We start from the raw sequence: 288358 nt of genomic DNA, 5'->3' as shown, positions 1-288358 counted from the left end.
CATGGGGAGAGTCCCCCAGACATGAGAGATGACACCTAAGACAGGGTCCTGCACTATAACCCACTATAACTGGGTTGCCAGCCTACCTTTGGTTTAGTCCCATAGGGTAAGGATTTCTTTGGAACACAGAAACCAGGAGGGGCATAAAGGGAGGTGATGCAAGCTGTGCCAGGAGAAAGGCATGTTGCCCGTGGCCTCGGGGACATGTGTGTGTGAAGATGAACACAGGGCTTGGGAGGAGAGATCAAGGAGCCCTTCCAGTCCTGGAGGTGAAACATCTCTAATCCTGAGGTGTGAGCACCCAGCCTTCCTCTCTCCTGACCCGCCCTCTCTCTCTGCCTGGAACACAGTGCTGGCCACCATTGCCTCCCTGGTCGGTTCTGGGAAATTCACTCCAGGCTTCTGGTGATTTTTTTCATGGGTACATTGACCACAAGGAGAAGCATCCCTAATTCCTTTCTCTCTGTGTCATTCTCTTTATAGGAAGATAGGTAGCTAGGTAGATAGAGATTGTATGTATGATTACTATTATTATTATTTCAAAATTTGACTGTAGTCAGAGTTGTGGTCTCAAGAGGATGACAGAATTCCTCAGAGGGAGATAGCTGCTGTTATGTTTGGGAACATACCTTAATGGATCTTTTAATTATGCAAAGAGGGGCCCCAGGGCCCCTGAGGATAAGACAAAAATGTTAAACTGCATTATGAAAAAACAAACTGCATTATGTAAAAACTCACAGGGATTTTGGAACCATCTCAGGAGGTCATCTTAGGAAAGGGGTCCCCAGTAAGAGGGGAAAAGTCAGGCATCTAAGGAAAAAGGCAGCTGCTGCAAGGAGCTCCGTGTGCGAACAGCCCTCCCAGCCCTGATACCTCGGGAGACAGCACTGATTTCCCTCCCAGCACTCTGGAGTCCTTTACCTAGATGTTAATGAAAAGCATGACCTAGAAGGCTGGAATGCTGAGGCGTGTAGAGTACAGATTTCAACTATTTTGCCCCCTGGGTTGCAGATTTTTATTATAAAGCAATAAATTGGCATTTTGGTGTCTACCTCTGCCTTCCTAGGAGTCAGCATGAGGAATGGTGAAACGAAATGAGGCTGCGGCCACCAAAGAGAGGTTCAGGGGTTGAACAGAGATCACCCAGGGCTATTTGACTTTAGTTCTGTTTCGTGGTTTTCAAGGTCACCCTCTGTTCCATTGCTTCATCAAATCGTCAGTAAAATCTGCATCACTTGCTAATGATTTGTGGAGTCTTATTTGACCATGGCGGGATGTGATTATGCTAAGTCCTGCCTCAGCGTGGGCACAGGTGATAGCAGATGCTCGATTCCACCGGTGCCCCACCAGACCTGAACATGTTCCATTCAAAGAGTTGTCCCTGAGGGACTTTCCCGGTGGTCCAGTGGTTAAGACTCTGTGCTTCCAACACACGAGTTGTGTGTTCGATTCCCTGGTCAGAGAACTAAGATCCCACATGCTGTGCTGTGCCATGCTGTACAGACAAAAAAATTTTTAATTACTTTTTTTAAAAAAACTGTCCTTAATTCTCAGGTTCTGTCCTTGTATCTTTCATGATGGGATATTTTTGTCTTGATAAAATAAAAATTTCTGCCTACTATTGCTTCCCTTTTTATTTATTTTTAATTGAAGTTTAGTTGATTGACAATATTAGTTTCAGATGTACAACACAGTAATTTAATATTTTTATAGATTACACTCCATTTAAAGTTACCTTCCTTTAAAAAAAAAAAAAAAAAACAACCTTTCTTACTGGTCCTTGGAATTCCAGAGCTGGACATAAAGCCACACTGATTGTCCTACACCTCACATGAACCTTACCAAGGTCACAAATGCAGGGACCTTTATGATGAGAGTGGCTCTCACTTTCATAAAGCTTTCTGCTGCTCCTGCATCACTGTGTGTGGTTTTACTGCTCACTGTAACATCGGGAAGGACAGCGCAATCTTTCAATCAGCGAAACTAGCCTATACAAGCCACAAACAAAAGTTTTATGGACATTCCTTGTCTTTGGGCGTACTTCTTGGGTTTTTTCTGAATAAGCATCAAACAAAGAAATGCACATGTATTTTCATCTAATGTTCATTTCACAGTATCAGAATTTTTCATCGCCTCTGCTAAGTCACCTCAGTCGTTCCCGACTCTATGCGACCCCATAGACAGCAGCCCACCAGGCTCCCCTGTCCCTGGGACTCTCCAGGCAAGAACACTGGAGTGGGTTGCCATTTCCTTCTCCAGTGCATGAAAGTGGAAAGTGAAAGTGAAGTCGCTCAGTCATATCCGACTCTTAGCGACACCATGGACTGCAGCCTACCAGGCTCCTCTGTCCATGGGATTTTCCAGGCAGGAGTACTGGAGTGGGGTGCCATTGCCTTCTCCTCAATCATGGGTAAATGCCTATTAGTCTTTACTACACATCATGAGGGGAAAAGTTTTTCTGTGGTCTCTTGTAGTGGCCCTTTCATCCTACATAAGTTCTCCATCTCCCCAGGCTCTTGGACCCATGCCTCCTCCCAGAATCTCCCTCTTCTCAGACCACGTCCAGCTGAAGCTCCTCCTCCATGCTCTGCCCTTGGTCCTCTTCCCTCTCCACACCAGTGCTTCTCACAGTGTGCTCTGGACATGCACTCAACCTGTCCTGGTGGCCTGTTAAGCACGCAGCTGCCTCCTGCGGGCCTCAGGAGGCTGAGAATCAGCCAGAGTTAGAGCTCAAAGGGACCTGAAATGACACAGAGCCAGCTGGGAGCCTCCCTCCTTCCCCCCCGGGTCAGATGGAGGCTCAGTGGGCAGCCACTTGGGGACACATCTATCCCATCTCCTATCACCTCTTTTAAGAAGGCTTCTCCCAGTCATGATGCACAGCCACGTCTGTCCCCTCCTGTCTCCCTTGCAATGAGCAAGGGCATTCCTCTGGCACTGTCCTGGGCCTTCACAGTTCTCAGATGTGTAGGCCCGTGTGCCCCAAGGCCGCTGGGAAGGAGCTCGTGGCCAGCAGCTCTATGTGCGTGCAGGCAGAGGGCAAGCACAGAGCCCGGGTTGCCCCATGTGACACTCCACTGTGCACACAGCCCGCCGGCACTTGGCGGTACTCCACTTCTCTGCCTGCCAGTCCATCACACAACAATCTCCCTTTGTTGTTGTAATATGCGTTTCTTTGATTACTAATGTGGTTCAAGCGTCTTTTGAAATACTCCTTAGCATTTTGAGTTTCCTACTCTATGAATTGGTCATTATCCTTTGCCTGCGATTCTAAGGGGTGCTCCTCAACTGCTTGGCTCTGCCCCAAGTTCTTGGGAAGGAAAGGACCCATCCAGCCTCGTAGTTACCTCCCCCGACAAAAACAGCTTCCATGGTTTGGAGCCGCAGCCTCCCTGGACTCTCTGCTCCTGAATTATCTCACCCACATGCGCTCAGATAAGTGAGTACTCCTAAACCAGGGTGAAACATGTGCAAGACCCAGAAGCTCAATGATCAAGATGCTCCATCAGGGAGCAGTCTGTCTGGGCTTCCTGGGGGGAAGAAGCCAAATTTCAGAGTTAATTTAGCCCCTGTCAGGAAAGGCTAAAAGATTATTCTGGAAGACAACCCATTGTGCAGGGAGAGGGATGGAGCAAAGTCCTGATTACCAAAAGCTCCTTGTGCCTGTGCAGACCTCTGGGCTAAGCAGTAAGGTGAGGTTTGGAAGGATATTCACCTGCCTGGAGAACAGCGACCCCACCTCCTTCATGTGTGCTGAAGGCCTTGAACCTTCACAGATGGAGCCTTCACACCAAAGAGGATCAGTGACTGTGACTTTTCACACTGAACCCAAAACCATTCCCTTATACTTTGGGAGCACACAACAATATGTGTTGAGTCATGCAGGGCCAGAGGTATATGTATTCAGTCATGTGGGTTTGGGGGTCATGGAACATTTACAGCAGTATATGTGGGTATCTGTGTGCTTGTGAGTGGGTGGGTGCATGTGTTGTGTGTGGTTTTGCTATGTACAAATGTATGAATGTGGCTGGGTACAAATGGTGCGTGCATGTATATTCACAACTCTTAAAAAAGGACAAGAAGGTGAAGGGTGCCATACTATGATAAATGAAGAAAATGGAAAGCTCATAAGAAAAGTAGAAGAAGAAATTGTTATGGACTGAAAGTTTCTGTGCACCCCCAAATTCACATGTTGAAATCCTAACCGCCAGTGTGATGCTATTAGGAGATGGGGCCTTTGGGGTGATTAGGTCATGAGAGTGGGCCCCTCATGAATGAAATTACTGCCCTTATAAAAGAGACCCCAGAAAGTGCGCTCTACTGTTCCACCATGTGAGGACACAGCAAAAAGATTTTTGTCTAGGCGTAGAGAACAGATTTGTGGACATAGCCGGGGAAGGAGAGAGAGGCACAAATCAAGAGAGCAGCACTGAAACATATACATTGCCATATGTAAAACAGATAGCTATTGGTAAGTTGCTGTATAAGACAGGGAGCTCAACGTGGGGCTTTGTGATGATCTAGAGTAGTGGGGTGGGGTGGAGATGGGAAGGAGGCTCAAGAGCCTCAGGAGGATATATGTATACTTACGACTAACTCATATTGTTGTAAGCAAAAACCAACACAACATTGTAAAGCAATTATCTTCCAATTAAAAATAATTTTTTTTAAAAAAACCGAAAAAGATGGTTGTCTGTGAATCAGGAAGAGGATTCTCAATCAACCCCAAATCTACCAGAGCCTTTGTGGACTTACCAGCTTCTAGGACAGTGAGAAAGAAACGTTGGTTAAGCCACTCAGTCTATGGTATTTGTTACAGTAGCTCAAGCTGACTAAGACAAGAACTAAAGGAAGGAAAATTGTGTTTATCCCTTCTCCTCCTCTTCTGTATACCTCCTCTGACTCTCAGCACATCGTGACTCAGAAAACTCTCCAAGTTAAAAGGAACTATCCCTAACAAATGACTCTCTTCTTCCATTTAAACACCCCTAGATGGGGCCCCGGGTATCCACTATCACTCCAAGGAGTACATTTCTTCATTAGGTGGCTCTGATCACTGGAAATACCTTCCCTACGTTACCCAAGATCAGTGCCCCTGCCAGTTCCACTCACTGACACAGCTTCTGTTGGATGGGTTTCACAAACCAAGTTTCTCTTCTCTGTGCCAGCGTTGTCATGGCCTCTCTCTCTTTTAAATATCTTTCTTGTTTAAACTGATTATTTATTTATTTATCTTGGCTGCATTGGGTCTTCGTCGTGGTCCAAGCCCTCTCTAGTTGCAGTGAGCAGGGCTGCTCTTTGTTGTGGGGTACAAGCTTCTCACTGCGGTGGCTTCCCCTGTTGCGGAGCACGGGCTCTAGGCTCGCGGGCCTCAGCAGCTGTGGTGCAGGGGCTCAGTAGTTACAGCTCTCGAGGTCTAGAGCATACGTTGGTAGTTGCGGCGCACAGGCTTCAGTTGCCCATGGCATGTAGAATCTTCCTAGACCAGGAACCAAACTGGTGTCCTCTGCATTGGCAGGCAGATTCCTATCCACTGTACCACCAGGGAAGTCTTGTCATGGTTTCTTGAAGTATGATCCTCAGGACTGGACATGATTCTCTAAACTCACAGATCAGAGTAGGCAGGACAGCTGAGAAGTATTTGCCATATCCAAAACAAGGACTAATGTCAGAAAATTCTGAGATGTCCTCTGCGCATGCTAAGTTGCTTCAGTTGTGTCCTACTCTTTGTGACCCTACGGACTGTTGGCCACCAGGCTCCTCTGTCCATGGGATTCTCCAGGCTAGAATACTGGAGTGGGTTGCCACATGCTCTCCTCTACAGTCATAGGGTCACAAAGAGATGTGACGGACATGACTTAGCACACTCCCAAATTTATTTATTTTTGTCTGGGCTGGGTTTTCATTGCTGCACAGGCTTTCTCTAGTTGCAGTGAGCAGGGGCTACTCTTTGTTTTGTGGTGTGCTAGCTTCTCCTTCCAGTGGCTTCTCTTGTGGAACACAGCTTCAGTAGCTGCAGCACATGGGCTCAGTAATTGTGGCTCCCAGGCCCTAGAGCTCAGGCTCAATAGCTATGACAGGTGGCTTTAGTTACTCTGCAGCATGTGGGACCTTCCCGGACCAGAGATCAAACCCATATCTCCTGCACTGGCAGGCAGATTTTTCACCACCGAGCCAGCAGGGAAGCCATATATTAATATAAATTTTAAATGACAGCAATACACACTTTACAAGATATATAAACAAGAAGAATGTATTCTAGGCAGTCAGGGAATGAAGAGAGAAAAGAGTAAATTTAAACGCAAACAAAATGAAAAAGGGACCTTGTGTGGGCTGATGATAGCAATATGCCAAGAATCAGAGGTCAAAAAATAGCATATTTTCATTAATGTGGCCAGGTGGCTCAGAGGTAAAGAATCTACCTGCCAATGTGGGAGATGCAGATTCAATCCCTAGGTCAGAAGATTCCCCTGGAGTAGAAAATGGCAACCCGCTCCAGTATTCTTGCCTGAATAATTCCATGGACAGCAGAGCCTGTCGGGCTACACAAGATCTTATTAGCATTTTTAAGTAGCCACACAAAGACTACTAGGTTTCTTTTCCTGAGAGTCCTACTACCCCTACCTGAATAAATGCTTTTTTAGACCTAAATACAGGACTATTCATTTCATTCTATTTCAGTTTATCCTGGCACATCTGGTCCATTTTTGTAAGTTATTGAACTCTGCACAGATCCTGATTCTGTTATCCTTGATGCTGCTACTCTTCCTACCTTGATGGCATTCAGGATTGCAGTCTATGTGACATCTTCAGTCTCTTTATTTTTTTTAATTTATTTTTTATTGAGGTGTAGTTGAATTACAGTGTTGTGTTAATTATGGCTATACAGAAGAGTGACTCAGTTACACACACACACACACACATATATATATTCTTTTTTCATTATCTTTTCCACTATGGTTTATCACTGGATATTGAATACAGCCCCCTGTACTATACAGTGGGACTTTGTTGCTTACCCGTTTTATACGTACCGGTTTGCATCTGCTAATCTCAAACTTCCAGTCCAACTTTCTCCCACTTCCCTCCTCCTTGGCAACCACCAATCTGTTCTCTATGCCTCTGGTTCCGTTTCTGTTTCGTAGAAACGTTCACTTGTGTCAGGTTTTAGATTCCACATGTAAGTGATATCATGTGGTATTTGTCTTTCTCTTTCTGGCCTACTTCGCTTAGTATGATAATCTCTAATTACATCCATGTTGCTGCAATTGGCATTGTTTCATTCTTTATAATGGCTGAGTAGTATGCGGTCTCTTTAAATACTTTACCGTTTAACTCTTGGTAGGCATCCACTGTAGGTCAGACCTTGTATACAAGGGAAGCCCTGTGCCAGGTAGGTACAAGCAATATCAAGATGTAAAGAATGGGTCCCTATCCTCAAGGAGTCACAGTCTAGAAGGGAGAGAGGCATGAGAACCCAAAGCAAGGGACATGGAAACAGAGGGAGGAAGGGCAACCAAGCCTCTCTGAGGATTAGAGAAGATTCCCCAGAAGGGGAAGAATTTAGGCTGCACCTTAACAGGAAAGGATTCAGCTGGGAGGGAGAGATGGAAACAGAACAGCGGGAGGAGTTGTCCTTCTAGAAAGGGCGTGCGCACGCATGTCTGTGTTGGCCTGCCCTGTCTCCATTCCAACTTCTCCCAGTTCAGTTCAGTCGCTCAGTCATGTCCGACTCTTTGCGACCCTATGAATCGCAGGACGCCAGCCCTCCCTGTCCATCACCAACTCCCGGAGTTCACTCAGACTCACGTCCATCGAGTCAGTGATGCCATCCAGCCATCTCATCCTCTGGCATCCCCTTCTCCTCCTGCCCCAATCCCTGCCAGCATCAGAGTCTTTTCCAATGAGTCAACTCTTCGCATGAGGTGGCCAAAGTACTGGAGTTTCAGCTTTAGCATCATTCCTTCCAAAGAAATCCCAGGGCTGATCTCCTTCAGAATGGACTGGTTGGATCTCCTTGAAGTCCAAGGGACTCTCAAGAGTCTTCTCCAACACCACAGTTCAAAGGCATCAATTCTTCGGCACTCAGCCTTTTCACAGTCCAACTCTCACATCCATACATGACCACAGGAAAAACCATAGCCTTGACTAGACGAACCTTTGTTGGCAAAGTAATGTCTCTGCCTTTGAATATGCTATCTTGGTTGGTCATAACTTTCCTTCCAAGGAGTAAGCATCTTTTAATTTCATGGCTGCAATCACCATCTGCAGTGATTTTGGAGCCCCAAAAAAATAAAGTCTGACACTGTTTCCACTGTTTCCCCATCTATTTCCCATGAAGTGATGGAACTGGATGCCATGATCTTCGTTTTCTGAATGTTGAGCTTTAAGCCAACTTTTTCACTCTCCACTTTCACCTTCATCAAGAGGCTGTTTAGTTCCTCTTCACTTTCTGCCATAAGGGTGGTGTCATCTGCATATCTGAGGTTATTGATATTTCTCCCGGCAATCTTGATTCCAGCTTGTGTTTCTTCCAGTCCAGCGTTTTTCATGATGTACTCTGCATATAAGTTAAATAAGCAGGGTGACAATATACAGCCTTGATGTACTCCTTTTCCTATTTGGAACCAGTCTGTTGTTCCATGTCCAGTTCTAACTGTTATAACAGTTCTAACTGTTGCTTCCTGACCTGCATACAAATTTCTCAAGAGGCAGATCAGGTGGTCTGGTATTCCCATCTCTTTCAGAATTTTCCACAGTTTATTGTGATCCACACAGTCAAAGGCTTTGGCATAGTCAATAAAGCAGAAATAGATGTTTTTCTGGAACTCTCTTGCTATTTCCATGATCCAGCAGATGTTGGCAATTTGATCTCTGGTTCCTCTGCCTTTTCTAAAACCAGCTTGTTCTCCATTTTTCCTCTGCAATGCTGCCTGGAAAAGCTGATTGCAAGCCCTGCACCAGGGATGGGCTCAAGACCTGGACCATTGGAGCATCAGCTTCCTCTCACAGATGTGATTGGTTAATAAGTGGGCCCCTGACCCAAAGCCAGCCAATCAGATCCAACCAGAGCTAATCCTGTACTTAACTTGAGCACCTATGTGAGAGGGACATTCTTTCTCCTGGATGTGTTCCTGTTAGGATGATCTGGAGCTGTGGCAGTTATCTTACCATAATGTGAAGAGAAGTCTACAGGTGAAATGAACTAGAAGGGAAAAAATAGAACTGAGAGTTAGAACCGATGACACTGCTTGAGCCCTCGGAGCCAGTTACACCTGAAGCTGAGCCAGATCTACCCCAGGACATTCCATTATGTGAACCAATAAATTTCCTTTTTGCTTAAGTTCACCTGAATTAGATTTTTTGTTCCATGCAATTTAAAGAGTCCTGACTGGTCTAAAGTGACAGAAGATGAAGTTAGACAAGTAGGAAGGGGCCAGATAGGAATTTAAATTCTATCCAATGGGATAAGGGCTGTAGAAACTGAAGAACCCAGAGCAAGGAATAAAATTACATGATTTGCATGATTCACATCAGAGATTAGTATGGTGGCCAGGCTGGAAGGTGAGACCAGGGGCAAAGAAGCAAGTTAGAAGCCTAATGCAGTAATCCAAGCAAACAAAGATAGCATCCCAAGCTAGAAAGAGGAAGGAATCTTGGTGTGCTGTAACAAGTAAGCATAGACTAGCTGGCTTAGTCAACATTTATTTGTTATTGTTCTGGAGTATGGAAGTTCAAGGTCAGGGTACCAGCATGACTGGGTTCTTGGTAAAGGCCATCCTCCTGGTTTACACATGGCCACCCTCTCATTGTGCCCTCACATGGTGCAGAGCAGAGAGACAGGCAAGCCCTCTTGTGTCTCTTCTTATAAGGAAGTCCCAAAGGCCCCATCACCAAATATCACCACATTGGGGATTAGAATTTTAACATATGAACTTTGAAGGGATACAAACATCAAGTCTGTAACAGAAGGAAAGGAAAAAATGGACTTAAGAGAAACTTAAGAAGTGGGATCCATTGGATTCAGGAATGGAGAAGAATTGAGAGAGACATGGGAATATGAGAAAGGGAAGAGTCTAGAATAACTCTTGGGTTTTTGGTACCGGTAATTTTATGGCCCATGGTGCCCTACCTGGAGACACAGAACACCGCAGAAGACACGGGTTTAGAGCAGAGGAGAGGGAAGAGATGGAGGTGAGAAGGAACGGGCAATGGTGCGCTGCTCAGTTTGAGACATGTTGAAATTGAGGTACCTATGGGATATCCAATGAAATGTCCAGTACTAATGGGTCCAGAGGTCTGGAGTTCAGAAGAGGGGCCCATGGCTGTGGATATAGACCTAGAGTGAGAGAAAACTTCCCAGAAGCAAGAGATGAGCTGAGAACCCAAGAATGACTTAGAGAGAGCCAGGTGAAGAGGAAGGGGGAGAGTTTCAGGCAGTAAGCACTGCCTACATAAAGACCCCAAGGCTTGAGAGAAGTTGCTTCTGCTCTGTCTGGCCTTCATTCTGAAGACAATGAAGAAAATGGAGATTCCTGCAAAACGCAGTACACCCACCTCTGCCTGCATCTGCTGTGAGTCCCCAGGAGGGCTGGCAGAGAGAGAGCATGGCCAGGGCACAAGGGACCCAGCCACGGCAACTTGACAAAAGCCAGTGGTATTCTCTCATCAACCGTGAGCAGCAAAGCAGCAGACATGAGCGAAAAGAGCTAAAGCTGTTCCAAGAATGAATTTCCTTTGAAACATCACAGATGAAAAACAAAATCCTCTTAACCTAGTGACGGCTCCTGATGGAATAAAGCGCTTTCTCTGAAACTACTCCCAAATTAGCAAAACCATAATTAGGATTACTAAATGAATGGATCAGAATTCCATAGAGAAAATATTTACTCAGGCAAAACCTCCTCGATTCAATAGTTCTTTCAATTAATTTTTTCTAAAGTTTTGGATTTCCACGGACTAATCTGCTGGTATTTAGAAGGATTTGTAAGCCATTTGCCAAGTTGTTAAAAAGTGTGAAATGTCTTTGCCAGGAAGCCCTGTGGAGACCTTTGCTGGAACATACAGAGAAGAGTAAGGGATCCGAAACACCTCCCTACAGCCAACAGAACACTGCCTCTCCAGAGCTAGTTCACCTCCTGCTGGAATGTGCCTTACAAAATGTCCCAAGCAGCCTAGGACTATGCAATGCCTTGCCCAAGTCCTCCTACAGTGGTTGGTCCCTGCAGAAGGGATAAGGCAAGAATGGGGGCCTTCCTCACTGTGGAATCAAAGGTTTTATTTGGAGGAAGCTAAGCCATGGACGGAGGAGCCTGGAGGGTTGTAGTCCATGGCGTTGCAAAGAGTTGGACACGATTGAGCACGCATGCATGCATACAATGAATGATTACCGCTGATGGGGTTCCCACAGCAGAGATGGACTATGTTGCTTTGAATGTGATACTGAATCAAGCCTGGGCCACAGGTGAGATAGGCTGGGACCTGGGACCCTTAACCAAAGTGCTTGCACTTGGACAAACATCTGGTCTTGGAGCAACAGAATTCAACCATACTATAAGGGACTAAAAACAACTGCATGCATGTGCAATCAGGAAAGTGACGCAGAAGAAGATAGAAAAAGGTCAAAACCAACAGCTATTTCTGAGATGCTGGGAGCAAAAGCAGGGTATGATCCCTGAACACAGCACCACCAAGGGAATGGGCAGACCACCCAAGCCACCCCTCAAGCCCCAACCGACCAATTTGCTCCCACCCTCACCCACTAAAGGAACTAGCCAGCCCTCCTCAGAAAATGAGCAGGGGCAGCTGTTACTTGCTTTTAGTCCATGTGCTGCAGTGTGAGTCCTAGTAGAGCCTTGTCTGAATTCCTCATCTGGGCTCTTACTAATTTCCATTGATTAAAGAGTTCAAGTACCCAAGTCAGTAACACATGGAGTGTTGAGATTTATTTGGATTACCCTAAGATTTCGACTAGCAGAGTATCTGGGAGAATCCTTCATGTGGAAGATAAGCAAGGTTCTACCCAGAGCCCGAACTCACCTATTGCCACTGTTCCTTACCAGCTCACAATCCCCAACCTTACAAGCCTCTTCATTCTCCAAACTCACTTTTTTGTCCTAGTTGTGCCCTCTACTTTAAATGCTCCTTTCTGTCAAGAAGGGGAAAGTCAGGGGTCTTCCCTTGTGGTCCAGTGCTTAAGAATCCACTTTGCAATGCAAGGGACCCAGGCTCGATCTCTGATCAGGGAACTAAGATCCCACCTGCTGCAGGGCAACTAAACCCACTCACCATAACTAGAGAAAGCCGTAACGAAGAGTCCTCAAGCCACAAAGACCCAGCACAGCCAAAAACAAAAAAGAAGAGAACGGCCAGACTGGAACACAGCGTAGAGGCACCCAGTGCTCTGTGTGGCCCTGAGCCTAGGCCTGGCGCTTCTGTGGCGGAAGCCTCCACTCCACCCTTAAAACCCTCCAGCCACCCTCTGTGTTCCTCCAAAGAAAATCCACCACACAGTGCTTTAAAGGAAGAAACTGGTTTTGCTCTGAAGTTCCAACAGGGAAGATGGAGCAGAGTGTCACATTGCAAATGCAGCAAATGCAACAGAAATTTCAATTAGACATCTCTCTCTCCCTGCAAAGTTTCTATCAACCATGCTTATTCTCCTCCCCCGACTCTTCTCCAGCCTCTCCTCCTGCCACCCACCCCATATACCTCTCTTTCTTGTCTTGCTTCCATTTTTAGAGTTTCTGTCCCATGACCCCAGTCAACAGTCTTTGAGCTTCATCTTCTTTAGAAGACAGTTGTTCAGTTGCTCAGTCACGTCCAACTCCTTGTGACCCCACGGACTGCAGCACACCAGGCTTCCCTGTCCTTCACTTTCTTCCGGAGTTTGCTCAAAGTCACGTCCACTGAATCAGTGATGCCACCCAACCATCTCATTTTCTGTCACCCCTCTCTCCTCCTGCTCTCAATCTTTCCCAGCATCAGTGTCTTTTCCAGTGAGTTGGCTGTTTGCATCAGGTATCCAAAGTATTGGAGCTTCAGCATCAGTCCTTCCAATGAATATCCATGGTTGATTTTCTTTCCGATCGATTGGTTTGATCTCCTTGCTGTCCAAGGGACTCTCAAGAGTCTTCTCCAGTACCACAGTTCAAAAGCATCGATTCTTCAGCACTCAGCCTTCTTTATGGTCCAACTCTCACATCCATACATGACTACTGGAAAAACCATAGCTTTGACTATATGGACCTTTGTTAGCAAAGTGATGTCTCTGCTTAATACACTGTCTAGCTTTGTCGTAGCTTTTCTTCCAAGGAGCAAGCATCTTTTAATTTCATGGCTGCAGTCACTGTCCACGGTGATATTGGAGCCCAAGAAAATATAATCTGCCACTGTTTTCATTGTTTCCCCATCTACTCACCATGAAGTGATAGGACTGGATGCCACGATACCAGTTTTTTTGAATGTTGAGTTTTAAGCCAGCTTTTTCACTCTCCTCTTTCACCTTCATCAAGAGCTCTTTAGTTCCTCTTCTGTTTCTGCCATTAGGGTGGTATCATCTGCATATCTGAGGTTGTTGATATTTCTCCTGGCAAGCTTGATTTCAGCTTGTGATTCATCCAGCCCAGCATTTCGCATGATGTACTCTGCATATAAATTAAATAAGCAGGGTGACAATATACAGCCTTGACATTCTCCTTTCCCAATTGCGAACTAGTCTGTTATTCTACGTACGATTCTGTTGCTTCCCTATAGGTTACAATGACCTACCTACAGGTTTCTCAGGAGGCAGAGGGGAGTTGTAAATAACAAACATATTTTTCCACATAAAACTTTTTTCCCTTGTGAATGACTGTGAGAACTCCGTGGGGAGCACAGTTTGAGGCCTGGCTGAGGATGAGTGAGCAGCTTTAGTGGTCATTCTGACCACTGGACCTTCCCAAAACCACCTGGGCCTTCCTTTCCAGACTGCTCTGAGATCCTTCTTTAGACCCTAGCAGGGGCTATCGCACCCAGAAGCGGGCTGCACAGACCTCATCAGACCATAGGAAAAAGAGACCCAGACTAAAGCAAGAAAGTGGAATAGTAGATCTTTACAGGGAAAGATGCCCGGGCTTCAGTTGCCTGAGTGCAGTTTCTGTAAACTTTAAAATCTAAAGTCACAGGACATTCTGATTGGGTGTCTGCTGCATTCCCACATGACTTGAGAAAAGGAAATAGCGACATCCTTCCTTTCTTCTTCAAGCCTTGCCCACCCATTTCCACCTGGGAAAGCCAGGGTTGCCGTGCCAGTCTGACTTAGGTAACTGAATATAGCTGTTTGCACGGGGGTGGGCCTGAAAACTACTGGCAGAAGAGTCCAGCTGAGTCGTTAGTATCTGTACTCACAAGTTGCCCTGGGGAAAAAAATAAGTATCACTCTTCACAGAGGATAGAAAAACATGCCTAATGGACTGGGGCAGCCCCAGATATATGTCTCATTTCTGAACCCTTCAGAAGGGCTCACCTTGTATTTAAGCCTGTAACTTAGAGTCACTTGGAGGTTATGATGAGGGTGGGAGCCAGTGGCTGGTAGGGAGTGCCTGAATTTCTGACTCACCAGCAGGGGGCAGCGATGAGCAAGAGTTTGTAGGCTAACTTGGGCTTTACTGGAAACTGAAAATACAGAGGAGGGAAACACTTTGAAGAATTGAACATCTTGCTGTTCAGATTGGTGGGGATACAAAGCCTTGATACATTGAACTGTCTCAGTGTGAGAGCATTTTACCTGCAGAATCCCCCAACTTGGCTGTTGTCAGATATTTGTATGGATATTTACATTGATTAAGACATACATCTGATCAATCGAACTTTCCAAAGATGGCCACAGCAATATCACCTGTCCTTCTGTGATGGAACCCTGCCACTCCCCTGTCAGGAGGTGGAATTTATATCCCTTTTTGTATCTAAGTTATTCAATATTTGTTTCAACCAATAGAATCCAGGGAAAGTGATATTGCATCAGTTCTACACATAGCTTTTAACTGGCCTAGTAGCTTCCGCCTTCTGCCTCTGGAATGCTCTCTCTTGGGTCCCTTTCAGAACTGAGCTATTGACTATATTTTCTTATTTTCCACTCTTAATGCTCGGATATTCGAGGCCTGGATCCTAGAGATAATGTCCCTGCCAGGGTTAGTTCATTCCTAGACCCTCCCTTATGAGTGTGATTTGATACAAAAGCCAACAAATCTGGGCTTCCCTGGTGGCTCAGACAGTGAAGTGTCTTCCTACAATGCGGGAAACACAGGTTCAACCACTGGGTTGGGAAGATCCCCTGTAGAAGGAAATGGCAACCCACTCCAGTACTCTTGCCTGAAAAATCCCATGGACAGAGGAGCCTGGTAGCCTACAGTCCATGGGGTCACAAAGAGTCGGCCACGACTGAGTGATTTCTCTTTCTTTCTTTCTTTCCAACAAATCTAGAGCCCACACTTCCTTTATCATATTCTTGCACACTAAGCCAATAGCCTCCCTGCCCTAAATCACTCCAGGACCACGTGCCAGACAATTTAGGACCACCCCTATAGCCAGAGTCTACCGAGATTATTTGAACCATCCAATCCTAAACTTACTCACTGTGCCTACCCTGTCTCACCCATGCCTTCCCATGAAAACCCTAATAAAGACTCTGATCCTGCTCTCTTCTCCCCGATGTTTACCTCCTGACCAACCCCAGTGCTTCCTCATGTGGCCCTGCATGGCACACATGCCTCCTGTTGCTAGAGATCTGTGCATGTAAACGTCTTCCTCTGTGACAGTCATTTCCATGTCTGCACGTCTTACCATACCTGATGAAAACAAAGTCTGGGTACGCTTTTCACGTATTCATTTATGTCTATGCTGGGTCTTCATTGCTGCCCTCCAGCTTTTCTCTAGTTGCAGCAAGGGCTACTCTCTAGTTGTGGTGTGCGGGCTTCTCATTTCAGTGGCTTCTCCTGTTGCAGAGCACAGGCTCTAGGGTGTGCAGGCTTCCACAGTTGCAGCACACGGGCTCAGTAGTTGTGGCACACGGGCTTAGTTGCTCTGCAGCACGTGGAATCTTCTAGGACCAGGGATTGAACCCAGGTCCCCTGCATTGGCAAGTGGATTCCTAACCACTGGACCACCAGCGGAGTCCCCACCTTTTAAAAAATATGTTTATTTATTTGACTGCATTGGGTCTTAGTTGCGGCACACAGGACATTTCGTTGTACTACAAAAATTCTTTAGCTGTGATGCACAGGCTCAGTAGTTCTAGCTCCAGCTTAGTTGCTCTGTGGCATGTGGAATCTTAGTTCCCCTACCAGGGGTCATATCTGAATCCCTTGCGTTGTAAGGTGGATTCTTAAGCATTGAACCACCAGGGAAGTCCCCTGGGTACACTTTAGAACAGCCACCATGCTATGAGATGTCCAGACCACACAGAGAGGCCACAGGGAGATGTGACAATCAGCAGCCCTACTTGAGTCCCTAACAACACTCTATGTCAGCTGCCAACCACATGAGTAAACCCTCCTGGACATTCCACACAGAAAACCACACAGCTCCAATGAACATCTGACTACAACTGCATGAGAGATGTCCACTGAGCCCCACTGAGCTAAGCCAAATCAGCCCATAGAATAATAAATTAGTAGTAAATCACTCTGTTCGGGGGAGGGGGGTGTCTTGATACACAGCAGTAGATGCCCAGAACGTGCCTGATGTTCTTTCACTGAAGGAGTAGCTCCCATTACATTAGGTTCCCATGAATGGTACTGTGGCTCCTTGCTACTCAAAGCTTGAGGATCTGGAAGCTTGTTACAAACACAGAATTTCAGCCCCATCTCAAGTTTTCCCTAGCCAGAGTTTGCATTTTAACAAGAACTGCTGATAAGTTGAGTGCCCATTAAAGTTTAAGAAGTACTGCTGAAAGACTTCCCTGGTGGTCCGATGGTTGAGAATCTGCCTTACCATGCAGAGAACAAGGGTTCTATCCCAGGTCAGGGAACCAAGATCCCACATACTGTGGGGCAACACCACAACCAAGACCCAGCACAGCCATAAGTAAATAAGTAAATAAAGCACTGCTGAAACAAATATTAACTATACTCTGCCCAGCTCCCCTTGGATCCTTAATTGCCCTTGGATTAATGGAGTTACTCTGTCTGTATATGCAGATAGCCAGAAGAGTCTGGGAGTTGACGTCCTGTAGGGTTGCCCATCCAATGACCAGCTAGCAGCATGAAAGCCCAGCTCTCTTGCCTTGAAAGTGAAGTCGCTCAGTTGTGTCCGACTCTTTGCGACCCCATGGATAGCCTACCTGGCTCTTCTGTCCATGGGATTTTCCAGGCAACAGTCCTGGAGTGGATTGCCATTTCCTTCTCCAGGGGATCTTCCCAACCCAGGGATCGAACCCAGGTCTCCCGCATTGTAGATAGACGCTTTACCGTCTGAGCCACCAGGGAAGTCCCTCTCTTGCCTTAAGGTAGAACAAAACCATAAGATGTTATTTTCTCCAAAGCCATCAGGATCAGTCTAAGACTGGGACTTGCCTGAGATTTCAGTCTTGCTTCACCTCTTCCCCTTCCCTGTGCTGCTTCCCCAGCTCCTTTTCCAGCTCTCTTGGGAGCTCTTCCTTAATGAATCTCTTGCATGTGACCCGTCAGCTCAGGGTCTGCAACAGGCACCTCACATGAGAACATTCCGACTAATCAGAACACGGCAGGGCCCTGTCCTAGACACACAGGTGGTAGTTACTGGCTAACACATTAGAACAGACAGGACTGGGTGGGATAAAAGCGCTGGGGAGGAAAAGAGGACGATGAGTAAACACTGGGTTGGCCAAAAGTCCCTTCAGGTTTTCCTGGACTCTCTCATGGAAACACTCAAACAAACTTTTTGGCCAACCCAATACAACTCTTTTGAAGAGCTTTGCTATCAGAGGGAACTAAACGATGATACAGGAATTGGAGAGAAATGAAAGTTGTGTTAATTGTATTTCCGTATAACCCATAACTTCAAAACATAGCAACTTAACAAAAATTTATGATCTCACACAGTTTCTGAGGAATTTCTCAAAGTGGTCCTGGCCAGTCAGGACTGCAGCCCCAACTGAAGGCTTGGTGAGGGCTGGAAGACCTGAGTCTCAACTCACTTACATGGCTGCTGGCCAGAGGCTTCAGTTCCTCTCCACCTGGGCCTCTCCATTGGTTGCTCATTACAGAGCTTCCCCAATAGTCATAAAGAGACAGTATTTGCAAATATGCAGGCAGGAATTGGGAAGGGTATACCATTAACAGTCGGTAAAAAAAGAAAAAAAACACCTTAACTCTTGCGAATGGGATTGAGGATTGAAGAGCACAGGACTGTGGGGATGATGAATATAGACTTCCATTTGTACGTCAAGGCTATATATTGTCACCCTCCTTATTTAACTCATATACAGAGTACATCATGAGAAACACTGGGCTGGAAGAAGCACAAGCTGGAATCAAGATTGCCGGGAGAAATATCAATAACCTCAGATATGCAGATAACACCACCCTTATGGCAGAAAAGAAAGTGAAAGTGAAGTCGCTCATCGTGTCCGACTCTTTGTGACCCCATGGACTGTAGCCTACCAAGTTCCTCTGTCCATGGAATTTCCCAGGGATTTTCCAGGCAAGAGTACTGGAGTCGTTTGCCATTTCCTTCTCCAGGGGATCTTCCCGACTCAGGGATCAAACCCAGGTCTCCGGCATTGTAGGCAGACGCTTTACTGTCTGAGCCACCAGGGAAGATCATGGAAGAAAGTGAAGAGGAACTAAAAAGCCTCTTGATGAAAGTGAAAGAGGAGAGTGAAAAAGTTGACTTAAAACTCAACATTCAGAAAACTAAGGTCATGGCATCTGGTCCCATCACTTCATGGGAAATAGATGGAGAAACAGTGAAAACAGTGTCAGACTTTATTTTGGGGGGCTCCAAAATCGCTGCAGATCGTGATTGCAGCCATGAAATTAAAAGACACTAACTCCTTGGAAGGAAAGTTATGACCAACCTAGATAGCATATTCAAAAGCAGAGACATTACTTTGCCAACAAAGGGCCATCTAGTCAAGGCTATGGTTTTCCCAGTGGTCATGTATGGATGTGAGAGTTGGACTGTGAAGAAAGCTGAGTGCCGAAGAATTGATGCTTTTGAACTGTGGTGTTGAAGAAGACTCTTGAGAGTCCCTTGGACTGCAAGGAGATCCAACCAGTCCATTCTAAAGGAGATCAGTCCTGGGTGTTCTTTGGAAGGAATGATGCTAAAGCTGAAACTTCAATACTTTGGCCACCTCATGCGAAGAGTTGACTCATTGGAAAAGACCCTGATGCTGGGAGGGATTGGGGGCAGGAGGAGAAGGGGACGACAGAGGATGAGATGGCTGGATGGCATCACCGACTTGATGGACAAGAGTTTGGGTAAACTCTGGGAGTTGGTGATGGACAGGGAGGCCTGGCGTGCTGCGATTCATGGGGTCACAAAGAGTTGGACACAACTGAGTGACTGAACTGAACTGAAATTCCTTCTGTAATTTTAAAACATTAAAGGAGAAAGTTTAGATGCACGGTCAGTAGTTGGTAACAAATAAAACTAAGTCCACTGCAAAAATTATCTATGAGAAGGTTAAATGACAAACAAAATTTGAGTTGGGTCATAAAAAAATATGTGGGTGATAAAAAACATGTGACTGATTTTAGAGGCTTGTATCTGTCCCATGTAGAATTTCTGGAAGCAGGTTGTGAGTTCTTGACTCCAGGCCTAACGGAAGTTCCTACCTCCACTGAGAAAACCCAGAGTATCCTGAAAATGAAAGTGAAAGTCATTCAGTCGTGTCCGACTCTTTGTGACCCCATGGACTATACAGTCCATGGAATTCTCCAGGCAGAATACTGGAGTGGGTTGCCATTCCCTTCTCCAGGGGATCTTACTGACCCCGGAATCAAACCGGGCTGTCCTGCATTACAGGTGGATTCTTTATGGTCTGATCTTCATAAACACCTCATATCCAAACATCTCCTGCTACCTATGGCATGGGTTACCATTTGCCCTGGATGTAGGGCCCTGACTACTCTAGCAGGCACGATACCTGAAACAATCCAGTCTCAAATTTTGGCCTCAGTCCCTAAGAGTAAAGACAGGTAAATAGCCTAGTCTCAGCTCCAGAAATGCTCCTGCCCTCTGGCCCTGTCAGAGCAGACAAGTAGCCACATTCCCTGAGTTCAAGGGGTAAAAAAGCCCTCTTGAGCCTGACCCTCATCCCAGCAATGTGGGGAGAGGCCTAGGAGAGGTCCTGGCTGTGTCAAAGGCAACATCACACTTTCCGCGTGGTCCTCGACTTAGAAGCCCCTCTCCAGGCTTAACATTCAAGGCCCCTCCTCATACACCGATGTGAGGTGACTCAGGGAGAAGTAGGAGATATAGAGGCTCATGGACATGATGGGACCTTGGACATTTGCCCCTATGTCAGGACAGGGACAGGACAGACGACTTGGTGGCCTGAAATGAGAGCTGCATGACCTAGGGGAAAGCTCACACAGGGACTGAAAAAGCCTGTGGGGTGGGATTCAAGCAAGACTGGCTCCTACCCAGAGTCCCTGGACTTTCTGAGCAATGTGGTCCATGGACCAGCGCCTGTCCACAGTCTGTTACTGATTCTTGATGAGTACACACAGAAACCAAGAGTAATTTTATGTCTGTTGAATCTGTAAAAATTCAGCCTTGTATTTGGTATGGATTTTTTTTTATTTCATTTTTCTAGTGATTTATTTTTATTGGATTTTTTACAAAAGAATTGCTTTGGATGGGATTGGAAAATTAAAAAGCAATCCTGTACCACAGAAAGTTTGCAAAGCCCTATTTTAGAAGTTCCCACACATCCCAAATACACCAAAAATAAATGGATTAAGGAGCACTTGGAATCTGGTGCTCAACAGGGGCCGAGCGCAGCCTGCAGGTAACACAGTTCAGGCCCCAGGAAACACCACTTTCCTATGCCCTAGACACAAAGAGCAGCCATGTCTGAATGTCACAAAGGTTTCAGGGCTGTGCTTCTGCAACATCGGAGACAGACACTGCTTCAGAATAAGAGGAAGATTTGAGTGGCAGAAGCACTTAAGTAAGAAAAAAAAAAAAAGACAAATTAATTAACTTGTCAAATCCTTTTTCTCAGATAGCATGAATGTAGTAGTTTCTTGCAGGGTGAAGCACCGTTTCCCAGGAGGGCCATACGTCCATTTTCATGCTTCATTTTGTGCTCCAGTTTGTGGTCCAGTGGGTACTCATGAAGCAGTGTGGCTTACACAGTTTCACATGGCGGCTGAGGAACATTTTGCACCAATCGCACTTTATTTTACCTTTAAAACAGTATATATCTTAAATATAGATACATGACACTAATTCTTCCTATCACTGCATGAACCTAGATATTCCTTTAAGAGACAGTAAAATTTACAGTGTAAGAGGTAAAAATTTATATTGTGAAATTAAAAGATTTTATAACATTTTCTGCAATAATACGATTTATCTTAACTTTGTTAAAATATTTGAATAGATTTGTATAACTCATGGTTCACTTGCAAATTTAAATATGGTTTTTAGGGTACTTCTGTGCTGGTCCAGTGGCTAAGACTCCACATTCTCAATGCAGGGGACCCAGGTTTGATCCCTGGTCAGGGAACTAGGTCCCACATGTTGCAACTAAGACCCAGAGCAGCCAAAGAAATAAATTTTTGAAAAATAAATAGATGTGGTTTTTAAGATTTTGATAACAATCTCACTTATTATTGAAACTTTCTCCAAATTGAAATGAATTTTAAAATTTATCTAAGAATTGCATTGATTCAAAAAAGATAGTCTAATTTGTTATCATTTTCAATAGAGCATAAATTGTGTAAAAACCTTGCACAATGGTGATTAAGTAATTTTGCAATAAAGGAAGAAAGAAAAATAAAGTTAATGAAAAATTTGTTGTTGTTGTTTATTCGCTAAGTCCTGATGGACTCTTTGAGACCCCATGAACTGTAGCCCATGAGGCTCCTCTGTCCATGGGATTTCCCAGGCAAGAATAGCAAAACGGATTGCCATTTCCTTCTCCAGATCTTCCCAACCCAGGGATCAAACCAGTGCACTGGCAGCAGATTCTTCAGTGCTGAGCCACACAATAATTTATGATTTATGTAGATCTTGATTTTATTACTTATCAAAACATCACCAGCCAGTCATATCCTTATTTGGATATTCACACAGAATATCCAAATATGTGCAAAAATAAATTCTGTAATCTTCACTGGCTTGCCAACTTTCATTTACATAAAAACCATAGTGTTATACTGTAACTAATTTTTCTATCTTTTGAAGGCATATTTTTCAAGATAGGAGGATAAAATATTTTTATATAATAGTTGATTGGCTTGGCTTATAATTTTAAATATTTACCCATGTATGACATGGCCCTCCATTTAGTATAGAGACCTGCTTAGAGTTGTCTTCCTGAGCTAAGCCACGGCGGCCCAGCAATCGAGTGGAGGTTAGTGAGCTCAGTTCACACTTTAATTCCCTTAAGAGAGGAAGCATCAGGTGAAGGGAGATGTGACTTGAATGCAAACATCTGAAGGGAAACATAGCTTTTAGATAATAATTATTTGCAATTGGTCTCATGTCTCATTTATTCTTCAGGTAGTAGAGATTTTTGCCTGACTTGGACTTTAAAAAGCCACTGTAGGCATGACTGACAGTGGATATCCATAAGAGCCACCTCTGTAATCCTCCTTTGTGGGTGTCCCTTCTTTGATCCTGCAGGGACAGGATCTGAGCCCTGCTAAGAGAGGATGCCACTGTCCTAGATGGTCACTCCTCCAAGTCCTGCTCTGGAATCCAAGCTGCTGGTTAAGGACAAGAGGAAATGGGCTTTCGATCATCCACAACTGTCCGCCCTCCCCCGCACTCAAGGTGAAGACCTCCTATGGACTGAAAGATCACAGTTTACCCTGAGGCCTCTGGACTGTGAAATGGTACAAATGATACTGTGAAAGCAGTGTCATTTATACCACTTCTCTGCTGAGAGGCATTTGCTTTGGGTGGCGGGGGGGAGGTGTATGTGTATGCCCGCACACACAGGCGCCATGCATGCACCTCTACGATCAATGCTGCAATGCCTGCACACACAGGCGCCATGCATGCACCTCTACGATCAATGCTGCAATAAACACCCTTGTACATGGGCCCTTAGGTGGAGACTTTCATTTCTCTGGAACAGATTCTCTGGAGTGGGACTGCTAGGTCAAAGGGCATATGTATTTTTAATTTCAATGGATTTTTCCTGATTGATTTCCAAGAAGGTTGTAATAATTTACATCTTCACCAGCAAGGATTAAGTGCACACTTTTCCCCCATATGCAATAGATATAGAAGCTCTTTTTAATTTTGCCAGCCCAAAGGATACAAATTGGTAATCTTATTACTACTTTTACATTCCCCAGAATTCTAATGATTTTAAGCATTTTTCCATATAGTTGAATAATTTTCTTCTCTGACTTGCATTTGCATTATTTTATTTATTTCTCCATTGGGTTGTCTTATCAATGGGTAAGAGTGCTTTACACATTACAGCTTTGACTATCACCTGCATTACAAATATTTTTTCCAAATCTAATGTTTATTCTTGACATTGCTTGCAGTATCTTTCACCATAAAAATGATTTTAAAATATCTATATGCAAAAATAGCTATCTTTTTTATCCCCTATATTTCCAACCTTAGTTGGGAAGGTCTTCTAACCCTAAGTTTATATGAGGCCTCCTTGCCAAAAATTTTATTGAAGTATAACATACATATGAAATAGTACACATATTTTTGTGGATCCATAAAATCTCACAAGTAAAACATTCATGCAATCAAGGACCCAGCTCAAGGAACAGAACATTCCCAGCACCCTAGAAGCTCTTTCATGTCTCCTTCCAGTCATCACCCTCCCTAAAGATTAACCTCTACCTTGACTTCTAAAATCATAGGTTAGAGTCAAAATTTGCTTAAATGAATCATCCATATGTATTCTTTTGTGTCTAGTTTCTTTAACTCAACACTGTGTTTATAAGATTCATTCATGTAGCCCACTCATTCTCGTTCCTGTGCAGTATTCATAATACTGAATACTGAATATGTATATGAATATACATAATATTCACATATATATAAATAAACCACACTTTATTTATCTGTCTTACTTTTGAGTTGCTTCCAGCTTGCAGCCTTTACAAACAGTGCTGCTATGAATGTTCTTGTATATAACTTTGGCGAATTTATGTTTACATTTCTGTTGGGTATTTACCCAAGAATGTAATTTCAGGATAACAGGATATGTGTACATTCAGCCTTTGTAGGTATTGGCAGTTTTCCGAAGCAGTGGTACAAATTACCCCCTCACCAGTAATGTGAGAGATGTCTTAGTTGTTCTATATCCACCCCAGAACTCGGTATCATCCGACTTTTTCATTAGGTAGGTACACGCTGGTGTTGCACTGTGATTTGTCTTGCCAAACTCCTAATATTTTCTTTTTTACATTTTAAACCCTTAATTCAGCTGGAGTTTTATTTCTGTATATGATACGATAGAAATCCACTCTGACTCTGTTTCAGACAAATAGCCAAATGTGCTAGATTAAATAATATATATTTTTGCCCTGCTATGTTTTGAGGTGTAAGTAGACATCTGCCAGGTGGAGTGAGGTTGGGGAGAGCACTCCAGGCTGACGGGCCTGCAGGAGCAGAGGCATGAAGTGGCATGATTTGGCTAAAAAAGTGTGAATAGTGGGACTTCCCCAGTGGCTAAGACTATTCCTTCATAGGGGATGCAGGTTCGATCCCTGGTCAGTAAACTAAGATTGCACTTGTTGAAGGGTGTGGCCAAAAAAAATTTTTTTTAATAAATAAAAGTGTGAGCAGCAAGAGGCACAGGAGGGGAGACAGAACCAGCTCTTGCAGTTCTTGCAAGAGACCACAGGCACAAGGTTGCTGCTGAATGGGTGCACAAAAGAAGGAAGGATCCCCTCCATTTCTGATGTTTGAGGACCTTCTTTGAGATCCTCATTTTGAAAAGTGTGATTATCAAAATGTCACTTTCAAGGGAGTGCTGACTGAAGTATTTGTTATGATCCATGACATCTATTATTTCATTTAATCCTCACGGCTTCACAATAGGGGTGCCATTAATCTCAACTTACAGATAAGGGCTCCCCTGCAGGAGGAAATGGCTACCCACTCCAGCATTCTCGCCTGGAAAATCCCATGGACAAAGGAGCCTGGCAGGCTACAGTCCATGGAGTTACAGAATCTGACATGATTTAGCAACTGAGCATGCACAGACACGCACGCACAGATGAGGGCTGGAGGCTCAGAGAAGTCAAGTGGCCTACCCCAGTCACACAGCTAGCAAGAGCCGAGACTGGAACCCAGGTCTGTCTGCTTCCTGAGTTCCTACTCTCCCTTCCATATACACTGTTGGCACTGTCCATGGACAGAGACTTGAGCTTCCAGCTGCCTTCCAGACAATGGAGCATATGATGAAGCAGAGATTTAGAGTCACTCCTTCAAGCCCCTGCAAACAGACCCTGTTGGTGGCTATTTCCCCTTCCCCAGTCACACTAACAGGTTGATTTCTTGGGAAACCGAGCTGCTGTTCCAGACAGCAATGGCCACTTTAGTTGAAAGGCAAGCAAACTCAGACTGAGGTGGCTGCTCTGGGCTCCTGGGGAAGTTTATGAGTCCACAGAGAGACGGGAGCACATCCCAGGAGAGCAGAGTGTGGTGATGGAGACAGAGAACATGAAGTTGCCTCTGTCCTCCGCCCTTTTCCCATTTCCAGTTCTAGGTAACAGAAGGCCCGGGTGTTCTTTTTTTCCCAACTGAAAGAGTTCTCTGTTTCCTGCAATAACTACCCCCCATCCCTGTAACCTGCATGACCTCTGTTCTCCACTGTCAGGGAAATGTGGACACTCACTGACAGGAACACGTTTGTGCTCAGACACACATCAGACTCAGACACGTGCAAGTGACACGCGAACTCCACGCTGACACAGCAGGGCCCAACCCCCACTTACCCAGAAACTGCCTCCAGGGATAGCAGATCCCAGAGAATCAATCTAGCTCAAGGGTTTTCAAATTATGCCAGGTGAATTATTCTGCAGAAAGAAGTCACACAAATAATGAAGCGATTTCCCACCGAAGGGAAGATGTTTAACTGCTAGAGATAACTGAAGAAAAATGTACTGAAATTATGAGGTGTCATTTTCCTCTATCAGATTGCAAAGATCTAAAAGTTTGATAATATCCAGTGTGGGTGGGGGTATAAAGATAGGTCATTTGGTAGAAAAAAAAAAAAAGATTACAATTTCTGGGATAGGTAACTTGGCAATATATGTCAAAACGTTAAATGTAGCTAACCTTAAACCCAGTGATTCGACTCATAAAATTTACCTTCAGTTCAGTTCAGTCGCTCAGTCGTGTCCGACTCTTCGAGACCCCATGAATCACAGCGTGCCAGGCCTCCCTGTCCATCACCAACTCCCGGAGTTCACTCAAACTCACGTCCATAGAGTTAGTGATGCCATCCAGCCATCTCATCCTCTGTCGTCCCCTTATCCTCCTGCCCTCAATCCCTCCAAGCATCGGGGTCTTTTCCAATGAGTCAACTCTTCGCATGAGGTGGCCAAAGTACTGGAGTTTCAGCTTTAGCATCATTCCTTCCAAAGAAATCCCAGGGCTGATCTCCTTCGGAATGGACAGCTTGGATCTCCTTGCAGTCCAAGGGACTCTCAAGAGTCTTCTCCAACACCACAGTTCAAAAGCATCAATTCTTCGGCGCTCAGCCTTCTTCACAGTCCAACTCTTGCATCCATACATGACCACTGGAAAAACCATAGCCTTGACTAGACGGACTTTTGTTGGCAAAGTAATGTCTCTGCTTTTCAATATGCTATCTAGGTTGATCATAACTTTGCTTCCAAGGAGTATGCGTCTTTTAATTTCATGGCTGCAGTCACCATCTGCAGTGATTTTGGAGCCCCAAAAAATGAAGTCTGACACTGTTTCCACTGTTTTCCCATCTATTTCCCATGAAGTGATGGGACCAGATGCCATAATCTTCGTTTTCTGAATGTTGAGCTTTAAGCCAACTTTTTCACTCTCCTCTTTCACTTTCATCAAGAGGCTTTTTAGTTCCTCTTCACTTTCTGCCATAAGGGTGATGTCATCTGCATATCTGAGGTTATTGATATTTCTCCCAGCAATCTTGATTCCAGCTTGTGCTTCTTCTAGCCCAGCATTTCTCATGATGTACTCTGCATAGAAGTTAAATAAGCAGGGTGACAATATACAGACGTGACGTACCCCTTTTCCTATTTGGAACCAGTCTGTTGTTCCATATGTAGATAAATATCACCGTACATAAATACTTATTAAGGAGGTTCATTTGTTTACAAACCAGAAAATTAGAAACACCTAACAAAATCTGTTAATAAAAAACTGGTCAAATAAGGGTATCGAACTACTATATATAAAATAAATAACTAATAAGAACCTACTGTAGAGCACAGGGACCTCCACTCAATACTGTGTAATTACCTATATGAGGAAAAAATCTTTAAAAGTGGATTTATGTATAACTGATTCACTTTGCTGTACAGCTGAAACTAACAAAACACTGTAAATCAACTATACTCCAATAAAAATTAATTTTCAAAAAGTTAAGGGTACACAAACCATGGAATACTACTTATGCTAAGTCGCTTCAGTCATGTCCAACTCTTTGTGACCCCATGGACTGTAGCCCGCCAGACTCCTCCGTCCATGGAAATCTCCAGATAAGAGCATTGAAGTGGGTTGCCATTTCCTTCTCAATATACCTCTTTATCTCCTACTATTACCTTGCCCCTCACACCTTCCCTCTCCCTCCTGGTAACCATTAGTTTGTTCTCTTTATCTGAGTTTGTTTCTTTTTTTTATATTTACTATGTTGTTTTATTTTTTAGATTCCATATAGAAGTGACAACATACAGTTTTATCTTTCTCTGACTAATTTCACTAAGCATAATACCCTCCATATTCATCCATGTTGTTATAAATGGCAAAATTTCATTTTTTAATTTTTTATTTTGTATTGGGGTATAGCCAATTAACAATATTGTGATAGTCAAGGGGACAGCAAAGGGACTCAGCCATTCATATATATGTATCCATTCTCCCCCAAACTCCCCTCCCATCCAGGCTGACACATAATACTGAGCAGAGTTCCCTGTGCTACACAGTAGGACCTTGTTGGTTATCCATTTTAAATAAAACATTGTGTACATGTCGATCCCAGACTCCCTATCTCTTCCCCCCATCCATCCCCTCTGACAACCATAAGTTCCTTCTTTCTGCTATATAAATGAGTTCATTCATATCATTTCTTTTTAAATTCTGCATATCTCTGTCTGACTTACTTCACTCAGTATGACAATCTCTAGATCCATCCATGTTCCTGCAAATGGCATTATTTCATTCTTTTTATGGCTGAGTAATATTCCATTGTGTATATATTCCATTGGATATACCACATCCTTTTTATCCATTCATCTGTTTATGGACACGGATTGTGTTCTTGTCTTGGCTATATTGTAAATAGTGCTGTGTGAACATCAGGGTACATGTATCTTTTTGGTTTATCATTTCATTTTCTTTGGCTATATCTCCAGAAGTGGACTTGCTGGATCATTACAGTTGTATTTTCAGTTTTTTGAGAAACTTCCCTAATGCTTTCCCACAATATATTTTTTAATTGAAAAAAAAGTAAAGTACGGAAGAACAAATTCTTTTTATCCCATTTGTATTTTAAAAAACATGCTTGTGCATGCATAGAAGGTACCTACAGGGTATATAGGAAACTGTTACAGTAGATAAGTCTGGAATTGAAAGGGGAGAGGGAGGGAGGGGAAGAGAAGGGAGGCTGATTTTTTTACTTAATAACCTTCTGTACTATTTGACATTTTTATAATGAACATGTACTAACTGTATAATAAATTATTTTAACTGAGACATTTAAAAATATATTAGGGTTTCCTGCAGGATTTCACCTAGAAAAGAGTTCCACAAAAATTTTGAAGAAACTTTGTGCCGCCCAACCCTACTGTACAGTCAGGAAAAATCATGAAAATCTTTTGAAATAGGAGGAAAAGTACCCTATCGAATACTGAGCTAGTGTAACCTTCCTTATGACTCTGCACTAGTCTTCACCTGTCATTGTCTTTGAGTCCGTAAGTTATAGAAAACTGAAAGTTATACAAATGATTCTTGTCCACAGCAGCAAATGAATTTTCTCAGGTGGAGATACAATTGATTTTCCCCTACTGTGGAAGAAGCCAATTTTGGATCAATTAACAAATTCATTTCATTATTCTTGAGTGCCAGTATGTGTAACTGGTCTTTGTATTGTCCTCTGAAGAAATGCTTAACACATCACTGGTTTCCTTATTAATTAATTAAAATCTCACACGTCTTCATGTTGTATATTTATGAGTTATGATTTTTCCTTCTAAACAACAATCTTTTAAGAAAGTGGAGGCAATGAGGAGGAGTTTTGCCTGAGGTTAGGTGCCTGTTGTTGCAAATATAGAACCAACCTCCAATCCTCAAGGGCTTCCCAGGTGGAGCAGTGGTAAAGAATCTGCCTGCCAAAGCAGGAGATACAAGAGATATGGATTTGATGCCTGGGTTGGGAAGATCCCCTGGAGGAGGAAATGGCAATCCACTCCAGTATTCTTGCCTGAAGAATCCCATGGACAGAGAAGCTTGGCAGGCCCCAGTCCATGGGGTTGCAAAGAGTCGGATACGACTGAGGGCACACACATCCCGGCCCTCAAATTTGTCCATTTTACCTATACCATCAAGTAACAGGGATTGAAATCCTGGCCGCACTGACATATATTTAACTCCATATAGAATATCATTCATTTAGAAAATGCTTTCTCCCAAATATCCACACAATCACATATGCACAAACACTCTGCTGACATGTAAAAACTCCCACACAGATGCAAGACCCACTCATCACACACACACACAACTGGGCCACGGGTTCTATTCTGCCAAGCGGCTGAAGGGCGTGATCCCTTCCCACAGACATTTGACTGTGCCACGCAGAGAAAAGAGCCGGTTCCCTCACTTATAATCATAGGCCAGAGACAGTGTGGTGCTTAGGTGTTGCAATAAGGGCTCGAGTTCAAGGAGGCAGCCAAAGCCCCATCCTTAGACAGCCCAGCCTGGGAAGTGGGTCGCATCGGGACAGGACCAGGCTCCATCTGGGCGCCACGCCCCCGAGATCTGGGGGAGTCAAGGAAGGCGATGGCCTCTGAGTTGAGGTTTGAAAACCCTGGAATCCAAGACTTCAACCCCAGGAGCAACTGCACGGCGGCTGCGGGACTGAGCAGGGGATGAAAAAAGCCCACGCTGCAAGCGCGGACAGGTTGAGCTGATGGCGTTTCTGTTTGTTGTGCGGAAAAAGAAATCACAGGGGATGAAGACCCATCGCGGGGCCTAGCCCATGAGCCGCGAGGCTCGGGACCCACTCCCGGAGGCTCGCGCGGTCCCCACCCGGCGAGTGTGAGGCTCTTGCGGTGGGCTTGCGGCGCCCCCTGGGGGCTCCGAGCGGCTCTCCCTCCTGGCACGGGCCAGCCGGGAGACGTCAGCTCGAGCTTGAGGGGCGCTCCTAGGCTGCCAGCCAGACTGTCCGGTCCTCGGTCGCCTCCAGGCGCCGGGAGCGCTCCTGCAGGCGCGGCTCGGTTCTGATGCATCTCTGAAGGTGACATCCACGCATCTCCATCACCGAGAGATCCCATCCTCATTCCGTAGATGAGGAAGCGGGGATTATAAGACACATCCACCGGCACCAAGAGGAGTCTCTGGGACCCTGAGGCCCATCCTCTCTCGTCTTTTTCCACCTAGGGACCCCATCCTTTGCCTTACAGAGCCTAGATGTGACCTCGGACATGGTTTGAGTCCCTTTCTACCTGCCCTCTCTTCGCGGTTTCTTGAAGCCAGAGAGATCACCTGAAGCATCCTTCTTGGGACGGGCTGGCAAGGCTGCAGTATGAACAAGAGTGTGTGTGGAGTGGGGTTATTCTTAGCTACTGCAGAAGGAACGTAGAGCAACTTTAATGGAGGCGAATCTGAGAACATCATTGGAACTGTCCTCGGAGGCAGGTGTGACTCTATCCTAAAGAGACATTTTAAAAACTGCAGATTCTGCCATGAGAATGTTCCTCCTTCATGGTTTGTAATAGCAAAAACTTGCAAATGGTCTAATTTTCTACCAGTAGATTAGATAACTAGCAGCCTATGCAGCCATGAAAAATCATACTGGATTAAAAAAATTGGTGATATCACAGTGTTCATTATATAGTTAAGGGAAAAATTATTACAAAACAAAATCAGTTCAGTTCAGTTCAGTCACTCAGTCATGTCCGACTCTTTGCGACCCCATGAATCACAGCACGCCAGGCCTCCCTGTCCATCACCATCTCCCGGAGTTCACTCAAACTCAAAATGGACTCATGTCCATTGAGTCCGTGATGCCATCCAGCCATCTCATCCTCTGTCGTCCCCTTCTCCTCCTGCCCCCAATCCCTCCCAGCATCAGGGTCTTTTCCAATGAGTCAACTCTTCGCATGAGGTGGCCGAAGTACTGGAGTTTCAGCTTTAGCATCATTCCTTCCAAAGAACACCCAGGGCTGATCTACAAAACAAAATATGTAATAATAAAATTCCACTTTTGTGAAGATGTATGTATCTGTGTGCACACATTATATTAAAAAGTCTGCAAAGGGCTTCCCTGGTGGCTCAGTGGTAAAAAATCCACCTGCCAATGCAGGAGACATGGGTTGGATCCCTGGTGTGGGAAGATCCCACATGCCTCAGAGCGACTACACCCATGGGCCACAGCTATTGAGCCTGTGCTCTAGAGCCTGGGAGCCACAACAAGAGAAGCCACTGCAGTGAGAAACCTGTCCACTGCAACGAAGAGCAGCCCCCAATCACTGCAACTGGACAAAGCCTGAGTGCAACAACCAAGACCCAGCACAGCCAAAAATAAACGCATAAAAGTATTTTTTTTTAAGTCTGTTAAGATATACAGCAAAAAACAGAACATTGATCAATGGGATTAAGGGTGATTTTTAAAGTACCCATTCTTTTCTACATTTTCTAAATGATATATACTGAATATGTATTGTTTTATAATTTCTTTTTTAAGCAGAAAAAGTCCAGTATTCACTTACTGGAGAAAGAGCAGCCAAAAAAGTTGGATAAAGGAAGTAGGAAAGAGGATTATGGGGGCCTTTCCTATGCCCACGCCAGAACAGCCACAGGAATCATGGTCCCCAAGAGCGGCTCCTTCTGAAGAACGTGATAGTGATGAAACATTTTCCAAAGTGTTGATTATAACACAGTTTGCAGCATGACTCAGTTTAGTGGATCATGCATTTGGCCACAGATCAGGAGCTCTGGAAGAAAAATTGCTACTGGACACCCACTCAAGTTGTACTGGATAAAGTAACTGACCAATGCACCAGATTCCAGAAGGTTGATGAATATGCAGTAAGTAATGTGGTTTCTTTCTTGTACCAGCTCCACGCAAATTGACTGGAGCATATAGAACAATGTTTGAGATCCAATGAAGAAGCAGAGGATTTATCTGCACCAACCTGGGCTTGTCATTCTTGGCTGTGCATGATCAGCATGTGAAGCCGTCCTGTTGATGGATTCAGCTGTGATTGGGAGCAGTGAGGACAAAGTAGGCTGTCAGAGAGGAGCAAGTCATCCGGATTCTCCCAGACAAGGAGACAACACTGAAACTACGTTGGGCTTTTTCCTTCTGAAATCTGGCAAAGTGGAATTGGCTGAAAAGTAAGCAGTGCAGTCTGTTTTTAATTTCACTTCTCAAGAAAGCCAGCTAACTTTCATCATGAGTTATGAAGCTTGTATCTTTTTTTGAAATTAACTTTTTCATAAACCTTAATTGAAGATATGCAGAATTTTTACATGTGAAAATATTTTTTCCAATGTATTACCCAGTATTTTTCCAGTGTATCACCCAGTTTTTATTTGAAAAGTTATCCTCTATTGTTCTAAACAGTACATAGTGCCAAAAGCTAAAAAAAAAAAAAAAAAAAATTATAATTTCAGCATCAGGAATGGCTTGTTTAAAGAAATCGGCTTGCAATAGATTGTAATGAACTATAATGGCCCTTTAAAGATTTAGATGACCTTTTAAAGAATGGTTTAGAAGTAAATTGCTAGAAATATTAATTCATTAACAAAAAGAAAAACGTGAACATGAGGGGGGATGAATTGCCTGCCCTTTTTGGGAGGTAGGGAAATAATATTCCACATTGGGACCTACAGGCCCTGCCACTGCTACTGAGGCCAGTGACCCCAAGAACTGACCACTTGGAATGTTCGCTACCCCTGGCCTGGCACTAGGGTCTAAGTCTGTGGTATAAAGAAGACCTACTGGGCTTCCTTGGTGGCTCAGTGGTAAAGAATCTGCCTGCCAATGCAGGAGATGCGGGTTTAATCCCTGGTAAGGGAAGATCCCCCATGCCGAGAAGTAGCTAAGCCCGTGCGCTACAACTACTGAGCCTGTGCGCTACAGCCCACACACACACAACTACTGAAGTCCACAGGCCCTAGAGCCCACGTTCCACAAGAGGAGCCACTGCAATGAGGAGCCTGCACACCGCAACGGGAGAGTAGCCACAGGTCACTCAACTAGAGAAAAGCTTGTGCAGCAACGAAGAGCTAGCACAGCCCAAAATAAGAATAAATAAAGTTATAAAAAGGAAAAAAAAAGAGCTACTGTTAAGGAGATGCAGTCACCCTCATTCTGCCCTGCTTCCTGTTTCAGAATTTTTTTAAGAAGAGAGGGTAGTGTGTCTTTAGAAATCAGAGATTCAAATCTCAGCTTCCAAAGTCCACACCACCACCACCAACTGTGTGGTTTGGGGCAAGGCACATAATCTTTCTCAGCTTCTCATCTGTGACATGGAGAGAACAATATTCATATTGTGCAGTTGCTGAAAGATCTGTTATTATTCAACAAGTATTTATTGAATGCCAGGCACTATTCTAGTCGCTGGCTAGGACAGACAAGGTCCCTGTTTTCACAGAATTCATATTCTAATTGGATGAGATCACAGTAAACAAATGAGAAAATCAGATATGAATAAGTTCTAGACATAAAGTAAAAGAGGGAGAGGTGAGAGTCCTCCAGGCTCATGATATTCCATTGGTTGCTCAGGGAAGCTCTGTGTGAGCAGACTGTATTTGAGCAGAGAGATGAATGAAAGAACCCACCTACAGTGCAGAAGATGCAAAAGACCCAGGTTCAATCCCTGGGTCGGGAAGTTCCCCTGGAGAAGGAAATGGCTACCCACTCCAATTTTCTTACCTGGAAAATCCCATAGACAGAGAAGCCTGGTGGGTTACAGTCTGTGGGGTCACAAAGAGCTGGACACGACTGAGTGACTGAGCATGCACACACACATGAATGGCAGGAAGCAACCAGGCAGGTAGAGATCCAAGGGAGAATCTGGGTGAAGGGTCCAGAGGACTTCTCTGAACCAGTTTTTTGTGGCTTCCTGTGAATCTATAACTATTTCAAAGTAAAAAAGTTCTTTTAAAAGCAATTAACCTTTTTCTTTAATATGTATTTATGTATTTGACTGGGTCTTAGTTGCAGTATTCAGGATCTTCCGTCTTCATTGCAGCATGCGGGATCTTTAACTGCGGCATGTAAACTCTCAGTTGCAGCATGTGGGATCCAGTTTCCTGCTCAGGTATGGAACCCCCTGCATTGGGAGAGTGTAGTCTTAGCCACAGGACCACCAGGGAAGTCCCAAAAGCAATTAACTATTGATACACACTACAGTCTGCATGCTAAGTCACTTCAGTCGTGTCTGACTCTGTGCAACCCTGTGGACTGCAGCCTATCAGGTTCCTCTGTCCATGGGATTCTCTAGGCAAAAATACTGGAGTGGGTGGCCGTGCCCTCCTTCAGAGGATCTTCCTGACCCAGGGATCCAACCTGCATCTCTTAGTCCCCTACATTGGCAGGCAGGTTCTTTACCACTAGCCCCACCCACTATTGATACACACTAGCACAGCTCAACTTTCAGAAAACTAAGATCATGGCATCTGGTCCCATCACTTCATGGGAAATAGATGGGGAAACAGTGGAAACAGTGTCAGACTTTTTTTTTTTTGAGCTCCAAAATCACTGCAGATGGTGATTGCAGCCATGAAATTAAAAGACGCTTACTCCTTGGAAGCAAAGTTATGACCAACCTAGATAGCATATTCAAAAGCAGAGACATTACTTTGCCAACAAAGGTCCATCTAGTCAAGGCTATGGTTTTCCCAGTGGTCATGTATGGATTTGAGAGTTGGACTGTGAAGAAAGCTGAGCGCCGAAGAATTGATGCTTTTGAACTGTGGTGTTGGAGAAGACCCTTGTCTGAGAGTCCCTTGGACTGCAAGGAGATCCAACCAGTCCATTCTAAAGGAGATCAGTCCTGGGTGTTCTTTGGAAGGAATGATGCTAAAGCTGAAACTCCAGTACTTCGGCCACCTCATGGGAAGAGTTGACTCATTGGAAAAGACTCTGATGCTGGGAGGGATTGGGGGCAGGAGGAAAAGGGAACAACAGAGGATGAGATGGCTGGATGGCATCACTGACTCGATGTACATGAGTTTGAGTGAACTCTGGGAGTTGGTGATGGACAGGGAGGCCTGGAGTGCTGCGACTGTTGGGGTCGCAAAGAGTCGGACACGACTGAGCAACTTAACTGAACTGAACTGAACTGAGCACATACTGTATGGTTTTATTTATATAAAATTCTGGAAAGTATAAACTGACTGATAGCAACAGAAAGTATGTCATCAGTTGCCTGGGTACAGAGTAAGAAGCAGGGATGTCTGGGCAGGAAGGGATGAGAGGGTGGACATGAGGAATCCTTCAGGGTGTGGATATGCTTATTATCTGAGTTGTAGTGATGGTTTGGGATGTTTATACAGGATAAACTTATTAAATTGTGCACTCTATTGTGAAGTTTCTTGCATGCTAATTTTATCTCAATAAAGGTACTAAAAATCTTAAGCACCTAGAAGTAAATCATGCTAAAAATATGCAAAGCTTCTACACATAAAAGTCTATTACATTGTGCAAAACATTTAAGTAGGTCTAAATAAATAAATGGACATACTGTAGTCTTAGGAAATACAACTCAATACTGAAAAGATGTCAGTCCTCCCCAAATGAAACTGATGAAAATCTTAACTGATTTTTTGGTTTTGTTTTGTTGTTGTTGACAAGTCAATTTGAAAATGTATTCAGAAATGAAAAGAAGGCCAAGGATAGCCAAGCTGCTCTTGCAAACTAAGGTTAAAAAATTTACATTCTCATATCAAAATAGTGAGGTGCTGGTATGAGGATAAATGAATAGACCAATGGAGCAGAATAAAGAGCCTCAAAACAGATCCACGTATATGTAGATAATTGATATTGGACAAAAGTGGGAATGCAGAGTTGTTGAGAAATGACCAATAAAAGGCACTGTGCCAATTGGGTATCTATAAAAATTCCCGTCACAACATACAAAAATCGGTTTCAAAGTGGATTAAACATATAAACATGAAACATAAAAACTTACACCTCTGAAAAGGAGAATAGGTGAATATTTATTTTCATGACCCCAAGTAAGGAACTATTTTTTAAAACAGTAACAAAAAGTACCAATGACAAAGGAGAAGGCAACAATAAAAAGGAAGAAACTATTAACTACATTAAAATTAAGAACTTTATTCACTAAAGACATTATGAAGAAAATGAAAAAACAAGCGACAGGGGTGGAGGATGAGATATTCACAACTAACAGATAAAACCTTGTCAGAACCACAGGCAGATACCACTGCACATCCGATAGAATGGCAAAATGTTAAGAATCTGTTGGTATATATTTGGAGCAACAGAAACTCATATGCTGCCAGTGGGAGGGTAAACAGATGGATCACTTGGAAAGATGTCTTATATTATCTAGTGAAGTTGAGGAGGACAAGGGTGAGCATATGACTCAGAAATTTCACTCTTAGTGTCCACCCTAAAGGAGCATCTGTATATGCATATCAGAAGTGTGTGCAGAGCAGTATTATACATAATGGGAAAACACTGGGAAAATTACAAATGTCCTACACACAGTAAAGTTGATAAATGAACTGTCATATTTTCATTCAGTGGAATATTGTACAGGTGCTGAGCAGCTAAAAATTAGAAAAGGCCACTTGTACAGTGATCCATGCAGAGATGCCAGTCCTCCTTAAAGTGAGAGAGTGGCAGTCCAGGAAGCCTGAGAAGAAAATTAAATATAGTTCTCAAGAACCAATCAGAGCAATGGCAGGGAGTGTTTGGGCACGTGTCAACATGTAGCAGACATGTGGTAGGCTCTTTTAGAATAACTCTATTGCCCGCAACCATTTGGTAAAGTAGGAATTATTTTGTAGGTAAAGAAACTGAGGAACAGAAAGGTTAAATGACTTGCCTGAGGTCACACAGATAGTGGATGGCAGAAGTGGAGTTTTTAAACCAAGCATCAGGGACTTCCCTGGTTGCCCAGTGGTTAAGACTCCTCGCTTCTAATGCAGCAGCCATGGGATCAATCCCTGGTCTGGGATCTAAGATCCCCCACATGCCATGTAATTTGGCCAAAAACAAACAACAACCGGAAAACACACACACACACACACACACACACACACACACACACACACACAGGCATCAAGCCCCACAATCTCTCCATTTAAGTAGAAACTGGTGGTTGCCTGGCAACAAGCATTCACTGCCTCTCTTTTCTTTCAGAGCCCTGATTTGATTCTTTCAAAGCCATCATGATTTTGTCATCAGGTACTCCCGCCTTTCTGCTGTCCCCTAGGGATGGCAGAGCAAAAGACAGAACAAGTCTGAGCCCCTGACGACTGGAGAGCAGAGGTGTCCTGCCAGATCAGTTTTTGCTTCCTTTCATTTATTTTTTTTCTTTATGTTAGTTTGGAAAACAACTCTCGAAGGCAGAATGCTTCAAGAATGGTTAAGGTTCTTGAATTAAGAAGGAAATGCAGTTTGAAGGCACAGTTTCCATTTCCTTCCAAACATATGCTGCAAGGGTTTCAGAACCCAAATCAGAACTATAGCATATACTGCACGATGCGTGACAGGGCTGGTGGACACGACCTGCAGAGGAACACGGAGCAGGAGGGCCTGTGCACTCGAAAAGGCTGCACAGGCAGTGTTTGTCTATTTTTAAAAGTATTTATATATGTATTTGGCTGCGTTGAGTCTTAGTTGAGGCACATGGGATCTTCACTGCGGTGTGAGGGCTCTCTAGTTGTGGCACATGGGCTCAGTAACTGCAGCACAGGGGCCTATTTGCCCCATGGCATGCGGAATCTTAGTTCCCGGACCAGGGATCAAACCTGAGTCCTCTGCATTGGAAAGCAGATTCTTAACCCCTAGACCACCAGGGAAGTCCCCAGGCAGTGTGATGGTGGTATTCCAGGAAGCCTGAGGTGCCCAGACAGCACCATGGGACCAGCCCGTGCTTCCCCTGCCTGCTGACTAGTTTGCCCTGTGAAGCTCTTGGGTCCCTGCCAGACAGAAACACTGCACCTCCCACTTTCCCCTGCTCAGCACTCTCTCCGAGCAATTCATCCTGAAGTGTAAACGTAGGACCACTGCATCGTTACAATAGTGTTACACACTAAGAAGTTCCCAACCCATGCAGCAAGGTTTGGTCACTGGCAAGGAACCAGCACACCTCTCTTCACTGCTTTGCTGCCACCATTCTTGTCACCCAGCTCCTGTGCCTCCAAGGGCGCCGCCTCGCCCCAGGCAGAAGCCCAGCCTCTGTTTTGCTGGTTTCCTCCTGATTCAGCTTAGGGAGGAGGATGTCTGATGGCCTGAGAGCTCTGGCTCCAGACACAAAGCCTGCTCTTTTCGGATCCCAGGATCCTTTATTCCTTCTTTTTTGTCTCCTGGGAGTTTTCTACAACCGTCAAAGCTGTGCTCTGATGCTGGCCTTCCGGTGTGACCTGTGTTGGGTGATGTCCCCGGCATCAGCAAAGGCCTTGACACAGTATGGACTTCAGCGAGCACCTTGGATCAAACCCTAGAGGCTTGAAACTATGCGAAAAGTGGGTTATCCCAGCTTTCATGAGGCCTGTTTGGTCCTACTTTAGTTTCTATTCCAAATGTGGGAACAAACTTGCTTCTTAAAACCCTTCAGGTAACATAGGTTGTGTGTTGACTGGTGTTTATGTCAAGGCTAAGGACTGTGCAATGGCAACCCACTCCAGTACTCTTGCCTGGAAAATCCCATGCTACAGTCCATGGGGTCGCTAAGAGTCGGATAGGACTGAGCGACTTCACTTTCACTTTTCACTTTCACGCATTGGAGAAGAAAATGGCAACCCACTCCAGTGTTCTTGCCTGGAGAATCCCAGGGACGGGGGAGCCTGATGGGCTGCCGTCTATGGGGTTGCACAGAGTTGGACACGACTGAAGCGACTTAGCAGTAGCAGCAGCAAGGACTGTGCATGTGTTAGTTGCTAGTTGCTCAGTGCTCAGACTCTGTGACCTCATGGACAGCAGTCCTCCAGGCTCCTCTGTCCATGGGATTCTCTAGGCAAGAACACTGGAGTGGGTTGTCATTCCCTTCTCCAGGGGATCTTCCCAACCCAGGGATCAAACCAGGTCTCCCACATTGTAGGCAGAGTCTTTAACCTCTGAGCCATCAAGGAAGACCTTGCCTTAAGCTAATTTGGGACTGACAGGATTCTGCTAACTCCTTATATAAATATGGGATCTGCTCTTTGGCCTTCCAGGTCAGGGTCTTGGGTGGGACACCTGTAGCCTCCGTCTGCCTCTGAATTTTCTGAAATAAAGTTGCTTTTTGCTCTCATTTCAAGGTCCTCAGAGAGATAACCAATAACAAAGGCCATGTCTGGAAGCAATTTGGGTTGGGGGAAGGGTGCCTTGAGGTTTGTACAGTCCTTTTCTATTTGTTCAGAACTGGGCAGCCCCGCCTATCCACTTAGGGCTGTTTTGTATAACTGCCCCCAGAAATCTAACTTCAAGAAAAACAATTGGCTTGTAAAGCATTCCAGAGTCATTAAACAGATCAATGATCAAAATCTGAAATGACTATTGCTCACTAATGAAATCTTTCAAGAGGAACTGTAGTGCCAAGAACACTGAATGCCTGCCCCTGAGTCCCTAGCGAGTAGAAGGAATCAAGGCCCCTGTGACTGTTATGAGACCAGAAGCCGCAACAGCCTCCACCATGACGGGCAATGCTCACTCATATTCTTCAATTCCTGCAGCTCCTGCCTCTAATTCTCAGTTAGAATTAGGCGAGCACCGTGTCCAACCTTATTACCATCCACAATGCAAACTGACACTGAACCACCAACCAATAGGAGCCACAGAGCATCTCTAGCTTGCTGCTGTTGCCCACGGAGTACTAGCACCCTGTCTGGACTTTTTGTTTTGCCTCACCTCGTGGAATGTGGGGTCTTAGTTCTCCAATCAGGGATCCAATCCAAGCTGCCTGCACTGTGAAGCTCAGAGTCTTAACCACTGAACCACCAAAGAAGTCCCGTTTGGACTTTTACAGGAGAAATCAACTTCCGTTTTGTTCAAGCTGCTGTTGTTTGTTACCAGCCTGGGTTCTTGAACTCTTTAATCAACAGAAATTATTGAGAGGCCAGACAAGAAATTCAGGCAAGGCTTTACTGGAACTCATGATGTAGCACAAGGCAGTGAAGACAATTAACAGGTGCCTTTGCTGGCTCTCTAAGGGAGGACGGGTGAGCTGGTCCCTTAAGAGGGGGAGGGTAAGGGTGGATTGGTGGGTCTGGTTGGAAGGTTGGCTCAGGTGGTTTGCCCACCCTCTTCGTGGTGCTGTTTGCAGGGATCACATGCAGTACTCTGGTTTGGCTCCCGGCACCTCAGAAGTGGCAGCTGCAAAGGGCAGGAGAATGGGAGAGGGTTGGATTGGGAACTGGTTGGATGCAAATTGGTGTATATAGGATGGATAAACAACAAGGTCCTGCTGTATATCACAGGGAACTATATTCAATATCCTGAGGTAAGCCATAATGGAAAAGAATATGAAAAAGGATGTACATATTATGTATAACTGAGTCCCTTTCTGTGTATGGGTAATTAATACAACACTGTAATTCAACTATACTTCAATTAAAAAAAAGCGGGGGGTGGCGGGGGGAGCTGTGCTTCCTTGGTGGTTCAGCTGGTAAAGAATCTGCCTGCAATACAGGAGACCCAGATTCAATCCCTGGGGAGGGAAGATTCCCTGGAGAAGGGAATGGCTACACACTCCAGTATTCTTGCCTGGGAAATGCCATGGACAGAGGAGCCCGGTAGGCTACAATTCATGGAGTCACAGAGTCAGACACCACTGAGCAACTAACACTTTCACTTTCAATAAAAAATATATTTTAAAAAATTAACTAAATTTAAAAAAAGAAATGGCAGTTGTGTTTTGGCCGTTTTGTATCTTATAGTTCATAATTTGCCTGACTCCCCTGAAAATAACTGAATATAAAAATATTCAGTTATTTTTAGTCCCTCTTAGTTTCTTCGGAGAAGGCAATGGCACCTCACTCCAGTACTCTTGCCTGGAAAATCCCATGGATGGAGGAGCCTGGTAGGCTTCAGTCCATGGGGTCGCTGAGGGTTGGACACGACTGAGCGACTTCACTTTCACTTTTCACTTTCATGCATTGGAGAAGGAAATGGCAACCCACTCCAGTGTTCTTGCCTGGAGAATCCCAGGGACGGGGGAGCCTGGAGGGCTGCCATCTATGGGGTCGAACAGAGTCGGACACGACTAAAGCGACTTAGCAGCAGCAGCAGCATAGTTTCTTTGTATTCTGTTTCTCCAGGAGGAGGAGAGGAGACATTTGTCCAGGTAAAAGGACCGCAGTAAAGGGTCCCAGATTCTACCCTCAGTTTTGCCTCTGTGAGTAAAGCTCAAATTCTAGTATGATATATTTGAAAGTTGCTAATATAGTAGATCTTAAAAGTCCTGCAAGAAAAAAAAAAGAAAATTGTTATGCAGGTGATAAATGTTCACTAAACTTATTATGGTAATCATTGCACAAAATGTATATGTAATACACCTTAAACTTGTACAATGTTATATGCCAATTATATCTCAATAAAACTAGAGGGGGGAAAAGTTCTGGCAAGCCTGCTGCTGCTGCTGCTAAGTCGCTTCAGTCGTGTCCGACTCTGCGCTACCCCATAGATGGCAGCCCACCAGGCTCCCCCATCCCTGAGATTCTCCAGGCAATAACACTGGAGTGGGTTGCCATTTCCTTCTCCAATGCATGAAAGTAAAAAGTGAAAGTGAAGTCGTTCAGTCGTGTCCGACTCTTAGCGACCCCATGGACTGCAGCCCACCAGGCTCCTCCGTCCTTGGGATTTTCCAGGCAAGAGTACTGGAGTGGGGTGCCATTAGGAAAAAGCAAAAGAATTTAGTACAAAGTGCTGGCAGCTTAGCAAGTCTTCTGGGAGCCAGAAGGGAAGGCCCCAGGTGGCTTTCTCTTTACATCACTTTTCCTCTTCCTCTAAGCTTGTTTGCTCCATGGTCTTCCCACAGTTCAGCTTCCTCAGCTCCCCCCCTAAAACTCCACCTTGGGAATTTGTTTAACTGGCCCTATCTCACCTTCAACGTTACATGACCTTGGAGATCCACAACCCAAACCAACTAGCTACAGACTCTTGACTCTTGGCTCAAATTCTCAGTGGAGAGCTCTGGCCAGTGAATTCACTGCTTTTGAATTACGTGCTGGTTCAGTCACTTATAGGGTGGTAGGAAAACCTGCTCACTGGGGGTCATGTCGGGGAGCAGTTTCTCTGGGAACTAACTGACATGTCTCCCTGGGGTGAGAGAAGGGGCAGGTAACTCTAGTGAAGACAGCTTCACACAGATCTCACTGGCTCCTTTCCTTTCTGTAATAGCCCAGATCTCTTCCTGTGTGAACATCTCCTTTGAAAGGGATGTTATGGTCAGGTGGGCTGGGTGGGGTGAGACAGGGAGGGTAGATGACCAGGATAAGGATATGCTGGGGGAAATGAAGCCAAATGCCCAAGATCAAAGCTAGAGAAATAAAGAACCACTGCCAAGTCCAAAGGTCAGGAGCAGAGTGGAAAATCGGACGCAGAGCCAAGGTCAGGAGCCAGCAGAACTGGAAAAATGGAAACCATCCAGGAACAAGACCAGGCCTGGCAAGACGACTGCTGAGAATGAGCTGGCAGTAAGCCTAGCTTCACTGACTCTCAACCGAGGCTCACACACAGAAGAGTCATAGTGAAGACAGGGTCTGCTGGGTGTAAGTCATGTTACTAAAGGAGAAGAAGAAACCAGGGTTTCTTAACGCATGTCCAAAACCCCTTGTGTTGTACACAAGATTGTGTGCATGTGTACATGTTCTGAGGTTGTTAAAGGGAACAGCGCCCCCAAAGGGTTATTTTAAGGTTCGAAGCTGATCATCCAGCGAGGACAAGGACTCCCCTCAGTCTCGGCAAACGCCCCCAAGCAGCTGCAGGTCTCGGTCACCCTCCAAAGGGACAGAATCCCCCTGCCACTCGTGTCCCCAAGGGCTCACAAGCAGCGCCGCTGCCATCGTATTCCTTCGGGGAGGGCCAAGCCCCGGGTCTGAAAGAGGGTGACCTTAGTTAACAATGGAGGATGGACAGACTGGCAGAGGGACAGATTAAAACAGGGGGAGTGTGATTTGTGCCCCTCCGAGGAACTGCGGGTTCAGCTCAAATGGGAACACCGACCGGCTCAAAGACTGACACGAGGTTTACCCGCTTCTTCAAAATCGGTCTGGTTCATCCTACTGGGAAAACAAACGGATCCTTGCCTCTCTATTTTTGGGTACGAATGGAGTTCTGAGAAAAGGTACAGCGCCTGGACAAGCATTATGGCCTTTGTCCAACCTCCCTCAGTGCCTCAAAACCGCGCGCGCCCCCAAGAGCTAAAATTCGGACCAAGGAAGAGGAGTCTCCGCCCCTCTGTTAAGTCCACCTCCCCGCGGCGCCCCGCCCATCCGAGGGACCACGACGCGCCGGCGTGACGTGGCGCGCGAGTCTACGTCGGCGCGTGCTGAGCCCGGAAGAGGCGCGGGCCGGGCAAGGAGGTTTTCGCCGCCGCTTCCACGCCTCTGTCTCCATGGCGCTGTGGCGCGGCTCCGCGTACGCTGGCTTCCTGGCGCTCGCGGTGGGCTGCGTCTTCCTGCTGGAGCCGCAGCTGCCGGGGTCGGCCCTGCGCTCGCTGTGGAGTTCGCTGCAGCTGGGGCCCGCGCCCGCGCCCCCAGGAGTCGGCTCCCCTGAGGGCCGGTTGGCAGCCGCCTGGGACGCGCTCATCGTGCGGCCGGCCCGGCGTTGGCGCCGCGTGGCCGTGGGGTGAGTGTCTGCGGGGCTTGCCTCTCTGGGCAAGCAGGCAAGTGTCTGCAGGAGGTGCGGGCTCTCTGGGCCTCTGAGGGCCGCCTTGCCGGAGGTCAGACGGCGTGGAAACAGATTCCTAGAGGTCCCCCGGAGGGCCCTTGGTGCTGGTGTCCACGCTACCTGCCTGGCGAGAAGCGTCGCACGTCTGGGACGAGCCCCGTTCGTCACTGCTGCCGGGACTCAACCAGACTGCTTTTTCCTCTCGGCTGGCCCCTGCACCCTCCTCGTCTCGGTAGGACCAGCCCCTGCTGCTGCTGCTGCTAAGTCGCTTCAGTCGTGTCCGACTCTCTGCGACCCCATAGACGGCAGCCCACCAGGCTCCCCCGTCCCTAGGATTCTCCAGGCAAGAACACTGGAGTGGGTTGCCATTTCCTTCTCCAATGCACGAAAGTGAAAAGTGAAAGTGAAGTCGCTCAGTCATGTCCAACTCTTCGCGACCCCATGGACTGCAGCCTACCAGGCTCCTCCGCCCATGGGATTTTCCAGGCAAGAGTACTGGAGTGGAGTGCCATCGCCCGTAGAACCAGCCTAATAGCCTCTTGGAAATCCCGCTCAGCCTGACTCCGTAAAGTTCAAGTCGCTTTCATTCCAATCTCTGCTCTTCTGGCGGCTACTCCTTTGCAGTCAAAAATGCTTGGTCTTTCCATTTTAGTGGCACCCTCTTGCTTCTGAACTACTTGAAGGTGTAGTCGCTGTCTTTAGCTGCTGAATTTCTTTCTTTATGCCTTGTTTCCGCTTCCTTAATGCCATAGTCTGGAGACCACCATTCTACTGAAACTTCACTCTCAAAGCTTATCTAAGCCTTGTGGGTTTTCATAATCAGCTTCCACTTTTAGCCTTCACTGTCAGCTCTCTGCAGCCTTCCACACGTTAAGCATGCCTTCTTGAAACTCTTCTTCCCCAGATTTCAATGACATTGCAATTTTAGGATTCTCTCGAATCACAGTGCCTCCTTTCTTTATATTCTCCTCTCGCGTGTAAGTAAATTATTCCCTCTACAAATTTTAGTTCTTGTCTAAGTTCGACGTGAATATCTTGCCACAGAAGCAGATCTTCTACCAAGTACGCTACTAGTTCTGTGAGTATTGGGACCACAAATTGAAAGTGAAAGTGAAGTCGCTCAGTCGTGTCCGACTCTGCGATCCCATGGACTGTAGCCTACCAGGCTCCTTCCTCCCTGGGATTCTCCAGGCAAGAGTACTGGAGTGGGGTGCCATTTCTTTCTTTAGGGGATCTTCCCAACCCAGGGATCAAACCCGGGTCTCCCGCATTCCAGGCAGATGCTTTAACCTCTGAGCCAAGCAGAGTTATCATGAAGATTAAATTATCTTTGTTATTTAGCATAGTATCTGCTTTAAAGAGCAGACAGCTAATGTTAGGTAGTATGCTGCTGCTAAGTCGCTTCAGTCGTGTCCAACTCTGTGCAACCCCATAGACAGCACCCCACTAGGCTCCTCTGTCCTTGGGATTCTCCAGGCAAGAACACTGGAGTGGGTTGCCATTTCCTTCTCCAGTGCATGAAAGTGAAACGTGAAAGTGAAGTCGCTCAGTTGTGCCCGACTCTTAGCGACCCCATGGTGCAGCCTATCAGGCTCCTCTGTCCATGGGATTTTCCAGGCCAAGAGTACTGGAGTGGGGTGCCATTGCCTTCTCCGGTTAGGTAGTATATATATGTGTGTATATATATATGTGTGTATATATATATGTTAACATTTTTATTGTTTCTTCAGGTGTATCTTCTTTTAACTCTTCTTTCAAGTTCAGGCACTTTCACCTGTATCCTTATCAGCTTAATTGTCCTCCCTGCTTTTGTGAGTCTTCAGTCAATTCATGGGCTTTCCAGGTGGTGCCGTGGTAAAGAATCTGCCTATCAATGTAGGAGATGCAAGAGACATGGGTTCGATCCCTGGGTTGGGTAGATCCCCTGGAGCTATTCTTGCTTGGCAAATCCCATGGACAGAGGAACCTGGTGGGCTACAGTCCCTGGGGTTGCAAAGAGTCAGACATTCCTGAGCACACACTTTCAATAAATATTCATTAACTACATGGTATGCGGCAGGTCCATGCTAAGTTCTAAGAATCCAGGGATGAATGAAGCAAGGTCCCAGCCTCATTTTTTGGAAACAAATATATTCATTATTGTATTAGTTCACTCAGGCTGCCATAACAGAGGACCACAGACAAGGGGCTTAAACAGCAAAAATTTATTTTCTCGAAGTTCTCCAGGCTGATAATCCAAGAAGTCCTCTCTTTCAGACTTCTCGCTGTGTACTCGTGCGGCCGTTACTCCATTCTTGAGCACTTGTGGTGTGTCTTCCTCCTCTTAAACTGACGGTAGTCCTATTGGATAATGGCTGCATATATGTGTACTCAGGCACGTCTGACTCTCTGTGACCCCAGGGGCTGTAGCTCACCAGTCTCCTCTGTCCAGGCAAGAAGACTGACGCCATTTCCTGCTCCAAGGCATCTTCCCAACCCAGGGATCGAACCCTCAGCTCCTTTGTCTCCAGCGCTCGCAGGCAGTTTTTTTTTTTTTTTTTTTAAAACCACTGCACCACCTGGGAATCCTGCATAATGGCCTCATTTAACCTCAGTTACTTCCTTAAATAGTCCCTGTCTCCACATATGGTCACATTTGTGGTCAGGGCTTCAATATGAACGGGGGGGTGGGGGGGGGGGGGTGGGAGAGAGGGACACAATGCTGTCCATAACAATTTAAAAAAGTGCTTTCTTGTGTCCCAGAGAATAACTAGTAATTCTTCCCAGGATGAGGTTTCAAGAGAATCTCCATCTAGAAGCTGACAATCCATTTACTATTGCTACATCACACATTACCCCACAACTTAGCTTAAACCAATGGTCATTTTATTCCATGATTCTGAGGTTCAGTTGGGCTCGGCTAGGCGATTCTCGTTTGGGGTTCCGTGCAGTTTCAGGCAGATGATGGCTGGGCCTGGGATCATCTCAAGGTGTTGATTGTTGTCATCAGCTGTGACCTCAGTCGTGGTTTTACCTGAACACATGCAGGCGGTTTCTCTTTGTAATTGTTCAGCTTTCTCACCGCAGGATGACTGGATTAGGGGAAGGAATTCCCCAAGAGGACCAGGCAGTAGCATTAATGCCTTTTATGACCTGACCTTAAAAGCACACAGTGTCACCTCTCCCATAGGCTCAGGTCCAAATGGTTTTGAGGAGAGGGGACAGAGAACACACCTGGGAGGGAGGGGCGTCAGCGTCTCATTGTAAAATGAACACGTGGGACGGGGCATCCTGTGGCCACCTCGGAAAATATATTCTGCTACGGTGACGTGCATGGATCAGGCCCTGGAGAAAAAAAGAATTTATCCACAAGAACGCTGGGGAATCAGCCCACCTGGGAAGAGAGAACCAAATGTGAAAAGGTATTTGGCTTGTTTGGCAAGGTTGGTCCTGTGTTTAGGGCAAGGACTTTATGATAGATGTTGAGATGAATCTGAAGGGAGCCCTGTGTGTCAGTGTGGGTGATGGGAAAACCATGAAAGTTAATAAGCAGGTACGGTCCATGGAGTCGCAAAGAGCTGGACATGACTGAGCATGAATGGGCGTGCACACACACAATGATGCTAAGTTCTTTTCACAGACTTAACTGGAGGAATGGAAAATTTGAGCAGTGGTTCTGACCTATTTGACTGCTTCACATTATTTTTGTGGGTAACAGACTAATAAAGAGGAAAGTCTTGAGACCCTGACACTAGCTATGAAGCCATAGAGCTTTTTCTTGTTTGGCATTGGTGCTAAACAGGTGAGATTTGACAAGAGGCTAGATGTGGTAGAGTAAATAGAGGCAGTTGCAAATGACAAGTTCTTAGTATTGGGGATGTTATAACTTCATGTAGACAGATACAGATATTGTCAAGCTTTCCTGGTGGCTTAGTGGTAAAGAACCTGCCTGCAATGCAGGAGATGTGGGTTCAGTCCCTGGGGAAGGAAATGGCAGCTCACTCCAGTATACTTGCCTGGGAAATCCTATGGACAGAGGAGCCTGATGGGCTACAGTCCAGGGGTTGCACAAGAGTCAGACACAGCTTAGCATATATACTGACCTGCCCATGATCTCACAGCTGTCAAATGCCAGAGGTGCAGCTTAAACCTATTTGTGGCTCTAGGTGCCACATTGTTGCCATGAAGAGAGATTAAGAAAGGAACAAGTTTGTGGCAAAAAGGTAACCAGTTTGGTTTCAGAGGGAAGAAATGTACATTCCTGTAGGATTATAGAGGAAGCTGAGCCCTCAGCTGCTGACAGCTAGAGGCTGTAGTTGAGGAGCATGGTCGCAATTTGGAGACTCCTGCACCTAGGTTGAGGCCAGAGGCTAGACAGCATCACCCAGGAAGAGAACAAAAAGGGAAGGCAAATGGCAGGGGTGGGGGAGGGGTGGGCACTGCCATGTAAGGGCCTAATGGGAAAGGACCAGAGAAATAAAGGAGTGGTTTCAAGGAGATGGTCAATGGCAAGCCCACACCACGTTTTTCTAAAACGTATGCTGCCTCCTCTGCTTCAGAGTCGGGCCCTGGTCCTCAGACTCGTTGGGCGCCTGGTGAACCCTGGTTCTAGCACTCACTCTCTCTCACCTGGCTTCACTCCGACCTTTGAAACCTGCCTTGCTCTTCTTGGACCGTGTTCAGACTCTCCTAACTGGATCACCATTCCTGTTATGTCCAGACACAAGGTTAATCCCTTCTTCTACGTCTTTGCTCCTATGGCTTTCAATATCAGATAAATCTGGGTTTGAGTGTGGGCTTCTCCAGTCATGACCTTGAAATGTTAGTTAACCCCCAGCCTTACTTTTCTCAGCTGAAAGCAGTGATGACTGCTTCCCTATCTTAGAATGTTTTGCAGATCGGTGTGGTCTGTCTGAAAATGCCTGCCTTCTTCTCTGTCCAGAGCATCATCCAGGGTGTGGCCCAAGGACTGCTGATCCTGCCCTCTTGGGTTTCTCTTCTCTGTGGTTGTGTATCTTAGAGCGATTATGATTAGCTTTCATACTAGCTCAGGCATAGTGTGAAAGCTGAAAAGAACCTTAGGAAACGTTTTACAGGTGATAAAACAGAAGGGAGGTGATAAGAACCACCGTCCTTGTCTTTAAGGAATTTACAGACTAGAAGAAAGTATTCCTCTTTCCCACCCCAACCCGAAATCTCTGATAATATGCCTGGCAGCCCTGGCTCCCAGCGCCCTCTGCTAGTACAGCCACTTGTGTAGGCATTCAGCGTCTGTTACCTCATTTTACCTTCCAGTTCTTTTATCTGTGTCTGTGTTTTCTCAAAACTCACATTGTAATCTTTGATACATTTTTGTGAAATTCTACATAAGTGTCAAATGAACATAATTTTGTCTTCTGTTTTTTTTTGCTCCACCCTGACCACCCCCCTCCCATGGACGGAGGAGCCTGGTAGGCTGCAGTCCATGGGGTCACTAAGAGTCGGACACGATTAAGCAACTTCACTTTCACGCATTGGAGAAGGAAATGGCAACCCACTCCAGTGTTCTTGCCTGGAGAATCCCAGGGACGGGGGAGCCTGGGTGGGCTGCCGTCTATGGGGTCGCATAGAGTCAGACACGACTGAAGCAACTTAGCAGCAGCAGCAAACCACCCCCTCACACACACACACACACACACACACACACACTTCTTTTCCCTATAAGTAGCGTGCTTGTTTACATTTTAGTATGCTGTTGAATTGATGTAAGTGCAGAGAAAGATTCCTGTTCTGTTTGAAGCATTATAAAATATAACTAGAAAGCAGAGGTAAAAGTACTTTGTTTGGTATCTGGCACATAGTAGGGTACAATTATTTTATTTTAATAGCTACCAAGTAAATTTTTTCCTATGATTTTCCTCTTTAGTATTCATGGGATGATTAGGTGGGGGTTGGAAAATGTTCCTATGGTAGTTATATTGTTTAAACTCAAAATTAGTTCAGTTGGGTTTCGTCTTGTGCTGCAAAATGTGCTAAATAGTGTTCTTTTTGGTTTTGTTTTTTGTAACTGAAACTTCCTCCATTCTCATCTTTAAGAAATCAAACTACTTAAGTTCTCAGCAGAACTAGATATGGAAGTGATGTGTTTATTGATGTCTATTTTGAAGTTGTTATTTCTAAATATGGGTACATCCCTTGGTATCTGAACCTTTGCTATGCAGACTCAGGACCCAGATCCATTTAGATACATTTATTTGAGGTAGGACTACTTCATGGAAATAATGTCCCACACTATCCAGACGTCTACTGTCTGAACATTGGGAGCCCCTGGAGTCCGAGAGCCAGGGATACCTGTATCCCTTTTAAGCTTCTCCCTTCAGACATCCAGTGTGGTGTCCAGTAGAAAGAAAGGACACTCATGTGAGGTGGCACTGAGACCAGTTTACAAGGTGCGTTGGTTCGTATCCTGTAAGCTGTGAAAGGAATGTCTTACGTGAGTAAGAACCTGCCACGTGCGTGTCAGTGTGTGTTATGTGCTTTGTATGAAAGGTGGACTCACTCTTAGGCTATGCTTTCCCAGTTGACCAGAGTAATTATGTATGTTTGACTTCAAAAGAGTAAGACCATTTGAGTATTTAAATGCTGTGTGGTAGGCAAAAACCTTTTCAAAAATGTGGGATTCATAGGAGAAGAGTTAATAATAGAATCTTAATGAGAATGTAGTCAGTTTTGTGTTGTGAAGAGGGCTGTGTCTCTTCCAGCCCTTGTAAACCTCCCTTGAGTGATGTAAATAATATCTACCCCACATGAGGACCTTTTAAGAATTATTTGTTCAGTTCTAAAAGTAATGTATGCTTATCAACATTAAAAATACATCTGATGAAAAATAAAATTCCTCTCCCTTACTGCAGTCTCTTTCCTCATCTTTAGAGCTGGCCACCATTAACGATTTGGTGATCAAGAGATTTTTAAAGGAGACTACAAGGGAGACATTGTAGTTGTATATTACACACCAGAATCCAATCCATTGGGCCTTCTTGATTGATGAATTTACCTTCTGATTTCATGAAAAGTGAAAATGAAGTCACTCCGTTGTGTCCGACTCTTTGTAACTCCATGGACTGTAGCCTGTCAGGCTCCTCCGTCCGTGGGATTTTCCAGGCAAGAATACTGGAGTGGGGTGCCTTTTCCTTCTCCAGGGTATCTTCCCAACCCAGACTCTTTACCATCTGAGCTACCAGGGAAGCACACAACTTCTGGCTTCATAAATACTTGGAACTAACGTGGAAGGGCAGCCACCCTTGTCGCCCAAGGCTGTTTCATTTGGTCATCCAACCCCACTGGCAGGGATGGCAGAGGCAGGAATAAAGGTGCCCGGGGACCTCACCTACCTGCCCAAAGTATTTGGAACTTCTTTTTTAAGAAATGGCTTTTGGAAAACACACACACAAAACAGTGAAAATGTAAGCCACAACTTCGGCATGTGTGCATGGGAGAGGTGGGGCCAGACAACCTTATGTGTATTTTATAAATCTGTAAGCATTAACCAGGTGACACCACACTGACTTCTTACTAGTCTTTAAAGTTCATGATGAACACCTGCCAAGTGTTGAGTTGTTACAAGGCTGCAGGTGCGCTTAAGTCTTTAAGCCATCACTCAGCTCTCAGTTTCACCCGGAAGTAGTCAGTGTATTTTACCACCATCCTCAGCTGTCTTTTGAGGGAAGGTGGCTTTCGACCAAAACTTTTACTTTGCTTACTCTGTAGCAAGCAGTGTTCTTAAACATGTATTATCTTATTTAATCTTCACAACAGCCCTATGAGTTAAATACTCATATTACATGATTTTAGAGAGGAGGAAACTGAAGACAAATTGAAGTGACTTGCCCAGGTCACACAGCCAGGGTGAATCCAGTCGGGCTTTGCCATCATTTTCTCAGAAATGGTGTATTTGTGTTACGATGCTTCGTTCTGAAATGCTGAACACCTGTCTTCTCTCTTTGTAATGAGGGTAAAAGTTTATCAAGCTATTGCCGGGATAGACATACATATCCAGATAAAGTAATCCTCCTTCCACCATATACTATTTGCTTTCCAGGTAGGGTTTCAGATCCACTACCTCTGTTTCCCTGTTTGAACACAGGCCTCTGAAACATTTCCCTGTTGTTAAATGCAAAGCTGTTGCCCCAGTGCTTCTGTTTGTCTCACACCATCTCTTCCTTCCTTCCTTCCAGCGTCAATGCCTGTGTAGACGTAGTGCTGTCAGGGGTGAAGCTCTTGCAGGCCCTTGGCTTGAGTCCTGGGAATGGGAAAGATCACAGCGAGCTGCATTCGAGGAATGATCTAGAAGAAGCCTTCGTTCACTTCATGGGGAAAGGAGCAGCTGCTGAACGCTTCTTCAGTGATAAGGAAACTTTCCATGACATTGCCCAGGTTGCATCAGAGTTCCCAGAAGCCCAGGTCTGTCTACCAGTGGTAAATTCAGATAGGGTGGGAAAAGATACTTTGTTTGTATGGTTTCTAGAAGCAACCAAGCAACTCTTCTCCAGTTCACCCATAGAGGGTGATTGTTGGCAATACAATTCTGTAGTGTTTTTCTCTTTTTGGAAAAATGTGTACCTGACCTTCCTTTAACTCCGCTGTTGCTAGTCATTTCACTTCAGCCAACGTTAATGAGGCATACTTACTAAAATTTTAGCCCTGAGTTATCCATGAAATTGCTCTTTTTTCATGTTACTCAGGTTTAAAGTAGGAAAATGTCTACTCCAGAGTTGTCTGGGTACTGCTTGGCTGATACCTTGCAGTAATATTAATATGGCTCAGTTCTTCCTAAACCAAAAAAGGCCAAACCCACAGAGAAATAGTGGCAGCGTCACCCCTCCTTTCCCATACTGTGACAGTCAAAAATGTCTCCCAGCACGTCAGATGTTTCCAGGTCAGGGAGAGAAGGGATGCAAAATCACCCTGATTGAGAACCTCTGGTCTAGTTTGGTGGCTCTCTGACCTGAATGTGCATCAGAGTCATGTGGAAGGTATTGAAACAGACTCCTGGGCCCCCCTTCCAGAGTTCTGATTAGTACTCGTGGGGTGGTCCCAAGAATTTACCCTTACAGCAAGTTTCCTGGTTATGTTGATGCTATTCTGAACACCTTGTTCTGAGACCCATTCGTCTACAGGGTGAAGACTGTCAGAGATAGAACTTAGGAGTCTCCACACCCACCGGGTGATCACAAACAAGGCTCTGGAGCCTGCATGGTCCAGACACTTCCTCAAGGCTCACACACCTCTTAAGGGCAGGATTTTGTTGTTTAAGCATCTCTTTTATGCCCACTGCATCTCATGAGCATCTCATCCCCAGTTTTTACCTAAAATCTTCTCTTACCCATCACCCCGGTCTGGATGTACTTCTCACTTGGGGAGCTCTTCAAGTTTTTTTTATTCTTTGGAAGCCACCCATTTGAACATTAGCAGTGGGCACAGGTATTTCCCAGCTGAGTTTCTCAAGGAGACAGCAAGCTGTTAAAACCTCACTTAGTCATTTTGATAGCTGAATTTGGTAGTGAGATTCTGATTTTTTTTTTTTTTTTTTTTTTGCTTTCTGTACATGCAGCATGGCTTGTGGGATCTCAGTTCCCCAGTGGAATCCTAATCACTGGACTACCAGGGAACTCCCAAGATTCTATCTTTTATGAAATAGTCTTGAAAGTTCTAACAAGATGGCAAATCTCCTGCTTAAAAGTCTTTAAGATTGTAGTATCTAAAATACCAATTTGCTTTCTGTTTAGTCTCTTTGGCCTTTTGTTTCGTAATGCAGACATTTTTTCTACAGAAATTTTATCTATCTTTTACATCATCAAAATTATTTCTTAACATTGTAAAACCTAAAATGTGTTATTTATCTTCCACTAGTGTAACACTTCATTTGGTACTTTGTCAAACTCCCTTAAACTATAAGGCAGATGGACTGATAAACAGCAGTTAATAATAACTATTAAATGAAAACTCTAAAATCCATTACATGGAATCTTAATGTTTCCCTGGAATTTCTAGTAAATTCTTCTAACCATCAGAGTTAAATGGCCTTTAAACATGTTAAAAGGCCAGATTTCAGCCTGTGTATCACAGCGTTTCAAATTTATCTATAGAAAGCCATCACTGTCCCGTCTGAGCCCAGTGATACGTCAGCACAAAACTTGGACTAAAAGTGTTGTTGAGCATCTAGAATTGAGTTGTTTAGTCTGTGCCTCTTCATGGGGCTAGGGACTAGAGAGGTAAGCTGATAGCATTCAGTCCTCCCAGACAGGGCTGTTGATGCATTTTCTCAGCTTACATAATAGAGCATCAGAGCTTTATTTCCTGTTTGTCAGGTTTCCAGAGCATGTGAATCCATCCTTAGAACAAAGGAATACTAGAATTCTCTGCTCTTCTCCTTCAGTCCTCAGCTGAGAGATGGGGTGTGTCATCTTTTAGAACCCATTACCTTTCCTGATGCATCAGTGTGTGTTTCTTCCTTTCTCAAAATCTAGCAGCAGTTACTGAGCACTTACTGTAAGAAGACAGTCCTTGCCCTGAAGGAGCTAGACATGTCCCCAAATGACACTAGCTCACGAGGACAAGGGCTGTAGTGGAGGTCTGTTCTGAGTCTAGAGGTGGCAAGAAGCAAAGGATCCGTAATCCTCTCTAGAAGGAGGATTGTGGAGATGGAGGTGACCATAGGAAAAGGGCAACAGAAAGCAGTACAGAAGAGGTGACGTTACAGCTGATATTTGAAAAGTGATCCTTGACCAGTGAATGAGAAAGGGGAGGCATCCTAGTCAAAGCAGCAGCATGTGCTTAAAGGCATAGACACAGAGAGGAAGGCTTGGAGAGCTATAGACAGGTAGAAGCGGAAAGGAAAGCAGGGGACAGATAAAGACCCATGTACTTCACTTAAGAGTTGGATTTTAAAACTGATTCAAGAAGATACATGTATCCCAGTGTTCACAGCAGCATTATTGATAGTTGCCAGGATAAGGAAGCAGCCTTAAGTGTCCATCAACAGATAAAGATGTGTGTGTGCACGTGCATGCATGTAATAGAATATTACTCAGCCCTGAAAAAGAATGAGATTTTGCCATTGTAGCAACATGAATGGACTTGGAGGGGATTGTGCTTAGTGAAATAAAGTCCGAGAAAGACAAATACTATATGTTATCACTTAGATATGGGGAGTCTAAAAAATACAACAAACTAGTGAATATAACAAAAAAGAAACAGATTCACAGATAAAGAGAACAAACTAGTGGTTATCAGTGAGGAGAGGAAAAGGGGGAAGGGGCAATACAGGGGTAGGGGATTAAGAGGTACAAACTGTCAGGTATAAAATAAGCTACGGGGATATATTGTACAATATGGGGAATATAGAAAATATAATAACTATAAATGGGATATAACTTTGAAAAGATGTGGATCACTACATTGTACCATTGTAACTTGTATATCAAATATATATCAGGAAAAAAAATTGAGAGTTTTAGATCATTGTAGTATCGAATGATTTTCAGGAGGAGACTGACATAGTCATACACTCATTTTAGAAGGATCACAGTGCAGAAGATAAAGTCTGTCCATACTTGTATTTCCTTTTGTTTCATTTATCTGTTCTGGCTGCCTGGAAGCTCAAAGCCAAGGTTGATCTCCAGTTAAGGCAATTATACTGTTTTCCAAAGGTAGCAATTTGGTTTTTTTTTCACCTTTCCTTATAACTCATTGTCTCCTCATCTGTGGAGTTAATGTTTTTATTAACCCCATCTGTGTGTACTTGTTGTAAAGTCACCTCAAATTTTTTTGGGGGGGAAATGGAGTATAATTAAATAAATCAAAACATTATTAAGCTTGAGTAGCATAGTTATGTTAAAAAACTGCCTAATAACCTTGAACTGTCTTACAGCACTATGTAGGAGGAAATGCAGCTTTAATTGGACAGAAGTTTGCAGCCAACTCAGATTTAAAGGTAAGTCAGATTCCCAGATTAAAACCTATGTCCTTCACTAGTATTTCAGTAATTTTAGAGGCAATACTGAGTACCTGCCCATTCCTTAATTCAATTTGCTTGGGATTCTTGTTAGGAATAGAGTCATCGAAGGAGAGGAGCGGTAGCTAATGATTCCTGAGTGTTTACTGCATGTCTAATGTTGTCTCCAGTGTGTGACGTAGATTACCTCATTTAATTCCTTTAATAACCTATAAGGTCATAGGTACTGTTGTTGGTACTGTTATTGTCATGCTTTCTATGTGAAGCTTGAGGCATAGAGAAGTTTACAGCTAGAACAATTGTATTAAACAAATAGAACAGTTGTAACCTCAGACCCCAGAGTCCATGTCCTCGAGTACCTTACCATGTAGTCATTAAGAGCGTGTGGGCTCTGGAGTCAGTGCCTGAGGCTGGGGACTGTGCAGTGATGAGAGAAGACTTAGTTGGCTGATTCTTGAGGCTGGATCCGGAGTGTTAAAAACAAAGGCCACTGGATGGGGGTTGTTAGGGTCGTGTCTTCAAGTCTTAAACCATTTGGTTTAAGTAGAATTAAAATTACTGCTATTTTCAAAATAGCTTCTGAGTAAGAAGTTCTTTTGCTGGAAGTGGAATAGGTCCAAGAGGGAAAGCCAACAAGGAGGTTATTGCTGTTGTCTTATAAAAGCAATCATTTTACAGAAGACCACAGCACTAGCCTCCTTGCTGACTCCGGCTCGAGTAGCCAGAAGAAGAGAAGCATGTCTGTCTAAAGCCTAGGGGAATCACTTGGTGATAGGCCATATGTAGGGACAAAGAAGGTGAGTTTAACGGAGACGGTTCTGGAGTAAATGAACTTGAGAAGTGCAGAATAGATGTGACTGCTGACGATGGAGAGAGGGAACCATCAACAGTTCTTAGGGGTGCAGAATCAAAAGTGCAGAGACGGACCCAGAAACACAGACAAATGATCAACAGTGTGAGGGGACAAAATTCATATGGACCCACAGTGTACACCAAGGGATGGATGTGCTTAGATATAGAGAGCATATTAAAGTGTGGACATTCACATTTTTATAAGGATTAAAATTTTAATAAAAGATTACAGTGGGAAATTTTTTTAAGAGTCATTATCTTTATAGATAGTAATAAACTCCCAAACAAAGAATATTAGAAATTCCAGAGCTGGTCTTTAGAAGTATTGCCAGCTAATGGATGAAAGAGAAGATCAATCATAAGCTCAATGGAAAGAACCCAGGCCCTTTGCATCAGAATCCTGGGCATTTGGGCCCTGAAAAGAACACCCTCTTGACCCTGAGAAGTAATTTAATTCTGTCCCTGGAAGTTCTAGGTTAGATGTTCCTTTGAGTATTTCCTCCTCTGAGACCAGTATTTGCTCTTGGTCACTAGGGAATCTGGGCCTGAGACCAGTCCAATTGGAAAGTATTCTGGTATGAAAAAGGGGAAGGAAAAAAAAAAAAAGAGCCTGACCTTAATAAAAGATTGAGGGGAAGAAAAGGGTATCTGTTACTCCTTCATCAGATTGTTATGATCTTCACAATAATCTGATGGGTTTAGGTATTACCATCCTTTTAAAGAAAGGAGGTCCAGAGAGGTTAAGTAATGTGCCCAGGGTCACCCAGCTGATGCTGGGTGATAAATTAATAAAGCCAGGATTCAAACACCAGGCTCTGCCTTGACCTCACCACCCTATACTGCTGTCTCAGATTCAATTTAACTTGTTGAAATGCCTCTCAACATAACCAAGTGATCATCTAAAAACAACCACAGATTAGGGAGAAGGAAATGGCAACCCACTCCAGTATTCTTGCCTAGAGAATTCCGTGGACAGAGGAGCCTGGTGGGCTGCTGTCCATCGGGTTACACAGAGTCAGACATGACTGAAGCGACTTAGCATGCATGCATGCAGTGGAGAAGGAAATGGCAACCCACTCCAGTATTCTTGCCTGGAGAATCTCAGGGACAGAGGAGCCTGGTGGTGTGCAGACTACCGGGTTGCACAGTCAGACACGACTGAAGTGACTTAGCAGCAGCAGCAGCAGCAGCATTTTCCATAGGTAATAATAATCATTAACATTTTCATAGTTCTTACTGTTTCCCAGGCACTGTCGTAAGTGCTTTACTTTATATTAACCTATTTGATCCTCAAAAAGCCCTTGAGGGAAGTCTATTATTATCCGCATTTTGTAGATAGGAAAAATGAGGCGTGAAGAAGTTAAAACTGTTCAAGGTCACATACCTAGTAAGGAGTGGAGCTGGAATTTGAACCCAAGCCGTCTAGCTCCAGAGTCCATGTTGTTTCCAAGCAAACTATGTTGTGTCTCAGAAATAGACCCTGGTGGATATAATAAAGGCAGATGTTATGGAATGGTGAAATAGAAGCCAGATAGCAGAAGAGAACAGTGTCTTAACGAAACATATTTTGGAATTTAGCCAAGAAGGAGATGTTGGATCTTGTCAGATGCTGCTTCTGCATCTGTTGGATGATTGTGTGGTTTTTGCTTTTTACTTTGGTAAATGGTAATTACCCTGATTTTTCAAATGTCAAACGAACCATGTATCCCAGAATAAACCTCACTTGCTTCTGATGTATTACCCTTTTTATATATTATTGGATTCAGTTTACTTACATTTTGTTTAAAATTTTTACATCAATTTCCCTGGGGGATATTGATCTGTATTTTTCTTTTCTCATATGTCTGTCTGATTTTAATATGGGTAATACTGACCTAATAGAATGAATTGGGGAGTATTTTGATTTTTTTTTTAAAGTGTTTGTGTAGAACTCACCAGTGAAGCCCTCCAGGCATAAAGTTTTTCTGCTGTTTGGTTGGTTTTTAGTGTTTTATTTTGCCATTTCACTTTGTTGTTTTTTGGGGAGGGGGGGTTAAAAAATTTTATTGGAGTATAGTTTATTTGCAGTGTGGTGTTAGTTTCAGGTGTACGACAAAGTATATCAGTTACACATATATTTACTATTTTTTTGAATTCTTTTCCCATGTAGAGGCCTGAAGTTTTTGATGTGGGAAGGTGTTTAATGATTTGATAAAAGGAAATTCAGATTATCTGCTTCTTGAGTGTGCTTTGGTAGTTTTGTCTTTCAGGAAATGTGTCCATTTCATCTAAATTGTTGAATTTATTGACTTGAAGTTAATCATAATGTTCTTTTACTCCTTTAAGTCTGTGGAATGTGTAGTGATGTTCTGTCTTTCCTGAAACTGGTAATTTATATCTTTTTCTTTTTCCTTTTCCTTGATAAGATTGGCTATTGGTTTATCAATTTTATTGATCTTTCCAATAAATAAAGAGCTTTCAGTTTCATTGATTTTTTTTCTTTTTTTTCTTTTCTATTTCATTGGTTTCTATTTGTTTTTAATTGAACTTTCATTTTTTAGTTTCTTAAAGTCGTGGCTAAGGTCACTGATTTGAGAACTTCCTTTGTTTTCTGATGCAGGGTGTTTAGTGCTGTAAACGTCCCCTTAAGTGCTGTTTTAGCTCTATCCCCCAGATTTTGATTCTTTGTTTTTATTTTCATTCAATCCAGATGCTTTCTGATTTCCCTTTGATTTCTTGAGATGAGGTATTTAATAGCCTATCTTGTGGAATACTTAGAAGTGGTGTTTAGTTTCTAAATATTGAGAGGGTTTCACATATCTTTGTATTATTGATTTCTATTTTAATGCCGTTGTGATCAGAGAACACGCTTTTCTGACTCCTGTTAAATTTATGGAGACTTATGACCGTGCGGATAGTGTGCCTTGGTGAGCCCTTGGGTAGAGTGTTCCATCAGTGTCAGTTAGGCCGAGTCGATTGATTTCAAGTCTCCTGTAGTCTTCTGATTTTCAGTCTACTTGATTTATCTACTATTGAGAGAGAGAGATTGGCATCTCCCACAATAATTATGGACTTGTCTGTTTCCCTTGAAGTTCTGTGACTTTTTGGTTCATGTGTTTTTCAGCCTCTTTTTAGATGCATAACTGTAGAATTGTTTCATCCCTTTATGGACTGACTTTTTTTTTTTTTATCATTACCAGGGATAAAGAAAATAATTTCATAATATTCTTTGCTCTGTAATCAATTTTGATTAAAATAGCCTTTCCAGTTTCGATTAGTGTCATCGTGATGTATCTTTTCCCGTTCATCTGCTTTTAACCTGTTTGTATCTGTATATTTAGAATGTGTTTCTTGTAAGGCAGCGTACAGTTGAGGCTGGATTTGTAGCGCACTCTGACATTCCTTATCTTTTTTTCTGGCTGCACTAGGCCTTTGTGGCTGTGCTCGGGCCTTCTCTAGTTGCTGCGGGGAGGGACTGCTCTCCTGTGGTGCCCAGGCTTCTCTTGTTGCAGAGCAAGGGCTCCAGGGGCGCGGGCTCATTAGTTGTGGTGCACAGGCTTAGTGGTCCCTCAGCATGGGGGATCTCCCACCAGGGATCAAACCCACGTCCTCTGCATTGGCAGGCAGAGTCCTAACCACTGGACCATCAGGGAAGGCCTTCCTGCCTTTTAATTGGGGCATTTAGACCATTTTCATTTAGTGTCGTTGTTGTATCAGGTTAAATTTAAGTCTCACAGCTTGCTTCTTGTTTTCTTCCTGGTTGATTTAGGATTACTGATGTACATTTTTAGGTTATCACAGTCTGCTTTGAAGTGATATTATTAAACCACCAGATAGAGTTTAAGAACTTTACAGTAGTGTGCCTTCATTTTTCCCCTCCAGTCTCTATACTGTTGTCGGCATATATGTTACTTCAAGACAGACTATTCGTCTCACACTATGCTGTTAATACTTTTCTTCAAATAGTTAATTCTCTTTAAAGACAGTTAAATAATAAAAAGATCTTACGTGCTTACACAGCGTACCATTCCTGGCATTCTTTATTTGTGTGTTTAGATTAGTATTTCCATCTGGTATTTTCCATCTGCCTGAAGGATTTCCTTTCTTGTAGTACAGGTCTGCTGGTGATGAATTCTTTCAGATTCTGTATATCTCATTGTTGTTCAGTCAGTAAGTCCTGTCTGATTCTTTATGACTCCATGGACTGCAGCACCCAGGCTTCCCTGTCCTTCACTATCTCCTGGAGTTTGCTCAGACTCACGCGCATTGAGTCGGTGATGCCACCCAATCATCTCATCCTCAGTCGTCCCCTTCTTCTCCTGCCCTCAATCTTTCCCAGCATCAGGTAGCCAAAGTATTGGAGCTTCAGCATCAGTGCTTCCAATGAATATTCAGGATTGATTTCCTTTAGAATTAACTGGTTTGATTTCCTTGGTGTCCAAGGGGACTCTCAAGAGTATTCTCCAGCACAACAGTTCAAAAGCATCAATTCTTCAGCACTCTGCTTTTTCTTTATGGTCCAACTCTCACATCTGTACATGACTACTAGAAAAACCATAGCTTTGACTGTACGGACCTTTGTCAGCAAAGTGATGTCTCTGCTTTTTAATATGCTGTCTAGGTTGGTCATAGCTTTTCTTCCAAGGAGCAAGCGTCTTTTAACTTCATGGCTGCAGTCACCATCCACATTGATTTTGGAGCCCAAGAATATAAAATCTGACACTGTTTCTACTTTTGCCCCATCTATTTGCAATGAAGTGATAGGACCGGATGTCATGGTCATAGTTTTTTGAATGTTGAGTTTTAAGCCAACTTTTTCACTCTCATCTTTCACCTTCATCAAGAGGCTCTTTAGTTCCTCTCTGCTTTCTGCCATAGGGGTGGTGTCATCTGCATATCTGAGGTTATTGATACTTCTCCCAGCCTCTTGGTTCCTGCTTGTGATTCATCCAGCCCAGCATTTCTCATGATGTACTCTGCATAGATGTTAAATAAGCACAGTGACAATATACAGCCTTCATGTCCTCCTTTCCCAATTTTGAGCCAGTCCGTTGTTCCATGTCTGGTTCTAACTGTTGCTTCTTGACCTGAATACAGGTTTCTCAGAAGGCAGATAAGGTGGTCTGGTATTCCCATCTCTTTAAGATTATTGTGATCCACACAGTCAAAGGCTTTAGAGTAGTCAATGAGCCAGATGTTTATCTGAAATTCTTTTGCTTTATCTATGATCCAGCGGACACTGACAGTTTGATCTCTGTTTCCTGTGCCTGTTCTAAATCTGGCTTGTACATTTGGAATTTCTTGGTCCATCCACTGTTGAAGCCTAGCTTGAAGGATTTTGAGCATTACTTTGCTAGCATGTGAAATGAGCACAATTGTATGGTAGTTTGAACATTCTTTGGCATTGCATTTCTTTGGGGTTGGAATGAAAACTGACCTTTTCTGGTCCTGTGGCCACTGCTGAGTTTTGCAAATCTGCTGGCATATTGAGTGCAGCACTTGAACAGCATCATTTTAGGATTTGAAATAGCTAATCTGAAATGTTGTCACCTCCACTAGCTTTGTTCGTAGTGATGCTTCCTAAGGCCCACTTGACTTCACACTCCAGGATGTCTGGCTCTCAGTGAATGACCACACCATCGTGGTTATCCAGGTTGTTAAGATCTTTTTTGTGTAGTTCTTCTGTGTATTCTTGCCACCTCTTATTAATAGCTGCTTCTTCTGTTAGGTCCTTGCCATTTCTATCCTTTATTGTACCCATCTTTGCATGAAATATTCCCTTGGTATCTCCAATTTTCTTGAAGAGATCACTAGTCTTTCTCATTCTGTTGTTTTCCTCAATTTCTTTGCATTGTTCAGTTAAGAAGGCTTTCTTAACTCTCCTTGCTCTTCTCTGGAACTCTGCATTCAGATGGGTGTGTCTTTCCGTTTCTCCTTTTCCTTTCACTTTTCTTTCCTCAGCTATTTGTAAGGCCTCCTCATACAACCCTTTTGGCTTCTTGCATTTTTTTTTCTGTGGGATGGTTTTGGTTTCCACCTCCTGTACAGTGTTATAAACCTCCGTCCATAGTTCTTCAGGCACTCTTATCTACCAGATCTAATCCCTTGACTCTATTTGTCACCTCCACTGTATAATCATACGGGATTTGATTTAGGTCATACCCGAATGGTCTAGTGGTTTTGCCTACTTTCTACAATTTAAGTCTGAATTTTGCAATAAGGAGCTGATGATCTGAGTCACAGTCAGCTCCAGGTCTTGTTTTTACTGACTGTATAGGGCTTCTCCATCTTCAACTGTAAAGAATAAAATCAGTCTGATTTTGGTATTGACCATCTATACATCTGAACATTCCTTTGGGCTCATTTGCAGAGGGATTTGTAGGGCTCACTCAGTTTTTTTCTGTTTCATAGGTATCACTGTCCTTGTTGCCCAGTGCCCAAATGTTCTGAAAACCGTTGTTTCATGTATTTTATCTGTTTTGTTGTTATTGTTTCAGGCAGGAGGGTAAATCTGGCCCTTGTTGTCTCACCTTGGAAGCCGAAATTCTAGCCAATAATTAGAGAAAATAAATAAAATTACAGGGGTGAGACTTTTCAGATTTGGCAAACAGCAGACATGTGTCAAGGAGAGGGAGATGTATTTTTGCCCAGTAGCTGGGATTTCTTAGATACATGAAAATGCCTCTGTACAAACAAGTGATTAATTAGCAAGTAAAAATACTTTTGGAAGCTTCTGGTGGGGCATATTAAACCTGAAATGATGACGATCATCTCTGAGGACTTTCCTTTGATTCCTGGTCCAAGCCTTCATGCTTCAGTGGTTTTGAGTCTGGCCTGGTCATGAGTGGGGCCAGAGCTGGCATGGCAGAAACAGCAGAAGGTGTGACATGGCTTCTAGAAGGAACTTCCAGGAAGAGGCCGAGGTTGGAGTTGAAGAAAATATTTTTTAAAAGTTGCAGCATACCTCCCCCCAAACTTAATGAACTGAAGTGCTCTTTAATTCTTCTGCTGGGAAGTCTGTCCTGTTCACAAGGCAGCTAAGTGTAGTAGGGAGCCTGCCCCCACAAGTTAGGTCACTGGTTGATTGGAGTCTTGTGACCCTGAGGTTCTTTTCTATACTGTGTACAAGTCAACCAGTTGCTTTTGTCTGGCAGCTTTGAGCAGACAGCACCCAGTATCTCTTTGCTTACACAGGATGTGAGTCAGTAAAGAAAGGAAAGTGAGGTACAGTGCATCTTAGTCTTCTCAGGCTGCCCTGATGACAAAATGCAGTAGACGAGGTGGCTTGAACTGCAGAAATTCGTTTTCTCACAGTTCTGGAGATTGGACAGCCCCAGGATCACAGTTGCAGGAGGGGCTAGTTCCTGGCGAGTATTCTCTTTCCAGCTTGCAGACTGCTGCCTGCTTCTGTGTCCTCAGAGGGCCTTTCTTTAATGGATGTAGTGGAGAAAGAGCAGTTTCTCTCCCCCTTTTCTTCTAAGGCTGCCAGTCCGATTGGTTTAGGAACCCACCCATATGACCTCATTTACCTCCTGAAAACCCTTTCCAGTATCATCACATTGACAGTTAGACTTCGACATGGAAACCAGGGGGGCGGGAGTAGGGGCGGGGAACAAACATTCAGCCCCTAACAGAGTGCCTGGGATTCAGCAGACGCACGAGTGCCCGTGTAACACACGTGGATGCTTGACAAGGGTCTTTTGCCAGCTTCTCATTTCCGGGTACTTTGTGTCCATACCCTCCAGGCCTGCACCCTGGTAGGAGCTCTTCCAGTCCATACCTCCAAACCAGAAGCTTTCAGAATTGGATTTGGAGTCCAGTGGTTTTTGTTGAAAAAAATGAAAGTGCTGGATGTACCTTACTGAACAGATTTCACGGGAAGGGGGCAGATCTCCTGATAGACTTCATATTGCTTGTCTCCAGGTTCTTCTTTGTGGTCCAGTTGGTCCAAAGCTGCATGAGCTCCTTGATGACAATGTATTTGTCCCACCAGAGTCATTGCAGGAAGTGGATGAGTTCCACCTCATTTTAGAGTATCAAGCAGGTAAGAGGAAATAAGTAAGTAATGGCGTAAGCCTGGTCAGAAGGCTGTGTGTTGTCAGGTTGGGGGTATGAATGCGCTAGAAATGTTTCTTTGTAAATTGGCAGGGCCCTGTTCTTGCCTTACCACACGTTTCCTGGTCCCTGGTCCTATGGAGCTGATACAGGCCTTTATCTCAAGGGAGAGTAATGGAGAGTATTACAACACTGAATAAAGTTCCCAGGTCCTCAAGTATGATTGATCTGAACCCAAGAGAAATCAGGCGGTAGGAGAGCAGGCACCTTAAATGAAAATGTGTGAAACACATGTATATAAAGTTTTCCTTCATTACAAAGAAAAGAGAAGGGCAGGTAACATCTCTGAGCTCTGTGCTGGGTTCTGCCCTCGGCCGTGCTGGCAAGCTGTTCCAGGCTGCTCAGGATTAATTCCAGGCCTCTGGCAAACTTCCTTTGAAGGATTTTCCTTTCCTTTGGGTGCATTAGTGGAAGTGTTTTATATTTAACAACACATACTATTTCACATTATATAATGTTGCAAGATTTAGAATTCCAAATTCACCCCATCCTACCCTACCCTGACTAGATTTTATATGTTAAACAGAACACAGATCTGATTTCTGAGAGATCCTAAATACCAGAATGTATTTTAATTGCTTGAGTCCATGTATTTGCTGTTGTGTCTTTCCTGTGCACAGAACTCTTGAGTTTTCGATTTATCACATTGTTAACTCAAGTTAAAGATTTAAGCAACTAAATAGACTAATGGTACCTTAAAGCAGTGCTTAGTTGATAAGCATTAGCCAAGTGCTTCCAAGTCTGATGCTTAAGAAGCTCTTACCTACTACAGTAATTGACTTTAAGATATAAAATATAGTGCATCTTAAAAATTACGCCTTCCTCCAAGTACAAAAAAAGAATTGTTTCTGTTTCTCTTTTGGATGCTTAGTAGAATTGAGGGGGTTAGGAAGGGCAGAGTCTGAAAATTAGAGCCAGAATGTTGGACTGGGCAGTTCCCATCTGCACAGTTTTTGAGTTTCTCTCAGTTTTCATGGGTGAGCAGAGTAATGGCTTTCAGTGCCTGAAGGTGGTGGTGAGCAGTGAACTGCTTCAGCGAAAGGCATGAGTCAGTCTGTTGACTGGAAGGGTCTAGAGCGGCTGAAGGTGTGCCTTTGGGGCGCTGCTGCCGCTGCTGCTAGTTCCACGTCCATCTCGTGTTCACTTTGTTGGTGCTCCCTTCAGAACCTGTGGTCCCTGTTCCAGTCATCGTCCCTGGTGATGACGGAGTGGAGAGAACTAGCACCAAGCCTTTGGTGTATTTGACCGCTGTGCCTTGTATGTGGTAAAGAAGACAGCACAGCTTATCTTGAGAAGAAGTTGTTTCCACCCTTGGGTTTACAGGCTTCCCACTTTGGTTTTTCTTTTCCGTGCCTTATTTCTTAGTACTAAGCAGCGGCCTTCCAGTTAGCTCAGTGTGAAGTTGCATTTTCATCAGCCTCTGGAGGAAACCTAGTCTGGTGGCAGCAGCCCTCAGGTCAGCTCTCTCAACATAAATCCATCCCCAGCGCCTCTAACCTAGATGGGTAAATTCCCAGAGGGCATTTGTCAACATTTGTCCCTTCTCTCCTACCAGACCTCCTCGGAGAAGCTTATTTTCAGGCTTTGGCCAGTGAGTCACTGCATTGGTTTTGCTGACTTACTGGCTGAAGGGCAGGATCATAAACTGAGAGAAGGGATCACTTAAGGAAATAAATTCAAAACCTAGAAAAGAAGGGCATGGACTTTTATCACAGGCTCACCCTGTCTGCGTTTCAGTCATTTTGCTTCTCGAGCCACTCCATCAGGCCTGTGGAAACTGCAGCGGTCAGCTCTCCACACCCCTCCTTGTCTTTGTCTTGCGGAAGCATGTTTGTTTCTGCCTCCCTCTCCTTTCTGCTGAGGAGATTCGTTTGTTTTGAATGCTGTGTGGCTCTTCTCTCCTAGGTTGGGTTAGATCGTGCTTCTGCACACTTTCAGTCTGAGTAGCAGTTCCAGGTCTTGTCCTGCAGAGAATACCCGTGTTGCGTGTTTTTGCCATTGTACAGAATCGTGTTGGTTTAGGACGCACACCCCTATCGTTTGTTGTGGGCACCTGAGTCATGGGTCTGTCCTCTTCTTCACTGTTCCTTTGCTGATTTCGGTCTTGCAGCTGAATGCCAGGTGTGGTGTGAGGCAGTAAAAGTGTGTTGGTAAAAGAAGACACGGGCCCCTTCCCCAACCCACACATCACTACAGGAGATGGACTCTTGAATAAATGATGGCACAGTCACGTGCCGAGTCCTCTAATACAGCAGTGGCCTGGGGGAGAAGGTGCTGGAATTGAGTCTGCTCGGAGGTGACAGTTCAGTGAGGCCCCCTGCACTGGGTCTTCAGAGATGAAGCAGAGGGGGAATGCTGCCATCAGCTCTGTGGATCACCATGGGGCATTTTCTTTGGACAAAGAATAAGATATGGGTGAGGAGTTAAGAAAGGAATGTGGTGTTTTAACAAATATAACCATTACATCAGGTTTTAGGAAATTGGTGATGTTTTCTTTCCTGCTTTCATAGATTTTTATACATATGTCCCACATATAAAATGTTTTTCAGAGGAATGGATTCAGTAAAGCTGAACTCAGAGCAAGGGGAGGATGGCTGCCACCACCCCACTCCCCCCCCCCCAAAAAAAAAAAACACAGAGGCCCAGCGGAGGCAGGAAGGAAGCGGGGCGCTGACCCAGGGGACAGATCAGCCTGCAGCGTAGAGACCCTCTGCCAGGGTTAGTCTGCCTTGGGAAAAACTTTCTGAAGGAATAGCCAGTAAATGATGAAACCAATGAAAAACTAGGCTTCATCATATGGACTTTGGTTTTGTAAATGGGACAGATGCTTCACGTGGAAGGAAAGCTGTGTAAATGCGGGTCATAAATCATGCCAGTTTCTGGCAGCACCCCAGGCTGGGGGTGACTGCTTTCCCCTGGTGCTCAGGGGGACATGGCCTTAAGGAATTGCCTAGGCAGCCCTTAGGCTGAGTTTTGAGATTTTCAGGACTTTAAGGAGAGGAATGTGGGATCCTCATGGTGTGGCGCAGAGTGAGCTTGGAAAAACCTTGTGCCCCACACGGCCCTCCCTTAGGACTCAGGCACCAGCACCCTCCCCTCGGGTGTGTGGCAGCTGTGTGTATGTGGGGTGGGGGGCATCTTAACTGGTACTTCACCACCTAACTGCACACCAGGATCTACAGGGGCTGCTGTCTGCACATTAAAAACTAGGTTCTGACTAGGCCGATGCTGAGAGGCACTCCTGTAGCTGCAGAGACTCCCAGCTACTGCTGCCCAGGACCCAGCTGGGGAGGGCCTGGCCTCCTCCTGCTTGGGTCAGATTAGTGAACACTGAGTGGGCAGGCTCTGCAGGGGGCCGTGACTGGGCTGTGGGAATCAAAGACACACAGTATTGAGTGGGGATGTGGCCCAAAGATGAGTAATGATACAGGTTTGAACACTAAATAAAACAGTAGAAAACTCAAAGCAAAGTGATAGATCATCAAACTGTGTAAAGGAAAACCACTGGATCCTCAGAGTAGCGGGAGCACACCTTGGGCTGAGCAGTCAGCAACCATTTAGGGAGGAAATAATGCGTGAACTTAGTCTTTATTCCTTATTACTGTCATTATTCCACAGAAGCTTGCTCACAGGAGGCTGGAGCAGCCGTTTACTCTTAGCTTCCAGATCAAATGCCCAGAAGTCACCATTGGGCAGCAGGGCTGGGGGGTGGGGTGTGGTCAGCCTGGCTCTTGGAATTCCAGCCTCCTTAGGTCCCAACGAAGTGACAGGTGCTAGGGCGCGCCCGTGAGGTGGAAGTTGCTTCAGGAAAAGCAGCCTGTCCTGCATGCAGGCCCACACGGTGTGCTGCACACTGGGGTTTGGGAGTCATGCTCTGGGTGGGGAGGGACCCGGGCTCCTGGGTATGCGGGCTGAGGGGACAGAACTTTCCTGGGACTCGAGGGGCATGACCCTGCCAGCCTTTGACAAAGGCACACAGCACCCATACTGTGTTTTTGTGGGGTTGGGGTTTCTGGTTTATTGCCAACCATGGTCCTGGCCATGGCACTGTGCTCCCCTTAGGCCATGGCAGCTGGGGTTCACTCATCCAGAGGCCCGCCTGCCCCGAGCCAAGGCTCCAGTGAGGTCCTGCCTTCCCCACACAGCTTGGAGACTCAAAGCTTCTTCCTTTTCTTCCCGTTGTGTTGACCGGGCTTTTCTAGGGGAGGAGTGGGACCAGTTAAAAGCTCCCCATGCCAACCGGTTCATCTTCTCCCACGACCTCTCCAACGGGGCCATGAATATGCTGGAGGTGTTTGTGTCTAGCCTGGAGGAGTTTCAGCCAGACCTTGTGGTCCTCTCTGGATTGCACATGATGGAGGGACAGAGCAAGGAGTTCCAGAGGAAGAGGCTCTTGGAGGTAAAGGTGGCACTGTTACAGAATTTCACAGATGGCAGCTCATGTTTTCCTTCGGATTTCCGCCTCTCTCGGCCTCTGCAGCCTGCACTGCCTTGCCCTAGGTCCCAGCCTCCCGGGATAGGTCGTGGAGGCCAAGAAGCCTGCCTCCCACTCCAGCAGGGCACCTCATGGTGTTCTTCCAGGCTCAGGCGGCAGCTTGAGTAGGACAGGTCAGAACATCATCTTGCCTGAGCCTCTGCTTCCTGTGCTAAACCAAACATGGCTGCAGGCTGCAGTGTTTGTGGTCTGTGTCCTTCATGTTTTCCGTATCATCTCATTCACATCAGCGTGTTGCAGATTCACACAGCACTTGAAGCCGATTGCTCAGTTTAGGTCCCCAGGAAGAGGCTGGCTGTGTGAACGTTCAGGGGGGTTTCCCAGTGCACTCCAAGTCCTTAACCCCAGCGCCTCCCTGCAGAGCCTAGTTGTCCCTGTTGGGCAAAGCCTCCCTTGTCCACAGAGACTGTGGTCGCCCACGTAGCCAGGAGCTCTCATGAGGATGCACTGCCTCTTGGACCCATCCTTCCCTCTTGCCTGACTCCTTGTTTCTGATGGCAGTGCTCTTCTCTTGTCTCTGCAGGTCGTGACCTCCATTTCTGACATCCCTACGGGTGTTCCAGTTCACCTGGAGCTGGCCAGCATGACCAACAAGGAGCTCATGAGCACCATTGTGCACCAGGTAACCCACGGGCAGTACTCGGGGCTCAGTGTGCTGTGGGTGTCATCTCACCCAGACCCGGTCCACGAGATCCAAGTCAGGAGCCAGGACTGCCCTGGAGCAGGATCTCCTGCTAAGTTAGGAAGACGGCAGAGTTACTGATGGGTTCATTTAGTTCAGTTTAGCCAACTAAACTAAAAAGGCATGTCTGACTCTTTGTGACCCCATGAACTGTATAGCACGCCAGGCCTCCCTGTCCATCACCAACCCCTGGAGTTTACTTAAACTCATGTCCATTGAGTTGGTGATGCCATCCAACCACCTCATCCTCTGTCATCCCCTTCTCCTCCTGCCTTCAATCTTTCCCAGCATTAGGGTCTTTTCCAAGGAGTCAGTTCTTCACATCAGGTGGCCAAAGTATTGGAGCTTCAGCATCAATCCTTACAGTGAAGGACTGATTTCCTTCAGGATTGACTGGTTTGATCTTGCAGTCCCAGGGACTCTCAAGAGTCTTCTCCAACACCACAGTTCAAAAGCACTCAGCTTTCTTTATGGTGCAACTCCCACATCCATACATGACTACTGGAAAAACCATACCTTTGACTAGACAGTACCTTTGTTGGCAAAGTAATGTCTCTGCTTTTTAATATGCTGTCTAGGTTGGTCATAGCTTTCCTTCCAAGGAGCAAGCATCTTTTAATTTCACGGCTGCAGTCACCATCTGCAGTGATTTTGGAGCCCAAAACAATAAAGCCTGTCACTGTTTTGTTTCCCCATCTCTTTGCCATAAAGTGATGGGACCAGATGCCATGATCTTATTTTTTTGAATGTTGAGTTTTAAGCCAGCTTTTTCACTCTCCTTTTTCACTTTCATCAAGAGGCTCTTAAGTTCCTCTTTGTTTTCTGCCATAAGGGTGGTGTTATCTGCATATCTGAGGTTATTGATATTTCTCCCAGCAGTCTTGATCCCAGCTTGTGCTTCATCTAGCCTGGCGTTTCACATGATGTACTCTACATAGAAGTTAAATAAGCAGGGTGACAATATACATCCTTGACGTACTTCTTTCCCAGTTTGGAACCAATCCATTGTTCCATATCTGGTTCTAACTGTTGCTTCTTGACCTGCATACAGATTTCTCAGGAGGCAAGTCAGGGGGTCTTGTATTCCCATCTCTTTCAGAATTTTCCATAGTTTACTGTGATCCACACAGTCAAAGGCTTTGGCGTAGTCAATAAAGCAGAAGTGGATGCTTTTCTGGAACTCTTTTGCTTTTTCTATGATCTAATGGATGTTGGCAATTTGATCTCTGGTTCCTCTGCCTTTTCTAAATCCAACTTGAACATCTGGAAGTTCATGGTTCAAGTACTGTTGAAGCCTGGCTTGGAGAATTTTGAGCATTACTTTGCTAGTGTGTGAGGTGAGTGCATTTGTGCAGTAGTTTGAACATTCTTTGGCATTCCCTTTCTCTGGAATTAGAATGAAAACTGACCTTTTCCAGTCCTGTGGCCACTGCTGAGTTTTCCAAATCTGCTGGCATATTGAGTGCAGCACTTCCACAGCATCATCTTTTAGGATTTGAAATAGGTCAGCTGGAATTCCATCACCTCCACTAGCTTTGTTTGTAGTGATGCTCCCTAAGGCCCACTTGACTTCGCACTCCAGGATGTCTGGCTCTAGGTGGGTGATCACACCATCATGTTTATCTGGGTCCTTAACATCTTTTTTGTATAGTTCTGTGTATTCTTGCCACCTCTTCTTAATATCTTCTGCTTCTGTTAGGTCCATACTGTTTCTGTCCTTTATTGTGCCCATCTTTGCATGAAATGTTCCCTTGGTATTTCTAGTTTTCTTGAAGAGATCTCTAGTCTTTCCCTTTCTATTGTTTTCCTCTATTTCTTTGCATTGATTACTTAAGAAGGCTTTCTTATCTCTCCTTGCTATTCTTTGGAATTCTGCATTCAGATGGGTATATCTTTCCTTTTCTTTGCCTTTCGCTTCTCTTCTTTTCACAGCTATTTGTAAGGCCTCCTCAGACAACCCTTTCCCTTTCTGTGTTTCTTTTTCTTGGGGGTGGTTTTGATCACAGCCTCCTATACAATGTCATGAACTTCTGTCCATAGTTCTTCAGGCACTCTATCAGATCTAATCTCTTGAATCTATTTGTCACTTCTACTGTATAATCATAAGGAATTTGATTTAGGTCATACCTGAATGGTCTGGTGGTTTTGCCTACTTTCTTCAATTTAAGTCTGAATTTTGCAATTAGGAGTTCATGATCTAAGCCATAGTCAGCTCCCACTCTTGTTTTTGCTGACTGTATAGAGCTTCTCCATCTTTGGCTGCAAAAACTATAATCAGTCTGATTTTGATGTGTTTCACGGGGTGTGTTACCAATGGGTTCGTAGTGTGTGTTTCTCCTTCTAGCATGGGGAGGTTGGAAGTGAATGCCTTTTGCAGTGGAACCCAAAGGAGAAAACCAAAAACCCAACCCCGGTGCTTTCAGTTGAACTTCAGGAAGCTCAGAGAAAGGAAATTTGGGGGACACTTCACTCCCTCGCCATCAGGCCCCCAGGTGTTCAGCCTTTGGACAGTAATAATGATCAGATAAATCCAAGAGTAGGATGCTTGAGAGCACAGATTTTGAAAACCAGGATTGGAATACCAGCTTTGCCTGCCACTCTCTAGTTCTGTGAACTTAGGCAGGTTAGTTAACCTCTTGTTTTTTAACGTCTTTCATGGGGTAATGTATGGTTTAAGTCACAAAATATTAAAAGATGCACAGTGAAATCTCCCTTCCTCCTGCCCTTGTACCCACTGTTAGTAACCTCCTTACGAGTTTTGTCTCATCCCTCCAGATTCATTGTGTGCATATATAAGCAAATGGGGAAGAGCCTTATAATTTCATCCCTCTTTATCCCAAAAGATAGCATAGTATACTGCATAGACAGTTGTGCACTTTGCTTTTTTCCACTGGATGCATTTTGGAGATGTTTTCTCTGTCATCACGTGGAGAGTCATCAGTCTCCCTGCTGCCACATGCGTAGAAGCAGCCGTGGTGCACACAGGGTCTTTAATGCCAGCCAGAGCCGAGTGTTTGGCTCACTGCCCTTTTCTGTTCCTATAGCGCTGCAGTGAGTAACCTTTTTTTTTTTTTCAAAGTTCAAATATGAACTTTTAATTTAACTTTTTTTTTTTAAATTTTATTTTTAAACTTTACAATATTGTATTAGTTTTGCCAAATATCGAAATGAATCCGCCACAGGTATACCTGTGTTCCACATCCTGAACCCTCCTCCCTCCGCCCTCCCCCCTCCCCATACCCTCCCTCTGGGTCGTCCCCTTTTACATGAATTTAATTCGACCCATGACCAGGTACATGTGGATGATACATTCTCAGAAGTTGAACTGCTAGATTGGGGCGTAAAAAGCATTTGGCAGTTTGATCCTGCACAGTTAGCATCCATGAGCACAGCACAGGTTTACTTCTACTTCTTTGCAGTGCTCTTATTTTTCCTGCTGAAACATGATTTTTAAATGTGCTTTCTTATCAGTCAAACATGTGAAAGGTGTTTAGGGCAGTTTTAGGCTCACAGCAGAAGTGAGCAGGATGTAGAGTTCCCGCATGGCTCTCGCACCCCCGCCCCCAGCCACAGCCTCCCCTGTCCGCAGATGGGATATTTGTCACAGTCAGTGAACCAACACTGGCAAGTCGTCGTCATGTAGAGCCCATAGTTTACATTAGGGTTCACGCCTGGTGCTTTTCAGTATGATTTTTATTCATGTATTTCTCTTCCTTGAGGTTATTTTTTCACTTCTTTAAAAAGCCATCTTTGTTTCATTTTCTGCATAACTATCTACCTAACCTTTCTAAGCTTCAGTCCCCTTATCTGTAAGGTGGAGGCAACCCCTCCTTCCTTCAGAGCGTTACAGCAAGAAGTGAGTGAAATAGAGCCATTAGCGTGGCATCTGATATAGACCATACGGCAAGCAGAAGTGCTGTTACATGAGCACCCCTGACTTTTATATAAATACACACAGGGCTCATCTCTCTTGCACAAACATTCACTTTATGCAAGTCCCTGCTCTGAGGAAGGAAGTGCTAAGTAAGAAAGATAGTGAGGTGGACATCGTGGTTCCCCTCAAAATAGAAGACTTGGCTCCTGTTCGGTGCCGTTTTCCACAGTGTTATTATCGCGTAACAGTCTTCCTAATCCACACCTGCTCAAAAGACTTAGCTCTGACACGAGGCACTCTCCTGGCGACCCTGGCTGTGGGGTGGGCTCTTCTCCACTGTGCGGGTATAACACCTGCTGATGTTCGGGAACTGAGAGTCAGGCCCCATCAGTGGTGAGAGGCTCTGCTGCGTGTGCCGAGGCAGAGACTGGGCACTGTGGAAAGGAATCCAGAGTGCACACTCTGCTTTGTCCTCCAGCGTGTAACAGGAGGCTGGCTCTAATACAGCATCACTGCACCTTCCCGGTTACTGTGTGATATTGCGAGTGGAGATAGCTAGAGGTGTGAGAGCCAAGACAGTGACCTTGATCTGTCACTCAGTGCCTTCAGAGGCAGGGAAGGAAGGAAGATGGCCCTGCCTTCCCTCCTTGACTTCCGTCACTGGCCATGTCCTAGGAGGTTAGGCGCTAGGTGTCCATCAGAAAGAGACCCCCATTTTGTTTCTGTTAGCAGGTCTTTCCTGCCGTGACTTCCCTGGGGCTGAATGAACAGGAGCTGTTATTTCTCAGCCAGTCGGCATCTGGACCTCACTCTTCTCTTTCTTCCTGGAATGGTGTTCCTGATGTGGGCGTGGTCAGCGACATCCTCTTTTGGATCTTGAAGGAACATGGGAAAAGTGAAAGCAGAGCCTCTGACCTCAGCAGGATCCATTTCCACACGCTGGCCTACCACATCCTGGCGACTGTGGATGGACACTGGGCCAACCAGCTGGCTGCTGTGGCTGCAGGCGCCCGCGTGGCGGCGACACAGGCCTGCGCGACGGAGACCATAGACACCCGCCGCGTATCTCTGAAGGCACCCCACGAGTTCATGACCTCCCGTTTGGAGGCCGGCTCCAGGGTTGTGTTAAACCCAAATGAGCCAGTGGTCGAATGGCACAGGGAGGGCGTGTCCTTCCACTTCACACCAGTGTTGGTGTGTAAAGATCCTGTTCGAACTGTGGGCCTCGGAGATGCCATCTCAGCCGAAGGACTCTTCTATTCAGAAGTACACCCTCACTTGTAGGAAGGTTGTTGGGGTCATTTTTCTGATGAAGGAAAACTAGCCAACCTAAAAATGACAGGAATTCAGTGCTCTGGGAAATAGGATTGAGAATGTCAAAAACCATTTCTGTTGATCAAACTGAAAGACAGCCAAAGAAACAACAGCAGATTAAACTGTACCAGATACATTCCAGCCTTTTGACAATTACACAGAAACATTTCAGGTTTTAATCGCAATTCAGCTATCTACTAACAAGACTGGATTTTTGTTCTCGTTGTTTATTTTTATGTTGTGTGTTACAGGGGTAAAAACTTGATTCTCCAACCCCTTTTCAGGTATTTTAGGCCAGACTCCTTGCCCATGAGAGCATGTCAGTTGGAGAAAGCACTCCCTTCTTGCCCACCTCAGATGTGCATGCTCACTCACCCGTTCTCCCCGTCTCTGAAAGCCCAGTGTGAGTTCTTGCATTCTCTCAGCTCAGCACCCATGACAGGATCATAATTTCCATTCAGTGTTACAATGACAATATTCAGTGAATACGCCTTTTCAGTTTTCTGCTCCCAAATTAAGACAGAGCCACAGGTAAGGACAAAATAGCCCTCCTGTGTTTCAGAGAGACAGCAGAGGCTGGGTGCCTCGTGGAGCCCTTGAGGGAACCAGTCACTCTGCAGTTAGGGGCCTGGCTGGCCTGCAGGGTGGTGCTGTGAGCTAAAGGGCTGCACTTTCCTGCCCTGGCTCCTTAACTGTAGACTGGCTGGTCAGAGGCTGCTGTGCCTGGGCCCACCTTCATTGCCCAGCTCTGGACATGATTTCTATAGCAGAAGACTGATCTGTGTTCATTCTGATCCTTAAAGGAATTTTACTTTTACAACTGGAATCTGCTTCTGGGTGTATAACAGATCATGTATATTTTACAGTGATACATCACATCTGTTAAAGAGTTCAACCTCCTAAGAGCCCCAGGATCATAAATAAATTTGTCATATTATGTATTTATTTTTATAAATCGAGACTTCAGCGTGCTTTTAAATATATTAAAAACGATTTACATTTCTGGAATCCTAAGTCTGTCTGTGATTGATTTCATTTCTCCCATGATTCTGGAGCCAGCTAAAATGTAAATCATTTTGATCTTGACTTGTGACTTACATGTTCCTCTGCTGTTGAGGTGTTTGATTATCTTGTCTTCCCTATCACATTGAGTCTGAGCTGTAGGTCTGTCCTCTGGTTTAAAGTGACATACTAGTCTCAAGCAGTCAAGCCAATATGACCCAGTAATTTGAAAATGTGTGTGAAGAGCCATCTCGATTTGTTCAGAGAACACTGGGAACACGTGTCAACTGGTGGCAGGCCTTCTTGGGTCAGGGGTAATCATTCACGCTGGGCTCACAGCAGCAGCTTCTGGAATCTCAAAGCCACCTCGCGTTCTCAATTTATGACCTTCCCTCCTGGTTTGGCTGAGAAGGAACAGCTTGATTACTCCTTTGAAGACAAGGCTAGAGAACTATGCAGACTGAAATTCAAAGCCAAGGAGCTTATTAAGGAAATCTCTGGCTGCTACCTCATCAGTCTGCCTTGAAACTCAATTAAAAATAATTCAACAATCTTATGTTTTTATTAGAAAAGCTTAAGTGAGAAGAAATTTCTCTTTTCCCAAGAAAGAGTAATTCATCATTTATGTTCTAACCCTAAGCAGCAATGTTCTCCGTGTCATCTTTTTCTTACAGGCAGCCCTTGTCCTTAGTACATTCTCAACAAGTTCTCCAGTTCTCGCTGGTGATGTCAAGGAAGATGATCAGGAGGTGTGGACAGCAGTGTTTTCCAAAAGGTGGGTTTTGAACTATTAATCATGACTAAATCAACTTGGGTTATAAAGTGTCAAAATGCATCATACATCATAGGAATAATTCTTTTAAGTATTGTTTATAAAACTATATTCCTGAGTGTGTGTGTGTAGGTATGAGTGTACGTGTATCCCTCTGTGTACGTCCCACCTTTCTACAAGCACATTAAGCTTTGGGAGGAAGATTAACTGGGCTCCGTCATCGAGCACGGACAGATGATGCAGCAGTGACTCAATGGACATAAGTCTGAGTTAACTCCGGGAGTTGGTGATGGACAGGGAGGCCTGGCATGCTGCAGTCCATGGGGTTGCAAAGACTTGGACACAACTGAGTGACTGAACTTAACTGATGGATGTTCCTTACTGTACGATCCTGTAATGCCACTCCTGAGGAGTGAAGAGGTGGAGCTGAAGAGGTGGAGCTGCTAGCCCCATGGCTTTCAGCTATATTTTACAAAGGTTTCCATGTATGATTTTATATGAAGAAGAATAGTTTGAAAATCCCCTGGACTAGAAAGGATGCCTGGTGAAAAAGGATCCTTCCTAAAAACTTCTATCACTCACTCTTGCATTCCCTTAAAACTGATTTAATGTTCAGGGAAAAGCTGCAGCACACAGAACACTGTCAGGAGACATAAAAATTCAACCAAAAATCAGTAATAGTTACTGTGCAGATTCAGTTCCATGCTCTTACTCTGTCAAGTTTGGGTGGGGCAGAAGTAATTATTCATCAGCAGAAGAAATCTGAATTCTCTGCAGGGCATGAGATGGCAAGTGTCATATGATGTTGGTACTTTTCCTGAGCCTCATCTTTCCTCATCTGTAAAATGAGACTTGTAATGGTCCTTAGGCTTATAGTGTTAATTAAAAAGGAATACCAAGCAAAATATTAGTACAATATGTGGCACGTATTTAAAAGTTGGGTAATTGTCAGTTACAACTGAATAGGCCATTTCCTGGGTCTCTAAAAATAGTTGAAAATCACTGAAGCACTACCACAGTGATCATTTAACATTTTTTGATCTTTTTTTAGGTAAAGATTTTCATTCAAACAATGAAACTGTAGAAATTTCAAGTCCACTTGGTAAGTTTTGGGAAATCTATATATGTATCTAACCCGAGTGCCTGTCCAGATACAGAGCATCTCCATCACCCACATAGTTCCGTCAGGCCACTTCCAGGATAGCATCAGCCTCAACCCTGACCCCCGAAGCACACATCATAATCTTTTTCATCATAAATTATTTTGTCTGTTGTGGAACTTCTTAGAAATGGAAACATACGATATTTATCCTTTTGTTTAAGGCTCTCGTTTTTTAATGTTTCCTGACTTTGATTTTTAAATTTTTATTGAAGAATAGTTGATTTACAATGTTGTGTTAGTTTCAGGTGTACAGCGAACTGATTGTTATAAGTGTATATAAATATGTAGGTTTTTGCTTTTTTACATTTTCTTCCATTATAGGTTATTACAAGATACTGAGTATAGTAACCTGGGCCCTATACTAGGTCCTTGTTGGTGATTTATTTTATATATAGTAGTATATATATTTTAATCCCAAACTCCCTATTTTATCTTCCCCCCTTTCCCTTTGGTAACCGTAATTTTGTTTTCTATGTCTGTGAGTCTCTGTTTTGTAAGTAAATTCATTTGCATCATTTTTTAGACTCCACAGTAAGCAACCTATTTGTCTTCCTCCGTCTGGCTTACTTCACTCAGTATATTACTCTACGGCCACTCACGTTGCTTCAAATGGCATTATTTCGCTCTATAATGGCTGAGTAACATTCCTGTGTGAGTGTGTGTGTGTACATCTTCTTTATCCATTCATCTGTGGATGGACATTTAGGTTGCTTCCATGTCCTGGCTATTGTAAATAGCACTGCAGGGAACACTGGGGTACATGTATCTTTTCGAATTATATTTTTCTCCGGATATATGCTCAGGAGTGGCATTACAGGATCGTACGGTAAGGAACATCCATCAGTTAAGTTCAGTCACTCAGTTGTGTCCAACTCTTTGCAACCCCATGGACTGCAGCATGCCAGGCCTCCCTGTCCATCACCAACTCCGGAGTTAACTCAGACTTATGTCCATTGAGTCAGTGGTGCCATCCAACCATCTCATCCTCTCTTGTCCCCTTCTCCTCCTGCCTGCAATCTTTCTCAGCATCAGGGTCTTTTCAGATGAGTCAGTAGTTCACATCAGGTAGCCAAAGTATTGGAGTTTCAGCTTCAGCATCAGTCCTTCCAATGAATATTCAGGACGGATTTCCTTTAGGATGGACTGGTTGGATCTCCTTGCAGTCCAACAGACTCTAAAGACTCCTCAAGACTCCCCCAACACCAGAGTTCAAAAGCATCAATTCTTCGGCACTCAGCTTTCTTTATAGTCCAACTCTCACATCCATACATGACTACTGGAAAAACCATAGCCTTGACTAGACGGACCTTTGTTGGCAAAGTAATGTCTCTGTTTTTAATATGCTGTCTGGGTTGGTCATAGCTTTTCTTCCAAGGAGTAAGCGTCTTTTAATTTCATGGCTGCAGTCACCATCTGCAGTGATTTTGGAGCCCAGAAAAATAAACTCAGCCACTGTTGCCCTGTCTATTTGCCATGAAGTGATGGGACCAGACGCTGTGGTCTTTGTTTCCTCAATGTTGAGTTTTAAGCCAACTTTTTCACTCTCCTCTTTCACTTTCATCAAGAGGCTATTTCATTCTTCACTTTCTGCCATAAGGGTGGTGTCATCTGCATATCTGAGATTATTGATACTTCTCTCAGCAATCTTGATTCCAGCTTGTGCTTCATCGAGCCCAGCATTTCTCATGATGTATTCTGCATATAAGTTAAATAAGCAGGGTGACCATATACAGCCTTGACGTACTCCTTTTCCTATTTGGAACCAGTCTGTTGTTCCATGTCCAGTCTAACTGTTGCTTCCTGACCTGCATACAGATTTCTCAAGAGGCAGGTCAGGTGGTCTGGTATTCCCATCTCTTGAAGAATTTTCCACAGTTTATTGTGATCCACACATTCAAAGGCTTTGGCATAGTCAATAAAGCAGAAATAGATGTTTTTCTGGAATTCTCTTGCTTTTTCCATGATCCAGTGGATGTTGGCAATTTGATCTCTGGTCCCTCTGCCTTTTTTAAAACCAGCTTGAACATCAGGAAGTTCACAGTTCACATATTGCTGAAGCCTGGCTTGGAGAATTTTGAGCATTACTTTACTAGCGTGTGAGATGAGTACAATTGTGCGGTAGTTTAAGCATTCTTTGGCATTGCCTTTCTTTGGGATTGGAATGAAAACTGACCTTTTCCAGTCCTGTGGCCACTGCTGAGTTTTCCAGATTTGCTGGCATATTGAGTGCAGCACTTTCACAGCATCATCTTTCAAGATTTGAAAGAACTCAACTGGAATTCCATCACCTCCACTAGTGATTCATAGTGATGCTTTCTAAGGCCCACTTGACTTCACATTCCAGGATGTCTGGCTCTAGGTCAGTGATCATACCATCGTGATTATCTTGGTCATGAAGATCTTTTTAGTACAGTTCTGTGTATTCTTGCCACCTCTTCTTATCTTCTGCTTCTGTTAGGTCCATAGCATTTCTGTCCTTTATCGAGCCCATTTTTGCATGAAATGTTCCCTTGGTATCTCTAATTTTGTTGAAGAGATCTCTAGTCTTTCCCATTCTGTTGTTTTCCTCTGTTTCTTTGCATTGATTGCTGAGGAAGGCTTTCTTATCTCTCCTTGCTATTCTTTGGAACTCTGCATTCAGATGCTTTTATCTTTCCTTTACTCCTTTGCTTTTCGCCTCTCTTCTTTTCACAGCTATTTGTAAGGCCTCCCCAGCCAGCCATTTTGCTTTTTTGTATTTCTTTTCCATGGGGATGGTCTTGATCCCCGTCTCCTGTACAATGTGACGAACCTCCGTCCTTAGTTCATCAGGCACTTTATCAGATCTAGTCCCTTAAATCTATTTCTCACTTCCACTGAATAATCATAAGGGATTTTATTTCGGTCATACCTGAATTGTCTAGTGGTTTTCCCCACTTTCTTCAATTTAAGTCTGAATTTGGCAATAAGGAGTTCATGATCTGAGCCACAGTTAGCTCCCGGTCTTGTTTTTGCTGACTGTATAGAGTTTCTCCATCTTTGGCTGCAAAGAATATAATCAATCTGATTTCAGTGTTGACCATCTGGTGATGTCCATGTGTAGAGTCTTCTTGTGTTGTTGGAAGAGGGTGTTTGCTATGACCAGTGTGTTCTCTTGGCAAAACTCTTATTAGCCTTTGCCCTGCTTCATTCCGTATTCCAAGGCCAAATTTGCCTGTTACTCCAGGTGTTTCTTGACTTCCTACTTTTGCATTCCAGTCCCCTATAATGAAAAGGACTTTTCTGGGTGTTAGTTCTAAAAGGTCTTGTCGGTCGTCATAGAACCGTTCAACTTTAGCTTCCTCAGTGTTACTGGTTGGGGCATCGGCTTGGATTACCATGATATTGAATGGTTTGCCTTGGAAACAAAGAGAGATCATTCTTTTGTTTTTGAGATTGCATCCAAGTACTGCATTTTGGACTCTTTTGTTGACTATGCTGGCTACTCCATTTCTTCTAAGGGATTCCTGCCCACAGTAGATATAATGGTCATCTGAGTTAAAGTCACCCTTTCCAGTCCACTTTAGTTCGCTGATTCCTAGAAGGTCGACGTTCACTCTTGCCATCTCGTTTGATCACTTCCAATTTGCCTTGATTCATGGACCTGACATTCCAGGTTCCTATGCAGTATTGCTCTTTACAGCATCGGACCTTGCTTCTATCACCAGTCACATCCACAGCTGGGTATTCTTTTTGCTTTGGGTCCATCCCTTCATTCTTTCTGGAGTTATTTCTCCACTCATCTCCAGTAGCATATTGGGCACCTACTGACCTAGGGAGTTTCTCTTTCAGTATCCTTTTTTTTTTTTTTTGCCTTTTCATACTGTTCATGGGGTTCCCAAGGCAAGAATACTGCAGTGGTTTGGCCATTCCCTTCTCCAGTGGACCACATTCTGTCAGACCTCTCCACCATGACCTGCCCATCTTGGGTTGCCCCACGGGCATGGCTTAGTTTCATTGAGTTAGACAAGGCTGTGGTCCGTGTGGTCAGATTGGCTAGTTTTCTGTGATTATGGTTTCAGTGTGTCTGCCCTCTGATGCCCTCTCGCAACACCTACCGTCTTACTTGGGTTTCTCTTACCTTGGACATGGGGCATCTCTTCACGGCTGCTCCAGCAAAGCGCAGCCGCTGCTCCTTACCCTGGACATGGGGTTGCTCCTCTTGGCCACCACCCCTGACCTTGAACGTGGAGTAGCTCCTCTCAGCCCTCCTGCACCCATGCAGCCACCTCTCCTTGGACGTGGGCTTGCTCCTCTCCACCGCCGCCCCTGACCTCGGGAGTTGGGTAGCTCCTCTCAGCCGCCGCCCCTGACCTCGGGCATGGGGTTGCTTCTCTCAGCCGCCGCCCGAATTTGGGCGAGGGGTAGCTCCTCTTGGTCACGCTTCTGTGCAGTCCGTTGCAGCCGGCGCTGTAAATGCACCCTGGCTCTGCTTCGGGAAGCGGGCAGAGGGAGGGAGGTAGGCAGGCCCTCCACTCGTCTTGGGGGCTTTTTGGCTCCCACGTGCTCTGGAGGGGGCAGACGAGGTTGCCAAGGGCATCTTGGTCAGGTGTGTTTGAGCCCCTGCGAAACGCACGTGCCATTAACCCCACCACAGAGCTGCCAGAACTTACATAGGACTGGGGCAACAGACTCTTGGTGGGCACAAACAGAACCTGGTACTCACCAGGATCCAGGAGAAAGGAGCAGTTACCCCCATGACGAGAGACTGACCCAGACTTGCCCATGAGTGTCCAGGAGTCTCTGGCGGAGGCGTGGATCAGGGGTGGCTTGCTGCAGGATTGGGGGCACTGAGTGTAGCAGTCTATGCATGGGACCTTTTGAAGGAGGTCGCCATTATCTTCATTACCTCCAGCAGTTTCAGATCAGATCAGATCAGTTGCTCAGTCGTGTCTAACTCTTTGCGACACCATGAATTGCAGCACACCAGGCCTCCCTGTCCATCACAAACTCCCGGAGTTCACTCAGACTCACGTCCATCGAGTCAGTGATGCCATCCAGCCATGTCATCCTCTGTCTTCCCCTTCTCCTGCCCCCAATCCCTCTCAGCATCAGAGTCTTTTCCACTGAGTCAACTCTTTGCATGAGGTAGCCAAAGTACTGGAGTTTCAGCTTTAGCATCATTCCTTCCAAAGAAATCCCAGGGCTGATCTCCTTCAGAATGGACTGGTTGGATCTCCTTGCAGTCCAAGGGACTCTCAAGAGTCTTCTCCAGCACCACAGTTCAAAAGCATCAATTCTTCGGTGCTCAGCCTTCTTCACAGTCCAACTCTCACATCCATACATGACCACAGGAAAAACCGTAGCCTTGACTAGACGAACCTTTGTTGGCAAAGTAATGTCTCTGCTTTTGAATATGCTATCTAGGTTGGTCATAACTTTCCTTCCAAGGAGTAAGCGTCTTTTAATTTCGTGGCTGCAGTCACCATCTGCAGTGATTTTGGAGCCCAAAAAAATAAAGTCTGTTTCCACGGTTTCCCCATCTATTTCCCATGAAGTGACAGGACCGGATGCCATGATCTTCGTTTTCTGAATGTTGAGCTTTAAGCAAACTTTTTCACTCTCCACTTTCACTTTCATCAAGAGGCTTTTGAGTTCCTCTTCACTTTCTGCCATAAGGGTGGTATCATCTGCATATCTGAGGTTATTGATATTTCTCCCGGCAATCTTGATTCCAGCTTGTGTTTCTTCCAGTCCAGCATTTCTCATGATGTACTCTGCATATAAGTTAAATAAATAGGGTGACAATATACAGCCTTGACGTACTCCTTTTCCTATTTGGAACCAGTCTGTTGTTCCATGTCCAGTTCTAACTGTTGCTTCCTGACCTGCATACAAATTTCTCAAGAGGCAGATCAGGTGGTCTGGTATTCCCATCTCTTGAAGAATTTTCCACAGTTTATTGTGATCCACACAGTCAAAGGCTTTGGCATAGTCAATAAAGCAGAAATAGATGTTTCTCTGGAACTCTCTTGCTTTTTCCATGATCCAGCGGATGTTGGAAATTTGATCTCTGGTCCCTCTGCCTTTTCTAAAACCAGCTTGAACATCAGGAAGTTCACGGTTCACATATTGCTGAAGCCTGGCTTGGAGAATTTTGAGCATTACTTTACTAGCATGTGAGATGAGTACAATTGTGTGGTAGTTTGAGCATTCTTTGGCATTGCCTTTCTTTGAGATTGGAATGAAAACTGACCTTTTCCAGTCCTGTGGCCACTGCTGAGTTTTCCAGATTTGCTGGCATATTGAGTGTAGCACTTTCACAGCAGCATCTTTCAGGATTTGGAATAGCTCAACTGAAATTCCAGCACCTCCACTAGCTTTGTTCATAGTGATAAATTCTAAGGCCCACTTGACTTCACATTCCAGGATGTCTGGCTCTAGGTCAGTGATCACACCATGGTGATTATCTGGGTTGTGAAGATCTTTTTTGTACAGTTCTTCTGTGTATTCTTGGCATCTCTTCTTAATATCTTCTGCTTCTGTTAGGTCCATACCATTTCTGTCCTTTATTGAACCCATCTTTGCATGAAATGTTCCTTTGGTATCTCTGATTTTCTTGAAGAGATCCCTAGTCTTTCCCATTCTGTTGTTTTCCTCTATTTCTTTGCATTGATCGCTGAAGAAGGCTTTCTTATCTCTTCTTGCTATTCTTTGGAACTCTGCATTCAGATGTTTGTATCTTTCCTTTTCTCCTTTGCTTTTCACAGCTATTTGTAAGGCCTCCCCAGACAGCCATTTTGCTTTTTTGCATTTCTTTTCTATGGGAATGGTCTTGATCCCTGTCTCCTGTACAATGTCACGAACCTCATTCCATAGTTCATCAGGCACTCTATCTATCAGATCTAGGCCCTTAAATCTATTTCTCACTTCCACTATATAATCATAAGGGATTTGATTTAGGTCATACCTTAATGGTCTAGTGGTTTTCCCTACTTTCTTCAATTTGAGTCTGAATTTAGCAATGAGTTCATGGTCTGAGCCACAGTCAGCTCCTGGTCTTGTTTTTGCTGACTGTAGTATAGAGCTTCTCCATCTTTGGCTGCAAAGAATATAATCATTCTGATTTCGGTGTTGACCATCTGGTGATGTCCATGTGTAGAGTCTTCTCTTGTGTTGTTGGAAGAGGGTGTTTGTTATGACCAGTGCATTTCTTGGCAAACTCTTTGCCCTGCTTCATTCCGTATTCCAAGGCCAAATTTGCCTGTTAATCCAGGTGTCTCTTGACTTCCTACTTTTGCATTCCAGTCCCCTATAATGAAAAGGACATCTTTTTTGGGTGTAAGTTCTAAAAGGTCTTGTAGGTCTTCATAGAACCGTTCAACTTCAGCTTCTTCAGCGTTACTGGTTGGGGCATAAACTTGGATTACTGTGATATTGAATGGTTTGCCTTGGAAATGGACAGAGATCATTCTTTTGTTTTTGAGATTGCATCCAAGTACTGCATTTCGGACTCTTTTGTTAACCATGATGGCCACTCCATTTCTTCTGAGGGATTCCTGCCCGCAGTAGTAGATATAATGGTCATCTGAGTTAAATTCACCCATTCCTGTCCATTTGAGTTTGCTGATTCCTAGAATGTCGACATTCACTCTTGCCATCTCCTGTTTGACCACTTCCAATTTGCCTTGATTCATGGACCTGACATTCCAAGTTCCTATGTAATATTGCTCTTTACAGCATCGGACCTTGCTTCTATCACCAGTCACATCCACAGCTGGGTATTCTTTTTGCTTTGGGTCCATCCCTTCATTCTTTCTGGAGTTATTTCTCCACTCATCTCCAGTAGCATATTGGGCACCTACTGACCTGGGGAGTTTCTCTTTCAGTATCCTGTCATTTTGCCTTTTCATACTGTTCATGGGGTTCTCAAAGCAAGAATACTGCAGTGGTTTGCCATTCCCTTCTCCAGTGGACCACATTCTGTCAGATCTCTCCACCATGACCCGCCCGTCTTGGGTTGCCCCACGGGCATGGCTTAGTTTCATTGAGTTAGACAAGGCTGTGGTCCTAGTGTGATTAGATTGACTAGTTTTCTGTGAGTATGGTTTCAGCGTGTTTGCCCTCTGATGCCCTCTTGCAACACCTACCGTCTTACTTGGGTTTCTCTTACCTTGGGCATGGGGTATCTCTTCACGGCTGCTCCAGCAAAGCACAGCCATTGCTCCTTACCTTGGACGAGGGGTATCTCCTCACCACTGCCCTTCCTGACCTTCAATGTGGGAGTTTGGCCCAGCAGTTTGGCCCCAGGTAAATAATAGGGAGGGAACACAGCCCCACCCATCAACAGAAAATTGGATTAAAAATTTACTGAGCATGGCCCCGCCCACCAGAACACCCACTTTCCCCTCAGTCAGTCTTTCCCATCAGGAAGCTTCCATAAGCCTTCTTATCCTTTTCCGTCAGAGGACAGACAGACTGAAAACCACAATCACAGAAAACCAGTCTGGTCACATGGACCACAGCCTTGTCTAACCCAATGAAACTTATGAGCCATGCCGTGTAGGGCCACCCAAGATGGACGGGTCATGGTAGAAAGTTCTGACAAAACGTGGTCCACTGGAGAAAGGGAATGGCAAACCACTTCAGTATTCTTGCTTTGAGAACCCCATGAACAGCAATGAAAAGGAACCTCCGTAGTTCTCCATAGCAGCTCCACCAATTGCATTCCCACCAGCAGTGTAGAAGGGTTCTTTTCTCCACATCCTTACCAGCATTTGTTATTTGTAGACTTTTTGACATTATACTATTCTGACTGGTGTGAGTTGATACCTCATTTTAGTTTTGATTTGCATTTCTCTTAATTAGTGATGTTGAGAATCTTTTTGTGTGCCTTTTGGCCATCTGTTCATCTTCTTTGGAGAAATGTCTATTTAGGTCTTCTGCCTGTTTTTTAGATTTTTAAAAAAATATCGAGCGTTGGTATATTCTGGAAATTAATCCCTTGTTGGCTGCATTGTCTGCAAATCCTTTCTCCCATTCTTTGTCTTTTTATGGTTTCCTTTGCAGTGCAAAAGCCATTAAGTTTAATTAGGTTGTGTTTATTTTCATTACTTTAGAGATCCAAAAAGGTCTTGCTGCAATTTATCAAAGAGTGTTCTGCTATGTTTTCCTCTAGAAATTTTATAGTATTCAGTCTTACATATAGGTCTTTAGTCCATTTTGAGTTTTATTTTTGTATAACCATGTTAGAGAATGTTTTCATTCTTTCACATGTAGCTGTCTGGTTTTCTCAGCACCATTTGAAGAGACTGCCATGTCCATTGTATATTCTTGCCTCCTTTGTTGATTACTTGGCCATAAGTGCACGGGTTTATTTCTTTGCTTTCCATCCTATTCCATTGATCTAGATTTCTGTTTTTGTGCCAGCACCATAGTTTTAATTACTGTAGCCTATGCAGCTCTTCTCATTCAGGTGATTTTGAGATGATGTTGTATGTAGTTTGTTGCTTTTTGTGGCTACAAAGTATTGTGAATACAGTGTTTCCACTTGCAACTTTTATGAATGTTATCAAGTCTGTGTGGACATTTTTCTTTCTCTTGGGTAAAAATCATTTTTACTTTTGAGTAAAAATTCTACTCCATTGGCGTAGAATTGCTGGGTTGGAGATATATCATGGGACGGGTACAGACCTTTCTCCAAAGTGGATGGACCATTTTACACCCCCAGTGATGGATGACAATTCTGTTTGCTTCTTGTTCTTGCCGACATTTGGAGTTGTGTCTGATTTTAGCCATTCTGATGTGTACCTGATGTGTCCCAAGTGGTACTTCTTTGTGGTTTTACTTTGCATTTCCCTGATGATAAGACAATGGGCATGTTTTCATGTGCTTACTGGCCATTCATATGTGGCCAGTATATATGGCCATATATCTTTGTGAGGTATCCAAATTTTTTGCCTTTTTTTTTTTTTTCAGTTGGGTTGTGTATGTTGTTGTTTGGGTTATTCTTACAGGAAAACTCGAACTTTTTCACCAACCCAATAGTTTTCATCACTGAGTTGTAGTTGTTTTTTTTAATAGTTTCTGGATATGTCCTTTGTCAGATGTATTTTGTGAATCTATTCTTCTAGAATATATTCTCAATCTGTAGATTTTTGTTTTCTTTATGGCATAATGGGAAGTTCTCAATCCTGTCTTCTAACAATTTTTGTAAGATTGGATTTATTAGAATCCACTGGTGAAATCATCTGAGCCAGCAGTTTGCTTAAAGGGTAGCTTTTGATTTATAGATTCAATTTCTTTGACAGGCCTTAAGGCTTCACATTTCATCTTGTTTCAGTTTTGGTCTGTTGCATCCAAGTTGCCAGTTTTATTGTCATAAAATTCCTTGTAACATTCCTTTCTCTTTTTCATGTCTTGTAGTCTCTTTATAATGCTATCCCATCTTCCATTCTTGATACTGGTAATTTCTCTCTTTTTTATCAGTTTAGCAGGGATTTGTCAACTTTCTGCCATATGCATTTTTTTGGTAAAACTTTTGGCTTTTTATTCTTTAATAATTCCTGAAATGGGTTTATTTTGCTTTGTTTTTAGCTTAAGGTAGAAACCTTTATCAACAATTGTTTGCTACGATAGAACCATTTACAGCTGTAAGTTTCCTTATAAGCATAGTTCCTAGCTGAACCCTGCAAATTTTGTTTTCATTATTCAGTTCAAACTAGTTTCTCTTTGATTTCTTCCTTATGAGTTATTCCAAGCATATGTTTAATTTCCAAATATGTTGTTTTCTGTAATAGTTATGTTCCTTTTAATTTCTAATGTAATTACACTGTGTATTGAGAACATATTCTGTAAATTTCAACCTGTTGACTTTTGAGACTTGTTTTCTGGCCCAGCATTTGGTCTGTCTTGCTAAACGTACTGTGTGTACTTGCAAAGAATGCGTTTTCTATACTTCTTGCTTATAGTGTTTAATTAGGTCAAGCTAGCCAATATGTTATTTTACACTTGTCTATCAAATGCTAAAAGAAAAATCGCTAACATGCAAGTATATGGATTTCATTCTGTCAATTTTTACTTAATGTCTTGTGAAGTAACGTTAGGTACATACATGTTTATGATTGTTTTTCTACTGAACTGACTTTTTATCATTATGAAATGCCCCTATTTCTGGTAACACCCCTGACTTTGAACTCTACTTTATCTGACATTAATATAGTATGAGGTTTTTTTTTTTTTTTATCATTCTCTGCTTTTTAACTGTTTAGCCTAGTTACATTTTATTGATATGACTAGATTGAGTTTGCTATTTGTTTTCTCTTTGTTCCGTTTTTTCCCCCCTTCTCTACTGTCTTTTGAGCTATGCTTCTTTCAAATGGCTGCTCTAAGGATTGTAATATATACAGCGTTAACTTTTTACAAACTATTTAGAATTAGTTTTGTATCACATTGTGTAAAATATAAAAATCTTTATGACATTATATATGAGGCTTAATATATATAATTTTTACTTGGAATAGTTAGGTATTTTTAAAAAATTAAACCAAGGAAGTATTTTATATTTACCTACTGGTTACTATTTGTTGTCTGTGGGAGGACTGGTCCATTGTGAACCATTCAACTATCAGACAATGGTGATTTTTTTCCTTAAGAACAAAATAATCATCGTAATCATACACTCCAGACTTCTACCTTGTTTTGTACTAACATTATTCAGTAAGAAGGGCACTTTTCCCACTGCTAGTTCGTTCTTGCCTCTAATCTGAGCCATCTAAAACCATGTCTATATCTGTGCTTGTGTATGTAGCCTCATTTTTCTAACTGATGACATGAGTAACAACCATACTAGAAATCAGAATAGCTCCTTTCTTAACAGAGAAACTAGAAATCCAGAAGCCCCAAGACTGGGCCAATACAAGGTTCTTCCAGAAACATTTTATTGTGATCCTTTATACATTAATAACAACTTTTCCCAAAGGGATGATACATAATCTTTATTCTGAAAAGGATATATAGATAATGTATTACTAGCATCTGGTCAGTGGTATCACTGAATGTCTAAAACCTCCTCAGTTAAGAAGCTCCTGTTTTTTCCCCCCAATCCTTGGTGCTGATACCAGACCAGCCCTTTCTCCCTTTTCATACTGACATGATCTGGCTCTGCACTCTGACCTTGCTCAAGAACAAGCTATAGGGACTTTTTCTGGATTCTTCTGGGCAAGTGCAGCTGGGATACTCAATAGACTGGGCCACAATTTAAAGAGCTTTTTTTTCATCTTCTGAATTTCTACTATTAGAACTGGATTATTAATTCAAGATTTGTGTTTGCCTTGGTGGCCAATGTACCTACCAAGAATCACCTCAGCTAAGCCAAGACTTTGTCATGACAGCAGAGGTCTGTCTCAGACTTTTCTTCCACAAAGGGCTCAGTCAGCAGGAGGTAAGTCCTCTCCTAGCTCACGGGGCAGCCAGGGGCTGTGAAGGCTTCTGGCTCCTGGTGATCATCAACACGTTCTCGTACGTGCCGGCCTCCATGCTGCCTGTGTCATGGGACCTTCCCTAATCTGGTGGGTCCTCGCCAAAGCAAGCCCAGCTCTGGGGTCATCCTACACCTACTTTTCTCTGGTTTGTGCTGATGCTTCCGTGGGTTGTGCTTCCACAGTGGGCTCTGGCTCCAGAGGAAGGGATGGTGGCTTTGTGAGCTGGGATGTTCCTCCAGCACCTAGTAACAAAACAAACAGCGTGAATTCTCAGTAGCCTGGTTCCAGAAGAAATCAAAAAGAAGTTAAAATCAAAAATCAAGAAGATTTTTCTTCTTGAAGCTTATTTTCTGGGATTAGTAGGACTGTGGCGTATCTGTGCAGCTGTGAAGGAAGACCATAACTTGATAAAGTCAGTCAGGTGTGCCTTCACTGACCTTATAAAAGAAATCATTCATTACCTGTGCCATGCTGACTCGTGATAAGGCAGTGAAAATTAAACAGACTACATAACAAAGGTACCATAATGTATTTCTAAACCTGCATATCGTGAATACCCAGTGTCTTGACCATCCAACTAAGTCTGCCAATAGCTGGGAACTTTTACACAAATGGCCTTAAGAAAATAAGTGACAGTTTGGACACCCTTGGGCTTTTCTCCCCTTCTGGGCAGTACTACACTGGACGTGTTATGAGTCTGAAAAGCGCAAGCCTCACTCAAAGCTGTAATCTCTTTGCAGGCACATGTGGCTGTCGCCATGGGTCTCCATAGCTGTGTGTAGCTTCCCACCTGAGGAGAGCTTCCTGCATGTGGCTGCTGAAGACATTGCCTGTCCTAGGGCTTGATTAGAGCCCAGAGGCTGCTGGAAACCGGCAGCTTTACTGGTTGAAGCAGTCTGGTGCTTTGATTTGGGATCTTTAACTGGTTTGGTCCAGACCAGTGCCTCCCCGACTTGTAGAGCGGCTCCCAGCTTCTGGGCTACCTCCACCATCTTGTGTCCATGCGGGAAGGAAGCAAAAAAAAAAAGTCACAGGTATGACAAGCAGAGACAAGCCTCATCTGAGGCCTTTAGCAGGCAGGCAAGGTTAGCTGACATAGTGTCTGCTACCGTTTGAGGGAGGAAGTACTGATTGCAAAGAAATGGTTCTTAAACAGCAAAGAACACACTGTCTTGTGTGGATGGCATGGAAGTTCTTTAAAGGCTCTAAAAACCCAACAATTTAAGTTTGGTGCATTAATGGACTAAATTCCTGCCTTTTCTATGTGGGGAGAAGTGGGAGGAAGCTACAAAGACACACAGATCTCAACTCAAATGAGTTATATTACCAATAATAGATACAACTCAGTAAGCCTGAATTTCCTCTTACTATTTTCTTTTAGGAAAAGTTTTTTCTCAAGCTGTCCTTAATTTAAGAATTCATGCTGCTAGGAACATCAAAGCCAAAACAGGTGTAAACATACATTATATCTGGATTATTTGGGCTTGATTCAAAAGTCTCCTGACAGCTTGCTTAATGACTCTTGGATTTAAGACTTACCTCCGGATCAAATTCCAGAGAGCTACTGTACTTGAGTAGGTTGACTTTCTTCTCCATCTCCTGATACTGGGCCAGGGCGTCCCTCTTCTCGCCCTGGTTATACAGCAGCACAGCATAGTTCAGGTTTACTAAAGGGTTACACCTGCACAGACAGACAGGGACTCTATGGAGCTGGGGCTTTGCAACAAATGGCCATTTAGAATAGATCCTTATCATTCTACAGAAACAGAACTAGTGCAATAGAGAGCTCCCCATTCCACAGCAAGGTCTCGCAGAGCCAGCGCCGGGTCCTGCTGGGCCCTTGTGCTCAGGGGCCACGTCCTTCCACACACAGACCTGATGTGCACAAAGGCACATGAGAGCAAGCACCGGGGCCCTGGCGCCACCTCATGGCTTTGCAGAGTCTAGCCCCCCGACACCATCCTCAGCAGGGCAGCTTACTTATCAAGGCGGACTGCTTCTTCATAGGCTCTCTTGGCATTCTCTGAATCCTCCAGATTGGTCAGAGCCACTGCAACAGAGAGAGTGAATGTTATGGCTGAAGAGGCCCCAGCATGAAAACACAGGACATGTTTCCAGACTGCAGTTCATTCAGCCCCCACATGTAACTCTTACTGCACCCTCTCAGCTCCTAGCACCACCGTCTGCTCAGCCACTCAGCTTGGATTCCTAGTGTCATCTTCAACAGCCTCCTCTCCAGTTAATCCATCGCCAGGTTCCATGCATTCCTTTTTTAGTGTCTTTAGTGACACTGCCCTGGCTTTAGTTATGTCAGGCTTTCCATTTTGTTCCCTGGGGACACTGTCCCACCTGCCTCCATCTACCTGCCACAGTGCTGCCAGGATCTCGTTAACAGATCTGACCGCGTCACTGTCCTACTCAAGAATCCTCACTGCTTTAGCAACAGAATACTCTCCCTTTTTAAATCAGTATTTTCTGGAAGCTTGATCTATAAACCAGACAATAACAGAGCTGCCCTGGAAGCCCACTCCACTTCCCCCACAACCATTCATCTACTTTCTCCAGACACTAGAGGAGATCCAGGAATACAGTTGGGAAACAGAACCTCTGAGATTGAGCATAGTCCCTGTGCTGCACTCACAGCCCTCCATACTGACCCATCTCCTACTATGCTCGCTCTACCACACTATCGCCACTACCTGCTGGGTGCAGCCTGCACATTCATGGCTGCATGCCTTTCCTCAGGGGCTTCTCAGCCATTCTGTGCCACTGAATTGCAGTTTATCTTTCAAAACTCAGTGTGAAGACCATCTCTACTGTGTTACAGAATTGCTGCTTATGCCCTACAGTACAGTAATTTGCTTACAATCCTGTATCCCTTTATGACTGGGCTATCTTTGTATTCAGACGGCCCCCAAATAACCACCACTCGATTTACTTATATAGAACCCCACAGTAATGACCAAAAAAAAAAAAAAAACCACCTGAAAACTGTCAGTGAGAACATGGAAACTGCTCTTAGATTAAACATGTAGTGAATTTAGTATAAGGAGAAATATCCCCCGGTTACACTAACAATAAAAGACATGTAATGACAGCAAAACCAAGTTAACGTTCACTGATTATCTAATCATGTAATCCTCTCATCAACCCTATGAGATACAGCTAAGGGTAAGTACTAGAGGCAGGATCTTAACACCTGATGATACCTAAAGCCTACGATCTTAACACTTAATGATAACTAAGAACATGGTTGGACTCAATATATGAACTGTCAAGCCAAGGGAACACCACTGTTAAAAGATGAACTACATATGAACCTTATTTAACCTGCTGGCCTCTGAGTGAAATGCCCCCGAGTGAGAAGCAACCAGGTGCTCTGTCCTCTTTCTGTTTCGTTTTCTTCAGACTCGAGGACAGTCATCCAGATACCTATGGGATCTGCAAGGGAATGGCTTCTGTGGGATATTTAACTACTGGCCTGCCATGATTCTAATTCCGTTTTCCCTCACTACAGACTGCAGAGGGCTGCTCCACATAAATGTCTCTTACCAGCCAAGAGCATGTAGAGCTCCCCCATCTTCGGCTGGAAGTTGATGGCTGCGCTGAGGAAATGGAAAGCGGAAGCGTACTGCTGCATAGTCAAGTGGACAAGGCCCAAATTATAGAGAATCTTCCAATCTAAAGGCGCCAGGTAGTTGGCTCGTTTCAGGCAGCTGATGGCCTGGAGGAGGGAGGGGGCACTCAGTGAGGTCTGGGGCAAGCTCAGCAGACCCAGTAACTATGAAGGCAAAAGGAGAAGACACTCACTGCCACATATTTCTTCTTGCCAAAGAAGCACATTCCGATGTTATTCCAGAGTGGAGGGCTTTCTATAACAGCACACGCTACAACTTTGTATTTGGTGAGGGCAACATCCAAGTCCCCGTGGGTCTGCATCATGCTGCCTGCTGCCAAGATGGCCTGAAAACATGGAAAGTTTGTAATTTAGTCACTACCAAAAGGCTGTCGGAGTGAAGTACGCCTTCCTGAATCTAGATACTCAGTAGGCCCATCAACACTGGTGGGACTGAAAAGCATCTTCCAGGGACCTATCCATCCACAGCTGCTGGAACAAACACTCAAGAGGAACACTCTCACGCCCCACACTATGGCTCTTTGCTGTAATAAAGAAAAGTCTCTGACTACCTAGCTCTTTCGTTCCTACTTGTAGCCAGGAAGTCACTACCTTAGAGTATCAGGGTCCTTTAAGTAAAAACCACCTTTAGCCCTGCAGCCCCTGCCTGGTAGACACCAAGAGCTCTAGACGACTCAAGTGCACCTGTTGCTGGCCTCTAAAAATGCAGCTCCTTCTGCCACCGGGCAGATGGTGAGTCAGCTTTAGACTTCCTCAGTCCAGCTTTCCATGTCTCTCAGGCAGGCTAATATGACTTCCAAGAAAGGACTGAGTCTTTACCCTTAACAACAAGCCTGTTTTGCTGCAGCTTCCTCAATGACTCATCCACACAATGATCGTCTCATCCCAAAGTCATAACTGGACAAGAGTTGTCGTCTCGGGCTCATCAGGAAGCTGCAGGTCATTTCAGCATGTGGAGGCTCTGCTACTTTCCTAAGTAACACATACAACTTCGCCACCACTGCAGTTCTGCTGTCTAAGTTACAGGCCCATTATGACAGATGTGCTCTTTAAGAAGATAAGCAGCAGAGCACTGACAATAAGTACTTTCTTGGATATTTGAAATGCATTCTAGGGCTAGATCACCTCAAGGAGCAGTGGGACCACCTGTGTGTGAAGGTGCTGGGGTTTTGACAGCCAGCAATACCTTGTAGTTGGTAGGGTCGTAAGTTAGTGTATTTCCAAGATGTTCAAATGCCTTCTGGTAAATGCCGAGCTTAGAAAAAAGCAAACCAGAGAATTACATCAGGGGAGATGGCGTTAGGGAGTCTGGCCAACCACACCCTCAACAGATACACCCTGACTTTTCTGGGTTCTTCTGACAAAAGCTATAGATACCAAATTTTAAAAAAAGGAAACTAAGGGCCCCACATTTCTTTTCCCTCCTACTTCATTGATTTGTTCCCTAATAAGGTCAAAGTAGCTATCTGCCAGGAACCATCTTTGCCACACTGATGCTGCCACACACTGAGGACTCTTGGCAGGAAGCAGGCTGGTGAGCCTCCTCTCCCCTGGGGCCAAACTCCCAAGCCAAAGCCCAGGAAGGCCCAGGGTTAAGCTCCTTAGAGAAAAGTGAAACAAACAAGGACACGACAGAGGCAGAGCTGGAGGCAGGATTTTATCCTAGACAGTGCTTTGCCTTCTCTAACCCTAACCTGGCTGGGAAGAAGGAACAACAGAAACGGCCTTTGCCCCAAAGCCCTAATACCACCACAGTACTTCCACCACAAAATGCCAGTCTCCCTGACCACAAGTTGTTTCTCATACATGTTCTTTCTTTGGTTGGGTAAGAACTAGGCTCAAACAGGTGTATTTGCTTCTGATTTGCATGCTGAAAATTAAGTTCATTCCTTTAGCAGACAAAGGGTATCAAGTGCAGAGTAAAGTTTATGTGCTGCTTATGACCTTTAGTAAATTGTGTTAAAGTAAAAATGCAGGAAAACCATAACACACACAAGTGTTTTTTTTCTTTTTTGGCTGTGTGGCTTGCAGGATCTTAGTTCCCTGACCAGGGATTGAACCTGTGTCCCCTGCAGTAATAGCATGGAATCCCAACCACTGGACCACCAGGGAAGTCCCCAAAAGCATTTCTAACAGCAGTGCATGGATAAGCAAAGCCCTCTTACCTGTAGGTAGAGTAATCCTAAAGTTGTAAGAAGTTCTGTATTTTCTGGTGAGAACCTGCGACACAAGAGACGCTCAGAGGGAAACACGACGTGTATGAGTGATACTGACACGTGCAGTAACCGCACCACCCGCTCCCGTAAGAACTCTCAAAGGCATTGGGAATTTCCTCCAAGAGTACGTCAACCCACCTATAGGGAGGACTGCTCAACAAGACAGAAATGGGACTTAGAACCTAGACTCCTTCCTCAGGACCTTTGCTTACAGCCAAAGTCCTCAGAACCTATGGACTATTTTGTGCCAAAGTCTTAATTACACTAACAGAGTTCAAGAATAATGCTCTATAAACCAAGTCGGTCTAGAACACACACGATTTTAGCTGCTTCCCTCTTGTGAGATTCTGTTGTTCTCACTGCACTCACAATGCCAGCCAGCATAATTATTTCCTGGGTAATTTAGGATCCCAAGGCCCCTGATGCTGTGCTCTCCACATTAAACAAAAAGTCACACTAAACAGCCAAACTAAAGAAGAAAGACACATACCAGCTCTAGGAAAGAACTGGCCATTGGCTTTGTGGAGTAAACACTGGCTTAAATAAAAGATTGTCTGCCTTTCCAATCCCTCACCGGCATCTGTCTTTGTCACAAAACAAAAGCAACACTGAGCTGAGATGATCTGACTACAGGATCATTAGACAGTTTCAACAGTGAAAATGGCAAAAGGTGAAGAACATCTCCTGCTTCTAAGGAATGAGGTAGGATGCAGGTTACCTATGGGGAGACCAGAGTCACAGGGGCAAAGCCCCTGCCTGGGGAGGCCTGAGCTGGCCAGACAGAGCTTACTCAGTTCAACTAAGTATTTGCTCTTCACTTTCTGCCAAAAATTCCCATTCTGATCACCTTCCTCTCCCCAACCAAGTAGGTAATTTCCATGATTCTAGTGGCGTCCTGCCCCCCACCAAAACATGACTACTCTCTCTGAAGCTGTGGGCCATAAACAATGGTTTCTATCACCTCAGTAAGGCTCCAAATGCTCAGCTGTCCTCCAAAGTCTCATTTGAGGATTTCATTGACTTAAGTCCTTAGCCAGACACAGGAAGAATGTGTGAGCTAATGTAATTAATGTAAGCTAAGCTCAAAGAGCCAGTTTCTTGAATGCAGGGGTCAGGGGTCAAGGCTTCCACTCAGCACCACAAAGATTAAACATATGGCTACATGGGCTCCTACCTACTTGTCCCTGTAAACACAGATGACAGAAGTCTTTCTTGCAGCCTAACAAACCAAAGGATTTTTTATATCTTTTTAGATATAAAATATGAAAAAAATTCCAGAAGCAGCGTTGTTGTGACTAATGTAACCAGAAAAGTTACTATCATGGTAGAAGACAGGAGTAATTAACAACAGAAATCTAAATTTAGTCCAAAGTCTTGTTATCAGGAATAATAGACTTTGTGGCCTTGAACCACAGATGACGAATTCTATCAAGTGACCAAACAAATGAGACAAAGGCATTTTGTTACAGCTATCCCACTTAAACCAGACAAGATCTAGGCAGAAAAGATAAGATTCCCTAGAAAGGAGAAACAGAATACCACACTGGGAACGCTAGTCAGAATACCACACTGGGAACGCTAGTCAGTTCCATTATCAACAGGGGTTGGGCAACAACCTGTGGAATGATGGCTTAACATGGGAGGAACCTGGATCCCTGACTGACCTTGTGGAGCAGAGAGCTGCCCAGGACCAGCCACACTGACAGGTGAGAAAGAAACCTAAGTCATCCTTATTTAAGGCACTGGGAGCTCTATACTTTAGCTTAACATTCACCCTAACTCACAGAACTCACACAATGTGTAACCAGTCACACACGTCCTCTCTCAGGCATGGGAGAGCACGTCTGCTCCCATTTTTGTTTAGGAACCAACACTTACTCCACTGCTTTCTTGTAGATTTCAATGGCCTTGTCCAAGTCTCCCTTCAGCAAGAAGATCTTGCCCAGCATTATGTAAGTCAGATCATGTCTGTTAAGATGCAGGGCATTGTGCAGCTGGTCTTGTGCCTAACAGGATTGACAGAGTAAAGAGAACCAAATCACCACCAGGAAAGGACGACGACTCCGTATGGCTAATGTAAAGAAAGAGCTCCCGCTCTACTCAAGTAGGAACATCACATTTCAGCAAATGTCCCAAAACATACCCAAACTGTGCTCAGAGGACAGCTGGAAACATGAAATGTCCACCACTAGTGCCACTTGGGGGGCTTGTACAAGAGGATTAACCTTTTTGAGTGTTTTCTGCTTTTTGATATCCATTCCCATGACTCATATTCCATATGTCAAGAGGGGTATCATGGTACATAGAGAGTACTGCCCCAAACTTGACCCCAGCTGCACTGCTGACCAACTGCACACCCTTCTCCAGGGGGGACTTCACTTTCCTCACCAGTAATTGGATAAATGAATGAATGTTCATTTATTCATTCAGTAGATATCATCAAGTGCCTATTGCTCTGCTGCTGCTGCTGCTAAGTTGCTTCAGTCGTGTCCGACTCTGTGCGACCCCAGAGACGGCAGCCCACCAGGCTCCCCCGTCCCTGGGATTCTCCAGGCAAGAACACTGGAGTGGGCTGCCATTTCCTTCTCCAATGCATGAAAGTGAAAAGTCAAAGTGGGTACTAGTATACCAAAGCTAACAGAAAACTCCTCACTCTATTAGAGCTTATCTTGTAGATGATGATAAAGGCTGTCTAGTCCTTCACTGATTCAACAAGTATTTATATAAATGCCAGCTACTGTATTTGCTTAGCCTGTTAGCTTTACAGTAAAATCTAAATATAATTCTCTTCCTCCCTCCTCAGTTCAGGTCTGACCAAAAACCAAATCCAGCTCTCTCTTGGCTCAGAATAAGCCCATGAATAGATATGTACTTAGGAGAAGGCAATGGCACCCCAATCCAGTACTCTTGCCTGGAAAATCCCATGGATGGAGGAGCCTGGTAGGCTGCAGTCCATGGGGTCGCTAGGAGTCGGACACGACTGAGCGACTTCACTTTCACATTTTACTTTCATGCACTGGAGAAGGAAATGGCAACCCACTCCAGTGTTCTTGCCTGGAGAATCCCAGGGACGGGGGAGCCTGGTGGGCTGCCGTCTATGGGGTCGCACAGAGTCGGACACGACTGAAGCGACTTAGTAGCAGCAGCAGATATGTACTTGCTTAAAGTTTCTCTGAAGAGAAAAAGCTCCTAACCAAGTATGTAACACTGAAGAGCCATCTGCCCAGAAAACCTAATCGACTAAATATGTATATTTTATTTGCACAGATACAGGTATTAATTGTTTTTATATATCTCAGAAGAGCAAAAGTTATTCTCACACCTCAACTGCTGATGTACAGTTGTTGTTTTTTAAGAACCCCAAGGGATTGATTAGATTGCTTCAGTTTACAAACTGGTACATATTAAACATTATCAAATGAGTATCAACTAATTCAGGTTCTCAGTCCTGTCAGCACTGGAGAAAAGAAAATAAAACTTCAGTCACTAAGTGGGAGAATTATGAAGGAAACTAACCAACCCCACTTTTATTAACTTTTAGAGTTCTCAATAATTTGGTCTACCCCTCAGTTAAGATATATACATTTTTTCCCTTTATCTGAGTACCAGAATAAGCTCAAAAGTTGTATCTGATTATAAGAGTCTTGGGCACTACAGCCTAATCACAATGATATATAAAAATCTCACATGGAAAATAACCTTAAAAACTAAACTCTCACATCAAACTACTTAAGATTAAAAATTCATTTCCAATGACCTGAAAACTGAAATGTAAGATAGCTCACTTGGCCATAATTACACTTTTAAGACTTACAGATCCACTTTTTTATATTTAAATTTTATTGAACATTTGTGTTTCTATTCTGGAAAATTAAGGTATGGAAAAAAAGAGAGGAAGAAAGGGATGAGATTGCCATTTCCTCTATTTCTAGAAGTTGTCACTTTCTTGTTAAAAGCAGGGGGAAAAAAACCAGATGAATAGTGACAAATGAGAATAAAAATGGGGGTAAATGTATATGGAACTTTCATTTTTTACTTCTAAAAGTCTCTGCAAGCAGTAGGAATAATACAACATGATCCATGGGACCTGTGTAAAAAATGTACCCTCAGTGAAATCCCCAGCCAACTACTCACCCATCACCACCACAGATTACCTTGTCAAACTGTTTCAGATAAATGTAGCAAACTCCTAGGTTATGACAGATTTCCTACACACAAAAGAAAGGAAAACAAGTGTAAATTCCACAATAATTATTAGAGTGTGAACAGGCATCTAGAGATTATTGCTGCTTGACAAAATTTAAGCTTGAAAATATGCACTATGGTTAGTTTTTTACTTGAATCTGATTCAGATTATAAGAGATAAAAGCAGAATAAACCGGTGATCTTCCTGGGCCTATGCAGTACCTTTGGGTGCACACCCAGCCCATTCCTATACCTTTCTTTCTCTTAGAGCTGCTCACGGAACAAACCCTTTGTGCCCTCTTCTCAGGAGAAACTACCACAGTCCCATCTCCAGCTCTAAGGAGGGGTGTGGGTGTGGGTGTCAGACTTCTTTTCACAGGAATCTAGGAATTCACTCACTAGGTGATATGAACTTGGAGGCTGACAGTGCCATCTGGAGGCTACTACAATGGATTACAGATATGTGAAAAGTGAAAGTGTTAGTTGCTCAGTCGTATATGACTCTTTGTGACCCCACAGTTTGCCCACCAGGCTCCTCTCTTCAGGGGATTTTCCAGGCAGAATACTAGAGTAGGTAGCCATTCCCTTCTCCAGGGGAACTTCCCTACCCAAGGATCAAATCCAGGTTTCCTGCATGGCCCTGTGCTGCAGGCTTCTGCAGACTGGCTCCAATTACAGATATGTAATTGGATATGTAACTGGGGCTTATCTACAGAAGTCTGCAGCACAGGTCAGCAAACTACGACCCATGGGACAAATCCACCCTCTGTCCCTTTTTGTAAATAAAGCTGTATAGAACACAGCCACTTGTTATGTATCTTCTGTGGTTCTTTCATAGAACTTCAGAGTTAAGTAATTGCAACAAAGACGGTATAAAGCCGCAAAGCTTAAAATATATACTAACTTGACCTTTACCCCCCCCAAAAAAAAGTCAACCTCTGATCTACAGAAAGAAAAAAACAGCAGAAATGCAGAGAAGCTAATTTGGTTGCTGACAGCTTTCCAGTTCTAGTTCACTGCAAGATCAATCTGTATTTCGTGACCTTGTGTTCTATAAAATCTCTGTAACTTTTATATTAAATCGTTTTTATTTAACGCAGCTTTAAAGAAAGGAAAAGGCAAGGGTGAGGAAACTGCTCTTGGGAAACAGTAAGGACAATCTTGTTAACAGTGAGGAAGTGCAGAAGCACCTGCAGACCCAGGAGTGTCCCTCTCTGAAGAAATATGAACCTTCAAGGGCTCAGAGACAACTGTTTAATGTTTTCCAAGTTGCCTAAAATAACAACAAAATAGCAATCAGTGATCCTATGCCACATGTTTTTCATATATATTACTTTAATTTTCCCAGCAAATCTGAAACGTAAGTATAACAATTCTGATTTTAGTGATAAGGAAATTGAAGCTCAGAGAAGTTAAGCAGTTTGCTTAATACAGAAAGCATCAGCACAGGGATTTTTTTTTTTTTTTCTTAGTTCTAAATCTTAAAGAATTTCAAGAACATGGAAGCAACCTAAATGTCCATCAACAGAGAAATGGATAAAGAAGACATGGTCATATATACAGCAGAATATTACTGAGCCATAAAAAATGAAAATGTACCATCTGCAGAGACTTGGATGCACCTAAAGACAGTCATTCAGAGTAAAGCAAGTCAGAAAGAGAAAAATACATATACTGTCTAATATCACTTATATGTGAAATCTAGAAAGATGACACAGATGAGCTTATTTGCAAAGCAGAAACAGAGACACAGACATACCAAACAAACATATGGAACCAAGGAGGGGAGCGGCAGGGATGAATTGGGAGTAGTGACATATATACACTTCTATAAAAAACAGATAATGAGGACCTACTGTACAGCACAGGGAACTCTACTCAATGCTATCTGGTGACCTAAATGGGAAGGAAATCCAAGGAAGAATTTGAATGGCTGATTCACTTTGCTGTACATCAGAAAATAACACAACATTGTAAAGCAACTATGCTATGCTAAGTCAATTCAGTTGTGTCCGACTCTGTGTGACCCCACAGACGGCAGCCCAACAGGCTCCCCCGTCCCTGGGATTCTCCAGGCAAGAACACTGGAGTGGGTTGCCATTTCCTTCTCCAATGCATGAAAGTGAAAAGTGAAAGTGAAGTCGCTCAGTCGTGTCCGACCCTCAGCGACCCCATGGACTGCAGCCCTCCAGGCTCCTCCATCCATGCGATTTTCCAGGCAAGAGTATTGGAGTGGGGTGCCATTATACTCCAATAAAAATAAAGTAAGATTGTGATGACCATTGCACAACTCTGTAAATATATTAAAAAACAATGAATCATCTACTTTTAATAGGTGAATTGCATGGTATTTGAATTATATATCAATAAAGCTGATAAAAAGAAAGGATTTCCCCGGTGGTCCAGTGGCTAAGAATCAGCCTGACAATGCAGAGGACACTGGTTCAAACCCTGGTCCAGGAAAATTCCACATCTGTGGAACAACTAAGCCCATGCGCCACAACTACTGAGACGGCAGTCTAGAGACTCCCGAGCCACAGCCACTGCGCCCGCATGTCTAGAGTCTGTGCTCTGCAACAAGAAGCCATCACAGGGAGAGGCCTGCACACAACGAAGAGTAGCCCCTGCTCACTGCAACTAGAGGAAGCCTGAGCACAGCAGCAGAGACCCAGTGCAGCCAAAATAAAGGAATAAATGTTAAAAAAAAAAAAAAAAGAAAAGAAAAAAGAAATGGTCTCAGATCGCTAAGAAGGGACTATTTTTAAAAAGAAAAAAAAAATTCAACATATATATATATATATATATATGTAGAGAATCACCATGTACTCATTGTCTTGCTCCAACAACCATCCAATCCATACCCCCACATCCATCCCACTACTTCTGTAAGCAAATACCAGATAATGTTTTATCCACAAATATTTCCGTATGTATTTGGCTGTGCTGGCTCTTCACTACTGCACGTGCTTTCCTCTGGTTGAGGTGAGTGAGGGCTCCTCTCTGTTGCACAGCCTACTCATTATGGTGGCTTCTCCTGTTATGGAGCACGGGCTCTAGGGCACGCAGGCACACGTGGCTCAGTAGTTGTGGTCCCCAGGCTCCAGAGCACGGGCTCACTAGTTGTGGTGCACGGGCTTAGCTGCTGCTTGGCATGTGGGATCTTCCCAGACCAGGACTTGAACCCATGTCTCCTGCATTGGCAGGCACACTCTTTACCACTGAGCCACCAGGGAAGTCCCTCAGTATGTACTTCCAAAGGATAAGATCTCTCTTTTATAAAATCTACCCACAATACCATTATCATACTTGGGAAAAAAAAATTAGTTACTGTTTAATATCTGATATTGAATCATGTTCAATTTCTGATAAATGACTCACATTACAATAAATTTTTCTTAAATCACAATCCAAAATATGTCCACACATTGCCAAGCAGTGGGATTTGAACTCAGGCCTGTCTCTAAAAGTAGGGCTGTAATTCTCCTCTCTCCAACTCCACAAGTACATTCCACTTCATCACCCTTTAAGAATGTACACACGAATCTGGAGAGAGGAGAAATATAGCCTACTTGTCCTTTAATGTCCTGGAAGGTAACTAATGCCCCTACCCTTTTGAAAACATTTGCCATAGTTATTACTTGGCAAAACAACAGCACTATGCCTTAAACAGACAGCCAAGGAAATTTTTGAAATTTGAAAAGAAAACTAGAACAAATCAGTGTTAAGTTCTGTTTTTCATGAGGTAAGAGGATGCAGCAGACATCCTCCAAGGGCAATTGACACAGTGGAAAAATTATAGGCCTAAAGTGAGGAATTCTGGACTCTAGACCTGAATTCTGGCTCCATTTCTGCCATTACCTCACTGTGCGCCCTTCAGCAGGTCACTCCATCTCCAAAAGCTTCAGCTTCCTCATCTAAAAGTGCAGGAAACCCTCCCTACTTAACAGCTGCTCCCAAAGTCCAATGAGATCATGGCAAGAGGAATTATTCTCCTGCTGCAGCTAGATTGTGGAATACCCCGATGAGTCCGAGAGAGTAGAGCTACAGGTTTTCTACAGGCCACAGGCACCAGTGAAGCATCAGGGCAGAGAATGGATGTTTGAGAAATGACCGCCTCTACTGGCACCAATGGACGTGTTATCCCAGATGAGTAAAACCAAATGAGCTCTTTCAACCAACTGGACATAAACATCCTCCCTTCCCTCCCCAACCCATCCCTGAGCTCACCTGTCTCACTTCCTCTCTATCTCCCTCTATGGACTCATTTTCTCTTCAGCTCAGCCCTTCAAAGTGTTTTTTCCAGGATACCATCCTCAGCTCACTGCAGAGTGATCTCATCCAATTTCATGGTTTTAATCAACACCTTTGTATTGACTCCAAAACATGTGTCTCTATCCCAGAACACTTGAGCTTCACATTTCTATATACAGCCATGTACTAGATACATCTCAATTTAGATATCCTACCAGAAGCTACAATTCATCATGTCCATAATCTTCTGAAAATAGGATTTAATTCTAATTTGTTACCACCACCCTTTCCCCTAACTTGCTTCTCTTCCTTCTTTATTTCCTGGTTGATTGTCCCATAAACCACCAATCCATCTTTGCATCTGCAGCCCAGTGCCTGGCACACAGCTGACATTCACTTGTTGAAAAAAGTGACTAAATGAACAAAAGAGTAACTCACTTTTCCTTTATCTGTAGCTTTACTTTGGCCTTTGGCTATAAAATACTCAGTGGCATAAAGACTTAAACATCTCAGTCTTCAGATCTGCAGAAAAGTGACAAACACATCTAAAAAATAATAGGGCCATAAAACTGCAGGGAAAACCCATGCTAGCTCTTTCTACTAATCAATCTAATCCTTCACCCTTTGATATATCTAGGAATCTCCTTCACTCTTAGATGTATCTTTCTAAGAATCACAGGTATTTTGAAAAAACCATCAGCATGAAAAAGAAGAACCAAAATAAAGAGAGGAAGAAAAAGATAACGGTGGAAGCAGAAGAGAACTTCAAAGGGTCAGAGACATGAAGAGGCAACTGTAAGAAAAGACAAAGTTCTTGAAAAGTAAAAATATAATTACTGAAATAAAAAATACTGAGTATGAATATAGCCAAAAACAAAAATGACGATTTGGAAGATATGACTGAGGAAATATCTCTGAATGTACAGCAAAGACAAGGATGTGGAAAATATGAGAGGCAAGTTAGAAGACAATGAGAGCAGATGCAGAACATATGTAACAGAGTAGGGAACGTGTGGCAGATGCTGCTGGTTGCCTCCCTAATGCTCACTCTCTCTGATTACCTTACGAACAGAAACCTAACCACATTCAGAGTGACAATGTGTTCAACCTAAAATCTATATTTCCCAGTCTTCTTTACAAAACAGGTAGCCAATATAATGTACGTGGAAGTCTATCGGGGATTTCTGGGAAAGTTATACTTTCTTGATAAAGGTTATGTCTTTTTCTCTTTGTTGCCTCCTCTTTCTCCCCACTAGAATGATGATGTGGTGTTAGAGCTGTAGCAGCCATCTTGTAGCCATGAAGAAAAAGTCTCAGTGTTGTTGTCAAATCAATGTCAGTAACTACTTACCTGGGCTTCTTGTTACATAAGAAAAAAATAAACTCATAATTTGTAAAGTCAGTGTTTAATGTTTTGTTGCAGTTACACACGCCCTAAATGATACAGACAATGGAGAGGAAAAAATAATCGAAGAACTACTCAAAAAAACCACCCCTCTATCCAAAGGCAAGGGTCTTTACAGTGAAAGAGCCAATTGAATGCGAGAGAAAAGAAACACATCATGGCAACTATTACTAGTATTTCAGAACTCTAATAGTAAACAGAAAATCCTCAAAGGTTCTAGACAGGAGAGTGGGTTTATCAACAAGAATCAGACTAGTAACAGACTACTCATCAACAATACTTACAGCAAGAAGCTTGGCAGCATTGTCTCTTGAGTTATGAGGAAACCTAATTTTTTATTTTATACCTAGGCCAAATCATCAATCAAGTGTGAGGATAAAATAAAGACAGTTTTGGCATGTAATAACTCAGTAATAAATACAAATGATAGCCCATATGAGAAATGAACCATTAGCATGTTACTAAGAACAAAGAACAAAGTTCCCTACTTACCCAGTCTTTCTGATTAAGTTTAGCTGCTTCATTATATACTTCAATGGCAGCTTTATGTTTTCCCAAAAGAAATCTGGGGAAGAAACACATTTTCCATAATTATTAACATAAAGCTTTTTATAAGACCAACCCCACTAGTCCCACATTTGACTCATCTAGCCAGCAGAGAATTTTGGAAGCCTCTTCTCTATGACTGGCTTGTGTGGGTTTAGCCAGTGAGACTCTTATATACCAACAGCAGAAGCTCTTGGTAGGGACAGAGCTGGTAGCTATTCCAAGGCCTTGGTTCCATTCTATACCAATTTTAGTGAAAGCGTTAGTTGCTTAGTCGTGTCCAACTCTGCAACCCCACAGACTGTAGCTTGCCCAGCTCCTCTGTCCATGGAATTCTCCAGGCAAGAATACTGGAGTTGGTAGCCATTCCCTTCTCCAGGAGATCTTCCTGACCCAGGGATTGAACCCAGGTCTCCTGTGTCTCCTGCATTGCAGGTGGATTGTTTACCATCTGAGCCACTGGGGAAGCCCCAATTTTAATGAAAGTCTTGTGTATTTTCCCCAATGTACAATAAATGTAGACCAAGAAACAAGCCAAATTAATTCTACGTTAAACAAGAATTGCCACAATTTTTCATCATCATGTATTAGAAGCATGCCCTTCTCTTCCAAACTAAGTCTCTTTCCTTGATACTAATTCTGGAGACACAGGGGAGAATCAGCCTCTGTGCAAAGACAATGCAGGTATCGATGACACTGCAGGTTAGAAAGTGAGGGTGGGAACTCCACAGATCACACTCTACTACTCTGGAGTAGTAAAGCTGCTGCTGCTGCTGCTGCTGCGTCGCTTCAGTCGTGTCCGACTCTGCGCGACTCCCATAGACGGCAGCCCACCAGGCTCCCCTGTCCCTGGGATTCTCCAGGCAAGAACACTGGAGTCGGTTGCCATATGCTTCTCCAATGCATGAAAGTGAAAAGTGAAAGTGAAGTTGCTCCGTGTCCAACTCTTAGTGACCCCATGGACTGCAGCCCACCAGGCTCCTCTGTCCATGGGATTTTCCAGGCAAGAGTACTGGAGTGGGGTGCCATATGCTTCTCCAATGCATGAAAGTGAAAAGTGAAAGTGAAGTCGCTCCATGTCCAACTCTTAGTGACCCCATGGACTGCAGCCCACCAGGCTCCCCTGTCCCTGGGATTCTCCAGGCAAGAACACTGGAGTCGGTTGCCATATGCTTCTCCAATGCATGAAAGTGAAAAGTGAAAGTGAAGTTGCTCCGTGTCCAACTCTTAGTGACCCCATGGACTGCAGCCCACCAGGCTCCTCTGTCCATGGGATTTTCCAGGCAAGAGTACTGGAGTGGGGTGCCATTGCCTTCTCCAAGTAGTAAAGCTATTAGTACTTAAAAGCTTATAAAGATTCTAGAGAGTGCCAGAATCCAGGAGCCTTCAGAGGCTTAACAAACACTTAAACACTACAAAACAGAACAAACACTTAACAAACACTACAAAACTACTGTGTATATAGTATTATGCTAAGTATTGGAACAGTAGGCAAGAAAAATTCCATGGGTTGGCAATATGATTAGGGTACTTGAAGCACAAAATGTTACTATTTGAGAAATACTATCAGTGCTCTCCTATCAAACTAGAATATGCAGTGTTTGAAATACTCAGTTGCTTTATACTGGTTATCTCATTTTATCAAATTTCAAAATTAATCCACACTCTTCAAAGTGAATTCGTTACACTTCTCTGTAAGCAAGCCCCAGCCTGAGAATGCACTTTACACTATTCTCCACCAGTGCCCGAAGGCCTCCAGGCTGCCAATACTCACAAAGATCTGGCCACCTGCTTGAGGTTATCAGCACACTGAGGGCTGAGAAAAGCACACATCTGAAAGAGTCTTAGGGATTCTTGGATATTTCCTTCCAGGCGAAATATCAAAGCTGCCAGGAGAGAGAAAACACAGAAAATAAAATCATGTTCTAAGAATGGAGCCTGCCATGTGAAAAACTGGAGAAAGAGGGAAGTAGGAAGTCTTATCAAAGAAACCCCTTGGATAACTGTGTCTTAAAATACAATCAGATATGACTTCAGATGGATTGAAACAAGCAGCAAAGTTGGTGATGAGCTAAAACCTTTTTTAAGGTATCTGGGACCTACCTATTTCTCCACTCCCAGCTTCCAACAGGCAGATAATCGGGTGCCTTGTAAATTATTCCAGAAACTCTTCACTGTAAGAAATTCTTATAGCTCCTATCAGATGCGCTATTTATCACGATAATTCCAACTTCACCTGATAGTTTTCAGAGAGTACACCCAAATGGGGCAAGTGCAATCAAAAACCCAAGTCCAACAAGGAGATGCTGGCAAAGAATGCAGTAATATTTCAGAGTTGGTTCTCAGTCTAGCAACCAATCAGAATCAATCATTTTCCTAGGCCTAAGTTTTCAGAAGATTTACATGCTTAAGTAGTATGAGGCACTGTAAGTCTGGAACTGGTGATATTGGGAATAAATAAGCATTATTTTGCCACAATGTCCTAGATATGTTAATGTATTACCAATTACATCAGAAAATTGCATATTAATTAATTGCATATTAATCTGAAGACTACAAATGCAGAGTGGGAAACAAAACCATTCATTTACATCAAAGAGTCAGAAAGTTCCTGGTGCCCAAGTAGCAACCAAGGATGCTACTTGGGCACCACAGAGTAAAATTCCAGTCAATCCCTCTAATCCCTATATTATTCAGTCCCTATAATATTTGATTTCTGATGACTTCCATTTATTCTCTGCTTTGTCCTGTATACCTCTAAGCTTCTTCCCTTCCCTGACTCCCGTACAAAAAATCCTCAAGCTTTTTCTCATCTCTTCTAGCTTGACTGCAAAGAATTCTTGAAAAGCCTCTTCTGGGCCCAACACTGCTGCAGGAGGCAGCGACCCTAACAACAATTCTGAAAAACACTAGCCAGAAACTAGAATAGGGGTGAAGGGCAGTAGCAAGCTTTTTAACAGAACTAGTCATTTCTGAGGTCGGATCCAGCACAATAATTATGTTCTGATTTCAAAAAAACAGTAATACTAAGCAAGAGATTTGTGGAACATTTACTTGCATTTAAGTATTTCATAAGTTGTTCTTTTTCCAGAATCTAGGCAGAGTGTGCATTTCTCTAGCAAGAAGAGAAGAAATATATGTCTCACCTTGGACATAGATAGCATATTCACATAACCCGTGAGTCTCCTGAAGCTGTTCTTTGATAACAGCCTGAAAAAGAAACAAACAATACTTCTGAGTAGTGGTTAAGTGTCTTCAAGTGTTTTTAAGTACAGGAAGACATGGACACCTGTCTGCTGTCACCCTGTTTGATCTATACGCTGAGCACATCATGAGAAATGCCAGGCTGGATAAGTTACAAGCTGGAATCAAGATAGGTGGGAGAAACATCAAAAACCTCAGATATGCAAACGGTACCACCCTGATGGCAGAGAGCGAGGGGGAACTGGAAGGCCTCTTGATGAGGGTGACGGGGGAGAGTGGAAGAGCCGGCTTAAAGCTAAATATTGACAAAACTAGATCCTGCCATCCCCCCCGGCAGATGCAGGGGGAGAAATGTGGAAATAGTGACAGATTTCCTCTTCTAGGGCTCTAAGATCACTGTGGATGGTGACTGCAACCACGAAATCAGAGGACATTTCCTTCTTGGTAGGAAAGCTATGACAAACCTAAACAGTGTGTTGAAAAGCAGAGACACTGCTCTGCCAACAAAGGCCCAAGTAGTCAAGGCTGTGGTCTTCCCAGTGGTCACACACAGTTATGAGAGGTGGACCATAAAGAAGGCAGAGCGCCAAAGAGTTGATGCCTTCGCACTGTGGTGCTGGAGAGGACTCCTGAGAGTCCCTTGGACAGCAAGGAGATCAAACCAGTCAATCTTAAGGGAAATCAGCCCTGAATATTCACTGGAAGGACAGACACTGAGGCTGAGACTCCAGTATTTTGGTTGTCTGATGCGAACAGCCAGCCTCACAGGAGAGCTCCTTGATGCTGGGAAGGATTGAGGGTGGAGGGAGAAGAGGGCGTCGGAGGATGGGATGGCTGGATGGCATCACTGATGCAATGGACATGAACTTGAGCAAACTTTGGGAGATGGTGATCGACAGAGAAGCCTGGTATGTTGCAATCCACAGGATCACAAAGAGTCAGACACAACTGCACAACAAGACATGGACAAGGAGTGTACGTGAGGAATCAAGGGATAGGAAAAAAGCAGCAATAGGTATGGAAGGAAGCAGGTAAATTTGGCTACAGAAAAGTTGAATTTGAAATGTCTGTGAAGCATTCAGTACGCATCAGACTGATCTGGCAATCAGGAAGAAGTGTGCAGAACAAGCAAAGAAAAGAGTCAAGGATAGTACACAGGGACGGCCCTAATTCTTAAGAAACAAACAAAGGAAGAGAAGCCGAAAGAAAGGAAACAGAAAAAGTGGTCAATAAAGGAAAGGGGAAATAAGGATAGTATCACAGAAGGAAAAAAAAACTTTCCAAATCCATACTGGAACAAAACATTGCTAGTTCTTTGCACTGCTGTGGGTACAAATGTGACAGGTACAAAAATCACAACCTTAAAAGCATTACAAAGCTCTGAATGCCAAAAAAAGACAATACCAAGGATATATTTTGCATGATGATACTATCCTCTGCCAGCAAGTATGTAACATATATACTGTCACCAAAGATACAGTTTAGAAAAAAGAAAATACAAACGGTTTTAAAATATACAAAGGATCAAGCTCACCACAAGAATTATGAAATAAAAGTGAAACACCATTTTTCACCTATCCAGAGATCAAAAAGTTAAACACTATGCTGACTTGAACATATGCTCTCTACCATAAGACCAACACGTCCCAGAGAGTAGCGGCTCCTTCAGCCTGGTCTTGAAAAGGGAAGACACATGGAGCACACTGGAACCTGCTCCACAGACTATGGCTAAACCCCGCCAACCATAGCCGATCTGAAGGCCCACGAGGAATAAATAAGGCCACTGACATTCTGAGGTTGTTTGTTAAGCAGCATTATCACAGCAAAAGCTAACTGATACACAAAATGTGAAGAAACAAGATTTCACATTTTATTAAAATAATGGGTTACTACCTGCCATACAAACTGAGTGACAGAGACAGATGCTTAATCAAAGCCTGCCTCTCGTGTTCTCTATCACCGCAGCCTCTCACCTTGCATGCTTCATAATCCTTCTGGATATAATAGAGATGTATCAACCAGTTCTGCTTCTCCAAAATAGGAAACTCCGGAGCTGGGTAGCATATTTTGACAAAAACAAACAGTCATTGTTAGGTTTTCTCCTTGAGCATTGTCCTCATGTCTAAATTAACCAAAAGAAGACTGTAATATCATGTTAAATTCTTCATGCTGCTGACCATTTTTAACCAAAGTGTATTAAAAATGTGTGGATTATTACATTAAGAGATACTTGTCCTACTAGTACAAATTCAATATATATTCCTGTAAAGTTTGTGTGGTTCATAATATCAGTTTCTCAACTGATAACTTGCCTGAAGGGAAAAACAGAATCATTCTTTCCCTCTTTTCCTTTCTCTCTCTTCCGGGTTTTGGTAGGTGAATAAAATGACTTTCCAAAAGATATTTCAGGAGTATTACTAACAAAATATATATAACATAGTTAATATCACATCTAACAGATCAGAGGACCAAAAATAGCTAAACACAGTCTTAGCAATAGCTCAAATGTGAAACGTTATACTGTTGCCCAGTTATGAGAATCAACAAGGAGAAAAATAATTCAGACACCTCAGACACTGAAAATGATTCACAATAGAGAAACTATGAGTTACTATTTCTTTGAATTCAATTAAATTATACGTAAAAATTCATTAAGAAGTTAACTTTTCTATGGTAAAAAGGGAGACAGTTATTCACATCAACCTCAGAACAGTGGAGACCTCAAGGAAGAAGGAAGAATGAATTAGAAATCAATAAAAAGGAGAATTAAACTCTTTAATGCTTTAGCTATCAAAAAAATTAAAAGCTCTAAAATATATAAGTCTAAATGTTTTTATTTATTAAATCTGGCCTGTAAGCACATGGGTATTTGTTATTTTTTATGCATTTTAATACATGTTTGAGGTATTCCCTGATTAGTTTAATGGTCACTTTTTTTTTTTGGCCACACCACAACACATATGGGATCTTAGTTCCAAGACTACAGATGAAACCTGCATCCCCTGCAGTGGAGACTGAACCACTGGACCACGGGGGAAGTTTTGGTGTTCCCTTATTTTTCAAAATGTAAAAGAAAGGGTACACCAGGGGAAGAAAGGGAAATGATTTGTAATCATTCTGTTCCAGAACCTTAGGCGATATAACAACAAAAAACCCAAGACTTACATGTGCATAATATTAATAATGATGGGAAGGAAAAAAGCTTACTGGGACCCAGAATTAATGTTGAAAGTGAAAGTCACTCAGTCATGTCTGACTCTTTGTGACCCCATGGACCATACAGTCCATGGAATTCTCCAGGCCAGAATACTCGAGTGGGTAGCCTTTTCCTTCTCCAGAGGATCTTCCTAACTCAGGGATCAAACCCAGGTCTCCCACATTGCAGGAGGATTCTTTACCAAGCTGAGCCACAATTAAGAATGCTTTTTTCTTTTCCAATAGGGAATAACAATGGAGTTTATAAAGTGAAATTATGACAGAAATATGGATATGATTTTATAAAGAAGAAAGAAAAAAAGATTAAATGTTAAGCAACCTAACTCTTCATTTTCCAATTACCCACATTCTCTGACTAGGATCACCCTTCTTCTAGTCAGTAGGGCTTATGTGAGACTCTTCAAAGACTTTTTTTTCCTTCCTTCTCTTCCCCTGCGCCCCATCAAACATCAGATATTAGCCATTCCTGTTCTGCCTAACTAACCATTTCCGAAGTTAAATTTCCTACAGAAGACCACACAAATCATCAAGCTTAAAGGCAGATGTGAGTGGGTGTGTATGCAATCTTAAAGCAAGTCTCAACTGTATGACCTACCTCACTGTTACCTACCCCTTTTCTGAAGGAAAGGAGACACTGAATCCTTTGAGTTTATAATATCACTATCACTGCTTCTATAGCCTAAAGAAAATTTATAAAATGCAAATTTGAGTCTTTCTTATTATTAAAATCTTGGACTTCCTGGGTGACACTAGTGATAAAGAACCTGCCAGCCAACACAGGAGACACAAGAGATGCAGGTTCAATCCCTGGGTTGGGAAGAGCCCCTGGAGAAGGGCATGGCAACCCACTCCAGTATTCTTGCCTGGAGAATGCCATGGACAGAGGACTCTAGTAGGCTACAGTCCAAAGGTTCGCAAAGAGTTGGACATGACTGAAACAACTTAGCACACACACACACACACAGTATTATTAAAATCTTACAATAAAGGATGAACTATTTTTTGTGTTCCATGGGTGACGAATGGGAGAAAAAAAAAGTTCAATTTGTAAAGTATCTCAAGGGCCCAGAGGCTCATGAAATAGAGTAGGAATTAGAAGAAGGGAAAGCACCACCAAATTCAAGTGCCTAACAGTCATTTCTGGAGAAGGCGATGGCACCCCACTCCAGTACTCTTGCCTGGAAAATCCCATGGACAGAGGAGCCTGGTGGGCTGCAGTCCATGGGGTTGCTAAGAGTCGGACACGACTGAGTGACTCCACTTTCACTTTTCTGCATTGGAGAAGGAAATGGCAACCCACTCCAGTGTTCTTGCCTGGAGAATCCCAGGGACGGGGGAGCCTGGTGGGCTGCCGTCTATGGGGTCGCAGAGAGTCAGACAAGTGACTTAGCAGCAGCAGCAGCAGCAGCAGCAGCAGCAACAGTCATTTCACACTCTTGATGATAGCTTGTCTAAAAGTTAAAAGAACTCTAGGTTCACCAAAGACTTTACAGATCATTACAGTGATCTGTAATATTGTCCTATTACTGTGTAATCGTGGAAAACTTAGTTTCCTCATCTATAAAAAACTCATTCATTCAACAAATATTCACTGAGTACCAACCACATGCAGGCACTGTTCTAGGCAATGGGGATATAAAAGTGAACAGAACTGATTATAAGCTTCCGGGGAGCTTGTAATCAGGGCAGAGTTGGGGGCTGGTAAGACAGTACTAGCAGAAGGGACAGATGATAATAAAATACCCATTATTAGTGATATATTCCTCACACTTAAGTAGAAGGATCAGGGGATAAAATATCCCCCCAGAGTTGTGAGGACTGAATGACAATACACATAAAGAGATTCGAGTACTGTCTGGTACACAGTAAGCCCTAAAGAAAGGCTAGCTGTGGATGTTATTTTTATGATTATTATTAGTCAGTTTTGAAGATGAGGAAATTCCAGATACCACAGAAATCCCTATGAATCCTGAATTTAGTTAGAATTTTACCTGTAAATGTGTAAGCTGAATTTCTTGTACTCCAGATCATTGCTCAGTCAAATTCCCCCTACAAACAGGGATACTGGTTCATACATGCTTTCGCAAGTATTAGGAGAATTACCTATTTGATAGATCCTAAAAACAATAAGACGTTTAAGTGCAAAGTAGACCCTCCTCCTGTATTTTATAGCAGAGCAAGGTAGTCATCTCCCATGCTACACTAAATTTAGGAGTCTATATTACCATGGAGGTCAGGTAACCAGCCGATGAGATAATGACACAGTAAGTTTTTCAGCTGTTTGTAAAAAAGATCTCACTCAGCACACTGCCCCCTCCCATTTTTTATCAAGACAAGGTAAAGCCTTTCAGGTGACTGTAAAAAGACCTGATTCACATCTCCAGCTCCCACATAGCTCTCCACCATCACCAAGGCAGTGGCGGCGGAAGGCTGGTGACCTGGCAACAATATTCCCTTGCCCTTCTCTTCTCCTGTCCCCATTCCACTCTTTTGTGACGTCTCTTTCTTTCCTCCTCTTAAGAATACACCAGACACGTCTTAAACAATTCCATAACCAAACAAACATGACATCACAAGAATTCTTCCCTGTAATTTGCCCTATTGTATTTTTATTCTCATAAAAATAACCAAAATTCAAAACTTTACATTACATTGATTAACGGTAGTGAATAGCACCCTGGATATACAAATGTTGTTGCTTAGTAACTAAGTCACGTCCGACTCTTTGCAACCTCATGGACAGCAGCATGCCAGGATTCCCTGTCCTTCACTCTCTCTTGGGAGTTTGCTCAAACTCATGTACATTGAGTTGATGATGCCATCAACCATCTCATCCTCTGTTGCCCCCCGCTCCTTCTGCCCTCGATCTTTCCCAGCATCTGGGATGTTGAGCAGAAAATTATTGTGCTTTAAATTTTTAATTAAAAAATTTTCTACAATGACTAAAGCTTTTGTAAGTACATTATAAATGAACACTTCTTTGGTAACAGATCTCATTAAGGAGAAGACACGTAGCACATAGGATTTTTACATGTAGAAGTCCAATCTTCAATCAGTAACAGACTTCTGTGGGACTTAGAGCAAGTAATTTAAGTCTCTGGGCCTCCATTTTCCCCCTATAATTTTCACTGGAGAAATTATGAAAAATCTGCAAGTAGTTATTCAACAAGTTAATTTCCTCATGTTAAAATAGGAACTATAATACTTTTCTACCTCAGTATATTACTGGGGACATCAAAAGAAATAACAAATCTTGAAATATGGAAGGCATTTTTGTTATATCAATTTGAGCTCTGTATCAGACAGGGTCTAATGAGGAAACAGAAACTACTTGAGGATTTAAAACAGAAGGGCTTCAATGCAGCAAACAGGTGAGGGCAGAAATGAGAACCAACGGGGGAACAGTGATGCAAATCAGAGGTTAGCATGGGAACAAGTCACTACCACCTCTGAACTGAGGGAAAAACGAGGGAGTGTATTGCTACCAGTACCTAAGGCTGAGCTTACCTGGAAGAAGCTCAAAGCATATGGCCTGACTGCCAGAAGCAACAAGAGACACTTCAGAAGCCACGCTACTCCTCCAACTTCCCAAAGCAGAGAGAAAGAAGGGAAAGCCCTGTCTTCTCCTTCTTCCCACCCTCCAGTCTCCTGCCAGCTCCCCTCACTTGCTAATCCAGCCAGAAACTGTGCTGACACCACAGCCTAGGAAGGAATGAAGCCCGCAAGGGTCTGCTCCTCACAATACTCAGCAGAGAAGGGAAGGGTGAGGAACGGACTTGAGGGCAAACAGCTCCAGGATCAGCAGAAATGCCACCTCTGCTCAGAAATATAAATGAGGATGAAGGAGGCAGAAACTAGACTGACTCAGCAGTCACCCAAGGGTACGTGCTAGAAGACAGCGTTATAAAAAAAATATTAAACTGCTACCTATCCAACAGGTTTGCCTCTCATGAACATAAACTGGGATGAGGAAGAAAGGAACAATTCATATAACAGATTATGGTTTTACTACATACCCTGTGTGCATGTGTGCTTAGCTGTGTCCGAATCTTTTCAATCCCATGGACTATAACCCTCCAGGCTCCTCTGTCCATGGCATTTTACAGGCAGTACTGGAATGGCTTGCCATCTCCTCCTCCATGGGATCTTCCCAACCCAGGGATCGAATCTGCATCTGTTGCATTGCGGGTGGATTCTTTACCACTCCACCACTGAGGAAGCCCTTACTATATACCCTAGATTATTTTAAACTATCTTACTTTCTAAAATCAAAACTTAATTCCCCATATTTATATATGATATTTTTATATATTTATATGGCTTACTTATATCTATAATAATATGAACATTAATTTTTATATATATATAGTACAAAGTGTTTTCTCCCTTATTATTCCACTGAATATTCCCATGAGGCTAGTGAGTCATACAATTTTGGGACTATTCACAAATGAGGAAATTAAGATTCCAGAGGTTAAGTGATTTGCCTATATTCAAGAGCTTATTAATGGGAGAAGCAGGGCTATATCCCAGGCCTCCAAATTACTCATTTAACCACAGCAAGTTTCTGTCCCAATTGTAAAGAACTTTCCAATTTTATACATTTTAACACTGGAAAGTCCTTTATAATTGGGATGAAACTTGGTGTAGTTAAATGAGTAACTTAGCAACACAAAATTAATAATGATATCAAAGTTTTCCTATTATCAAAAAAAGCAGAACAGGACTTTTGACAGATTATGGTAGCAATATTTTCAATTAAAAAAAAAATTAAAACAACCCTACATACATACAGTAAAAATAAAACTGAAAGGACAGAGAGAATATTAAAGACTCTGTCCATTCCTCCTCCTCGCTAGAAAGTGAGTTATTTTCTAAGGAATTTCTATGCATAATTAAGCATATGGGAAAGTGTACACATACACAAAGGGGATTATATTAAATGTATTTGGAAACTTTGCTCTTATCTACTGAACTTAAGTACATCCTTCAAAGTGACCCAGCAATCCTGCTACTAAGTGTACATAAGTACAAATCCTGCTACATAAGTGTACCAAAAAAAACATACACTTTAAGGATGGCATTATGCGTAACATCTCAAAATGAAAGTATCCCAAATGTTCATTCCAAGTAAAGTGAATAAACTGGGCTATCAACCCATAATGCAATACTATGTTATAATGGAAAAAACAGCCATTATTGCATGCAACAAGATACATGAATACCAAAAAGATAATTTTGAGCAAAAAAGTCAGATACTGAAATGTATACACTGAATGATTCCATCCACTTATATAAAGTTCAAAAGTAGGTAAAACCCTAAATACCTAAGTAACCATCTTTGAGAGGAGTAGTTAATGACTGGTAGGGGGTATCCTGCCTGGAAAACCCCATGGGTGGAGGAGTCTGGTGGGCTGAAGTCCATGGGGTCGCTAAGAGTCGCTCTGACTGAGCGACTTCACTTTCACTTTTCACTTTCATGCGTTGGAGAAGGAAATGGCAACCCACTCCAGTGTTCTTGCCTGAAGAATCCCAGGGACGGCGGGGCCTGGTGGGCTGCTGTCTATGGGGTCACGCAGAGTCGGACACGACTGAAGCAACTTAGCAGCAGCAGCAGCAGGGGGTATGAGGGAGGCCTCTGAGATGTTGACGATGTTCTATAATTTAATCAAGATGGTGAGTACAAGGACTTCCTTGGTGGCACAGTGGATAAGAAAATCCGCCTGGCAATACAGAGAACACAGACTTGATCCCTAGTCCAGGAAAATTCCACATGTGGTGGAGCAACTCAATCTGTGTGCTGTAACTACTGAGCCCACTCGCCCTAGAGCCGGAGCTCCACAATACGAGAAATCACTGCAGTGAGAAGCCCACACACAAGGAAGAACAGCTCCCCTCAACCAGAGAAAGCCTGCACAAAGCAATGAAGATCCAGTACAGCCAAAAATAAAATAATCAATGAATTAAAAATAAATACATACATTGATTTTATGTTTAAAAAAAGATGGTGAGTACATGGATATGTTCACTTTGTAAAAACGTATTAAGCTGTACAATTATAACATGTACTTTTCTGTATATATGGTATATGTTAATAAAAGTGTCAAGGATCAAATTAAACACCCCCTCAACCAAAAAGATTAATTTCTGCAATACCAATGCAGACGAGGTGGGGGCACACAACTCAGTCTGAGGGTAAGGGTCATAACCTCCTAGACAAGACACAAAAAGCATTAACCATAAAGAAAAAAATTAATAAATCACCCTTCATCAAAATTAAAACTTCTGATCAAAAAAGGAGTAAAAAATGGCAGTGGCTAAAAGACAAAGAAAGGGAAAAGCCTCTGAAAATGGAACAATAGAAAATCCGTGGACCAGAGTGAGAACTTCAGGTGAAACAAACACACCCCCTTCTTGGCTAGCCCAATTTACATAGAGCAGGCTCAGCAAGGAGAAGACAAAACGTATAAAAAGAGAAGCAAGATGGATTGAGGCCTCTCCTTTGGGGCCGGCCCACTCTCACACCTCGAGGGTGTACTATCCTTTGCTTGCCAAATAAAACTCTGAACTGTAACCGAGTTGTAAAAAAAAAAAAAAAAAAAAACTGATCAAAAGATGCACTGCTGTATGACTTCATGACAAGAAGTTCAAGCACAGACAGACAAAATTTACTTTCAGGGACAGAAATCAGAACAATGGTTCCCTCTAGGGAACTGAAGGAAGGACTGACTGGGAAGGGGCTGGAAGAAACTTTCTGGGTGATAAAAATATTTAACTCATCCTAGCTGATGACTACATATGTTATTTGTCAAAATTCAAAAACTGGGCACCTAAAATTTGTAGATTTTACTATCATCGGGGAAAAATAAAAGTTCTATATAGTACCTTCTATTTAAATTAGAAGTTAACACTATTCCTCAAAATAATCAAGTAAAATTACGTCATTAAGTGGAGCCAGCAATTCCACTTCAGAGTATATACCCAAAACAGCTGAAAGCAGGGAGCCCCTTTCTACAGTGCTGCTAAAATGCTTCCAAGGAAGTTAAGGCCACATTGCAATGAGGCCCTGAACAGCAGTGAGGTGGGCAGTCAGCCACTAACTGGGCACTTTCATCTTCATCTACTGGCCTCACCCCACACCACAATGAGGTGACATTCAGTCACAGAGGGACAGATCAATGTTCTCATTAAAACTAACAGAAATGCCGAACACTTCCGGCAGGGCTCCAGCCTTGTCAACACGGGAAGCCTCATCTGCAATGTGGGGGCTGATGGATCTGCCCTACCAGGAAGTCCTGCCCCTCCACCATTGCTCTCCAGTTGAGAAGTGGAAGGCAAAGAAAGAAGAACAAGAGGAGTCCGGCGACAACATGAGCTTTTTGACTAAATCTCTTATGTAACATATTCAATAAAAAGCGAAGTCCTAGAAAAAAACATAAAAAAAGTAGGTACTCAAATGTATTTATTTATACATCAACATTCATGGCAGTGATACTGACAATAGTGAAAAGGTAGAAACAACCCGTAAGTCCATCAACAGATAACTGGATATACAAAATATTTACTGTGTGTACAAACAACAGAATATTATTTAGCCTTAAAAAGTAATGAAATCTGTTCAACAGGCTATAACACAGATGAATCTTGAAAATATGCTAAGTGAAATAAGTCAGAAACAATAGGATAAATGTTGCATAATTCTGTATATATGAATGCACTATCGAGAATATACAAATTCACAGAGACAGTATTGGCTTGGCTTGAAAAGTTCACTTGGTTTTTTCTGTATGATGGCGCTAGTTGCACTTAGTTGTCTTTAACGTCATTCAGAACAGTTCTGTTAGATTCTATTGTGACAACTGTCATATCAGCATGCATTTTTTAAATTTATCAAAATTGGTGAATTTTTCTGTAGCCACTTTAATACTAAAGATGGAAGATAAAAAGGCAACATTTTTGGCATATTATGCTTTATTATTTCAAGAAAGGTAAAAACACAACTAAAACGCAAAAAAAAAAGGTTTGTGCAGTGTATGAAGAAGATGACTAAATCAAACATGTCAAAATGGTTTGCAAAGTTTCATGCTGTAGATTTCTCGATAGATGATGCTCAGTTGGATATACCAATTGAAGTTGACAGTGATCAAATCAAGACATTGAGAACAATCATATCTATACCACGTAGGAGATAGCTGACATACTCAAAATATCCACGTCAAGCAATGAAAATCATCTGCGCCAACTTGGTTATGTTAATCACTTTGATGCTTGGGTTCCCCATAAGTTAAGTGAAAAAAACTGACTGTATTTCCATTTGTGATTCTCTACTTAAACATAATGGAAACTTTCCATTTTTAAAACGAATATGACAAGCAACAAAAAGTGGATACTGTACAATAACATGGAATGGAAGAGATCATGGGGCAAGTGCAATCAACCACCAACAACCAGACCAAAGGCCAGTCTTCATCCAAAGAAGGTGATATGTTGTATGGTGGAACTGGAAGCGAGTCCTCTATTTATAAGCTCCTTCTGGAAAACCAAATGATGAATTCCAACAAGTACTGCTCCCAATTAGACCAAATGAAGGCAGCACTTGAAAAGTCTCCAGAATTAATCACTAGAAAATGCATAATCTTCCAACAGGATAAAGCAAGACTGTATGTTTCTTTGATGACCAGGCAAAAACTGTCATGGCTTGGCTGAGAAGCTCTGAATCATCCACCATATTCACCAGACATTGCACCTTTGGATTTCCATTTATTTCAGTCTTCACAGAAGTTTCTCAATGGAAAAAATTTCAATTTCCTGGAAGACTGTAAAAGGTACCTGGAACAGTTCTTTGCTCAAAAAGATAAAAAGTTTTGGGAAGATGAAATTATGAAGTTGCCTGAAAAATGGCAGAAGATAGTGGAACAAAACAGTGAATACGTTGTTTAATAAAGTTCTCGGTGAAAATGAAAAATGTAAAAGCCAGAGGAACTTTTTGGCCAAACCAATAGAGGATACCAGAGGCTAGAGGTGAGGGGAGATGGAGAGTTTGTATTTAATGGTTAGAGAATTTGTTTGGGGTGCTAAGAAAGTTTTGAAAATAGATGATGGTGATGGTTGCACAACATGGTGAATGCCACCAATGCCACAGCATTGTACTTTTAAATGATTAAAGAAGCAAATGTTATGTGTGTTTTGCCACAATTTCTTAAAACTTCATTTATTAAAAAATACTTTAAAAGCAAACCACAAGCTGAGACCAAGTTTCTCACATAGTAAATAGATTGTCTCAGATTGTAAATTAAATTCATCCTAGCCTATGCAGCCACTCCAAAATGAGTAAGGTCTTCAGTGAAGACTCCTTTAAGGAAGCAAATAAGCCCATGAAGTAAATCAGTTAACTCACCTCAACTGAAAGCCAGAAGAAAGTTTTCTGAGTTATCTGAGGTCATATCATGGGAGGGAAATGAAGAGGATGTAAGTAGCCCCACGTAGGATACTTTTTCTCAGAACCATCAAGTAGTTCTGTAAACAATTCCAAATAAGTTGCTTGTTGTTGAAAAAGTCCTAATATATTTAGATAAGAATCCCAAATAAAAAGTTGTTTATCCCCTCCAGTGAGCTGGCACTCACTACCCTTAAGACTGGAGTCAAGCTAGGATATTGGCCTCTCAAGCTGAGGAGGGAAGGGTGTGGGAGACAACATCCAAACCCAGACTCAGAACTTCTTGGTTAAAATGCCATGGCTGCTGCTTGTTCAAATAAAGTCTCTCTGCCTGTTATTTCAACTTAAGTGTGAAGTCCCCATGATAAACTTACCAACTTCCTACAGTCTACCTTCTACTGAAGTATCATACTCTTTAACTACAGCAGTGGTTCTCAATCAGGAGCAATTCTGTACCCTAGGGAACATTTGGAAATATCTGGAGACATTTCTGGTTGTCACAACTGGGTGCTACTAACATCTACTAAGTAGAGATAAAGAATGCAGTGGCCATCTTGCAATATGCAGGACAGCTCCCCCAACAAACAATTATCTTGACCAAAAAGTCAATAGTATCAAGATTGAGAAAATCTAGAGATTAAAAAGATATTTAGGATTTTTACAATTTTATTGAAGTATGTGTGTGTGCTGTCATGTCTGATTCTTTGCAACCTCATGGACTGTAGCCTGCCAGTCTCCTCTGTCCATGGAATTTTCCAGGCAAGAATACTGGAGTGGGTTCCCAGTTCCTACTCCAAGGGATCTTCCTCACCTGGGGATCAAATCCACTTATCTTGCATCTCCTGCACTGGCAGGTGGATTCTTTACCACTGTGCCATGTGGAAAGCCTCTTATTGAAGTATAGTTGATTTACAATGTTAATTTCTGCTATACAGCAAAATGACTCATCTATATCTATCTATTCTTTTTCATATTCTTTTCCATAATGGTTTATCACGTGAAACCTTAGTGAAAGTCGCTCAGTTATGTCCGATTCTTTGCAACCCCATAGACTACACAGTCCATGGAATTCTCCAGGCCAGAATACTGGAGCAGGTAGCCATTCCCTTCTCCAGGGAATCTTTCCAACCCAGGGATTGAACCCAGGTCTCCCACATTGCAGGCAGATTCTTTACCAGCTGAGCCACCAGGGAAGTGCTCTCACAGACACAGAGAACAGACTTGTGGTTGCCAAGGGGCAGGGAAGTGAGGGAGGGAAGTATTGGGAGTCTGGAACTAGCAGATGCAAACTATTATATACAGGATGGATAAACAGGGTTCTACTGTATAGCGCAGGGAACTAAATCAATATACTGTGATAAACCGTTACCATGATTTTGAACAAAGTACTATGATTTTGTTTATACTAGATTTTCAATATGCTATGATATATACTGCTTCATATGCTAAATATATACCATTTCATATACTATGTTACATACTATTTCAACAAAATACTAGATTTTCAATATACTATAAACCTTTATCATAGCATACTGAATCTAGTTCCCTATGCTATACAGTAGAGCCTTGTTGTCTATCCATCCTGTATATTGTAGTCTGCATCTGCTTATTCCAATGCCCAATACTTCCCTCCCTCACTTCCCTGCCCCTTGGCAACCACAAGTCTGTTCTGTGTCTGTGAGTACGCTTCTGTTTCATAGACACATCCATTCGTGCCATATTTTAGATTTCACATGTGTGATATCATATGGTGTTAGTCTTTCTCTTCCTGACTTACTTCGTTTAGTATGACAATCTCTAGGTCCACCCATGTTGCTGCATTATCTCATTCTTTTTAATGGCTGGTAATTTTCTGTGTGTGTGTACACATATATATATGTACACACACACACAACATCTTTATTCAGTCATCTGTCAATAACATTTAGGTTCGTTACATGTCTTGGCTTGGTAAATAGTGCTGCTATGAACACAGGGAAGCGTGTATCTTTTTGAATTAAGAGTTTTGTCTATGTATATGCCCAGGAATGGAACTGCTTGATTATATGGCAACTCCATTTTTAGTTTTTTTGAGGAACCTCCGTACTGTATTCCATAGTGGCTGCACCAATTTACATTCCCACCAACAGTGTAAGAGGGCTCCCTTTTCTCCACACTCTCTCCAGGATTTACTATTTGTAGGCTTTTTAATGATGAAGACTCTGATCAGTGTGAGGCAGTACCTCATAGTTTTGATTTGCATTTCTCTAATAATTAGTAATTAGGAGCATCTTAACATGTGCCTGCTGGCCATCTGTGAGACATCTAAAGATTGCACAGTGAAATATGGAAGCTTTCTGTTCAAAATACTACCCTGATTTTTAATTTGTCAAAGTTCACTAATCCTTAGGGCTGATTTTTTTCCCTGTTTTCTTTATACTTCCCTATGTTTTCCAAATTTCTATAAGCTTATGCTGATTTTCTCATTAGAAATTAAAAGATGCTTACTCTTTGGAAGGAAAGTTATGATCAACCTAGACAGCAATATTAAAAAGCAGAGACATCACTTTGCCAACAAAGGTCCATCTAGTCAAGGTTATGGTTTTTCCAGTAGTCATGTATGGATATGAGAGTTGGACTATAAAGAAAGCTGAGCGCCGAAGAATTGATGCTTTTGAACTGTGGTGTTGGAGAAGACTCTCGAGAGTCCCTTGGACTGCAAGGAGATCCAACCAGTCCATCCTAAAGGAGATCAGTCCTGGGAGTTCATTGGAAGGACTAATGTTGAAGCTGAAACGCCAATACTTTGACCACCTGATGTGAAGAGCTGACTCACTGGAAAAGACCCTGATGCTGGGAAAGACTGAGGGCAGGAGGAGAAGGGGACGACAGAGGATGAGATGGTTGGATGGCATCATCAACTCAATGGACATGGGTTTGAGTGGACTCCAGGAGTTGGTGATGGACAGGGAGGCCTGGCGTGCGGCAGTTCATGGGGTTGCAAAGAGTCAGACACGACTGAGTGACTGAATTGAACTGAATTGAACTATATTTATATATGAATCACACCTCTGACACTATGCAATACAATGGTATTGCAAATGTGTAAAATGATTGCCCAAAGGCAAAGCAATCTTAGCTGATTAACAGAAAGATCCAAATCAACAGATTTTATCTTCCAGACATTTCACTTGGCCCTGTTCACATCATACCTGGAATATTCTATTTAGTTCTAAACGCTCTACTTCCAAGATGGCCAACAAATTTCACTATAGAGCCAAAGCAATAATGGCAAAAGAGTTCTAAACTCCCACATGGAAGAGCTGAAACTGGATATGTTTAACCTTCAGAAGGATGGGCCTAGGGAATACACACTGCACTTTAATTATTTGCTTATATTCCCTATGCCCTGAAGACTGTCAATTCCCTGAGGGCAGAATCCATGCCCTATTTATCTGTGCATTCCAAATACCTATCACTCACTGGTCTTGGAACCTGCTCAGTACTCACAGGTATGAGGGGTTCAAGAACAGGAAAAACTAAACTTTAATACCAGAAACCAGAAAGTGGTTGCTCTGCAGTGGGGAAGGGAGGAAGAACTGATTGGAAAGGGCACTATGCTGCTGCCAAGTCGCTTCAGTCGTGTCCGACTCTGTGCGACCCCATGGACTGCAGCCCACCAGGCTTCTCCGTCCATGGGATTCTCCAGGCAAGAACACTGGAGTGGGTTGCCATTTCCTTCTCCAATGCATGAAAGTGAAAAGTGAAAGTGAAGTCGCTCAGTCATGTCTAACTCTTAGCGACCCCATGGACTGCAGCCTACCAGACTCCTCCGTCCATGGGATTTTCCAGGCAAGAGTACTGGAGTGAGGTGCCATTGCCTTCTCCCAAAGGGCACTATGGCACTGCTTAATTTTTTAGCATACTTGTCAATATGTCCCTTTCCCAATAGCTATAAACTTTTCATCTCATTAGCCTGAATTGGGCATGGGCCAATTCTTGATTGGTGTATACTAATTACAATTTTCCTGGACTGGAAGTCAACTGAACCACACGACATGACCCTGGAGGAAGTATGGAAAGAATACTGGAGGGATGATTACAATACCACAAGTCCCAAATCACCCTACTGATTAAATGAACAGATATCACAGCAAGAAGATGCTCATGTCCAGAAATGGTGTTTAAAATATTAGCAGTGGGGACTTCCCTGGTGGTCCAGTGGGTAAGATTCCCTGCTCCCAAATGCAGGGGCCCTTTGATCCCTGGTCAGGGAACTGGATCCCACATGCCAGAACTATAGATCCTGCATGCCACAACTAAGACCCAGTCCAGCCAAATAAATACACACAAATATAAAAAAAAAAATTAGCAATGATGTTAGACATTGGCAGAATTCATCTAAATTTCACAAATAATCTACATTGTAGATGTACTGTTCTTTCAGTGAAAACTGTTTTCCAAAAAAAAAAAAAAAAAACCCTTTGAAAATAAATTCCTGAAAGTTAATATTTTCCAACAACTTGTATTATAATTTCAAAGAATAACAGAAACAGAAATGCCCCAAGTAAACACTTTATTAACAAAATCAAAACTCTGAGCAAACAACAGGAGAACGCATGCTGCAAAACGGCATATAGCCTGGTGACTGTAACTCAGGTATGCAAACAAGAGCAACACACAAGACCCTGGGCAACGCACACCCCTTCCATGTTTCCTCATCTAGCAGATAATAAATAAATGAATAAACAATAAAACAGATGGTCTCTCCTGCTAAACAAAAAGTTCAGGTATAGTCTAAGGCCTAGGAAGTAGATAAGACACCCAGTCCTTTAAAACTGGGTGAACGTGGAGGAAGAGCCAGTATAGTCACTGACAAACAGGATGCAAACCCTCCTAAGATTTCCTAGGTTAACAAATGAAGAAATCTTATTCCTCTATACAGTACGTACCTCAATTGGATTTTATTTTTTAAATTAATTAATTTTATTTTTTGCTGCATCTCACAGCATCTTACCCCGATCAGGGATCTAACCTGGGCCCCTGGCAGTGAAAGCGCTGAGTCCTCACCAAGTTAGGCTTCCCAGACTTTTTATAAAACCTCACACTTATTCAACACACATATACATGAGATTATTTGAGGCCTGATCTATACTACAGGAACTTTATAGTGGTTTTTCCACAAGTAGAAAGTTAGTACACATTTATATATTAAAATAAAACCCCATTTAAACATACTTTTAGGTAAAATCAATCCCCTAATATCTAACAACTTCACAAAATGAAAGCTAGATATGGCAGAATAGAATCAATAAGACAGAAAAATCTGTGCAAATATACAGACGCAATGAAATTATATACAGACCTTTTTTCAGCACGGGTTTTTGAGATTCAGCAGACACAGGAAGCTGAGTTCTCTGAAATGAAGAAGCCTATGTTAAAGTACCACCATAAATCTTGCTAGCTTAAAGAAGCATTCAAATAAAAATCATCAGCTCTCCAATCATGCAAGTAATCTATTAACTGCATAAAAGTACAAAGAATTATTTTGAATATGGTTTAAAAACCAAATGTCAAGTTGCACTTTTGCTGTCCCAATTATTAATAATGCATAATGCATATTTATTGTATATATTACAATGTGCATTTATTATACAGAACTGTAATGCATGATATAAAGTATACAAATAAATGTGTTAAGTTCTTAGACATATTAGTATTATAAAACATATTAGTATTACACTCAATGCTATACTGATTTGCACCAAAACCAAAAAAATCACAATTTTGATAAGAGGAAGCCTATAAAGTCATCTACACAGAGATGATCGAGCACTCAATTCTAGGATGGAGTATTTTTACAAAGCCATTATTTAATATCATAGACACACTATTTTATACTATAACTTGGCAGAAAATCTTCAAATGAATTTTTTTTTTTAATCTGCCTCCCATGTTGTGTGTAAGAAGCTTCCCGAGTGGCACTAGCGGTAAAGAACCTGCCTGCTGATGCAAGGTATAAGTAAGAGATGCAGGCTCAATCTGGGTTAGGAACAATCCCTGCAGGAGGCCATGGCCACCCACTCCAGTATTCTTGGCTGGAGAATCCCATGGACAGAGGAGCCTGGCAGGCTGCAGTTCAGAGGGTCGCACAGAGTCGGACATGACTGAAACGACAGCATGCATGCATGTTGTACATAAGCAAAAATAATGGCTGAAAATTTCCAGAAGTAATGAGACATGTGAATCTTTAGATTCTGGATGCTCAACCAATTCTAACCAAGTTAAATGAAAATAAATCCACACTTAGATACATCATAGGACCTCGCCAATGACAATAAGTTCTTAAAACCAGCCAAAGGAAAAAACGTATCACCAGATTATCTGCAACAAAACGACAATTAGACTGACAGGTGACTTCTCAACAATTAAAAACAGAAGATATCATTGACATTCTAAGAATAATTAGAATTAGTACCTTACCCAAGAGTAAAGTACTAAGTAAAGTGAATACTAACCTAGACATGAGATCAGCAAACTATGGCTCACAGGTCAAATCCAGCCTATTGCTATATGGCCTGCAAGCTAAGAATGATTTTTACATTTTTCATATTAAAAACAATTTTAATATTTTAGAACACATGAAAATTATATAAAATTCAAATTTCAGTGTCTACAACCAAAATGTTATCAAAACAGTTACACTCACATGTTTACATATTCCCTATGAATGATCTCCACTATAAGTGCACAATTGACTTACTTGTGACAGAGAATATATGGCCCATGAAGCTCAAAATATTTACAACTGGCCCCCTAAAAAACAGTTTCTCAACTCCCAACCTGAACTTTTACACCAATCAAAACTAACATTCAAGAACGGCAAAATTTAAGTCTTTCAGACAAAATTTAAGTTTTTATAATGCCTAAATAAATTGTTAATGAACATACATTAGGAAAAAGGAAAATAATCTCAGAAGCAAGGAGTAGAACAACTAAAGGAACTGGTAAAATATGGAAGTATAAGCATCTACTTACTGCATAAAACAAACAAAAAGTATAATTTGTGGGGCTGAACTGAGATATACAAAAACTAAAAAACTGAACAATGGCATAATTGGCAGAAAGCAATGGGTAATAAAACATTTGATGATCCCTATATTATTCAGGTTTAAATATGAACTTTAAGTTAAATATATATTATTTAAAAAATCTGAGTACTTTGTTAAGGAAGATGAAAGTCAGAATAGGAGAAAAAAATGAAATTCTCTAGTTAAAAGACAGATTGCCAGAATTGTTTTGTTTTTAATCTAGATATACGCTATTTTGTATAAAGAAACATCTAAAACAAAAGGGCAAAGGAAAACAAAGTAAAAGGGAGAACACATACGCCAAAAATACAGAAGCAAAAGGAGAAAGTAGCAATATTAACATTTAGACAAAAGAGACTTCAAGAAAAAAGCTTCATTAGGAAAACGAAAACAAAACAGATTGAAAACTAATGTGGAAAGGGCAAATTTTAAAGCCTTTAAAAAAAAATACATAGGGTAGGGAAGTCTTCAACAAGATATAAAAGCATAAATCAATTAAGAAAAGACATAAACATTCAACTACATTGCAATTAATAACTTCTGGGGACTTCTCTAGTAGTCCAGTGGTTAGGGCTTGGTGATTTCAGTGCTGAGGCCTCAGGTTCAGCCCCAGTCAGGGAACTAAATAAGACCTCTTGAGCTGCACAGCACAGCCAAAAAATAATAGCTTCTGTTCCAAAAAGGAAGCAAAGAATGAAGACTGAGGGAAGATATATGCAATACAAAACAAAGCCAAAAAAGACAAGTAACAGGCAGTAACTGTAGGTATTACAAGTCAGTAAGAAAAACAAATATTGAGGTAGAAAATTAAATAAAACACAAGACCTAGGCATTGCAGAGAAAAGGAAATGGAGACAACCAACAATACTAATACTAATCAGGGAAATGTAAATTACTCTCGTTTAAGATTTCATATCCACCATGTTGACAGAATTTAAAGCTGTAAATATAACACGGATGTGAGCAATGAGAACTGGTGGTACAAGCATCAATAGCTACAATCATCTCAAAATTTCCCATAAGCTATAAAGTTAAAGATGGATGTAGCCCATAAACCAGCAATCAATCCATTTCTAGGAATACTCTGGGGGGAACTCTTACATCAGGAGACATATATAAAAGTGTTCATAGCCAGGTCTGAGATACTAATAAATTTTGCATCCTTAGTACTTAAGTTGCCTTGCCCTAGTCCTGGCCCTGTTCACAGCAGCATTTTTTTTTTCTTTTAATTAAAAACCAGAAGGGAAAAAAAAACAAAACATTGAACTCACAGAAACAGAAAGTAAAAAAGTGCTTGCCAGGTGTTACAGGATGAATATGGTCTAAGGATCTAATGCATAACATGGTGACTATATTTAATAACACTGTACTGAATAACTGAAATTTGCCAAGAGAATAGAATTTAACTGTCCTCATACACAAAACAGGTGATGGGTGTGTTAATTAACTCAATGATGAGAATCCTTTCACTGTGTGTGTGTGTGTATATGAAATCATCACGTTGTATATTATAAATACGTAAAAATTTTATTTGTCAATTATACCTCAATAAAGGTGAAAAAAATCAGAAATAACCCAAATCTCTATCTAACAGAATGGACAAATTGTAGCATTTCCCTGTAAGAAGATACCTCATAGCTTTAAAAAATGAAGAAACATTAATTTTTTAAAAAAAATCAATATATTATTTAAAGATATTAAGTATGATAAAAGCTATACTTAAAACCAAAGAATAACATAAAATTAAGGAATGAGATCATTTCTGGTAAAAAAAAAAAAAAGAGGAAAATGCAGCAGGAAAGAGACATTTAGGTAAGTTTGTTTTTAATGACTCATTTCTTAACATGTGAAGTATAAGTTTTCATTATAGAGTTGACATTTAAACAACAAGGGTTTGAATTCTGAGGGTCCACTTATATACAGATTTTTTTCAATAATAAAAATATTAAACTTAATATTTAAACTTGTGTATAATTTATATATTAAATACTTAATATTTATATATATTGAATATTTTTAGTAAAAATTTTGAGTATATTTCAGTAGTAAAAATATAAACATATCCCAAGACTGGTTAAGTCTACAGATGCAAGGGAGCTAGGGATAGACAGGGCCACTGTAAATTAGACTTAGATTTTCAATTGTGCAGACAATAAGTGCCCCAATCCCCACTGTATTCAAAGACCAATAGCACTGCTCTTTAAAACTTTTAATAACCTTTTATTCTTTCAGAACAACCAAAAAAGACCTCAAAATAAAAAAGAATTTATAATGTTCTTTTAGTTATTTTATTATCTTGATAGAACAAACATAGAAATCTTAACTAATGAAACAATCCATTTTTAAATGGGCAAAAGACTTGTAGAGACACTTAAAAAAGATATGGATGAATAAGCACATAAAAAAGTATTCAATACCATTATTCATTAGGGAAATACAAATTAAAATCACAATAACCACTACTACACATCCACTAGATGAGCTAAATTCAAAAAGGTTGACAATACCAAGTGTTAGCAAGGATGTGAAAAAACTGAATTCCTCATACACTGCTCATAGAAATGTTAAATAGTATAGTTTAGCCACTTAAGGAAACAGTTTTAGGTTTTGTTTCTTTTTAAAGCATAAGCTTACCAAATAACATAGCAATTACTCTCCTAGAGAAATGAAAACACAGGCATGCCAAGACTTGTATGCCAATAGTCATAGTGACATTATTCAAATAGCCAAAAACAGGAAACAATCTAAATATCCATCAATTCTGCTTAGAAATAAAAAGTTACAAACTTTTACTGTTATTACATACAATATGAATGAACCTCAAAATACATGCTAAATGATTCCATTACATGAAACTGTAGAAAAAGCAAAACTGTGCAGACAGAAAGCAGATTAGCCATGTGCTGGCGTTAGGAGTATACCTGTAGTTAGGTCTTAAGGGAACTTTCTTGAGAGATGGACATAAGTGAATGGTAGTGACAGCTGTGCAACTATATATACTAAAACTGATCAAACTGTACACTTAAAATAGGTAAATTTTATGGTATGCGTATTATACCTCAACAAAGCTGGCTAAAGAACCCCGAATTTTTTTTATCGAAATGGGACTTTTTTAACTTTGGGGAACATATTAATTAGAGAGTCTTAAATAGTCAGAAAGCCCTTTCATGAATCAGCAGTGCTTCTTTCTGCACAAAGTAGAATTAAAATAAATTACAATTTTTTGAGGAGTCTCTTTCTCAAAAGATCTTCCAGGACATTCTACAATACAAAGGATTCTCTTAGCCCATTCAATCTCATTCATAACTGGGAGATATATATAGTAAGTTCCTTACTTTTTTTTGATTCCTTCTTCATCTTTAAGTAGCTCTATGATTATGTATTCATCTAACATTCATGTTAGATGATATATGCTATGCACTATATTTGAGCAAGTAGTAGCAACTAGTAATTCTTGCTTTCTGTTCTGAAAGGTTTAATCTTGTAATTTACAGGAAGAATGATGGGTATTTACACAAACACACCAAAAAAAAAACAAAACAGGAATTAGGGAGTTATAAAAATGTTTTTAGGTATAAAGCAAGGAAACCAGTTATTCACTTGTTTCGTTAAGCTCTCTAAACTATTATATATTCTTAAATAAGACAGAAATATCAGTCCCCAGTTCTCCTAAGGAACAAGTAATAATCCTCAGTAGTTTCAGTAGCATATTAGAATTTCTCTGTGTCCCACACTGGACTAGTCATACTTCATTTTGCTGGGATGTCTCCTAGCCTCAAGGTCTTTGCTGTAGAATTCTTAGATTTTTCCTTACAAATGTGTTCAAAATTCTGAATTTTAAGTCTTTTCGTCTTCTTTCCTCCTCTATAAACGCATATCTACAGATCTACACGTTTTTCCTTTGCATCACAAATTAACATCACACAAAATATCCCTGTTAACAACAGGCCCAACATGGAGTCATGTTTGTCTGCTAAGCCCCAAGTCACCAAATCGAAGCTTAGTTTCAGCTCTCCCAGAAATGGAATCTTAAATCAATCAGGAGTCCTCTGATCAGCACTAGTTGTATACTATAACTGACAGACCTCTGCCATCCCCTGAAGGAAAGTGCACCTTGCCATAACCAACCCTCCTTTTGTCTATAACTTCCTTGTTCCTGCTCCCTTTTGCCTATAAGTATTTTATTTTGTACAGCTCCTCAGAGCTCCTTTCTGTCTCCTAGACTGGATGCTATATCACTGAATAAACCCAATATAATTTTTAAAATTTACTCTGAATTTTCTTTAACACCCCACTCCACAACTAGTTTTTACTTAAATGTACACCACAGAAATCCCTCCACATCAACAATATATAGTTTGGACATTCTTTTTAATGGCTGCATAATATTCCTTGGTATGGGAATATCAGAAGTCATCCATTACCCTGCTAATGGGAATTCACTGTTTCCAGCTTTTTGCCACTATAAACAGTACTGCAAGGAACACCAGTGGACCAGGTGCTTATGGTTTGCTTTTATTTCAATATGATACAGGTGGAGTGGCATGGCTGCTGCTGCTGCTGATGCTAAGTCGCTTCAGTTGTGTCCAACTCTGTGCGACCCCATAGACAGCAGCCCACCAGGCTTCCCCGTCCCTGGGATTTTCCAGGCAAGAACACTGGAGTGGGTTGCCATTTCCTTCTCTAGTACATGAAAGTGAAGAATGAAAAGTGAAGTAGCTCAGTCGTGTCCAACTCTAGCGACCCCATGGACTGCAGCCTACCAGGCTCCTCCATCCATGGGATTTTCCAGGCAAAAAGTACTGGAGTGGGGTGCCACTGCCTTCTCCGGTGGCATGGCTAGGTCCTTTTAATTCTATTACAAGATGCCATATAATTTCCAAAAAGGGGAGAAATTCAAATTTCCATTCAGCCCTAACCTGAAAGATGAGTTATTATAAATGTAACACTGCTAGCAATAAATTTGATAATAATGAAAATGATTAACTTGCAGCCAAAGTGCTAAATCATATCAAAATAAACCATTCTCTTTAATACACTACCAGGGATTCAAAAGTATAGGACAATTCTGCCATCACACTCATATTCTGTTCATGAATACCGACCCACACCTACAATGAGCACTGAAGAATAAGCTATATTTGCAGCAATGTCATGTTGCCCTGTATACCTGACACTTAAGATTATGCAGCTTAAGTTATCATATGTTTTCAATGTCTAAATTCTAAGAACATTAATAACGCTTTTAATTTTGTTTTTAATTCGTAGCTTAATAAATTGCTTTGGGCCTCATGGTTTGTATACAGAGTTTTCTCATTACACTAAAATAATGTGATTTCTCTGAAGACAGACCAGAAAACAAACAAACCCCCGACAGGTATTACTGGCCGTGCTCCTCAGCAGCCAAAACTAAGGCATAAAACAGTCTGTCAAAGACTGCTATTTTGCCTCCTATATTTTTAAAAAGGACAATAAATTCCGGGTGGGGTCACAAAAAAGTTGGACACGACTTAGCCACTAAAACAACAAATAAGTCATTTTAACAAATCCGCAGAACATGCTTGGAAATTTAACATTAAAACAAGGGAAACAAAGCTTCACACTTGGAACTCGATAGAAATTAGAGCCAATTGTGAATTTACGCCTCCAAAATAACTACTACTGGGTCATCCTGAATTCAACTGAGTTACTCTGTATTAGCAGTTTCGTGGAATTTAATCAACGCTTAACTCAGACCAGTTGAATTCCTATATTTGCCAAACCACGGTCCCGACTCACACGCACTAGAAAGCTTTCAGGATTTGCCTCACTGCCTAATCCAGAGATTAACAGGAAATGTCTGCACAGGTGAGAGTGCTTCCTTCCCTAACCTCGTAAGACAGAAAGCATGGGGCGAGTAAAAAAGCCTTTTCTGATGAAAACCTCACTTCTCTGTCCGGGGCACTCCAAGAGCAACCCCAGTCCTAGCACAGGCCCAGTAACTGGAAAGATCTCAGCCGGGACCCAGGCCGAGCAGTTCCCCGGAACCCGACCGCGTCACCCGGCCCGACCCGAGGTGGTCCGGCCCAGCCCCGCATTTCTCCAGCGGCCGCTACGTGGGACACAGGCCACCCGCCTACCCGCCTCTCCGCTCTGCTCAGCCCGGCCCGACCCGGCCCGACCCTGCCCAACCGCAACCCCGGCCGGAGGCCCACACACGAAACAGAATCTCGAAACTCACCGCAGACAGTTTCTCTTCAGCCATCTTAGCTCCGCCCACCGCTGCGAGGCCGGAAGTTGACGGTTTCCCAGACGACCAGGCAAACGGAACTCGTAGGACTGGGGAAGAGGGGAGGGGCCGAACAGGGAAAGAAGTAGATCGCCGAGCAGAAGGGTTTGCCTGGGAGGTTGAGGATCTTCTACAATGTCGGAACGGGTCGAGCGTTTCCGTTCGGTCCACTTGGCTCTAAAGGAGCCAGTGAGGCGATGCGCAGCCAGTCGTCGCCTTCGTCCCGGCCAGCCCCTACCGCCTTCACGCCCCTGTGTGGACGTTCCTTGAGAAACCCCCGACAGCGCTGGGTACAGCCACTCCTGGCCCTGCCCAGCTTTGACGCCACCCAGCGTTTATTTCAAGCCGCCTTCTGGGAGTCCCGGCTCCCAAGCCCAGACCCTACAGACCCTACGGCTGAGAACCTCATTTTCGCCTTACGTAAAAATTCGTAGTTTTCTTGGCTGTCTTTATCCAGCTAAGGTATTACCCGCCTCATCAGCTTCCCACTTCTGTTTATGCTAGAGGTTGCAAATCCTGCCGGTGGGCTGTATTTGAATGCAGTCTTGTATTGATCGGAAACTTAAAAATTAGGAGATTTCTTAAGAAAGCCAGAAATCTGGCCTCGGAGTAAATAAAGATCCGACAATAGGTGTGCAGTCCTGCTTGATGGTAAAACAGGTCTGAAAATTGGCTGCTACCGTAGGTAGCATTTGTTCACCATTCTGCCATAGTCCTGGCTTCCCAGCACACTTGGGCCGTTTTACCTTTCTAGCCCCTGGTGTGGTGAATTAAATGCTTTGTCCTTCCACGGGGTGATTGTGAAAATACGTGGGCTGTGGAGTCAAACATGAGTTCTAAATTTGACTACTGCTTAACATGAGCCAGTCATTTCTTTGAGCTTCATTCATTCCAGTACTAAGACCTATGTGATGAGCAAAATACAGGGGATCCCTGACCTTAGAGCACTAGTCTCCAGCCTTTTTGGCACCAAGGATCTGTTTCATGGAAGACATTTTTTTCCACACAACCAGTGTAGGGGGGATAGTTTGGGGATGATTCAAGAGCATTACATTTATTGTGTACTTCAATTATTACATCAGCTGTACCGTAGATTATCAGACATTAGATCCCAGAGGTTGGGGACCCTTGCCTTAGAGTGTAGTGAGGAAGTCACACATTAAATAATAACATAAGCAAAGTTTATGAAGAAACAGTTCACTAAAGAAGAAATACAAATGCGTCTTAAACATATGAAAATATAACTTTGCAAGGAAGAGAAAACATGCAAATTAAAGGTTCCAAGAGATACTTTCTACCTCTTACATTGGCAAAGAACAAAATTTTCACTGAGTTATGAGTAAACATGCATTCTTCCTCTGCAGCTAGAGAGAATGTGAATTGTTACAGCCTCCGTTGACAGCAGTTTGAGAATTACTTCCCAAATTAAAAATGCGCATAACCTTTAATTTCTTTATTTTAATTCTAGGAATATATACTATAAGTATAAATGTGGGAAATGGCCTTAAATACAAAGTTATTCAATGCAGCATTTTTTGTAATAACCAAAGCATGAAAACAACCTAAATGCCTAATAATTGAAGTTAAATTATGATGTGCCCATACCATATGGTACATGAAAAATAAACTATTTACACAGTGATATAAAAGACTGCCACAATATATTAGTAACAGATAAAAACTAAGTGTGGAAAAATGTACATAAGATCTGTGTTAATAAAAGAGAAGGCAAAAATAAAGAGGAATATTATGTACATCATTGCTTATATACTCAAAATATTTCTGAAAGGATATTCAAAATGCTAAAACTAAGTACTTGTAAGGAGGAGAAATCCGTAGCAGAGAGACAGGGAAGGAAGAGACTTTATACCCTGTTACAATTTAAATTTTATATGAAATGGATATTCCAATAATAGAGAAAATTAAAGGAACAACATAAGGGACTTCCATCATGGTCCAGTAGTAAAGACTGCGCTGCCAATGCAGGGGACACAGGTTCGATCCCTGGTTGAGGAATTGAGATCCCATGTGTAGTGTGGCAGTGCAGCACAGCCAAAAGATAAAAAAAAACCTAAAACAGCAACGTAACTGTATAATTAGAATTGGGATAAATGCTGAGGAGAAACAGTGAAAGCAAATAACAGGGAGATCCATTGTAGATTTGTTTAGACAGGGAAGTTTCCCTGGGTAAGATATGTTTAAAATGAAGCCTAAAGGATAAGGCATTAACTTGGGCAAGAGGGATGAGGAAGTGGGTAGGCCAGGGAAGAATTCTAAGGCAAAGGAAAAGCTTGTGCAAAGGCCCTGAGGATGGAAGAAGCTTGGCTAGTTTGTAGCACAGGAAGACCAGCACAGATGGAAAGAGGAAGGGGGAGGAGTTGGTTCCAATTGGTGGAGAGGTAGGAAAGACCTAATTTCATGGCTGCAATCACCTCCGCAGTGATTTTGGAGCCCAAGAAAAAATCTGTCACTGCTTCCACTTTTCCCCTTCTATTTGCCATTAAGAAACAGGACTGGATGCCATGCTCTTAGTTTTTTGAATGTTGATTTCAAGCCAGCTTTTTCATTCTCCTCTTACACCCGCATCAAGAGGCTTTTTAGATCCTCTTCACTTTCTGCCATTAGAGTGGTATCATCTACATATCTGAGGTTGTTGATAGTTCTCCCAGCAACCATGATCCCAGCTTGTGATTCATCCAGCCTGGCATTTCACCTGATGTATTATGCATATATCTGCACTGAACTGAGATTATGCATATAAGTTAAACAAGTAGGGTGACAATATACTTTGGCCACCTGATACAAAGAGCCAAGTCATTGGAAAAGACCCTGATGCTGAGAAAGATTGAAGGAAAAAGAAGGGGTCAGCAGAGGATGAGATGGTTAGATAGCATCACTGACTCAATGGACATGAATTTAAGCAAACTCTGGGAAATAGTGGAGGACAGAGGAGTCTGTCATGCTGCAGTCCATGGGGGTCACAAAGAGCTGCTGCTAAGTCGCTTCAGTTGTGTCCGACTCTGTGCGACCCCATAGACGGCTCCCCCGTCCCTGGGATTCTCCAGGCAAGAACACTGGAGTGGGTTGCCATTTCCTTCCCCAATGCATGAAAGTGAAAAGTGAAAGTGAAGTCGCTCAGTCGTGTCTGACTCTTAGCGACCCCATGGACTGCAGCCTACCAGGCTCCTCGGTCCATGGGATTTTCCAGGCAAGAGTACCGGAGTGGGGTGCCATGCTGGACACAACTTAGTCATGACCTACTCAGTGACTAAACAACAACAGGAGAGACTAGTGGTGCAGATCCACAGAGGCCATGTGAGGGATTTCATTCTAAGGGCATTGGGAAGGCACTAGAGAGTTTTGAGCAATGAGTGATATAGCCAGAATTAACGTTTAATGAGTTTATATTAGCCAATGAGTAGAGAATGAATTGAGAGAACAAGAATTGATAATCTAGAGCTGACTAAAGGATACTGCAAAAGAAATAAAACAGTTCACCTAGACTGGAGTGATGGGAAAAAGAAATGGAGAAAAGGTAAATGTATTTTGAAGAATTTTGTGAGGTAAACAATTTCCTGTGGTGTAGAATTGGATATGGGGGAATCAGGGAAAGGGATATAGATGTCTCAGAAAGATGACTGCATTTCTAACTTTCAAAGCAATGGAGTGCACAGCACAGTTACTGACATGGGGAGCCTCAGGGAAGATGTTGGTGGAAAACCCATACGCATACTTCCCAATATATAAAATCTCCCGGAAAGGGGCCCCATGAAAAGTAAATAACTTTTTTGTGTGACTTTGTTATTAAGTAAGAAGTCATTATTACATGTTTAAGAATCTCTCCTTTGACCCCAGAGATTAGAAGAGCACTTTCTGTGCAAGGGCCTTTTTCATGAGAAAGAACCTTGGTTTCTCAAATGTCAATAACTAAATCTAATATGCTAATTAGATAGATGAGAAAAATTTCAAAACATGTAACATTTTCAAAGGAATATCCCAGAATCACATAGATAATGCTTCTTATGTAACATGAAAGTCTTCATTTCCCTTAGAAAACCTCCTTGGATGTAATCTTGTTTACCAGGATCATTAAAGTCATATAGATGGGTAAGGCATTACAAACAAAATGGAATTTATCTTTTTTTTCCCATGATAGAGTTGATGAGGCAAGAGAAGAATCAGGCATCAGTAACTTTTTAACACCCCCAATATATGTATAAAAGAGTTGCAATTGAGTTTCTACATTTTACATACTTCAATATCCCCACTCTGGTGGGGTCTACAAACCAACTTTGTTCTGACACTACCTGCCAGACAACTAAATCTCCAGCACCCCATACCTCTTTTGCGGTATTCAGTCTTCCCCAAACCCATACCACTAACTTCAGCACGGGCAACACCTTGAAGTAACCTGAAGTTCCAGGAGCTTCCTGAAGCGTTGTAAACACGCCATTCCCAGTATTTCCCTGGTAGTCCAGTGGTTAGGACGCCACACTTCCAACACAGGAGATACAGGTTTGATCTCTGGTTGGGGAACTAGGATCTAGCACGCAGTACAGAGTGGCAGGAAACAAACAAAAAAGGTATACTATGCAGCCTGTAAAGAACTTTAAGATGGTGAAATAGTTAAATGGGGGGGGGGGGGGGGGGGAAGCAAAATGTAGAAGATACAGTGTGGTTCTATTTGTGTTTTAAAAAGCGGGGGCCAGGGGGAACTTTCGTGGCAGTTCAGTGGTTTAAGACTCCAAGCATTCACTGCAGGGGGTGCAGGTTCTATCCCTGGTCAGGGAAGTGACATTCCACATGTCATGTGGTGAAGCCAAAATTTAAAAAGGGGAGGGATATGCATACTTTTTGAAAATATAATTTTGAGAAATTATCACATGAAATGTAATGATGTTTGTGTCTGTAGAGGGTGTAGAGAGGGAGGACTATAACGGGAAAGTAATTCCCTTTTCATTGTTCACCATTCTGTAAAATTTAGCTTTTTATTATCCATGTAGTTTTAATTTTAAAAACTATTTTAAAAATATGTAGATGAAACCATTTTTTAAAGCTCCCATTCCTGGATTTCATTCATTTGGATGTACAAACCACAAGAGCCATATATCTCCCACCCTAGCAAACAAAGGCTAGATTATCTTGAAAATCAAACATATTCTTAACTCATCGGAGAGCTGAGGACATAAATCTAAGTGAAGCAACCTGCTAAGTCCTTCACAGGAGAGAGGAGATACATGGTTGCTTATATTCCTATGCCAGGAAGATAAATCCACCATAGGGGAATAAAGAGACGGCAGTTGAATTTAACAAAAAATCTAACAGTCCCATTGAGGCTGGCATGACAATAGAATCTAGAGGACTCAAATTCACAAAGAGAGCTGCACAAACCTACCAATCTTACCTCTTGGATCTTAAAAAAAAGTATAGGGAGGTGATAGACCAGAAGTGGGACAGGGTATGTATAGTAGAAAAGTTGAGAGAGATCACTCCTGCCCTTGAGGTAAGTGGAGCCTTTCCCAACTGCAAGATTCTCATAAAATGAGGGGGCAACACAGAAATGCTAAGAAATCCACCAGAGATACTCAGAGATACTCTTGAAGGCTAAGAGGGAGACAGGAGGCAGGAGAGATGGGAGACCCAACCCCCAGGTATTGCAGGCACTCCTCTGGAAAAGACAAAGGGTGGGGCACACAGTAAAACTTAAGGGACTTCACTGGTGGTCCTGTGGTTAAGAATCCACCTACCAATGCAGGGGACACGGGTTTGACCCCTGGTCTGAGAAGATTCCAAATGCCATGGGGCAACCAAACCCGTGTGCCGAAACTACTGACCCCACCCAGTTAGATAGAGCCCGTGCTCTGCAACAAAAGCAGCAACCCCAATAAGAAGCCTGTACACCACAACTAGAGAGTAGCCCCTGCCTACCTAAACTTGAGAAAAGCCTGCATACAGCAATGAAGACCCAGTGCAGCTAAAAATAATCAACTAAAAGAAAACAAACAAACAAAAAAGAACTGAGAGAAATACCTTCCCAGCCACTTATCCCACTGACCAAGTTAGCGGCTGGTTTATCTACAATTCCCACTAGAAAGGAAAGATCACGCACTTTTCCAGAAGTTGACACCTTAGCTATGAAGCAAAGTCAGATATCTGGGATCTTGCCCATGCCCAAAACCTATTTTCAGTAGGCCCTACTGAAGAGAAAGTTCTGATTCTGCATTCAAAATATTTGAAGCTAATGGTGAGCTGAATCAAGCTAAAGCTGCAAAAGAGCCCAGATCTAGTTCAAATAAACATTAGATTGACTGAGTCACTACTCAAGTGGCTGAAAGAAAAATGGGCATGCCCCACTTTGAAGGTAAGTAATACTTCAGTCTCTCCTGTTTTGTATACAAAATGCCTTGCATACAATCAAACATTAAGACATGTGCAAAAGCAAGAAAGTAAGATCCATGGTAACAGAGAAAGGTTTAAGAGCAGCAGAATGAGAAATGACTCAGAAATGACCCAGTTGAATTATCAGTTGGGATCTTTAAAAGTAACTCTGGCTAAAAGCAAAATGCTAAAAAAAAATCTAGTGGAGGCCAACATGTCAGAATCCATAGACAGGATTTTTGAAATAACTGTGATGAAAATGCTTTAAAAAATCTAGCGGAAAATATGGACAATATACATGAAAAATGAAAAAGCAGAAACATGGTAACTAAACAAATATAATGAAATGCTAAAAGTAAAAAGTACTGTATCAGAAATAAAGATTTCATCAGATGGGTTTAACAGAAAAGCATCAGGGAACCTGATGACAGCTAAAAACAAAAAGGGAAAACAATGAGGGGAAACCACCTGAGATCTGCAAGATAAAATCAAATAACCTAATATACATGTAACTGGACTCCCAGAAGGAGAGGATAGGTTGAGGGAGTACGGAACAAAAGAAATGACTGAAGAGCTAATAGCCACAAGAAATACTCATTATTAATGGAAGACATCAATACAGATTCAACAAGTTCAGTAAACCCCATACAAAGAAAAACATACCTAGACATATAACCAACCTGCTGAAAACCAAAGATAAAGAGCAGATAAAACCATCAAAGGGAAAAAACACAGTATACTCAGGCAAACACATAAAAATGATGGACAACTTCTCACCAGAAACAAATGAGAACTGAGGACAAATTTAAAGAACTGAAAATAGAAATAAAAGGTCAACATAGAATTCTGTATTCAACTAAAATAACCTTCAAAAATAAATGTAAAATATAATCTCTGACAGATAAAAGCCAAGAGAATTCATCTCTAGAAAAACTGCAATGGAACAAATGCTACAACGAAGTTTTTCAGATTAAAGGGAATTTATACCGACTCAAAGGACATGAGTTTGAGCAAACTCAAGGTGACAGTAAAGACAGGGAAACCTGGCACACTGGAGGCCAGGGGGTCGCAGAGAGTCAGACACGACTTAGTGACAGGACAGCAGCAGCAGTACCAGGTGGAACGTGAGACTTGCTGGAAAATATGAAAAGCAGTATTAATGAAGTATTGTGAGGAATAAAGTATTCTGTGGGGAACAGAACAGAGAGTCTAGAAATAACTAACACACATATGGTAAACTGATTTTCAACCAAGATGCTAAGTCAATCTAATGGGTGAAGGAAAATCTTTCTTAACAAATGTTGCTGGAACAACTGGATATCTATGTTGAGATAAACATGTTCTGTACAAATAACTGAGACACATCATATACCTAAATGTAAAACTCCATACCATAAATGTAAAACCTGAAATCAGTGAGGTGGATTACAGGTAGATGTAACCCAAACCATAAAACTTCTAGAAGAAAATACATTCTCTGTGAGCTTGGGGGGTCATAAAATCACAAAAGAAAAACTTGATAAGGTAAACTTTATGAAAATAAAAACTTCTGCTCATTAAAAGATGCCAGTAAGAAAGTGAACAAACCATAATCTACAAAAAATAAAAAAATCACAGCACATATACCCATCAAAGACCGTGTATCCAGATTTCACAGAATAACCACAATAAAAAGACAATTCAATTCTAAAATAGGAAACACATGAAAGGTATTTCCTTAAAGAATGGAAGATATACAAATGTAAATTAAGCATATGAAAAGTGCTCAATGTCACTAATTATCAGGGAAATGCAATGTAAATTAAAATCAGAGTTCTTTCACACCAAGAAAATTAATATAAAAAAAACAGACAACAGTAAATGCTGACAAACATGTGAAGCAACTGGAACTCATACATTACTGATGAGAGCCCCAAACGATAAACCACTCTGGAAAACAGGAAGGCAGCTTCTTAAAAACTTGTCATATGACTCAGCAATTTTCTATGGTTAGGTATTTATCCAAGAGAATAAAAATGTACCCACAAAAAAATATAACTTAAGAATATACATAGCAGCCTTATTCATAATTGCCCCAAACGAAACAGCCTAAAAGCAGAATGGATAAACAAACTGGTACATTTTAGAATGAAATTCTACCCAGCAATAAAGAATAATTTAACAATACATACAATATGGAGAAGTCTTTAAAGCATTTTAAGTGAAAGAGCCAGATTCAAGAGTATACATGATTCACTTACATAAAGTTCAAAAGTGGCAAAATAAATCTATAGTTAGAAAAATCAGCAAATGATCACTGGAGTAAAGAGGAACAGGGATAATTTTAAAGATGCACAAGAGAACTTTCTGGGTTAATGCGAACATTCTGTATCTTCTTTGAGGAGGGTTATCTCACAGATGTATACAACTGTTGAAACATTAATGTGAACACTTAACAGTGCACATTTTATAATAAAGTCATTTCTACAGATCAACTTAAACTAAGGTGGGTTAAGGATACCTACTCCAAGAGCATCTGTTCCCAACCCTTTACCAACCTATCTGATTTGTTCTCCTCAGTGCAACCTTTGGGCTCTAATTTGTTCAGGGCTAGGCCCTTGATTATAGCATTTATCTTAAAGGGCACACAATTCAGTGCACCTAAGAAGTAGCATTTGTAATCTGTGAAGCAATTTTGTGGAACCAACAATGTATTGCCATTGGTTAGTGAACCACCATTTGACTATTTTAAGGCACTGATGTGTAGTAAGGTGTTTTAACACGAATAGGTGCTGTAACACATAACCTACCCTATTGCAAGGTAGTTAAAACAACGGAATAAAAATCTTTCAAAGGCATATAGAACACTATTACTCATTAAACCCACTCTCTGATATTTGCTGTCATGACCTTTACAATACTCTAAATCAGTCACATGATTTGGGGATTCAAATTTATTTCCTATTCAAAGCAGGGGGAGATGCACATGATGCTTCCTCCTTTGTTAGAGAACACTTTAGTATTTGCCCTAGTTATGGACAAACAAACCACAAGTCAGGATCATACGGTAGGAATTTATTAACAAGCAAACAACTCTGTTCATATCAGGAAGACCAGTTGGTTAGGTTATAAATGACTCGAGAGCAGGTGCAAGAACTTACAATTTTCAAGCATTCTATTAGAATGTTTACTGCCAAGTAGATCCACAAGAGGTGTTCCTAAATTCTGGTAATCATTTTATGTGGCACTCCCTGAGAAAAGGCCGTGACCTACACAGGTGGGAGTACACATAGGAGTCTCCCTACAAGAGGAAGTTGGGGAACTCAGGAAGTAGTGATGTTTTCGGATAGGGTTCCTCAGAAAACTTGAGACTGTGTGTTCTCTTCCTCATTCCTTAGGAACCCCATTTGGCCAACTGATTACAGAGAATCAGATCCTGATTCACAATTCAAAGAAATTGTCATTGGACATGCACTGACGTAGTTTCTCAGGCACTGCTTTGGTGTTAAGCATACAGAAAACAATTTTAACCATCAGAAAGAAATCTAAAATCTATAGAAGCAAGTTTTCAGCCTAGACAGCTTTCCAGACAATTAACGATCTACCATAGAGAATTCTCTATAATCACCTTCCAAATTCCCACTCTAAAAGAAACTTGAATATTCCATGGCCAAAAGCAGGCAGCTTGAAAAGTAAATACCAAACTTTTAGATAGGTGGAATCCTGAGGAGGGATATACTGGAGCTAAATAAGACATCAAATCAAGAAATGTTACTTTGTGCATAAGAAGCCACATCATCAGCTCAAAATAGGTAAGAGATGTGCTTTCTGGAGAGGGCTGAAAAATAAGAGGCTTGCTTTTAAACTCTCATTAAAATGTGAGGGTGGCTCTGAAATGAGAGAAAACGGCATACTTTGAGTCCTTCTTAGAGTATCTGAGGTTAGCAACAAAAAGATATGTTTTGAATAGAGAGAAGTCAGAAAGAATTGGTCGTTGAGTCTCCTGAGGTTGGAAGTCCCTTAACTAGTCTGTATAAATTTAGCAATTACTTTTGGCAAAGTTGTTTGGGAAACAGCTAGTGATGAAGTGAATTTAGTAGTCAAAATGTGCCTGCAGACCTGCCATTAACTGGCTAGGTGACTTTGAGCAACCCATAGAATCAGGATTAAGTGCTTCAGACAGACTGCTTTGTTCACCGTGGTAAAACAGTTCCCAACACTGCGGGTGCTGACTGAAGGAACTAAGGTTTCAATCTTCATTCGGCCACTTACAAACAGATGGCCTGAGAGAGAGAACCCACCTTCTTTGAGCTTCTATCTTCTTATTTATAAAATGGAGATGGTAACTATCTCATATGATTTGGAGTTTCAAAAACACGGACATGAAGCATTTAGTAAACACAAAATAAGTTAGACATGAGTATCTATCATATACAAACTCTTTACATTTATTTAAAAAGAAAACTTTCAGGGCATTTTGGTGTTGTTGAGGATACTTGTGATGGACAGCCAGCAAAACATTCTAAGATCTGCTTCTTCATCCACAGGGGTAAGCCCCCCCCAAAGTCACATTTGTACCAATCATAATGTCCCAAGGGTCTGTTGGGTTTTCTATACATGTGTCTGGGATAGTTAACATGTAAAACCTAGAGCTATGGTGGTAGTGGAGAGGAAAAGCAGAAGCCTTTAGAATGATGTAGACTATACAGACAATGCCAGTTTTAGGAGTCCAAAATGGCTTTCTAGTTCCTGGATCCAATCTCATTCTGCTTTGGGAGTCTATGAGACAACTTTGCATCCTTATTTTTTGCCTCAATTAGTACTAGTGTGCTCATTAGTTGTAACTAGGCTTTGTTTTCCCATTGATTTTCTTTGATCCTCACAACATTCCTATAAAAAAATTATGAGGGAATGAACACATGGAATCAGACAAGCACGACACCACCATAAATGCTTAAAGTTTGAATTACTAATCTCGACACCTTTCTTCTCATAAAATAGGACAGCAATGCCTACTTTGTTTTAGAGCTGCCTATAAGATACATCTGGCAAGAAGCACTCAAATTATAGCTCCTATTGAAAGCAAATGTGTTAGTTGCTCATGTCTGACTCTGCAACCCCATGGACTGTAGCCTGCCAGGCGCCTCTGTCCATGGGATTCTCCAGGCAAGAATAGTGGAGTGGGTTGCCATTCCCTTCTCCAGGAGATCTTCCCCACCCAGGGATCAAACTCAGGTCTCCTACATTGCAGGCAGATTCTTTACTGTCTGAGCCACCAGTATCCCCATCTTACAAAGGTAAAACAGTGGCTGAGAAATAGATATTCTTTCTACTGCACCAACCACACTTGGAATAACAATAAGAGAAAATACACTGTCTTAAAACATACAAGTTGATCAAAAGAATGAAAAAGTAATGGCCAAGAAGAAGCCTGTGACTTTCAAGTGCTCTAAATTTAACTGATTAAATGAAATTGTGCATTGACTTGAAACAGATAGCTTAACCAATATCCTTTGTTCACTCTACTTCCAGACAGGGTTCTTTTTCTTACTAAGAAAACGTAGTGCCAGTTGATGTGAATATTCTATTCAGGTTGTCAGTTCTACAGTACTTTTGGTTTTGTGAATTTATTTTCTCCAAGGTGTACCACTTATCAAAAAACCAGTAACAACAAAAATAACAAATCGGGGACTTCACACTGGACACTTAGGAGGCAGCATTCCACAAAAGCCACTCAGCTAGGGCATACAGCATGGCCCTTTTCTGAGCCTGTGAATTTGCCACAAGCCCTATTGTCCCATCTGACTATAGAGTGCTCAGCTATACTCCTCTTGGCATCTATGTAAGTATCTACACATCAATGGACTCAACCCTGCCTATGAGTCTTAGACGGCACTGCACAGGCATCAGAGTTGGGTGTGGCTTTAAAAATTAATACTGCTCAGGACACAACCCAAAGCAATTAAATCATAATTTCTATGGGGTGGGACTCAAGCGTAGTTTTTTTTTTTTTGGCTTGTCCTGTTGAAGCATCTGTGATTTCAATGTGTAAAATGAACAATGACTTCCAGTTGCAACACAAGTTGGAAAACGATAGGCCCATGTGCAGCTCTTCTCTGACCCACATTTAAGAATATTTTAATAACCAACATTTCAAAATTGAGAGGCTCCTCGCAGAGCCCTCTTAGCCCAGGGCAGCCTATTAAAATATTTACCTGGTTCTTGTAGACATCTGAGTTTGACTCTTGTGTTGGTATCACTTGAGACCCATGGATTACTGTGGTAATAAGTTGTGCTTTTGCCATTGTTAGAGCTGCTACGTTATCAATGTGTGACTGATTTTTATTCTAATTGGCTTCCACTCTGAAAATGGCCCTAAACAAACATTATCTATAGTTTAATCATAGTCTAAAAATTGTTTTTCAAAAGAATCTATTATTTTCGCTACTCTAAAAGCTACTGCTAAAAGATCAACCACAGTTGCCTCTGCTCCTGCAGTAGGCATTATTTCATTATTTCTGGTTGAACATTTCCGAGTTAGCTATTTCATCCTGGGTATTTAAGTGGAGAAACAAATTCCTTAAAATGAACCAGAAACACACCAACTTTATCCCCAAAGAACTCTGAAAAAATATGAGGGGTTCACACTTTTTCCTGTTTCTAAATGAGTCAAGGTCTCCCCCTAATTCTCACTACTTATTTTCTGAAAAGTTTCACAGGTTCCACAGGAGAAATGCTGAGAAACAAATAGAAACATGCTTTTCTGTGCATTTTCAGTTATAAAACAAATTCTCTAACAAGTTCCAATGGACAATGCAAAAAGTTTCACACTGAAAATTCATTTAACAAATAATTTGACCTACAACTGCAAATTACTTGGCCACTGTTTATCAAATCAAATGATGCTGAACACTCTAACTCTCAACTCTATGTGTGATAGTCTTCTCATGATGCCAGTCCCAGTCACCAAGATGGGAAGGGTTATTCTTCTATCCATGGCTGATTTTTATGATGAGGCAAAACAGAGAGCCACATTAGTTGCAAATCCTGCAAGAGCAAATTAAAGATCAGATGTAGCATATAGCCTTCCTCTAACAGGAACAGGAACAGGTATTTATACAGTCTTTGATAGGTTCAGTACACTACAGATTAGATAAGAACCACCTTTCGTATCAAATGCCACGTCATTCTGAAACCAGATTAACAAAATATGATACAAAGAGGTAGCATGATGCTGCTCAGAAAGAATAAAGCTTAAGTTCGATAGGAGAAACTGTGAGATCTTGGACTAGTTGTTTAATCTTGTTGAGTAACCTTATCTTTCTTTTAGATAATGATACAAGTTAAAGTGTTCTGAAGATATTAAGTGATAAATGAACTCTGGTAATTATAAATCCAAATAAGACCAAATTAAACTGTCCTAAATTCTGGCCTTGAATATTAATGACAAAGATCTCAACTTGGGACCTTCTTTAAGACAACTCTCCCCTCATTTTGGTAGGAGATATCAGCTTCTAAAAGTGAACCAAGTGGAAGTAATGTGACGGAGTTTCAAGTTTGAGAATGACTTTTAAATTTATGTCTATAAACTGACAAAGATCTACTGGGCATCTAATATCACTCTTATAAAACGAATAGCAACCTAAATTCAATGTTCAAGACACAGAACTTGGAAAGCTTCCAGAAAATGCTCTGAAGGCTTCATTAACCAAGTTGATTGTTGGGGAGAGTCTCATTCACAGTTCCCTGCAAAGAAACTGAACCAAATCTTGACATTTTATGTTAAGTAGGAACAGTGAATAAGGCACATAATATAGGTGACTCTTAGGCCACCAATGTCTTTTTCTTAATATAAAAATAAACATAAGTAACTAATGGAATAACAAAATAAAAGTTTATTTTATTAGAATTAGGAATGTTCTTTCCCTCTGGGCAACCTGAACAGTCCAGTTACAATGAAAATCTAAGAACAGTTATTTCCACAGCACAGTGTGCTCTACGCACAAAATTACAGGGTTAGGAGCATTTAATCAATTTACCGATCTGATTGTCTCACCAACCCGCCCCCTCCCATCCCCCAAGTGCTCTATACCGGGATTTTTGTACATCAAGTCCTTTTCTCTCTTATGCTAAATTTCAGTTCCTAATCATGGCTGATCCACATTTTACACTGCAGATTCAACCATTTCAAATCAAGTCAGTCAGTCTTGGATCTGCTATATTTGTGTGTATGTATACACGTGTATTTAATGTATTTATTTAAACACACATAAAACATACAATCTGGGTTGCAGCGGATTACATAGAATTTAGAGTCTAATGATATATGCTACTCAATTTTACCACTGTGGTTTGTAGTCCTGCGCTTTGGATCAACAATTTTATTGTAAATTATTTAAGTCCATCTACTGCTCAATGAATTGTTCAAATGATGCATGCAGTTTTCAGAAGACCTCAAAAAGACAAGGGAGACCCTGGTGCTGACCATGAATAGAGCCCTCTGCCAGAAAGACTTAGGTGAAACAGGGAAGCCATCATATCATTTGGCTTAAGACCTAGCCCAGCTGAGATCACTGAAGTTACTTACTGACAATGAAAGTGATTAACTGATGGGAATTCTGTCAGATATGGAGATAGTTGTTAAAAGCTTGAAATGGAAAAGGCCAATTCATCTTGATCCATACATATTAGGGAATGCACCCACAACTGCAATACCCTCAGGTAATATGCCAACACTGAAACTAGAAAACAGCTCTAAAAAGCACTGTTCTTCCATGGGTGGGGGCTGTTATTATGAAGTGCACACACTGTTTCTGGATACCTCTTGTAAGGGGAGCGTGTAAAAAGGGTTTATGACACTGAAATCTAGATACTGTAGTTAACCATGTAAGATATTTCTTAAAACACCACATATACACAAAACATTTTAAGGGGGCCACATATATCTAGATAGCAACTCTGGCTGCTTTTCAAAGTTACCAAGGAAAGGAACTTATTCAAGCTTTCTTAAAAAAAAAAATCCTTAGTTTTGATAAATGTCTTTTAAGATTGATGCAGTCATTTAAAATAAAATCAAATGTTTGACAGGGAAAAGGAAGGAGAAGAGAATAAGGAAGAAGCAGACACTGAGTTCAGATTTGCACCTGAGGTGGCAAGGGAGGGGAGGATAAAAGGTATAGATAAAGTTGATCCTAGAGCGACAAGTGGTTTAAGGAAGCAGCATAATATACTCAGCAAACATTCACTTATTTCTGATGGGAAAAGAACAGTTGCAAGTACATCTCATGTAACAACCTTTTCTAAAAGGAAAAGTAGGGTTGATTTAGCAAAGCCTAACTTAGGCAAAAGGCCAGAGGAAAGTGAAACTACTTCCCAATGGAGTAGTAAGATGTACGGTGCAAGAGCAGACAGAGCTGCCTCACAAAAGGTAAACACTCCCTAGGCGCAAGACATTTAGAGGAAGACAAAGAGGTCCTTCAGCCAGAAGTGGTATTTAGTATTAAGACCTCATCTAGTTGCCTAGTTCACTCTGTACTCCTGTATAAAACTGACAGATTTAGGGATGAAAAATACCACAGCCAGAATGGCCTAAACAGATACATAGTTAATAAAACCACCACCATCCTTTACTTTTAACATAGCTCTTAGTAGAAATTTCATAAAAATGGACATCACAGCTAAAACGCCTTATTAATTCTCCTATCTGTTGACAAATAGAAAAGAAGCAAAGATTTCTATTTAAATGCACTAGATGGGAATATCAAGTTCTAGGATGTTTGCCTTCAAACTGAACCCACAGCAACACACACAAGCAATTTCAGTATCTGCCATTTTTAATTCACAATCTGAATCTAAGTGAATGGCTATTTATTTATATTTATATTTAAAGCAAAAACGTCCTATTTGACACCCTAACATAAAGAAGGGGTGAGAGAAGAGCCATAACTAAAATCTTAAAAGGCTCAAAGCAGCAATTAAAGGGACAAATTTTTGAAATGTGTCCTCTGGATGTGACAGGAAGCCTAGGAAGCCTTCAGCTGTGTGTATGACACGGGCCCACAAAGGCTTACGTAGATGTATGAGGCTGCTGAGAGGGATGAGGTTGGAGACTGGGTCATTCTTCAATGGCAGCAACAAAGCTCCCTGTTGCAGCCCTTATCAGGCCACGGCATTTAGTCAGAGCTTGACCTCTCTGTGCTCGACCAGGAGCTGGCAATTCTGGGCATGAGACCCAGGGCCAGCAACAAATACATCAAAACCAGAGAGGGCAAAGTAATTTCAGGAAAGGGAAATCAAAGAACTCTAGTTAGGTCTTCCAGAGGTGCTAAACCAACACACCTTTTATCCCAACCCTCAGCCCTGGAAAGATAAAGCAAACTGAAAGAAAATGCACAGCAAATAGACATAATCTTGAAGATTTTTAAAGAATAAATATTTTTTGTAATTAAACATTATGCAAACACGTGCCACGCTTGCTTTGTCCATGCATATGCACTATATACAATTTTGAAAAATACTGTGTTGTCCTCTTGTTTTAAAAGTCATATACAAAGTTTTTTTTGTTTTTTTTTAATTCCTCTTTCTGCCTACCCTCTTCCCCGCCCCAAGAATTTTCTTTACAAGGAACTAATCATTATTCACTCATGACCTTGGGGTATGAGAGAGAGACAGTCTGTGTGTGTGGGTATATCTGTATGTGTCGGGGAGAAACGGGAGAGGTCCTTTACCAAAGTACAACAAAATGGCTGGTTTGGACATGAAAAGCAGTGTCAAGGAGCAGTTTTAAATTTTAACTGTACTACACTCAGGAAAAAGAAAATGAAAAAAAAAAGGAGTCAGCTTGGAGAATGAAGCTACGTTACAAGTTAAAGTTGGAGGGCTTTTAGTGTGTCTGTCACACTTTTGTTGGCGGCCTAGAATACTGTTGTACAATGGTTTATCTACCTTTTTTTTTTTATTACAATATAATTTACTTAAACTTTCCGTTAACAAAACAGAATTCTGGTACTACAGACCAGCGGTGTCAGAATAGGCTTAGTGCCTCCTTGTTTGTGTTTGTTTTGTTTGTTTTAATTGCATGAGCACTCTAGATGGTAAAGTTTTCAGAGTTCATTTTATGCAGGGCCATTCTCAGTCCTCAATGTACTCCCACAGATCTTTTTCATAGCCTTCATGCACATGCTGTAACAAAACCCTTCGTCGACTCTCACAGTATCTGTAATCAAAGAGAAAGAGAGAGAAAAAAAAAACAAACACCTGTTGTCAGCCTCCAGTAAATTTTTTAAGAGGCATTTACTTGTTTTTTAGGGCTCCCTATAGTTTATCCAGACATAGAACCTGTTTTTAAAAGGCATATTTTTAGGTCTAGATGTAAAGACATGACTATTTCTAATTTTCAAAAGGTATTTTTCGGAGTTTCTAGTTTGGGGAAATTAATTCCAGAGCAATAAACAGGCCTTAGAAATTATCTGATTCAATCTCATCATTCTACAGGTAAGTAAACAGTTTTAGGAAGAAGTAATTTCAGGGGGTATTCACAACTAAAATCTTAAAGTACTAGCGGTAGCTATAATTGGCTAAGGGAAGTGAACATATTACTCAGGATTAAATTTTCAAGTCTTGCAAATTCCCAGAGATTTCCACTACTATTAAAGAGAAAACAACTTTTTCCAGCAAACAACTTTTGGAGAAAGAGCTCTACGTGAGAAAGCAAACATTTTGCATCTTTTACTTAAGAGGTGACATCTCTTAAAGTATCATCTATCCCTAGGACAAAGTAAATCTCTCCTTGGAAAATCAAATCTTAGAAAAAAATCTTTAAAAAGTCTGGGTAGCTCACTTGCCAAGAGCCACGATCCACCAGGATCCCTAGGCCAGGGCCAGCATGTTATTCTCACCCCTCATCCTAATAGTCACTTGCCCTTTTTGGGCTCCTTCTTCCTGTCAGGGCAATAACTACATAGATAAAGCCACATGGAAGAAGCAGGATCAGCCAGCACTGGCTGATTTCCTCCCTATGCCCAAAGGACAGAAGCGATCTGTGAGAAACATGGCAGCAGTTCAGTTATTGAATATGTTAAACCCAAGTTTCACCATCATTTAACTTCACCACTACGGCATACCACACCACCAGTGGCAGACATTTTTGCTCAACAACTAAAAATAAACTTACCTGTACTTATCTTGTACTTTCTGCTTTATATCCTGCAGAGAGTCTTGGGAAATATCTCGTTCGAGGTAACCCGAGAGCACCTCTGTGGCATTCTCTAGATCTGCTTGGTTATTCTGCAATAGGAAGGAGAATATATAGTAAATTCTGCCTTCAAAAGAAAGCTAAGAGATAAACTATCTTAGCTACTTCCTTAATAGACTGTACTCAACACCAATTTTCACAGGTGGTCAATTGTACCTCTAAAGTCCTTCATTACTTCCACCTCTAACAACTTGTTTTCTCTTTTTTTTCTCTTAGGAGAACTTTTTAACTATGAAAAGAACCAAAGATTTATCCATTACCTCTGGAAGAATACCAAGTATAATTTGAAAGTACTTAAGAAAATGTTTTTGGAAATCTAGCTCTGAAAACTATTATGTTAAAGCCTGAGAAACAAACAGAAATGCATTATTCTTTATATCTAGCTAGATACCTAATCTTATCAGAAAACACTGTATGAAAGATTAAAATTTTGTTATCCAACCGTTACTAGTATAGCTAGTTCTGTACATTTACCCATCTAAATTCCCATCTGCTAGTCACTGTTACTATCTAGCCATCTATCCACATCAATACTGCATGTATAAATTTTAAATGAGCATCTCTACTTGAAAAAACTTTACTGCTGAAAGCCCCCTTTTAGTCACTACTTCTCCACAAAAGACAAGCTCCATATTTACTTCTAATACCATGTTATGAGTTTTACCTGAACAGACTTTTGAAAAGAACTTAAGATGTTCCTGGTGTTACATAAGCATTATACATGGATTGTCTCACTTAAACATCTTAACATTTCTAGAAAAGTATTATCCCCATTCTAAAACAGAGATATAGAAGAGGTTAAATAACTTGCTTCAAGTCAACAGAGCTAAAAAGTGATGAAGTCAAGATTCAAATTCAGGACTAATTGCAGAGCCTGCACACTTAATCACTAGCTGGCTAAACCACATCAATTTGAATGTAGTTTACAGCAAGATATCTGAATTTTTTGTACCTTCCTAATAAACGATAAACTTTTGATCCACATTCGGGGGCAAAGAGTAACCTTTAAAACTCTTATCTATAAAAGATAAGTAGTCCTATGACACACAGGTGGTTTTTTTACCCACTCAGTAACTATTCCTACCTCAAAGATAATGGACTGGTTATTCTTTTTGAGGTAGAAAGCGAAGACATAAGTGTACATGAGTGTGGCACGACACTGGCAGAGGACATCAACTGCTTTCTTCAGGAACTGCACCTCAATCCAGGACATGTTGTGCTGTTGCATCTCTTCCATTTTCTGTTTCACCTGAGCATATAGTTTGTGCTCAAAGCGGAGACTCTGCATGTGGTTCATATAGCGATTACAGTAGAACAGGTACCTCTGCAGGGCTGCCCTAGATCTCTGTCCCATTAAAAAAAATTAAGGTCACATAATTATAACAAATTTATTATAGGCACACAAAACCTGATATCATATTTACTGATGAAACGGAATAGGAATTTAGGCTAAAATCAAGAACAGAGAGACATCTATTGCTACCTCTGTTACTTAATATTTTTTGACTGTCCTATAGCTGTACTTTCCAATATAGCAGCCAGCAGTCACATATGGCCATTAAAAGTAAAATTTCAGTTTCTTAGTATTGCAGTCAGTGTCTACCAAATCAGACGGTGGTATTAAGAACATTTCCATCATTATGAATATTCTACTGGATAGCTCTGTTCTGCAGTGTGCAATAAGGTGCATCAATATTATAAAGTAAAAAACAAAAGAGAGGCAACCAGACATCATATAACTCCTAATATAATGCAACAGAAACTACACAGTACATTTAACACCAGTTAAGTGTTCTGTGTTCTTTCCACATCCCTCACCAAATCGTCTGAATGCGAGTATCTAGAATTAGCACCAGTTTCAGCAAGTTGAGGGATAGAAGAACCTAACCAGGGATTTGCAGTTGGGAAATCCAGAATAAGAAAAATGCTACAGCACAAAAATGATTTAAGTTTCCTCAACAAATAAATGGCAAAAGAAGAAGGAAAAAAACAAAAAGCCCCAAAACATGAAAGGACCTACAGATTATAACATCACATCCAACTTGTGGACCTATATGGATCCTCATTTGAACCAATTATAAAAGAAAGTTTATGAGATAAATGGGGACACTGGAACACATATTAACAAAATACTGCTTCAAAAATATATAATAAATATATAGCATAGTTATAAAATAACATAATATACAAATACTACTACAGTTTTATGAAAAATCTTTTAAAGTACATGAAGTATTAAAAAATATGATGAAGTATTTAAAAATATGATATCAGGTCTAAATTTGTTTTATATTGTTTATCATACTGCAAAAATAATTCACATGGGTCTCTCTTATTACACTGTAGATGTTAAGGAGATACACTTTTAAAAAAGTAATCTTGGGACTTGTCCAGTGGTCAAGACTTTGAGCTCCCGGTGAAGGGGAGAATGGGTTTGATCCCTGGTCAGGGAACTAAGATTTCACAGTTCAGTTCAGTTCAGTCGCTCAGTCATGTCTGACTCTTTGCAACCCTTTGGACTGCAGCATGCCAGGCTTCACTGAAACTCCAATACTTTGGCCACCTGATGTGAAGTGACTCACTGGAAAAGACCCTGATGCTGGGAAAGATCGAAGGCAGGAGGAGAAGGGGACGACAGAGGATGAGATGGTTGGATGGCATCACCAACTCAATGGACATGAGTTTGAGCAAGATTCCACAAGCAGCCAAAAATATCATTTTCTTCATATTAAATACTAGACACAACAAGATTAAAAAAAGCAATCTTGTTATAACTCTAGTACTTAATATCTAAAAAATGATTGTTGAATGTAACTACTATAGAAGGATTTCTTACCACACACATGGATTTCTTTTCTTTAAACACCATTCTCCTCTTCCTCTCCTCATGCCTATGGCTTACAAACAGTACAGATACTACGAGGCCTTATGCTTGGTCTCTTGCTCAGAAACACTAATTCTGAACCACATAACTAGCCAATCACATGATCCAGTATCTTACAACATGGAAACACCTAAAAAAACCTACACAAGTCATATTATTTCAGCAGTCAGGTAGGTAATCAATGCTTACACAGTGGAAAATTATGCCAATCATATCTAAAAATACTATGACAATTATATCTATTCATTATTAGATAAAAATAATATTGTTATTAGATATGATTATACATAATAAAATTATGCCAATTATTTCTAAAAATAGAATATGCAAAGAATAATCTACTTGGCATTTTACCTCCATACAAAGCACTAATATTTTCAAGAATTCCCAAGATGAAATGGAAAACCTAAATCATGAATTAAAATGTATGTTATAGGACTTAATATGACTAAGAGTTCTCAAACAGCTTGCATCATTAAGATAATTTTAAAATTCATATGAAAAAAACCAAACCACCCACACTACCACTGCAAATAATACCCATTTTTAAATCAAATCCCAGAATCTGGACTGAGAAATGCAATGTCCTGAAAACGCTTTGGAAAAACACACAATAACATGACTGCTTAGAAGACGGATAGGCAATCCAGCTGCTGCCTATTTTTGTTTTCAAAGTTAATCTGAAATGCTGCCACATCCACTCCTTTAAGTCTATGGCTGAGTCAGCAAGCATCACAGGAGAAGGATGGAACTGAGCAATTCTAACAGACTGGATAGTCTGCAAAGCTGAAAACAGTTACTACCTGACCACTCACAGAGGTATACTGACTCTGGGTTAGTAGATAAGAAAATTTAGGGAATTCCCTGGCAATCTGGTGGTCAGGACTCTGATCTGACAGCCAGGGACCCGGGTTCAATCCCTAGTTGGAAAACTAACATTCCGCAAGCCGCATAGTGTGGTCACAGAAAAGAAAAAAGAAAAGAAAAAAGTACCATATATGTTCTTTCTGTACTGTGTGCCAACCTTATAGTACTTTTTTAAGAACTACAACTGCCTAAAAATGGAAAACAAACAAACGAACTACAACTGCTGAGAAGCGGGCAAGAGAGGGTGAGATGGTTGCATAGTACCACCAACTCAACAGACATGAGTCTTAGCAAACACAGGGAATGGAATACTGAAGGACAGGGAAGCCTTGCGAACTGCAGTCCATGGGGTCACAAAGAGTCGGACACAACTTAGCAACAACAATATAACATAAATAGAATCATGTGACAGAGATCACAGAATGCTATCTGTAGACACTGGCTTTTTCACTCAGCACAGTGCCTGTGACATCTAAATTGCTATGTGGATAAACAGTTCATTTTTTGTTATCACTGAATAATATTTCACAGTATGGATTACCATGGTTTGTTTAATCATTCACCAATTAAGGAAAGTTTTAGATGTTTCCAGTTTGGGACTATAACAAATAAAGCTGCTATGAACCACTGTTTAAAAAAAAAGAACTACAATTGCCAGAAAACACTAGGCCAGAGTATGGACGTAGAGGAAGTGAGGAAAGAATAAGCTAGGTGTGTATGCCATGGTGTGCTCCATTCTGGGAGGTATGGCTCCTACTAAATAAACAAATACAGTCAACTCATACAAACCCCTTTCCCTGTACACTCACAGGATCAGAAGATTCTAGTTTAGTCCAATATATGACCTAGAAAAATAATGCAATCTAATGTCTACAATCTATACATTAAAAGGGCTAAGAAGCTATGTCCAATAATCCACCCTCCCTGCAGATCTCAGAAAGGAATGCTACCAGCACCCAAACACTTACCAGTTAAGGTCAAGGATAACCCATACACTTTCCATTGTCAGCAAATTCTGGCTAGATTTAGCCAGACTACTAAAGAACCTGCCTGCCAATGCAGAAGACATGAGAGACCCAAATTCGATCTATGGGTCGGGAAGATCCCCTGGAGAAGGAATTGGCAATCCACTCCAGTATTCTTGCTTGGGGAACCCCATGAACAGAGGAGCCTGGCAGGCTACAGTCCATGGTTTAGCAAAGAGTTGGACACTACTGAAGCAACTTAGCACACAAAAACTAAAAGCCCACCATGGTAATTAGGAAAAATATAATGCTACATAAGAGAAAAACAGCATTTCTTTATGGATTGAAAAAAATATTATCATAATTAGAAGAAAACTTTAGGACAAAAGCAGAAAGCCAGAAAGGGAGGCGGGGGGAGCTAAGATTTAAAAACAAACCTGAAACAGAAGGAGATGCAATGACAAACTTAGCTGAATAAAAATGAAAGAGAGGACTCAATTCAAAATGGAGGGTGGGAAAGGCATCACTCTCATTGCAGAGTTTTTTATACAAAGGTTACATGGGTGATGGTTCTCAAATTATAGTCTGAGGATACTAGAGGGAACTGGAGTAGGGGTTCCAAATGATCTCGTTTAAACAGACCATGGAAATTTTTAAATATTAAAAATCTGATAATAACCTGAAGAAAACACAAACACTCAACCACCTGAATAAACTTATGACAACGCTTTCAGGTCTTACATTTGTAAAATGGCTAAAAATGGCATCAAGCCATACTACTTTAACTGCACCAGAGTTGAGAATAAGTGACAGGAAATACATTAATAATAAATTCTGATCAAATCAAATTTTGATGCACTGTAGGGATGAAAAGGCAATAGTTGATATATAGAAAACTGATGGGAGAACAAATTATCACGTGGTACTTACAGTAGTATAATAATACTAAATTCAAAAATTCTGGGTCTTAGTCTATCAACAGTAATTCAATTTCAACAAATAACTTATTTGTATAATTAGTTTTTTTGAGTTTCACTGGTTGTGGGTTTTTTCGTTTGGTTGTATAGCTGCTTAAAATAGTCCAGCTGGTTTTACTTTAAACACAGTTAATATAGTAATATTATAATGAATATAATGTAAACCAACATTATAACCTGTGGGTTTTTTCCCCCTTTAAAACGATCACAAATATTGTAAACATCTGAAATATGACAGCCTAGGTTATGTAAATATATTCTTTTGTATTTACAGTAATTTAAATAAATTTTAAAGGAGCCTTTGAAAAGTGAAATAATAACAAACAGGTCATGTTCTGGCTTGCATCTTGGCAAGACAAGTCTTTTTAAAAGATTCTGGGAAGAGAAATGGGGACTTTCAATACAGAATGTATGAATGTAAGGGATGACTAAATTCTAGAATTCTACTATTAAGGCAGAATTACTAGCCTGAAAGGAACTCAAAGTGTTACTGAATCTAACCCACACCAAGGGTTTGAATCTCTTCTTCTATAAAAGTGGGTTATTTCCTTATTCAGTAATAGGGAAATCCCTACCTCCTGAGACAGTTCATTCCAAGTTACCTAAAATCATTAGAGCTTCTTGAACAATGAAGTAATTAATTAAAAAGAAGTGAGGCTGGATATAAATAGCAGCAGTGCCATTTAACAAATACTGTCCTTTAGACTCTTTGCTGGGCAGGGAACACCTTGCTATGGAAGACTACTGATACCTAGAGGTATGCTATATTACTAGACTGTTTTGTTTTTGTTTTTTTTTAATGCAAACAAATCTATAAATAGGAATACTCCTAATATGTATTTTGCATAAGATTCCCTTTCTACATGTATACAGATATACAGTATTTATTGGAATATCCTTTAACAAATCTTTCAGAATTGAACTCTTTTGCTAAATTATTCCCTAATCAACAGATAATGCACACTCCTGTTCAACCGTTACCTGAAAATAAATGTACTTACCTCCTGTGCGTCTCTTGCTGCCTTTGCATCATCCTCATTATAGCGGTTACAGTTGTACCTGAAGTAAGTAAAGAGGATTCCATAAAGCCATAAATCAATGAAAAGGGAACAAATCACAGAATTTTAGCCTGGATTTAGCAATTATATAGAGCCAATATTCTCCTTTACAAAGATAAAATGAGGTGAAGAAAAAAAGCCCCTAGGTGTTTGAATCCTTTCCAAGAGTATGTCTGTTCTCTATTAGTAAAAAGCAGTTTCCCACCCCCTGAGGCAGTCCACTCATTAAGTTTACTGATAATCATTGGAAAACATTGTTATTTTTTCATTTACCAACTGTAGTTTGAACTTCTAATTCATATTTTGAAGAAAGAGACTATCTCATCTCCTACACAGTCTGTTATTTAGCCAAATATTTTCAATTTTTCCAGATTACTCACCTTGTTATCCTCACTTGTATACACCAAAAAGAACCAACTGTTGACAGACTGTTATGTGACAAGTGCTGTGCTATATGCTTTATATGCTCTGAACAGTTTATGAGAATCCCTGAAAACTCAATATACAAAATGAGGAGCAAGGGGAAATCTCCCCAGAGAAGTCAGCTCAGAGTGGAGATGTGTAAGACAGGCACTTCTCCTTCCTGATTACCTGTTTTATTTTATGGGAGCCTACATTTTGAGAACAACTGACATACACTATATTCCATCCACTTACTAAGGATTTTAACTGTACTATCACATTTAATCCCCTCAATTACCTTATGAAATATGTATCATTATCCTCACTGAGCATATGAAGAATCTGATTTTGAGAAGATAAGCAACATATTAAGATCACAAAAGAAGAGTTTCAGAGGTGGAAATTAATCTGATGCCCTTCTGCCAACTGAGACCCATGCTCTTAACTAGTGAATACATATCTTCAGAATCTTTCTAATGATGACCTTTTTAGAAGAATTTTGAATTTAATATAAATCTCATTAAACTGAATTTAGTATTCCAGCCTGTCAAATTCTTTAGGATTAAAATGGTTTATATATTCAATATCTCTCTTTGATATAACCCCAAAATATTGTATACAAAATTTTTTATATTAATTCAAGAAAATCATCAATACAATTGAACAGAAAAGCAGTATATAGTTTATGTGAATAAAAAAGATGTGGACAAAGCCTTTCAGCAAACCTTAAAGCATTCCACTAGGAAGACACAAATCTATTACCTGTACTCCCAAACATCTCCATCTGTAGTTCACAGCCTAGGCTACAAACCTCTGTCCACAATGAAATACCTTGCTGAAATCTACCAAACATTCCATAATTCATCATCCTAACAATACCATTTGATTCTGGAATTTCACATAAGAGAAAAACTAAACAAACTAACAAACTATGGTTCATATGCAATTTGTGGAATGAGAAATTCTGAAAATTTGAATTACACTGTCTGCTCCCAATCTTAGGTTCCTTTCTATTTTCCACAGTACTCAGAAACAACCAACAGTGATCACTGATTTCATCTCAAAGTTTTTAAAGTAACCCAGACCACAATTCACCTGAGTCAAGAGACATTACCAGTCCCCCAGATGGATTAATAATCCTCTCTTACCAATAATTATTCTACTCACAAATAAGCCTAAAGATGCCTCTTCTCGCTATCTACTGGTCAACGATTAACACATTTTCTTCCTAACTGATATATCCTCAAAAACTTTCCTTTTGATATTTGTTAGATATTTTTAAGCCTCAACTCACTCTGGGCTTTACTCTGTCAACATTAAGAATTTTAAGGCCAAGAAAGCAAGGAGGGCTCATCTATATTTCCAACTGAGATTACTGACAGTGCTATCTGGAATGTTATTTTGAAGATTCTAAGATATTTTCAGATTTAAACAAGAAAGCACAGCAAGGATTCATCTGCAATATTAGCCACGGGAAAAGGCAAGATACAGGCAACATTTCTGATAACCCCCGGACCCAGCCATTCTTCATTCTTCCGTAGTCATCATTTGTTTTGTATCCCTTTCATTTTTCAATCCAGTTCATTTAAAATTTGAGTTGTGATCAGAGACTTCCTTACATACACACAAAAGTCTCTTTAATACTTGTCCCCCATTCCCTCTCTTCTTCACTAAACTTGTATATATACACTCATATGAATTTAGTTTCTGGGAACACTCTAATCTTCAGTTTGCATTCCTAAACCCCAAATATCTTTCCTTGGCTCTGACAGTAGTAAAATCACTTTTTTTTTTTCACCTAACCAATTAGTTTTTACCTAAACTAGTTTAGAATCAATTCAAGACAATCGCTCTATTCCTCTAATTAATGAAATAAATGAAAATTCCAAAGAAACTAAAAGGGAATGTTTGCCATTGTCTTAAGTTCAGATTCTCCTCATCTTGTCTTGAGCTTGCAATTTTTCCCCTCCCACCCACTCTCTACAAAGCAGCCACAATGTCCAGATAAAGTATGGAAAACACCTAATACAGAGCATGTCATCTAAACTACAGACATAACGTTGTTATTCTCAGTAAAAATACTTCTGATAATTGTCCAAACTACTTCAGGTCCCAGTCTACTTTCTCTTTTCCTATTCCCCACAATTTATGAGGGGCCACAAACTCAAACACCAACAGGAGACAAATGCAAATAACATAAACTAGTCAAAACGGCAATCTGCATTATTGTAACACCCAGAAATATTTCCACATTTACCAGGAGATGCGCTAGCTCCCATTTTTCTTGTTTTGAGAAAAATGCAACAAGATATCTTTAATCTAACTTGCATTTTCCCTGCATGCATGATAAGAAACATGCAGGGAACAAAGGTATGTATCACTACCAAATGTGCCATCGTAAGACATGCAAATGCCAATAAGCTTTGGTCTTAGGGAAAACATTAAACTGCAGTAAAGGCTCCATCTAAAAAGCAACCAACCAATTCCAGGTGATTTTTGCCAAAAAGAAATGCAGGCCTGTTCTTATGTTTCAATGAATGCTAAAACTCTGGATTGCACTGGGTAATTTTCCAGTTCTTAAAGTTTGGACAGATTTTTTTGTCGAATGGCATGCAGGATAACTAAAACACAACTGTGGATTGGGTTCTGCCAAGTGTCTTTATTGTCTAGAGAGATGTATTAGACAACGCTGAGTAAGTCATGTACTATCACATTCTTCTACCTTTGTTCATGCTACTCCTTTTGCTCTGAATGTTTTTCCTACCACTTTTTGAACAAATGGAACTCTTAGTCTTTCTTAAAGTTCAACTCAGTTGTTACCTGATCTGTGAAATAAATCTTATTAAACTCTCTTTGGATATCTTGCATACACTTCTAATACTGATCACACCCTGTATTCATTTATCTAGTCCCAAGTTAGAGGGTGATTTTCATGAGGCAGAAACCTTATTCATAATATGCGGCAGATACATCACACAGTTATGTGAACATGTTCTTCCCTTCGTTTCCCCAACCTACCAGGCAGATCCATGTGGTTCCCAAGGGCCAAGACACACCCAGCAAAACTCTGCTTTACAGTTCTGGTTACGACAGACCATGTGATTACAACCGCCATCCTTCTCAATTGTGACATGGCATTTGGGACATTCCTATGAAGAGAAACTATAAAGTTGGTGTCAATGCTACACTGAGGAGAAGCCAGCTCTAGATTTGGTTTATTTTTAAATTGATTCTGTGATTTATTGTGATTGATACATGTAAAGCACTTAGAACAGTGTCAAACACTTAAGTACTATTGAAAATGAGTTATTATTACGGGTTTTTAAGATGCATGACAATTTAAGGATTTGTTTTAGTGGGGTTGGGGGACAAAAACATTTTAAGTACTTTTAACCATACACACAGTAATAATAGTTTTATGAGAGGCTAAACATTTTGTTCCTGTAAACATACTGTTCCAGTGCTATCTGGAAATAATTATTGAATACTTCCTGTATCCCATACATTGTTCTCAGTGTTCTATATGCATTAACTCATAATCCTTATAGTGGTCTTACTCCGATTTCCATTCATCAGATGAATAAACTAAGAGAAAATGTTAAAGAAACGAATCCAAGGCTATACAAGTAGCAAACGATAGTTAGGATTCAAACCCAAGCAATTTGGCCTTAAGAGTCAGGCAAGTAAAACTGATCATTCTTTTTGTGGCTACTGAATTTCCCAACTTTCTTCTGCCAAATACCCTTGTTAAAATCTTTTCATTGTGGTTCCTTGACAACAGTGCTGCAGAGATTACATCCCCTTGCTCAAGTCTGTATCATTTTCTTGGTTGCTAATGAGCCAAAGTTACTACCCTTGTGGGCACATCTAATGTTCTTCCTCTTGAAAAATTTAGAGAATGAAACTTACTCATTATTTTTAATAAAACTATGAATAAGATGTAAAGCTTGGATTTTTGCTGTATGTTTTTGTGTTGATGTCTATTACTCCCATAAAGGGAGGAAAGTATCACCCAACATAATATTTGTACAATTCAGCTAAAGTGAACAGATTTTACTGTCCACAAACTATAGTATTTCAAAAGAGGTCAATACCATCAGATTTTTGAAGTTACTCACATAAAAAATACTATCATCTTCCCAAAGAAGCAAATTTCAGGCCTAAAATATGTTTCATTCTATATTTCTTGGCTATAATTAACTAAACAGTATTGATTTCTTAATATAACAACAACCTGCAAATCTAAGGTGCTAGTAACAAAAATAAGCTTCTGAAATGTCTCCAGAGGGAAAAACCCTCAGTTTCATCTCAAAACTTCCAACTGATAAATCTATTATTACAAATTGTCATTCTTACTTAATAATCTACCCTCTAAACAAAGTCAAGCATATTCAAACCTATACTCCCTATTTCAAATATCTTGGAGATTTAGAGTATGTAGGGATTTTTCCAGATGCAGGAGAGGGTAGTTTATAATCAAACTACTTAGGGAAAATACAACTGCTCTATTCTAAATACTAATCTGACAGCATATTTAAGGATCTAGGACTTTAATGAACATTTCTGGTGGAGAAATCTTCAATTTTTGAAGAAGAATGCTTAAATAACAGAAAAAAAATTTTTTTAATAAAAAAGCAACCACTTTCTGATATTATAGTAAGGTTTTCTTAAGTGCCATAAGGTATGTTTATCATGCTGGTTTCAGAGACATAGAAATGCTAATTTCAAAACTACATTCCCCAAAGATGTGGTTATTTCTTTTATGCAACAGGACTGTTTTATTGCCAATGCTTTCTGGGAGACAGAAATGTAAACATGTTTTAATCTTTTAGGGTAGAGCCAGGTATCAGTGTTATAGAATCACGTGCTGGCTGTCATTTAAGCAATCCTTATTCTTATCATTATCCCATAATTGAGTGATGGAAGACCGCAAAGTTATAACTAACTCTGGTCAAACAACTCAATATTCTTCAAAGCATCATCATCATATGTGAAAGACAACAATAAAAATAAACAGCCCATGAATAACACTATTAGTCACCACTAAAAGCCACTTCCTATTCAGACAGGACATAAGATTGGATGTTTATACAATTTCCTACAAAAAATTGGCTGGGTACACAGTTTGGATTCAAATGCTTACCACTTAGGGATAGAAAAGAAGGGTGTTCAAGTTTATTTGCATTTGTATGACATTCCTCTAGGGTTTAAGATGTGGTTTATGTCATAAAGATACTGAACTTTGAAACTAGTATCACGACCAATGAATTCAATAAATAAACCCCCCAAAACCAAGGATATTCGTGTTATCCTTAAGCTTCCATTTCTCAGGAATCAAGTCTTTTAGTAAATTATATTTTGGAAGTTCAACATGTTAAAAACGTTAAATTTGTTAAGCCCAGTTCAATTACATAATTAAATTACTCATTTACTCTGACTCAATACTGCCCTAAAGAATAACTCCTTAAAAGTTAAACCCTGGAGATTTTAAGGGGCAGAAATATAGCCTAGTTAAAAAAAAAAAAGGCTAGATGCAGTAAACTCTATTATTGGTATACTAGAAGGCAGCCAAGAATTTACATGAAAAGATATTATCAAACCCCAGGGTAGAAAACTGATTAAGCAACCACTACTTTTCTGATGGAAGAAAACTAAAGCAGAGTACTACACATACTACAGTAGAGTACTCAATAAAACAAACTCAAACAGTAAAACAAAGGAAAATTATTAATAGGCAATCATTCTGAAAACAAAAAGCAAACTAATCAAATGAAAGGGAAAAGAAGGCCCTTTAGTATGTAAACTTACTGCTTCTGAAGTTGATACACCTGTTCTTATCAGTTTCAATACCAAGTGTTTACTGAAGGAAGATACCAACCTTTGTGTTGGCTGCAATCCAATTAGAGGTTTCACTGTCATCATCACACTTTTTAATCCACTTCTTCAACCACTGTTTGAAAACAAGAACTGTTAGAGCACAACAGAAGACTTAAGGATAGCAAATTACATCAACATAATATAGTCAAGCTTAAATGTAAAAGCCAAAGGATAGGATTGTCACTGGATTTACTTCTTTTTAAACCAAGAAATCCTGTGATTCTCATTTACAGTCCAGGTACATTAAAAAAAAAAAGAAAAAAATCAACCAAAGGAGGACTTTCTCTAGCTGCAGGGAAGTGAGGAACCTAGAATTCAACAAGCAGCCCAGCTGCAAGGTGTGTCCTTCCCCTTAGCTAATTATACAGCTTTCCAAGGGAAGGACCTTAACCCTCATTATCCTCATAATCAGGAGATAACTTTATTCCTAAGCAATGTTCCCAGAATATTTGCAAAAATCACCTGAAATAAAAAGGACAAAATACCATGTTCCAACTACTAATGAATAAATAACAAAATGTGGGCTGTGACTTAAAGTCATCAAGTCTTAGAAGTACTCTACTACCTTATTTAAAAATGAAAATGCCAGGCAAACTCACCTTACATTTAACAGGGTCATGCCAATTTTCTCCACAGTTAAAGCTGTTAAGTGACACAAGAGTTAAAAGAATTAAGTCCTACCTACTGTGGGTAAACAAACAAACAACTTCACGCTTTACAGAACCTCAGTACTTTCACCAGTTTCTAGTGACTGGCAAATACAAGGAAAGGAACCATGTCTATTTTACTCTGAAGTAATTTACTTAGCCTGTAGTACTAGGGCCAGCACACACTGAGTGTGTGTGTGTGAAATGAAGAAATGACCTGAAGGATGAAGACATTTTATCATGACAATTACAGAATAAATGACTGTCTAAATAGCTACCAAACTGTTGTATGCTGTGTGCTTAGTCACTTAGTCATGTCCGACTCTTTGCGACCCCGTGGACTGTAGCCCACCAGGCTCCTCTGTCCATGGGGATTCTTCAGGCTAGAATACTGGAGGGGGTTACCATGCCCTTCTCCAGAACAAACTGTTAAGACAGTACAATCAGTTTAGAGTTGTATTTTCTGATAGTTTTTAATATGTGTAATTCCTTGCTGCAACCACTGTCTAACTGAACTAAAATGAAATCATGTTCAATAATCTGAACTTACAATGCTTCATAGAAAGTGAAAGTGAAGTCGCTCAGTCACGTCCGACTCTGCGACCCTGTGGACTGTAGCCTACCAGGCTTCTCCGTCCAGGGATTCTCCAGGCAAGAATACTGGAGTGGGTTACCATTTCCTTCTCCAGGGATATTCCCGACCCAGGGATCGAACCCGGGTCTCCCGCATTGGAGGCAGATGCTTTAACCTCTAAGCCACCAGGGAAGCCCTGGTGGGGTTCCCCATAAAGAATGCTTCATAGGTATATATTAAATATTTAACATTCCAAATAAAGAGTTAGTCTGACTTCGTATGGTAATTCTATACTTTAGTACTAATGCACAGTAAGCAATATGTGGGAAACAAACAGGTCACATATTTTTGCAAGATCCAAACAAATGAACCTCAGCCTAGTAAAGTGTACCAAACAAGGTATAAAACAAAAGATGATGACTACATATTCTGCTACATTAACTGCTAATTCCTTTCTGCTTTCTAGGAGCATGGTTTAAACAGTATAAATTAAGAATAAACACTCCCTCGTGGCTCAGATGGTAAAGAGTCTGCCTGCAATGCTGGAGACCCTGGTTCTATCCCTGAATCAGCAAGATCCCCTGGAGAAGGAAATGGCAACCCCCTCCAGCATTCTTGCCTTAAAATCCCATAGACAGAGGAGCATGGCAGGCTAAAGTACATGGGGTCGCAAAGAATCAGACACAACTGAGTGACTAACAATACTACTAAGAATAAAAACAAATGCTTGTGAAAAACATAAGCGTGGAATGGCTGATTAATTAATCAAGTACTTTGGGAATGCCCAAAATCCTTTGCAAATTAGAAGAATAAAGTGCTCTCAGTTTAAATGAAGCCACGATAATGGTTAGTTCTAGAAGACGGGGAATGGAATAGAGAAAGGAACATCAAGAAGCTTCAAATATATCTTTCATGTTTTATTTCTTGACAAAAACAAACTGATTTTCATTAAGGTCGGTTGTAACTTTTTAAGTGTTTAAGTATTGCTGTTATTCTCTATACTAAACCTGTATTTGAAATACTTCATACACAAAATATATTTGAAAGCAGGGAAGGAATTAGACTCCACACTATGTCTACAGAGTAAATTCTGAAATGATAATGTATAACCTTTACCAAAATAGCATGTACTTTACACAAACTTAATCTCTGTGAGTTTTACCTATTCTTTTGGGAAATATTTAGTATTAATGATGCTAAGACTAAATCTATTGCTGTTTGGAGGAAAAAAAGAATGATACAGAGCAATTTCCCTAGAGGGCTAGTGGTTAGGACTCCATCCTCTCACTGCCAAGGGCCTGGGTTCAAACCCTGGTCAGGGAACTACGATCCCACAAAATGCGTACCCATGACCAAAACAGAAACAAACAACAAAAAAAGAATGATATGGAAAACCAATAAAATGTGTATTTGCTACCTATAGAGCCCCTTGGCTTTAACAGCTTCTCATTTCTAAAAGATCCATAAAGGAATGGTCTCTAATGTGTGGTAATGGAAATTCCCTGCTAAGTTGAACCTAGAATTCAAAGGCTATGGTACTTCAAGAATCCAGGTTACCAAGAAAGCTGGGGCCAGAAGCCCCAGAGAAAACTCTTAGTTAAAAAAGATTTAATCAACAACTAAAAGATTTAATCAACATCTAATCAACCAAGTTTTAGCTTTCCAAATTTATCTACATATTTTTAGGACCAAGATTAAACTCATCAGAACAAAGGAAATTAAAAACTCCTAACTCTGTATTTCCTAAGAGATAATCTGAATACAAATCATGAGCCATAAGGAAACAAAAAACAATGTGACAAAATAAGCTGTTAATCAGAAATGAGAACTAAGTTCTTGTCCCAGATCTTTAGGTTTGTTCCTATATATGTGCCAATGGAGGATACAAGGAAAAGTGATTATAACTGCACTTTTTTTTCCCATAAGAAAATAAATCCAAAACTTACAGCAACATAGAAAGAGGAAAATTATCTTAAGATATGAGACTTTTTAAGCTAAGTTTTATTTTAAAGAAATATATGCTATTTAAAATCAGTTATCACCAACCTACCTGAGGTAAAGAAAATTTTCTATTTCACTACCAAAAATAAATAGAAAAGCTATGTGTACTACTCCAATTCAGGAAATCACCTGCTTACCAAAACTGGCGCCCACATTTGCAGCGAACAGGTTTAGCATCAGGATACTGAACTTTAACAACGTGGTGGCAGTCTGGGGCAGGACACCACTTTAACAGTCGATTGCACTGAAATACAAGTTAGAAAATTAAAAAATGACAGCAAATTAAATCATGATGCAAGATTTCCCAGCACACCATGCAATTATGTATACTACTTCCTCACTATCATAAAGTGCGGATGGTGTCACAAGCATTTAAAACCCTGCTATCAATAGTCTTTTACAGCAATGCTTCTGGATGTACTGTTTTTCTAAGATTATAGATCACTTGAATACCTGGAATTATAAACTATCTCTTGTTCTATCTTCAAAATCCCACTGGGAAACTTTAAAATAAATAATCACCATTATGTGATCATTAACACACATCAATTTGTGTATGGTTCTATTTCAGGGCAATTTTATAAGATGCAAAAAAATAAGGTAATGCTTCTACTCAGGGAAGGAGTTCATATGCTATATGAAACAAGCTAAAGAATACACATGGAATTCCTCTCTTTGGCCATAAAAAGTTCTTCTAAAAACAAAAACCAGTTCCTAAGCCACAGCAATGGTTGCATTTTAGTTCTTCAAAAGAAATATAACTTTTGATATATTTTTATTATGGGACAAAACATTGCTCAAGGAACACTCCATGAGAATTCAAGTTTATTGACCATTTTTAAAAATGTGTATTCTTTACAACTGCTATTTCTAGAAGACCTTCAGTTTAACTGCTAATAAAAATTAATATTACTTTCTAGAAGTGAAATACCAAGTTACACTCATGCTCTTACACAGGGGCTGGCAAACTTCTTTCAAATGGAGCCCGATAGTAGATATATTTGGCTTCATGGGCCATTCTTTAGCAACTACTCAACTCTGCCACTGCAGCACAAAAGCAGTCACAGACCACATGGGCGTGTTCAAATAAACCTTTATTTACAAAAAGCAGACTCGCCGTGCTTTGACAATTTCTTTTCTGTTAAGCCATACTTGATACAACATACAAAAACCACTAAACAATTCATTTTTAACCAAGTTTACTCGTAATGCAAGGAAGGTAAAACAAGTAGAGATATAGCAGGGCTAATGTATCAAACGTGATGAAACATGACATCACTAAGAATCAGCTACAGTTCTCTGCTAAGGATAAAGACTATAAAAATAATTTTATCAAAGCTTAAGACCTATGAAAAGACATCTATTTATTGATTTGTCAGATTCTTTTGAGAATAAAGGTATTTTGGTATGCTTCATAAAAAGATAGTAACTGAAGTTATCATAAAGGTGTTTCTTATGTAAGACAAACTGAGTACTTCTATTAATAAGCAGAATTTCTTTTATTTAAAGAATGAAAACTTATGAGAATCACTTACCTCTACAAAGCTATTTGTTATTAAATGCTGATACTTTAATTTAACTTTTGAATCTGTGATCAGGCGCCTGAAAGTGAGAATAAAAATAGTTTATTAGGAGGTTTTCAGCTAAGGGTATTTTCCACATTCATAAAATAAAATTTCAATGCTCTGGTATGAAACTGCCTTAAATTGAAAGTACTAAAATATATATATAAACTGTCAACATATATAACTCTAGGAATCAAAACAATAATCTCAAAGTTTCTATAATTTTATTTTGGTAGATGTTTCCCCCTGGTTCTTATACTCTAAATATTCCATTTTTACCCAACTGGTATTTGTGTTGTAGTCTAATGACTTACCAACTATCGCCAAATTTGGGCCCCTTTCAGAGTCTTCTGACTCTCATATCTTGCCTTAAGACAGCAATTCTTGGCCACCTTTCCTAAGATCTCCTCCCCTAAAATCAGTGTGTGAAATAAAACAATCTTGACAGGAATGTTCAGAGATGGATATAGGTTTTGCCACATATAATTCTGATAGCCTTCTTCTTCTGAAATCTTCTGGTAATTTATTAGAAATGCTTACTAATTGCAATCTGGCATTCCTTATTCACCTAGAATACTGTAAGTCACAAGAATTTCTTAAACTCACAGGAACTCATGAAAGTGAAGAACCTTCAAGTTTAATTTTCACTAGTTAAACATGCCTGTGGGTATTATAGGAAAACGGTATTAAAGCAAAGAAAGTAACCACCAAAGAAGCTATTAAGAACAGTACCAAAAAAATGTAAAGTCCAATATCATCTTGAGTTTCTTATACCACTCACTTCTCTTATCACACTGCCCTTACAAAAGATCCCCACCCAGTCCTGTGCACTCCTCAGTGTACTCCTCTCGCATCTGTATTCTTTCAAAATAGTAAGCACCACCCTTCCTCAGGGCCTCCCTGGTGACTGAGACAGTAAAGAAACTGCCTGCAATGCAAGAGACCTCAGTTTGATCCCTGGGTTGGGAAGATCCCATGGAGAAGGCCATGGCAACCCACTTCAGTATTCTTGTCTGGAGAATCCCCATGGACAGAGGAGCCTGGCTGGCTACAGTCCAGGGGGTTGCAAAGAGACAGACATAGCAACAACTAAGCACAGCACACCGGAGGTCAGGGGAGGCGTCAGAGAAGAGCAACCCCATGTCCAAGGAGCGGCGGCTGCGCAGGCACAGGAGGGCCGAGAGGAGCTACTCCATGCCCAAGGTCAGGAGGGGCAGCCGTGAGGAGAGACCCCTCGTCCAAGGTAAGGAGCAGTGGCTGCGCTTTACTGGAGCAGCTGTGAAGAGATACCCCACGTCCAAGGTAAGAGAAACCCAAGTAAGACAGCAGGTGTTGCGAGAGGGGATCAGAGGGCAGACACACCGAAAGAATAATCACAGAAAACTAGCCAATCTGATCACACAGACCACAGCTTTTTGTCTAACTCAATGAAACTAAGCCATGCGGTGAAGGGCCACCCAAGACGGGCGGGTCATGGCGGAGAGGTCTGACAGAATGTGGTCCACTGGAGAAGGGAATGGCAAGCCACTTCAGCATTCTTGCCTTGAGAACCCCATGAACAGTATGAAAAGGCAAAATGATAGGATACTGAAAGGGGAACTCCCCAGGTCGGCAGGTGCCCAATATGCTACTGGAGATCAGTGGAGAAATAACTCCAGAAAGAATGAAGGGATGGAGCCAAAGCAAAAACAATACACAGGTGTGGATGTGACTGGTGAGAGAAGCAAGGTCCGATGCTGTAAAGAGCAATATTGCATAGGAACCTGGAATGTCAGGTCCATGAATCAAGGTAAATGAGAAGTGGTCAAAAGGAGATGGCAAGAGTGAACGTTGACATTCTAGGAATCGGTGAACTAAGATGGACTGGAATGGGTGAATTTAACTCAGATGACCATTATATCTACTACTGTGGGCAGGAATCCCTTAGAAGAAATGGAGTAGCCATCATGGTCAGCAAAAGAGTCCGAAATGTAGTACTTGGATACAGTCTCAAAAACGAAAGATTGATCTCTCTTTGTATCCAAGGCAAACCATTCAATATCACGGTAATCCAAGCCTATGCCCCAACCAGTAACGCTGAAGCTGAAATTGAACGGTTCTATGAAGACCGACAAGACCTTTTAGAACTAACACACAAAAAAGATGTCCTTTTCATTATAGGGGACTGGAATGCAAAAGCAGGAAGTCAAGAAACACCTGGAGTAACAGGCAAATTGGAATACGGAATGAAGCAAGGCAAAGGCTAATAGAGTTTTGCCAAGAGAACACACTGGTCATAATAAACACCCTCTTCCAACAACATACGAGAAGACTCTACACCTGGACATCACCAGATGGTCAACACCGAAATCAGGCTGATTATATTCTTTGCAGCCAAAGATGGAGAAGCTCTATACAGTCAGCAAAAACAAGACTGGGAGCTCACTGTGGCTCAGATCATGAGCTCCTTATTGCCAAATTCAGACTTAAATTGAAGAAAGTGGAGAAAACCACTAGACCATTCAGGTATGACCCAAATCAAATCCCTTATGATTATACAGTGGAAGTGAGAAATAGATTTAAGGGACTAGATCCGATAGAGTGCCTGATGAACTTTGGGCGGAGGTTCATGGCATTGTACAGGAGACAGGGATCAAGACCATCCCCATGGAAAAGAAATGCAAAAAAGCAAAATGGCTGTCTGGGGAGGTCTTACAAATAGCTGTTAAAAGAAGAGAAGCAAAAAGCAAAGGAGAAAGGGAAAGATATGAGCATCTGAATGCAGAGTTCCAAAGAATAGCAAGGAGAGATAAGAAAGCCTTCCTCAGCAATCAATGCAAAGAAGTAGAGGAAAACAACAGAATGGGAAAGACTAGAGATCTCTTCAAGAAAATCAGAGATACCAAGGGAATATTTCATGCAAAGATGGGCTCGATAAAGGACAGAAATGGTATGGACCTAACAGAAGCAGAAGATATTAAGAAGAGGTGGCAAGAATACACAGAAGAACTGTACAAAAAAGATCTTCACGACCAATAATCATGATGGTATGATCACTCACCTAGAGCCAGACAACCTGGAATGTGAAGTCAAGTGGGCCTTAGAAAGCATCACTACGAACAAAGCTAGTGGAGGTGATGGAATTCCAGTTGAGCTATTTCAAATCCTGAAAGATGATGCTGTGAAAGTGCTGCACTCATATGCCAGCAAATTTGGAAAACTCAGCAGTGGCCACAGGACTGGAAAAGGTCAGTTTTCATTCCAATCCCAAAGAAAGGCAATGCCAAAGAATGCTCAAACTACCGCACAATTGCACTCATCTCACACGCTAGTAAAGTAATGCTCAAAATTCTCCAAGCCAGGCTTCAGCAATACGTGAACCGTGAACGTCCAGATGTTCAAGCCGGTTTTAGAAAAGGCAGAGGAACCAGAGATCAAATTGCCAACATCCGCTGGATCATGGAATAAGCAAGAGAGTTCCAGAAAAACATCTATTTCTGCTTTATTGACTATGCCAAACCCTTTGACTGTGTGGATTACAATAAACTGTGGAAAATTCTTCACGAGATGGGAATACCAGACCATCTGATCTGCCTCTTGAGAAATCTGTATGCAGGTCAGGAAGCAACAGTTAGAACAGGACATGGAACACAGACTGGTTCCAAATGGGAAAAGGAGTACGTCAAGGCTGTATATTGTCACCCTGCTTATTTAACTTATATGCAGAGTACATCATGAGAAACGCTGGGCTGGAAGAAGCACAAGCTGGAATCAAGATTGCTGGGAGAAATATCAATAACCTCAGATATGCAGATGACACCACCCTTATGGCAGAAAGTGAAGAGGAACTAAAAAGCCTCTTGATGAAAGTGAAAGAGGAGAGTGAAAAAGTTGGCTCAAAACTCAAAATTCAGAAAACGAAGATCATGGCATCTGGTCCCAACACTTCATGGCAAATAGATGGGAAAACAGTAGAAACAGTATCAGACTTTATTTTGGGGGGCTCCAAAATCACTGTATATGGTGACTGCAGCCATGAAATTAAAAGACGCTTACTCCTTGGAAGGAAAGTTATGACCAACCTAGACAGCATATTCAAAAGCAGAGACATTACTTTGCCAACAAAGGTCCGTCTAATCAAGGCTATGGTTTTTCCAGTGGTCATGTATGGATGTAAGAGTTGGACTGTGAAGAAAGCTGAGTGCCAAAGAATTGATGCCTTTGAACTGTGGTGTTGGAGAAGACTCTTGAGAGTCCCTTGGACTGCAAGGAGATCCAACCAGTCCATCCTAAAGGAGATCAGTCCTGGGTGTTCATTGGAAGGACTGATGCTGAAGCTGAAACTCCAATACTTTGACCACCTCATGCAAAGAGTTGACTCATTGGAAAAGACTCTGATGCTGGGAGGGATTGGGGGCAGGAGGAGAAGGGGACAACAGAGGATGAGATGGCTGGATGGCATCACCGACTCTATGGACATGAGTTTGAACTCCGGGAGTTGGTGATGGACAGGGAGGCCTGGCATGCTGTGATTCACAGGGTCGCAAGGAGTCGGACACGACTGAGAAACTGAACTGAACTGAACTGAACTGAAGCACAGCACACCCTTCCTCAAAGGCTTCTGCTTGGGGCTACCTCCCTTGGAAAGCAAACAAAAGATTATCCTAGTGGGGCTCTGAAGTGGGACAGCCTACGTTAGAATACTGGCTTCTCAACTTACGAAGTGAGGATATGTCCTTTGACTTCCACTCTTCAATTTTGTTGTTATTTTAGTCGCTAAGTCATGTCCAACCCTTTGATACCCCATGCACTATAGCCTGCCAGGCTCCTCTGACCATGGGATTATCCAGGCAAGAATACTGGAGTGGGCTGCCATTTTCTTCTCCAGAGGATCTTCCCAACCCAGGGATCGAATCCGAATCTCCTGCTTGACAGGTGGACTCTTACCCCTGAGCTACCTGGGAAGCCCATTTTTCAGTTTACTAATCTATAAAATGGATAGCAGAAATAGAGCTGGGAGACTAGCACAGTGCCTGGCAAATAGTAAGCACTCAATAAATATTAGATGAAGCTGAATTCATCACCATCATTATTATTTCACTCAGTTAAGATGTACTGTTACTCACTCAAGGAGGCCCTTCCTACAATTCATACCAGTCTAGATGTAGACCACTCCCCTTCAGTTTTCATGGCAAATTATACACTTCTTTACAGAATGTGTCATAATTTTCATCACCCAGCTATCATATAATCATTCTTTAATATCTGCCTCCCTAATTCCCTATTCTCAACCAAACAATAAGCTCCATGAAAGGATCTCTTATGTCCAATACACTGCCTGGCCTGTGGAAAGTATTTAGTAAGTACTTTTCAAATGAGTAAACCTTCAGATTTTGCACATGTTGAAACTGAGGGATAAAAGTAATTAGTGCACAAGGCTGTTCCTCAAAAAGCCAAACACAAAATTACCATATGACTCAACAATTAATTCCACTCCAAGGTATATACATTCAAGAGAATTAAAAACAGGTGTTCAATATAAACCTTGCACACAAATATTCAAATAGTAACAAAGATTTCTACAAAAAGCAAAAATAACTCAAATGTCCAAGAACTCATGGAGAAATAAAATATGGAATATCCGTATAATGGAACATTAGTTAGCCATAAAAAGGAATGATGTCCTTATACATGCTGCAACATGAATGAACTTTGAACACATTATGTTAAGTGAAGGAAGCCATTCACAAAAGGTCATACACTGTATGACTGCATTTAAATGAAATGTCCAGAGTAAGCAAATCCATGCAGACAGCAAAGGTGAGTAGTTGTCAGAGTCTAGGGAAAGGAGGGAGTCAAGAGTAACTGTTTAGTGGATATGGGATTTCTTTTGGGGCTGATGAAAATGTTCTGGAATTAGATAGTGGTGATGGTTACACAACATCACATAAGTATTCAAAAAGCCACAGAACCGCGTACTTCAGTTAAAAAGGTGAATGTTCTGTTATGAGAAGTTTACATCATTTAAAAACCAATGGGACGTCCCCAGTGGTCCAGTGGCTTAAGACCCCGTGTTTCTAATGGAGGTGACATAGGTTTGATCCCTGGTTAGGGAACTAGACCCCACGTGCTGCAACTAAGACCCAGCACAGCCAAATACCTAAATAAATATTTTTTTAAAAATTAAAAAATAATTAAGGGGCTTCCCTGGTGGTCCAGCGGTTAAGAATCAGCCTTCAACACAGGGGACGATCCCTGGTAAGGGAACTAAGATCTCACATGCCATGGAGCAACTAAGCCTGTGCCACACACAAGTAGGGAGTCCAAGTGCCACAGCGAAAGATCCTGCCTCAGGCAACCAAGATCCCACGTGCCACAACTAAGGTGCAGCCAAATAACAAACATAGAAAGATGATTAATGTCAGAATATCTAATGTTGATTTACATTTATTTATTTAACCAGGCATGATAAACAATAATCTTCTAACCACATCTCACTGCCCAAATGCCTCCCCACTCTACACTATCCTCCTTTGCATTTGATGAGAAAATGCAAATCTCATCAGTCCTAATAACCTTTTATGACAAAACTCAAACTGTCAAACTCTTTTCATCCTCATCTCTAGTAATCTGCTACTTTGTGCTTTAGCCATGACAGAATACATAAAAGAGAAGTTCATGGACTATTACTCTCCACACAAAATTTTTAATCCTTGGTATCTCTCCCTAAGATGCCCTAATTCTTTAGGTAATGTGTTTCCCTGTAACTGTACTTTATACATACATTTACACATAAAATGGGCTTCTCAGGTGGCAGTGGTGGTAAAGAACCTGCCTGCTAATGCAGGAGACACAACAGACAGGGGTTCAATTCCCGGGTTGGGAAGATCCCCTGGAGAAGGGGATGGCAACCTATTCCAGTATTCTTGCCTGGGAAACCCTATGGACAGAAGAGCCTGGAGGGGTACAGTCCATAGGGTCATAAAAAGTCAGACACAACTGAAAGGATTTGGCAAACATGCATGCATCAAATGTAAACTATGTATTTATTATTAGGAACCTCTTGGGGAAAGGAAATGTATCTTAATTTGTTCTCCTGTGTTTATGTGCTAATAAAACAGGCTCCCAGTAAATGTTTGTGGAAGAAATGAAAAGATACAGTGACCTGTACTGATGAAAGAATACAAAGAATTAAAAGTATCAGAGGACAAGATAAAGACAACTGGAAGGATGGTGGTACTTTAAGACCATACATGGTTAATGGAAATAAGATTTACTGAAAGACAAGCTGACAAGAGTAAAGGTATTTTAGTAAACCAAAGTAGGTTGGGATTAATCAAGTGGAATCAGTGGCTTTATAAACTGTGCTGGTTAAGTCAATTTATGGCTTCATTAGGTTAAGAATTTGCTCACTAAAACCCATGGCTGCTTTCACTCTTATTACTCTCAAATCCCAGTGCTTAAATGCAGACATACCTTTCTATACGGGCAATTATCCAGGACTAATTATAAAATTTGTCTGTGGATCATTCAGGCCCTCGGTCTATTTATCTTCCTAGACTAAAATCAATTAGGCTGCCTGAGGTTATAAAAACAGCACTGACTCAGGAATTAAGCGACTCCGGATTTTATCCCATGTACAGGAGCTAATTACACCTCTTTCTTCAAGTTTCTTTCTCTCCTTCAAAAGGGAACCTTTCACAAGGCCAGTAGTTAGCCAACAGCCTCCAGCTGCAGTGCCTTTGAGATTCGTAGCAGTGTTCCAGATGAGGCCACACCCGCCCTGCTTAGCTCCCAGTGAGAGACTAAGCGTGACACTGGTGCCGGGGCCTGGCCATTTCTGCTGCCTGAAGCATCCTGTGTGGGAAATCTATGCACTGGGGTTCCCGATAGGGCTGACAGAGACTCTCACAGCTGCACACAGTCTTAGTCACTTCCTACTGAATTCTTCTTCCTTCTTTCTCAACAGGTGTCAGAACTGTATCATGTCTGTCCACTCCTCCTATTCCTATTTATCCTACATAGATGCTATCCGTAATAAAGCACGTTCTAACTATGTCCTGGCTCTGCTTCTCAGAAGATCAACTGATACACTGACATAACCTATCCTCCAACTGCAAAGTTCGCTGAAATCTAGCTATCACGCATTGCCAACTTAACAAAATACTGACTGGGCATTTAACCAGGCTACAAACAGGCTTGTGTACTACAAAGGAATGTACGTTAGAATGTCTCTCCAGACTTTAAATGTTCACTTCCAGTGTGGTGTTGAGCAAAAATTAATTTGGCTTAATCAGCTAATATATATTCAACATGCAGAATCTATCAAAAGTACTTACATAACTGTGTTGTCATCCACTAAGATATCACAACCATGAGCAGGACACGAAATAGTCTGGAAAAGATTGAAATTTAAACTACGTCTTCATTCAACAAATATTTACTAAATGTTTACCACTGCCAGGAATTTGCTAGGTTCTGAGGATACCTTAACATTTATAGGACCCTAATCATTTCCTTTCTTTTAAAAGAAACCTGTATGTGAGTATCTGTCACTATAAAGCAACTAAAATTGCTAACCCAAACAACTGGTTTTTCAATATTAAACTTAACTGGCAAAGGCAAGAGATACACAACAAAAATTCTCAACAAGTTTAGCCTGGATAAATACAAATGTTAATGCCTGCTAAGAAAACATTACCTGCACTGGATTTTTAACTGGAATATCTCATTGTAAATAGGAAAAAAAAAATCTCAATTATCTTTTAGTTGTTTTAACCTAGAAAAAAGAGCCAAATATAATTCACAACTCAGAATGCTTTACCTGTTTATATTTGTGTAACAGTCTAAACACTTAAAAGAAATTCAACAAAATCTCAAGAACAAATTGGCATCTTTACCTGTCCCATGCCTTCTTCCATTATTTTGGTAGTTAAATATTCACTCCAGCACTGCATACAAAACTTATGTCCACATTCAAGGCCAGTGAAATACTGCAACAAAAATAATATATGGACTTTCAAAAGAAATTATCAGAAGAATCACTATAGTGACTCAATAAGAATCAATCAGATCATGTTTCTCATAGTGGCTAAAATGTCCAATTTGACAGGACTAAATGGGCTCCTAAAACGAATTTCTATGGGGCAAAATCTATACACACATTCACTGAACAGAAAACAACGAGAGATGATTCTACATTAGATATTTATAATTTTTAGGAAAAGCACACAAGTTTGTACCAATAAGCAAATGAAAAGATGCTCAATATCCTTAATCATCAGGAAAGGTAAATCAAAGTCACAATGAAACACCACTTCACACCCACTAGGACAGTTATAATCAAAAAGACACAATAAAAGTGCTGACAAGGATATGGAGAAATCAGAACCCTCAAACACTGCTAGTGGGAACGTACAGGAATTTTGGAAAACATTGGCAGTTTCTCAAGAAATTAAAAGTTATTACCAAATGATTCAGCAACTCCACTGCTAGGTATATACCCACATAAAAACTTGTACACAAATGTTCACAGCAGCATTAGCCACAATAATTCCAAACTGGAAACAAATCCAATGTCCATCAACTGATAAATAAGCAAAATGTGGAATATCCATGTAACAGAAAATTACTCAGCCATCAAAGCAGTAAAGCACGCACTATAATGTGGACAAACCTTGCAAACATGCTAGTAAAATAAACCAGTCACCAAATAACCACATGTTGTTTGCTTTCACTTGTAGATTGTGGTTGCCTAAGGCTAACAAGCTTGAGAGGAATGGGAAGTGACTACACAAGGTCCTTGGGGGATTATTAAAATGTTTGAAAATGAATTGTGGTGATGGCTACACAACTCTGTGACTATGCTTAAGACCATTTTAAATAAGCAAGTTGTATGGTATGTGAATTACATCTCAATAAAGCTGCTACTTTATTATTATTTTTTGGCCATACTGCTTGCTTGGTTTGCAGGATCTTAGTTCCCCGACCAGGAAGTGAACGCAGCCCCACAGCAATGAAAGCACCAAGTCTTAACCACTGGACTACCAGGGAGCTCCCAATGGTGTTATTTCTAAAATGTCACACGGATACCACAGTTCTCGGAGCTGCACTGGAATATACCTAACCTAGAAAATAAAACCTTATGGAAACCAAAATACTACTATTCTTCAGAATAGTAGTAATACTTTAATAGTAAGAATAATAATAGTAACATTTTGGCCTAATGTTATACTACTTACATGATTTGAAATACTTTCAATTTGATGGCTGGTTAAATGAACCTTATTATATTCTATAATGGGATATTAAAAGCAGGTACTTTAAGTAATATTAAGAGTGTAGAAGACTACACTTCAAAAGACAAACATGGTTATCATATTTTACTTTAAAAATATTTTACTATATTTACCACCTAATTCTTTTTAAATTAATATAATATAGGCTATAGTTAAAGACAATTATTTAACAATATGAGTTTATGTTAAAAAAAAAAAAAAAGTCTTATCTCCATCTTTCTCTACCTTGTCCTCTACTTCTCTACCCAGAAGTAATCACTATTTCCAATATATGGTAGAAGTACCACAAACCTTCTTCTGTATCTTGGTTTTCTTTTTATTATCTGTGCGATCAAATGAATGTATATCAGGAAAAATTTGTACAAGTGAAATTCTAACAGTATACATTTTGATTATTGCAAAGAGGTTGTTGCAATTTACACTACTGAAGAAAACCTTCTCACACCCATGCCCAAACACTTAAAACTCCTTGATTTTTGCCAGTAACAGGTGAAAATGAACTAACTACCAAGAGTTTTGATTTTAATTTCTCCTTTTGAGTGAAGCTTAAAAATTTGAAACAAGATTTAAGGCTGTATATTTCTTTTTCTGTGTATTTTCTTCACCTTTTTTGCCAAATTTTCCTCTGGGCATTTTTTCTAAATGTTTTACTGGTTTTTTTTTTGTTTTTACTTATTTAGAAAATTGACTGTTTATAAGTATGGAAAATATTTTCTCCCAGTTTCAATACATTTTGCTGCTGTGCAGAAGCTCTTCATTCATATACAGCAAAATGTATCAGCTTTAGAATCCATGGCCTCTAAATTAGTTTCTTCTTAAGTTGAAAAAAGTTGTGACAGACTTATGGACATGGGGAGAGGGGAGGAGAGGGAGAGATGTATGCAAGAGTAACATGGAAACTTATATTACCACATGTAAAACAGAGCTAACAGGAATCTGCTGTAAGGCTCAGGAAACTCAAACAGGGGCTCTGTATCAATCTAGAGGGGGGAGATGGGGCAGGAGATGGGAGGGAGATTCAAATGCAAGGGGATATATGTATATCTGTGGCTGATTCACGTTGAGGTTTGACAGAAAACAACAAAATTCCGTAGAACAATCATCCTTCAATAAAAAAAAATAAATTAAAAACGAAAGCAAGACATACAAAGGAAAAACTAGTTAAAAGATTATTTTGTTTCAATATGTGCAAATAAATTTTTAAACCTGGAAAAAAAAAGTTGTGTTTTTTTGGGGGGGGAGCTGCACTGGGTCTTTGTCGCTGAGCACAGGCATCTCTAGTTGCAGCAAGACAGGGCTACTCTTTAGTTGCAGTACACGGACTTTTCAACGCAGTGGCTTCTCTTGTTTGGAACACAGGTTCTAGGGTGCGAGAGCTCCAGTAGTTACAGTTCATAGGCTTAGCCGCCTATGCCAGTTCCCTGTGGCATGTGGAATCTTACCAGACCAGGGATCAAATCCGTGTCCCCTAAACTGGCAGGCAGATTCTTAACTACTGGACCATCAGAAGAGTCCTAAATTAATTTTGATATAAGGAGTAAGGCAGAAATCTAAGTTTCCAGATGGTTACAGAGTTGTTCCAATACCATTTATTAAATAATCCTCCTTAAAGGAAATACCCTCTCTGTTGTGTATTAAATTCTCCACCAATATACTCGACTCTGGCTTCTCTGGTGGCTCACTGATAAAGAATCCGCCTGCCAATTCAAGAGATCCAAGTTTGATCCCTGGGTCACGAAGATCCCCTGGAGAAAGAAATGGTAAACCACTCCAGTTCTTGCCTGGGAAATCCCATGGACAGAGGAGCTTGGCAGGCTACAGTCCATGGAGTGGCAAAGAGTCGGACACGACTGAGCAACTAAACAATACTCAACTCTATTCTGCTTTACTGCACTGCCTATTTCTGAATTTGGTAAGACTAGCTTCTCTCTACCCTCATCAATCTACTCTTTGCTTCATTTTATTAATATTCTATCTTTCCAAATACTTGTCATTTATTTATCTCCCCTTTCCTTCATATAGGTCTTTCATATTTCTTGCCAAGTTTATTCTTAGCTCTTTTATTCATTTTGTGGCTCTTATTAAAGTGGCATTTTAAATTCTACAACATTTTCTAATTAGCTGTTATTTGAAATATGCTTACAAAATTTCTGATGTTGCTTATGAACTATAAATGCAAATAAGATACAATATTATAGCATACTAACTATGTAAAATATACTTGGAAAGTAACTGGGAAAGAAAAAGTTCAGAGTCCTGATACTGGTTTTACAGACCAAATAATATGGAAAATATCAAGGTTAAAATGTTACTATTCAGAGAGTGACAGTGATTCTACCTGAGTCACAAAATAAGTGAAGATAGATATTTGGGAAATCAATATTCTAATCCAAAAACAAAAGATCTGAGAAATAAAAAGAATCTATTCTTACTACTACTCACAACAGTGAAGGAGATCTGGCACTAACCTATTGTCAGATTACTAAAGGAGAGTATTTGATTTTTGATATTTGAGGGGGCATTCTACAAATATAATAAAATCGTATCAGTAATTCTAAAATGTTTTATTCATAACCTAAAAACACAAACACACCCTCATGTGCTTTCCTCTTTTTTACAAAGACTGATAGGTTAAAGGTCACAATGGTTACGCGGTGATCTCTATAGGTAACACGTCTACTTTGGGGGACTTTTACACCAGGGCTCTTTTAAGATAACATAAAAAGACAAAAACAAAGTTGTTTTTTTTTTTCCCCCTTTCCAATAACTTTTTAAATTAAACAGGTAACAAGACTAAACAACATAAATTAAAAAAATAAATCACACATACATGTCCAAAGGTAAACCAAAAAGAGGGTGGCAACTCTCACAGTCTTCAATTTTGCTTTTATCTATACCTTATTCTTAGAAAGTATAAAATGATTTACTTCATAAAAAAGATGATAGCTCAAGCTATATTTTCTAATAGAGCTAAATCTTAAGCTTTGATTGAAAATAATATTATTATATAAAGTAACTGTTGCCAAGGCTAAGAAATTCCTGAACTGGACACAACACAAGGGGGTAGGGGGACAGAGGAGGAATCTCTGAACTTAAAAAGAGTGTTCCAAAATCTCAGGAAATTGTTTTTAAAGAAGAGACCACCCAAAATAGCCCCAAAGTATCAATTTTATAAACTAAACTGTCAGAAACATTTACTTAAAAACCTGTTTTCATGTGGCACTATATAAAGCAAAGTTGCTTTCTCGAAGGTTAAAGGTATTGAAGATAAACAATAATAAAACACAAGTTATCAGTGTTTGAAGAATAGTGGAAATTGATACATGGGAGTCAGGTAAATAATTTAAGTAAAGAAAGCATTCATCCAATTAATAAAGCCTGAATAAAGAATCTCAGGTGACATTCACTTGCAAAATTGAAAAGGTTAAAATTATCCTTTATTAGCCCAAGAACTGTGAGAAAAGAAGTCCTAGTTTCACTGTGCTTACTTTTTCCTAACACCTGGTACAGTTTCCATAACACTTTTAACCTACTTTCCAACCAATGCTACTGTTTACTTTCTTGTCCTGTCACTTACATAGCCAAACTTCCTTTGAAAGAGTAATTTATGTTTATTGCCTCCACTTCCTTTCCCACCTTCAAGTCCATGACTCTTTAGCTCATGTAGTTTGGTTTCCCATCTTACCATAATACTTAAAATTACTTTTCAGGATCATCAGTCAACTTCTTGTTGCTAATTCCAAACTCAACCTTTCAATTACTCTCTCTGAAGCTCTAGCACTGTTTACCACTCTTGGTATTGCATTTTCTTCCTTTGGTTTCTGTATTGCTATACCCCCTGTTGCCCTACCTACCACAACTTCAGAGGTTAATTCAAATGTCAATGTCAGTGGGAAGTCTCCCTGATCCAAAACTGGGTTAGGTGTCTCTCCAATGTGTTCCCTCAGTACCATGCCTCAGTACCATGCCCTACCAAAGCTCTTACCATTTTTTCTATGTCATTTTACTTATTTGCCCAGTTAACCTGTAAATTATGCCTTTATTCTCCACTGTTTCTAACATTTAGAATAGTGTCGAGTCTGCTGAATAAATGAAGGCTGTTTCCTCCACTATCAGTTATTAAGTATAGCACAATCCACACTGCAAATATCTACTTATGATTTTCAATTCTAATTTGTTCAAGGGCATTGAGAAAGTTACAGCGGTTATTTGTGAGCAGCTAGCTTCAGTACTTATATTTAAGGTTTATACTAAAGAGGAGCTGGCTATAAGAGAGCAGGAAGGGAAATGCCAAGGAATAAGAAATCATACATAATCCGGAACAAACTTTTTGAGTCTTAGTATTACCTCATAGAACCATTTATAAACTACATACACTATACAAATGTCAACTGGCAAAGAGAAACTGTTAAAGAAAGATAATAAAATGGTCAAAACACAAAACTAATGTATTTTTAATAGCAGTGCTGATTGTTCTTTTTAAATACTTAAGTTAGGACTGTGATTTAAGTAAAGGGAAATGAATATAGTTTCAGGCTGACAGAGATCTGAAACAATATCTTATTCAATTTATTTGAAAGGTTAAAAAAAAATGAGACTCAGCCAGATTAAATCATTTATTACCCAAAGCCAAAAAGCTAGTGTTACAGCTGTGACTGAGAATATGGGGTACTTCCCCTGGCACTCCAGAGGTTGAAATACCATGTTTCCACTGTAGGGGACAAGGATTTGATCCCTGGTCGGGAAACTAAGATCCTGCACGCCGCATGGCAAGGCCAAAAAAAATTTTTTTAATTCGAAAATAAAATAAGAATGACTTAAGAATCTGGAAATTCAATTTAGTATTTTAGCTACTAAATTTTTTTGACTGAAAATTTTAATCAGTTGATTTATTTTTTAGGCCACACCATGTGGCATATAGAAACTTAGTTCCCTGACCAGGGATCAAACCTGTGCCCCCTGCACTGGGAATGAGGAGTCTTAAGCACTGGACCACCAGGGAAATGCTCCTACTAAATTATTTTAACTCTGATTTTCCAGTTCTCTAAGAGCATATTAATTAACTTTCTTTTAATACTCTTCTAAGTGCTTGTATGTGCAAACAAATTAATTTCCTTCAAATGAGAACGTTCAAAGGTACACATGTCAAATTCTAAGATTAATAACAAAAAACCTTCAATATGTTAAAATATATAATACTGGTGACAAAGTTCTGGTATATACTAATTACTATAAAAACCTGCTTAACTATTACAATAGAGAATATAAACAAGATGGTTATAATTGTTGTAAAATTAAATTAGCCTTAGATATCTTTAAACATCTTAAGAGGTGAATTCTGAGTAATTAAATACATTTTTTTGGCCATAAATGTAATTTTCCTATGGTTACTAATAAAGTGCTTTCACAAGAAGATTGTGTTTATTTAAGCATAACATTTCTTCACTAGATAAGTCAAAGTAAATCCTCTAAATACAATAGGTTTTAGGAGGGATACACGTACTAAAGAATAGCTGTTGGAATGGCTCTGTATGTCTGAAAATCTTTTGTTAAGAAGAGTCCTGAAAGCTCCCTAGTGAAATAGCATTAAAGACATTTTGTTAAGTGTTTTGGATATTCTAAAAACTTAAGTTTTAAATCTACTTTAATTTGGATAAAAATAATTCTATTTGCTGCCTACCTATTAACACAATTCTCCCATAGAGGTAAAGCAAAAAGATTCAGGTGTATAGTGACAACTTGGACAAGTTGCAGCTTTAAAAAGCAAATGAGGATGGGGAGGGGCTGAGAGACAAGCTCTTACTCTTCTTTATTCTTAATATATGGATAGGTTACTGCTTTGCTACAATCCCAGACTCCCAGAACTGCCTTTGTTGAAATAACGAAATGTCAATTTATCCTCTGAAGTAGAGTCAGCAGTGCTGGCCTTAAACTACCAGATACTCACCGAGTTAGGGTAGTTCAAGTAGCAGATCTGACAAGGCATATCCTGTGCTGATGACCTTGTATTCATCTGGCGTGTTCGAGACTTTTTACTTGGATTAATTACATGACACTCAGCAAAGAGCTTCTCCAGGTTTCCATCAAAGTACCTGCATTATTTAAACAGAAAGGATGAGAGCCCTGCAACAGCACACTGTTAGAGCTCTCAAAAACCTGATTTTCTATAGGGAAAAGCAAAGAAGTGAACTAAACCAAGACCATATTCCTTCTTGCTCAGAGAAAATGTGTTGTATGGCTACAAACTGTAGCAAACAGAAGTATATGTACAGGTAAGCAGATCAAATTTTTGCTATTTTAACATTTTTTACTTTGTTTTTATCCTGAGAAGTTAAGATATTAGTATATTAACAGAACTACAACTAAAATCTATGGATAAAAGTTGTATTATCTCTAACGGTACCTTATGAAAAGTGTGTTTTAATAGGCTAGGCTATATTTTACACCAATGAATTAATTTTATTAATAATTTTAGTTCTACCAGTTTAAATACATTAGTGAGTAAACTACCTACAAAGCATACTTTATCCCACAACTCATTTAAAAATTAAACTACTACATGTGTCTCTTTCTACAAAAGACTTGCTTTCTAAATATTCTTTGAAAATAATTTTTAATTTATTAGGGTAGGGGAAGAAGGAGGAAACAAAAAAGTATATCTTTAAAAGTTTTTATATCAAATAATCTATATATTCATTTTTTCATATAAAGTATGTATCTATATTTACAGAAGTAGTTCACTAAGATATCAACAGCATAGTATGGCAAGTAGTAGCTCGAGAGTTACAACTAAACTGTAAACTTCTTGACAGAAGATAGGGGTAAATACTTAGCACAATGTTTCCCATTAATCCAGTAAGACATGGTCTTTGGTCTCCTGAAATATCTTAATATTCTAAATGGAAAAGCAACAGATTAAAGAAAAAACTTTCAATTTAATCAGCAAAAATGTTAACATGGAATCTGATCAATTTACTTTTTAACTTAAGTACAGGCTTAAATAACTTCAATGTTCTTTATATATAAACAAGAGGTTCTCCAGTTAAAAAATTATCGATACTCAAAAGAGTTCCCAATAGTTTTCATGAAAGTCTTGTTCAGGCATTGTATCAAAGCATTTACTGCATCTCCAGAACATCACTCATGAGAACCACCACCACTCTCTAAAGACAAATAAATATCCTTTTATAAATGCTTTGACTACAATTATGTTTCAATGAAATGGTCATGTCATCAATCAAAATGTCAACATATTATTAATATAAAAGGGGAACGCATATGAAGTTGTCTCTTGATGATTCAGCTAATCAAAATATATAGAGCAGAAAAATCAAATGTTTTTCTTCACAAGTTATCTTTGAAAACACCTAAGATATAAGTTTTATCTGAAAAGTTGAAACATATGAAGAAAACACTAAATATGAATAAGTATTCCAATTAACCCCTTGTTTTTTAATTAAAAAAAAAAAATTTGTGGACACAAGAAAACACAAACTCCAGTTATCAAAAACTTGAAAATTAACAACTAATACTTCGGTGAACAGTCTAGGTAGCATTCTATGCAAATACAAAGAGACGTGCACATCTGATATCATCTCATATTCCAGGCTTATTACCTGCTTTCTTCACTAAACAATATGTAACACCACCTTTGTCCATGAGTATGGGGTTACATTATTTTCACTGTTGCATAATATTTCTCTGTAGGTATATACTATAATATACTTAACCAACCTTATACTGAAAGATATTTAGAGATGTTCCACATACAGACAATCCTAGATTAAAATACTGCCCCATCTGATGGGGGGAATATATCTAGACTTGTATTTCTTTATCAGTGAAACTGAATATATTTTTCGTGAAGATACTGCTATTAGTTTATGAGTTCAGCGAGTAAATGAAGAGTAATCCTTTGTTTTATGGACTGCTTTCTTCCCAGTTTCCAACTTGCCTCTAAATATTGTTTAATGGTGTTTAACTGCCACTTTTAATTTTTCTGTGGGCGAATTTACCATGCAACACTGTTGTGATTTATGGATTTCATAAACTTCTTAAAAATTATCTCTATATGCAAAGACTATAGAAGTTCATTCATGATTTAGGCCTTTCCTTTAAACTGTTTCCATTAAAACTGTTGATTTACGTGGAAATTATTTTCGTGCAGTAAGAAGAAAGCAGGGGTTCCATTTAATTTTAAGCCAAATGGCTAGCCACTACTGAAGGGTGTTTCAACTACTGAAATACTTCCTTCTACCTTAAAGGTATCAATTTAAACCTCATCTCCTTAAACAAATCTTCTTTGACAGTTCCTCCTCTTCATATTAGGTAAGGCTCCCTTGTATTACATCCTCACAGTATTTTGTACTCCTGTGTAACAAATCATATTACTAACCCTGTAATCACTGTTTATGTTTTTCCTGTGAAAGATAAAGTGAAAGTAGCTTAGTTGTGTCCAACTCTTTGTGACTCTGTGAGCTATATAGCTCACCAGGCTCCTCTGTCGATGGAATTCTCCAGGCAAGAATACTGGAGTGGATTGCCATTCCTGTAATCACTATTTTATGTTTTTCCTACTAGAATGTAAACCCCATGAGGACTATTTTATTACTGTAGTAGCCCTATTATCTGTAAGAGTTCAATTTCTTTTTAGAGAACAAAGAGATAATAATAAATCTGAATTTCTTTATTCAGGAATATTTCTTAAAGATAGCAATATATTATAGTTTATAGTTTTCAGTCCATTCTAGAAGGCAAATAACCTTCAAATACAGCCCAGGTAAACAGAATGGAGAACTGAAAAATCAACTCATATTGCTGGTCATAGCAGGCAGGCCAAGAAATTTTGTTCATTTAAGTTCCATTTTACAGAAATGTAACACTTTAAAATTTGTTTTTATTTTTATTCATCACATGCTCTGTCCACCGAAGACTTTGCTATGGTTATTTGGAAAGATACTGAAGTCTAATTTATTGTTATAGAACATACCTTAAAATGGGTATTTAAACCAATTTTGCCAATTGTATATAATACATTGATTGTCCTTATATAATACCCTACACTTAACTCTAGGTTGGAACTTCCCGGAACTCTTCCCAGTTGATTACCATTTTACATAATTTTTCCACTAATTACATTGTTTTCACATTGTATAGCTTTTCTTTCAAGAATAGTAAAAATTGCTTTCTATTTCCTAAGCCTGACAGCCCTAATTACTTAGACATAATTAAAATGTTGTGTTTTAAAAAATTTATCGGCCTGCCTCAGGCCTTAGTTTTGGCACGTGGATCTTTTGTTGTGTCATGCAGGATCTTTCACCGCGGTGCAAGAGGTCAGTAGTTGCAGCTCAAGGGCTTAGTTCTCTGTGGCATGTGACCAGGGATCAAATCCATGTCCCCTGCGTTACAAGCTGGATTCTTAACCACTGAACCACCAGGGAAGTCCGTAAAATGTTTAATTGTATTCAAATGCTCATTTTAGCCACACTACTACTCATGACAACCTCCATTTCTTCTGGTACCTGTTGTTACTGAAGTCTTTAGTAAAAATAATTCTCATTTTATAATTCAAATCATTTTCAACTGACATATATTCAAGGTTTCTTCATTCTTGAAGTATAGTTCTATAGGGTTGATCTTAGCATTTAACTTTCTCTTTCAAAATGCCAATTCAGGTAATAATTATTTCAAGAGCTTTTAGCTATTAAGATCTGCTGGATTTACACCCAATCTTTGTTCATCTGTCTTCCTTGCCTACCATCTACTAATTCCTTCTTTGTCCTTTTCTTCTCTTACATGTCTTCATTTTCCATAGTACCTGCTCTATTTCTGGCTATTGCCAACATGCTTTCAATACATTATTGACCAGGGGATTTTTGCAGAAACACCTGTGGCCCGCAAGTTGTTATGCAAGTGAATACCTGAAAGGTCTCCCGTCAGTAACGTTCAGGTAACAAAAGACATATTACTATGTCTATGGTCAATAACGAGGTAACTTCTGCAAGATTACTGCTTGTCCCTTTTTTTCCCCCCTTAGTTCTGTCAGCTTCCTTTTATCTTGTTCTGTTATTTCATCAGTTTATCTTTGATCCCTTATCTCAAAGTCTATTGCTTACTTTAATCTTCTTAAAAAGAACAAAGAAGCTTTTTTTAACCTACTAATTATGACAGTTTTATAAGGACTACTAGAGAGTAAAGCGTCTGCCTACAATGCAGGAGACTTGGGTTCGATCCCTGGGTCGGGAAGATCCCCTGGAGAGGAAATGACAACCCACTCCAGTACTCTTGCCTGGAAAATCCCATGGACTGAGATGCCTGGTAGGCTACAGTTCATGGGGTTGCAAAGAGTCGGACATGACTGAGCGACTTCAATTTCACGCCTAAGAATATATGTGGATTCTTAACTTCTCAGACTTTGTATACCTGGGTCACTACATATTTGAAAGTTCCTTCAGTTTGCTGGCTTTTACGTACATCCTTGCTGGTCAAAACAGACCAAGATGAAGAGAGACTAATTCAATGTAAGGCAATTTAGTTCAAGTACCTTGCTTAATGAGTTAACACACATATTTCTCTCTGCTTCACTGACTCCAGTACACAGGTGCAAAGATTATCATAAAACAATACTATCTTCCTTTCCTACAAAATCTAACTATCCTTTTGACAAAATCATATTGATGAAAAGAAAAACAGAATGGCAGTATTGCTCTTTTCCTTCAGTCCAGATTTTCTTCAGTGGGGCAAGGGCATGATGATTACAGTATCCCCACTCCATCTCTCACAAGGCCTAGATTTTTCTAGATAAAGATTGTTAGAAGGGCTGGGGATTCCCTGATGGTCTAGGGGTTAGGACATCATGCTCTCAATGCTGGAGCATCATTAGATTCCTGGTTGGGAAAGTAGGATTCTGCAAGCTGTGCAGTGCAGCAAAATAAGTTAGAAGAGCAACATGAGAGGGTCTTCAGTAGAGATTTATGTGTGTGGTGTGTGGGATCTGAGTTCCCCAACCAGGCATCAAACCTGTGCCCTCTTGCACTGGAAGCGGGGATTCTTAGCCACTGGACCACCAGGGAAGTCATTCAGTATGTTTTCAGAAATATAGTTAAGCAAACTGGCACTTAATCAGTCAACTCTCCAAAATATTTAGATCTTAATTTTTCATTTTCCTTGAATATGAGAAATATACCAAGTAATATGAATTAAATTTCAAGGCAGGAACAATTACAGCTTAAAAACTAAGTCTGGTTATAGAAGTATATATATAGCTGGCTAGTATGTCTTCTTGAATTCCAAATGACTGGCATCATTGTTTGCCATGTCAATAATTTTGTCGTTATGAGTTTTTCTTAAAAGCCACTTATCACAGTAAATTTGATAAGAATTCAGGGAATAAGGCGATAGGGGTGGGGGGCGGTGGGGGAATCATACAACCCAGATCAGGAGCTAGAACACTGCTAGTACTTTACAAACCCTCCAAACACCTCTTTTTCAGTAACAAGCTCTCCCCCCAAGAGATAATCACTACTCCATTTTACCACCTAAATATCCACCCTCAAACAATGTAACTTATTTTTGCCTGTTTTTGAATTTCATATAAACAGAACCATATTGAGGCCAGGTATTCTGTTGCATTTGTTTTCCTTTCACTAAATATGTTTTTAAGATTCATCTATGTAGTCAGTTGTTGCACTATTTTACTTTTCATTCCTGAATTATATAAATATACCACAGTTACCTACCTATAGACACCTGAGTTGTTTGTAGCTTGTGCTCGTATGGGTAACAATGCTATGAACACACTTATATATAACCTTCAATTTAGACATACTTATTTTTCTCTGTATACCTGGGAGTGGAATTATTGGGTCAAAGATATGCAATTGTATTGCTGCTAATTGAAAAATAAATTTTTATAATTCTAAAATCATTTAACAACTTATCTGTAGATTCCTTTGGATTTACAATATATACCATTCATATCAGTGATTAACTGTCTAGTATCTGCCTTACAACCATTATACTTTATTATTATTGGTATACTACTGGCTAGGATCTCCTTCAGTATATGTTGAATATGAGCAAAGATAACAGACACCCATGTCTTGAACTCCATATAAAAGGGAAATATTTTCGACATTTCATCATGAACTATATCTCCTACAGATGCTTTTATAGATTTTTAGATTAAGTTTCCTTTTGTGCCTACTTTGCTAATGGTGTTTCTTTTTTAAAATCATGAATAATTGGTAATTTTCAGCAACTGCTCCTCTGCATCTACTGAAATATTATTCTCATTTATTTGTTCCAGTGACCATATTTAACTGTTTCAAGTTAAACCAACCTAGCATTTCTGGGATAAATCTTGGCCATGCTGGATTATTAATTCTTTTTATGTACTGCAGGATTCAATTTGCAAATATTTGGGGTTTTTGTTTCCCTTGGCATCTATGTATATGATAGAAACTGACGTGTAATTTTCCTTTGAGCTTTAGTATCAACGTTGTGATAGCTTCAAGAAGGGGGAGAAAACTCTTTTTCTGTTTTCTAAAAGAATATAAAGTTATGTATTATAAGGTTAGAATTTCTGTCTCATTAAATGTTGGTCCAAGTTCCCAGTGTATCCAATCTGGACTTGGACTTTATTCAAAGTTTCACTTCACAGTTATAACCCCGTAAGAGTTTTATCTTTCTTATGTAAATTTTTGTAAAAGCAAATTCCTAAGAATTTATCCATTTCATGTAAAATTTCAACCTAGTTATTAACAGTATCTTTTTTTTAAGTATCTTAGGATTCAAAGGGACATTCATTACTGATATTGGTTATTTGTGCTTTCTTTTCTTGACTAATCTCATCTTTTGTTTTCTTGATCCCTTTTACTGTATGTTTCTTTTCCATTTCATTAAAGTCTCCCCCAGTATTTCTTCTTGTACATATTCTCTCTGAATTTATTTTGTTCTTTTTCTATTTGACATATCTAGCTCATCATCTTGAGACTTAAGATGAAAGCTTAGCTCATTACTATTCTTATACATGCACTTTACATGTATTTATACATGTTTTAGCACAAATTAGGCAGCTGTCTACAATTATTTTCCCTTAACATTCTAATAGTTGCTTAAATAGCATTTATGAATATTTGAAACTTTAATAAACATGGATAGAATCTGAAATGTTGGCTTAAAAAATACAAATGCTAGGTACAACACAGAGCCACTTTAATATTAATTTTAAAGGATAGCACCGTTTCTGAACACATTTCCATGATTATAGTATTCTAAATAGTATTCTAGATTAGCACTTATTTTCTTTCATCTACTGAGGGATCATCCTAACATCACTTTCACTTTTAGGACTGGGAAATCAGCTATCCTCTGGAAGAATATATACTTTCAATTTCTATTTTTCCCTCTACATACATTATATATATACACACATAGTTTCACTTTTTGTAAATAATCCTTCTTGTATCTTATTGCTTTTATGATTGTCTGTTTATGTTTACAGGTTTACTACGATGTTTTAAAATGTAGATTTCTTTTTACCATATTTAATAAAATGCTTTGGCACCAAAATTAATGATCTTACCAGAAAGTGAAATGGGAAATTTTTCACATAAGTCAAATTATCAATCTTGTTGGACTGTAAGGTGCCATCAACTGAAAGATGCATTTAGATTTCAGACAAATATCTAAGGTGTGAAAAACTACATCTTAGAATCAATAAAAACAGCATTGTATTATGCATCAGTCAGTTCAATTAAGTCACTCAGTTGTGTCCGACTCTGCAGCCCCATGAACTGCAGCACGCCATGCCTCCCTGTCCATCACCAACTCCCAGAGTTTACTCAGACTCGTGTCCATTGAGTCGGTGATGCCATCCAACCATCTCATCCTCTGTTGTCCCCTTCTCCTCCCGCCTTGAACCTTTCCCAGCATCATGGTCTTTTCCAATGAGTCAGCTCTTTGCATCAGGTGGCCAAAGTACTGGAGTTTCAGCTTCAACATCAGTCCTTCCAATGAATATTATTTTGCATGGGAACAGTTAAAATCTCTTACCAATCTATAAAAATTGGTCATTAAAGCTTCAAATATCACCTCTGCCCCATTTTCTCCTCTTTTTCTAAACTCAATGGAGACCTTCTTGTATGTTTTATGTTTCTTCTCTTGTGTATTTTCCATCCATCAGTGTGTGTGCATAATTCTGAATAGTGTTTTGATTTCCTATTAGGTTGGTGCAAAAGTAATTGCATTTTGCACTGCTGAAATCTGCAATTTGATACTGGAATACATTCTTAAATAAATGTGGTTATGTTATACACCATTTTAATGCACAGTTCTTGCTTTATGTTTTTTGCTAATGACTTATTGCTTGCTATTTATATGTATTTTACACTGTAGAAATAATGTTAGACAAAAAGAAATTTCGAGTGATTTTATTCAAGTTCAAAATTGGTCATAAAGCAGTAGAAACAACTCACAATATCAACAACGCATCTGGCCCAGGAACTGCTAAGGAATGTACAGTGCTGTGGTGGTTCAAGCAGTTATGCAAAGGAAACGAAAGCCTTGAAAATAAGGAGTACAGTGGCTGGCCATCGGAAGGTGACAATGACCAACTGAGAGAGCCATCATCAATGCTGATCCTCTTAAAACTACGGGATAAGTTGCCAAAGAACTCATCATCAATCATTTTATGGTCATTTGGCATTTGAAGCAAACTGGAAAGGTGAAAAAGTATGGTAAGTGGGTGCCTCATAAGCTGACTATAAATCATCATTTTGCAGTGCCTTCTCTTATTCTACACAACAACAAACCATTTCTTGATCTGATTGCAAAGTGCGATGAAAAGTGGATTTTATACAACAGGTGACAACTAGATCAGTGGCTAAACAGTGAAGAAGCCGCCAAAGCCAAACTTGAACCAAAAATAGATCATGGTCACTGCTCAATGGTCTGCTGCCAGTCTGATCCACTACAGCTTTCTGAATCCCGGTGAAACCATTACATCTGAGATGTATGCTCAGCAAATCAATGAGATGCACTTAAAACTGCAATGCCTGCAGCCAGCACTGGTCAACAGAAGGGGCCCAACTCTTCTCCATGGGAATGCCTGACTGCACGCCGTACAGCCAAGGCTTCAAAACAGAACGAACTGCGCCACAAGTTTTGCCTCAGCCGTATTTACGTGACCTCTTACCAACCAACCACCATTCCTCAAGCACCTCAACAAGTTTTTGCAGGGAAAATGTTCCATAACCAGCAGGAGGCAGAAAACGCTTTCCAAGAGTTTGTCAACTCCTAACACATGGAGTTTTATGCTACAGGAATAAACAAACTTATTTCTCATTGGCAAAAACGTGTTGATTATAACAGTTCCTATTTTGATTAATTAATACGAACATGTGTTTGAGCCTAGTTACAATGATTTAAAATTCAGGATCCAAAACTTCAATTACTTTTGCACCAATCTAATAGTACACTAAATCTGTTTAGCTGTTAAACTAATTCACTGAATTAATTTTGCTTATTTTAATAAGCTTTTTTTCCCCTTCTGAATCTGTATGACAGCTCATACATTCTAATTCCCTGATAAAAGCATACCTGTTTTAGTTTACTAATTTAGTGTGACTAATTCTAATACCTAGAATCTCAAGTTAGTATACTTTAATTATAAAAAATAATTTGAGGAAGTAGTTTGAGGCCTTGCTGCTTTTCCCTAGAAAAAATTTATACTTGGTTCTGTCAGGTGTCTGGGTACATTAACAGTTTGGAACCATCTTAATTCAACTTCAAGGCTTGAGGTTTTCTGGGCCACTCAGATGACCTGAATACTATCTTCAGTCTTTAGGAGAGCTAGTTTACCTAATCCTCATTCTTGGTGAGATGAGAACTCCAACTTTTTTCTCACTAACCAAAGGCGAACAAAAACCACAGCTCAGTCTCCTGGCTACCTCTTCTGGATCAGCATATGCCTCTAGGGCACAGCAGACCGGGGTACTTGGCTCATCTGTCTAGATTTCCATGTTCTCTTGGGTTTTAACCCTCTATTTCTTATTTTACTAATTATCAGATGTTCTTTGTTATTATATTTAGTGGACGGAATGAGTCCCAGAAGTTTTCCAGTCTCCTTTATTTTCTGTTAAACTCCTTCACATCTCTTTCATCAATACTCACCCAACCTAAGTCAAGCCAATTTTTATCTGTATTATTGAAACAGTCTTCCACTTGGTCTTCTTGCCTTCAATCAGCTCATACTGTTAGTTTTTTTTCTATAATAATGCTTTTATATTAAATTTCTCCATAAAACTTTTAAGGGCTTTCCACTAAACAGTGGAAAAGTCAAATTTTATTTGCTAAGCATTCAAGGTCTTCCAAAATGTACTTTCCACTAAACACATCCAATCATTTCCTCTCTATTCTTCATGTAAATCTCAATTACCATTCAACACACGTTCCTTAAACACCCCCCATACCAAAACTATTTTCTGAACCTGTAATACCCAGGTTTTTACATTCCCCTGACCTTCTAAGTCCAATCAAATGCTATCTCATCAATAAATTCTTAACCACAATAGCAATAATAAGATAATACATTTGCTGCTTTCTATACACTGCTCCCCACTAACACCTGAGTTGTTTGAAGAGGAAAAACTGCTATACTGTAGAACAGTGATGAATGCTATCACAAAAGTCTGCCATCTGACAAACCAACTTTACTTTCACATTCTAGCAGTTATCTGTGAAGCAATATACTATTATTAATGTGGTTAAGGAAAGCTACATACTATCACAATAACATACAAGGGCTAACCCCCATACTTAATTACTCAATGGGTGTTAATGCTTCAGAATGAAAAGTGGAAAGCTATTTGCAACATAGGGTGGAAAAGACTGATATCCATTTTTATTAAGATTCTTTGATCACACCTGTCCATTAAAAGTAGTCATCAGCCACCTGTACTGCTCCTCACTTCAGACAGGCCAGTTAACTTATTAACTAACATTCACCTTATATATTACTGACTACAGTGAGTATTAAAATTTAACAAAACATACCTATAAGAAAAGAAATCTGAGCTGCAGAAAAGAAGATACCAACTTGTTACTTGCTACTAACTGTAAAGGAGTTTAATCTGGCACAGAGTGGTGGTGGTAGGTGGATTTGTCTCAAACTCCTGACAAACTGAAATCTGATTTATATGCATATCATACATTAAAATAAAAGTTCTACTGTAGAAAAACAAAAGCTAGAAAGGGCTGAATTTAAAGTATTTACTAAACACTATATATGTCAGGAATTGTGTTAAGTGCTAGGAATGAAAAACTAGTGAGGTATTTTCTACATAAGGAACTCTAGCTCAATCCATGGGTTGGGAAGATACCCTCAAGTAGGAAATGACAAACCACTCCAGTATCCCGTGGACAGAGGAGCCTGGTGGACTGTAGTACATGGGTCGTGAAGAGTCGGACACAAGTGTTCTTCAACGAGAAATTTACTCTATCAGAGGTAAGGAGATACTCAATTTTCAAAGACTGCAATAGCAGAATTACTAGTCGTGGTGTCACACGCTCAATATTTGATGCTACAAGCTGTGATGCCTGTGTCCAATAGCACCAGGAACAGCTCTTCCATTAAAAAAGTTCGGCATTTTCCTGAACTCAGACTTCACGGCTGATTCTCAATATGTAATGTCTTTTCCACTTAACTTCTCAGTTTGCTTACAAATAAAAACCCTAATTGATATACCAGAAAAGGAGACAGTTCAAGATAACAAATTAAATAATGAAAGCAACATCCCACAAAAATTATGATAGAATCAAAGCCCAGATGGAAAGGTTGGCCTTAAAGAAAGACAGACTTGTTATTGCTATACTTCTGATTCTCTGATTTGTTCACCTGGAGGATCATGGGAAGAAGCCTAGTCAATAGAGAAAATTCTATTTAATTTGTAAAACAGAAAATAAAGATATCTGCAGAGTTAAAAAGCAGAATGCTGGGTAAGAAAGAAAATGGCAAAAGTCTGGAAAGCTGTTATAAGAGACAAAAGAGACCAGAAAGTTAAAATGGTCCCTTGTCTACCAGCCCCTCCCCACCTTCACCAAAATTTATTTTTCAAAAGAATAAATCACTCATGTTTACGGTCAGGACAGATCTGTTTAAGCTATGGACTAGAAGTCCAGGAGGCAAGTAAGAAGAATTATTGTTAAGAATCTATTTATACCTATATTGCTATTGCTGGACTATGGATTCCCTCCTCCAGGACAGGGACTATGGCTCACTAATAAACACAAGAAATATTGATAGGCTTAGTATATGGAAAAGAGAGAGAAAGAAATTTAAAACCTCACAATTTTTACTAAGGTAAGAATCATCTTTAAGTATGTCAAAATGAATAGAAATAATACTTGAATTCATTTTGTGTCACCAACTGGAAAACAAGATTTTTTTTTAATGCTATGTAAACAAAATTCACTGGCCATATTATCTGTCTTTGCTTGCAATTCCTGGGATCCTAAATATTATAAAATTATCATACAAGTAACTTTCACTTTTATACTTAAGAACTGGGAGACGCACAGTGTCACTGAAGCTAAGCCTCCTTATAATTCCGTGTTTCTTTTCATTCTTCAAGGATATTAATGGGGTGAGAGGAGAGGTAAGAATGGAAAAGGGCCCGGGCATTGACATTTACAAAAATTCTTAGGTAATTTCTATGTACTTTAATAGCTTACCAACTAACTGTCTTGAGTCTCCTGGGTAACAATTATATTGTCTTCACAGAATTTCTCTTATATGAATTTCTTTTTTAAAAGAATTATTTTTAATGTTTTATTTTCTTTGGGTCATGCTGTGCAGCACATGTGATCTTAGGTCCTCGATCAGAGATCAAATTCACGCCTCTAGCACTGGAAGTACAGAGTCTTAACCACCGGACCACCAGAGAAGTCTTTTTTTTTTTTTTTAACAGAAAAGTGCTTTCATTACAAGTAAATGTTTATTTTCTGAATTAAGTAATTATTTTGTTATAAACTTTTCTGCTATTTTAAGGGAAATTCACAGAATACAAAAAAGCATAAAGAATTTTTAAAAATCCATAATCCTCCCATCCCCAAAACAATCTTCATGCCACTTATTTAATTTTCCATGTATTATTTTATGTATTAGAACTCCCAGTACATTTAAATGGTGGTGACCGTCAATAACCTTGTTTGATTTTAACTGGCACATTTCTAATATTTCAAAATTATGTATAGCTTTGCTATAGGTTATTAGTTGATATCCTTTATTAATCTAAGCAATTACCTTATTAGTTTGCAAAAAATTATTTTTTTTCTGACTCAGGGGTAAATACACAATATTATTAATACATTGCTGACATTTATAATTACCTTCTGGCTTCTCTTCATCAACCTGTTAAAAGTAGTAAATGCTACAGACAAGTTTTTTCCTAAAGGTGAACCATTCTTGCATTCTTAGGAGAAATTCTACTAGACCATTATTATTTCAATTATTTTTTATTCATGAAATCAAAAGCTATGTTCATAACAAAGGTAGTTTTTTTATGCTGTCTTTGTCAAATATCATAACCAGATTTATTCTGATTTGGCTAACATGAAATAATGATGCCTTATCTTTTTTTACATTCTAAAATAATTTTCATTAGGAACCAGTAGCTCCTTAAAGGTTTAAGATAGAACTTGAACATAAAATCATCTGGTGCTTTTTGGGAAAGGAGAGGGATCTTCTAGTGTATTTACATTTTCCTGCAGTTGTCTTCCTACTTTTTTCTTTGGAAGATGGCTAATTTCCTTTCAAACGTAATGGTATAAGTGGTGTAAGTGTGTAGTCGCTCAGTCGTGTCCAACTCTTTGAGACCACATGGACTGTAATGCACCAGGCTCCTCAGTCCATTGGATTTTCCAGGTAAGAATACTGGAGTGGGTTGCCATTCCCTTCTCCAGGGGATCTTCCCGACACAGGGATGGAACATGGGTCTCCAGCGTTGCAGGCAGATTCTTTACCATCTGAGACCAGGGAAGCCCCGTGGTGGTATACACAGTATTAATTAAAACTTTTGAAATAGGTTTTCCTAACCATAATTATACATTATTTCCAATGTTGTTTATTTGTGCCTCTTCCTCTTACCCCAATCACATTTGCCAATGATTTACAATGATTTATCTCCCTCTTTTTCAAAATAAACTTTACCTTTCAAAGAGCAATTTTAAGCTCAAAGTTGAAAGTACAGAGGTTTCCTGTATAACCCCTGCCACTACACACACACACAACCTCCCCTTCCATCAATATCTCACATAAGAGTGGTACATTTGATGCAATGAACCTACATTGACACATCACTGTCACCCATAGTTTACATTAGGTGTCAGGTTTGGTGTTATACAGTCAATGCATTTAGATAAATGTATAGTTGACATATACTTATCCTAACAGTTTCATAAAGAACACTTTCACTGCCCAAAAGATTTTTTTTTTGTATCCCTCTACCTTCTGGCAACATCTTTTCATTATTTACATAATCTTGCTTTTTCCAGAATGTCATACACTTGGGATCAAACAGTATGCAACTTTTTCAGACTGGTTTCTTTCACTTACCAATACTCATTTAAGGTTCCTTCATGTCTTTTCATGGCTTGATAGCTCACTTCGTTTTAGCAACGATATATTCCATTGCCTGGATGTGCCACAGTTTGTTCATCCATTCACCGACTGCAGAGTATCTCGGTTGCTTCCAAGTTTTAGCAATTATGAATACAGATGCTATGAATACCCATGTACAGGTTTTGGTGGGCACAAGTTTTCAACTCATTTGGCTAACTATTAAGATGCGTGACTGGATTATATGATAAGAAACTTCCAAACTGGAGGCAAGGTGGCTGGACCATTTTGCATTCCCAACAGCAATGAATGAGAATTCCTGCTTTTCCACATCCTCATCAGTACTTGGTGGTGTTTTCTGGATTTTGGTCACGCTAACCAAGGTGTGTGGTGGTAATTTTGACAATCCCATTTTAATGAGCAGTACCCTAATGATGATATGTGATGTTAAATATCTCTTCATATGCTTACTTGACGTCTGTATATCTTCTCTGATAAGCTAAGTATTAAGATTTTTGCCCACTTTAAAATTGGGTCTTTATCCTACTACTGAGTTCCAAGAATTCTTTATGTATTTCAGGTAACAGGTATCTAGGTCTTGTTTCTCATTCTCTTATTTCCCTTTACCCATTTCAAAGATGTTTATTTCTGTTCCCTAGTTCACTAATGCTGTTTCTATCTTAAATAACTATTCTACTCTCTGAGTTTATTTTATATACTTTTCTAACTTCCTGTTTCAAAGGTTCAGTTTGTTTTCTCCCTATTTATCTTTTTTAATAGATACTGACTATAAATTTCACTGTACCTCTTCAGCCACATTCCACATCTGACCTGCCATTATTTAGTTCTAACTTTTAATAATTTCAATTTTGGATTCTGAGTTTTTTGCAAGTGTGAAAATGGAAGCAACATATCAATTTTTCTTGGAATGTATTATAGCCCAGAATGTGACCAATTTGAAAATAATATACTCTGAAGGATACACAAAATACCAATACATATTTTAAACTCTAAGTTTATTTATTGACACCAGCCTAGAGAGACAGCACCCACAAAACAAGAATAAAGTTATTAAAATGAGTAAGTTGGATACTGTTAAACAATTCAAGATGGCTAAACAGCTGATGCAATAAGAAAAGCAAGTTAGTGAATTAAAGGTAAACCTGAAGAACTTTCACAGACCAAAGTAAAGAGACAAGTACAGAAGAAGCATTTTTTAAAAAGGTGGAAAAGAGATCCAGAAGTCTCAACATATAACCAACAGGAATTCTAGAAAGCAACAAGAGAATGGAGAAAAGGTAATATTAAACAAATAATAGCTAAGAATTTCCCAAACTAAAAACATGAGTCCTCAGACTTGAAGTGTGCAATTAGCTATATTTTCCAAACTTACTCCACAATTTCAAACTATTAAGAATTTTTCTTGAGGAAGGGGACACATGTATGCGTACATCCTATTCATGTTGATGTATGGCAGAGGCCATCACCATATTGTAAAGTAATTATCTTCCAATTAAAATTTAAAAAAAAAAATTTCTCATAGAGCACTAAAGAATGTATTACTCTCGAGGGAGGAAAAAAAAGTAAATATGGAGTAAACAGTGGGATGCCAAAAAAAAAAAATTTAGCCAAAAAACAAAAAAAGTTAAATATACTAATAGTAAAAATGCTTAACATTAAATGAAAACTTCAAATATATCAACTTATCCAACTGAGAGAAGAGAGGAGGACAGAGAAGAAAATTATGCTACAGTTTTTGTCTTATGTAGGACATGAATATAAATAGTATACTGTTATAAACTTATAGTTAAGTATACATATACAAACTATAAAGGTGATCACTTAAAAAACTGAAATAAAATATATAACTCTGAAATTATTAGGGGGGAACAAAGGGAAAGGAAACTTGGTCAAGCCAAATAACCCAACAGAAAACATAATAAATATAAAGCACAAATCAAGGAAATCAGTAACTAAATCTAAACTTATTAGTAATTACAAAATAAAGTATAGCAGTGCTACCATCAGACAACATAGGATATAATGTGAAACATTATGTGAGACAAAAGGTATTGCACACTGATTTAAAAACACAAAAGATTTACAAGCACCCAGTAATATATCTCCAGAATATACAAAACAAAAACTGGAATTACAAGGAGAAACTGAAATGTTCACACATACTAGAAGTTTTCAGAAGTCACCTATTTCAATTCATACTCGTCATACTTAAGTATAGTATTTAATTGAAGAATGCTTTCAACAGTGTCAGCAATGCTGCAGGGCAAATTTGAGAATGCCTTTAGGATATACTGATAAAATAAGTCTAGTTCAGCAGAGGAGTATCAGATGTAAACAATGAAACCTACCTTTTTCCTAACAGAGGTGTCATAAAGTAAGTTTGAAAACAAATTTGACCAAAATTAAAAGTACCACTGATTTTTTTCAAAAAAGGTCAGATCCATACAAAAATAGGGGGAAAAAAACCACCACACTAGTCAAGGAGCATTTTATTCTTCAAGCACCTGGGAAAGTTCTACAGTATGTGTCTAAGAACATAAGCCTTGGAGTCCAACAAATCTGAGTTTAAGTGCTAACTCCTTGTGTTACAAAACTCATACAAATATATCAAGCTCTAAGTCTTAGGTTCTACAACTATTAAGTGGGGATAATAATTTGTAGCTCCATAAAGCTATCACCAAGATAAAATGAAATAATGCCTGGCACAGAGGGCTCAATAATTAACAATTATTGTTGTTACTATTAAATTGTATCGGGGTGCAAGATGTGAGAAACTTCATAATATTCTTGGTATTAATTAACATCTGTTTTGCAAAGCGTTTTTGATTTTAAAGTCACACAGGAAATATTTTCCATTTATTTCTCATAATACTTGGATTCTCAGGTTGTAACAAAAACTGTATGCAATTTTAAAATCATTTAAAATTAGAACTGCTAATTTTAGACTGATAGAATAAATAACGGCTCTCATCCTATTACCAAGTGCTTCAAATTTCTAATCTAAGAAAGACAAAAAGATCAAGACGGCAGTATTACTATCATTCTCCAGTCCTTGTAATTTCTTGCCTTTAGAACCAGAAACATTTCCAGCGAGAAAATGCCCAATGGGATTTAGTCCTGCACTGAAACCAGAGAATCACTCCAAACAGCTGTTTTGCTGGTAAGGATACCCTGAGCAACTTCTTTATATTTACTGAAGAAATGTCATTATTGTGCCTACAGTAGATTTAAAAGTTTATGGGGAAGAAAGTTTTAAGTAATTAAAGGAAGATCTTATTCATGTGTTCTAAGGCTGTATCAAGTCCTTAAAAAACAAAAAAACACCTACTTTTAGTTCTCAGTACTCAAGGGGATGTATTATAGAAGATATTGAGGCAGAGTCACCACACCTCACCTCCAAAGTAAAAGAAGAAACAAGCCTGAGTTCCCTTAACACTAGGTTTATTGCAAAACTTACAGATGGGGAATATATCAAAGCAAATACTACTCATACATGGGAATATATCAAAGCAAATACTACTCATACACGAGTTTGGTAAGTATATAAATCAATCCCTTACTTGTGTCTCATAAATTCAGTTCAACAGGCTTTCCATAATTACTTCTAAGTATAAAGCTCACAATATAGTTCCTTACCTTTCCATTAGCTTCTCTTTATCCCAATTGAAGTGGCTAAGGAGTATTCTTGTGATAGTTGCTGGATTCTAAAGAAGGGGGGGAAAAAAGTCATTTTAAGGTAATAGCACTTACTGACATTTAGTGAATTTTTTAGGTTGAATTTACTCTTCTATAACACCCCACCCAAATTACCTTTCCTAAGGTATTTCTTTATTCCCCTAAGAAAATACAAAATTTTAAGATCAAGACTATTTACAAATAGTTTGTCACACTAATGTCACGCTTCTATGAGATTCTAAAGCAGAATTCACAATAAGCCAAGAAGAAATTAAATGAAAAACTACTGTATTAAATCAGGCACTAATAAAGTGAACTTTTTTGCAATTAGATTTAACAGACTGCCAGATCAACACATTGTAAATCAATAAAGTTTCTAATATCTTATGTACTGAATAGCTCTAATCAGTCCAAACCATTTTTAATTCAAAAGTCCCATACTTAATGAAAAAGACAAAATACCTGTACTATGAAATAATTTATAGAGCATCATCTGTAACCACCATTTCATTTCTCACAGGAAACCACAGAGTCCAAAGTTTAGTGCCCCATCATCATGCAGTGATGTCAAAGAGCCTCCCGCTTGCCATGAAACTAGTGAACAGAGTTTTACCTCAGTAAGATGATGGGGCCCAGGAGATGAAGGAAGCCCAACTTATTCAAAGACACTAAAGCTAGTTACAATGCCAAAAGTGAAATTCAAACCTGAGTCTGCTCATCTGTACTTAATGCATGATTTTATTATATCAAGTAACATTTCAAAAATGGTCTCTGCATATAAACCATGGTTAGACAGCAATGTCCCGGGCACAGTAAGTGTTTGGGCTTCCCTGGTGGCTCAGACGGCAAAGAATCCACCTGCAGTGCAGGAGACCTGGGTTTGATCCCTGGATCTGCAAGATGCCCTGGAGAAGGGAATGGCAACCCACTTCAGTATTCTTGCCTGGAGAATTCCATGAACAGAGGAGCATGGCGAGCTGCAGTCCATGGGGTCGCAAAGAGTTGGAGATGGCTCAATTAATAACACACATCTACTGATTTAGTTTAAAAGCAATCCTGTATAAAAATGTCATGAAAGAAATCCCTATCAATTATTCTTAGTAATATCATTTGTCACAAAAATTCATAGACATCCACATTGCTGCTGTTGTTTAGTTGCTAAGCTGTGTCCGACTCACCTTTGGCAAAAAAGCCAAAGATGCAGATATGGTAAGTCCCAACCCTCTGCTCCAAGCACATTTTGCTAATTCATCTAGGTATTCCTTACTTCTTAGACTCAGACTTAAGAATCTTCCTTCAACACACCATTTGAGAAAAACACTGTCAGTCTATAAGAATAGGTGAAAAGAAACCTATTAGCTCACCCTAAATTATAATATTTGTACAGAATACAGATATTATCACATATCCAGCTCTTTTACAATAGGATTGTGGGCTTCCCTTGTGACTCAGCTGGTAAAGAATCCACCTGCAATGCGGGAGGATCTGGGTTCAATCCCTGGGCTGGAAAGATCCCTTGGAGAAGGGAACAGCTACTCACTTCAGTATTCTAGCCTGGAGAATTCCATGGACCGTATAGTCCATGGCGTCACAAAGAGTCGGACACAACCGAGTGACTTTCATTTTTTCTTAATGGAAGCCACAATTCTGATTTCCATTAGAAAGGACTGAGCAACTTTCACTTGCCTGTAACTGAAATAGTAATTCAGTCATATTTAAAATAAGAGCAATAATCCCATCAATTGGGAAAATTTAGTAGTACTCATTGGGATTTTGCAACTATAACTTTGGGAAATCCAAAACACTATACATTCTCTGCCACTGGGGAAAATTTTTCAGGAACTGTTAAGTCTCAACTTGCAAACAGAAATATGGGAGAGGTGGGGAAATGCCTTCTTTGACCTAATGTTGCTAAGTGCCTTTTCTGTGTTTGAGATCCCACATCATAAACTGGTCTCATCCAGAGTTTCCAAACCTGTTTTATTGATTCTTCAAAAATAACTATGGAATGTTCTGTTAAAAAACAGATTCCTAGGTTCCACCCCCAAATGTGCTTGTTGACAAAGGGATTCAGAACATTAGACCAGTGGTCCTCCAGGATGAAGAAAACATGGCAATCTTTCTGGTTTTGGCTGTTCAAAAATTTCTGTGTAGGTTTAAGTGTGTGTTTAGTAGTGTACAGAGGGACCTCCCTGGCAGTCCAGTGGTTAAGACTTCACCTTCCAGTGCTGGGGAAGCAAGTTCAATTCCTGGCTGGGGAGCTAAGATACCACAGGCCTCAGGGCCAACAAACCAAATTACACGGAGTTCCCTGGCTGTACAATGGTTAAGACTTCGCTTTCCAATGCAGTGGATGCAGGTTCCATCCTAAGATTCCACGTGCCTCTTGGCCAAAAAGCCAAAAAACAAAACAGAAGCAATTCTGTAACAAATTCAATAAAGACCTAAAAAAATAATAATACTTTATTGAGGTACATGCCAGAAAATTTTCCCCAGAAGGATACTACTGGAAAATTTGGCTAAACCACATCATAATGCCAAAATAGCTATATTCTACCAGTGATCTACACTTCAGGGAAGAGAATATTTCACAATACTAAATAAATATATTTGGATCACTATCTCAGTGCAGCTGGCTCAAGTCATTTATGTGCATTGAATATAAGGAAAGGTGATGGAAAAATAACGTTTATTGTACATCTACTATATTCCAGACCCTGTGTAAGAACTTCCCAGTTGGTGCCAGTGGTAAAGAATCTGCCGGCCAATGCAGGAGACATAAGAGATGTGGGTTCGATCCCTGGGTAGGGAAGAACCCCTGGAGAGGAAATGGCAACCCATTCCAGTATTCTTGCCTAGAAAATCTCAGGGACAGAGAAGCCTGGTGGGCTACAGTCCACAGGGTCAAAAACAGTCAGATATGACTTAAGAGACTGAGCACACATATACAACACAGTACTTTATATGCCCCATTTAATCCTCAAAGCTCTCTGTAAGGGAAACATTCCTACTTCCCATTTTAAATATGAGAGAACTAAGACTAGGCTCCAGGCGTATACAAAAACTATCCAATATCATACCTCTGCTGCTGCTAAGTCGCTTCAGTCGTGTCCGACTCTGTGCAACCCCACAGCCGGCAGCCCACCAGGCTCCCTCGTCCCTGGGATTCTCCAGGCAAGAACACTGGAGTGGGTTGCCATTTCCTTCTCCAATGCATGAAAGGGAAAAGTGAAAGGGAAGTCGCTCAGTCGTGCCCGACTTTTTTCGACCCCATGGACTGCAGCCCACCAGACTCCTCCGTCCATGGGATTTTCCAGGCAAGAGTACTGGAGTGGGGTGCCATCGCCTTCTCCATCATACCTCTAATTAAGTACAATAGTTGGAAATTCTAGCCTAGGACAATCTGGATCTAATATTCCTTCATTTATTCTATGTGGGAGAATGCAAAGGACTATTAAAAATATTACTTACATATGTTTAAATATCTTTTATATCCTCCAAAACAGGGTAATTCAAGGCAGGATGAGGAGGGGGTGACAGAAAGCTATAAGGCACAAGGGCATTTGAGGGACTGAAAAATGTGATGGTTGGTAATGATGAGGGAAAATCTTTATCAAAACTCAAACTATACACTTAAAAATGGGTACCTTTAGTCAAATAAAAGTTACACATTAATCATGGTTATTTTTATTTAAAAACAGAGCAATCTGACTTTTGGTCCTGGCATCTCCCTCCCACCAATTACAACTAAAAACTCTGCACAAAATACAACCAACAAGAGTCCTCTGACAAATAACAGCAGGTAGATTGGGGAGAACAGGGAAGAACAACAAATAAGATGGTAATGAGTATCCTGTTTGTTTTATCTCCTTTATTTCCTGCTTGGACACAAGGGTGGGCCAAATAGGCAAAACTGTGTAATAGGCATGCTCGGTAAAAACTGAGCCAAGCGCACCTTCTTGGTCAGAGTACTAGGGCAAATGCCCCTGAAGAAGTCAGAGAGAATACTTTTCATTTTCCTTTATTTATTTCTCCCAGCCTTGGCCTGAGACCAGTCCCAGCCATGAAAATACATTACTGCAGACCACAGAAAACTACCAGGGAAAACCCACTGCTCTGAACAGAGGAACAAGGAAGAACTCTGTTGTGAAAAGTGTGCGAGAATCCTTATTATTTTCTTTTTATCTCTTGCCACTTCACCTCAAGGCATGACAGGCAGAAAACCGAAACTGAGAGAACTCCATACATTCAGCTAGAGGAATAAAGAAAAGGTCCCCTGGGAGACAGAGGAAATCACTGTAAGGAGAGAGATGCAGAAGCAGATTCCTAATTCTATGATGAACCAACTTCTATGATGAACCAAGTCCTAGGCTCAAATGCAAGCAATACATGTGTGGAACAGCCAAAGAAGAATAGGAAGTTTTCAGAACAGAACTATGATATAAACCACTGCCCAAATCCTAGATCAACCTAGTGGGAATGGGAGGGGCAAAGTGAACATAGCAAAGATTTAGAAAACTGAACAGCTAATGGAATCAACCTGTACATAAGGTGAGAAAGAACTCTGGGTAGAACCTAACTGGGTTGACTTGTTTACTAAAACAAATAAAAGATCCTTAGCATTTTTGAATTGGAAAAGGAAATGGCAACCCACTCCAGTGTTCTTGCCTGGAGAATCCCAGGAATGGGGGAATCTGGTGGGCTTCCGTCTACGGGGTCGCACAGAGTTGGATACAACTGAAGCGACTTAGCAGCAGCAGCAGCATTTTTGAAACGATTTTAAGAAGACACAGAATCTCACATGCAGGAGAGAATACAGAACTACAGAAACAAATTAAGAATAACAAAAATCTGATCAACTATCAAGGGAGAAGACAATTACTTGAGTCTGACCCCAAGATGACCCAGATATTAGAATTATCAAAGACTTTTGAAGCAGGTGTTAAAAATATGACGCATTAGGTAAGGGTGAACACCTTAAAGTGAATGAAAGAAATTCTTAGGACAGAAGCTCAAATTATTAAAAAAAAAAAAAAAAAAGAAAGAAAGAAAGAAAGAAGAAGAACCAAATGGAAAATTTTAGGACTAAAAAACTCTAAGATCACTGGATGGGCTCAAGAGCACAGAGGAGATGAGAGAGCAGTCAGTGAACTCAAAGATATGTCAATAACAAGAGTGAGTGAGTGAGTGAGTGTGTGTATGGGTGTGTATGAAGTCTTGGGGCCCTGTGGGATAATATCAAAAGCTACCAGCCTAAAATTCTATATTCAATGAAAAGTATAGTTCAGGATTGAAGCAAAGGATATTATTCTCAGACAGAAGAAAACCAAGAGAACTCACTGCCAGCAGACCTGCTCTAAAGGAACTGCTAAAGAAGTTCTCCAAATAGAAAGGGAATGGTAGCAGAGGGTAACCTAGAATTTCAGCAAAGAAGGAAGAGCAACAGAAATGGTAAATGAGTAAATATCATAGTCTATTTTTCTCCTCTTATGTTTCTGAAAATATGCAGTACTGCTGAAACCAAAATTTATAACATGTTATGGTGAGGGGAAAGGTTAAATGTATACCGATGTAACATGTATGACAACTACAATACAAAAGGACAGATACAAACATTATCTATATAGCTATAAGGTTTCTATGTTTCACTTGAAGTGGGAAAATATTAACTCTAAGTAGACTGTGAAGTGAAATATTTGTATATAACGCCTAGAGGAACAACTTAAAAAGAGAGAGATAAAAGCACCAATACATATATAAAGTCGAATATTTTTAAAATTTCAATCCAAAAGAAAGCAGAAAAGGAGGACAAAAGAGAAAAATAATTTAAACCACCAAATTCAACCACATCAATAATTACATTAAATGTTAAAAATGGGGAAAAAACAAAAACAAAAAAACAACACTTAAAAGACAGAGAGAGAGAGAGAGTGAAGTCGCTCAGTCGTGTCCAACTCTTTGCAACCCCATGGGCTGTAGGAGTCTACTATGCTCCTCTGTCCATGGGATTCTCCAGGCAAGAGTTCTGGAGTGGGTTGCCATTTCCTTCTCCAGAGAATCTTCCTGACCCAGGGATTGAACCCAGGCCTCCTGCATTGTAGGCAGACACTTTACCGGCAATCCACAAAAGACAGAGATAACTACACAAATACCAAATTATTATGTTATATACCTGAAACTGATGTCGTATGTCAATTATGCTTTAATTAAAAAAAGAAATCTTTGTGCTGCTAAATGAAAATAAAAGAGACAGAAAGTTTAATTTTTTTTAAGGCAAAACTATATATTGTTTATATAACAACCCATTTTCCAATACAATGATATACAGAGACTAAAAATAAAAATTTTTTAAAAAGATGTATTATGCAAAACACAAATCAAGCACAAGCTGCAGCAGCTGTTTTTCTCAGACAAAGTAAACTTCAAAACAAGAAAGTTTACCAGTGATAAAGAGAAATCTCAGTGGAAAGGTCAAGTTACCAAGAAAACATGCACCTAACAATAAAGTCCCAAAATAAATGAGGCAAAAACTGACAGAAATGAAAGCAAAACAGACAAATCCACCCAATTATACTTAGAGATTTCAAAACTCCTCTCTCAGTAATCCACTGAACAGACGATTCAGAAAATAAACCATCTTCTATTAAGTAATCCAAGGGTCAACAAGGAAGTCTTGAAGAAAATTAGAAAACATCTTGAACTGAGGACTATGAAAATACAAAACATCAAAATTTGTGAAATGTAGCTAATGCTGTTTAGGAAGAAATTCATTGTGTTAAATGCTTACATTAGAAATGAAGAAAGATAAAAATTTTTTTTTAAAGCACAAACTACACCTCACACAAGCAGAAGAATTAATAAAAAGAAGTCAATAAAACTGAAGACAGAAAAACAAGAGAAAATAAATGAAACCAAAAGCTGTAGTAAACATGAACGGAATGCAAGCAAGGGCTAAACAAGGGACTGCTCTGCTGGTCCAGTGGCTAAGACTCTGCACTCCTAATGCAGGGGACCCAGGTCCAATCCCTGATGAGGGAACTAGATCCCACATGCAACAACTACGAGTTCATTCACATGCCGCAACTAGAAAATCCTGCATGCTGCAACTAAGACCCAGCACAGCCAAAAATACAGCCCACCAGGAAAAGTTTCAGTTTCTTATAAAGCTAAACATAATATTTAACCCCAAAATCTGACTATTGGGAATTTACCCAAGTGAAACAAAAACGTATGTTCACCCAAAATCCTGTATGAAGATGTCTGTGTGTGTGTGTGACAGTCGCTCAGTCGTGTCCAACCCTATGCGACCCACAGTCTACAGCCTGCGAGGCCCCTCTGTCCACAGGATTTTCCAGGCAAGTATTGGAGTGGGTTGCCATTTCCTCTCCAGATTTATATATATACATACAAACACACACACACACACACACACACACGTATATAATAGCTTTATTCATACCTGGTAAAAACTGAGAACACTCTAAACGTTTTACAACTAGGGAATGTATAAACAAATGGTGGTACATCCACTGGATGGAATACTACTCATCAACAAAGAACTATTGTTACAACAGTACAGATGAATCTCAAATGCAAATTCTAAGTGAAAGGAGCTATACTCAAATGGCTACACATTATTGCAAGATTCCATTTTTATGACAAGGTAGAAAAGGCAAAATACAGAGATGGTATACAAATCTTCTAGTTGCCAGCGGTTGGGGGGTGGTATGATTTGGACAAACAGGATATAAGAATGGAGCCTTTTAGAGGGTAATAATGGAACTGTTCTATAAGCTGGCTGAGATGGAATTTATATTCTCTAGGCATTTGTCAAAACTCATGGAATTATATATCTAAAAGTGACTATGCCAAAGCCTTTAACTGCGTGGATTACAACAAACTGGAAATTTCTTTAAGAGATGGGAATACCAGACCACTCTACTTGCCTCCTGAAAAATCTGTATGCAGCTCAAGAAGCAAGAATTAGAACCGGACATGGGACAATGGACTGGTTCCAAACTGAGAAAGGAGTACGTCAAGGATGTACATTGTCTTATATCAATAACCTCAGATATCCAGATGATACCACCCTTATGGCAGAAAGCTAAGAGAAACTAAGAGCCTCTTGCTGAAAGTGAAAGATGAGAGTGAAAAAGCTGGCTTAAAACTCAACATTCAAAAAAACTAAGACCATGGCATCTGGTCCCATCATTTTCTGGCAAATTGATGGGAAACAATGCAAACAGTGAGACTTTATTTTCTTGGGCTCCAAAATCACTGCAGATGGTGACTGCAGCCATGAAATTAAAAGAAGCTTGCTCCTTGGAAAAGTTATGACCAACCTGGACAGCATATTAAAAAGCAGAGACATTACTTTACCAACAAATGTCCCTCTAGTCAAAGCTATGGTTTTTCTGGTAGTCATGTACAGATGTGAGAGTTGGACCATAAAGAAAGCTGAGTGCCTAAGAATTGATGCTTTTGAACTGTGGTGTTGGAGAAGACTCTTGAGAGTCCTTTGGACTTCAAGGAGAACAAATCAGTCAATCCTAAAGGAAATCAGTCCTGAATATTCATTGGAAGGACTGAAGCTAAACCTCCAATACTTTGGCCACCTGTTGTGAAGAACTGACTCATTGGAAAAGACCCTGATGCTGGGAAAGATTGAGGGCAGGAGAAGGGAATGACAGAGGATGAGACAGCTGGATGGCATCACCAACTTGATGGTGATGGACAGGGAAGCCAGGACTGCTACAATCCATGGGGTCCCAAAGAGTTGGACAGGACTGAGAGACTGAACTGAAAAGTATAAATTTAGTGTATGCAAATTCAAATATAAATTTAAAATATAAATAAATTATAAAAGTAATTAACTTGTACTAGAGTACCCATAATGGAATTCTATTAAAAGTGCAATGATACCTTACAACCCATCAATCACACTCCTGGGTATTTTTATACCCACTAATTCAAAAACATACATGCACTGCAATGGTCACAGTAGCAGTGTGTGAAACTGGCAAGATATGGAAGCAACCTAAGCATCCATCAACAGAAGAATGGATGCAGATGTGGTGTATATACATGCAATGGAATATTACTCAGGCACAAAAGGAATGAATTTTTGACACTTGCAGCAACGTGGATAGACTTGGTGGTCACTCAGTTCAGTTCACTCCCTCAGTCGTGTCCAACTCTTTGCGACCCCATGGACTGCAGCACACCAGGCCTCCCTGTCCCTCACCAACTCCCGGAGTTTACCCAAGCTCATGTCCATTGAGTCAGTGATGCCACCCAACCATCTCATCCTCTGTCGTCCCCCTCTCCTCCTGCCTTCAATCTTTCTCAGCATCAGGGTCTTTTCAAATGAGTCAGCTCTTTGCATCAGGTGGCCAAAGTATTAGAGTTTCAGCTTCAACATCAGTCCTTCCAATGAATACTCAGGACTGATCTCTTTTAGGGTGAACTGGTTGGACCTCCTTGCTGTCCAAGGGACTCTCAAGAGTCTTCTCCAACACCACAGTTCAAAAGCACCAATTTTTATTGGTGTTTCTTAAAAAAAAAATAAGAAGATACAAACAAGCCAAACAAAATCAGTTAATGAGCAAAATCACCATAATTAGAAAATTAATACTTGCAGCAATATACTTAACCTTTAGGACAATAAGGCAATCCAAAATTTCACATGATCTCTAGTTACAAGCTCTAAAACAATGGTTTCCCCATTCTGGCTACATATTAGGATCTCCTCTGGAAATGTAAAAATATCAATACATGACTTGAGCACCAGCAATGTGGTTTCAACTGTCTGGAATGGGAAATGGACACGTGTACTTTTCATCCAACTATAATATAACCTGCAGTTCCCCCAGACAAGAGTAGTATGCAGCCAGAATTAGGGATTAATACCCTGAACAATTTCCCACTATGAGGGCTCTGAAGTGTATGAACTTATGAACACTGTGTCCCATATGAACACAGTGGCTTAGTGTTTCAGTAATTTGAAGAAAATTACATTCTACAGTTATAGCAGTAGCGCTTGCTTTAAAAGTATGTCCAAAGTTCCATTTCTGGATCTTTAAAAAGTGGGTCTCATATCACAACTGTCCCAGCTGACTTTATGCACTATCATCCTCTATTCTTTGATCAAATGGTCCTCAACTATGGTAGTCCATTAGAATATGAAGCACTTTAAAAAACTGATGTGCAAGCCACATCCAAGGCTAAATACATCAGAAGCAAAGTAAGGGAGGAGAGGTGGAGGAGGGGACTGGGTGCAAAAGGGAAAAATCTTGGCATTACCATTTACTGAAAGCTTCCTGGCATTCCAACATGCAGCCAAGGTGGAGAACCACAGTTCTAGATGTATGCATACATGCAGACATGCCCACACTCTAGAGTATGACAGAATCTCCTGGCAGATCAACCAAGCTATTGAATGCCATTCCTAGGATTAGTACTATGGAGAAGCAACTATTTTTGAAAAGTCTCAATAGATAATCCTTATTTTAGGGGAAAGCTAAATATTAGATGAAAGGGTTTTATAATATAAAACAGCAGTCTAAGATGAAACAACAAAAAAATTAAAAAAAATAATAACCCAATTATCATACACAGAAAAGACCCCACAAAGGCTAGCTTTCTCTCAAAATTTGATCTAAAATAGAACAGGTTGTAGATTCCATTTCAAAACTCAGTCTGACAATTTTCCTACACGAGAATGGGCTCATGCTTCTATGTTTCTATTCACCTTAATCTGACCTCCTTAAGAGGGCTTCCCGGGTGGCTCAAACGGTGAAGTGTCTGCCTGCGATGCAGTAGACCTGGGTTCGATCCCTGGGTCGGGAAGATCCCCTGGAGAAAGAAATGGCAACCCATTCCAGTACTCTTGACTGAAAAATCCCATGGACTGAGGAGCCTGGTAGGCTACAGTCCATGAGGTAGCAAAGAGTCAGATGTCCTTAAGACAGCTACTGCCAATTTAAATTTTTACAAGCTATTAATGTGCCTTTTAAAGCAATATAGGAACCCAAAAGCCATAAAGTACAAAAACTTCTGTATAGAAATATTTGCAACACCTACAATAAAAGGTAAATAAACACGTATGTCCATAAAAGACAAATAATCCAACAAAAATAGGCAGTTTATGAATTCAAAGAATATAACTGGCCCAAAAGGAAATATTTGATCTCCTTAATACAGGTACTGCTGCTGCTGCTGCTGCTGCTAAGTCGCTTCAGTCGTGTCCAACTCTGTGCGACCCCACAGATGGCAGCCCACCAGGCTCCCCCGTCCCTGGGATTCTCCAGGCAAGAACACTGGAGTGGGTTGCCATTTCCTTCTCCAATGCATGAAAGTGGAAAGTGAAAGTGAAGTCGCTCAGTCGTGTCCAACTCTGCGATCCCATAGACTGCAGCCCACCAGGCTCCTCCGTCCATGGGATTTTCCAGGCAAGAGTAGTGGAGTGGGGTGCCATCGCCTTCTCCGTAATATAGGTACAGGCTGTTTTTAATTTAGCACAATGGCCAAGATCTTAAAAAAAAAATTATAATATTTGGAAACAAAGATGTGGGGAAACGGCCCACAACATGTTAGTGAGATGACAACTCTCTTAAAACCTCTGTAACAACAGTTTAGCAGAACTGATCAAAACTTAAAATGCATCTAGAAATTTTACTTTTAGGAACCTACCCAAAAGAAATCTTCAAGTGTAAAAGGGTAAGAATAAGAAAGTAGACATGCACGTTATTTGTAACAGCAATAAAGCAAAGATAACCTACATTCTCCCAAAAGACTGCCTATAAATTATGCTATATCCATACTTAAAATATTATGCAGCAATTTAAAAAACAAAATAGACCTGTGAACACTATAATGGAAGGATATTACTGAGATACCACTGACTGAAAAAAGCAAGTTTCTGAGCAATGCACAATATTCCATTTTTGTGGGGTTGTTTTTTTTTTTAAGTAAATTTCTATGACATACTGAATGTGCAATTTTAAAAGTTTAGAAAACTATCCCTAAGAATTATATCCCCAGGGACTGGTTTAGGAATAGGGTGATAACATGTCCCTTAATTTACAGAACCAATCCAAATTTTTTGGCCAACCCAGTACTTCAAAAATGCGTCCCACAAAATCATAATCACCCAAGAATTAGTTAGGAATGCAGAATCCTAAATCCCAATCCACATTGTATGCACATTAAAATTTGAGAAGCACTGGTACAAACTATGTAAGGAAGCAACATTCTGAGCTGGTCACACTAACTGTAAAAAGTTTCATTTCCAAATTCTCAGATTTAATTAAATACCTGATTTCCTTCTAAGAAATTATCATGTATAATTCAGGTATAAACATCTTCCCTTTAAAAGTATGTAAGAATGCTGAGAACTTTATACCAAGAGTCAATAAAAGACTGCAATACAATTAACAGTTAATGACATACAATAAATACATACAATAAATTCTCTAGGTATCAAAAGCTCACACTGTACGATATACAAAATTAAAGAGTAGGATCCTGTCACCAAAAGACACTCTTGACTTTCATCAATCAGGGTTAGGTGCCAGAAGAGAAAGCACTAGGTATTTTGAGGAAAGGGAGAGTTAATAAGAGCAACTGGGTACTTAATAGTTGCAAGGACTGGAAGAATGGGGCTGTAAGGCTATGACCGTCTCCAAGAATGACACCAGAACACGAGACAACTGAAGCACAAGGGACTCTCTGCCCTTAAGCCAGCAACGTGCATGTGTGTGCTCAGTTGCTTCACTGCTGTCTGACTCTTTGGGACCCTACAGACTGTAGCCCACCAGGCTCCTGAGTCCACAAGATTCTCCAAGCAAGGATACTGGAATGGCTTGCCATGTCCTTCTCCAAGGGATCTTCCAAACCCAGGGATTGAAGCTGGGTTTCCAGCATTGCAGGCAGATTCTTTATTGACTGAGCTACCAATAGAGCTACTAAATTCAAGAATGGCAGCTAACTGTGATCCAAGGGATCAAAGAGTCACCACAACAACTGCCTCCAGATAACCATGAAACAAGGGGATGCACACAAGAGCCTCCCTACCGCCTCTGCTACAAATGCCTCTTGATAACATAGAAAGGTGAAGAATGGATAATGCGATGCTGCATTTCTGCTACTGCAGAAAAATATCAAATTTTCACAACCCAGAAAAAAGCAGCAGGGAGGAATGGGGGGCAGAAAAGGGAAGAAAGATGAACTTCCTTCACACCTCTCAAATATGTATCTATTAAATAACTGGCAGCAACTATTTCACATCTAAAAAACCCTAAATGCAAAACAGTCTTAGAAATAAAGTTTTTGGCTTTCTACTCCATCCTCCTAATTACGGAGATTAGGAGGATGAGGAAGACCATTACAGAATTCTCAGATGGCTTAAACACTATATAAATAGGAAAAAAATTTACAACACTAATCCTCAAAGTTTCCAATTTTGAATATTTACTTCTAAGCAACTATCAGGAGAAGGAAGGTAAAAAAAAAGGCGGGGGGTGTGCAGGAATGTTGAGGGTAATGTTCTTGAGATACTTTTCCACTGAAGTGCTTCCTGGAGATTATTTCAGTAAGAAGTTCATACTCTACTCACTACCCTTTGATATTATTTTTAAAAAATTTAACACTAACAAGTTTTGACTAACTATTTTAATTCTGTAGATCCATGATACTTTACTTGAAAGTTTTCTGAGGTAAGCATCTGAACTATAAACTTAATCTTGATGTACCAAAAGTTGTTACTGAATGCACCCAGCCAACCACCCATCAATAACATTTCAAATTTGAAATTTGCTCTTCTTCACTTGCCCTTGTATAGGCATTTTATGAAGGGAATTACTTCTACGTCATCTCAAATTTGAAGAGTCAAAGATTTCACCTCTAGAGAATGTCAAGAGTTTAGTCAGAATAAGACAAATGTTTCTATAAATGGAAGGATACTAAACTGTGTATAATCACTTAAATTTTTCTGTAAAAATCCAAATGCAAACCAAACGGGTTGGGTGGAAGGGATATTATTTACATGAACAGTAGAAACAATATGTAAAACTTCTTTTTTACAACAGAAAAACCAATTCATGACTTTAAATAGCACTATCTAGTTTCACATGTAGCTGAACAATAGCCAAGTTACACAACAATCTTTTAAATCTTTTAACTCTTTTAAAACTTTTTAGATCTTTTAACTCTTTTAAATCTTCACCACTACATGAGGCCCCATTCAAACAAGATTTTGGTGGACCTCAGTCTCCTAACTGCCATTAGGAGCAGGGAAAAAACTAGGATTTCCCTGGTGGTACAGTGGATAAGAATCCATCTGGCAGTGCAGGGGACATGAATTCAATCCCTGGTCCAGGAAGATTCCACATGCAGCAGAGCAACTAAGCCCAGGAGCCACAACTTCTGAGCCTGCTCACCCCAACTAGAGGAAGCTTGCACACACTTACGAAGACCCATCGACACCAAAAATAAAAGAATGAAGTTTTCAAAAAATGAAATAAATCACAGGGATATAACGTACAACATGATGACTGCAGTTAATTTCATATTGTATATCTGAAAGCTGCTAGGAGAACAGATCTTAAAAATTCTCATTACAAGGGGGAAAAAATCTAAAAGGCAAGGCCAAGAACCAGGTAACTCCAATTCCAAACTATCTTGGCATAATGGAGCTAATCTAAACCACAAATGAAGATTATATATAAACCACCTTATTCTATTTTAATATTTTTTTCATAGCTCTGAAACTGTGAGAAATAATTAAGATTATTTAGCAACCCTGAGTCATCTACTCATATTCTCTCCTCTGGATTCCAATGGTCAAGCCCAAAGTATTAGCATTCCACATACCTATGTGGCACATACTAAAAGTGTTCCAGCAAACACAGAAACAAAACATCTGAGTGACTTCAATGTACTGTCACTTCTCACACTAACAGCCATCTTCAAACTATCTAAAGATGGCACACAAAAATTAGTTCTACAACGCAAACTGAATATTGTTAAGTCTTGGTTTTTCAAATTGCTGTATAGTTGCTTTACTCTGCTGTGTCAATTTCTGCTATACAGCAAAGTGAATCAGCCATACATATACACATATCCGTCCTCTTGGATTTTCTTCTCATTTAGATCACTACACAGCACTGGGTGGAGTTCTCCATGCTACACAGTAGGTTCTCATTAAGCAGTCTTGTATGTAGTTATTTCTCCATGTGGAGGCACTTAGAAAAACACACACATGCACATTCCCGGCTACTACTGTTTTGTTTTTTTTAAATAGTATCTGACCTAGTGCTTTAAGCGATTTCTTTTAACCAATATCCTTCTGTTCCCAACACAGCAACTCAAAACAGCTATTGGTAAGTGACAGGATTTTGATTAGCAACTGACTGATTACTTCTTATTCATAACCTATACATGTATATATGGTACACAAAATTTTGTAGAATATTTTAGATGTGCGATTATTTGAAAATCATAGGGCTTATACTTTGAGTTGTGAAAGTTTTAAGCAAATTTTTAAAGCATCTTACAAATGCTTTTTTATGAAAAATTTTACTTGAAAATAAAGAGATTGTAAATGTCTTTAAAGATCATAAATGCAAATGATCCTAAAATAGACAAAAATATATAATATATACTCTTGTATCATTTAAAGGAAGTTTTACAAGTAAGCTGTAACAGGTCATGTACATCTCCAGTACATTCTCTTGCTAATTATCCTCAAAATACACAGCTCAACGGTTAAGAATTAAATAAGAACCATGTGATACATACAACTGGAATCTTCCTTCATGAAGGCTTGGACTAAGAACATTTTTACATATATCTGCAGAGAGGATTTTAAAGAATGAAGTATCACTAAATGTGGACCTTTAATGATGGGACTGCATTGAATCACTTGATTTTTTTTTTTAGAGTATGTACACAGTTTTAGAAGGTAATGGTAACCTCAAAGCTTAACAACCATCTTGGCCATATCCCAGATGCTATTTATTTCCAATCCTTTGAGGCAACCATTTACAATTCTTTTAGCTGTTTCTCCTTGTTTTTAAATTTATCCTAAATAATATGCTTATGCTCATATAGTTACTATCTTTCCATTTTAGATATTACCACATTCCTTGTGAAAGCTGAAGATTCAGCACTCTTACAGGCACCCTCTCTGAAATCATTTTTATATAATTTTATCTTAGTTTTTTATCTGTCATCATATGTATTACTTTAAACCACAAATTACAGATGGGAGAAAAGAACTACAAAAACTATCCTATTAAGAACTCAATAAGAAAAGGCACAAAGGATATGAAATGGCAATTCAAAAAAAATGTTAAAACAACCAAATAATATTTTATCAGACTAATGGAAATTTTAGGATTCTTAACAGTTGTCAGTTATAGATTAAAGTTTATTGACAAAAGCATAAACAAGCACAACTTTAAAAAAATCAAATCTTAGCAATGATTTAGATACAGTTCAACAGTTTCCTCTTCACCCCCTTACTAAGAATTCCTTTTCATAAAGACATAGATTAACTAGATTTTGTAAAGGTGCTACCAACATACATTTTTAAAAAAGTGAAAACCAAAAAGCAGAAGTTACTTTTGAAATGGCAATAGTGGCAGTCAACATTAGAACATACTTAGGTCTCTGAAATTCAGAACTATTTTTCTTTATACTGAGTTGGACTACTAGGTCTGACAATTCTGAAGAAACTATAGATTCATGACTAATATTCATGCCACACAAAAAGATAATAATTTGTGATTTATTTTACACCACGAAATACCTAAAAAACATTTGAAAGAAGGTATGAAAATTTTAAAAAGTTAACCAAAAAGGTTTCTAAGATCAAAAAATCCTGGTGTGTGTGGGGAAGATCTTAAAATACACCGAAACACCTCAACACTACTGATTAAAGATCTCTCTCTACTACAGTACACCAAGAAACGGCACTTCAAAATACATTTTCACATTCAAGTGACAGTATACTAGATCTCTTCAATATAGCATAGAGAGTTTATTATAACTATTAACTTTTGGGGCCAGAATTTACGCTACCGATATCTAAGATCTTCATTTTAAAGTCATTTTGAACATCTCGTAATCTTCACTGAAATCCAAATGCCAACTTTTATCTGCCTTTTCACTCAGGAAGCCTTGAGAAACACTATAATTACCTGCTAGAAAAACCACCCCTGTCTTTTGGAAGCACAACAGCAAAGAAAATGATGCAAATATCTGTATCATTCAGTTATCCCTATAAAATCTCACTTTACAACCAATACTAGAGTAATAAATAAGCAATCCAACACTTTACCATATTACACAATATATAAGCCTTTCACGTCTTTTTCTTCAAATGTTTGCACTGTACTGCCTAAGTTCTTATAACTTGGCTGTGATTTACCTCTTAGGATTAAGTATAAAAGTGCTGTTGCTCTCTCATTTTAATCCAACATTTACCCAAAAAAAGCCAGGAAGAGCTATTACAAGTGTGATCATTTAGCAAGTAAACGGATACAAATATGAGTAAATGGTACCAATATTTAAGTAAAAATCCTTAAGGTTCCTTACATAAGTTAAAAGAACCACCAGGATTTAATTATTTTCATCAAAATAGGATCAGATATATAACATTAATACATAAATATATATGCATGGCCAGATCAATCTATTTTTCCTGCTTCTTCTCCCAGTTTTACAAATGGGATTTTCTGTTGTCATAGATTCTGAAAATCAACCAGGTTCATGAATCAAGCAAGCATCATAAATATCTTCCATTTAATCATTTCTATTATTCATCATTTTTAAAAAGATAGTGGCAAACATCAATTTACTTTGTTGCCTGAATACCAAGTAAACTTCTGGCTTAAAAAACAGTAAAACTGTGCCCTTTATAAACAGATATGTGAAATTTGTCATGTCAGAACAGGCTTTCCATATCGATTTATAGGATAAATTGTATGCCCTTAAATAACTAGATGCTGCTATCAATATGTGCTCACATATACATATGTTAATAATCCTTTAATAACTTGTCTTTGGAATGATTCTGTCCTACCTTTGCTGCTGCAGCCCTCCTGTCCTTTGCATCACTGAATTCATACGTCTGGAAGTACCCAATATGCACTGTAACAGACAGATGGACAGATCAATGGGCCACAGCGGCAAAGGCCAGATAGACAGACTTGATTAAAAATTAAAATCAAAGTATATACAGGAGAGGGAGGAACCAGAAAACATACCTACATTCTATAGTAAAATACCTAAACTTCATATCTGCAACTCTCCCATACACATACTAAATAAACTATTCTTGACTTCCATATTATTCCCTTTCAAGTAGAAATAGTACCATTGCCAAAGGCAAAATAATCAGTATTTTTAATACCATCAGCAGTTACCAATATAGCAGGTATTTCTGTAATCACACCACACAATTTCTTCAAATAGAGGTTGCTCTTTAACACACAAGAAGCTATCACATCCAAAGACTTTCTATGAAATATTAAAATGGCAATTATTACACACAACAATTTCTAATGTAGTGCCAAGGCCTGTGTGATTCGAGTTTATTAGTGGGAATCATTGAATGAAAGTCATATTTCAGCATTTTATTATTGTGTACTTTCGTGACTATGTAAAAATGTTTGCTCACACCACATCTAGATTACTTGGGTGGCTTAAAACAATGTGTTAGTGCCATTTAGGCCAATTTCTAAGATAAAGTAAAACACTTACAAACAAAACTATCAACAGTATTTTTTAAAGCGATGTGGAGTTTTCCTGTTACCTCGAATCCATACACCATAAAATTCAAAGTATGTGATTCAGTGGTTTTGATTACATTCAGAGTTGTGACACATAGATGTGTTAACCATCAATTTTAGAACATTTCATCACCCCCAAAACAAACCCCATACTCACTAGCAGTCACTCCCTGTTTTCCTCTTTCCCCATCCAGCCTGTTTTTTGTCTCCAAGGACTTGCCTATTCTGGACACTTCATATAAATGGCATCATATAGTATGATGAGTCCTATGCAACTGGTTAATTTCCTCATTTAGTTTTACTTATCTAGGAAGATTAACAAGCTGAGAGCTTGCCATGAACATCAAATAAGCCTGCTTTACTGGGAGAATGGAAAGGAACTATTAATTCAGAAAGTGAAATGCAGACTGCTTAAAGCTTCAACTACATTATAATAGATGAGCAAAAGAAACTGATTAAAATTATATAGTTGATATAAAGTCACACAGCTGATAAAAGGTTAAAAAAAAAATAGCTGGAACTAAGTTCTATACAATGTCAAAGTCTTAACCACTAAACTATTTTGTCTCCTAATAAAATAATTCAATTCTCACTGATGCTACCTCCTAATACCTGAATACCTCTCCTACCTCTCCATTCCTGCTTTCACAACCTCATCGTGTATTTCTTGCCCAGATTATAATACATTTCTCATTACTCTCCCTGCTTCCTAATGTCACCCTGTTCTCATTTACTCCCTATACTGCCAACAAAGTGGTACTTCTCAACACTAATCCTATATTAAGAGTTTACAGTTGTTTCAACTGGCCCCATCTCATTTAGCACTATGCTAAAACCTTTCACAAAATGCATAACCTGTCTAGGTCCAGCTCTGACCACACTACTTCCCAATCCTAATTGTTCATTCAACAATTTAGACCATTAACAGCTTCTACCTTTTGTACATTCTATTGCTCTTGCTCCTCTGTCTGGAATTCCATCTCCAATCCCATTTGCCTAACTAAGTTACTATTCATTTTTCAAAACCCAGCTTCAGACCCACTTCTACCTGTCGGTACTTTCCAGAAAATAGCACTAAACATTCCTTTTTGATTCCTGTAATTCTACTGCTGGACATGTCACTGTATTATAATTTATTTATACAAACCACCTTAAACAACTGTCCAGTATCTGTAGTCCCCCAGAACAGTGTAGCTAAGAAAATATTAGGTAAAAATCAATCAAGTACTCAACTTATATACTGTTCTCAATTAAACCGAAGCATTATTTTTGGAATCCATAAAATAATCATATTTAGGATCTTAAAAGGAGGATAAAAATCAGGTTAGGAGAATTGTGGGGGTTCTATTTCTAAGAGAAAAGTACTAAGAATAAAGATAATAAGAGTAGTGATTAGCTCTGAGGGAGGGAATCAGGTAGTTAAGATATTAAGGCAGGAAATTTTCTTTTTTATCTTTTGTACTTTTTGAATTTTGAGCCAAGAAAATATATGCACAAACAAAAAGATGACAGTCTAATCCTTAACAAATATATCAACAGTCTTAGAATACTAAAGCTGTTTAAAAAAATTTTTTTTTATCAGAGGCTATACAGTTCAGTCATATTGGCCCCAGTATGCAACTTATTTCTGTATTTTGCTTTGGTTACACAGAATGAAGAAAAGCCTGATTAACAAAGATAAGAAATTTCCATCACAATTTCGTAATAGTCTTCACTTAAACTGATTCAGAAGCGTAAAAAAAGGCAGTAGAAAACATTTTAATCAGAGTCAACCAGTTAATACTGTCCAACAACTGCTTTTATTTATATAAATGCAGAGTCAGAGGAAATACCATAGTAGTTGTCATTTAGTTGCTCAGTTATGTCTGACTCTTTTGTGACCCCATGGACTGCAGCCCACCAGACTCCTCTGTCCATGGGATTTTCCAAGCAAGAATGTTGGAGTGGGTTGCCATTTCCTTCTCCAGGAGATCTTCCTGACTCAGGGATCAAATCCACGTCTCCTGCATTGGCAAGAGGATTCTTTACCACTGAGCCATGAGGGAAGGCCACATTCTGTTTAAACAAGAGTTGAAATATCCAGACACACTTTCCCAAAATAACTGATGCTAGCTGAAAATGAATGGCAGTGAGATTCTCCAAGAGATTTCTAATTAGCAAAATGTGTATAATTTTGAAGAATTGTCTATTCTTTGCTGGAAGACAGTCACTGAACAGGTCAAAATGCAAACTGATGTCTCTGTTCTAAACCTAAGTATGGCTGCTTCATTTTTCTGAATGAGATTTTGCTTCTTTTCCCTTAAAGGCAAGAATAAAAAAAAAAGAATATATAACATCAACAGTGACTATCAATAAAAGAGTAACAGCAGGATGACTTAGCTATTCACTTGTTATGCAAAACTTGCCAATGTCTGCAATGAGGGTATGAAGAAACATCTGCTTCTGCTTTGCCTGGCATTTATTTAACAGAACAGGATGCGTAAGTGCTGCATCAGTATCCTACTTTCTGTAACTTTGAGCAGACACAGACAAGTCTGAATCCAAAATACCAGTTCATAACAATCTTTAACAATCCATAAAAAGTGAGGCACAGCAAAGCAAACTATAAGCAAGGTGAAAAGACAATCCTCAGAATTGGAGAAAATAATAGCAAATGAAACAACTGACAAAGGATTAATTCCCAAAATATATAAGCAGCTCATACAACTCAATACCAGAAAAACAAACAACCCAATTAAAAAGTGGGGAAAAGATCTAAACAGACATTTCTCCAAAGAAGACATACAGATGGCTAACAAACACATGAAAAGATGCTCAACATCGCTCATTATCAGAGAAATGCAAATCAAAACTACAATGAGATATCACCTCACACCGGTCAGAAGGGCCTCATCAAAAAGTCTACAAACAATACATGCTGGAGAGGGTGTGGAGAAAAAGAAATGCTCTTGCACTGTTCGTGGGAATGTAAATTGATACAGCCACTATGGAAGATGATATGGAGATTCCTTAAAAAACGAGGAATAAAACCACCATATGACCCAGCAATCCCTCTCCTAGGCATATACCCCGAGGAAACCAAAACTGAAAAAGACCCATGCATCCCACTGTTCACTGCAGTACTCTTTACAACAGCTAGAACATGGAAGCAACCTAGATGTCCATTGACAGATGAATGGATAAAGAAGTTGTGGTACATATACGCAATGGAATATTACTCAGTCATAAAAAGGAACACAGCTGAATCAGTTCTAATGAGGTGGATGAACCTAGAATCTATTATACAGAGTGAAGTCAGCAAGAGAAAGATAAATATCATACTCTAAGGCATATATATGGAATCTAGAAAAATGGTACTGAACAATCTGTTTACAGGGTAGCAAACGGGAAACAGACATAGAGAACAGACTTACAGACATGGAGAGAGGAGAGGAGAGGGTGAGATATATGCAAAGAGTAATATGGAAACTTACATTACCATCTGTAAAATAGATACCCAATAGGAATTTGCTGTATGGCTCAGGAAACTCAAGCAGGGGCTCTGTATCAACCTAGAGAAGTGGGATGGGGAGAGAGATGGGAGGGGGTTCAAAAGGGAGGGGATACATGTATACCTACGGCTGATTCATGCTGAGGTTTGACAGAAAACAACAAAATTCTGTAAAGCATTTATCCTTCAATTAAAACATAAATAAAATTTTTTTAAAAAGTGAAGTAGAAGCTTTATTCTAGATTCTGCACACACACACAAATATTAGCCTAGATATAGTTTAATGCATTGGTAATTTCCAATATGTTAAATAACTCTTTAAAAATTACAGAAAGGCTATCATGAGGAAGGGTTAGAATCAGGTAGGTTCAAGAAAAAAGCTACAAATAAACAGATATTAACATATGGAAAAATTCAAAATCAGAGCTGTTCAAATATGAAATGCGCTTACTTCTAGAACAGCTGTGGGGGTTTAAGTCATGGTAGACATTTAAGAACAGGCTCAGGGACCACTTAACAGGGAGACAGTACACTTGGTAAGTTGCTGGCCAGCATAAGATCTTTAAGATCTTTTTCATTCCTATTAACCTTACTCTACATGAATCAAAAATTGTGTTGACTTTGATATCAAATAGTTGACAAGTTTATTATCATCCTTCATTCTTTAACTACTATTTATTACACTTTCATTCCTAAGGATGACTACAGGATTTTTATAAATTTTAAAGTGCTATTCTCACCCTTTTGGCTTTATAGTTGAGTGGAATACACATTATAAATCAAGCTACAGATACTCATATATTCTGAGGACCCAGGATAACTATATTAATGCAATGTGAGTTGAGATGATTATATTAATACAAAACAAACAAAATGTTTAGGGCCAATGAAATGTAATGATTATATTTAAAAAGTCAGACTGGTAAGTAAAATTATATATACATACACATACATATTTTCTTTTCAAAGGAGCATTACTTTCATATTAAATAACAATGCGGAGAAGGCAATGGCACCCCACTCCAGTCCTCTTGCCTGGAAAATCCCATGGACAGAGGAGCCTGGTAGGCTGCAGTCCATTGGGTCGCTAAGAGTCAGATACAACTGAGCAACTTCACTTTCACTTTTCACTTTCATGCATTGGGGAAGGAAATAGCAACCCACTCCAGTGTTCTTGTCTGGAGAATCCCAGGGACCGGGGAGACTGGTGGACTGCCGTCTATGGGGTCGCACAGAGTCGGGCACGAGTGAAGCGACTTAGCAGCAGCAGCAGCAGCAGCAAATAACAATGAGGCTCACTCTAAGTTTTTGTTTTATAAGAACAGAAGGTTGAAAGATATAGATTTAACTTTAAATGGTGTGTTATCAGTAATACGGTCCTCTAAGAACTTCACAAAAGAAACATTTTCTCATTTTTGAACAAAATAAGTCAAATCAGCTAATATCCCTTTAAATATATGAAGCATTTGTTATCTAGTGCATTGATAACAATTTCACCATGCTATTCACCTAGAACCTCTTTAATGTGTCTGTCAGGGGAACGCAGACTTTGAGGACTACTGGCCTCAGTTTGTCATTCCATATATAAATCACAAATTTTACATTATACATGTGTGCATTCTACAACATACATCAATTTTTAATGTTAAAACTTTGTTTTAACATTAAGCATTAAAAAAACTTTGTTTTTAATGCTTAAATGCTTAAATTGGAATGGAAAGTAGTAAATACCAATTTTGGCTTGAAATTTTCTTGAAGATGGTACATATGTAAGATGCAAAGTTTAAATGGGGTACATAGTAGACTTCTGCCTCTATCCGCACACTGGTTTATTTATTTGGATTCATAAGCAACAGCACTAAAGTCATAAAACAGTCCACTGACTATACAAGTTAGTCTCCTGGGGCATACAGAGTTGGAAAGACAAAGAGCAGATCTGGAGAGACAAACAGAAAATACCCAACACATAAGACAAGAGCAGTCATATATGTTTTATTTCTATTTAATGATCTAAAATACTGAGTTTCGACCCCATGAAAGCCTGGGCAAGCTACTTAATTCCTCTAAGTCTCAGTTTCCTTATCCATAAAATAGTAAAAATACCATCTACTTCAGAGAACTGTTGTGATGACTAATATTCCCTTAACAACTGGTTCAAAACAAAAAAAATGGAAAATATATTAGAGAATGAGAGAAGATTTAATTTGACGAAGTCAACAGAAGAGGAATGTGAACCATTCATAAAGGAAAAACACAGGAGTAGTACCAAGACTTATTTTTTTATCAATAATAAAACTCATTCACATTTAATTTTGACTCTTCAAATCCATGTTTATTAGCCATGTTGCAGGAAATGTGGGAGTCAATGAGAATACCAAAGGTAACACTGATCAGGATTTTCAAAATCCATTAGCAAGAGAATAACAAATTATTTTTTAAATAATAGTATTATATATACAAAATTCTGAGACCCACTCAAAGAGAAAGATTCAAAGATGAAATGATGTTTAAGGTGAGTCTTGAAGTATTAATGAGTTTATTAGGGGAAAATCATCTGAAAGGAAAAAAGACAAAGTCACAAAGGAGAATTTCACAGGGACTATCATTTCACAGGGACTATTATTTTGTTGTGTCAAGATGAGTGTGAAGAAATGATGGATAAAGTAGATAAAGGTCAAATTATGAGAAGTCTGATCTATCAGGCTAAGAATCTTTTATCCTAATCTGCATCCTCTGGTAACCTAGTTAATGGAACCCTCTAGGCTCAAGAAGCCCTAGGCTTAGTAGGTTCCTCATAAGCACCATTTCCTGTCCCATTCCTACTGCCTATCAAGATTGGTAAAGATACGGTGTACTTTCTCAGGCCATAAACAGACCAAGTATGAACATTTTTGACACTGTCATAAAATTGAACAGGATGACCACTCAGAAAAAAAAGGAGACATTCAGCATTTCCTAAAAAAATCTGTGGTAATCACACCACACTGATAAGGCCCCATTTTCCATCAATATCACTCTTTTCATTCTTTTAATTTTTCTGATGTTGCCAATGAGAACCTTCTAATAACTTCTAATATCTTCTAGCAAGACTTATCCAAAGGACTACTTTCCTTCTTTCCTAAAAACCAGATAGTGTCTTCGGAAGGCAAGGCTTTCCTTAACCAAACAGCAAAGAGTGGTCTAACTACAACAAAAGTGAAAACACATCAGGGTAGACCTGGTGTAAAAATAACATCTCAAAAGACAAACTGGTAGGGGTGGGATTTCTGGGTAATGGCAATAAACCAAGATACTCAACTATGAAAAACCAGACCAGAGCAAATCAAGAAACAGGATATAACTGAGATTAAGCTACATGTGGATAAAAGCAGGCATTATAGGTCCTAGTTACTGCCTTTACAGTCAAGGATTGATTTATGTGTTTGCCCTTCCTAGACTAGGAGCCCTGGAAAGGAAAGTGTTCTCCAATCATCTTTGTACACCCACTGCCAAAGCACACCAAGGGGAAGCACATGAACGTAAAAGTTTAGCACAGATTTGGCAGAACATGATGACAGGAAGATGTATAATGTTTTTAGGAACAGTGTTATAAAATCCAAGAGGACCAATTTCAAGATAGACAGGGCCATTAGATCAGATGGAAAGGAGGCTTTGGTCTTTCAGCTCCCTATCTTGAAAGCATTCACACTAATTACCTTTTGTCACCTGAATTTTATACCTAGAAAGGAGCTTTAGAAATTATGTCCAAACCTTTCCTTCTGCAAGGGCAGGTTCAAACTATAAACCAAGTTAGTCTAAGGTTACACAGTAATGTAGATGGGTCAGACTCTAGTCTTAGATAAGGTATGAGTTTTATAAGATAAGAAATATGAATTAAATAGACAAAGTAATTATTATGTACTTAAGAGCTTTATATATACACCCAGTTTGGGGAGCTTTCGAGTTCCCTTTTTGTTATTTATTAAGCATAATGTAAAAAAAATTTTTTTAATCTCATGATCCTGAAACTAATAAAGTGTCATAACCACAGTTCTGTATCTTTCCCTTCTTTTTCACATAGTCTGTGTGGTAGGCCAGCCTCCAAGATGGCCCCCAGTGATCTTTGCCCTCTGGGATATGTGCAGTTCCCTCCCACAGTGAACAGGTTTGACTGTGTAACCAACTGCTGTTGTTTACTCACTAAGTCATGTCGTGACTGGAGAAGGAAATGGCAACCCACTCCAGTGTTCTTGCCTGGAGAATCCCAGGGACAGGGGAGCCTGGTGGGCTGCCGTTTCTGGGGTCGCACAGAGTCGGACACGACTTAGCAGCAGCAGCATGTCATAACACTTCTGTGACCCCATGGACTGCAGCCCACCAGGCTCCTATGTCCATGGGATTTCCAAGGCAGAAACATTGGAGTGAGCTGCCATTTCTTTCTCTGGGAGATCTTTTGGACCCAGGGATTGAACCCAGGTCTCTTGCTTGGTAGGCAGATTCTTTACTACTGAGTCACCAGGGAAGCCCTGTATAACCAATAGGACAATGCAGAAATCACAAAATAAGGCTAAACCATGAAAACATTTACTGTATCTGTCTAGGTTCCTTGGACCACTTGGTCTAGTTGGAAGTCAACTAACTTGTAGCGAGGACACTAAAGTAGCCCAGTGAAGAGGCCCATGTGATAAAGAACTAGTCTTCTACCAAACAACTACGTGAGTCCTCTTGAAAGCAGTTCTTCAACACAAACCAAGCTTTAAGATAAAGGCATCCTAGGCTGACAGGACGACTACAACCTAATCAGAGACCCTGACCCAGAATCACCCTGCTAAGCAACCTGCTGCTGCTGCTAAGTCGCTTCAGTCGTGTCTGACTCTGTGCGACCCCATAGACGGCAGCCCACCAGGCTTCCCCGCCCCTGGGATTCTCCAGGCAAGAACACTGGATTGGGTTGCCATTTTCTTCTCCAGTGCATGAAAGTGAAAAGTGAAAGTGAAGTCGCTCAGTCGTGTCTGACTCTTCACGACCCCATGGACTGCAGCCCACCAGGCTCCTCCATCCATGGGATTTTCCAGGCAAGAGTACTGGAGTGGGGTGCCATTGCCTTCTCCGGCTAAGCAACCTAAAACTATAATAAATGTTTGCTGTTTTAAACCCCTAGTGCTAGGTAATGTGTTATGCAGCAATAGATAACTAATACAAGAGACATTTAAAATTAGTCAATTAGCTAAAATGAAAGATTCTTTTAGTACTATAAACTTTTCAGCATAGCAAAAAAAAAAAAAAAAAAAAAAAAGGTATGAGGATTTGACTCAGTCATAAAGTCCAACTAAGGTCTGAAAAAGTTTGGTATAGCAGAAAGAATTTTTATCTTAAGTCAAAAAGACCCACCAGTCCTCCACCAGTCTGTAATAGAGAAACTCTGAGATTCCCTGAGAAAATAATTTCTCAGCTTCTCTACCTTCAATTTACTCATCTATATAATAGAGATAATGCTACTTTCTTGGGACTTTGTAATAAACTAATAAACATGAATGAAAACACCTAGCATAGTTCATAAATATCAGTGATTATTACCACTTCTATGTTTACAAATCTTTCCTTACATAAAAATGAGTAAATTAGATCTTTTTTCCCCTCTATCCTGTTATTTTCCCAAATCTCAGACATTCCCTTACTCCAATCTTTAAATTGTCATACTTGCTAGCTGGAATTGAAGTTCAAAAGCCCACAATGTGGCTGTATGCACCCATGGAAAGCATGCTTCAAAAATCTCCAAGACAGATCTGATAGACTAAGGATATTGACTGATTTTTAAAAGTATTTAGTATTCCATTTTCAGGTAGAATATAGTTAAGATGTATACAACCATCCCCATCCAGAACCAGAAAAGCTGGATAATGTCCCAAAATCATGTCTGAAAACAGCAGAGAGCTGTGAAGGCAACAAAAACTAGAGAAGGTGGTAATTTTACAACTTCAGTGGTTTCCCTGGAGGCACTTGAGAATTCTGGGAGCAAAGCAGAATACTGATAATCTACCACAGAGGGGTGCTACTGACAGGCAGAAAAGTGGTTCCCCCACCCTGAGATGTTCATATCCTAATATTTGGAACCCATGAATTTATAATACGTGGCAGAGAGGAATTACTGTTGCAGAGGTAACTAAAGCTGCCAATTAGCTGCCTTAGAGATTTTCCAGGTCAACCCAATGTAATCAAAGGGTCTTTTTAAAAGAAGGAGGAGGCAAAAGTGGAGAAAAGAACTGAAGATGCTATGCTTTTCTGACTTTGAAGGTTAGAGTTAGGAAGCCGTAAGTCAAGGAATGTAAGCAGCCTCTAATAGTGAAACAGTCAAGGGAATAGATTCTCCCCTAGGACCTCCAGAAGGAACACAGCCTGCCAACTCCTTGATTTTAGCCCAGTGAGATTCACTTTGAACTTTTGACTTTCTCAACTGTAAAATAATGAATTTTTGTTGTTCAGAGTCACTAACTTTGCGTTAACTTATTAGAACTAAATGAAACTAATACTGAGACTTGAAGGGGTATCTCAATGAGTAGAGGAATGGCTGGTCTTCCACCCAGAACATTTACTGAATCCTGGGATCACACAGGGCCAAGACTAAAAATCTAGAGCCTCTGAAACATAGATTGGTGCTTCCAGCAGTCTGGGAAGGAAATAAAGTTTGGGAGCCCTTAGGAGAGGGACTGATGAAAAACATCAATTCTTAGTTGAAGAAAAAAAAAAGCCAATGGCACCTAAGAGAGACTAGAACTGAACAGGGCTAGAACTCAACCTTACTGGATTAAGACAACCACTCACTACTCTCACTGTCAAGCAGAAGGAAAAATAAAAATCCTCTCTGGAGGAATCCATCATCATTCAGAATCTCTAAATACTTTATATAGAGGTACTGGCATGTAATCAAAATATGTCAAATGACAAGAACACGTGACTGAAAACAAAATAGTATGGTAGAGACTAACAGATAATTCAGATGTTGGGAGTTAGCTGACAAAACCTTTAGTAATAAATTCTTAATATGCTGGAGAATATAATGCAGAAGATGTAACACAAATGAAAAAGAAAAATATCACTAGAAAATCAGCATCAGTAAAAAAGAATTAAATGGCAACTCCAGAATATAGTACCTGAAATAATTGAGGGGTGTTTAATAGCAAATCAGACAAAGGAGAAGACAGATGTAGAGACTCAGACAACAGATCAATAGAAATCAATCACACTGAAGCACAGAGAAAAAAGGATATAAGATACACAAAAGAGCATCGAACACATATGGAACATAATAAAAAGCTCTAATATATGTGCAACTTGAGGAAACAGGATAAAGGCAAAACAGAATTTCCAAAACCCCTAGGACATCACCCCCAAAGATTCAAAAGGTTCTGAAAACACAAAGCAAAATAAACAAAGTGAAAGAAAGTGAAGTCGCTCAGTCGTGTCCAACTCTTTGCGACCCCATGGACTGTAGACTACCAAGCTTCTCCGTCCATGGGGTCTTCCAGACAAGAATACTGGAGTGGGTTGCCATTTCCTTCTCCAAAACATAGAGAAAACCACAACTAGACACAAAGTCAGAAATATTACAAATATTACAAACACCCAGATTAAGTGCAGGCGGCTGCGATGGCACACAAGCGCAGCCGAGAGGAACTACCCCATGTCCAAGATCAGGGGCAGAAGCCAGGAGGACCCCATGCCCAAGGGGCAGTGGCCAAGAGGAGCTACCCCACGTCCGAGGTCAGGGGCGGCGACCGGGAGGAGCTACCCCCAACCCAACCCGCACGCGAGGTCAGGGGCAGCAGCCGGAAGGAGCTAACCTCCACCCGAGGCCAGGGGCGGCGGCCGGGAGGAGCACCCCAAGTCCAAGGAGAGGTAGCTGCTCGGGCGCAGGAGGGCCTAGAGGAGCTACTCCACGTTCAAAGTCAGGAAGGGCAGTGGTGAGGAGATACCCCTCATCCAAGGTAAGGAGCAGGGGCTGTGCTTTGCTGGAGCAGCCGTGAAGAGATACCCCACGTCCAAGGTAAGAGAAACCCAAGGAAGACGGTAGGTGTTGCAAGAGGGCATCAGAAGGCAGACACACTGAAACCATAATCACAGAAAACTAGCCAATCTAATCACACTAGGACCACAGCCTTGTCTAACTCAATGAAACTAAGCCATGCTCTGTGGGACCACCCAAGATGGGTGGGTCATGGGGGAGAGGTCTGACAGAATGTGGTCCACTGGAGAAGGGAATGGCAAGCCACTTCAATATTCTTGCCTTAAGAACCCCATGAACAGTATGAAAAGGCAAAATGAGAGGATACTGAGAGGAACTCCCCAGGTCAGTAGGTACCCAATATGCTACTGGAGATGAGTGGAGAAATAACTCCAGAAAGAATGAAGGGATGGAGCCAAAGCAAAAACAATACCCAGTTGTGGATGTGACTGGTGATAGAAGAAAGGTCCGATGCTATAAAGAGCAATATTACATAGGAACCTGGAATGTCAGGTTCATGAATCACGGCAAATTGGAAGTGGTCAAACAGGAGATGGCAAGAGTGAATGTCGACATTCTAGCAATCAGCAAACTAAAATGGACTGGAATGGGTGAATTTAACTCAGATGACCATTATATCTACTACTGTGGGCAGGAATCCCTTAGAAGAAATGGAGTAGCCATCATGGTCAACAAGAGTCTGAAATGCAGTACTTGGATGCAATCTCAAAAACAACAGAATGATCTCTCTTCATTTCCAAGGCAAACCCTTCAATATCACAGTAATCCAAGTCTATGCCCCAAACAGTAACGCTGAAGAAGCTGAAGTTGAACGGTTCTATGAAGACCGACAAGACCTTTTAGAACTAACACCCAAAAAAGATGTCCTTTTCATTATAGGGGACTGGAATGCAAAAGCAGGAAGTCAAGAAACACCTGGAGTAACAGGCAAATTTGGCCTTGGAATACGGAATGAAGCAAGGCAAAGGCTAATAAGAGTTTTGCCAAGAGAAAGCACTGGTCATAGCAAACACCCTCTTCCAAGAACACACGAGAAGACTCTACACATGGACATCACCAGATGGTCAACACCGAAATCAGGTTGATTATATTCTTTGCAGCCAAAGATGGAGAAGCTCTATACAGTCAGCAAAAACAAGACTGGGAGCTCACTGTGGCTCAGATCATGAACTCCTTATTGCCAAATTCAGACTTAAATTGAAGAAAGTGGAGAAAACCACTAGACCATTCAGGTATGACCCAAATCAAATCCCTTATGATTATACAGTGGAAGTGAGAAATAGATTAAAGGGACTAGATCCGATAGAGTGCCTGATGAACTGTGGGCGGAGGTTCGTGACATTGTACAGGAAACAGGGATCAAGACCATCCCCATGGAAAAGAAATGCAAAAAGCAAAATGGCTGTCTAGGGAGGCCTTACAAATAGCTGTGAGAAGAAGAGAAGTGAAAAGCAAAGGAGAAAAGGAAAGATATAAGCATCTGAATGCAGAGTTCCAAAGAATAGCAAGGAGAGATAAGAAAGCCTTCCTCAGCGATCAATGCAAAGAAATAGAGGAAAACAACAGAATAGGGAAGACTAGAGATCTCTTCAAGAAAATCAGATACCAAGGGAACATTTCATGCCAAGATGGGCTCGATAAAGGACAGAAATGGTATGGACCTAACAGAAGCAGAAGATATTAAGAAGAGGTGGCAAGAATACACAGAAGAACCGTACAAAAAAGATCTTCATGACCCAGATAATCACGATGGTGTGATCACTCACCTAGAGCCAGACATCCTGGAATGTGAAGTCAAGTGGGCCTTAGAAAGCATCACTACGAACAAAGCTAGCGGAGGTGATGGAATTCCAGTTGAGCTGTTTCAAATCCTGAAAGATGATGCTGTGAAAGTGCTGCACTCAATATGCCAGCACATTTGGAAAACTCAGCAGTGGCCACAGGACTGGAAAAGGTCAGTTTTCATTCCAATCTCGAAGAAAGGCAATGCCAAAGAATGCTCAAACTACCGCACAATTGCACTCACCTCACACACTAGTAAAGTAATGCTCAAAATTCTCCAAGCCAAGCTTCAGCAATATGTGAACCATGAATGTCCAGATGTTCAAGCTGGTTTTAGAAAAGGCAGAGGAACCAGAGATCAAATTGCCAACATCCACTGGATCATGGAAAAAGCAAGAGAGTTCCAGAAAAACATCTATTTCTGCTTTATTGACTATGCCAAAGCCTTTGACTGTGTGCATCACAATAAACGATGGAAAATTCTGAAAGAGATGGGAATACCAGACTACCTGATCTGCCTCTTGAGAAACCTATACGCAGGTCAGGAAGCAACAGTTAGAACGGGACATGGAACAACAGACTGGTTCCAAATAGGAAATGGAGTATGTCAAGGCTGTATATTGTCACCCTGCTTATTTAACTTATATGCAGAGTACGTCATGAGAAACGCTGGGCTGGAAGAAGCACAAGCTGGAATCAAGATTGCTGGGAGAAATATCAATAACCTCGGATATGCAGATGACACCACCCTTATGACAGAAAGTGAAGAGGAACTAAAAAGCCTCTTGATGAAAGTGAAAGAGGAGAGTGAAAGAGTTGGCTTAAAGCTCAACATCCAGAAAACGAAGATCATGGCATCCGGTCCCCTCACTTCATGGGAAATAGATGGGAAAACAGTGTCAGACTTTATTTTTGGGGGCTCCAAAATCACTGCAGATGGTGACTGCAGCCGTGAAATTAAAAGACGCTTACTCCTTGAAAGGAAAGTTCTGACCAACCTAGATAGCATATTCAAAAGCAGAGACGTTACTTTGCCAACAAAGGTCCGTCTAGTCAAGGCTATAGTTTTTCCTGTGGTCATGTATGGATGTGAGAGTTGGACTGTGAAGAAGGCTGAGCGCCGAAAAATTGATGCTTTTGAACTGTGGTGTTGGAGAAGACTCTTGAGAGTCCCTTGGACTGCAAGGAGATCCAACCAGTCCATTCTGAAGATCAGCCCTGGGATTTGTTTGGAAGGAATGATGCTAAAGCTGAAATTCCAGTACTTTGGCCACCTCACGCAAAGAGTTGACTCATTGGAAAAGACTCTGATGCTGGGAGGGATTGGGGGCAGGAGGAGAAGGGGACGACAGAGGATGAGATGGCTGGATGGCATCACTGACTCGATGGATGTGAGTCTGAGTGAACTCCAGGAGTTGGTGATGGACAGGGAGGCCTGGCGTGCTGCGATTCATGGGGTCGCAAAGAGTCGGACACGACTGAGCGACTGAACTTAACTGAACTAGCTTCCTCCTGGGCTTCCCTGGTGGCTCAGAGGTTAAAGCGTCTTCCTCCAACGCGGGAGACCTGGGTTCGATCCCTGGATCAGGAAGATGCCCTGGAAAAGGAAATGGTAACCCATTCCAGTATTCTTGCCTGGAGAATCCCATGGACGGAGAAGCCTGGTAGGCTACAGTCCATGGGGTCTCAAAGAGTCGGAGAAGACTGAGCAACTTCACTTTCATTTTCGCTTCCTCCTACCACCACAAACCATTGAAGCCAGAAAACAATGGAATCTTTAAAGTGCTGAAAGAAAACTACCAACCTACAATTATATACATAGCAAAATATTCAAGGGGTAAAATAAAAATGTTTACACAAAAAATGTTTACTAAGTGATTACTATGTGTCAGGTGGGCTTCTCAGGTGGCAGAGGGGTAAAGAACCCGCCTGCCAATGCAAGAGATATAAGCAACGCAAGTTCGATCTCTGGGTTGGGAGGATCCCCTGGAGAAAGGCATGCCAATCCACTCCCAGGATTCTTCCCTGGAAAATCCCATGAACAGAGGAGCCTGGCAAGCTACAATCCACTGGGTCGCAGAGTCGGACACAACTGAAGTAACTTAGCACTCGGTGTGTCAGGTACTGTTCTGGGCGCCGGGACTACAGCAACGAATAAAACAAAGCCACTGCTCGCACAGAGCTTTCATTTCAGTGTAAGAAGTCAGAACGTAAACAAATTAATGGAATATGTCAGGTGATATCTCTACTAGCTATTCCTTGAAAAAATTGAGCATCCCATTCCATTTCCAAAAATCTTTACGGAACTAGTCATATTTTATGATTCACGTTTCTAATATTTGTTACATATTAGCACAGCATCTAACATAGCTTATGTATGTTTCTGACTAATCAGCAGTAATTCCTAACCTGTCATATATACCCATTACTAATTTAAAGTAAACACATAGCGGGGTTAGTCATATATTGGTTAGTCGTATCTCCTGTTTGCAAGCCAATACTATGTTTCCTTAGTGATTCAGAAATATTTCACAATATCAAAGCAGCAACTCTCAATCTGTTTGGCCTCAGAACCCTTTTTAAACTTTAACATTACTGAAGGCGCCAAAGAGTTTTGTTCATGTGAATCATAACTATCAGCATTTATATTAGATATCAAAACAGAATTTTTTAAATAACTATTAATTCATTAAAAATAACAGTAATAAAACCCATTATGTTAATATAAAGCCCATTTTTATTAAAATAAATTGTATGTTCTAAAACAACAGACAGAAAAACTGCACTGCTTAAGTCTCCTTAACATCTGGGTAAATAGAGAACAGTTGGATTTTCATATCTGCTTCTGTATTCAATCCTCAAATATGTTGTTTTGTTTAAAAAAAAAAAAAAGTCTCACAAAGATATATAGAGTTGGAAAAAGCAGGAGAACTTTTATAGCCTTTTCAGATAACTGTGGATATCTTTTTATATTACACCAATACTCAAAAGGTGGTAGTTTCTTAAAGGCTAGCTGAAAAATAGAATCTGAAATCATATCAAAAAACTTTTCTTACTCTTGTCATATTAAAATCCAATGGTCTATCTTGTACTTTGAATGGATCATTTACCAATGTATGATTGTGATATATCACAACTGCTCACTGGAAAATTAGTCATTTGAAAAATACTGGTTCATTATATTAAAAGCAGATCTTCCAAATGCTGATATATTAAACAGGATATCATCACCAGGATATTGTCAGTCTCAGTCTCACAGTGGTAGATATGTTTTCCAAAATTCTAATTTGCACTGAAAAACTTTAAATATTTATCACTGGCAACAAATACCATAAGCAGTTTTTTTTTTAAATAACAGGTGTATTTGGAGCAATAATTACCATATGTTTATTTGCTATTTGTCTGAATAATCAGTTTGCCATTTTTTCCAAGTAAAATTGGTGTTCCATCAAGCAGCTTGTTCAGCTCGGAAACCAATCAAACGCACAAATGTTTTTCTTTGAGACAACCTCTGTACTTGAGTATGCAGAAGTGCCATATAAGACATGTGTACTCAAGAAATTGTGTACTTAAGGGATACGATATAGTAATACTAATAATTTTTACTGCTTCACCCAGGACAATAAGTGAAATCAACATTTTTAATGAATGTGTGGCAGTGAAAAATAAAATGACTAGCACTAGTGTAATTAGTGCCTCTGACTTGATCTGTGCTAAGGTTCCCACGGTTTTACGTAACCAAATCCATTGCTTCTGCACTATCAGTACAAATCCCAGCATGTTAACAGACAAATAACGTCCTAAAAAGCTTTCCTCTCATGGACCATACTTTGAGAGCTACTGCATTCAGTTCAGTTCAGTTCAGTCGCTCAGTCGTGTCCGACTCTTTGCGACCCCATGAATCGCAGCATGCCAGGCCTCCCTGACCATCACAAACTCCCGGAGTTCACTCAAACTCACATCCGTCGAGTCGGTGATGCCATCCAGCCATCTCATCCTCTGTCGTCCCCTTCTCCTCCTGCCCCCAATCCCTCCCAGCATCAGAGTCTTTTCCAATGAGTCAACTCTTCGCGTGAGGTGGCCAAAGTACTGGAATTTCAGCTTTAGCATCATTCCTTCCAAACAAATCCCAGGGCTGATCTTCAGAATGGACTGGTTGGATCTCCTTGCAGTCCAAGGGACTCTCAAGAGTCTTCTCCAACACCACAGTTCAAAAGCATCAATTTTTCGGCGCTCAGCCTTCTTCACAGTCCAACTCTCACATCCATACATGACCACAGGAAAAACCATAGCCTTGACTAGACGGACCTTTGTTGGCAAAGTAACGTCTCTGCTTTTGAATATGCTATCTAGGTTGGTCAGAACTTTCCTTTCAAGGAGTAAGCGTCTTTTAATTTCATGGCTGCAATCACCATCTGCAGTGATTTTGGAGCCCAAAAAAATAAAGTCTGACACTGTTTCCACGGTTTCCCCATCTATTTCCCACGAAGTGATGGGACCAGATGCCATGATCTTCGTTTTCTGAATGTTGAGCTTTAAGCCAACTTTTTCACTCTCCACTTTCACTTTCATCAAGAGTGACTCAGTTATTTTTAACGTAACTCTCAGTTCATATAAAGTGCCAGAGAACTACATGCAAATAAAGTTAAATCTAAAAGAGTCGCTGTATATTCGGAGATTTTAAAAAGCTTGCATTCTTGGAATTCAAACACTTTTTTCTTGTCACCTTACACTACTACTGAGGTATTATCTGGAAATTATAAAATAATTTATTAGTGCCAGAAGAAAATTGTGTCCGGCTCTCTTTGGTTTACAGGTAAGGAAACCAAGGAAACAAGGGACCAACTTCAAAGAACATGTATTCACTGAGTTTCTACTATGTCAGACTATTAGTGTGACATACACTATGGATGAAGACTCGGCTCTTACCTTCAAAACCCTCATAGCCAGCTAGTGACTTAGGTATTGGGATGGCCATATTACAGGCTCCTGTATTATCCATATAAAGGGCTATGCAAACACAGGTAAAAGAGCAGTGATGGTAGGGAAGAGGGACCTGGTAAGAGATATGTAATATCTGAGCAGGGTATAAGTAGAAGGATATCAGGCAGTCAAAAAGAGAACAAAGACTTCCCTGGTGGTATAGTGGATAAGAATCTGCCTGCCAATGCAATATAGGAGATCCAGGTTCGATCCCCGGGGTTGGGAAAATCCCCTGAAGGAGGGAATGGCAACCCACCCCAGTATTCTTGCCTGAAGAATCCCGTGGACAAAGAGCCTGGTGGGCTACAGTCCACAGGGTCACAAAGAGCTGGACACGACTGAGCAACTGAACAGCAACAGCAGCCAATACAGGGGACGTGGGTTCTACATACAGTCCGGGAAGATTTCTCATGCCTTGGAGCAACTAAGCCCCTGTGCCAAAACTACCGAGTCATCGCTCTAGAGCCCTCAAGCTGCAACTACTGAAGCCCCTGCACCTAGAGCCTGTGAAACAAGAGAAGCCACTGCAATGACAAGCCCATGCATGGCAACGAACAGGAGCCCCTACTCATCGCGACTACTGAGAGCAACGAAGACCCAGAGCAACCAAACCCAGCGCAACCAAAAATAAAACATAATTTTAAAAAAAAAGAGAAAGAGCAACCACAAAAAGAGGGATCAGCATGAACAAAAACAGGAAAACACAAATGTGCATTTATATAGTAAGAAATTACAAGTAGTGCAGTTGGGAATGATGGGAAAATTAGAAACAACAGCAAATAAGAATGAAAAAATTACCAGAAATCAAGGTGAGGAAGCCACGAACGCTATATTAAAGCATCTAGGCTAGACATATAATAGAAAATGTGTTTCCTATTTAGTTAAAAGGAGAGGAATAACAAATTTCAGAGTAACTTGATCAGGGCTAATTGGATACAGGAAATGCTGGGGCAAAAGAGAATCACTGACTTTCAAATTCCAAGAATGGCTGATTAGTAAATCAATCAAAGGAAGAACAGCCTTAGGGAGAAAAGGCAATAAATTTGTTTTTAAATGGGTTTCAGAGACCTGTCCAAAATGTCACAAATTTCAATGAGTCCACATAAGAGGTTTTTACTTATACTTGCTAAGAAAATCAGAAAATACTTCTCAATCTCTAGCATATACTTAATCCCTAAAAAACTATACAATTGTGACTGAGAAAGGATATAATATATAATTGTAATCAGTTAATATGTGAATTAGAAGTATGACAGTTTCAAAGCAGATAGCAAAGCAAGTCTGGGAAGAAGTGTCTGGGATTATAGCTATTCTTAGCATTGTCTAACCAAATGTCTTAGTAATAAGGAAATGTTACCTAATACATCATTACCTTCTGTACTTTTTGCCAAAATGTATTAAGTGTATAAGGTCACTTGTGACACTTCTTTTAAATGGAACATAAGAAAAAAGGAAAAATGCTATTCAGCAAGTTTACATTAAGGAAAAAAAATTACATGAAAAAGCTCCCAATACAGTATTTGACCTTAATACTAGTATTCTCATTTTTAAAAATGAGAAAAAGTAGGGCCTCTGAAAAGTTAATCTGCCAGAGCAGATGCAAGCTCAATAAGACCCTTTAAAACTGCCTTCTAAGATACCAAACTACCCACTAATTTAATTCGAACTCCAACTGACATCTACCACAGAGCAAGATTAAGAAATGAAGTATTATTCAAGATGGTTGGATGCCATCTCTGAGTCAATGAACACGAGTTTGAGCAAGCTCCAGGAGATGGTGAAGGACAGGGAAGCGTGCCGTGCTGCAGTCCATGGGCTTGCAAAGAATCTGAGTAACTGAACAACAGTTTCGTTGGACTGTTTTCCTTTGTTTTTGTATCTTCTCACTTATCTGATTAAACCTATTCTTCGGCTCAAGTTTTTCCAGACAAAACAATGTGGGTGGGGAAGGACCACAGTAGGGTCCAGCTCCATTTCAGAAACTTAAAATACATGATTGTAGAAATCTACTGATGCTATAAAACATGCCCACTCTTTTGGAACTGAAGATCCAAAACTGACCCACATTTTAATTAGCTTGGGCAGTTTTGATTTACTTTGTTTTAAACACAGTAGGCTTTTTTAAACACTGAAAATAAAATAAGGCAAGGGCTGCCACTACCATCTCATGGGTCCCAAAAGATTCAGTGATCCCAGGTTAGAAGCAGCCTCAGATTACAGATTATTCTCTCACCTAGTAAGTGACCATCAAATGTCAGTCTAACCACTCATTCTTCTATTTATCCCATCAGTTAAAGGGAATAATTAATCTATTTGTAAGGTTACATAGTAACCAAAGGTTACTGATATCAGTTTCAACCTAATATTGATATAGTATCAATATTAAAAGATGAACTGTATAAATAGCCAAGATCTTAACAGGGTTATGGGCCTGTGATATTATACCTAATAAAGACAATGTATAATTGAAAATTAGAGAAGTAGGCAACATGCATAATCAAAGATACCGGTTCACTATCATAGAGGAGACAAAGAAAAGAGGATTGATTAACGTCAAGAAAAAGTTTTTCCTTCATGCTTCCAAACAAAAACTGTTAAGAAAACAACAGGACTTCCCTGGTGGTCCAGTGGTTTAAGAATCTGCTTGCCAATGCAGGGCAGATTCCATATGCCACCTGGCAACTAAGTGCTTGTACCCTAGAGTCTGAGCTCTGCAGCAAGAGATGCAACTGCAATGAGAAGCTCCTGTACTGCAACTAGAGAAAGTCTGAGAGCAGCAATGAAGACCCAGTGCAGCCAATAAATAAATTAAAAAAAAAAAGAAAAACTAAAAATATCAAAGGGCCACCCTAGGAACAATGGACCAAAGTTAAAGTGTAAACAGTTTAATTCCATTTTTTCCCCAAAAAAATCAAGAGTTAGAATGAGCTATATCACAAACTAGTTTATTGTCATTTACTCATAATTAAGCAGGCTGGAGGAGAAGGCAATGGCACCCCACTCCAGTACTCTTGCCTGGAAAATCCCATGGACGGAGGAGCCTGGTAGGCTGCAGTCCATGGGGTCCCTAAGAGTCAGACACGACTGAGTGACTTCACTTTCACTTTCCACTTTCATGCATTGGAGAAGGAAATGGCAACCCACTCCAGTGTTCTTGCATGGAGAATCCCATGGACGGAGAAGCCTGGTAGGCTGCAGTCCGTGGGGTCGCACAGAGTTGGACACAGCTTGGTAGGCTGCAGTCTGTGGGGTCGCACAGAGTTGGACACGACTGAAGTGACTTGGCAGCAGCAAGCAGACTGGAATGTTACAAAGAGAGGATTATTAAAGATACTGGACAACAACAATAACTTTGCTTTCAACCCTGGCTGTACATTAAAATAAACCAGGGAAAACTTCTGTTTAATGATAATGCCTGGTCCAAACTCCTAGAAATTCATTTGCTTAGCCTTGGGTTATGAGTTCCAATATATTTTTTTAAATCCTCAAGTAAAGAAGTCTGAATGAGTAAACTGCATCAGTATCAATATACTGATTATGATACTATATACTAGTTCTGCAAGATGTCATCATCATAGAAAAATCAGTAAAGGGTATAGGGGATCTCTCTGCATTGTTTCTTGCTACAGCATTTGACTCTACAAGTATCTCAAAATTTAAAATGTGATGAAAAAATTCCCAGGTGATTCCACAATGTCGTTAAGAGTTTAAAAAAAAAAAAAAAAAACCCAACAGACTGGAGAATCTCAGATTCCTGCCAGTTATTAATAATTCCAAGAAGCTGCAAACTATTCTTTGAATCTCAGCCACTGAAGGTAATTAGGAATACTTATCATTTAAAGATATAATATTTTGCAAAGCCAAACACAAATAATTTATGGTTATTCTAAAATAAAAAATCCAAATTACTATACACTGCCATTGTACAGTTGGACTGGAGAGATAAGCATTATACTACAGTTCTCATTCGCCTCTTAACTGAGCCAGATTCTATGTATCATGGTAAGCAGGCTCTCAAATGGCCCCCAGGATCTACCTCCTCATCTTCACACTTTTATGTAATCCCTTCCTCTTTAGCTCCTCACTTAACACAGGTAGAGTATGGCAAAGTGATAGGATGTCACTTCTGAGATGATGTTACAAAAGAGCATGGCTTCCATCTGGGGGGTTCTCTATCAGAAACCCCCTACCCCAAAGGAAAGAAGCTACTGTGTTATAAGCCACCTTTCAGTGAAGCCCACATGGCAGGCAACTGGCCAAAGAACAGCCAGTGAAAACTCCTGAGGCTTGGCAAGAGTTACATGAGTGAGCTCACAGGGGGATCCTCCTCTAGTCAAACCTTGATAACTGCAATCTAGCCAGTATGTTGAGTTGCAGCCTTATAAGAGACCCTGAAACAGAGGCACACAACTAAGCTGAAGTCAGAATCGTGACCCACAGAAAGTGTGAGATAATAAAATGTTTGCTGTTTTTAAGCCACTACGTTTTGAGGAAAATACAGGGCTAAAAATAATACATATAGCTGCCACAGGACAAACCCACAAGAAAGTAATCTGATCTGATGACTTCTGCCTATCTTTGTTCAGAGTATCAAACCTCCCAGCTTTTACAATATTATCACTTATAATTAACAAACTGTTTTACCTGAGGTGACCTCACCATCACTGGGGACACAGCTTCCTCATTCTTATTTCAATTTCTTAGAATGGCTTCCTATCCATCTCTTCTATGCACCTAAATCCTAGACATCTTCCAGATAAAACGCACAGGATCTCTTCCATGAATACCTATTACAATCCATTTAGCACTGATCTAACAGCTTTAAGAGTAGAAATTCAGAGACCATAAGCTCCTTAAGAGTAAGTCTCACATTTTCTTCAACATTCTGTACAGTACTGAGCAACTGCATTTACAATATTCAATTCCTTATATCCCTTTCCGTGTATCAAATAAAGAAACACTCTCAAATATTTTTATTTTTAAAAAATAAAAATAAAAAAGCCAGGGGGTGAGAAGGGGTGAAGAAAACCCAACTGTTCCAACCTAAAATATGAGAGTGTCACTGGTTTGGCTTGCGTGTTTGAAATAACTGAGTATAGACCACTCTAATCTGAAGAATAACAGTAATGATAACAAATCCCCTCCATGAGTAGCCTAGTAATTGTTATTTGTAGGCTCTCTCTCTCTAGCTAGCTCTCTCTCCTAGTAATTGTTCAGGCTCTCGAAATTTTCCTTTTATTAGTTTCTTAAACAATTTGCCTTCCATTATTAACCCACTCTATAATAATTCATCACTAGTCATTACACATGGAGAAACACTGCTGTTAAATCTCAACTAGACCAGTAGCTCTCAAACTTTAGCTAGCATCAGCATCACCTGGAATGCTTGTTAAAACAGACTGCTGGATCCCACCCCCACAGTTCCTGATTCATGACTAATGCCATAAGTGATTCAAAAAGCACACACACACACACACACACACACACACACACACACACACACACACTCCCCCCACCCAACCCAGTTAACCAGTCTAAATTTATCTTGATATGCCCACTTGAGTTCAATTTCATTGAAACAAGGAGGACCTTGAATTCACTGAGGTTTTTTAAAAAGGCTATTAGAAAAATTAAGCATTAATGTAAAAAAGACCAATCTAGTAGTTCAACAGTCCTAAGTTCCCAGATAAAAAAAAAAGGGAGGGGGAGAAACAGACAAAAACTGAAGGTTCTATGACATAAAAATTAACTTGCCAGGTAGGAAAAGCAGTGGCTAGAACTGATTCCTGAACAAATTACACAATACACTGGACTATGCTACTGCTAAGTCGCTTCAGTCGTGTCTGACTCTGTGCGACCCCATAGACGGCAGCCCACCAGGCTCCCCCGTCCCTGGGATTCTCCAGGCAAGAACACTGGAGTGGGTTGCCATTTCCTTCTCCAGTGCATGAAAGTGAAAAGTGAAAGTGAAGTCGCTCAGTCGTGTCCGACTCTTCGAGACCCCATGGACTGCAGCCTACCAGGCTCCTCCGTCCATGGGATTTTCCAAGCAAGAGTACTGGAGTGGGGTGCCATTGATACTGCCTCTAATTTATGCATGAAACCTCAGTTTAGAAGTACCTCAAATATTTTAAATAAAAAATGGGCAAAATATTAAAGATTTCATATCAACAGCCAACAGGAAACTTGTTGTCTTTTAAAACAGGTTATTGAGAATAATAAATCTTCTAACAGCAAGAAGCCCACCCACTTCTCTTTTGCTTCCTCTCCGATCACTCACATCCAACAGTTCCATGTGCCTCTTCCTCAGCATATCCTTTAAATGTGGTATTCCTAAGGGTTACTTGCCCTTCTTACTCATTCTCCCTGAGTGAGTCAAAATCATGACACTGGGTGAACTATGAACATACCAGCCGTTCAGAACTATCACTGGACTGGCTAAAAATATAAGATGCTTAGGCTCCAATTTAGACTTGACTAAGGGATAACAATCTCTGGGAATTGAGCCCAAGAATCTCTATGTTCCCCACCTCTATATGCTTCTTAGGCAAGAACCATGTCCTCTATAGTGACCAGCACACACACAAGGCACAATCAACATTTGCTAAAGAATGCTGTGGAAACAAAAAACAGCAAATTTAAACATCTTTGAATTCCACAGTTATGTAGTGTTAGTTTAATAAATTACTTAGATATTTAGACAACTATATTAGATAACCATTGTAATATTATTAACCATCTTAATATTAACAATGTGAGTTAAATATAGCTGGGTAAATAAAGGACTTTAAGCACTACTCTACCCTTAAGATATGTTACCGAAAACCCCTGATCTTAAAGTTCAAAAGGTAAGTAGCCACAAAGAATTTAAATAAAAGAAAATCAAATTAAACAAACAAAAGTTACAGAGAGCCAGAAAACCAAGAGCTTTCTAAAAGAAAAAGTGTTAACTTGATTGAAGACTAGAACTAACCAGCAGATATCTACAAATAACAGTATTAATCTGTTGTAGCCCAGAAAAAGTAATCAAATTCCCCCAGGGAAGACTCAATTAACTTGGCAAACTTTTTTACATTCAATCTTTTTATCCTGCACATTTATTTTCAAATTCACTAACATACGTGATTCATATTGAAAAGTAATACCAGAAAGAAGGGAATTTAAATTTTTTAGAATTAACAGCAAGCTCCCCAATGTGAACTAGGTTAATAAAACAACGGTTTTTAATTTACTTAAAACTAACTATATATTAAACCAACATTAGATTTAATTGAAAAACCTGTACGACTGATGTTTCAAGGTTTTATGAATATAAACTGGTCTCATAAATCAATAAAAAGATAAACATCCCTAAAGGGTGTAAAATGAGCAAAAGCAAAGGGCAATTTACAAAAGAAATACCACTGCCCAAAAAACTCTTTAAAAATTCAACCTCAGTAGTTTAAAAAAAAAATAAAACAAGTTTAAAAAATGATGACCAATCAAGTACCATGGAGGGAAAACTAGTATAACCTTGCTGAAAGCAGTGTGCTAATATTTATTAAATGGTTAAAAATAAGCAAATGTTTGGCTTAGCAATTTATCCTAACAAAATAAAACATCCAGACATTTATCTGTAAGAATATTCCTAGTCAGGTTTATAAAAGATGAAAACTAGACAATAAAAAGGAAGACCCATAATAACAGATTGACTAAATTAGTTTAGATCTGTAATTGTGTAAGCACTTGAAAAATAGTTACTTATTGACAGGAGAAAGTTGTTGACCTTCCCTCTGTTTTTGCAACCTGCTTTTTTCCTACTGAAAACATAAAAAGAACTTAGTTTTATTCTGTAATTATCATTTTTTAAAAACATGTACAGCTCATCCACACATCTGGAACGATTATTACAGTTCAGATTGTGGTATATCTCTCTCAGTAGCAGGCAAAATAATTATCTTTTTTTTTCCCCTCACCTCATCAGTTTTCTTCTTACAATGTAATGTGTTACCTGTATAACTTGAGTCTAAATCTATTAACATAAATAATCTATAACATAACCAAACCCTAGTTTAGTGCATCATTTGCCCAGTGTATACCATTTCGAGAAAGAAGATCTGGGGTAAATCCTATCCTTTGATCTACTGATCTTTCTAAATATGAACTTTCAACAAAGGAAAAGATACTCATTTCAGCAGTCCTACTTCAGAGCACCCTTAACAAGTAGTAAACTAGGGAAAAAAGAGTTGTTTCCAAAATCCAGCATGAAAACATGGTTAAAGTAGGACACTTAAAAAAATTCTCTAGTATTTTGTAGTTCTTAGTTTAGTTTATCCATGTTTATTCCTCTTCCTCTAAACTAACAAAGAAAAAATGATGTCACATGCATTAGCTACATCTCTGTTCCAGAAGTGACATAAAGAATCTGTAGGGTCTGGCCTCAGTGATTGAGGACACACCTAAGAGCTGAAAAGGCTGTATGAGATTTACATGAAAACACACTACAAGAAGCTAAATAATAAACATCCATGAATTTTAAAAGGTAACTAAACATGCAAATAAGCCAGGTGATGGGTCTGAAAGCATCAGATTCAATACAGATTTACTATATACTTTATATAATAAATAAACGAAAAGGGACTTCAAGGTTTCACTGTAAACTCAACTTTCCTCAAAAAAAAAAAAAAATTCTCCATTTAGTGACCTAAGAACTTAAATATTGTATCTGTAGATCAGAAAGAGCTACAAAACTTATCTTCCTTTCACAGCCCTTCAATTTCCTCTTCAGACTACATTATCTATACGAAAAAGTTTGAGATTTCCACTGTTTAGCAATAGCACTAAGTATCACATTTTTTTTTAAACTATTATTTAAAACACTGTCTTCAAACAGGCCTAAATATATGGTTTCATTTTCAAAAGAAAGTTTTTACTAAATACTGTAAAAAATTTATTAATAAAAAAAATCTATTAATCATGCACGCAGTGACATACTGCTTATTTACCAGTGAATATTAGTCAACCAATTTTAAGAGGGGGAAAAAAAAATCACATACCAGAAGGCAATCGTAACCTGCTGCTCACCTATACAGTTTTCTTCCATGAAACTAGTGTTTTCTAAGGGTTATATTGAATCAAGACTCCATTTTTATTCTGCAGTCGTACCCCTGACCCCCTCATTTTTCTCCAAATAAACTGAAACTTTTGATTTTCTAAATCAAATCGCAAAATATGACCCACAAGAAGATTAGATGAGATGCGGTTATCAGTTTAAACCGAGTCCTACTTACCGACAATGAAATACAAATTATCAGAGAAAGGACTCCAGAAGCAGAGTCTCTAACTTGCTAACTCACAATAAGAGTCTTGTTCAATATTACACAATAACACTGCGCTTTGCTGTTGTTTGAGCTGCAAAGGCTGGGTATGCAAGTTGCAGCAACTATGCCAACAGCTTCAAGTATGCTACAACTAAGAAGAGTAGCAGTTAGAACCCAAACGAACAGCAAACATTTTAAAAAGATACAAGCAGAAGCCTCAACATTAGAAAAGAAGATCCATCAGCACCTCCCCCAAGAAACAGTTCCCTTCCCCCACTTTTAAGTAGGCACTTAAGACTGCCAAGCAGATCCACTTCTTTATTAACTGGTGCCCACTTGGGGCAACTGTACACCAAGCAAGCCCTCAGGCCTACTCTAACCCCTTCCAAAAGTGCTCAAGTGCGACTGAAAGCCGGGGAAGCCGTCTTAGGGGCCCAGATCTTCTCCACCGCCCATTCCGCCCCGCCCCTGTAAGCTCTCCTGAGACCAGAAGAAGGACACCGGGCCCAGGGACCCGCAGCAATTGCCCGCAAGAGAAGTCTGAGGCGGCCGGAGGCCTCCGCCATAGCAGGACCTGGAAAGCACCGCCCCTAGCGCACCTCCCCACACCCGGCGAATGTCTGCTCTATCCCCAGCAGAAGAGAAGACAGGACCGGGAGGCATCAGGCTAGGCTGCGCACCAGGCCCTGGCCTGCCCCTCGGGGCCGCGCCGACCGCCCGAATCCGCTCCCGGGTCCGGCTCGGTCAAGCTGGCGCGGGGGCCACACTCACCTGGATGACCTCGTTGACCTCCCGGATACATTCCACCATGTGTTGCAGAATCTGCTCGGCCGTGAGCACCTCGTAGCGGTAATCCTCCTCCTGCTCATGCCCCGGCCCGCCGCCGCCGCCGCCACCGCCGCCGCCACCTCCGGGCCCCAGAGCGCTGCCGCCGCCGCCGCCCGTCTCCCCGCACAGCAGTCCGTCCCGCTCCCCGCCAACGCCCAGCCCCGGCTCCACCAGCTCCACCTCGCCCAGATCCAGGTTATCATCGTCCGGCTCATCGTCGTCCTCGTCCTCCTCCTCCTCGGCGCCGCTGTCCTCCTCGCTGCACTCTTCGTCCTCGTCGAACTCGTAGTTGTAGCCCTCGTCCGAGTCCATGGCGCGACGCGCGGAGGCCCGGCGGACGCTGGCCCTGAGGCGGGGAGAGGGCGGGGACGCCGAGGCCCCGGCTCTCGCTCCGGCTCCGGCTGATGTCCGGACGCAGGCCTGGCTCCGGCCCCGCGGGCCGCGGCTCCTCCCCGGGCGCGGCGGTTGGCGGTTGGCGGCTAGCGGCGGCGGGGAGGGCGCGGAGGAGGGAGGGAGGGAGCGAGGGGGCCGCTTGCCGCCCGCCTCAGTCAGACGCGGCTCCGCTCAGGCCTCCGAGAGAAAACAGTCCCCAGCGCCACCTCCACGGCCGCTGCTACCGCTACTGAGCCAACAAAGGGGCGTGCGTCACCGCGTCGCGCTGCGTCGTCGCGTCACTGCTCTTGACGTCATCGCGCCCCGCCCCGCCGCCCCTGCGTGGAGTGCGGGGAGACCCCACGGCCTAGTTTTGCCCGGGGAGCGCGGCGCCCCGGGAATCGCATGCTGGGTTCCGGCTGTGGTCGCTGTTGGGGCCCTCAGCAGCGAACAGAGTACTGGAGGAGCCTATGGCCGTTGGTTGCCGAGAGCGAGAGGGGGCCTGGTCCGCCCAGGTGGTGGATTTTTCCGCAGGCCATGATGATCCAGCCCCTCGCGCAATCCTTTGGGGAAGGCGGCCTTCCCCCAGGGCCAGAGAGACCCTTCCCGCCGGCCCGGGAGTGATTCCAGGAATACCTCGGCTGTTGAGCTACTGTTCCTGTAGCCTGGGCTACTCAGTGGAGTCTGTTTTATGCAGAACCTCTAAGCTGTGTTGCTGGTGAACCCCGTTTTAAGTAATTAGATTGTGTACTCTCCGGACATGCTGTGATTTTTAAGTCGCCTACAGTGACGTCATTTAAAAGAAGCGTTTCCTGAACTCAGGTTATCAAGCACTATTCAAGGCACTAAACTGTTAAAAGTCATGGCTTGTCTTAATTGAGTACTGTGTAAGATTTTTACATACATATTTCTTATCTTCATGGAGCCACAGTACCCATTTTATACCTGAGACTGAAAGGGAAAGAGACTTGAGGAAGACCACGGAACATTTGTCCTATGTTTTAGCACCTGGGTGACCTTAAATAGCGATCATAAAAATAATTTAAAATGCATAATATGTATTATATGCTTCATTATATATAAAATGGGTTGTAAGATAATACAATGGAGACAATACTAGAAATACATACAGGGACCAAATAAAGCAGAGAGAGAATGCCTGTCTCCTATCTGGAAATGTGTTGTGTGAGCTGAGTGTTGATAGATGGCCAGGAGTTTAACAGAGAAAGTAGGGAAGATGATCTAGCCTGAGAAAATAACAAAAGCGAGAGCACAGTAGGCATAAGATAGTTTAGTTTGGGGAGCTTAAAATGCAAGGAGGGTAAATGACAAAATATCAAGCAAGTTGTGAACAAGAGAGGAAGAGCATTTTATGCCATTCTAGTAGACGTAAATCTTTGTAAACAGGACAGAAAAGCCAGAGAAATATTCTGAAGGAAGAAGAGGCACGAGAAAACTTACTCTTGGGATAACAATCCTCTTGAAGGATTGGCCCAGATTGGAAAATTTTTAAAGTCTGAATCCCTAATTTACTGATAAATCTTACCTTTCAACATACAGTTTCCCATTGGAATCTGATTTTGAAAAGTGAAAAATACCTTTATAATGGAAATAAGTCTTATTAATTTGTACATTTCGTAAAGTTTTTAATAATAAGATTTCCTAAAATACTCCAAGGATTTGCAAATTAAAACTTACATTTTGTGTCTTGGTCCTTTCTTGTTTTTATTTTAGCAGTTCTAGGTAGTTGCCACACCTGGAGCAACCTAAGAATACTAGCAACCCTTCTCTCCACCCCATCCCTGTTCTTACACACCTAGAGAAAATTCAGCAAGGCTTGACAGTACCCTAAACTCCCTTACCCCATCTTTTTTTCATCCACTCCTATATTGACTGAACCCTACCATCCATAGCCTCCCCTTTGATACGGAGCAGCTGACCACTACTGGAGAAATTTCCATGATCACATGCATTCTGTTACTAAATTCCAATCACCTACCACACCTGATGCCTCAACACCCAGCAGGCCTGTTAAATTTTTCTAAATTGTTCTGCCACTCTAGGCAACTCTTTGAAATCTTCACCAGTTTTTTTCAAATCCCCAACCCTGCCCTTCCAAATCTGCTCAAAGTACATGACTACATCACAGAAATTTGAAATCATAAGGACCTCTGTGACTGAAGCATACTGAGCAAAAATCGAATGTTAAAGGATGAAGTCAGAGAGGACAAATCAAGGTAGAGGGCCAGCAGGACCTTGTAGGGCATCTTAAGAAGTTTACATTATTACAATGGAAATCATTAAAGGATTTTAAACAGAAGAATTAAATAATATGCTCTCTTTTTAAAAAAAATAACAGTGCTTTTTGGAGAATAGACTATGAAAGCAGAGACCAATTAGGAGGTCATCTCAGAAGTCGAGGTGAATAATGCTAACAGCTTAGGCTAGAGTTGTGACAGTGGGGCTGATTTGAAAGTGGAGCCAACAGATTTGCTGATGGCCTGACTGTGAGGTTGATAAAGGATGAGGATGCCTCCTAAATTTGGGGTTTGAGCAACTGGGTGAATGGTGGTGTTTACTGAAACGAGTTAAAAATGATTGGCTTGTTAGACATTGACGTAGAGATACTGAGAAGGCAGTTTCACATACAAATATACAAGACTGAAGGTCAAGAGAAGGTAGGGCTAGATAGAATTTCACCAGTGTTTATGTCAACAATGTTGAGAAGCAGCCTAGGAAGGAATAGAGCAGAATTTACCTCTGCCCCTCCAGTTGCTGTCTGTAACTTTGAACAAATTACTGAACCTCTCTAAGCTTCACTTTGAAGTGAAGTTAGTCGCTCAGCCCTGTCCTACTCCGCGATCCCAAGGTCTGTAGCCTGCCAAGCTCCTCTGTCCGTGGAATTCTCCAGGCGAGAATACTGGAGTGGGTTGCCATTTCATTTATTCCCGACCCAGGGATTGAACTCACGTCTTCTACATTGTAAGCAGAGTCTTTACCATCTGAGCCTCCAGGGAAGCCCAAGCTTCACTTTGGAGGATAATTCCCTATTCTTATAGAATTATTTGTGAGTATCAAATGGAATAATGTATTTAAAACACTTGACACAGTGCCTGGCACATAGTTATATGTTTACAAAATTAGAACTTTTAAAAGTGTTGTAAGTCACCTTGCATCTTTGGGGGAAAAAAACTATAAATTGGATTTATAACCTTGTAGTTGATTTTATTTTGATTTTACATAAATGTATATGGCCTATGTCATCCTTGTTTTCCAAGGAAGAAAATTGGCATGCTTTTTTCTCAGAAACTGTTTCCACAGTTTGATGACTCCTTTTTGGTCAAAATCATAGTGCTTCTGAATTTTGGGGTCTCCTATTCATGGGTATAATGAGATTTTCATCAATATTCCATAGACATTTTAAAAAATATCTTAGAATCAGGTAATTGTATAGGGATATTAAAGGAAACCAGTATAACAACTTCTCTCTGGCCCCAAATTGGCCAAGGGATGACCCACATACAATGTTTTTTTAAGTGACTTGATCTTAAAGGTATTGCCTGGGTCATTTATTTCTCAGGTATGGTGATTACTGGGTAGAAGTACAAGAGTCTGTAAACAAGAGGTTAAAACAAGTTCCTTGAAAAAAAAATAGGCAAGTTAATATTTCCTTGGTGCCAAAAGAATAATTGTTTTATAATTATTCACATTGTCCCCATGTCCTTTTTTTTTTTAGTATATATTTATTAAATACCTACTCATGGTGTAAAACTCCATAAATATTTATATGCATACAAAATAGTTATGAACTAAATTCCAGCAGGAAAAATATGCAAGTGCTTTTCAGATAAATAGAAATTAAAACAGCACTGGACTTTTTCAAAGGGCAGATAATAGAGCTGTAAGCTATGGAAAAACGTCTAGCAGTGGCAGGGCACTAGAGTGACCAACTGTCCCTGTTGGCACACATGGGAGTTTCCTGGGATGTGGAATTTTCAGTGCTAAAACTGGGAAATCTCACACAAATTGGGACGTGGTCACCTCCCCCAAAATTCTTACATGATTTAATCAAAACACTGTTTCCAAAACTAAATGGAAATAGCAAATTATCATGCATCACTTTTTGCTTTTTTTTTTTTTATGTTTTAATTGTTTCTGTGTTTTACCAGGCAGGAGGTAAAAAAATGAAATTTTAATATAAATTTAATTTAAAATTCAACTTTAACAAAAGTGCAAAGAGATTCTAATAAGCTAATTGAATACTTCGCATTTCTTTAAAACCATCTGTGTACTTTGTATTTTATTACAAGCAACAATTAAATGTTACACCATTGTTGAGAGGTAGATCTTATCATACCAGTTCTATGTGGTAAATAATATAAGGCAGCTTAGAGAAATTGAGGTTGTATGCCTCATTAGAAGTCTGGAAGAAATAGGGATAACCAAAAATGGAACCTGATATTTTTGACTGCAACACCCTAAGATACACTCTCTACCTTATCTTGTTCTTCTAGCATACAGAATTGGAGATTTTATTATTGAACCAGAGATTTTATGCAAGTAATTATCTACAATGTGTGGTAAGATAATGCTGGATCTAGGAGGAGAATTCATGCACGCCCTCCTGCAATTAGACAAATTTACAATGTACAAATGTCTGTTTCCCATGATTGCAAGACACATGTATTTCACCTAATTGTGTACTTATTACAGCAAAAAAATAGCAAGTGATTACCACCACCCCAGAAGTGAACATGTTTGTCCTAATGATTTAATCATTTGATGAAAAAACTGGTTTTATAACAAACTTTGCAAAAGATGGCTTCTCTGATTTACTCTATCTATTGTGTTGCCTTGTGGATGCATTTGAATGAATGGGCAAAAAGTGAGCAAATATATTATTGTCTACTGTATGCCAGAGTGAGTGCATGTATATTTTAAATTTATTCCTTATGATCTCATGAAGTTGGGATTCTTTTTTTTTATTGAAGCATAGTTGATTTACAATGTTATGCCAATCTCTGCTGTACAGCAAAGTGATTCAGTTTTGCACACATATACATTCTTTTTTAACAATATTTTCCATATGGTTCATCCCATGAGACTGAATATAGTTCCCTGTGTTATACAATAGACTATGCTGTTTATCCATTCTAAATGAAATAGTTTGCATCTAGAAGTTGAGATTCTTAATTTTATAGGTAAGGAAAAAGACAAAAAGTAATTTGCCAAGTTTCACCAGCGCTTTCACATCCAAAATTTCAGAGTTCAAGTCCTCTGTTGTTTCCACACAATTCTCAGTAATTGTAATAAGATCTTATTCCTTTTTCTAAAATATGTCTTTGTATTTGTTGTACTGGAGTAATTGCTATCAAGCCTACTTGTCCAGACTGGCAGCATAAACATTGACAGTATGCAATGTTTTTTTCCCCCTGGAAACAGTTAATAAAAATAGAATAGTGAATAAACAGATGTGTTATCCTCAATTAAAATAGTCTCACTTTAATCTTGCAGATACAGTCTTACTGTTTTTAATAAAATGTTTTAAAATACATGGCACTTTTTTGGTCAAACAATCAATAGTTATTAGTGACTATTCAGTGCAAAGCACCTAATCATTCTACAGAGCTTGGAAAGGAAGAACCCTGAGAACACCTAAGAAATCATTGTTTAAGGGAAAGAGACAAATTTAAAGGAAAGTTTAATGATAAAAATGTAACTATGACAAAACAAGAAGAATGGCACAAATGTTAAGTGCTAAGGAGTTTACAAAGGCAGAAGACACTAATCTGAGTTGTTCTAAGACAGTAGTGGCTTCCCAGATGGTACAATGGTAAAGAATTTGCCTGCACACATGAGATGCAAGAGTCCTGTGTTTGATCTGTGGGTCAGGAAGATAACCCCGCCCCCGCTCCCCCTCCCCGACCCTGGAGGAGGGCATGACAACCCAGTAATCTTGCCTGGAGAATCCCATGGAGGAGACTGGCAGGCTACATTCCATAGGGCAGAGTCAGATACAACTAGAGCGACTTAGCATGTTTATTTCCTCTGCATGACATCCTTTCCAATCACTCTACCCCCAACTAACCCATATGCTTCAAGACTACTATGTATCACCCGTTACTGACACACTTCCAAGCTTTTGATCATGTTGGAATGAATTAATTTAAACCTAAGTTGGGAAGATTCCCCTGGAGAAGGCTATGGCAACCCACTCCAGCATTCTTGCCTGAGAATTCCCATGAACAGACAAGCCTGGTGGGCTACAGTCCATGAGGTCGCAAAAGAGTTGGACACCACTCAGCGACAAAACAACAAAGCTAAAAACCAATAGACATTGCCTTCTTACTTCAAAATGTGTTGATTGAATCTTGCTGACATTATATCAAGATTAGTGTTCAGTTCAGTCCCTCAGTTGTGTCGGACTCTTTGTGACCTCATGAACTGCAGCATGCCAGGCCTCCCCGTCCATCACCAACTCGAGTCCACCCAAACCCATGTCCATTGTGTCAGTGATGCCAGCCAACCATCTCATCCTCTGTTTTCCCCTTCTCCTCTTGCCCTCAATCTTTCCCAGGATCAGAATCTTTTCAAATGAGTCAGCTCTTCACATCAGGTGGCCAAAGTATTGGAGTTTCAGCTTCAACATCAGTCCTTCCAATGAACACCCGGGACTGATCTCCTTTAGAATGGACTGGTTGGATCTCCTTGCAGTCCAAGGGACTCTCAAGAGTCTTCTCCAACACCACAGTTCAAAAGCATCAATTCTTCTGCACTCAGCTTTCTTTATGGTCCAACTCTCATATCCATACATGACCACTGGAAAAACCATAGCCTTAACTAGATGGACCTTTGTTAACAAACTAATGTCTCTGCTTTTTAATATGCTGTCTAGGTTGGTCATAACTTTCCTTCCAAGGGGTTACCTGTTAATTCTTCTAGGTCTCCATGAAAACTTGAGGGTTGTGTGCAAGAGGAGGAGGGGATTTGATGTACATGTTTTCCATGGCATCCCTCATCTAGGGTGCCTCTAGTGCAAATGCCCAACCCACTTCTCACATCCCCATGGGGACCTCAGCTTTTAATAGTTCATGGCAAGGCAGGATTGATGTTGGAATTCAGTACATTGGACACAACTGATACAATGCTGCCTATTTATGAGTGAGTGAAGGACTGTAGCAAGGAACAAATGGAAAAGCCTTAAGAGGCTGAAGATTGGAGTAACTGAGGGAACCTGAAAGAGTAGCATCTGACAGGCCCAACTGGCTCCAAAGCATTCAGGAATAAACACTTTCCTTTTGTCTCTTCTTTATTTTTTTGTTTCTCTCTTGGGTTTTGCTGTTGTTTGTTTGTTTTTCATTTGTTTTGTCTGAAACAATACCATGACTTAAAAGACATAGTCACCTCTTGCAGCTCCAGGAACCAGATGCCACTCCTTAGAGTTATGTTGCAATGTGCCAAGAACCGGTTTTTCAATTCTGTCTTCCTGGCTGTACCCTCACAGACATCATCAGTAAAATAATAATGGAGGGCTTGTAATACATGACTTTATGTCCAGAATTCTTTATGAGCTGCTTCACATTTTGCTTTCATGAGAAGACAGTTTAGTATGTTGGTTGCGTGTTTTGACACACTCAAATGCTGAAGCACTGAACAAGTTCTCATTTTAAAGAGTTTGAAAGGTCAATAAAAATAATTAAAATTATAACATTGTCTCTGCTGCTGCTGCTGCTGCTAAGTCACTTCAGTCATGTCTGACTCTATGCGACCCCATAGATGGCAGCCCATCAGGCTCCCCCGTCCCTGGGATTCTCCAGGCAAGAACACTGGAGTGGGTTGCCATTTCCTTCTCCAATGCATGAAAGTGAAAAGTGAAAGTGAAGTCGCTCAGTCGCGTCCGACTCTTAACAACCCCATGGACTGCAGCCCACCAGGCTCCTCCAATTGTCTCCAAATGTTATTAAAATAGTATAGTCCCAAAGGGTTACCCCATGTTAATGATTAGTACATTTTTTCATAAAGCAAAACTGAGTATATACAGACAATTTTCTGTGAACGACAAACAACAGCATATATGAACTATGAGTCTATTTTCTTCTAGATGATTGTATGTGGGAGGTTGCAGGTAAAGAGGGTCAAACAGATATTTTACAAGAGTAAATTTTACTCAGCTAACTTTAAGATGCACTATTGTGTGACAGCCCCATAAGCTCCAGATGTGGAAGCCCCATTTATTAAGTATATGACCTTAGGCAAGTTACTTAACCACTTAAGAGCCTGTTTTCCCATTAAAAAAAAAAAGGAAGAATAATAGGATTTTCCTCCTTGCATTATAAGGATTACCCAACTTAACTGTGAAGGACTCTTTACAATATCATCATTGGACATAGGAGATGTACAATGTTTTGTTTTAGACCTGAGAATATACAAAGAAAATTATTCAGTCAATTTTAAAGCAGTTGTCCTTTGAAAAGTATAGATCATTATTCATTTGTCAAATTATTGAAAAATGTTGCTATACTCTTGTATGCTTGTATTTTTATTAGTTACTTCAACAACACAATTGTTCACTAACAGTATCTCAGGCCATGTGCTAGATGTCAAGAATAAGAAGATAAAGCTGGACTAGAGAGGGAAATGTGTAAACCATTAATTACATTATAACATGATAAGTACTGTAATGATGTATGATCTGAATGTTAGGGTAGCGAGAAGATAAGGCATATTAGTGTGGGAAGCAGACAAAGTGTCAAAGAAGGCTTCCTAGGGAGGTGTGGCCTGAGCTAAGAATTGGAGAAAAAATAAATGATGCTCTGGAAAGAAGGAGTGTTGTATGTACATATAAATATGAAATAATATGGCATATTTGAATCATGGACTGTTTGGACAATGTTCTTGGCCCTTCTCTGTACCCTTCTTGTATTGTTTTCCCTTTTCTTATTCTTTTTCTTCCTCTCTCCCCTTCCTCCACAGGTAACATGTCTAAAGTCCATAGCTTGCAAATGGTAGAGCTAGAAATCAAAGCCTCAATGCCTCCATTTCCAGAGATTATGCTACTCCTGGTATGATACTTTGAAGATATTTCACTCTTTTAACAAAGCTTGTCATTATTTTCCTAGCATTTTTGTGAGACAATGTCAGGTTGCTTATTTTACTAAACTCATTTTGATCATCACATTTGGATTCTATTGGGCAATACGCTGGGTTCAAGGAGGGGAAGATGTGTTCCATGCTAGTTCAATTAAATACGCATTTACTGAATGCCACTGGATATGAAGCATTGTGCTAGACATTATTGAAAATACAAATCAGGTTACATTTCTTATCCCTAGGAAGCTTACAGTCTAATACGGGAAATGATACTTATTGGAAAACTTCATACATGGCAGCTTATCTGTTAAGCTTAGCACTGGGGTAGTGTTTCTCAACTATCTTTCTTCATTATCATCCCTTAAAGAAACTTTTCAGACCTTTTAATCCTAAACATTTCCCTCATGAAATTTTAATACCACAGAAATACTATATATCTATTTATGTAATGTATTAGACCTATACTTCATACTTAAAAAGAATACTTTTTTCCACACACACATACACCAAAGAACCAATTCCGGCCCCTTTGGAGGCAATATTGCCCATGATGAAAATATATGCACTTAGCTAAGGCTATCACTTTCAAAGTCTAATATTGACAGTCAAATTCCAGTTTCAGATTTTTGGTATCTGCCAAAGATTAAATATAATTTAAAAATTGAATTTCCTGAGTTACAAAATAAAGCCCACAACATTAGATTTTAAAAATAAGATGATTGTGTGTATTCGTGTGTGAGTACTTGTGTGGCTAAGTTCAGAGCTACCACATTGTCTGACTCCTCAAAGAGTATATTCACAATACAGTATGTGTGATAGGAAGGGAAGAAGAAAATGGAAGACAATTTGAAGCTATAACCATGATGTGTTTGAAACAGAAACTCAAGTTTATAAATTATTTCAACTTCAGCCCACCCTAATCATCTTCAACTTTTCCTGTGCAAAATGTAATTAATTATCTGTAAATAATTAAATCAAAATAATATTAATTTAGACATAGGCAGGAAGTATATACCAACCAGAAAATTCATAGTGTATCAGTTCAACTCAGTTCATTTGCTCAGTCGTATTTGACTCTTTGTGAGCCCATGAACCGCAGCACACTAGGCCTCCCTGTCCATCACCAACTCCCAGAGTCTACCCAAACCCATGTCCATTGAGTTGGTAATGCCATCCAACCATCTCATCCTCTGTCATCCCCTTCTCCTCCTGCCCTCAATCCCTCCCAGCATCAGGGTCTTTTCAAATGAGTCAGCTCTTTGCATCAGGTGGCCAAAGTATTGGAGTTTTAGCTGCAGCATCAGTCCTTCCAACGAATATTCAGGACGGATTTCCTTTAGGATGGACTGGTTGGATCTCCTTGAAGTCCAAAGGACTCTCTAGAGTCTTCTCCAACACCACAGTTGAAAAACATCAATTCTTCTGTGCTCAGCTTTCTTTATAGTCCAACTCTCACATCCATATATGACTATTGGAAAAACAATAGCTTTGAAGAGACAGATTTTGTTGGGAAAGTAATGTCTCTGCTTTTTAATATGCTGTCTAGGTTGGTCATAACTTTTCTTCCAAGAAACAAACGTCTTTTAATTTCATGGCTGCAGTCACCATCTGCAGTGATTTTGGAGCCCAAAATATAAAGTCTGTCACTGTTTCCACTGTTTCCCCATCTATTTGCCATGAAGTGAGGGGACCAGATGCCATGATCTTAGTTTTCTGAATGTTGAGTTTTAAGCCAGCTTTTTCACTCTCCTCTTTCACTTTCATCAAGAGACTCTTTAGTTCTTCTTTGCTTTCTGCATAAGAGTGGTGTCATTTGCATATCTGAGGTTATTAACATTTCTCCCAGCAATCTTCCAGCTTCTGCTTCATCCAGCCCGGCATTTCGCATAACGTACTCTGCATATAAGTTAAATAAGCAGGGTGACAATACACAGCCTTGGTGTATTCCTTTCCTGATATGGAACCAGTCTGTTGTTCCATGTCCAGTTCTAACTGTTGCTTCCTGACCTGCATACAGGTTTCTCAGGAGGCAGATCATGTGCTCTGGTATTCCCATCTCTTTCAGAATTTTCCACAGTTTATTGTGATCCACACAGTCAAAGGCTTTGGCATAGTCAATAAGGCAGATGTTTTTCTGGAATTTTCTTGCTTTTTTGATGATCCAACAGATGTTGGCAATTTGATCTTTGGTTCTTCTGCCTTTTCGAAATCCAGCTTGAACATCTGGAAATTCACAGTTCACGTACTGTTGAAGCCTGACTTGGAGAATTCTGAGCATTACTTTACTAGCACGTGAGATGAGTGCAATTGTGCGGTAGTTTGAGCATTCTTTGACATTGCCTTTCTTTGGGATTGGAAGGAAATCCCAAATGGGTTCAAGGTCAACACCTTGTTTAATCCTTGTGAGAGATCCTGAGACCCAGGACCCAGCTAAGTCACACCCAGATTTTGACCCACAGATACTCTGAGATCATGGGTTTGTCACTGTTTCAAATTGAACTTTCCTTTCTGCTTAGTCACTCAGTGGTGTCCAACTCTTTGTGACCCCACGGACTATAGCCTGCCAGGCTTCTCTGTCCATGGGGATTCCCCAGGCAAGAATACTGGAGTGGGATGCTCTTTTCTATGCCAGGGGATCTTCCCACCCAGGGATCAAACTCAGATCTCCTACATTGCAGGCAGATTCTTTACCATGTGAGCTACCAGGGAAGCCCTTTACTCTAATCAAAATGTCTCCTTTTTTATAATCAACAGTTTATTACGTATCAAAAAGTTGGTTAGTCTACCTACTACACTCTAGTAGCTTCCCTGGTAGCTCAGAGGGTAAAGAATCTGCCTTTTATGCAGGGTTTGATCCCTGAGTCAGGAAGATCCCCTGGAAAAGGAAATGGCAACCCACTCCAGTTCAGTTCAGTTCAGTCGCTCAGTTGTATCCGACTCTTTGCGACCCCATGAATCTCAGCATGCCAGGCCTCCCTGTCCATCACCAACTCCCGGAGATCACTCAGACTCAAGTCCATCGACTCAGTGATGCCATCCAGCCATCTCATCCTCTGTCATCCCCTTCTCCTCTTGCCCCCAATCCCTCCCAGCATCAGAGTCTTTTCCAATGAGTCAACTCTTCGCATGAGGTGGCCAAAGTACTGGAGTTTCAGCTTTAGCATCATTCCTTCCAAACAAATCCCAGGGCTGATCTCCTTCAGAATGGACTGGTTGGATCTCCTTGCAGTCCAAGGGACTCTCAAAAGTCTTCTCCAACACCACAGTTCAAAAGCATCAGTTCTTCGGCACTCAGCCTTCTTCACAGTCCAACTCTCACATCCATACATGACCACAGGAAAAACTATAGCCTTGACTAGACGGACCTTTGTTGGCAAAGTAATGTCTCTGCTTTTGAATATGCTATCTAGGTTGGTCAGAACTTTCCTTTCAAGGAGTAAGCGTCTTTTAATTTCATGGCTGCAATCACCATCTGCAGTGATTTTGGAGCCCAAAAAAATAAAGTCTGACACTGTTTCCACAGTTTCCCCATCTATTTCCCATGAAGTGAGGGGACTGGATGCCATGATCTTCATTTTCTGAATGTTGAGCCTTAAGCCAACTCTTTCGCTCTCCACTTTCACTTTCATCAAGAGGCTTTTTAGTTCCTCTTCACTTTCTGCCATAAGGGTGGTGTCATCTGCATATCTGAGGTTATTGATATTTCTCCCGGCAATCTTGATTCCAGCTTGTGTTTCTTACAGTCCAGCGTTTCTCATGATGTACTCTGCATATAAGTTAAATAAGCAGGGTGACAATATACAGCCTTGACGTACTCCTTTTCCTATTTGGAACCAGTCTGTTGTTCCATGTCCAGTTCTAAACTGTTGCTTCCTGACCTGCATACAGATTTCTCAAGAGGCAGGTCAGGTGGTCTGGTATTCCCATCTCTTTCAGAATTTTCCACACTTTATTGTGATGCACACAGTCAAAGGCTTTGGCATAGTCAATAAAGCAGAAATAGATGTCTTTCTGGAACTCTCTTGCTTTTTCCATGATCCAGCGGATGTTGGCAATTTGATCTCTGGTTCCTTGCCTAAAAAATCCCATGAACAGAGGAGCCTGGAGGTCTGCAGTCCATAGAGTCACAAAGAGTTGGACACGAATGAGTGACTGACACACACATACTATACACTACCTCAGAACTTAGCACTTTTTTATAGCAGTCATCAAATTTGTATAATATTTGTCTTCTGAGTTGGTAAATTACATAGTTAATATTAGTCACTCAGATCAGCTCAGTCGCTCAGTCGTGTCCAACTCTTTGTGACCCCATGAATCGCAGCACACCAGGCCTCCCTGTCCATCACCAACTCCCGGAGTTCACTCAGACTCACGTCCATCGAGTCAGTGATGCCATCCAGCCATCTCATCCTCTGTCATCCCCTTCTCCTCTTGCCCCCAATCCCTCCCAGCATCAGAGTCTTTTCCAATGAGTCAGCTCTTCGCATGAGGTGGCCAAAGTACGGGAGTTTCAGCTTCAGCATCATTCCCTCCAAAGAAATCCCAGGGCTGATCTCCTTTAGAATGGACTGGTTGGATCTCCTTGAAGTCCAAGGGACTCTCAAAAGTCTTCTCCAACACCACAGTTCAAAAGCATCAGTTCTTCGGCATTCAGCCTTCTTCACAGTCCAACTCTCACATCCATACGTGACCACAGGAAAAACTATAGCCTTGACTAGATGGACCTTTGTTGGCAAAGTAATGTCTCTGCTTTTGAATATGCTATCTAGGTTGGTCAGAACTTTCCTTTCAAGGAGTAAGCGTCTTTTGATTTCATGGCTGCAATCACCACCTGCAGTGATTTTGGAGTCCAAAAAAATAAAGTCTGACACTGTTTCCACGGTTTCCCCATCTATTTCCCATGAAGTGAGGGGACTGGATGCCATGATCTTCGTTTTCTGAATGTTGAGCCTTAAGCCAACTCTTTCGCTCTCCACTTTCACTTTCATCAAGAGGCTTTTTAGTTCCTCTTCACTTTCTGCCATAAGGGTGGTATCATCTGCATATCTGAGGTTATTGATATTTCTCCCGGCAATCTTGATTCCAGCTTGTGTTTCTTCCAGTCCAGCGTTTCTCATGATGTACTCTGCATATAAGTTAAATAAGCAGGGTGACAATATACAGCCTTGACGTACTCCTTTTCCTATTTGGAACCAGTCTGTTGTTCCATGTCCAGTTCTAACTGTTGCATGTCCGGTTGCTTCCTGACCTGCATACAAATTTCTCAAGAGGCAGATCAGGTGGTCTGGTATTCCCATCTCTTTCAGTCACTCAGTCATGTCCAATCTTTTGGGACCCCATGGACTGTAGCCCACCAGACTCCTCTGTCCATGGAATTCTCTAGGCAAGAATACTGGGGTGGGTAGCTGTTCCCTTCTCCAGCGGATCTTCCAACCCAGGGATCAAACCTAAGTCTCCTCCACTGCAGGCAAATTCTTTACCAACTGAGCTACCAGGGAAGGCCCAAATTAGACGGTTGGGCAGAGACTAATCTTGTCATGTTTATTACTGTAAAAGTTGAAAGTTAAGTTGCTCAGTCGCGTCCAACTCTTTGCGACCTGGTGGACTGTAGCCCACCAGGCCCCTCCGTCCATGGGATTCTCCAGGCAAAAATACTGGAGTGAGTTGCCATTTCCTTCTCCAGGGGATCTTCCCGACCCAGGGATTGAACCCAGGTCTCCCGCATTGCAGGCAGAAGCTTTAACCTCTGAGCCACCAGGGAAGCCCTTATTACTGTAAACTACATATTTAATACCTGGAGAAGGCTGTAGCCCTACAGGCTCCTCTGTCCAAGGGATTTTCCAATCAAGGATACCAGAATAGGTTGCCATGCCCTCCTCCAGGGGATCTTCCCCACGCAGGGATCAAACCCACATCTCCTGCAGGTAATTGTTTACCGCTGAGCCACTGGGAGAGCCTTTTTTTAAAAAGCCATGCTACCATTTAAAATTATATGATAGGAAACTATGAACTGATCTGGAAAGATGGTCATGCTATGCAGCTGAACTGGGAAGAAAAGGCAGCTGCAAAGCATGGTTAAAGGATGGTCCTGTGTCCTGTATGCAGATTTATATGAGTGACTCAGGGGAATTTCTAAAACTTTACTAAGTGTTCATTTACTAATCATAAGATCCACACATTTCAAGTGTACAATTAAAGGATTTTAAATACATGTACAGAGTTTGTACAACCATCCCATTTCAGGTAAAGAGATTTTTTCTTTTCTAATTTACCTATATTTTCTTATACTTCTACAATAGGTATGTATAACCGGTAATGTTTTTAAATTTAATTTCCCCTTTTTTACTACTGATGTTTCAAAAAAAAATAAAAGATACAAAACACCAAAATAACTGTAATGGTAGTTAAAAATTTTTTCCAGAGACCAAAAAAGGTAGAAAGCAAATACACTTTAATTCTTATAGAAGGATTAAAGACTCATGGAGATTAAAGGACCTGCTGTCAGTCTGTGTAAGTAGGAAAGTGAAGGCGAGCTGCCTTGCACACAAAGTGCAAAATGGCACATAGGCATGCTTTTATCCCCACCTGCTCTCCCTCTCTGTGTCTCCTACTTTTTCTCTCTCTCTTCCCACCCCCACCCTTTCCGATCCTCTTAACATATTTCAGCTTAAAGGAATAAGAACTTTTATTTTTGGAAGTATCCAAATTCCTAATTCAACCTTTAATTCTTAAAAGGAAATGTAATCAGGGTGATAAGTATAAGGAAAAAATAATTCCAGAAATGAACAGGAACGTGGAATCAGCAAAAAATGATAATGGAATAGATTGGTCTTTCAAAGATCAATATGTAATTAACAATTATGATAGCTATGGAAACTATATGGTATATACCAAATAAACATTAGATTTCCCAGCCAAAACTGCAATCATGTTCCATGTTTAAATATCTTATGCCATCATGGAGAATTCAGATCGAAAAATAGGAATGAGATGTGAAATTTTCTGAAGTTTTCTTAATTTTGTTTTACAGAACTAGAACATAAACCTGTATTTCACTGTTAGTATGTAAGCCAGTGTTAGGATAAATATGAAAATATGGGCGAGGAGGATGAAACTCCAAAGCCTATCCATGTCAGAAAAAAAACTAAAAATACATTTTTCACACAATAGGATCACAGAATGTTGTGAAATGAGATACAAGTTATCTCTACATCAATCTCTTTATGAATAAGAAAATCAAAAAAACTATGATTGGCCCATAGTGACATTACTGGTTTTATTGTTGTTCAGTTGCTAAATCATGTCCATCTCCTTGCAACCCCATGGACTACAGCACCCAGGCTTCCCTGTTCTTCACTATCTCCCCAAGTTTGCTCTTGTCCTTTAAGTCGGTGATACCATCCAACCATCCAACTGATGTCTCTGCTTTTTAATACACTGTCCAGGTTTGTCATAACTTTTCTTCCAAGGAGCAAGCATCTTTTAATTTCATGGCTGCAGTCACCATCCACAGTGATTTTGGAGCCCAAGAAAATAAAATCTGTCACTGTTTCCATTTTTTTCCCCATCTACTTGCCACGAAGTGATGGGAGCAGATGCCATGATCTTAGTTTTTTAAGTGTTGAGTTTTAAGCCAGCTTTTTCACTCTCTTCTTTCACCTTCATCAAGAGGCTCTCTGGTTCCTCTTCACTTTCTCCCATTAAACTGGTATCATCTGCATGTCTAACGTTGTTGACATTTCTCCCAGCAATCTTGATTCCAGCTTGTGTGTCACTGAGCCTGGCATTTCACATTATGTACTCTGCATACAAGTCAAATAAATAAGCAGGGTGACAATATATAGCCTTGACGTACTCCTGTCCCAATTTTGAACCAGTCCATTGTTCCATGTCCGGTTCTAATTTATCTAATACTACTAATAATAGTATTATTCAGTGTAAATAACGTTTTTAAATGATCACATGATCATCAGGAGTGTAACTGAGAAATTGTAGAATAAGAGGTCAAAGAAGTTGAATTTGTGTGTCGAGGCTGGAAAAAGAGAAGAGGGCATGGGCTAGAGAGGGAAACAAACTAATATGAGTGAGTTAGAGCAAGATAAGCAGAAGGCAATGGAGTCATAGGAGAATTTTAAGTAAATGATGGACCCAAATCTCTTTCGAGAGCTGGGCTAGGTTGGAATTGTGAGTCTTAAAGTCTTAGTGAACAGTTGGAGGCCAAAAGTTTGTCTTGCAGTCAGAGCCAAAACAACCTCAGAATGGTAGGTAGCTTCAGGCGTGCTTCTTTACCACTGGTAAACAAAGAGGCTTTTCTCCAAGAGTTTATGGCATTTTGTCACCATTCTTTCCAGAGATTTGTTCAAAGTTACCATAACAATAACAGCACTTCTAAACGCTCTACAGACCTCATCTAGATAGAACTTTTCTTCTACGATGGGGTTATACATAATCTTCATATGCATAATCTCTCATAAACAGCAGAGAGCATTGGGAATTAGAATCTTTACAATATGTTTTTGGTTCCTCAGAATGTCCAGACAAGTAGAACTGACTGGATGTAGAGCTAGAAGGGATTTTAGAAGTCCTGATTTTACAGAAGGAAAAACAGAGGCTCAGCAGAATAAACTGACCTGCCCAGTACCAAAGTGACCAACAGCAGAACTGGCACTAGAACTGCAATTGCCTAATTTCTAGTGCAATGCTCTGTCCACTCTGTTGTCCACTTGTAAATTTAAACTGTCTTAAAAAAAATCTGATGCAGGGATTCCTAAATACTTGACCAGGAAATTGTGCTAGATTGGCTATAAAAAATTATAAGTAGTGGGGGCGAGTGGAGGGATAAATTGGAAGATTGGGACTGACATATGCTATGCTATGCTATGCTAAGTCACTTCAGTCGTGTCCGACTCTGTGTGACCCCATAGACGGCAGCCCACCAGGCTCCCCCATCCCTGAGATTCTCCAGGCAAAAACACTGGAGTGGGTTGCCATTTCCTTCTCCAATGCATGAAATTGAAAAGTGAAAGTGAAGTTGCTCAGTCGTGTCCGACTCTTCGAGACCCCATGGACTGCAGCCTACCAGGCTCCTCTGTCCATGGGATTTTCCAGGCAAGAGTACTGGAGTGGGGTGCCATTGCCTTCTCCAGGGACTAACATATACACACTAACAAGTATATATGAAATAGACAACTAATAAGGATCTACGGTATAGCACAAGGAACTATACTCAATACTCTGTTATGGACTACATGGGAAAAGAATCCTTTAAAAAAAAAAATATATATATATATATATACATAGATAAAGGACAGAAATGATATTGACCTAACAGAAGCAGAAGGTATTAAGAAGAGGTGGCAAGAATACACAGAAGAACTGTACAAAAAAGATCTTCACAACCCAGACAATCATGATGGTGTGATCACTCATCTAGAGCCAGACATCCTGGAATGTGAAGTCAAGTGGGCCTTAGAAAGCATCACTACGAACAAAGCTAGTGGAGGTGCTGGAATTCCAGTTGAGCTATTTCAAATCCTGAAAGATGATGCTGTGAAAGTGCTGTACTCAATATGCCAGCAAATTTGGAAAACTCAGCAGTGGCCACAGGACTGGAAAAGGTCAGTTTTCATTCCAATCCCAAAGAAAGTCAATGCCAAAGAATGCTCAAACTACCGCACAATTGCACTCATCTCACATGCTAGTAAAGTAATGCTCAAAATTCTCCAAGCCAGGCTTCAGCAATATGTGAACCGTGAACTTCCAGGTGTTCAAGCTGGTTTTAGAAAAGGCAGAGGAACCAGAGATCAAATTGCCAACATCCGCTGGATCATGGAAAAAGCAAGAGAGTTCCAGAAAAACACCTATTTCTGCTTTATTGACTATGCCAAAGCCTTTGACTGTGTGCATCACAATAAACTGTGGAAAATTCTGAAAGAGATGGGAATACCAGACCACCTGACCTGCCTCTTGAGAAACCTGTATGCAGGTCAGGAAGCAACAGTTACAACTGGACATGGAATAACAGACTGGTTCCAAATAGGAAAAGGAGTACGTCAAGGCTGTATATTATCACCCTGCTTATTTAATTTATATGCAGAGTACATCATGAGAAACGCTGGACTGTAAGAAACACAAGCTGGAATCAAGATTGCCGGGAGAAATATCAATAATCTCAGATATGCAGATGAGACCATCCTTATGGCAGAAAGTGAAGAGGAACTAAAAAGCCTCTTGATGAAAGTGCAAGAGGAGAGTGAAAAAGCTGGCTTAAAGCTCAACATTCAGAAAACGAAGAAAATCGCATCCGGTCCCATCACTTCATGGGAAATAGACAGGGAAACAGTGGAAACAGTGTCAGACTTTATTTTTTGGGGCTCCAAAATCACTGCAGGTGGTGACTGCAGCCATGAAATTAAAAGACGCTTACTCCTTGGAAGGAAAGTTATGTCCAACCTACAGAGCATATTCAAAAGCAGAGACATTACTTTGCCAACAAAGGTCCATCTAGTCGAGGCTATAGTTTTTCCTGTGGTCATGTATGGATGTGAGAGTTGGACTGTGAAGAAGGCTGAGTGCTGAAGAGCTGATGCTTTTGAACTCTGGTGTTGGAGAAGACTTTTGAGAGTCCCTTGGACTGCAAGGAGATTCAACCAGTCCATTCTAAAGGAGATCAGCCCTGGGATTTCTTTGGAGGGAATGATGCTGAAGCTGAAACTCCAGTACTTTGGCCACCTTATGCGAAGAGTTGACTCATTGGAAAGACTCTGATGCTGGGAGGGATTGGGGGCAGGAGGAGAAGGGGACGCCAGAGGATGAGATGGCTGGATGGCATCACTGACTCGATGGACGTGAGTCTGAGTGAACTCCGGGAGTTGGTGATGGACAGGGAGGCCTGGCGTGCTGCGATTCATGGGGTCAGAAAAAGTCAGACACGACTGAGCGACTGAACTGAACTGAACTGAGTTTTATATATATATATATAAACCTCACTTTACTGTATACCTAAAACTAACACAATATTATAAATCAACCATCAGTCGCTCAGTCATGTCCAACTCTTTGTGACCCCATGGACTGCGGCATATCAGGCTTCCCTGTCCTTCACCATCTCCCATAACTTGCTCAAACTCATGTCCATTGAGTTGGTAAAGCCATCCAACCATCTTATCCTCTGTTGTCCCCTTCTCCTGCCTTCAATCTTTCCCAAAAAGACCCATCAAGGTCTTTTCCAAAGAATCAGCTCTCTGCATCAGGTGGCCAAAGTATTGGAGCTTCAGCTTCAGCATCAGTCCGTCCAGTGAATATTCAGGACTGATTTCCTTTAGGATTGACTGGTTGGATCTCCTTGCAGTCCAAGGGACTCTCAAGAGTCTTCTCCAACAACACAGTTCAAAAGCATCAATTCTTCTGCACTCAGCTTTCTTTATAGTCCAACACTCACATCCATATACGACTATTGGAAAAACCAAAGCTTTGACGAGACAGACCTTTGTTGGCAAAGTAATGTCTCTGCTTTTTAATATGCTGTCTAGGTTGGTCATAACTTTTCTTCCAAGGAGCAAGTGTCTTTTAATTTCATGGCTGCAGTTACCACCTGCAGTAATTTTGGAGCCCAAGAAAATAAAGTCTGTCACTGTTTCCACTGTTTCCCTATCTATTTGCCGTGAAGTGATGGGACCTGATGCCATGATCTTAGTTTTCTGAATGTTGAGTTTTAAGCCAGCTTTTTCACTCTCCTCTTTCACTTTCATCAAGAGACTTTTTAGTTCTTCTTTGCTTTCTGCATAAGGGTGGTATCATTTGCATATCTGAAGTTACTGACATTTCTCCCGGCAATCTTGATTCCAGCTTCTGCTTCATCCAGCCTGGCATTTCACATAAGGTACCCTGCATATAAGTAAAATAAGCAGGGTGACAATATACAGCCTTGATGTACTCCTTTCCAATTTGGAACCAGTCCATTGTTCAATGTCTAGTTTTAACTGCTGCTTCTTAACCTGCATACAAATTTCTCAGGAGGCAGGTAAGGTGGTCTGGTTTTCCCATCTCTTTAAGAATTTTCCAGTTTGTGTGATCCACACTGTCAAAGGCTTTGGCGTAGTCAATAATGCAGAAGTAGATGTTTTTCTGGAATTCTCTTGCTTTATCTATGATCCAATGGATGTTGGCGATTTGATCTCTGGTTCCTCTGCCTTTCCTAAATCCAACTTGAACATCCATCTGGAAATTCACGTACTGTTGAAGCCTGGCTTGGAAAATTTTGAGTGTTACTTTGCTAGCGTGTGAGATGAGTTCAATTGTGCAGTAGTTTGAACTTTCTTTGGCATTCCTTTCTTTGGGGTTGAGTTATCCAAATTTGCTGTCGTATTGAGTGCAGCACTAAAACAGCATCATCTTTTAGGATCTGAAATAGGTCAGCTGGAATTCCTTCACTTCCCCTAGCTTTGTTGGTAGTGATGCTTCCTAAGGCCCACTTGACTTCGCAATCCAGGATGTCTGGCTCTAGGTAAGATCACACCATTGCAGTTATCTGGATCCTTAAGATCTTTTCTGTGTAGTTCTTCTATGTATTCTTGCCACTTCTTCCTAATCTCTTCTGCTTCTTTTAGGTTCGTACCATTTCTGTCCTTTCTTGTGCCCATCTTTGCATGAAATGTTTCCTTGGTATCTCTAAATGTTCTCTATGGTTTTTCTCAACCATGAGAACATCTGCTTAGTAGTATTTGGTTATGTAATTATCTAATTGATTTAAGTAATCTAAATTAAGGTATGACTAAAATTTTAACTGTCCTCACAGAGAGTCTGTTTTTTCATATGGACATCTGCTAATTCCCATTTTACATAAAGAATACTGGAATACTTTTAATACTCCCTACCCTTTTTCACCCTTTATTCTCAATCCTGGTCCCTTATCCAATGTTCTAGAAAGTAAAATATGTGGAATGGCGATACTATTTGTTAAGGCCCCTTTTTTTGCTAGAGTTAAATTTATTTCATCAATTGCTTTGGTTTCCAGAGATGTATTGTTTTTTAGATAAAAGTACTAAAATAGGGGTCGTTTTTTAAAATTGGAGGATAATTGTTTTACAATGAGGCCATATTTAAATGGTAAAATTAAAGGCCATAGAATTTAGCTAATAAGAGGTACAGGCTTCCCCAGTGACTCAAATGGTAAAGAATCCTCCTGCAATGCAGGAGACACAGGAGACACAGGTTTGATCCCTGGGTTGGGAAGATCCCCTGAAGAAGGATATGGCAACTCACTCCAATATTCTTGCCTGGGAAGTCCCATGGACAGAGGAGGTTGGTGAGTTACAGTCCACAGGATCACAAAGACTCAGACGTGACTGAGCATGCACAAAAGGTACAGGCAGTCAGAAGTAGTAAGATATTGACTGTTTAAGGAGTTAAGAGGGAGTTTTCATGGTGAACTACTCATATTGCAAACCAAAAAAACTAGCTTCTGGTTTTAAAGGCCACAACCCCTATGCAAAACCATTTAAACTCTCACTGAAGTAGATGGTATACTCTCTTTCAGAGTCTGTTTTCTTTTTGCTTTTATCTTTTTGTTTCCTTTCCAATTCCTGAAAATAGTAAAAAAAAAAAAAAAATGGGAATCACCTGCATTTTTTTTTAAATGAGCTATCTGAATAAAAATAAGAAGTGACTAGCCAAAAGTAGCCTTGGAGGTAGAGAACTAAATTTAATTACTCTGACTAGAAAGTTACTTACTAAAATAACCTGGGGTTATATGTGCCAACAGGAATCATTTCTCTATTATTCACCACTTATGGCCAAAACAGCACTAGAAATTTCAGAGCCTTGCAGGTCAAGGCTAAAGAAAGTTAAATATTTGCCAAAAGTCAGCCTAGCTCATTAGGGGAGGGAGGTCCCAAAATGAGAGTTTGGATTTCCGAACTCAGTGCTCTTTCCATTCTGCTGAGATGTTCCATTTTGTGGTCATGGAACTCTGGAAAGGCTTAGAGGATTGGGTTCTCCATCTTTTGCAGCCTTTCCTAGTCACAGAATACACTACATGGAAATTTTTTTTAGTAAGCTTTCTTTATTTGTGATTTGTAGGTTGTTGGCATCTTTGACCTAAACCATACAAATGACTCTCTTTCATGCATAATATCAACCTATTCGGTGAGTGAGGCATAATCTAGTGGGGAGTGGGATTCAACAGTCATCCTAATCTCCTCTCAGAATTACCTCTGATACTCCTACTCCTCTTCAAACAGAATCAACCAAATATCTTCAGCTCTGAAGGGAAATCTCTCTGCAGGGCCTTGTTTTGTTTTTATTCTTTCTCTGCCCTCTACTACCCTGGATCGAAGATTAACTTTTTTTTGTCTTGTTATCATCATTTTTCTCAACTGAGTCTGTCTTCATCACCCTGGTCTTCATTTTCTTTTCATTAATGTCAGGTCTATTGCCTGACATATTCACAGTTGCTACTGTGTTCTCTACTCTGCTGTGTCAGCTGGTTCTACCTCAGTAGCTAACCTTGTCTGAACTATTAACCCATCCCATATTACTGACTCACTTCCTATCTCTGGCCCTGTGTGTATCTCTGGCTCTGTCTATGTCTCAGCTTCTGCTTGGGCCCTTGATTGTACCACTGAACTTAACTGTCTTTCTGGTGCCTTACTCATGCATGAAGAAACACCTGAGTCTCCTTCAGATAGACTCAATTTCACTGTGGCCATATTTCCTACCCTTGTCCTTGTTATAGGGATCACGAAAAGGTTTTGATCTGGAGGAGGAACTTGAGAACTTAAGTGATTGAGTACAGAGAGGAACCCTAGAGAAAAAGAAAAGGTCAAGGTCAGCATTGTGGATGAGTAATAGATAAAATCTCAAGTCATCAAACACCCCTGAAGAGTAACACTGACTTAATAATAATAGGATTTGATTAATAACACATTTCTGAACATCCTGTTCATTGTCTTTAGGGGCTTGGAATTCAAAACATTAGTCCCAGTTTTTCTGTAATATAATGTTTTCCAGCGGTATGCAAACCAACTTACTGGGGCACAGGAAGAAAATAATAATTTATTTTTATATTTTTAACAAATAATGTTTAAATTCTATTTTTGAGTGTATTTTACAATGTAATGACTGTATTATTAATGTAATATGTGTGCATATTTTATAAACAAACATATATCTTTTTGGAATGTTTGCTAAAAAGGGTCTTATGAAGACAGTGTGTGAGGCAATGTTTTGGAGACTACTGTCGCAGTTAATAAAGATAAGTAGGTGGCTTAGAAAGATTATAGAAGTGTCACACAGGCAAACACCAGTGTTATTGCTCTGCTTTATTCTGGAGATCCATAAAGGTGGAGAGTTTATTTGATATGACAAAGGGATAGGGGAACTAAAGGACTATCTTCTGAAAGAGCAGAAGAACTATGAATAGCTCAGTTGTATCTTTACCTTCTGTACTTCCTGAATACATCTGTTCAGGGTCAGGTATCATTATTGGAAAAAATGCTTTAGATAAATTGGAAGCGCTAGCTTTAGGACTGTTCATTGACATGAAAATGACACTTGTAGAACCCTTCCAAATTATGAGATTCTAATATATCAAACAACCCAAAGAAAGGGAAAAGGAGATAGAAGAGCAATCACGTAAAGTTGCATTTTCTGTGCATTCCCTACCTAACAAGAGCTTTAACTCACCAATCATCATGTAGAGGATACTGCCCAACCAATTGATGTGGTAGACTATCAGGAAACGGGGTTCCAAGACATTCTTACTATACAATTTCACTTGCAGCAGGAAAAAGATGAGGCAGAAGAGTAGGCAGGTACCTGGGATCAGAATGAAAGCTATTACTACCTGTGATAGCCCTCCTTCTGCCTCCACCCTCTTCCCTCTCTCTGCACTTGCCTTCACCCTCAACTGCCTCAATTATGCCATGGAGACCTATTACATGGTAGTGGTCATGGGAAGACCCATTTGGCAAAGGCCTTCTGCTTTGACTGGAGTAAAGTTGTCAAGGTGGAGCCTATAGATAATATAGACAGAACAAGTAGCAAGTTGCTACATGGTAATTTTCCAGGTGCCAGAAGGGCCTCCAGCCTTTATCTCTCCTATCGTCCCACAGATAATCCTTAGAAATGTTTCCATTGGATTAAGCATCATCTTTTCTGGGTCCCCTCTTTCAGAGGTAATAGCCCTGTCTGGAGTAAAAGTTTATTGAAAACTGTCTTCCCTTTGGGAAGAGACAAGGGTCTTATGATAGCAGTATCATGTAAGGCTGGGAATGACTTGATAAAAGAAGGGGAGATGGCACTGGGAAGGGAAGAAATGCCAGGACTCTAGGGACAAACTTTTCCAACCTCATCGTGTTGTACCTGAAATGAAACAGAAGATGGATATGCCCAGATCTATGTAGGTTTTGTCTCCTGGCCCTTTGGTGAGAGAGATGCTGAGCCATATAATAATAATGAGGATGGTGAAGGCAGAGATGAGGAAGAAGGCCCTGGAGAACTGGAGGTAGTCTGCCAGGGGAAGGGGAAAAGGAGAGGCTTGACTGGAATGAAGGACACCTGCCTTACAGAAGGCTGAACAGGGTCTTGGGAAGGGGTGAGGAACAAAGGACGATGGAATCAGGGCTTGTCTTACATGCAACGGAGTCAGAGTAAGGAGCCCCCAAGTTGGGGGGGGCGGTGCTTCACAGGCACCCATAAGGACCCTCTTTCGACCTCCTCATTGACATGTGGAATTCCTTTAACGAGGAAAAAAATAATTTACTCCACAAGGAGGGAAAGGCTGAAATTAGAACCATAACCTTAAGAGGCATGTTATGAGATAACTCTCATATAAAGGCATAGAATGACCAATATTTCTTTTTCTGAGGGAAGTTGTAAGTGCAAAGGTCAGCAGGCATTAGCTTCCAATAATAAAGGGGCTTTGGCTTTTAAGTCGTTGAGGAAGCTTGGATGAGACAAACTCACACAAGGGTGCCGTCCTTGCAGGCGCTGTCCATACATGCTGGTGAATCAGTGAGGGGGTGTGGGTCAGGGTTGCCGGGAGAAAAGAGAGTGGTGAGCGGTGGGGGGATCTGACAGGGTGGGTGTACCAAAGGAGGGGGCTGGAATCTGGAAAGTACTCACAGGGGGCCTTCAAAGCGTTGCCCCAGCAGAGATCATGGTGGCATAAGGTCCAGAGCCCCGCCAAGAGCTTCTGCCTGTCCTTCAGCACCACGAACTGCACCCAGTGTAAAGGGGACAAGCAGAGCAGCAGGACGAAGTTGAAGCCCGATGAGCAAGCACAAAGATGGCGAATGCAGCTGCGGCTTTTCTGCAGGAACCGGCGCAGGTAGGGCGGTATGGAAGAAAAGCGGTGCAAACGGGGCAGAATTGGCTGTGGTGTGGAAGAGAGGAAGACATCATGAAAGGAATCTCAACCCAGGCATCTCCATCTCCAACCACAGAAAAGTCAAGCCCTGACTTGGGCTGGGGGTAAGTCCTCCTCCCTCCACACTTCAGGGTATTTTTCTCCCCTGGCCCCAGCCTCCCACAACCCTTTTTCAATTTTAACAACTTATTGACCGGAGATGTATTAATACATCTTTCCTGACCTGAACTTTATTGACTGGAGACCTTTCAACATTCACTTCCCTAACAAATCGCCTGCCTCAGGCATTTATTTCAGCAAAAATCCCCCATTCAATATTGTGTTAATTTAAAAAAATATTCCATTTCACCTCTCCCCAGTTTTTAAAAAATGGAGTTTTGCCTCTCCTACCTTGACACTTGCCCCATGACACACACAAGCTGCTGCCTCAGAAAGGACTTCAACCCCTACCTGGCTCACAAAAGGCTTTCCCCCCTCTGTAATGGCAACCCATCCCAATATTATTGCCTAGAAAATCCTGTAGACAGAAGGGCCTGGTGGGCTATAGTCCATGGGGTCACAATCAGTCAGACACAGCTGAGCACACATGCAGACACTCACACACCCTGTAGGTTGGGTGGCTCATTCTGCCGATGTTGTAAATGCTCTGGAGGGCCCTTTCATTTCCTTCTCTTCTCTCCATCCTGGCTCCTGGCTCACTGCTATAGCCAACTGCCATAGAACTTAACCCTCTCCCAACACCCTTCCCCGCCCCTCCCCCACCTAGGGGACAGAAACAGCCCGAGTCAGAACACGAAGCATGGGTACTGTGTCTGTCTCATCTGCCAGATCTGATCCAATCCAAGACTCCCACCCAGGTCTCTGTTGAACTCCAGACTCCTACAGCAATCTGCACGCTGACCCCAGATTTCTCACAGACACATCAACACCTAAGAGGTCTTTAAGAAATGGAGTCATCCTCTTTCCATCCTGAACCCCCATCCTGTACCCTTTTCTTCTTTAAAATATTTATTATTCTTCTTTTTATTTGGCTGCACAGGATCTTAGTTGCAGCACGCAGGATCTTCAGCCTTCATTGGCAGCATGTGGGATCTTTAGTTGCAGCATGCAAAATCTAGTTTCCTTGACCAGGGTTTGAAACCAGTTCCCCTGCATTGGGAACTCAGTCTTAGCTACTGCACCACACTAGGGAAGACTCCCATACCTTTTTATTACCTACCACCAGTCAATCACAATGTGTTATGCCAATTCTACCTCTTTAATGTTCTCAAGCCCACATTGTATTTTTGTTTCCACTCCTTTAGGATATGTCATGGAGAAGGCAATGGCACCCCACTCCAGTACTCTTGCCTGGAAAATCCCATGGACAGAGGAGCCTGGTGGGCTGCAGTCCGTGGGGTCGCTAGGAGTCCGACAGGACTCATCGACTTCACTTTCACTTTTCACTTTTACGCACTGGAGAAGGAAATGGCAACCACTCCAGTGTTCTTGCCTGGAGAATCCCAGGGACGGGGGAGCCTGGTGGGCTGCCGTCTATGGAGTCACACAGAGTCGGACACGACTGAAGAAACTTAGCAGGATATGTCATGTCAGTCCTGGATTTCTGCAACGGCCTTGTGCCTCGTCTCTCTGCTACCAAGTTTGCTCTCCTTCAGTTTGTTCTCCACAGATTTACCAAGATTGATGTTGTTAATGCAAATCTGATTGTGTCTCTCTTTTGCTTAAATTCTCTGATTGTTCCCCACTGCTATGAAGTAAAATTATGTTAGCATGAATCAGTGAAACCCAACAAGATGGAGTTTCTGCTTACTATTCAACTTCATTCAGTCATCCAATCACTCATTTGTGTGAGGTATTGTGTCAGGTACTGGGAGGTGCAGTGATTTGTTGGTGATCTTCCACATGCCCCTCCAGATCTGCTCCCCATCATTGTTCAAAGAACTGACCAATTTGGGCTTTTCTTTCCATCCAGCCTCTGATGAAGTTTGACCAATGGCGGGCATGGGCAGAAGATCAGAGGTGTAGAGATCAATGTGTTTTTTCACTGGTTCTCTCCTTAACAGGGTACTATGAGGGTTGTCTATGTCCCTTTCCCTAAGGAGAGTTCCTGACAGGCTAGTCCTCTCCATAGAGTCACCCTTTTCTATTCTGGTCACGTGTTCCTTTCATTTACATGATCAGTCTTAGGGGTGGTAATGACTCTTCTCACTGATGGTTTTCCAAAATCTTTTTCAGTCCTAGGGGTCCTTGTAAATAATCCCTTAAGTCTTTTAGACTCAGTTTGAGCAAAGCCATCTGTTTCCTGCTGGACACGGTCCTTCCTGCCGTGGAGCAAAATGACCTAGTGACGTCTAGGCTCACTCTCCCCTCCTTCTCACCTTGTGCTCCAAATCATTTTATTCTTCTTGCCGTTTCCTAACCCAACATGGTCCTTCATTTGCACTTGGCGCAAATGTTAGCTACCTTGCACATGGTACCTATCACACTTCCCAGCCTATCTTTATTAACTTTAGTCAAGAGTCACTCTTGTCTTATAAAATAGATAACTAATAAGAGCCTATTATATAGCACAGGGAACTCTTCTCAGTGCTCTGTGGTGACCTATAATGGAAAGGAAATCCAAAAAAAGAGGGGCTATATGTACACATATAGCTAATTCACTTTACTGTATAGTAGAAAGTAATACAATATTTTAAAGCAACTGTGCTTCAATAAAAACTTTTAAAATAAATTTTAAAAGTCATTCTACTCTTAACTTTTGAGAGGAGCTTTCTCTGAACCCAGCCCTCAATCCCAGAATTTGTGCTCCTACAGCACTTTGTACTTGTCCTTTCGTAACCTTCATCACATTGTTTTGCAACTGGTCTGTCTGTATCTCCTTCTGGTCTACAATGTCCTTCAGCAGCAGGGACACAGCCTATTCAGCTGTGTATGCTCAACATCAGTGCCTGGAACATCATAATGATTAGGTGCTGTTTCTTTTCTTTTTTAAAAATATGATTCTTTTTGGCTGCACCACGTGGCATGCAGGATCTTCATTTCCTGATCAGGGATGGAAGCCTTGTCCACTGCAGGGGAAGCGCAGAGTCTTAACCACTGGACTGCCAGGGAAGTCCATAGGTGATGTTTCTTGATTGCTTGAAAATTAGAAAGGTAAAAGAGAAAGACTGGACTTCTGGTTTCCAGTCTGGCATGCAAGGAGCTTGGAAGTTGTCACTCCATTATAACAACAAGTAGAAAAGCTAAACAAACTGAAAAAAATCAACAACTCTTAGATCCTAAAGCAAACTGTGACCCTGCAGAACTGGAGAGTCAGAAAGGCAAAAATAGGAAATTAAAACTTACTAGAACAGAAACGTCTGCAGAAATTAGTACCAGAGTAGGAAAATCTGCACTGGAAGGTTCAGTGTGAACAAGTCTGAGAGATTAAAAACTATGGCCCCCTTACAAACTATAATGTACAAAGTAAATAAGGTACAGGGATATATTGCACAGCAATATAGCCAGGAAATATAGCCAACATTTAAAATAACTATGAACTTTAAAAATTGTGAATCACCATGTTGTACATCTGAAATCTATATAATGTTGTAAGTCAACTATACATCAATTAAAAAAAACATACCCACATACTGGGAGGGTGATGCACTCCGAAGTCCATAGGGACAGAAACCCCTATTCTCGGGACCTCGTCTTAGGGTAACTTTTTATCTGGCTATCCATTCCTGTCCTTTATTATCCTTTGTAATAAATCATTAACCATGAGTAAAGAAAGAAAAAATAGACAATGGGACCCAGTCATAGAGAAGTCCTCACACTTTAGTGACTTCTACGTCCAGCAACTTAACCAGGTTCTTGCAGTGAATATTAGAGAATCCCATACTTCTGGCCCATGAGAAGAGAAAAGGAACCATTTAAATTGATACAGCTACTGTGGAAGACAGTATGGAGATTCCTTAAAAAAACTAGGAATAAAACCACCATATGACCCAGCAATCCCACTATGAGGCATATACCTTGAGGAAACCAAAATTGAAAAAGACACATGTACCCCAGTGTTCACTGAAGCACTATTTAACAATAGCTAGAACATGGAAGCAACCTAGATGTCCATCAACAGATGAATGGGTAAAGAAGCTGTGGTACATATATTCAATGGAAGATTACTCAGCCATAAAAAGTAACTCATCTGAGTCAGTTCTAATGAGGTGGATGAACCTAGAGCCTATTACACAGTGGGAAGTAAGTCAGAAAGAGAAAGATAAATATCACACACTAATGCACATATATGGAATCTAGAAAGATGTACTGATAAATTTATTTGCAGGGCAGCAATGGAGAAACAGACAGAAAGAACAGACTTATGGACATGCAGGGCTGGGGGGAGGAAGAAGAGGGTGAGATGTATGGAGAGAATAACATGGAAACTTACATTACCATATGTAAAATAGACAGCCAATGGGAATTTTCTGTATGACTCAGGGAACTCAAACAGAGGATCTGTAACAACCTAGAGGGGTGGGATGGGGAGGGATATGGGAGGGAGGTTCAAGAGGGAGAGGACATATATATATATACCTATGGCTGATTCGTGTTGATATTTGGCAGAAACCAAAAAATTCTGCAAAGCAGTTATTCAATTTAAAAATAAATACATTTAAAAAAAAATGTACCAGAGCATTCTGTTCTTCTTAACAAGGACTTCCCTGAGGAGAAACTATCTGATCAGAGCCTAAAGTGCTGGGGCTTTATCAGAGTTTAATCAATCTGGGAGAAAGGAAATGTCAAACTCCAGCCTGTTCTGACCTGTGAGGGAAGTGAAATTCCCAACTTCAGCCCGTTCAGATCAGCCTATTGCACCTAAGCGGGAACTGAGAACCACTTGTGAAGCTCACAGTCTAGAAGCATAGGTTCACTGGAAGTCTCGGAATTCCCTGGCGGCTGAGCGGTTAGGACTCTGCTCTCACTGCCAACAGTGTGGGTTCAATCCCTAGCTGAGGAACTGAGATCCCACAAGCTGTGTGGCACTGCCAAAACAAAACAAACAACAACAAAAAAAAACACAACACAACAAAAGACTGAGATGTAATCACAGGACTATAGAGTGCTTCCCCTTCCTCCACACTTTATCACCACATTTCTAAAGGCTTATTTACCACAGTTCCTTTTACCCAGTACATCCTGACCAGCTATCAAGAAAATATCGCAAGCTATATTAAAAGGAAAAAAGACATAGTTTGGAGAGACAAAACAAGCACCAAAACTAGACTCAGATATGACAGGGATGTTAGAATCATCACACATATTAAAACAATGATGATTAATATGCTAAGGTGCTAGTGAACAAAGTAGACAGCAAACAAGAATAGAGGGGCAATGTAAACAGAGAGATCACAATCATAAGAAAAAATTTAAAAAGAAATACTAGAGATGAAAAACACAGTAATAGAAACAGAGAATGTCTTTGACGGGCTGAGTAGTAAACAGGACATGGCTGAGGAAATAATCTCAACATGAGAATATATCATAGACACCTCCAAACAGAAATACGAAGAGAAAAAAGACTGAGAATAATGGAACAGAATATCTATGAACTGTGGGACACCTACTAAAGAGGTACCATACATGAAGTCAGGATGCCGGAAAAAGAAGAAAGAGGAATAAAGGAATATTTGAAGCAATAAGATGGAGAATTTTCCCCAAATTGATGTCAGACACCAAACCACAGGTTTAGGAATTTCAGAGACTATCAAAAGCAGGATAAATGCCAAAAGAAAAGAAAAACTACACCTAGGCATATCATATTTCAACTGCATAAAATCAAAGGTAGCAAAAAAATCTTGAAAGAAGCCAGGGGTAGGGTAGGGGGAAGCACCTTACCAATAAAGGAGCAAAGAAAAGAATCACACCTGACTTCTCATCAGACACCATACAAGCAAGAAGAGACTGGAGTGAAATATTTAAAGTGTTGAGAGAGAAAAAAACCCAACCTAGAATTCTGTAACCTGTGAAATTACCTCCAAAAATGAAGTGGAAATAAGGACTTACCCAGACAGACTAACATTGACAGAATTTGTTATCAATAAACCTGTCTTGCAGGAAATTTTAAATGAAGTTCTTCAGAGAGGAGGAAAATGATACAAGTCAGAAACTTTATATAAAGAAAGGAAAAGCATAAGAGAAGGAATAACTGAAGGTAAAATAAACACATTCATTTTTCTTATTCTTAATTGATCTAACAGATCATAGTTTAAAATGATAACATCAACAATGTATCACTTATATATGCTCATGTATGAGTGAAATTAATGACAGCAATGATATAAGTGACAGGAGGGAGGAGTTAGGATTCTTTTGTTATTATTATTAGGTACCTGCACTACCCGTGAGTGGCATAGTGTTATTTGAAAATGGAAGTTGAATTAGTTGTAAATGGATTTTGCAAAGTCAAAGATAACCACTAAAAAAAATAATAACCACTAAAAAATAATAAATACAAGATGTATAACTAATATGCTAAGAAAATACAGAAACAGAATCACATAAAATGCTCTTGCATGCGCATGCTGTCACTTCAGTCAAGTCCAACTCTTTGCAGCCCTA

General features: G+C 40.5%; 4 protein-coding genes and 1 long non-coding RNA gene across 14 annotated transcripts; 2 read left to right on the top strand and 3 right to left on the bottom strand.

The window, feature by feature from the left end:
- The first annotated feature begins 32306 nt into the window (after positions 1–32306).
- Positions 32307–36205, top strand: LOC139185202 (uncharacterized). The gene is made up of 2 exons (XR_011568745.1): positions 32307–32955; positions 34818–36205. It is a non-coding gene; the product is annotated as an uncharacterized lncRNA (long non-coding RNA).
- An 8081-nt stretch (positions 36206–44286) lies between these two features.
- Positions 44287–76922, top strand: ADPGK (ADP dependent glucokinase). Of its 5 annotated transcripts, none has more exons than XM_019968243.2 (7): positions 44287–44590; positions 52825–53050; positions 56520–56582; positions 65358–65478; positions 69752–69948; positions 70568–70666; positions 75333–76922. In XM_019968243.2, exons 1-7 carry the CDS (start codon positions 44358–44360, stop codon positions 75882–75884), a joined length of 1491 nt encoding a protein of 496 aa, XP_019823802.2. In that variant the 5' UTR covers positions 44287–44357; the 3' UTR covers positions 75885–76922. The 5 variants fall into 5 exon arrangements, with proteins under 5 accessions (XP_019823802.2, XP_019823801.2, XP_070653143.1 ...); XM_019968242.2 differs by having other exon boundaries at positions 75330–76922; XM_070797042.1 differs by lacking the exon at positions 44287–44590 and adding an exon at positions 44626–45710 and having other exon boundaries at positions 75330–76922.
- A 13808-nt stretch (positions 76923–90730) lies between these two features.
- On the bottom strand, positions 90731–136900 carry BBS4 (Bardet-Biedl syndrome 4). 4 transcript variants are annotated; one of them, XM_019968239.2, is made up of 17 exons: positions 136680–136710; positions 128734–128785; positions 115942–115999; positions 112708–112787; positions 110677–110740; positions 109305–109416; positions 107477–107549; positions 101298–101351; positions 99022–99149; positions 97093–97147; positions 96114–96182; positions 95101–95253; positions 94843–95014; positions 93271–93340; positions 92830–92971; positions 92081–92282; positions 90731–91532 (listed from the first exon to the last, which is right to left on the bottom strand). In XM_019968239.2, exons 3-17 carry the CDS (start codon positions 115979–115981, stop codon positions 91423–91425), a joined length of 1524 nt encoding a protein of 507 aa, XP_019823798.2. In that variant the 5' UTR covers positions 115982–115999; positions 128734–128785; positions 136680–136710; the 3' UTR covers positions 90731–91422. The 4 variants fall into 4 exon arrangements, with proteins under 4 accessions (XP_019823798.2, XP_019823797.2, XP_019823800.2 ...); XM_019968238.2 differs by lacking the exon at positions 115942–115999 and having other exon boundaries at positions 136680–136900; XM_019968241.2 differs by lacking the exons at positions 112708–112787; positions 115942–115999; positions 136680–136710 and having other exon boundaries at positions 128734–128755.
- A 10611-nt stretch (positions 136901–147511) lies between these two features.
- Positions 147512–255568, bottom strand: ARIH1 (ariadne RBR E3 ubiquitin protein ligase 1). 2 transcript variants are annotated; one of them, XM_019968237.2, is made up of 15 exons: positions 254866–255030; positions 225830–225897; positions 207706–207773; positions 189379–189523; positions 182034–182126; positions 181473–181528; positions 173125–173191; positions 171727–171833; positions 168967–169009; positions 168369–168440; positions 165509–165639; positions 162032–162089; positions 156422–156682; positions 155257–155369; positions 147512–154299 (listed from the first exon to the last, which is right to left on the bottom strand). In XM_019968237.2, the coding sequence occupies exons 1-15, from the start codon at positions 254894–254896 to the stop codon at positions 154215–154217; spliced, it is 1398 nt and encodes a 465-aa protein (XP_019823796.1). In that variant the 5' UTR covers positions 254897–255030; the 3' UTR covers positions 147512–154214. The 2 variants fall into 2 exon arrangements, with proteins under 2 accessions (XP_019823796.1, XP_019823795.1); XM_019968236.2 differs by lacking the exon at positions 225830–225897 and having other exon boundaries at positions 254866–255568.
- A 22453-nt stretch (positions 255569–278021) lies between these two features.
- Positions 278022–282477, bottom strand: LOC109564193 (transmembrane protein 202-like). 2 transcript variants are annotated; one of them, XM_070797036.1, is made up of 5 exons: positions 282360–282477; positions 281512–281761; positions 280750–280896; positions 280072–280203; positions 278022–279190 (listed from the first exon to the last, which is right to left on the bottom strand). In XM_070797036.1, the coding sequence occupies exons 1-5, from the start codon at positions 282471–282473 to the stop codon at positions 278970–278972; spliced, it is 864 nt and encodes a 287-aa protein (XP_070653137.1). In that variant the 5' UTR covers positions 282474–282477; the 3' UTR covers positions 278022–278969. The 2 variants fall into 2 exon arrangements, with proteins under 2 accessions (XP_070653137.1, XP_070653138.1); XM_070797037.1 differs by lacking the exon at positions 280750–280896 and having other exon boundaries at positions 278024–279190.
- Positions 282478–288358: the final 5881 nt, after the last annotated feature.

Source organism: Bos indicus, chromosome 10 (genome assembly GCF_029378745.1).
Source record: "Bos indicus isolate NIAB-ARS_2022 breed Sahiwal x Tharparkar chromosome 10, NIAB-ARS_B.indTharparkar_mat_pri_1.0, whole genome shotgun sequence".
NCBI lineage: Eukaryota > Metazoa > Chordata > Mammalia > Artiodactyla > Bovidae > Bos > Bos indicus.
This window is presented reverse-complemented; position numbering and strand designations above follow the sequence as displayed.

Bases quoted from the DNA above. Each gene is read 5' to 3' on its own strand.
- ADPGK (XM_019968242.2), top strand. From the start codon at position 44,358: ATGGCGCTGTGGCGCGGCTCCGCGTACGCTGGCTTCCTGGCGCTCGCG. The intron at 53,051-56,519 runs GTCTGTCTACCA...ACTGTCTTACAG, and splicing joins CAGAGTTCCCAGAAGCCCAG to CACTATGTAGGAGGAAATGC. The intron at 69,949-70,567 runs GTAAAGGTGGCA...TTGTCTCTGCAG, and splicing joins AGAGGAAGAGGCTCTTGGAG to GTCGTGACCTCCATTTCTGA.
- BBS4 (XM_019968238.2), bottom strand. From the start codon at position 136,703: ATGGCTGAAGAGAAACTGTCTGCG. The intron at 112,788-128,733 runs GTCTGTATATAA...TATGCTACCCAG, and splicing joins AAAACCCGTGCTGAAAAAAG to CTCCGGAGTTTCCTATTTTG. The intron at 101,352-107,476 runs GTAAGTAGGGAA...TTTTGTGTGTAG, and splicing joins AACTTAATCAGAAAGACTGG to GAAATCTGTCATAACCTAGG.
- ARIH1 (XM_019968236.2), bottom strand. From the start codon at position 255,234: ATGGACTCGGACGAGGGCTACAACTACGAGTTCGACGAGGACGAAGAG. The intron at 171,834-173,124 runs GTAAGTGATTCT...CTTGTATTTCAG, and splicing joins TAACAAATAGCTTTGTAGAG to TGCAATCGACTGTTAAAGTG. The intron at 156,683-162,031 runs GTAAGTACATTT...TTAATGGGACAG, and splicing joins CAGCAAGAGACGCACAGGAG to AGATCTAGGGCAGCCCTGCA.
- LOC109564193 (XM_070797036.1), bottom strand. From the start codon at position 282,473: ATGGCAGTTGGCTATAGCAGTGAGCCAGGAGCCAGGATGGAGAGAAGA. The intron at 280,204-280,749 runs GTACAACACGAT...TTCTGATCCCAG, and splicing joins CATCTTCTGTTTCATTTCAG to GTACCTGCCTACTCTTCTGC. The intron at 279,191-280,071 runs GTGAGTTAAAGC...CTTTTTCTCTAG, and splicing joins TATCCTCTACATGATGATTG to GGTTCCTCTCTGTACTCAAT.